Below are 260325 nucleotides of genomic sequence, written 5' to 3'. Positions count from 1 at the left end.
CAAGCTGGTTAAACAAAATATTGTGGGTGGATTTTAAAATAGTTTAACAAGAAGGTTGTAGAAATGCATTAACATTTTGTAGTGTGCATAAGGCAAAGGGATACCTAAACTCTGGTAATATGAAAACTTCCCCAGCTACCATTTTGAAAACCATGCTGATGCAGAACTAAATATGCAGTTTATTCCACAGGGTGAACAGAAACATTAACCACCTGTATACAAGCTCTGTTTCAATTTCAGACCATGGACACATGGTTTATTTATACACATTCATAAAATGGGTAGGCAGGGGATTCTTCTCCAGGTATGTGTGCTCAAATAGAGGAAGTAAATTGTGCACTTACATGCACCTCTGCAGGGAATCATCAATAACTGCTAGACAGTCATGGCGAGCTGCAGGTGGCAGCGTAGAGTACAGTGCATAATAAGTGTTTAAGGAAAGCTGCTACAGATAAGGCAATTCTGTAGCCAGCAGATCTATCTCATGCTGGGGTCTAAGACCTTAAAAAACCATATTTCAACAGATACTTTTTCAAAACCCCAGGTGTTTTGGAAACCTCTGTATAGACCACCTGCCAATTTCTTGCAAAATAATTGAAGCTTTCCTCCACCCACCACCCACTCCTATTCCTTAAGAGTCTGGTTGTTCCAAAAACATAGCAAATGGTGAGGGACTTGTCCAAAATTGTTCACATCACCTGCTGCTTTGTGTATTTTCCATTTGAACTTCAGACAGCCTACACAAGGATCCCATCATGGAGAAAATGGAAAGTGGTCTATTTAACTGTACACAGAATCCATTCACACTGATCTGGACCACAGTGTCCTGCAGCATTACAGCTGCGGCTGTTTGAGATAATGTGCCCTTTCTTTGGATGCAACTGGAGGCCTATTCTTTTCGTTCTCTTGTAAAGTGGCCAAATTAAGTTTAGCCTTGGGCAGTTTTGCTTGAATCACTGCTTCAGCCCAGGGTGGAACTTGTTCAAGTTCATTTAGGATACCAAGGGCATCTTCTTTAAGGAATGATGGGAAATGAATAAGATTCCCTCTTGGGTTATCAGATTTCCTCCCTCCTTTAAAATTGCATATATTTAACAGGATGCCATACTCTGCAAAAGGAAACTGCAATTTAATCTAGCAGATACTATACACAGACATTTAGTTTTTTTAAAAGTCGGTGAACAATACCTCTGTTTCCAAATTAACTCCCATATTTTAACAAAAGTTACATTCCACTTAATCAACCCAAACCTCTAAGTGGCTTACATAAAACAATATAAAATATTCATAAAAGATACTGATAAAATCTTTAAAAACAAATGGACATAAAATCTAAGTAAAACCAGTAGTTTTAAAACAAATGGTTGGCACCTGTCCATCTTTGGAGCTGATGGAGGAGTGTGCCTTTGGGGGTGAAGTCAAATTGTTGAGTAACAGCTGCAGAGACAGATACAGGAGAGACATGTTTTGTTGCAGCTGGGGCAGGTGAAGGCATCCGGTTGTCCTGCTGCAGATGCACGACGTTTCTTCTCTCTGCGCTCTTCTCAGCATCCCATTCTCCTATACGCTTTGAGATTGGTTATTGTACTCCTACAGATATCTACTCAGAAACCTCATGGAGCTGAGCTGAGCCCTCAGGTATGTGGGAGTACAGGACTGCATCCTTAAGCTCTACCTCTCTTTTAAATCAGAACCAGTGAAGGCGGTGAAGGTCCTGTGTGAGTGCCTGGAGGCGGTTGGAGGTTGGATGGCGGCTAACAGATTGAGGTTGAATCCTGACAAGACAGAAGTACTGTTTTGGGGGGACAGGAGGCGGGCAGGTGTGGAGGATTCCCTGGTCCTGAATGGGGTAACTGTGCCCCTGAAGGACCAGGTGCGCAGCCTGGGAGTCATTTTGGACTCACAGCTGTCCATGGAGGCGCAGATTAACTCTGTGTCCAGGGCAGCTGTCTACCAGCTCCACCTGGTACGCAGGCTAAGACCCTACCTCCCCGCGGACTGTCTCGCCAGAGTGGTGCATGCTCTAGTTATCTCACGCTTGGACTACTGCAATGCGCTCTACGTGGGGCTACCTTTGAAGGTGACCCGGAAACTGCAATTAATTCAGAATGCAGCAGCTAGACTGGTGACTGGGAGTGGCCGCCGGGACCACATAACACCGGTTCTGAGAGATCTGCATTGGCTCCCAGTACGTTTCCGAGCACGATTCAAAGTGTTGGTGCTGACCTTTAAAGCCCTAAACGGCCTCGGTCCTGTATACCTGAAGGAGCGTCTCCACCCCCATCGTTCAGCCCGGACACTGAGATCCAGCGCCGAGGGCCTTCTGGCGGTTCCCTCATTGCGAGAAGTGAGGCTACAGGGAACCAGACAGAGGGCCTTCTCAGTAGTGGCGCCCGCCCTGTGGAACGCCCTCCCATCAGATGTCAAAGAGATAAAGAATTACCTGACGTTCAGAAGACATCTTAAGGCAGCCCTGTTCAGGGATGTTTTTAATATGTAATGCTGTATTGTTTTTAATACTGATTGGGAGCCGCCCAGAGTGGCTGGGGAAACTCAGCCAGATGGGCGGGGTATAAATAATAAATTATTATTATTATTATTATTATTATTATTATTATTATTAAGGATCCACGTGGTGGGAAGCTTGAACTTACTGCTGTGCAGTGGGGTGAAAAGATTCTCCTTTTTAAAAGGCGGCATTTCTTTACACACACCCAATCTTCATTGCCCTCTTTTAGGCTTATGATATGAACAGTGCAACCCTATACATGTCTGCTCCGAGGAGAGAGCCGTTGGCTTCCAGGAGACTCACTCCCAGGAAGTGTTCATTAGAACTGCAGCATGAACATCCTCTTTTGTGTCAACACATCTTTTTACTCCTTCCTCTCTCCTTCTTATTTTCATCTTTGGCGATCACTCGTAGCCAAGTAAGATTGTTTTCCATGAACACGGTTTTCACTGTGAGTCCGTGACTGTGGAGGCCAAATCTGGAGTCACACGTCCTTCCCCACTGGGGACATAGGTTTCTGGTTGGAAGCTGATTACGGTGAGGGTTTGCCAAGCGTGCTTTCCTCTTAGCGCGTTTCTCCCTTTCATCCTGAGTTTGAGCGTCTTCAGAACCCATGACCCCTTTGGTAAAGGCTGTTCTCCAATTGGAGAGCTCGCGGGCCAGTGTTTCCCAGTTGTCTGTGTTTATACTATATTTTTAAAAAGATTTGCCTTGAGAGAGTCTTTAAAACCTCTTTTGTTGACCAGCAGTATTACGCTTTCTATTCATAAGTTGGGAATAGAGTAGTCGCTTTGGGAGACGCTAATCAGGCATCCGCACAACACGACTAGTCCAATGAAGTTGATGTTGAAGAATCAGGGCTGGATTTAGGTTTGATGAGGCCCTTAGGTTTTATATGTCCAGCTGTCCTTTGTCAACAACAAATTGTAGCTGTTTTTTGTGTTGAATATATGCTATATAGTAATTTATGGACCTAATAGGTATCGAAAGCTATTTGCACATTACAAAATATGCATTTTATCAAAGTAATTGTTGAAGTGAAATACAATTAAGTATATTAATAGTGAAATAATTATTAAGCTCTAACTTCAAATGATTTTTTATTCATAACAAACTTAATAATGCAAACACATTGGCATTTGGCAATAACAAAAGTTCCATTAGAAACACAATTTACAAAGACTCATAATCTAGTCTCTAGAAACTTGCTATAGCATGAAATAATAATAGGTGCAAATATATGATGCAAACTACTAATAATTATAAACAGCAGAATGTAGGCACCCTATATATAGAAATGAGCAAACCAGTGATATTTTAGGGAGCAGGCTAGCAGGCTAGCATTACTTACATCATAGGAGCCTACACAACACAAAACACTGTTGTTGAATGCAGGTTTTATTTTATTTGTTTTTTATCTTATATTTTGGAAATGTACATCCAGTTCCCCCCCTTAATTTTTTGGGGGGCCCCCAAAGCTATAGCTTGTTGGCAGGTGGCCCTAAGCTATAGCTTGTTGAGCCTATACGTAAATCCGGCACTGTTAAATCATTGCAGGAAGCGTGCATTAGAACTGCAGCCTGAGCAGCCTCTTTTGTGCCAACGCAACCCTCTCCTCCTTGTAACCGCAATTCCTGCGGCCCTCCATCCTTCCTCCTCCATCTCGGCTTGGACCACGAGGGGCCGCTGTGGGGCTCTTTCCCACGGCCGCGCCCAGACCGACTTGGCCGGATACTGGCCGAGAGACTCCGGAAGGAAGAGACGGCGGAGGCGCGGAAGACGTAGCTGGAGCCGCTTCTGGCACGATGTCGCGGGGGGCGAAGGTAACGCGCGGGTGGTGGGGCGTGAGAGACGGACCTCGCCGCCTAGGCTGGTCCCCTGCAGGCGCTTTCCCTCAGAAAGAGACGCGCGTCGCCCTGACAGAGCTAACGGGAGGCTTCAGCATTGGACTTCGGTTCAAGATGCTTAGCGATTGGAGTCTCTTCCTCTCCCTCCCTCCCTTAGGAATGTATCATTATTATTATTCTAGTTGAAAGTGGGGCTTCTAATCCTTAGTGAGGTGTGTGGGGGGGTGTTTTTTTTTGGGGGGGGTTACCTATGATGAGATTATCACGGGACGACCCCCCACTCCGAAATCCTACATATATAGAATCAGAACTGCATCCTGCTTTTCAGGGGCAGATAAGTCTGCACAAAGCGGATCGCGATACAATACTATTATTATTATTATTATTATTATTATTAATTATTACAGTACAATTCTGTGCATATCTTATCAGAAGTAAGACCCATTGAGTTCAAGCATGTAGGTGTATGCAGGATTGCAACCTAATCTACACTTGCATTTAGAACCAAGTGATGCCTTGTATTCCAGATTAATCAAGGGAGTGATTATACACACAGTGATACTTACACACACACACACACACACACACAGAGAGAGAGAGAGAGAGAGAGAGAGAGAGAGAGACCTTGTTCACATATCAGAAACTTACCTGTTGGGATCAAGCAGTAAAGTAGTTCGCAATGCCTACTCACTTTTATCTAAAGGCAGATAAAAGGGGTTGCATGGGGATGAAAAGTCGTATTGCACAGGCAAAAGTCCTTGAACTACTGGGACATGTTAGTTGGACGCAACCTCTTAAATTCTATAATAACATTATTATGTAGTTATTTAGATACTAGTATCCCACTTTTTGAGGGGGAAGGCCACTATAAAGCAGCTTTCTATGTAGCAAAGCTTGTATAAATACAATATAAAACAGTAAACATGCAATTTAAAAAAAAAACCACTAAGCTATTAAATTTTTAAAAACCAAACAGTTCTTCCAGTTCTGTGACTCCAGCATCCAAGACATGAACAAATATATTTGAGAAGTTTAGGACATGGGGGAACCTGATTTTTTAAAAAATTGATTCCTATAGTTTGAGTAAAGGTGGGTTATAAATATTGGATTGGATCCAACAGTATTGCTCAGCTGAGTGATTGTAAAGCTTCAGTGGTACAGGCAGAGCAAGCATTTTCTGCTCAGGAGAGCCCTCCGACCCGAAATGCATAGATTGAATAAACTGAATAAAGAAAAAACTATGGGGTTTTTTTCTATATAAGCACTCCATTTTTACCCTTACTGCATTAAACACATTATTTCTAATGTAAAAGCAATTTTTCAAAGCTAATCAGACTTTCCCCCAAGTCTTGCTGGGAGTGTGTATTGTGGTTTATTTTTCTACAGTGTTTTTGACAAGACAGGTAGAAATTTTGAAAACAATTCTGTGTATGCCTACTTCTGAGTAAAGTAAAATCTATTAAACCGAGCTGGGCATACCCCCAGTGGGTATAGGATTGTAGCCTGAAAGCTGTATTGGTTCCATAGTTTCCTTTGCAGTAGCATGTAGGTGTAGATTGTTACAGCTCAAGGAATAGGTGCTTGTATGATTTTGCCTAGCCATATTCTAGTTCAGCTTGTACTTTTTCTTTCTGAAGGCAGCAGTGGTCCTGTGTATGGATGTCGGCTTTTCTATGAGCAATTCTGGTCCTGGAGAAGACTCTCCTTTTGAACAAGCCAAAAAAGTGATGACAATGTTTGTGCAGCGGCAGGTAAAGGAGCTCAGAGGGGTGGGATGAACAGTAGAAGTTATGATAAAGATGAAGCTGCTGCAAAAAACTCACAGCATAATGACATCAGAACAGGGCTAAACTTCACTTCATGTGAAAGGGAAGAAGTAAAACTTAAAACAGGCCTGCAGTGGTTTGTTAACTTTATAAACCAGGGGAAACAAGGCAGAAATGAATAGGAAAAAAAGAACTCCAATGGGATAGAAGACAGGGGCAGCTTCAGGGGCGTTGAGGCTGTTGCCCCTGCCTGTGGTTTACAATTTGTTGCACACCATGTTTCCCCTCAGCTTCATACTTCTTTCCTTGAAGTTACATAGGTGTAACAGAAATATAGAATGTCTACTGTACTTCTTTGATAATGCATTCTGTTCCACCAATCTATTTGGCACATTGATTTTTCCTACCATTACTTCAGTTTTCAACTTAGGTTAAAACTGCCCCTTCCAGTGTGTGTGTGTGGGGGGTGGGAGGCAAAGTTCTGTAACTGTATTTTCTAGCCTCGGGAATTTTTTCCAGATATTGAACTGTAGTTCCCATAACAGTTTGGTAGCTGACCACAGAACCTAAAATGTCATTTAAATATGTTTCATATATGATGCAGATAAGGTAGGAAAAATGAATCGATAGTAATCTGAAGCTGAGTAGCAAAGTTTATACTGATCACTTTGTATCTGCACTGGCATCTTTTACCATCTGCAGGTGTTTGCTGAGAGTAAAGATGAAATCGCCTTGGTTTTATTTGGCACAGAGGACACTGCAAATAGCCTTGCCAGCGGGGACCAATATCAGCATGTCACTGTGCACAGACACCTGATGATGCCGGATTTTGATTTGCTGGAAGACATACAAAATATGGTTCAGCCTGGCTCTGAACATGGGGACAGTATCCTTTATGAATGTTGAAAATCTTTTCACCAGATTACAGCTGCATGGAAGATTGGGAGTTTATATTTTAACTGTGTCTGGAATTGCCACATTAACTCTTAGAGCCCTTATTATTTAAGACAAACCTATTTGGCTCAGTGGGCCTGATTGTTATTTGTCTCACCCCGACAGAACACCATTGACAGGTGGGCAGGACATGGTATTATTATGATGTCAGATGATTGACAGGTGGTTTATCCCTCCCACCTGCCAAAGTCTCTTGCACAGCACTTCCCAAGCACCCGACATCCAGCTGAGTGTGGGGTGCATGGCGCTTCGCCAACTTCATTATTGGCAAAGCTTTTTTCTACAGGGGTGCTCAGTTGTGCAGCCTACCCAGGAGTGTTAAACTCCTGGCCCATCAGTGACTTTAATCCTGCCAGTGACTTGACCCTGCTGTCTGGAAGGATTGGTGGCATGATCAAGATTCTCAGGGGAAACTCGCAGAACAAATCCAGTCAGGTGTGGGGCAGAGGGGCATGAGTTGGGGAAAATGGCTTCACAGGCCAAAGCAGGACTAATGCTGTGCTTCCCACCCCTGATTTAAGTGCCAAGGGACATAGGGCCTGTCGGCAGTGTTGGCCTGACTCTGCAAGGTCTGGGTGAAATCCATCCCAGCACCTAGCTGAGTGGGGTCGTCTGGTGTTGCTGCCTTGCATCTGGTAAATAAGTGTCTACTCAGAAGAAAGTTGCACTGAGTTCAGTGGACCATACTTCCAGGTAAGGGTGTGTGGGGCTGTAGTGTTTTATCTAGGCAGCCAGGGCTCCTCTGGATGACAAGATCTTTTTGCACCAGGTCAGTGAAGACCACTTGCTTTTTAAAATTCTTCCATATATACAGAGCTCCCTGTGCGCCTTTTGGACTGTATTATAAAAATTATAAATAAAACAGGTTCTGTTTACATAGAACATGGGCATGGGCGTAGCCAGGATTTTTGTTGGGGGGCGGAACCTCTGATTTGTATTGATTTGTACAGTGGTACCTTGGGTTACATACGCTTCAGGTTATATATGCTTCAGGTTACAGACTCCGCTAACCCAGAAATAGTGCTTCAGGTTAAGAACTTTGCTTCAGGATGAGAACAGAAATCGTGCTCCGGAGCGGTGCAGTAGCAGCAGGAGGCCCCATTAGCTAAAGTGGTGCTTCAGGTTAAGAACAGTTTCAGGTTAAGTACGGATCTCCGGAACGAATTAAGTACTTAACCTGAGGCACCACTGTATTGATTTTTACTTATTGGATGGCAGCTGCCCCCCTGGCTATGCCCATGGGGGGCGCCACAGAAAGGAAACTAGGTCAGAAGGGGGTCACAGTTGGAATAAGGTTGGGAAACACTGCTCTACAGGGCTGTTATTGAGATATGTTAAATGCTTTGAACACTTCAGGTGCGTTAAATGTGAAATATTACTGTGATTAGGCTGCGCAGTAATGACTGTATCCTGGCCAGCATGTATCAAATTGTGGTTTTTTTAAAAGATTAAAGCGTCTTTTCTTAATGTGCTTAGTTCTTGATGCTCTTGTTGTTTGCATGGACTTGCTCCAAAAGGAAACAATGTAAGTATATCGGCCCACAACTGCCCTTAAGGATTCTGAAACACAGTTTTGAAAATGGATCTGACTCCATTTTAGTGTTGGGACATTATCTTACTATGGAAGGAGTGTTTTTGAGATAATAAATACTGAAGGATTCTGACTGATTACCACAAGAGAGCTCAAAATCTTCTGTGTGTATTACTAGACAGCTTAGTAAATAGGGCTATTTTGGGATAGCCTTCAGGACATTTTTAGTTTAATTTTGTAAGGGAAGTGTTAGTACCTCTCAACCAGCTTTGGTGGACCCAAATTCTCACTGAGATAAAGAACTGGAAGTTCTTTGAAGAACAAAATGACATTTACTCTTAATGTATATAACAAGCTGAAAATGAAAAGTATTGGGTTTCCCTCGCCGCTCTGCTCTGTTTGTTCATTTGTTTTCACTGCTGAACCTTAGCCACTTAAGTCTTTCATAGCCCATTTTTGAAGTTTGCTTTCAGGTTAATTGGGCACTTGTTCAACAGCACAGTGCTAAGAATCAGGTCTACGCTAATGTAAAAATTGCAGGTTTCCATTGACTTAAGTGTTGGAAAATCAGAGCTCACCTGACACTAGAGTACTTTCCATGACTGATATCAAGTAGAATATAGCACTTGGTTAATTTTGCTCAGTACAGTCATACCTTGGTTTACAGATGCTTCAGGTTGCATTTTTTCGGGTTACGGATGTGCCGAAACCTGGAAGTACCAGAACGGGTTACTTCCGGGTTTCGGCAGCCGCGCATTCACAGAAGTGCCAAATTGCAACCCGTGCGTGTGCAGACGCGGTGCTGCGTGTTGCAAATGCTGCAGGTTTTGAACGTGCCTCCCACACGGATCACGTTCGCAACCCAAGCATCCACTGTATATTGGAAGAGCAGATGCTTCCCCCAATGAGTAATAAAAGGGAGGGAATAATTAAAATGTTAGTTCTATTTATTTATTTGTGTTAATCTAACAATTTTATATCCTGCCTTTCCTGACAGTTCAAGGTGGATAGCAAGAATAATAAAGTTTAGCATTTCATTCGAACCTTATACTTTGGTTAAGGTTAATTATGGCTTGTTTAAACATGTCAGCTTACCTAGGCGTTACCTAGGTCCAATCACATCCCTCTAAAATATGGTATATTGTGATGGCCAAACACAGCAAATACATGACATGCTATGGATTCATATTAACCATATGATTAAATTGCTCTTTGTAAAGAAGCAGTCAAAATATTGCAGCTGTCAAAATACCTGTGCTTTTGAAACTCTTTTATTTTGCCTTCTCTTTTAGTGGGAAAAAATATGACAAACGACACATTGAAGTTTTTACAGACCTCAGTAGTCCCTTCAGTGAGGATCAACTGGATGTTATCATTGCTAACATGAAGAATACTGGTATTTCGCTTCAGTTTTTGTGAGTGAGGAGAGAACTATGAAATATTATTTCAACTCTGTCCTGTTCTGAGAAAGGGAATGTCATTTCTCTAACTCTAGCCTCTAATGTAGCACCTTTCTCAAAAAGGCACTAAAAATTTGTATAAGCAGGGCTGTGCGTTCAAACAAAAAACTTAACAAGTCTGCATCTAGAATAGTTGAATTCTGCAAGCTGCATAAATTATGCAAATAAAGCATATTTGCATATTTTGCCCTTATTTGGGATATCTTATTCTGCAAATAGCACAAAAGCTCTGGGTTGTATACATTCCTTTGCTGATAGATGTCAACTGTTGGGGGGCCTCAGCTCAAGAGTGGGCAGAACCAGACCCCAAAGTGGGTGGAGTGAGACCCGCCCCCCAGGTATGCCAAGGTCCACAATCATAGGTGCACATACTCACTGCTCCTTAGCTGATGCATGCAGATCAGCTGAGGAGTGGTGGGAAAGGTAATTTTCATTCTCATAATTGCTCTCGAATAGGCAGAACTTCTCTTCAGTCTGAAGAGCAAGGTGGGCCATGGGGATTCATTCCCATTGCATCACCGGGCTGAGTCAGGACATTTAAATCTCTTCGCCCAGCCCAGCACTTGTATAGAATGACTGGTGACAGCTTTTCTTAGAATCATGGAATCATAGAGTTGGAAGGAACCGCAAGGCTCATCTAGTCCAACCCTCTACAATGCAGGAATCCTGCCTACAGCTGTCCCTGGGTGGGCTTGAATCACCAACCTTCTGGTTAACAGCCAGATGCACCAGGTGCCCATTGTGCCACCTGAGTCTTCTTGTGATGTTGCTTATGCCATTATGGCTGGCAGGCCGTTTCAGAAGCTTTTATAGGCTGGATCTCGCCTGTGGTTCAGCAGTTCTAGATCCCTGGAGAATAGCTGAAATTCTCACGGCCCTTAATTCTACTCATCCACTGCTATATTTCGGAGCCTTTTTTCTGCTTCTGTGCAGGAATATCCATATTTTTAGCACAATTGTAGGGCTGCATGCAAACAAGCAACTGCTCATTGGGAACTTCCTTTATGTGCCTGTGCCTGGAAATGAGGCCCATTGAACCCAGTGGGGCTTACTTCTGAGCAGATATGGTTAGGATTGCTCTGTTAATGTATTCAGAAAAAGACTATAGGTTGTGATTTGGCTATTTCAGGAAGCAATACTAAGAAGAAATTATCTTAACTGTCATATGCCAGTGGCAATAATGATATTTAGACACCATTAATGCTGCAAAATAGACAAAGGCCTCTAAAATAGTATTCCGTTTCATCTCCCCCCCTCCGTCCCCGTCCTCCACCTTTGCTATGCTAGGATCAATTACATAAATAGGATTGTTCTGTCTGATCAGAAGTAAGCTCATTGATTACAGTGAAGCTTACTCCCAGGTTAATATATAGATTTTCATGCTCAATAGAAGAGAAAGAAAACTGCTTTCACTCAGCTCACATCGCAAAATGCAAAAATTGGCAAGATGCTGTGGATGAAATCTGAAGGGCAGAAGTCCCAAAGGAAGCAGGCATGCACAGACCATTGTGGTCATTCAGTGACTTGAAATGCATGGGGCAAGGAAACTCGGCTTTTCCAATGGGTGCTTCCATTCTTTAGGTCCTTTTATTGTAAGCTCAGAGCCAAACATGTCATGTGAACTGCATATCTTAGCTTCCGTCTTCCTTCCTTTTTCTTAATGGCCATACTAGGAAGGGGAGAATTCTGTCCCAAGACATACAGGGAGGAGGGGTTAACCTTTTCACACCACATCACAGTCTTGATGAAAAGTGCCCCCACTCCCCAAAAATATATTCCTTTCCCTTCTGCCACTTCTGGAAAGAAACAGCTATTTGCCCCAATGACCTGTTCCCTCTTGGTGTAATCAGCTGCTTGATGAAGTGGGGTTTCCATGTGTGGGGAAAGGGTTAAATCCCCATTTCCCATTGCCACTACTCCAATTCTGATTTGACCTCCCTACGCACTCCACTGCTGCAATTTTAAGGGGGGAAAATGATACATTTAACATTATGTATAATTTGACTGTTAGTTGTTGACATATAAATTACATCAAAAGATAATTTCATGCAGATGTATTATGCAAAATTCTTAATCCAATTTCTTTCCGCAGAGGAAAATACGTCAACTTTATTTATGAATACTCCAAGTTTGAGCTTTAAAAGATCCTATACAGAGCTTGTCATGTCACAAGTGACTAATAGCGTGGCAATAAATGAGCATCAGTGTGGGCTGGCTTGCTAAGGTTTCAGAATGACAATTGAACGTGCATCAGAATAAAGGGAGGATACAAAGTGTCAATTCACATTTCTTTCATTTCAGGAAAAAATAAAATAAAAGTCAGTGAATTGATTTGTAGTTGTTCTGGTGAATGAGGAATGTGAATGGAAATTGTTCTTTATTGTATTCTTAGCTTGCCATTTCCAGCGAATGACGAAGATGGAAGCGGGGATGCGGGGAATGGTTTGCATTCCAGTAGGGACCAAAACCCTTTTCCAAGGAAGGGGCTATCTGGGCAGCAGAAAGAAGGCCTTCAGATGGTGAGAAAGCTTATGTTTTCCTTAGCCAAAGAAGAAGGCCTGGAGGACATTTATACTTTCAGGTAACCTTGAATTGCTCCTCCTTCCATTATTAGAAACTTTGCTTGTATTTATTTCCCTCCCAGTTTCATGCCCACAGATGTTTTGTTTGCATAAATTGGGCTTTTTCTCCTTCTGACACCATAATGTTCCTTTACATAGAAGTATTTCCCTTTTCATTATGGTGGAACTTGGCTTCAGTGTAATGTTTTAGGTTCGTAAGGCCAAGCTAGATGTTCAGCAGCAAACCTGGGCCTTAATAGCACCGGGAATAGCAGTGTACAGGAGAGCAGTGCTCATTATTTACTGATAACATTGGAGGTGCCTCTTTGCTTGCAGGCATCTGCACATTAAAATAACGATAGCTTAAAATCTAAAATGTGTGTAAAAACCTCAAAGCAAAACCAGCAAGCAGCAGCACACAAAAATAGCAAGGGAGAAATAATCCTGAAAATGACAAGCTCTACTCACTGCTTTCCTTTCCAATATGTAATTACAACAAACATTAGTATCCAAACCTATATCTGCATTGGATTTGACATTTTAAAAATATTTATTTTTGTTGATTTTTTTATTGTTGGGAAGTTTCATGGCAAGCAGTTCACAATGGGAATAAACACTAGCCTAATGATATAAAATAAGTGTTAAACCAGCAATCAGGAAAAAAACATAAGCTGTGAAAGTTTATGGTTCATTGCTGTGGCTCTTTAATCTGATCTACCCCACAGTCCAGTGACATTATTGGTTCTGTGAAGTGCTGACAAAGGCTTTTCTAAAGGAAAACGTCTTCTGATAGTGCAGTACTTCTAAGGAGGTAGTCAGCTAGGCATGTTTTTCTTATTAACAAGTTCCATACCGTGGGTGCCATAACAGAGAGGGCTCTGCTATGCATCCTAACAGATTTTACCTGGGTGAAAAATAGCACACATTGCACTCCTTCTGCATCATGCCATCTATGTGCTTTTATCTGGCTGCGGCTCTCAGATATGTGTGTTTCATGGCTGGGATGAAAGCAACTGGTGAGCATTGAAATACCCGTCTCTGTTGCTGATATAACATTGCTGAGGTAGTAACACAACGACATGTTTTGTGATATTGGACTAGTGCTGTTGCCACATTCCATCCTAACTATACTGGTACAACAAGTGAGCTTCAAGTGATTCAAGAATTCAGCAGAACTGTTAAAATGCCTGGAAAATAAATACCACAGTGTCATCAACCTTAATGTCACATGTAACTGGATTCATGCACATTTCTGGATGTGGGAATAGTCTCTGTTGAAAATCACCCTGACTTGAGATGATGTAAGGTGAAATTGAAGATCTGTCTGTGATAAACACGTATGAGCTAGCACATCAAACACATACATTACTATGATGTGAAGATGTGAAAAATCACAGATAATTTATCTAGAACCAAAACATTTTCAAGACCACAATTTTGTTAAAACTAACCTGTTCTTTTCCTGAGGGCAGTTAGTAAAATGTTTTACAGGATTCACCATATCACTTTCCCCTGTGTTTTGTCATTTAGAGAGAGTCTGGAGCGCCTTTCAGTGTTTAAGAAGGTTGAACGGAGACCTATGGCTTGGCCTTGCCAGCTCACAATTGGTTCTCAGTTGTCTATAAGGATTGTGGCCTACAAAGCAGTAAGTTACAACGGCCACTTTTGTATTTTTAGCACCATATTAGCATAATTGAACACATGCCAACACTGGTGCCAGTAGAAGGGAGGAAACACAGCAGGGATTAATTAGTTGTAAATTCAGATTCAACCGCAGTAACTGATTAGTATAGCTGCCTATTAAATTATTATATCTGACAGCATAGAGAGATAGAATATGGTCGTTTTTCATAAAGCTCACTGTCTGGTTTCTGAAACTCTTATTCCCTTGGAAAACGCAAGTGATGGCAGTTGGAGAAACTGCATAGCAATGAATTCCTTCCATATTTCTCTTGGGGAACTTCTCACATTTTCAGGTAAAGTGTTCTTGTATATAGGACCACTGTAACTTTTTAGATCTGCATTTTTGCCTCCTGCAGTCACTAGAAATTAGTGTATTGTAGACTGTCAATCCATGATTATGTGCACCTGAAATTTCAGGCATTTTTTCCAGTGTTTTCTAACTGTCAGTATTGGCATATCATTGATGATCAGTGAAATAAATTTCATGTGTTCAAGGATATTTTTACTAGTGCAGTGTAAGTTGGTGGCTGTCTTATGCCTGGGAAAGGAAAGGGGGCGTTTGAATTGTTGCAGTGGATATCTAATCCCCAAGGGAGCAATCCAAACCCAAGATTGCTGGGATGAGCAAATTAGGATCCCGTGGATCTCTAGCTTAGCCAGTGGATTCCCAGCACAGTTGGGCTATGCTGGTGTAAGTCATATGTCCTAGCTTAGCCGGGGATCTTATGCTGGCACAAACCCTGAAAAATGGGTGTTACTGATGTTTGGTGGCGTATGCTGAATCCTAGCTCTGTTCAGCTCAGTCATATGACCTGGCAACCCAGTGGAACTCAATCTGGCAAAAAGGGTGGTGTCAGTCTCACTCGTATTTTCAAGGCTTGCATTCCTCTGCCAGGCTTAAGTCAACTCAGCTGTCAGTAGTCTTGCTCCTGAACAGAGTTCGGACTAGGGGTAATTTACTCCAGCTTAATTCAAGATGGCACAAGTTCTGTTGGCTTCCCATACTTAGGATTGTTCTGCCTGTTAACATGAAATAACTTATCTTTTTAATTTCAATGTCAAGTTCACCGAGGAAAAAGTGAAAAAAACCTGGACGGTTGTAGATGCCAAGACACTAAAAAGAGAAGATGTGCAGAAAGAAACAGTTTACTGCTTGAATGACGATGATGAAACAGAAGTTCAGAAGGAGGATGTTATTCAAGGTATGACTTCTGCTTTGAGCACCAAGATTTTCCTGGGGAAGTATTTGCTTGCAAAAAAAGTTAAGTGCCATTTAGTGAATTGCATATAGTGAGCAAGCTCTGGGTTTGGTTTATCGGCAGAAGCATTGAGATGAAGGTAGAATAAGTGAAAGTAACATTGGTAACAGAGGAATTAAATTTTATACCCATTCCAGATAGGAGAGCACTGAAAATGGATTTGGGGGCATGCATGTTTTGCTAAATACACAAAAGAATTTCTAGGGTATCAAGAGATAACAAGCTTCATACAATTATCTGATACCACGTAGGGAGATCTATTTAGAGGAAGCACGTCCTCCTTAGCCACCCCCCCCAATCCCTTGAGCTGCAATAGGACAGCCCTGCTTGCAGTTTAAAAGATGCTTGGTTGATGTGTATGTTGAGTATGGAGGATGTGTGACAACAGGAGTGACACACACACATGCACACTTTGAATGCACTCTTGAAGGAAAAACTTGAGGTAGGTGGGCTAACCTTCCTTCCATGTCTAGCTCCATCTCTGCTTCTGTCCATAGGCTGAAGGGAAACATGCAGCAGGCTTACCTTCCAGCTGTGTCTGCGTTCGACTTTCAGGGGTTCCAGGCAGTGTCCCTATGTGGCCCTTGGCTGCTGGTGGTTTGTGAGGTGGGAGGGTCCTCTCCAGTTCCACCCCACACACTCATATTTTCCTGCAAGGCTCTCTCTCATCCTCTTCTGCTCTGCATTTAGGCTCCCATGTGAGAGTCACCCTACTTTAATAACATAGGAACTGATTCTTTCACTCTGCAGGATTCCGCTATGGGAGCGATATAGTTCCTTTCTCTAAGGTAGACGAGGAACAGATGAAATACAAGACCGATGGGAAATGTTTTGCTGTCTTGGGGTTCACAAGATCATCTCAGGTATGGATGTAAACTTGGAGAAGTGCTTATTGTTCAACTGCTGTAGGGCTTTTCACATAACTTGAAAATTTATCCTAGGCAAAAGAGGTTGTACAAATGAGTTGCAAATGAGCTAGCTACTTATGGTGGCAAGGGCAGAGGCTATGAACATCAGCTCCTGGTTTCTAACACAGCCATCACAGCTCACTTTAAGTAGATGTTGGTGTGTGAGAGAGAGATCACTTCCCTTATTTCTCACGCATGAGTGTGGGTGGCGGGGAGAGAAGCATTATTTTTATTTTGTCACTATCGGGGTTGTGTGTGTGCTGTGAAGATGAGAAACTGCATTGTGAAATTTCAGAATCCAGAGGACTTGCTGAATAAGAATACCAGTGGTCAAGGGATGGAGCTTCAGTGCCTCTGTGGCTTTTTGCTCCTCCCCATGACAAATAAAAAAGTGTTGTTTAAAAGGTGCAGAATGAATTGTGCAAAATAAGAAACCATGATGGCCTGTTTAATTTTCATAATTCGCTGAGGCTCTGGAATTCACCCCATCTTGTTGGAAAATTTGGGTGAATGAATTAAATTTGGGCTGCTTCTTTTTTCATTGCACACATAGTGCACTATTTTGCACATATTCAGAGGCCGCGGGCATACCTGATCTGGCCACGGAGGACAATCTGAACTGGTGACTTGAACATCACAAAATGATGACTACAACAGGAGGTATCAAATTTTGTATAGCCAGTAGAATTAAGGCTGTAGTCTTATGCATACTTGGAGCTACATCCCATTCACTAAGGCCTTATAAAGCAGGACCATGCCACGTCAGACATTTATGATCCTTGGAGCTCGTTTGTTAAGGGTGATGAAATTTGTTAGGAGACCCTTCTTGCCCTCACAGAGCAACAGTTTCTGGAGCGGTTAAGCAAGCAATCCCTCTTTCCTGGGATTTGTAGCTCTGTGAGAGGAATAGGAATCTCCAAACAACTCTCAGCACCATTTTAGGAAAGATTTCTTTGAGGGAAGACTTTTAGTGTTTAAAGTGTGGTGCAGATAGGGCCTCGGTGTGCTTCAGAATGGAGAACAAGATGAGACAAAATTTATCTTACAAGCCTGCCTTCTTCCCACAAAGTAGAGGTCCCTAACACTGAGAAGTAACTTGGAAGATTTTGGAAACTGGGCACAATGTATTGCATTTCCCGCCCATCTGTAGTGGAAGTCATGATGGGAGCAACAGGGGTGAAGAAAGAAGGCCGACAGATGAACTTGTGTAACTGAGAGTATGAGGTGGGGAGCAGAGTGATGAGTGTGCTTGAAGGTAGCTCAAAGTGATACCTAGTGCAGAAGCTTGAGCAACTATTCTTAAAAGTCTCCTGGAATATAACAGCAACAGTATATTTGGTTGTGGAATTGAATTTGCATGTCTTTTAGACAGTGACTTTTAAGAGTTCAAAATAGCATTTGGACAAGGTCAAAGCTAGCTAACTTGGAAACATTCATTCATAGGTCCAGAGACATCGTTACATGGGATATCAGGTTCTGAAAGTCTTCCCAGCAAAGGATGATGAGGTGAGCTTTACCAACCTGCTGATTGGAGTTTTGCTGTATCTTTATATCTCTGACTGGCTGTCCTTGAATCCAAAGCTGCATTTTTCTATTTATTTATTTTTAATGTGAAACATGTTGAAAGCTGGTGAATTGCAAAAACAGACAAGTTATTTTCCTTAAGCGTTACTGTTTTAAGAAAACAAATACAAACATCTGCAAGGAGAATGGAGCTAGAATGTCACAAGAGCTAGCACTGGGAGATCATGGCTTGGATGTTGCTTTTGGGCTTTGATCTTGATACAGATGAGATCTTACATTGATTTTTTAGCAGTAGGTATCATGGTGCAGTTGCAATCTAGTTGTTTGCCCCCCTTTTCCCCCCTTCCACTCATTCTAGCATGACTGTGCAACATAGCTAGATTGTAGAAGCATTGAGGAAATGGAATCAGAGTCTCAGCTCATCCTCTTCTTTGCCACAAAAAATTGAAGGGTAACAGAGTTTTTGTCCAAGGACCGAACTAGGATGTTATAGCACCTGCAGGGCAGTTTTGAGGCCCTAGAAATAGAAAATGTACAGCTCTTCTAGAGCCACTTTCTCCAAGCTCCTTCAGTAGTATCGGGGAGGTTACTGACTTACTTATATTGTACCCCTTTTGAACGTAGAGCCTGTCCTCATCAGATTTTAAAATGGAACCTCTTCCATCTTTAATAGAAAGAGAAATAGGAACTTAAGAGAAGTGATATCACACGAGGGTTTGTTTTTAAATCTGCAACTTTAAATATAGACACATTTAATTTTGACACAGTGGTGCAGTATATATGAGGGTGCCCTACTTCAGTATGTCTCTTGATGTTGTGCACTGTCACTGCTTTTGAAGAGGTAAAAAAGGTGAGGTTTCAGTCAGACTGCTGAAACCTACCTCTTTGATTTTTCATGACTGCTGCAGTCCCAAGCTTTCATCATACTTGTGTATAATTGCATCTCTCTTTTTGACAGGCTGCAGCCGTGGCTCTTTCTGCCCTCATTCATGCTTTGGATGAGTTGGATATGGTGGCCATAGTGCGTTATGTCTACGACAGAAGATCGCACCCGCAAGTTGGAGTAGCCTTTCCGTTAATTAAGAATGAATACGAGGTATTCCCCCCACCATGGTTATTAACCCCTATTCAGTCCTGTCTTCTCAGCAGGGGTGGGTAGCATAAATCCCACCAAGTTAAGAATACAGTATTGTCATAGGAACTTTCTAGACATCACTACAGCACAGTAGTTTGGTGCTTGCACCTATAACCTGGTGCGGGGTGGTTTTTAAAATCCGTATGTAGCTGTTGGGTATTTTTTTGATAAAAGAAAATTCTACATTGCATACATATTTTTTTAAAAAAGTCTGCAGACGGCTATGCCATTTCTGGCACGTTACATTTTAGTGAATGCGCATATGGAATGCAGTGCTTAATAAGCATTGCTTTGGTTAAGCAGTCACTAAAGTGGGGGCGGACACTATCATCTTCTTTTGACTGGCAAAAATAAGCACAAGAAGAAATGGAATTGTTTGAGGTGGTGTGAGCCAGCGGAGGTATGTGGATAAAGGATGCCCAGTGAAGCTCTGTAAATGGGAAGTGCAGAACTTCTTGGTTTGGGCCGTGGTTTGGAATCTTAAAAGAAGCAAGCTTGACAGACCACTATAAGAAACCAACCAGATTCCCAAATTTGGAAACTGCTCTGTCATAGGAACTATAGCAGGTAGAAAAAGATAAGGACACGTCAAGCCATTCTCCAAGAAATGTTCAGGGCAGCTTTGTTGAATTTTATTTTATTAATTTCATAAACATTTCTATTGAATGTGTGCTAGTCTAGAATGTGTTTTGTGCTATGTGTTAGATACTATGATAACTCAACTGAAATGAAAATGTTTCCCCCCCTTTGACATTTCCCCTCTCTTCTTATAGTGTTTGGCCTATGTACAGCTACCGTATATGGAAGATCTGAGGCAATACATGTTTTCCTCCTTAAAAAATAATAAAAAGTTTACACCAACAGGTGAGCTTTGAACTTTGGCATCATTAACAGAGCAATCCTACATATACCTACTCAGAAATAAGCCTCTTTAAGTTTAGTGCTCCTTATTCCCAGGTGCATGTCTGTACGGTTGCGGTGTAAAGACTCATTGCAATATGCAGGACATTTCATGATGTCAGGCTAAGTTTTCCCCATCCTATACTTGTGCACCTGTTTATTCCTTCCTCTGTGTAGAACTTTACTTTTGTCCCTGTTGAAATTCATTTTGTTAGTTTTGGCACAGTTCTCCCATCTGTTATGGTCATATTGAATCCTGATTTCATCTTCTGAGATATTAGCCGTTCTACCCATTGAAGTACCTGGTACTGCCCAATTAGGCTCAAATGGCCTCTGGATTTGGCCTGCCAGGCCATTTTGGGCAAACCACACCCAGTTGTCAGTCGCTTAACATCACACACCCTTGTCTCCAATCTGTGAGGTGTTTAGAAGTCAGTGGGAGAAAATGGAAGGGACTGCATCTGCAGACATATTTCATGTGGGCACTTGAAAGGCAAGTGAGGATACAGATGTTGGGGTTACTAGTAGTGAAGTTGTGGAGGAAAGTTCCTACCTCGGCTCTGCTCCTGATCACAACTGCTTACATTTTCCCTCAGAAGTGAAATGGCTTCCATTGATTTCAGTGGGAGAAAGTAAATGCAGCCTAGTGTTTATGAGCAATTTTCTCATTTGAGACTGTGAGGGCAGGGGGTAGTGGGGAAAGTGAACATGGCTACAGTGTCTTTATCTCCTGAATGTATTGAATATTCCTTTGTCTATATCTGATGGCACAGAGGATCAGCTGTGTGCAGTTGACTCTCTGATTGATTCCATGAGTTTGGTTTATGAAGATGAGAGTGAAGGGACCAGCCAGGATATATTTAAAACCAGCAAATTCCCCAACCCTCAATTTCAAAGATTGTATCAGGTAAGAGGATGACCATATCACCGTTACCTTAAAACATTCCCTATTTTTTTCCATATTTTCCTTCTCTGTTTTAAGCTGTAGCAAAAACAACTTTGTTGCAAATGTAATGTGATCAAGTTAGGCCCGTGCCTGTGAGAACAGCTACCTCGCCCCTTGCCGTTGGTTATCACAGTGAACATTTCTGTATCCTTACTTGCCTTGTAGGAAATAGAGCAAGATGCTTTCAGTCAGTTCCACTAGGGTCTTTGGGGTGTTTACAAATTATGTAGACTGGGGACAGTGTGCTGTGTTCAAGTGGTTTTGTGCTATTGCGAAGCAACTGATGTAGCAACCTGCTTAAATTATGTAGCATTTTCCCCACAAATGCTTCTTCCATCTGGTTCAGAGCAGAATAACCTATACATGGCCCCTCATCATTTATTTACTGGAGTCTCACAGGAAAATGTGTGGGCAGCATAAAATAATTCAGTGTTTCACTGCTGAAAGTGTTGGACTATATCTGAGAAACTCATACAGAGAAGCTGAGTATTTTGACAGGCAGGCCTGAGTTAAAGAAGCTTTAACATCCAGCTCTGGGTGGCTTAAATTGATAAAATAGGAAATTCAGGTTTAATTCTATCATAGCAATATTTATACATCCTAAAGTTCTGCCAAGTATACGGATCTCTGTATGCTTTTTTAAAAAATAGCATGTAGCACACAGGAGGGCTTCAGTGTTTGCTTGCTTGCTTTTATTTTGAATATTTTTAGGCTATCTTTCTGTTGCTGAATAAAAATGAATTAGTTAAAAAAAAATCAGTATATTTTGATCTAAAATTGGGGAAATTATAAGGGAAATAAGGAACTATCAGTGGGAAAACTGATGTAAATTGGCATTTTTCTTGCTGATTTTAAATCAGTTTCATATAAATCCAACAAATCTGCTTCAGGACAGGGTCCTTTCAAGGTGGCTTACAGCCAACAGAAAGCCATAACATTCAGTAATAAACTATTCTATTAAAAGCCAAATTTCATTATCCTTACATCAGTGAGCATTATGTATGCTCGTGCTATATGAACACTTTCACCTCAGATTATTACTTGTAATCTCATATGATCCCAGAATGCCATCTTTCACTGAATGTCACTGAAAGAAAGCCTCCCACAACATAGACCTGCCTATTAACTAAAACCTTGAGAACAAGTCCACAAGTTAGTTGTGCTGGGGGCTGCAGAAGTTCATCTTGTGGCAGATTGGAACAGGGCCTTCTCTGCAGTGATACCCGTTTTGTGGGATGATAGTCCCTTTGAAATATAGACTGTAATTGTGCTTCCATTGGTTGTTAAAAAAACATCTACCGTATTTTTCGCCCCATAGGATGCACTTTTCCCCCTCCAAAAATGAAGGGGAAATGTGTGTGCGTCCTATGGGGCGAATGCAGGCTTTCGCTGAAGCCTGGAGAGTGAGAGGCATCGGTGCGCACCAACCCCTCTCACTCTCCAGGCTTCAGGAAGCTATCCGCCCGGCGGGAGGTCCTGCCGGGCGCGCGAGGCTTGGGACGGTAGCCTGCTGCCCGAAGCATGGGGAGCCCTCCGGAGGGTGCCCCGTGCTTCGGGCAGGTGTGCGCAAAAAAACACAAGCTCCGGGGACAGCTGGGAGGCGCAGCGCGTCTTCCCGCTGTCCCCGGACCTGGTCTGAAGGCGGGTGGCGGGGAGAAGAGCGCTTCTCCCCGCTGCCGGCCCCACAAGCGCCTGGGGGGGAAATTAATTTTTTTCCCTTTATTTCCCCCCCCAAAAAACTTGGTGCGTCCTATGGGCCGGTGCGTCCTATGGGGCGAAAAATACGGTATTTGGCCTCTGCTGCCAGTTCTAACAGTTCCTGACTATAGTATTTGTGGTGGAATATGTTTTTATTGAAATGTTTTTATCTTTATTGTAAATTGCCTTGTTGTTGTTATTATTTCAATATTTATCAAAATGGATTTAAATCCATAAAATTTCATGCCATGGAATATTTGAACTTTGCTCCACAACAAATCCCATGTTACATGAAAGGCATATTTCATATTAGAAACCAAAGTGAACCCCATGTACTGTGTTTGTTGCTGTTGTTGTTGTTTAGTTGTGTCCAACTCTTCGTGACCCCATGGGCCAGAGCACGCCAGGCACTCCTGTCTTCCACTGCCTCCCGCAGTTTGGTCAAACTCATGTTGGTAGCTTTGAGAACACTATCCAACCATCTCGTCCTCTGTCGTCCCCTTCTCCTTGTGCCCTCAGTCTTTCCCAACATCAGGGTCTTTTCCAGGGAGTTTTCTCTTCTCATGAGGTGGCCAAAGTATTGGAGCCTCAGCTTCATGATCTGTCCTTCCAGTGAGCACTCAGGGCTGATTTCCTTAAGAATGGATATGTTTGATCCTCTTGCAGTCCATGGGACTCTCAAGAGTCTCCTCCAGCACCATAAATCAAAAGCCTCAATTCTTTGGTGATCAGCCTTCTTTATGGTCCAGCTCTCATATACTGTTTTATATGTATGTACATTTGTGTGTGCGTGTGAGAGAGAGAAACAGACAGACAAACAGAGAATCGCTTGTCCTCTTTTGCTTTCCCATCAGTGCCTACAGCATAAGGCTTTCCATCCTGATGCACCTTTGCCTCCTATTGAAAAACACCTCTCAGACATGTTGGGGACACCACAAGAAGTGACTGAGAAATGCCAGGCTCCCCTTGAGAAATTAAAAGCGCTTTTTCCCTTGAAGGAAGCAGATAAAATTAAAGAGCAGAAAACAGCTCAGCATATCTTCAAAGATAAGTAAGTTATCATAGGCCTGGTGCAAATTGTTTGTTAGCTAATTCAGTTTCGTCTAGCCACATCCTTACACCTGCAATCTCAGGTTGTGTTGGCCAGGAGGGATTTCATTACCTCTGTGTGTAAAGAGATGCAGGTATTTTGGTTGGATGTAGACCTAGTTTCTGTCTTTTGTGCCCTCATAACCTCAAGGACAAAGATGCCTCTTTGCAAACATGGGGGAGGCATGTGTTGCTGTTCCCACCCATGTCTTAATGGTTTTCTCCAGCGTAGCTCAGAGAATGCCACCTTCTCTGTGGCTTTTATGACAGCTGAGGTAGACCAAAAGCATGCTCTGCTCTTGAGTAGACTATCTCTGCTTTTAATTTTAGCTATCAAGGACCCATAGAAGAGGGCTTTCAGTCATAGCTGTCAATGTTTCCCTTTTTTAAAGCGAAATTCCCTTATTCCAAATAGGATTCCTCGCAAGAAAAGGGAAAAGTGGACAGCTATGCTTTCAGTATCCATTCCGCTATTGTGGAACTTTATTTCTCCAGAGTGATGCCAAATGTGTGAGAATGTAGGAGCCAGTGTGGCGTAATGGTTAGTGCTTGACGTGGAGACCAGGGTTCAAATCCCCACTCAGCCATGAAGCTCACTGGGTGACCCTGAGCCAGTCACCATCTGTTAGTCTAACCTACCTCACAGGGTTGTTGTGAGGATGAAATGGGGAGGAAGAGAACCATGTACACCACCTTGAACTCCTTGGAAGAAAATGGTGGTATAGAAATGTCATAAAATAAATAAAAATACCAATATTTCAGCAATGTTGGTTGAACTGCCCTTAGATGTGTGTCAAGGGTGAACTGTTTTAACCGTGCCAAGTTTTACTCTGTTTTTTCATAAGGATGCTATTTTAACCAGGGTTTCCCATTCTAAGTTGTGGGGGTGGGGCATGCCACAAATTTAAATAAGGATACATTGGAAAGAATAAAACAAATCTTGTTGGCCCTAGCCTGCTAAATTAGGTGTCTGGATGGAGAATCAGTACGTGCCAGATAGACAGTGTAGTTTCTTTTCACACGAAAAGGGGAAAAGACACTGCCATTAGAAGTAACTCTACCATTCATCTCACGTGCATCTTCCTTCTTGATACCATAAACAAAAAAATTGTGGGTTCAGACCACAGATAAGCAACCCCCAAGCTGCTGCAGTAACATGTGAATCCGATCACAATCTCAATTCCTGTTGGAGTCGTCATACTTCTTGCCGTACGCTAAATGTGGGTCTGATTTAGATGAGTTTAAAACTACTTGTTAAAATTAGATATTTGGCTTTTGAAAGCAATTTTGATTGTAGTCTAAGGCTATCCAGTGTGACAGAGAGGTCTTGCATATTTTAATTGGGGTTTGTCATGTAAGTACTGACAGCTGCAAGTTGATCTAGCCTTTATGCGTGTTGATCAAGGAGATGGGTTTGATGACATACAGGTCTTCAGTGTACACAGATACTTAATAGTTACCCATTTCACGACATGAACTAGAAAATTACATTGGAAGGGTAAATAGATTTCCTTCTTAAACATTAAATTTCCATTAACTTTCATGCCAGTTTAATCAAGAAAAATAAATCTGATGTGAATGCATAATATCCTGTAAGTGTTAACGCAGATAGATAAAAACCCAAGTTGCCATATTGGCAAAGTATAAGGATAATACCTTTCCCCCCACAGGGACCTAGGAAAAGCAATAGCCTTCTCCTGTTGGCTACCCCATTATTCTGGGGTCAAATTTGATTCCTTATTTTCCGATTCCCTTTTGACTGAAACAGGTGTAATTTGTTAGGAGCCCGAAATACAGCTACATAACTAGAAGTGTTGCTCTTGAAACTATCTTCACAGTATATATGTGTTTAAGATATAGATTGCCCTGTTAGTTTATTCCTGAAATAGTTTCTTCGGATTGATAGCCTTGTCTTGTCTGCTTCCAGTAATGAAGATGGGCCCAATGCTAAAAAGGCAAAAACAGAAGATGATGAAGGTGACTTTAGAATTGCAAACCTTGCTGAAGGCAATGTCACCATGGTAAGTACTTTTGGCAGATGCTAATAGGTTAGACTGGCTGTCATTCTAAGCATGTCACTCCCTGACATGAGGTTATTTCCAGTGTCCACATAGGCCAATTTCTCCCCACATAATTATCCAATGTGGTGATGAATAGGGAAGTGGGGAAGTGTGCTTGCCTTCATTTGGGTAAGATGATGGAGAAACACACAGGCTCCTTGAAATGTTCCTTTTACTGCCCAAGAATGCCATACTGGCAACAATAGTTCTGAGACACAATTTAGATGAGTGTGTTATGTTTCAAGATCAGTTCACATTTTATATGTCACTGTTTTGCCCCCTTCACATACCAATGGTCTACTGATGGAGCAGTGCAGCTTGTGAACTAAGAATTTTCAGATTGCAGAAGCTGCTGCTTAGATAATCACGATCACGTCAACATGAACTGAGATACAGAAGTTCCATGGGTTGAAAGCCGTGTATATTAACTAGGCCTCGCATATACCTTGATCATAACCACATTTGTTTGGCAGCAGTATGACCATGGACTCTTATGGCCAAGTAAGGGTGCTTAAGATTGTATCCTCTGAATGTAGTCTTTCTCTCATTCTCTCTCTCTCTCTCCAGTTGTACCTTGAAAGTCGAATGGAATCCGTTCTGGATGTCCGTTCGGCTTCCAAAACGTTTGGAAACCAAAGCACGGCTTCTGATTGGCTGCAGGAAGCTCCTGCAGTCAATCGGAAGCCGCGGAAGCCCCGTCAGATGTTTGGGTTCCAAAGAACATTTGCAAACCGGAACAGTCGCTTCTGGGTTTGTGGCATTTGGGATCTATAATGTTCGAGTACCAAGGCATTCGGGATCCAAGTTACGACTGTATATATTCAGAAAACGTTGCATAAGTTGTTGACTTGAAGAAAGAAATATTGTAGGAGTGGAATGGCAGGCAGAGGGACTGGCCAAGCTCCCTGCTGTTCTCCTTTTCTTATGACAAAGTTAATTGCAATCAAACTTCATTCACAGTGGGTGGGTGTTCCGTGCAAATCTGCCTTTGTTCTTGATACCTGTTAAGGCATTGTTGAGGACATGCTGTTTCTGAATGGATACGTACCAATGAAATCAAGTTACAGGAACATTGGGTGTTCCCCTTTAGTAAGTGAGACCAGAACATAGGCTGAAGATGTAACCTTTGCTGGATTATTTTGTAGGTTGGAAGTGTTAATCCTGCAGAAAACTTCAAAGTGCTGGTGAGGCAGAAAAATGTTGACTTCAAGGATGGTAAGTAGATAGGTGTTTGTTTTCTAATTTCTTTTGACAATCCATTTGGGGTCCAGGGATTCTGAGCTCAAAAACCACCAACCCATTCTTTCTTAATCAGCCAAATTCTATGTACAGTGGTACCTCGGGATACGAACGGGATCTGTTCCGGAGCTCCGTTCGCATCCTGAATAGAATGTAAGACGCGACTGCGCATGTGCGTGGGTCGCGTTTTGCCACTTCCGTGCATGTGCATGACGTCATTTTGAGCGTATGCGCAAGCGGCGAGTATCCTCTATACTTAAGTAATTTTTTTTTGTAGGTAGGAGCAATATTGGTATATATGGAGTAGGACTGGATAGGTGTGGCATTTTCATTTATTGTTTATATTACTGGAATTTGACTTTGATTGCTCAGGTTTATTTGTGTACAGTTGTAATAGTTTCCTCTTAGTCACCATTTGTAATGTTTGCCTTCTCACCTGATCTTCACCAGTACAGCTGCTGCCTTAATTATGTCCAATGGCAGCAATAATACTTTGACACAATCCAAACTCCTGTTTGAGAAGATTGATGGGGCCAGTGCCTCATCCTGGCTGCTTGCCGTGGAAGATATGTGTGTGTGCAAGGTATGTGTGTGTGCGGGAGGCACAATCAGACATGATTTTGACCCAGTCATAGTGACATCTACAGGCTGGCACAGTGATTGGGCATGATGTGATCGTGTGACAGAAGTGAGAATGACTTAAGATCCAGGCACCACACAACACTCTCTGGCAGACAGTGGGAGAGCTGGATGCATGAGTGTAGCCAGGGGGTGGGGGTGGCAGGGAGGGGCAGCTGCCCCCCAGTCAATAAAAATAAATAAAAAGACAGCAAACTGAGGTTCTGCTCTCCAACAAAAGGCCGGTCCCTCCCTAACAAAAATTCTGGCTATGCCCATGGCTAGATGGAGGTATATCTCCACCTAATCCAAAGCTCCACCACCCCAGATATAAGAGGGAGAGGAGGGATTGCTCTGAAAATGTTGAACTTAGCAAAATGTGGTTGACTTAGACCACATGTACTTTAAAAATCATAGCTAATAAAATAAATAGTGCATTAGGAACATTAGTTCTGTAAGACTGGAGTGTCTTTAGCATGCATTTATTAAAATCAGCTCAGTAGATGGAAAACTGTCGGCTCACTAGCTGTTTCTGAAGTGTCTAATGTCTTTGCTTGAATGGCTTGGACACTTAGTGCCAATTTACCTTCCGCTTGTGGAATGCCTTATAATTACAGGGTAGATTGTGTGGGATATGGTCTACATACTCATTAAGGAAAAGAGATTGGTGACATTCTTAAGTGTTCACATTCAGCATATGAGTATGTTAATTTAAAAGTAGAAAACCCAAGAAATAGCTTTGGATGTAACAAAAATACATTATTTTAACTTCCCAAGTATTTTTTTTTATTTTTTATTTTTGGTGAAACTGTTTATTCTAACTTCATCTTATTTATGTCAGGGATGGAGATGGCAAGATCCAAAACTCCCCCTGCCATAGGCAACTTTTGAGAGGTGGGTGGGGCCACCCACCTGTCAATCATCTGCTATCACTTAGAATGTGCTCCTGATTCTTCCCTTCCGGATGTAATTTGGCGCATCTTGAATTATAGTGCCTTTTTCTGCCACTACAGTGTGATTCTTCCTTTTCAGTTTGGCCCTATGGGTGTACCTGTCCCACACCTGACAGGTTCAGGGCAACTGCGAGACCTTGTAGGCCTACTTCGTCCTTTGCCTGTTCAAAGCATGAATGTACAAAAGAGAGATAGATGCTGCCAGAAAACCCGTACTCAGTTTCTTTTAAAGTGTGCACATACACACAGTCCTGTACATAATTATAATAAAGGTTTTGTGTAGTAAAGGGGAGGAGTCTGCTCATGCACAGAACCTCAGCTTTCTGAGGGAGGGGAAAAATCCTTGAGGGAAATAGCGCTGAGCTCGACAAATTAATACCTCAAACCTTGTAATTATGAGTTGGTGCTGCTGCTGTTAAATAGTAACAGGTCACAATTTGATGCATTTTAGCAAATTGTGTGAAACTAGGGTGGCCAGGTGCGCCTTTAATAGTTTCCTCTTCTATACAGGTATAAAGGTGTATCTGGTTACTCTGGGTGAGAGTGAGTTGGCAGAACTTTTTGCTTGCATTATTTCAGAGTGCAGATGGAAAATGGTATTTTTTAATTTACCCCATCTTTGAAAAGAAAGGAAAGGAAAGAAAGCCCCCTCCCTGCATGTAGAAACCTTGCCCAAAGGATTGAGCTTAGCCCTCTCCCAAATTTATTAATACAGAGGTACCTCCAGTTACGAACTTAATTCGTTCCGGAGGTCTGCTCTTAAGCCGAAACTGTTCTTAACATGAGTCGCGCTTTTGCTAATGGGGCCTCCTGCTGCCGCTGCGCCACCTCTGCACGACTTCCGCTCGCTTCCTGGGGCAAAGGTCGCAACAAGGGGCATCTACTTCTGGGTTAGCAGAGCTCTTTACCTGAAGCATTCGCAAGCAGGACGGTACATAACATGAGGTTCCACTGTAGAAGGATTTTGTATTTTTTAACTATGAAGTTTGGAAGCTTAATGGAACCCCCCCCCCCCCATGACAGCTGAGGTACTCAGGATGCTAAATTCTACACTAAATAGCAGGTTCTGCATTTGCATGATCTGCTTATGGATGTGTGTGAAATGCATCAAACCTTGTCTGTAAGTTTGTGGGGGGGGGGTTGGGGTAGGAGGCTCTACCCTTGAAACATCAAATCTCCTACTTAATAGTTATTCAGGCCAGAGGATGTCCTTCTCTCCCAAGTCTTTTTCTCAAGCCGAAGTCCCGTCAATTGTTCTGCATCAGTTTCTTTTTTCTTCCTATGGGTGAGTGATTTGTCAGTGATGACAAATCTGATTTGAAAAATTTGGCAGTACATGCATTTGAGGTCAGAGATCCTTTTGGCCAACAAGTTCCATTTCCTTGAACAGAGGACTATTTTGACAAAGGATGCAATGACCCTGCGGACTCTCAACATCCAGAGTGTGTGTGCTGGTTGCAGAGTCGGTGTCATTTTTTTTTTTTTTTTAATACCGGCATTGACCACTTCTGTTGTTTCAGCAAATTCCTGGGAAGCCCAAAGCATATATAGACCCAAAATATTTGATATTCATTTGATGCCTTAACATACTTTGATAATCTATTACCTGAAATACAGTGGTACCTCGGGTTACATACGCTTCAGGTTACAGACTCCACTAACCCAGAAATAGTACCTCGGGTTAAGAACTTTGCTTCAGGATGAGAACAGAAATTGTGCTCTGGCAACACAGCGGCAGCAGGAGGCCCCATTAGCTAAAGTGGTGCTTCAGGTTAAGAACAGTTTCAGGTTAAGTACGGACCTCCGGAATGAATTAAGTACTTAACCCGAGGTACCACTGTACTCTTATTTCCTTTACACCTTTGGCCTTGGACTGTGTGTGTGTGTGTGTGTGTGATGGAGAGAATGGAAAAAGAGGGTAGGGTTTCTAGCCAGATTATATAATCATTTCTTTAGTAATAAAAATATTTATATACTGCTGTATCATAAAAATAAAGTGCTTAACAACAAGCACATGGGTCAAAAAAAGCCAAATAGAAAATTAAAATCAAAGAACATCAACTAACTACTATGGAATGAAGTTTTCTTAATTGCCAGTGTACGCCTGCTGGTGTAGAAAAGTCTTCAGCAGGCATTGAAATGTTAAAACAGAAGGCACCTGCTGAATCTGTATGGACAGAGCATTCCACAGGACTGGGCGGTTGGTACTAATGACTCAGATTCTTATTTTATTCCTCCTTTCCTACAGTCATAGGAACATAGGAAGCTGCCTTATACCAGATCAGAATATTGGCCCATTTTGCTTGGTATTCTCTACACTGACAGGCAATGGCTCTCCAGGTTTTCAGGCAGGACCTACCTGGAGATCTTGAGAATCGAACCTGCAGCTCTCCGTATGCAGAGCAGATGGTTTGCCACAGATTTACATCCCTTTTCTTGAGTCATATGAGATCATGGGGATTTGTATGTGTGTATGTTGTGTTAGATTCAGATGTGCTAGTCTGCCTTACATTTCTTTTTTATCTCTAGTAGTAGTAGTAGTAGTAGTAGTAGTAGTAATAATAATAATAATAATAATAATAATAATAATAATAATAATAATTTTTTATTTATACCCCGCCCTCCCCAGCCAGAACTGGGCTCAGGGTGACTAACACCAATAAAATTGCAATAAAATGTAAAAGAAAAAACAGTTAATTAAAATACGGGTTAAAATACAATTTAAAATGCAGCCTCATTTTAGTAGTAGCTCATAAATTAAAAACCATAAGGGGAGGGAAACATAAGGGTCAGACTGAGTCCAAACCAAAGGCCAGGTGGAACAGCTCTGTCTTGCAGGCCCTGTGGAAAGATGTCAAATCCCGCAGGGCCCTGGTCTCTTGTGACAGAGCATTCCACCAAGTTCGGGGCCAGTACTGAAAAGGCCCTGGCTCTAGTTGAGACCAGTCTAACCACCTTGCGGCTCGGGACCTTCAAAGTGTTGTTATTTGTGGACCTTAAGGTCTTCCACAGGGCATACCAGGAGAAGCGGTCCCGTAGGTATGTGGATCCTAGGCCGCATAGGGCTTTAAAGGTCAAAACCAGCACCTTAAACCTGACCCTGTACTCCACTGGGAGCCAGTGCAGCTGGTAAAGCACTGGATGAATGTGGTCCCACGGCAGTGACCCCGTAAGGAGTCTCGCTGCAGCATTCTGCACCCGCTGGAGTTTCTGGGTCAGCTTCAAGGGCAGCCCCATGTAGAGCGAGTTACAATAATCAAGCCAGGAGGTGACCGCCGCATGGATCACTGTGGCCAGATCAGGGCAAGAAAGGTAAGGGACCAACTGCTTGATAAGGTGGAGATGGAAAAATGCCACCTTTGCTGTGGCTGCAACCTGTGCCTCCATGGAAAGGGAGGCGTCGAAGGTTACACCCAAGCTCTTGACAGAAGGCACTGGCACTAATTGAGCCACAGCAAGAGATGGAAGTTGCCCCCCCCCAACCCCATGTCATCCTGACCCAGCCAGAAAATCTCTGTCTTCGAAGGATTTAACTTCAACCAGCTCCCACGCAGCCATCCAGCCACAGCTTCCAAGCATCTGGTCAGTGTGTCCGGGGCCGAGTCAGTGCGGCTGACCATCAACAGATAAAGCTGGGTGTCATCAGCATACTGATGACAACCCAGCCCAAAACTTCGGACAATCTGGGCAAGGGGGCACATAAAGATATTGAAAAGCATCGGGGAAAGGATTGTGCCCTGTGGGACTCCACACACTAAGGAGTGCCGCCGCTACAACTCCTTCCCTAGCACCACCCTCTGTCCCCGAACTGAGATTAAGGAGCACAGCCATTGTTGGACTGTGCCCTGAATCCCCACGTCGGCAAGGCGGTGGTCCAAAAGTTCGTGATTGACCATATCAAAGGCTGTTGACAAATCAGCAGTCTCGACCCACCTCGATCCAGCTGTCTACGGAGATCCTCTGTTAGGGCAACAAAAGCCGTCTCAGTCCCAAAACCAGGGCAAAAGCCGGACTGAAATGGACCCAGAGCCGAGTACTGAATTCTACTGCTTCATGGAACGATTCGAGCAGATTTTTAGTCCCCGGGGAGCTATTACCAAAAAGTGCTATCACTAAGCAGAAATGGGCTCAGGTCTGTGTTCAGAAATCTGCTAGTGTCACAGGAGAGAAACCAGGTTGTTATTTTAATGGAGGGAAAAGGTCAACGTGCTAGGATAAACTTGAGAATTATTTGAAGCTCCTTTCTCACAATGAAGACTTCTATTACACTTTCTTGGTGCCTGGGGTTTTAATTTAACACATCAATGAAGAAGCAGTGCTCCAGAACTAAGAGGTGGGGGGAACAGCAGGGCTTAATTTTTATTGTTGCAATTTGTAAGAAATTAGAATATTTTATGAGAAACTCATTAGCCATGAGAGGGGAGGGTGGGAGGAGTGAATTCACTTGTGGAGCTGGAATTGTAAAGTTTTCATTGATTTGTACATTTATTCCAGTTTCTTGCTGGAGTCAGACTGTCATTACTACCGTACTACTATAGTTAGTGCCAGCTATGTGCCTTGATACTACTACTACAAGATAATAATAACAAAACTGGGTTGTGAGATGCTGCAAAAGGATCTCTCCCTATACTAGGTGAAGGGGCGTTAAAATGGTAAATGCAGTTCAGTATAAGCAAATGTAAAGTGATGAACAGTGGGGCAAAAACCACCCAATTTTACATATAATCCAACATGCTACTCACTCAGATGGCTTTAATAGCAGATGAGGCAAATTCACAGAGGATAAGACTGCCAGTGATCATGGCTAATCGTGATCAGTGGCTACTAGTTGTAATGGCTATATATTGCCTCTGATTCCTGTTGCTGGGGAGACATCTGCCTGGCCACTGTGAGAATAGGATGCTGGACTAGATGGGTCTTTGGACTGATCCATCTGGGTTCTTTTTAAGTTCTGAAGCTTGTCGATAAATGATAATGGTTCCTGAATGAGGATCCAGTTTACACTTAGGTGAGCTATGTTTTAACCTGATGAAGGCAATTTAAAAACTGTGTCCCAAGGAACTATAGAGCTACTTAGTGGCTTCTCAGTATCTCTGCAGCACTAGCATTGGTGGACAGGCTTGCACATGCTAAAACCCCTTTTTGTTTTATAAGCTCCAATTTTGGGAATAATAATTATCGTTTGTCCACAGATTTCTGTCCCCAACCCTCCCCACAGACGACTTCTCACTAGGAGCACAATGCTAATGGTGTGGTGAGCTCTTTCAGACTTGAAAGAAACACTGGTCGCTTCAGCTCAACTAGGAGGCTCTTTGTAGATCCTGCTGCCTCTCAGACTGTGCCGGCACTGGATTCTATCCAATGTGCAGAAACCTTCTTCTGCTTATGGATAGGTTTCCCTACATTGGGGTCCAATTATGTATGCCCATATATCCACACAAGGACACATTTTATTAACACACATTCTTTCTAATATTATGATCATTTTTGTCAGCTAATGGGCCTTGAAAGCATGTTTTCAGTTTCATTTACATTCCAGGACGCAGCAACGCTTTGAGTTACCTTGTGTCCTTGGAGATTAATAAGTTGTAATGATTCCTTCAGTGATTATGTTTCTTATTATCCCATTAATGGAAGTTGTTATTAAAACAATGACTCAGTTTAAAATGTATTGGTGAGTTACTGCTTTGAGTTGTAGATTGCTTAGGCTGACTTAGGCTTGTTATATTCCTTACAGATAGAAATTTAACATGTGCTAAAACATCTCCAGATACAAAATGTGTGTGGGGTGTGGGGGTGTTAAGTTCTGCTGCTTAAATGTCATCTGCTCACATCACAAGTAACATTAGCTGATTGACAGGTGAGTGGGTTGGGGGGTTTTTTGGTGGGGGAGGTGAAGCCTGGTGAGCCAAGATTTGCCCATAGATTGGAGGTTCTTCATCCCTGATTTAAGGCCTTGAAAAAAGTTTTGTCTATCACTTCCATAATAACATGAGAAGAGCACTGCTTGATCACATCAAAGACCCATCTTGTCTAGCATCCTATTTTTTGGAAGCAAGTACTTAGTGAGCAATTTTCCACTGCATGAAAAAAGGAGCATCCATGCTGTTTGACAGGCCAAGTATTCATATTTTGGACCAGTGCTATTTTTCTAGAAAAAGAGGTGCCAGAACTCATTGTGAACGCCTCCCTTGTTCTCTTATAATGGCAATGGCACCCACCTTAGAGGTGCCAGAACTGAGTTCCGGTGAGTTCCAGCTGAAAAAAGCCCTGCTACATGATAATAAATTTATCAAGATCAAGGCACACATTTTGTCCTTTGTTCTTCAGCATATGGGAAATGGGCTTTCTCTCAGTCTCTTTCAGAGAGCCTCACATATTCAGTTTTTAAGAAATTATTAGTGTGACCTTTAAAATGTTTGCATTGCATCCAAATGGCATTTTAAATTGTGCCCCCCGCCCGGGTATCTAATGAAACTGAGAATTTTAAAAATCAGGTTTAAGAAAACTATTCTTCAACCACCTCACAACACTCCTATTTCATCTTATTTATACTGTAGTTTCTGTTTTGGCTATACAAGTGTAAAGTGCAACAGGGCAAAATATACTTAACTGGTATTTCATATGAGCATCATTTTTATTTCCGATAAATGTACATGTAAAATGTGATAAAGGTCTCAGTAACTATTGGTCAGGACTTAATGAGCAATATCACCTTTTGATCCGAGCCTTTACTGTCTATGTGAAGAGGAAATATTTTTGGAATTTCCTTTCATGACCAGAAACAAAATTCACATTTATGGAACAAGGCTTTCCCATGTCTCACCCACAATAGTTTGATATGGAATATTGTGCCTAGGGTCAGCAGATGGAGATGGGAGTTGGTGGAAAACACACACACACACACACACACACACACACACACACACAAACAAACAAACACAAACACACTCCCTTCTTCAAAGGAGCAGAGAAACAACTTAAGCGCCAAGCTGTTGTCTTGAATGCAGGGGTGCCAACTTGAATAAAATATTGTGGGGGCCTAGGTAAGCCCCATCCCTCATAATCAATCACATGACACAGTGCGCACGCACCATTTGAATGGTAATGCCCATCAAGTTGGTTTTACAACACCAGTTAATAGATGGACTCAAATCTTTATCCTGTTTCCAACTATAGCTACTGGGTTTGCCTATCCTGCTTTGCACATCTGGATTTTATTCTATGGGCTCCTATTTAACAACAGTTCCTATATTGTGAACTTCCAAAATCAGATTGGGCAAGATCCCGAGCTTCCCTACCCTCCCTCCCTATGGGGTATTTTTGACAGGCAGCGTAGCCATGATGTCAGGTGGCCCAAGAAGCCTTGCATTGGGCAGCGATTCTAGTAGGGTTTGCTGTAAGCACTGATCAGTGATTGGCATGTAAACAAAAAGACACCAAATTCAAAAAATGCAGACTTTCTGATGCAAAGGAAGAATTGGGAACACTCTGAAGAGCATGCTCCCCGTTCTTCTTGGTTTTTGTTGTGGCTTGAAGTTTCCTGCACCTGTCATCTATTATGACATCAGGCTTGTGCTAGTTAGCATGCATGTGATTTTCCCCAAGCAGCCCAGCAGCCCAATCTTGAAGGCCAAATTAGGCCCAGGGGCCAGAGGTTGCCGATCCCTGACTTAAATCAAATAAATTATTGCCACCCACTGAAGCCCCTGCTTCCCATGTCAAAGTTCCAACCTTAGTTTTAATGCGTATGTAGTTTGCACAAGATACACATTGTGGAGCCAGTGTGGTGTAGTGGTTAAGAGCGGTGGACTTGATTCCCCGCTCCCCCACATGCAGCTGCTAGGTGACCTTGGGCCAGTCACACTTCTCTGAAGTCTCTCAGCCTCACTCACCTCACAGAGTGTTTGTTGTGGGGGAGGAAGGGAAAGGAGAATGTGAGCCGCTTTGAGATTCCTTTGGGTAGTGATAAAGCGGGATATCAAATCCAAACTCATCCTCCTCCTCCTCCTCCTCCTCCTCTTCTTCTTCTTCTTCTTCTTTCTTCTTCTTCTTGTTTCTTCCTTATGAGCATTTTTTCTAATTTTCTGGTTCTTGCCTTTCAGTTAGTCAGCAGCTGATAAACCACATCCACCAGTTTCTGGAGAACAAGGGGCATCTGTATTATATGAAGAGCATCGACTGCATAAAAGTTTTCCGAGAGGAAGCTATTAAGGTAATGCGCATGTGGAAACTGCACTCATTGCTGGAGAGTAGGGGGATGACGTGACAACATCAAAAAGGATGCACAGAATTAAAATGGCTATGGCATTCTGGAGGCTTAAAAGACACCTTGGTGTTATATATTGGCCTTTTGGGCTCTTCAGAGTTTAGACCAAGTTCCACTGGGGCTTTTCAAATGTGGAAAGACAATACCTCTGACCCGTTAGATGAAAAGGAAGCTGTGCAATTCCCAAATAACTTCTTGAATAAAGCAAATCACAAAAAAAGACAGTGCTGCTTTGTGAAATGTCATTTCTTTAGTGACTCACCGCACATTAGATGTTTGCTTCTGTGTGAGGCCAGATAAATGTGCAGTGGTTTGAAATGCTACCCCCTCCTCCCCCCATTTATTCAAGCAGAGTGTTATGATGAATTAAGAATATGGTGTCATGCTAACTTTTATTCATCGCTGTGATTCCTTTGTTATCCTTGTTGTTTCAGCTGTCAGAGGTGCAGTGCTTTAATGATTTTCTGCAGGCCCTGAAAAAGAGAGTGGAAGATAAAAATTTAACTGATTTCTGGGAGACTGTAATACAAGGTATGTCAGACATTATTTACAATGTACGGTGCAAGGGGGAGGAGAAGAGGGAAGCTTAGAGGCAAATCGGAAATTGCATGATTGTGCTCACAATTCTTTCCAGAAGAATGAGTAGACTGAATGCAGACCTGTAGTACATCTCTGCAGAGAATCTATATTGAAAAACATGGTTTATTATTTTATTTTAAGTACAGTATGTAGGGGGTGTGTGACAGCTCTGGAATGCAGTTATTTTCTTTTTTGTTATGTCCCCCCCCCCAAGTATTTTACTTACCGCTTTGTCCAGTTGCATTTATTTACCTTACTTTGTAGATCTGAAATGCATTTGATTTTTCCCTTGTGTGCCATAAAAGGGGATACAAAATAATAATATATAATACATGCGTTTTGTGTTTTTATCCTGTATTTTTATGCTTTGAACTGCCCTGAGATCTACAGATGAAGGGTGGTATGCAGATTTAATACATAAATTATAATAATAATAAAAAAACCACAAAAACATTTGCACTAAAAATTGCATGCAGACACTGGGTTATATCTAGCAAAGTCATCCCATTAGCACAAGTACTTCCACCTGTACCACAGAACTTCCACTCTCCCACATCTCCCACATTCCCAGAGATCTGCTCTGGAAGGTTGGGAACCCTCAGTACAGATGGGGGCGGGGCACACGAGAGGAAGTCCCATTGCATAGGTGAAAGCCCTTGAGTTAATGGGATGACTTGATTGTGTACAACCCACTGTTCCAAAGCAGAATGTTACATTGATACCACCGAGCATAGGGAATTAAGCAAGGGTGTGCCATGCCTGGGTAGTAAGGCAGAAGCCAGAACATTTTAATAATCAAAACTTGAGTCCACATATTCCTATACTGGCGGCAGCTCAATGTTCCTGGGTCTTGGCCACATACCCACGTCTTCCACTGATGTCCCCCTTTCTCCCACAACTGAGTGATGCACTCAGGTAAGCGCTTGCCATGGTTGAGGAAGAGCATGTGCTCTGTGGCAGTCCTGTTGTGGTGGTTGCAATTTCCCCCTAGAATCCAGAATTCATGCCATGTGCGAGTCCTGACTAGTGTCATTTGAGTTAATGAGGTTTAAATGTAAGCATAAAGGAGAAAGAAAGCAGAGCAATGAAATTGAAACTAGTACAAAAGGTGTTCACGTCAGGGACTGCAGAGAATGGTGGCTAATAGCTTTGTTAGTCATGCACTTGCATTTATTTGTTATTATGTATTTATTCAGCTATTTACTCACAAAAATGTCTACGCAGTGCACACAAAAATTACAAAAGTATACAGTGTATGAAATCAATCGTAAAAACAAGCCTCATGGGTTTTCATTTTAACTATTGATGTAACCTTTGACAAGTTACTGTATCTCTCTGTCCTGGCATTTCCATTTGTGAAAGGGGAGCACTGGCTTTGGTTAAGGTAATGTTGGGATATACTGTGCAGAATATAACAATGTGTCTTTATTGGTAGACACTAGCAAACAAAGTATTTTCTAGTTGTTTACAATCTGCATATGGGATTTGTCCTTCCTTTTCCATACAAACCCTTTCCTTCCAAGCATCCCTTCCTGTTACTAGGTCCTGTGTGAGGTTCCCTACCACCACTGCTGCTCTCCTTCCTGGCATTTAGTCTCCTTGCATCCCAGTCCCCCTGTATTCTCTGCAGCACAAACCTCTCGCCATCTTTAAAATGTGTGTGAAGGTTTTGCTCCTCTTCTTCAGGCAACGTGGAGCTGGTCCTGTCCATGGCCCATTCATGAGGTTTTTAACCTCTTGTTCACCACTCCTTAAATCTCGTCTATCCTGTCTCCTCAACCCTTATTCTCATCTCTTCCTATCTGAAGGCCCTACACGAGATCCTTATGTAAGCTAAACATGTTAGTCAATCTTATATTACTCATCTGTCCCTGCAAAAGTTAAATTTTCAGTAAATATTCCATCAGAGTTACAGTAGCTCAGTTAGTGGTTAAATGCAGCTTGTAAGTGACTTACATGAGGCATGGTGAATATGTGCAGGAACCAGTTGTTAGGCACATTAACTTCTTAACTTAAATTACACCTAACATACACACTTGGCTAGATCAGCATCACTGTATGCAATGTAAAACCTGTTTTATTCCTTTCCCCCCCTCCAGACGAGCAAAATTGGTGTAACTCAAAGTCATCTTTCTAGTATTCTAGAAACTAGTTGGTCCAGGGAAAAGTACACACCTTGAAATGGTTGGTTTTTTAATACATTACAAACATTCATTAGTTGTTTTTATACACCATGGTACTTGAGATTTTTTTGTGAGAGCTGTTTTACCCTCAAGAAAACATTGGTTTTGTGACCGTAAAATCTTCTACTTCCACTCGGAGAAAATTATAGTATGGTACTTGTCTTTTGTTTGATTATTCATAGATAGAATTTCCTTGATCACCAAAGAAGAAACTGAAGGAAGCTCTCTGACAGCTGAAGATGCCCAAAAGGTATTGGATAGAGTGCCTTTTATTTTTATTTTTTAAGAAAAAAATATGTAGCTTACAAGCGAAGGTTTCTCTTCTAGAAACTCTGTCAGTATGTAGTGTGGCGAACCTAACCTACCTTTAGGCCAGGTAATGTTATTTTGGGTGTGCAGATTGATGAGTGTGAAAAAATGGTACAGCTAGGGCCGGCCCTACTGTTAGGCAGAGTGAGATGACTGCCTCCGGCAATAGATTTTGACAGGAAAGAGCAGTTCTCTCTCTCCCCCCTGCCCCCGTCTTGGGGGGCATTTCCTGTTTCCCCTTAAGCAGCAAAATATCTTAGTACAGCTTGCTGTATGCCTGTGCACAGATGTGCATTCATGATAGCAGGTCTCTATTTCCAGCTGCTCAGAGAGTCCGCCAGCTATTTTGTCCTCCCTACTATATCTTTCTTGTGAATGAGTTTTTGCTCCCACATGCAGCAAAGTGAGGTGGTAGAATTTGGGCCTATACCACTTCAGACTGAAGGTGTGGGGATGCCATTTTTAAATGATACTAGATAAATAATATATCCTACCTGCATATATTATCTAAAACTTTCTCCCTGGTGCTCTAGGGAGCTTTTTACATAGGGAAGCATTGTGCCTCCATTCTGAAGTGGCACAAGCTACTCTTCCACCTCCTTTCTTGCTGATTCTACTGAATAGTTTATCCAGGCATTGAAATTGATTTATTCAGCACATGGAAAGCCATTTCCCATGTAAGCTTGTATCCCTCTTAAATGCCCTGTGTGCCATGATATATTTGTATGTAATGCTAGCATGTGAGCAGGTCAAGTCATCTAAGTCACTGATCATGGGCACTAGATAAGTCCATTTACATGGGTAAGAGCTTACCCCTTGGCCCACATCTTGTATTGACGGGAACTTTAATTCCTTTCCTTGGGAGAATGGTTCTCTCTAAGGCAGTATATTCATGAAAGAGCACAGGTGGGGAGTGTGTTCGTCTTCAGAACACAGAGCTGCAATGTTATAAGAACAGCCCTGCCAAGCACAGCCTGTCGTTATCTCAAGGAAGGTAATGGATTTCAGCACAACCATTACGTGTAATTTTGCTTCTGCATAAATGTAAAACAGATCTTGTCAGGAAAGAATAAAAATCAACTGCTGATACTCAGTGCCTTCTTGATGGGAAATAAAAAGTTTAATTTTGTTGCTAAGCAATTTCTCATCCTCAGTGTCTTCAAGACTCTGATGTGTTGTTTACATCTAATTTAGTGCCGAGATGCCACTCTAGAGGCCTTGGAGCAAATATGTAACTTTCAGAAATAGCGTTTTACCTTAATTAACTATGTAAAATGGGATCTGCTCCAGTGGAAAAAGGCTTTTAAATTTGACAACTTGCTTTTACTTCAATATTGCCTGTACAGTAATGGTTTTACATCCACAGTGTCAGGGAAAAAAGCATACAGGGATGATGTGTTGAGACTTTGCAGTGTTCTCAGCTGTATAACCTTAGCAGATCCGTGATGCTTTCTGCTTCAAAGGCCATAGCAGCCTTAAGTTAAACATTATGTGTAGAATAACATTTGCCTGCAGCTTAGGAAACACTGGCCTTTGGACTGTGATGCTGCTAGAGCAGCCATCATACATTGTGAATTTTTTTTATTTGGGGAGCTGCAGTTAGAGCGTTTGTAATTTTTTTCTGTTGCTGGAAATTTGAATTGGATTAAATTTGTGACTTTAAAAACATTTCTGTGCTCTGTGGCTGTGACTCGTTGCTCAGTTTAGAGATCTTAAGTGGTTGAAAGACTTTAACCCAGGTTGGAATGGGCCATTTTCTGAGTATCAAAGGTTGCAATAGAATCATGTAAGAAACTGCAGAACAAAATTGAAATTTGGAAAATTTAGTCAAACGTAATTTGCTAGTGTACTTTTACACACTGATTTGTTTGTCTTGTATTGTGACTCTAATATTTGTTTGTTTGTTTGGCTATATTCAATTGTTTTTAAGTTTGTTCTAATGTCATTTCTTCCACTATCTATTATTATTCAATGTTACTGTTATAGATAATCAAAAATCAGAATGGAATTCCCTATTGACATTTGAATAACTGTTTGTTTATAACAAAACAAATTCCTTCCAGTAGCACCTTAAAGACCTTAAAATTACTGGAAGGAATTTGTTTTGTTTTGACTATGGCAGACCAACACGGCTACCTATCTGTAACTGTTTGTTTATAGTTCTTGGCTCCCAAAGAAAAGCTCATGGAAACTTCACCAGTGGCAGATGATGACGGCGGCGATGTTGATGATCTGGTAAGTTTTTTAAAGAATTATTCCAACATGATTACTTTAAGTAACTGGATTGTACTGGAGGATGATGCGGGTGATAAATATTCATGTTAATGTGAAGTTTTTTTACATTTCTGTATCCCAGGGGGTAGGCAGGTGGTGTGCTCAGGGGGTAGGCGTGTTCTGGTCCATGGCGTCACGAAGAGTCGGACACAACTAAACAACAACAACAGGCGGGTGGGGGAGGCGCGGCTGGTGCAGTATGAGGCAGACCCAGCTCACTAAAGCCGCTTTATCTGAGCCTTGGTGACCCTACCAGATTTGAATCAAGAGGTCGTAAAATATTTTCTCATCTTATCAGGCAGTGGTTCTCAAATTGTGGATCAGGAATTAAGATAGGGAATTAATGGATCACTTCCTGTGCCCTTGCAATAAATGACTTAGGGTCAGGGTGTTAGTGGTGTTAGTGACTAATGTTGGTTGTCACCCTCTACCTGTAAGTTCCCTGTAAAGGCTTAACATTTACAGACTTCCCTTCTCTAAACCTCCTCCGTACCTGTGGGAAAAGCTGCTGGGTCAGAAAGGATTTGGCGTTAAGACTGAATCGAGCCTTCTTGCTTTTTTTGTTTCTGTAATGAATGGAGCACTGCCATAAACTATATCATAGTAGTAAATCTCTCTTACTTAAGTTTTAAAAGGCTGTACATATTTTTCTTCAATAACCATCACTTTGTACGTGGCCTGCACAAGCTTTAGCCTGAAATTGATGGCCCCATTTTCAATTCTGCCATTTTGCTTTTGCAGCTGGACATGATTTAAGTGGATGGACAGTGTCTTGGAATGGGTGGATCTGAAGATGTTTTGAGGCTCCAGAGAGAATGACATGGGTGGTAAAGAAAGGTGTGGCCAGGAAGTCCTGTGTAGATACTCCGACCCAGAAAGAGGGCACTGGCTCCAAGGAAATCTCCAGGATGGTGCAAATCTTCATTTTCTCTAATTTGTCACAAGTTACCAAGGCAATGCATTGAATTTTACCTGCTCAGTCTCCATTTAATAGGACAGATTCACATTCTCTGAAAGCAAATACCTGTTGTTGTCATATGTTGGCTTTTGTTATAGTCACAAGAGATTTTGATGCCTTAACCTCACTGCCTGCGGAGGGAATGCTGTCAGAATGAAATCCCAATAGACTTTGTATCCAGAAATATGTGTGTCTTTTTGGCATACTAACAGAAATACTGTCTCTTCATGAGTGCCGTAAAAACCTGAAATACCAATGAAGAATTTAAAAAAGATTCCAAATATTTGTACTCATAAACTGCAACCCAGAAAAGCCTATTGAGTTGCAAATGTTTATCTGTTGAAGCTCATGCTTTATGTGTCCTTTCCAATGCAGCACCTACCAGGTGAATCACAAGCCAGTTTTTATACACAGAGGTGGTTGTGTGTTTTTTGCCAATTCAGAGTTTGCATATCTATGTCTTCAAATGGTTAGAAGCAGCTGCTGAATATCCCACCCTACTGCTCTGTGGGTTCCTCCATCAAGCCCTTTCTATTTGTCTTTTGTAGTCAGCAGAGCTCTAGTGTTAGTTGTCAGCAGTTGAAAGAAGAGTAGATGAAGCTATCAGCAGAGGACAAGACTGAGAGCCACAACGGCTGCATCTTTCCCCCCTGCCTTGGAGCATTTAAAGTCACAACCACAGCCAGTGGTACAGACATAGCATTCTTCCTGATGTTGCAGGACACGGTTCAGACCAGTCATTTAACTTCCTTTATTTCCTCCTCACATTCCTCCCAACCCCCAATTTCTACATCCAAAGTCAGGTTTTTGCCTTTTAACCTTTTCCTTAACAATCACCAGTTTTTAGCTGCCTTGGTTAGTTTTCATAACTAACAGTGCACCTTGATGCCAGTGCCATTGATGCTAAAAGCACTGGGTAGATGTAGGCTGGCTTGATGCAGTGTAATTTGTTACAGTCTTGGTTGTAAAGATAATAATATTGTTGCTATAGAAAAATTATATATTAAAAGCCAAAGTATGTTTAGTAGGAACCTTGTCTTGTCATTTCTGTACTCTGTGCAACATGGCTTCTTATTTGTAAAACGGGTATCTTCTTTCCTCATCACAAGGAGGGTAGGTTTAAGGGCACTTAAAAGCCTTGGCTTTCCAAGCGAGGGCATGAAAATAAGCAGAAGGGGGGGGGGGACTTTTTTAAAAAGTGGCTTGAGTCTGTCACCAGTTCTTTGGTGTGGTGATTGCTCTCCTCTCCTCTTGTCGTGCTGGTCCACTAGTAGCATTCATCACAGCAAGTGGCACAGTTAACTTACCTACAGGTGCCCATCATCTGAAAAAAACCATGATCCTTGGAGAAAGCTGATGTCTGGAAGGGCCCTTATTTTTCTTCCCTTGCCACAGGATCCAGACACATCTTTGCAAAAGGAGGCTCCTGGGGCAAGCTTCCAAATTCTGATGGTCTGTGAATTGACTGCCTTAACCAGAAGATTAATATTCCAAAGTGTCTGTTTTCTTTCATGGTTGTAACTTTAATGAACAGAGTTGTGATAAATCAGTTTATTTTAGATGTATTGCTAGCCCCCTTTTTTGGGGTGGGGGTTTAGTCTATTAATTGTTTGGCTTTCAATCAATTAAATCAGAAGTCGCTCTGAAAGTTAATGTATTTTGCTGTCAGAATAGTGGGTTGACTGCATACTGCAAAATATTGTGTAACATTCAACTGCCCTGCTGTTAGCTCTGTGGCTGCCTTATGAAACCCTTTTGAAACTTCTGCCAAGAGTTTACTAACTCAAAGAGGCAGCAGTAGTACAGCGGCTTTAAACATGGGACTGTGGTCATGGGAGATATTTTCTGGCTGTAAGAGAATTGCATCCTAAGTCTGAAAATCTTGCTGTTGGCTATAGGTTTTGAGCCCTATGTTTCTGAGGCTCTGGTTATTCTCACCTGTTTGCTGACCTGCACCACATTGTAGCACACACAGCAGATCCATAGAATTGTACTTTTCCGAAAAGGCTCCATATTAGCCACCCAGACAAAATTGAAAGATCCATTTTCTGCAGATCTGGCTTCAGGTTCCACCACCCTTATGGCATCAGACAAGCCACTCATTTTACGGTCCAACTTTCCCACGTGTAAAAAGAGTGATAGGGTTGTTCTGGGGATTCACGTGTAAGCTACTGTGAATCTTCTTGAGTTAGCCAAAACCACAGTGAGCTGGAAAATGTTCCCTGATATGCAGTAGACCCAAACCAGCTGTTCTAATTTCAACCACTCAAGAATGGATTCAGGAAGCTATGTGAACACAGAGACAGATGGATACTGCTCAGAGCATCAAGCTGCAGCTTGGATGTTTTGACTTTCCACATATTACTCTGACGGTTATTGGCTATATGCACATGCTTAAAGCCTTCAAAATGAAATGTTAAAGGCTGGAAATGGATCCATTGTCTCACTTCTCCCATCTCCTCCTCCTGCTGTCATGCAAGATGAGAAACAATGAGCAGTTTACTAGTTGCCATAAGCTTTGTGTCTCGCTTTGTTTATTGGTGCCCTGAGCGTGATGGAATTGTATTATTGGCTGGGCAGTTGTGCTGTGAATGCCTTGAGAGGAGAGGCATAATTTATATGTACTAATAGAACTTGGAGATAGTCACACTTATCTCGGGCTCAGCAGGCCGCCAGGCACAGAATATGGTTGTGAGAATGTTGCCTGTTATGTTCAGAACAAACAGCAGAAACACACTTAAAATTAGGTTCTCTATTTTTATGAGGTTTCTCAAAGGAAGATAATTTGTTATGTGTGTTAACAGGGGTGTCAGTAATTGGTGTTTGAATGACTCTGGTTTTTTTAATGCCCAATATCTCAATCAATAATGTGCATGGCAGGGGCAAACACGCCAGCCTTGGGCTGTTATGGATGAGCTGGGAGGTTTTTACAAGGGGTCTGGCCTTCTCCGACTGAAAGCAAGAGCTGCCTTATATTCGCTCTCTGTTTTTGTTGGCTTGTTCTCTGCTATCACCTCCCTGTTTATTGGTTTTATTTATTGGCGGGCCTTCCTAGCACACCTGTTGCCTTTCTTGTCCTGCTCAAGTGCTCAGAATAAGAACAGCCCTCTATGCAGCAGTAAGAGGAGGAGGAAGGGCAGCTGAGACTCAGAGAAGCATTGGCTCTTCAACAAATACCGAGAATCAGTGTAGTATAGTGATTAGAGGCTCGTATTCAAAATCCCTATTTAGCTAGAAAATTCACTGGATGACCATGGACCAGTTGTTCTCCCTTAACCTGACCTACCTCACAGATGAAATAGGCAAAGAAAACTATATAAACTGAGCTGCTTGGAGAAAGGGACAGGATAGAAATGCAGCCTATGGAATGACAGGTTGACTCCAGCTCTTTACTTCCATGGATCCTAGACAGGGGCAGACTTTGGTCTTTCAAATTTCAGCTGCACCTTGTGAGAGTCCAGAAGTCTGTGCCCCACCCCATCTTCCGTTTTGCACATGCACTGTGTCATAGTCGTGAAGACCTGTGGTGCCCCCCGCTTGGTGCCCAGTGCAGTTTCCTAAATCCACTTCTGATCTTAGATCTGATACCCCTCACTTTGGAGTAGAAATTCCTTCTGGCATGTGGGTGACTTAAATTACTGAAGGACAAGAAAAAGCTAACAGCACAGCCTACAATTCATTGCAGGATTGTTGTGATGGTGGGAGTGAAGAGTTTCCTTCCCTGCTACCTTTCCAGGTGTTTTGGGTGATAAAGAAAGCTATTAACACCCAGCAATGACCATCCACAAGAAGACCTTTTTTTATAGCCTACTGTAACATGTTTACAAGGATCTTGCGACAGCTCAAGTATGATTCAAAATGGAAGCCGCAGGCGCTGGTTTCTTCTGGCTGGGTTTGCAGAGAATGTCATTACATCTCTTGAAGAGGATATGCTGTAGTCTCCACTGAAGGAGGTGGTTTTTAGGTCCTTTCTTAAAAGAAGTCAATTTTTATTTTATTTTATTCAGATTCATAACTATAGTTTAACCTGAGTAAAACTGATTCTTCTATATATTACCACTGTGGAGAGAACAGATAACTGAGGTAGTTTGGTGATCTTCGTTTCCTGTGACCTTGGGAATGCAATTCTTTGGTGTTCAGCATCCTAGCCTTGCAAGCGTCTCTCCATATGGATTAATACCACGTGAAATAAAATGCATGCTGGCTGAACATGTATGCAAATGAGCATGCAAGTGCCATGATTTACGCAGTGCAGTCATGTGATCTTTGCGAATGCGAGAGCAGCATTGGCAAGGAAAGCCTGGGCGAGTCTTTGATTCATTGAGACACTTGGTTTGCATGGTGTCAATTCACACTGGGTTCCTTAGCATCATGCTGCATGGGAAGAAAACAGTTTCGAGGCCTAATTTGAATTTATAACAATAGGCAAGGGCCTCAAATATAAAGCTATTTACATTTAGAAGCTCTGTCCTTAGCTAAACCTAGGGTGCTAAAATATGGCAAGGGACTCAGAACATTGCTGAATTTTACATATCAGTCTCTCTAACTGTGAACTCTGGCAGTACAGCTTACAATCGGCATCTATTTAACAATTTTCAGAGAGGTAACTGTTTAGTCCCTTGCAAGAAAAACAACCAAGAGTATTGTTGCACCTTAAAGACCAGCACATTTATGGCACAAGCTTTTGCGAATTATAGTCTACTTCATGGTTAAAGGTCTCCAGTGGGAACTGGGAGTTCCCATTCCTTTTGTATATAGAAGTCAGAAAGGAAGGCCCTCTGATAATCTAGAACACGGTGGGGGCAAAGAGTTAAGGTCTCTCTTTGGTCCTGGTCAGGATCCTATGCACACATCTCTTTACTTAAAAAAATCACATTTAAAAATAATAATATTGTTACAGTATAGGATTGGGGGGTTGGCCTGGATGATATCCAAACCTGTGAGGTTAGAATTTAAAAGAAGAAGTCTGCTAAACTGCTCAAATCTCTTTCTTCATTAAGATAATGTCCCTACCTGGCCCAGCTAACTACTTCCGGTAGCATCCTAAAGAGGGTGCTGTGTTGTCATGGGAACAACTGAGAGATGCTGTCAGGCCAGGGATGTCCGGAGTGAGGAATGAATACTTTATTGTCAAAAGTACACTTACAAGTTAGGGAAAGGCGTGTACACCAGTCCTACATACTCCTAGGTGTGCACCCAATGAGGCAGTTGCAGCAACAGAGAGGGCCCGCCCCCAACCTCAGCTTATGTATCTCCCCCATCCGAGCTGCGTGCAAGCAGGCGAAGACTCTGCCTTGTGTGTAACCAGTTTCTGCTCCTCCCTCTTCCATCCTCTCCTGGTCCTGAGAGACAAGGGAGCCGGAGTGATGGAGCCAGAGAAGGAGGTATGGAGGTGCTTGTTTCCACACCAGCCTGGCACATCTCTCCCTCCTCCTGCAACCTGTTCTTCACTCTCCAATCCTGCAGCTTCTCCTGCCTCTGCCTCTCCTCTCTTGTCCGTTACTGGCTCCCCCAAATCACAGATTCCATCTTCCAAGTCAGTCTCCAATTGTCCCAATGCCCACTCACCACTATCAAGCCAACACTGCTTTTGTCCCTGACTGGTCATGTTCTCTGGGCAGAGGGGTTGGGTAGGCACTTCCACAACTCCCTCACCTAATTGGAAGTGGTATCATTGTGAAATCCATAAATCATTCGGCCAAGGGTCTAGCTTTTGTGTGTGATGTTTGGCTAATGCTGGACAAGACAGAGAGATTTGACTCTCTTGGTGTGCTGAGTCCAAAGCTGTGGTTGGGCAGAGACCACGATCTGTTGGAGTGTTAATGCTGTGAGCTCTTCCATCCTAAGCTCATGTTGTGTATATGTGTAAATAAAAACTGAACTTCAGGTAAGCACAGACACCTCTAGAGTGTCTCACCTCTTGGAGATTGTGATGCATGCAGTGATATATAGGGAGAGGTGACCTTTACTGAACATACTGCTAATGTGAGAATTCTGGATGTTTTGAAATACGAAGCGTTTTTTCCACTAGCTGTTGATAAAAACAGCAAAGACTTCTTGTGATGAATGAATTATGGCACCAACACTTTGTTGCCTCTGCTGCAACAGGCTACCCCTCTGGTAGCTGTTAATAAAATCTCTGATGGCAGAGCTGACAAGTTTGCAATTTATGAGATGGATTTTGTCCCTCATGACTTAAACATATTTCCGTGTGCAGCTTTTCATTTCCTGCTTAATTTATTTACCATTAAAATTACTGGATGAGTAATTCCTCCTTTCTAGTTGGTTATTACATTGGATTTCTTCTGAATCATTTGATGAGCCATAATCCAAAACTTGCTTAAGTGCCCTTTAACCGATTGAAATTATTGGGCGAATGGCTTGATGGTGTTTATGGAATCGGGTCAGTAGAGGTTGGTCACTTTGGGAAACTGGGGCAATGCCCCATCACATGGTGTTTAAAGTGTGGAAATTAAACGTTTTGCCCCAAATACGCCCCACCAACCTGCACTATTTCCTGTTCTCTGTTCTATCCTTCCAGTTGAACTACTGCAGCCATTTCTGTCAATATCCCATACTCTGGCCAATCAGCTCTTTCTACTGTTCAGCCAATCCCAAGCCAAAATATTGTTCCACCATCCATCTCCAGGCAGAATAACACATTCACATAGCTTCTGCTAGGGCACCCCAAGCACTTTGTATTTTTAAAAATAAAATCTTTATTTGTATCCTTATAAACACTCTAGCCAATCATGGCACAGGTGTTAGCAGGCAGCCCCCCCCCCAAAAAAGAACCCCACTCCCGAATTGCTTTGGACTTTTGACTCTACAAAGTGCTGGCATTTTGGCAAGCCAAAAAAAGAATCATTCTTCCATTCTGAACATGTTCAGACCTGTTTCTTTGCTAAGCAGCCTACTGAACTGGAGAAAAAAAGGCATGTTTTGCTGAGACACCAGCCAGCAGGTCAGCAAAGCAAGTTTTTATTTCTTTTGTTATTATTGATTTGACTAGTGAGACATAGGGGGAATTTCTTCCAGCTGCTTCTGACTTCTTCTTTTCAAATGTATGGTGCTTATTATTTTTATAATGTGGTGTCTATTATTTACAAATGTGTGGTGTTATTTTTATGCCATTTACAGTAGTACCTCGGGTTACAGGTGCTTCAGGTTATGGACGCTTCAGGTTACAGAATCCGCTAACCCAGAAATAGTACCTCGGGTTAAGAACTTTGCTTCAGGATGAGAACAGAAATTGCGTGGTGGCGTGCAGCAGCAGCGGGAGGCCCATTATCTAAAGTGGTACCTCAGGTTAAGAACAGTTTCAGGTTAAGAACGGACCTCCAGAACGAATTAAGTTCTTAACCCGAGGTACCACTGTATTTTTAAATAAATGGTGTAATGGGGCCTGTTGTATGTTGAGGATAAGAACTACTTAAAATGGTGGCCCAGTATAAGACAATGGGAGAGTGCCAACCTTTTTAGAATCTCCTTTTCAAGAGAAGTGAGGGTGTAACGGAAAAAGGCTACATTAAAGATAGAAAATACTTGCAAAGTAAGTCGTATAAGGTGCCAGGGAATGAAATGGGAACCGTGTGTGTGTATACAGAGCATCTGCTCTATAGAGTAGGGTTGGGCGAACGTTTCTATTTCATTTTCTCCCTGTTTCTGATTTTTCCAATATTAAGTTCAACTCCCTACATTTCCACATCAGTTAGACAACTTCTTTTCAAAAAGTCCTCATGAAAATCCACCTACGTTTTAAGATTCAGCTACATTTAAAATTGTGGGTTGATTTTATTGTGTGCTGTTTCTGTTTTAAACTATTCTTAAATTTTAAATTGTTTTTAAAACTGTTCCTGTATATTTAACTGTTTCATTTTTGTTGTTGTATTGTAAATGGCTTCGGGATATCTCATGGGACGAGATTCATGCATCAGGCCTGCGGCTTTGTAGGAAAAGGCATCATAGAGCAGCCAGAGTAGGATCGGGGTGGGCAGATTTGATGCAGTTTGCATTTAAAGGGAAAAGCCTGCGTGTTGTTTTTGGAATGATGTTTGCTATTCTGAATGTCATATGTTTTATAGTTGGCTGACTTTATTACTTTGAGTATATATCTATATCCATATCTATATTTACAGACAATAGAAGGTTATAAATCAACTACAGTAGTCAGCAAGCCCACACTGACTTTTGCCATTAAAGGCAATCTTGAGTGAAAGATGGAGGAGGTGAGGAGAGGGAGCTGCTTAACCCTTTCTTCCTTGAACTGTTGCTTCTGAAAATGTCTCTGGACCCATTAACTGCTTTTTGACCCTTTGAAGTGAAGGGCCCCTATCAGTGGAAGGAGACGATATTTGTTGATGGTCTTGGTGTACAGCAGCTTTATATTAAATAAATGTATGTAAGCTAAAAGTCCTGTATGAAGTAGCCCTATGGTTTCTTAAAGCGATTCATGGGCCGCCGCCATAATTACACTGTGCATTTGCATTTGCATTAAACATTCCCAAACTGTAAGCAAAGCACGTGGTGTGTTGTGACTCATGGATAGCCACGAAAAGGGATTTTATTGACCTGGCTTGGGAATAAATAATCAAGAGAGAGGGCAGGGAGTAGGGAGAGAAATGAACAAAGCATTTCAACTTTTTTCTCCCACCCTTTTTTCTTTATTTGAGAAAACAACCTTCAAACACCCAAGAATACTTTGTCTGCCCATCAAGAGCTCTTGCTATTTCATTCTTGATGTGGGAACATGACAGGAAAGTGACATAAATGAAGTCTTAAAATTAGACTCCTTTCCCATTAGGCTGATTCTTGAGGGTAGCACAGCAGTCTTCTCCATCAAATTTCTACCTCCCACCGCAGTTCAGAATGCTGAATCTTGAGTCTGGATCTGTGATAGATTGTCTCAAACACACACAGGTATCCTGATGTCTTACCACCCAAGCCTACCACCCACACAAAGCTGTGTCAAATTCCAGGGAAGGTGTGCTTAGTGCAACTTTTGGAAATGCCACCAAAGAAACAACTATAGAGTTAGCATGTTCATGATGTAAAAATCCTTTGGGAACCAATGGGGGAAGCCATGAACGGGGTTCTGCACACCTGTAGCAATGAACTTACATAACTGAATTGCTTTCCTTCCTGCCTCGCTCTTATCAGAAAGGGGGCAGGGAAGAGCTCTATCTTTTAGTGCCACATTAATCTGTGAATGTAGCACTACCAGCTTTTGTCAGAGGTGACAGTGGGGAGACATGTGGAAGTGAAATGAGCACCTGATTGTATCAGTGCATTGCAAAAACTTCGATGGAAATCGTAGCATCGGGATGGTGTTTTGCAGAATAGAGCACAGATCAGACACTGCAATCAGAGAGAAGCAAAGAGGGCATTTTCCTCCAAGATGTTTCTGATGTAAAAGGGTCGCCCTCCATTGTTACTAGTGAGTATTATACCATTAATTGTTACAATAAAAGCATAATAGTGAGAACTGATGCTGTGCCAAGGACAGGAAAGAGGGGGAAAGGAAAACATCTCTCCTGTGTCACTCTGGACTTTGGTTCAGGAAAATGTTCATTCCTTCCCCGAGAGGTGAGAAATCTGGAAGGCTAAAGACCTCACCTTGATCTGCTCCATTTATAACAGGCAGGGGAAAGCATTAATGAAGTAGGCTGGGGAAGTTGGTGCACAGAAACCGCAACGATGTTGGGGAAAATGCTAGAGTCAAATGTGGCAGTGTTTAGACAAGGCAGCTGTTTGTGTACAGCATCTAATCCAGCCTTTGCTAACCTGCTGTCTTCCAGATGTTTTGAACTTTAATTCCCATGAGGCCCAGCCAGCCCTGATGGGAGTTGTAGTCCAAAACACCTGGGGCCAGGTTGGCAAATCCATAACCTCAGTGGGAAAAACCTCAGTCAGGTATACTTGTGCATGTACACTTTTAAACAATTCTGCTGAGTTTATCTGTGTGCTATTGATGACCATTTTACATTGCTTTAAGTATACTGCTTAGAAGGCTTATTAAAATTAAGCAGTTTATATCATTTGTTTTAATAAAGAAAAAGGAGATAAACATCTTTCTTTGCTCCACTTCTTTTTTATAGGCCAGGCATAGGCAAACTCGGCCCTCCAGATGTTTTGAGACTACAACTCCCATCATCCCTGACCACTGGCCCTGTTAGCTAGGGATGCTGGGAGTTGTAGTCCCAAAACATATGGCGAGCCGAATTTGCCTATGCCTGTTATAGGCAAACTCCTGCAAGTGATAAGAAAATATATAATGCTGTGTTAGTGTTAACAAAAGAAGAGCCCCACTGGGCCACACCAAGGGCTTATCTAGCCCAGCATCCTGTTCCTCATAGTGACCGACCAGATGCCTTTGGGAAGCTCACAAGCAGAACATGAGGACAATAAGCCCTTTCCCACAGTTGTTTCCCAGCAAACTGCTATTCCCTGTTGAAATGAAGGCACTCCAAAATGATGTCATTGCCTAAGACACTAATGTGCTATGTTGCCATTCTTCTGACAAAAGCATTTCTCTTGTGCTTCAACACATGTTGAAAACCAGTCTTGGCCACACAGCGGAAAATTTTGAAGGCTGCTTTGCTACACAGACAACTGTTGCTTGCATTCAACAGGCCCAGCAGCCAGGATGGATTGTCACTCATATGGAAGTGTCAAAAGCAACTGCCACAAATTGTCAGCGATAAGCAGTCAAATGTATTCACTTTCCTTCTAATTAATCTCATTTCTGAAGGCTGGCACTCTGATAAATTGGTGGCTGTTTCAGTTTCCCAAAAGTTCTGCGGTAATTGGTGGGCTACTTTTACTTTAAATTTCCTGACATCTGACCAAAAGAGAAGGGGAAAGAATTTCTGTCTTTGCATTCTCTCCACCTCCCCGTCTGCTGCCATTTGATGATTTGGTCAGTTCAAGACAACCTGTTTATTGAGCATTCATCCTGACTGGTTTGCACAAAGTTTGCTAGGTGTTTGGACAACACAGTCTGCTTATTCAGCTTTCATTCTGATTTGTTTGTGGACCTTGCAGACCAATCAAATGATTGGCATTCCACACTTTCCAGTGCATCTCCCCATCATTTCATCATTTTCCTTATTGCAAATAGTCTCTTTATTTTTTTTGGAAGTGTTTGTGTTGCATGAGAGCTCCAAAACCACTTTAATTGTGCAACCTGAATGTGCTGGTATGCTTCTGAATCCCACCAACAAAATAGCAACAATCTGGAAGCAGCCAAAGCGCTCCTTTTACTGCTTTGAATCTTTTTTATTGTGTTTTGTTATAAATGACAATCTTTTATTTCCTTAACAAAATTCCTCAGAAAACCATTTACACAGGATGTAGAAATGAATCTCCATTTCGTTCTCAGACTTGGATGCCCACCAACCATTCGTAACAAAACCCGAGTCCTTTGTCACTCCAGATATTTGTGCTTCGATTATCTTTGTGCTTACTTGGATCAATATATGGCTCGGTCTATCCCTCCTGCACTTCAAGAATTGATCATCTCTCCCTTTTTGTTGGTATAGTTTTAATGTGGCAAAAAAGACAACTTTTTGTAAACAAGTAGACAGCAAACATATCCACTAGCATTCACCCCTCCCCCCCATTTTTAGGGCTGGTCCCACCATGAAGTTGTCTGGTTGGGTATCAATTTTCCTCATCTTTCTGTGTCAATAAAAACAATATTGAGCTTCTTTCCAAGAAGCTGTTGGATGGGGGAGGCTTTGATTAAGGTCCAAAAGTATCTAGGGGCAGCACTGCTCACTTTCACTCCTCTGCATAAAGACATCAAATTCAACCCCTGGCAATTAGATGGGATCAAAGTAAAAAAACCACAGAAAAACCTCAAGGGTAACTAACATAAATGAACTTAAATCACCAGTCTCTCTATACAGAATCTAATGACTGTGATGCCCATAAATAGAATGACAACATTTATTACAAGAAAGATAAACTCTTGTAGCAAAGAAAAGGCAAGATTTCAAAAAGAAAGCTGAATGCCAGATGTACAGTGGTACCTTGGGTTACAAACACTTTGGGTTACATACTCCGCTAACCCGGAAGTAGTACATCGGGTTAAAAACCTTACCTCAGGATGAGAAGAGAAATCGCGCGGCGGCGACACGGCAGCAGCGGGAGGCCCCATTAGCTAAAGTGGTACTTCCGGTTGAGAACAGTTTCAGGTTAAGAATGGACTTCCGGAACAAATTAAGTTTGTAACCAGAGGTAAAGGTAAAGGTAAAGGGACCCCTGACCATTAGGTCCAGTTGTGACCGACTCTGGGGTTGCGCACTCATCTCGCTCTATAGGCCGAGGGAGCCGGAGTTTGTCCTCAGACAGCTTCCGGGTAGCCAGCATGACTCAGCCGCTTCCGGCAAACCAGAGCAGTGCACGGAAATGCCGTTTACCTTCCCACTGGATCTACTTGCACTTTGACGTGCTTTCGAACTGCTAGGTTGGCAGGAGCAGGGACCGAGCAACGGGAGCTCACCCCATCGTGGGGATTCGAACCGCCAACCTTCTGATCGGCAAGTCCTAGGCTCTGTGGTTTAACCCACAGCGCCACCCGCATCCCAACCAGAGGTACCACTGTATAAAATCTATAATCCAATAACTGGAATGGATGAATCCATATACAAAACATGTATCAAAATAGTACACAACCTATGCAGTAATATGAATAAAAAGAAGTGTAAGGGACCTTCATATATTGTGGATATTATTTTGATACATGTTTTGTTTATGGATTTACCCATTCCAGTTATTGTATTATGGATTTTGTACATCTGGTATTCAGTTTTGGGGATTTTTGCACTCTTTATTAAAAGTTTCATTTTTTTCTATTTAATAATTTTTGTTAGTATATTTATGTCCATCACAGCCATTAAATTTACCTCGACCTTTTTATTTTATGTTGTTGCCTTTAATAGTCAGACATGATGATGATGATTCCTTCTTTTGGTTTGTCATAGATATTTAGCTAGGATTGCCTTGGAGAGAAGAGTTTACCTATCTTCCTCCCCAGCGGTGCAGAATCTGTGGTCCAATGGATGTTGCTGGACTCCAGCTGTCACCAGCCCCTTCTGTCAGCATGCACAATGTACAGGGATGAAGGAAGCGGGAGTCTGGCAACAGATGGCCACAACTTTGTCACTTACCCCTGTAGCCACAAGTTGGTCATTTACCCCTGTAACCTGCCCCTTCTGTTTCTTTAATTGCACCAAGTATAACAACTGGGAGATGCACAGTAAAAAAAAAATGTTTTTTTCCCTTCCACAGAAGTGAGTTCTTGCTTTTTGGTCAACCGTAAGCCAGCTGAAGTAAGAAAATTTGACTGTTTCATAAGAAGTTGTGAAAGTGAAAAAGAAGAAATAATCCTTTTATTTGTTTTTTTTTGTTTTTTAAAGATGCAAATTAAAGGCAACACAGGAGAACTGTCAAAGCAAGAAGGGAGATATGAGAGAAAGGAGATGAACATTCAGTAGAAAATTTCTTCGTTTTGGCTAAATCATATTGTCTCTTGCCTTGATCCGTAATATGCATTCTGCCTCCCCCATGCTACATTAAAGGAGGAAAGAGGAAAATAAATGGTTGTGCTGTTACAAATGTTCCCTCTGTGGAAGCATTCCACCTTGCCAGACGGAACAACCCCCCATCTCCTGCATGCTGTTTTGGGTGTTCTTCTGACACCCCCCCCCCAAGCTATTTGGAGAGGGCATGTGGACAGGGGGAGAGCAGGGTAAGGGTTTGTTAGGTCAATCCCACCCAATGTATTTGATTTTTTGCTTAGTAATATTCTGTTCATTAGGAAAAAGAAGGGGGGAAATAAAGGGAACCCTTCTATGAACCAAAGGGGGAGGAGGGTGTAAGTTTGAGTGTGTGCTGGAGAGCACCACTTTTAATGCCACCACCATGCATGCTGAGAATAAACTTGCAACCTCTCTTAGTCTGCAGCTTTGGAACCCATGGCTGCAAAAGCGACTTTGTGGAGGAACAAATCTGAAAATGGCACGTAGGATCCTGACACGCAGTAACTGGGGATAGCCACTGTACCAGACCAGAAAGGTCAATATACGGGGAACGACTACGAGAGAGCAGCACTACAACACTTTGGAGAACACAACTGAGGTACCAAACTCATTTTAAGGAAAGTGTTTGGTTCTCTCTCTCTCTCTGGCCACCCTTAAAGCCTCAACAGTTTCTTCAGACTCTCTGAAACGAGATTCCACCCCTACCCACATCAACTTGTCAAGGAAAAAGGATTGGAGGCTTGTACAAGAGGAGTCCTGTTAGGTGGCATAGAAACGGGGAGACGCGTGGTAACTGGAGACAGATGCTTTATGCCTTATGGAAAACATGCACACATACATATTATAACAAAGCTTGTAGCCCAGAAAGACACTGTGGTATCCACTAGGTAGCATGCCTAGTTGCACCCTGGGAAGAACTTCTGACAGGATTCAGTTCAAGAGGCTCTCCATTCCTCCTGCTCATGCTGCATCAAAACTTGCTGAGGAAACCAGATTCTTTCTTTCGGGAAGGGGAGCACAGAGTGCCATTCATTGTCAGGAATGGATGTGCTTCACCACTGATTCTCACAGTGCCCCATGAGGTAGTTAGAGTATCATCTCCCCCTCCCTGCTCCCAAGAGTAGGAAACATGTTCAAGGCTACAAAGAAAATCCCTATCGAAATGAAGCCAAGGGGGAAAAAACCTCTGAATCTGCAATTAACTCCTGCTGCTTCTTCCCATCACAAGATGTTCTTATGGCTTCTTCATTCTGCGAGCTTCAGGGAAATGTTGCCCCCCACCCCATATTATGTGAAGGGTACCCAGCTTCATATTACATCTGATGGGTGCATAAAGCCACAAGCATGGTTATCTTCCAGCTAAAAAACAACAACCCGACTGCTTGTAGAATCTGGAATCTGATTCATATAAAAATGTGTGTAATATGGTGGGCAGCTTTAAATGATGGTGAGAGGATAGCCACCCAGTGACCCTAGTGCTTATTCCAGCATCCATGTGCTTCATGTCTGATTCTGAACCCTACCCAACACAACTTCTTATTCCAAGGAGCCCTTCTTAACCCTATCAGGGGGTTGTGTGTGTAAAGCAGGAGGGCAACATTTTAAAGGGAAAGAGCTACACAGGCCTCTGCCACAGCTCCACACAGAATGGTCACTACCTGGGACTGTTTTTCCTTAAAACCAAGCAAAGAAACATAGAAGGGGAGATGCATGCAACCACATGTAATGTTTTAGTCCAGCTCTTAAAAGAGCAGTGTGGGACTGAGACAGGCAGAAGCCACCAGTCCTGTGCATCCCTGACAGATGTTGAATCTGCCTTCGGGGACAAACTGTGGGGCTCATCGACAGTACCTTCCACACTCCCTGTAAAATGTTTTCGTTGGTCTGCAGTCATGCCACATACCAGGTCAATGACGAGCAGTTCCGATTATGCCAATTAGTTTTTTGTAGACTATGCCATTTCCAAGATGTCAGGACAATTCAAGGCTGATTCCACATGATGCCAATGATCGGAACTATGCACTGCATAATAAAACCCTTGCCTCCCCCCCCCTTTGCACTTTCCATATTCAAAGGGAATACCCATCAGAACACAAGAAACCCTAAATATGGGTTGCTTCCTATTCCCTTAGGCCAGTCGTGTTCAAACTATGTAACTGGCTGCACACTTCCCTCAGTCAAAAAGGAAACTGAGCCTCTCCAGTTGTGAGACAAAGACAACTGTTGACAGCCCAGTCTGCATTGTTCTCTCCTGTGTCAAACTCAAGGGTCAAATGAGATGTGATTGGAGGCTGATTTGTACCTTTAAAGTCAGATCTGTTGCAATCATGCTAGAAACTGGTGGGGTAGAGAGTCTGGTTTTCAACAGCAAGCAGAAAGTGTGGATAAGGGGCACCCTCACAGCATAACTCCCTACAGCCTCTGTTCCAGGTACTTTCCCCTTAGTTAGGTTCCCATGTCAGAACTGAGCCCAGCTGAGAGGAGAGGGGCTGCCATGGGGCAGGGAGAGAAGGGTCTGGACTCCATCTTCACCCACTTGCCCCCTTTTTCATTTCAAAATCAGTATTCTGCCTTGGTTTCTAAATGATAGCAGCTGTTCTGGGTTATTGTTAAGATACAATAATCTATCGCTCTCATATTTTGGGGTGGTGTTTCCCCCCTCCCAATGGTTCAAGTAAATTAAACATGGGCATCTTGGCTGACGTGCTTTCTGGATGGGACTAAAATGGAGCAAAATTGTATGGGAGGAAATTCTAATGAATAAAGGCTTTCCAATATTGCCACTAAATTAATTAGCACTAGTCACACATACTCTGTGTAGTTGTCCATATTTCATTTATTAGGGAAGAAGCAAAATTTCACTTCCTTCTGAGACGTACAAACTGACTAAATTGTTCTGAGGTGGAGAAGCTCATATCTCCCCAACAAGCCGTTGTGTGATACCCATTATTGAAGCAATGTTTTCAGTGGATTTAGGTAGTTAGCAGTTCTGTTGATATTGGGCTAAAACATCTCAGCAAAATTTCCTGATTTTTTTGTGGTCAAGAATACATTTTTAAAATTATTATAATCATCAGTAGGTCACAGATCTGAATTGGTTTTTTTTTTCTCCTTTTGGCATCCTTTTTTTGGGGGGGGGGGTGTCATTTTAATTTCCCTACTTTTTGCCCAAGTTGATGTCCAGAGGGTTTAAAGTGACTGAAAGACATAATGAATCAGTAGAATCATCATGCAAGGATGCAGAGTCGGCAGTGAAAAATGCATATAACATTTATAAATTTATAAAATTGTTTATGGCTTTCGGCTGCACATTCAACTCCAAATATTCTTCATTTAGCCTACGTCACATCTCTATTGACTCAAGTCAGGGATGTGGAACTTGTGGCAAGGGATGATGGGAGCCAAAGGCCAACGGCACCTGGAAGGCAACAGGTTCCCTTTCCCAGTGGTAAAGGGATGGAACTCAGAGAAGCACCTGTTTACCTTGATCTTTGGAAGTGTGGTATAGGGGTTTTTTTTTAGTTGTCCTTCCTGTATCATTAAGCGTTTTGTGCTTTTATTGTTATTGTTTTATGGGTTTATGCTTATTATGTATTATTGTGGTGATTCTGTTTTAGTTCATGTAACCCACCCTGGGACCTTGGGGCGAAAGGTGGGTAAGAAATATTAGTCAAAAAATAAAATAAAACCCTGGCTGTAGCTTTTGTGGCTGATAAATACACAGAGCCTGCTGCCACTGATGCTCACTGCTGCCCTACCCATAACTGTTATTCACCTGGAATATTAAGGTCTTAACAACTTATAGGCTTGCTAGGCAGTGCTCAACCTCCATATGTTTAATGAGTTAGTCAATTAAACATATGCAAATCAGCAATGGGTGAGTGGCTTTTTTCTCTCCTGGCAGAAGTGGGGACCTCAGGAGGAGTGGTAGTATCATTAGAGGGTGAGGACTGGTGGGAAAGGAAAAGTCAAAAGGTAAATGAATACGTTTCAATTTTCCACTTTGGAAGCAAATATTCCCAACAAAAGTAGCTTTAAGGTTTCCTCTCTGGGTAGCGTCCCTCATATGTATCAGATGAGTCACCAATTGTGCTTAGAAGGATAAGTTCCCTGAAAAATGGATGGTACATCCAGAAAACACTGATCCCATGTACTGCTGAGTTCCTACAACTGACCTGGCGAGAATGACGAGGGTCACACCCACACATTTCAAGCACGCTCATACAACTTTAACAATCATGGTCCCCTCCACCAAAGAACCTCCAGAACAGGGTGCTGAGAGTTCTTTGGAGACCCCTCACAGAGCTACAGTTTCCAGCATCCTCAACAAATGACGGTTCCCAGGATGTGAGCCAGGTTTGCAGGCTGCTGCCTGCATTTGGATGCCACTGTACTGGTCCTTGTGAAAGAGAAGTGGAACTGATACTATTCCATTGCTCCTTACTCTATACATGGGACCTGTGCAGGCCAGACCCCAAGGGATAGGCCAGGGTTGGCTTCACATGGGACACCACAACGGGGGACGAGAATGGCCTAAGGTGCACTGTATTAAGGGTCCATAATGTCCAACATGGGCAATCAGGACTTTTGTGGCAGCAAGTACCATCTAAAGTGGCCATGAGACAGGAAACAATGAAGGAATACTTTGTGCCAAGCTCCTTTAAGTGTGTCATTCCCTCAAATAGTTTAGGGGTGGCACAGGGACCTTGGCTGCTGGGAGTTGGCTCCTATGCTTCCTTGGTTCCTGGAGTGGACACAATCTTGGGACTTATATATCTATTGTTTAAAAAAAAAACCAAGCTGAAATCATGCTGATTATTCAGTGAATTTAGGTGCTGAACTGGTCTTCCGCATGTATCCAGTTTGTGATTCATCACGTCCTGATTCAACCCCTGCTTTACTGATGTGTTCAGGCTGTGGTGACTCACAATCTAGGTAGATGTCAAGCATTCAAAGATTTGCTTCAGTGTATGCAAATCTGGTGAATATGCCAATTTGTGTGGATCGAAAAACAACAGCAACAATAATGATAATCCACTGTAAGATAAGTCAGCTTCACCCGGGATACTTCAGCATTTAGTGTGACTTGTGGAAGTACCTGTGGAGAAGGGAGAGTATTCTCTAATTTATTCAGCGGGTACCCAGCAAATATACCAGTGTGATTATGATGGCTTCTCCCAAAGAATCCTGTTAATTGTTTGGTCAGGGTGATGAGGTCTCTCTTAGCAATTTCTAGTGTAACTCATACTGCTAGAATTCCCAGTGTTCCTTGCAGAGAGGGACCCATTCAACCAGTTTTACAGTGCGCTCCTCCCATACATGTTTCTGAGAAGTTAGTCCCCCTGTGTTCAATGGGACTTATTTCCAGAAAGATGTGCATAGGATTGGAGCCTAAATCCACAATGTGGATTGGACTTGGGACTTCCATTTGTTTTTTGAGTGCAAAGTTTTGTGGCTTAATACCTAAGTTAGGCATCCCCAACCTTCGGCCCTCTAGATGTTTTGGACTACAATTCCCATCATCCCTGACCACTGGTCCTGTTAGCTAGGGATCATGGGAGTTGTAGGCCAAAACATCTGGAGGGCTGTAGGTTGTGGATGCCTGAACTAAGTGGATGAGACTGTTTCCAGGAGCAGCTAGATTACAGGAAGTAAATTTAAAAGCAGGAAAATCACAGGGGCTTATGAGAAATCACCGATACAGAGGTGCTGGAGAATGAGGTGGAAATGCCAAGTAGGAAATTCAGTAGGGGACAATCCCATTTTGAAAAAATCTGCAAATAAAACACACGAATAATTCTTTCAGTGGTAAATGTCATAAATCTTCCCCTACCTAGTGCCCTCCAGATGTTTTGGACTACAATTCCCATCAGCTCTAGCTAGCACAGATGCACTGATTGGGGCTGGTGGGAGTTGTAGTCTAAAAATACCAGGCTGGCATAAATCATCCACCTTGTGCTTTGGACATTGATTCCTTCAAATGTTTGTGGCTCAAATGAATTTGGCCCTCCCCTCAAAAACATTGAAAAATTGTAGTGTTTGAGGAGGGAGCTAAATCAGGAATTTGTACCTGTTGCACGTTTGTTTGTTTGTTTGTTTGTTGTTGTTTTTTTTTAAAAAAAACCTGGGCAGAGTGTCTTTACTCATATAAAATAACAATAGCAATAAACTGACTGCTGTTTCATCTTGAACACCCTGTGGTCACACAAAATAGCATAGGGCCACAGAATAATTTATGCATTCAAATACTTGAACCCCATGGTTAATACAGTTTAAAATACTCTGGCTTCCTTGCTTCCTTCCTATTCAATGTCTGCGTGTCTACGTGGGTGTTTAAAAACTTACCCATTCATTCCCTTGCAGTAAGACCAGCTGTCCCTCTCTGCTCCCCACCCCACCTCAGCCCACCAGCCTCTGCCCTAGTTCAGTTTTTGTAGTTCTGTATTGCACTTGCTTTGTTGTACTTTCCAGCGACTGCAGAACCTCTTCAGCCGCCTCTCAGCTGTGTGTGCAGCTCTGCCTCCGCCACCATCTTGGCTGGCCAAGGGCCTATTGTGCTCCTGGTGCAGCTGCAGAGGACAAGGGGGTGGAGGGTGGGGGGAAAGGCACGCCGCGCCCCCTTCCCCTTGTGAGTTCCTCTGCCACTCCGCGTTGCATTAAGGCCTCCTTAATTCCTTTAGCTCAGACCGTCGTGACTCTCATGACAAGCTCTCTGTTTGTGCTAGAGTGGCTTCTCTGTTCGTGAGGCCTCAGGTGGCTGAGTATATGCAAGATGGTATAAGCACAGTGGTGGTCAGACAAGGTGCCCGTGGTGTGGCCAGCTCCCCGAGCCACACTCTCGGCTGGAGCAGAGTTGCTAGTGGCACCACCAGTGGAGGATGAATGGTTAGTCTGAGAAGAGGTTCGTTGGTTGGTCCTGGTCCCTGTTTTTTGATCCTCCAGGTCCTTTGTTTTGTCATAGTTCAGAACTTTCCACTGTTGGTTGACTGCTTGCCACCGTTTAAAAATCCTGTAAACTGAGGGTCCTTCATGGATTATTAGACCTGTAGAATAAAAAAGAGTGTGTGGATAGGAGGGGAAAAAAGAGAATCTATTAATTTTTCACTGACTCATCATCACTGCACACACACCTCTGAGAGTCACCTAGGGCCAACTCCATGTACATACCCCACAAGTATCCTAGAAAAAAATGGAAAATCCCGTTTTTTATTGTGAGAGAATGGGGGACATTTTGGTTGCCATAATCTCACATGATTTTGCGGTGCGATTTCCCCCTGAAAAAACACTTTTTCGGGGAGGCAATCTTGTGTGGTGCTCCCAAACATGTGTTTTAGAGCGCCGTGCTCCAAAAAAGGCTGGTTGTTTTTTTTTAAGGGGGGGGGGGGCGGGTGCAAAACCACGTGAGATCATGTCAACCAAAATGGCTGCCATACTCTTGCAATAAAAAAACAAGAAGATGGTGTCCAGGAAGGGGTCCTGGATTGGGCTTCAAAGTGTTGGAGGGTACACATGCCCCATGAACATTTTTTGATATAGCTTTAGGGGGCACATCTTGCTCTCATTGCCGCTTAACACAAAGTGTTAATATTTGGGAGAATGGCCTGCTCCAAGTCCCATCATCATTCTAAAATGATAAACAGATTTAAAAGACCAACAACAGTGTATGGCTTGCCTGTCTGGATCAGACCAATCTCTACCTCGACCAGCCTTCTTGAGCACAGACCTGCTGACAAATAGCTGTGACCTGTGAATGGCCTGAAATAGTGAGGATGAAATGAGCGTCCAAAGCACCCAGGAATTCCTTCTTTGTGGAATTATATTTGCTGAGTCTGTCTATAAAGAGAGCAGAACTACATGTTATGTTGAGGGCACTGGATTGGTTCCCCTGCCTCAGGCATCTGGTGGGCTATTGTGTGAGGAGATGCTGGACTAGATGGGCCTTTGGACCACTCCAGCAGCTGTTTACCAGGAGAGATGAGACAAAAACAAGGTCAGGGCTCCATGGATGCATCAGTAGGAGCATTGCATTGATTCTACTGACCTCCACACTGCTGCTTCACCCCTCCCACTAAGTGGCATGGACTAAGTGGCATGGTTTAAGCCTTTAGCACAAACTTTTCCCACACCTAATATTAAGAGACAAGTGCAAAAATAGTATGCTGGCTGCCAAACACAACTTATACTGTGATTCAGAGGGACACATGCATATGATCTGCTGGTCTTCCACTTTGCCCAAGTGGACTCAAGTACATCTGCAATTTGGCAGACCCCTTTGTTTTCAAAGATCAACGATCAATCGCGGGAGTCAAATATTGATGCTGAAGGTCAAATGTTTATTGCAGAATGAACGCCAGCACCCTCACATTTCTGTTAAAAGTTTGGTGAGGAATCCTGACCTCAATTATTTAAGTTCAAGTATATGACCTCAAGAGTCTGCTTCATTGGATCATGAGTCAGATGTGGAAAATTCAATTCATTTCAGCCTCAAAGCTTATCACAAATATTAATGAGAAGGCTGATTCAAGAGGATTTTTTTTTTAAAGTCTGTTTGTTTTGCTTTGTAAATTATAAGTGTTTATGATCCCATGCAATTAATAAAATGATGTTGATGGATGGGCCAGTGCATCAACCGTACACCTGTTTTCCTAGATAAATTGTGCTTCAAAATATTTACTATAAGTGCAAAAATAAGTTTGTTTTCCTTGGCAGTTGCTGGGATCCAAATTACTTATTGATTTCCCAGCATTGAGCTCAGGAAGCTGTAAAATTAAAAAGGAACCAAGCAGAGGACTGGGTGGGCAGATGGAAATAATGCAAATGCATCTGCAACTGTAGAAAGCTGAGGAGAGAGCAAGGAGGGACTCAGAGAGTAATTTGCAAGAAGCTGTAGGATTTCATCAAAATAAATTTGAGTCAGTTGGAGTTATGCAGATGTGTAACATTTTCTGTGCGGTTGTTTAATTTTTTCTTGAGTAGCCAGTCATTTTAATTATTGTTTTCTACTGTTTTTAATAGTTTTTGGATTTTTCTTCATTACCCTGATATTCTGTGAGAGGAAAGTAAATAAATATGTAAATAAGCAAAATGAACAGGGATGTGGATATCTCATGTTATTCTAAGGTGTGGATAACTGAGTACAGTGGTACCTTGGATTACAAACACCTTGGGTTACAAACTTTGGGTTACAGACAAACTTTGGGTTACAAACTTTGGGTTACAGACTCCACTAAGCCAGAAGTAGTACCTCGGGTTAAGAAGTTTACCTCAGGATGAGAACAGAAATCGTGCGTGGCGGCACGACGGCAGCGGGAGACCCCATTAGCTAAAGTGGTACCTCAAGTTAAGAACAGTTTCAGGTTAAGAACGGACCTCCAGAACAAATTAAGTTTGTAACCAGAGGTACCACTGTACATGTGAACATGTCTTCTACTGAATCAAATCAGTGGTCCATTAAGCCCAATAGCTTTTCAAGTATGGAAGTAGAGAACTTTTCAACCAAAGATGCCAGAAATTAAACCCTTCCATTCCAGAAGCCTGCTTCCCCGCTGTGCTACATACATGTCAGTTCCAAACTGTGCATATTTACATTTCTCAACAAAATATGCAGAATTTGCCATCAGCCCCCTTCAATGTATCTTGGCAGGAAAAGCTGTGGTTTAAACACATTGTGTTTGGGTTTAAAAAAAATAAAAATTAAGTGTCTGGGCCTGAGTATGAAGTGTCAAGAGAAAAATAGGTGGAGTTTGTAAATTAACCTTTGAAATACACATTTTCAATACACATGTTTCAATGGATAGAACTCAACAAATTGTGATGAAAATCTGCAAGTCACAATCTAACACTGTTAATTGTGCTTAAAGCCGATTGAAATCAAAGGGCTAAAGTGTGCTTCGCGTTGTGTTAGATTGCCATCATTAAAATGTCTGTAGTGTTGTGTTCTGCTGTACTGGAACAAATGAAAATGAAAGCTGCCTTTAACTTAATTCTAACACAATCACAATATGCCCTTAGCCTGTTTGGTTCTTGGTATGACGTCTTTATATGGTTCAGCTGGCTAAAATAATGGCTAGGATGAAACTAGTGGGGAACCGATTCAGGACAGATGAGAAAAAGGGAAACTGTGGAATTCATTGTCATGACTGGCTTTAAGCAGGGATTAGGCACATTCATGGAGAATGACTCTATCAATGGCTACTAGTCAAGATGATTATATGCAACCTTCAGGCAGTACTTCAGGCTGAGTATGTCACTTGTTGAGGACCAATGGAGGTGGGAGTGGATAGGAGGCCAGTACTTTCATGTCTTGCTTGTGGGCTGCCCAGGCATATTCCCTGCCAGTGCTGGCAACACGATTCTGGACTAGATGGACCTTTGGCCTCATCCAACAGAGCTCTTATATTGTTGGAACCAGATTGATATGGTTAATTAACAGCCTCTCCAACCAAAGGGTGATAAAGAAGGATAAGACATTTTTTATGTATGCATCTACAGCAGCAAGAATACTTATAGCAAAATATTGGAAGACACAAGATCTTCCCACGCTGGAAGAGTGGCAGACGCAGTTGATGGACTATATGGAATTGGCCGAAATGACTGGCAGAATCCGGGATTTGGATGAAGAGACAACGGAAGAAGATTGGAAAAAAATTAAGGACTATTTGCAAAAACAATACAAGCTATATGAATGTTAAGAATCTGCATGTTTTGGAACTTAGCTCCTGCAACTAGATCGAGAAAATGGGAAGATAAGTTACACTTAAGAAAAAGTTGAAATTTAAGGTTATTATATTTTTTATTTTATCTAATATTTATGATAGAAGGCACCTTAAAATTAGAAGTAAAATATTTTGAAAGGTATAAATAAGATACGAAACAAGGTAATAATTTGCTGATATGTTTTATTGTAAAGAATGCAGGGCGAGGGAGGTGTGGGGAAGTCCAGCTAACAATCTAAAAATGTATTTTGAAAGTTGGAGTATTATTTATTTTTCTTCTTTTTTCTTCTGTAAACTGAAAATGCAATAAAAACGTTTAAAAAAAAATAAATTAACAGCCTCTCCAGATGACCTACTTATTGAGCATTTACTCGGATTTGCTAGTACAAATTTGGCCTTTACTGAGCATTTGTTCTGATTTGTTTACGGGGTGGTTATACAACAATGAACACTTGCCTTGCATTTATTCTGATTGGCTTGTGGGGCTTTTCTTACACATCTTTCCATTAGTCACTGATCAAACCCACACTTTTCAATGCATTTTCCCATGCCTTTCCAAACCACGAAAGGTCCAGTTCTTTTTTTAAAAGTGGATTTGTTGTTCTAGAGACTTATCATTCATTTTATTATTTGTTTTGTTTATTTACTGTTATTTATTTATGTACTTATTTGCTTTCACAAACCTAAAGATTTATGTTACCAAGGCATATCACTGCACAAATGTGCAGGTGACATTGCAGATGTGACTGTACGTATCATTGCATCAAGAGATGTTTTACTAATGTGCACGTCTACTCCTGCACATTGCTGAAATAATCCTTCTTACCTCCGAAACTAAAATTTATGCAGTTGTACATACAATCACAACAAGATTGCTTTTCTTTTCTTTTCTCTTCTGGCAGTGTTTCATCAATTCACTCAGCTGCACAGGTGCACCAGAAAAACATAATAAATAAGCACAAGAGATGATTTTTAATAAAACATACTACCTTTTTGAATTACATATTGAATATATTGAAGAGCAGACTTTTGAACCTTGGTGTGAGTCTCAAGCACATTCAAGATGCATTTGAAAGCAATGGCAGCTCTTATTGTTGTATTAATATTTATGAAATTATAAAGACAGAGAGAGGCCTCCAAGGACTCCACCATGAGACTTGAACCAATGGCTACAAGAAAGGAGATTCTGACTAAACATTAAAAAAAAACCTTTCGGAAATTAAGAGCTGTTCAACAGTGGAATGGTCTCCCTCGGGAGGTGGTGGACTCTGCTTCCTTGGATGCTTTAAAGCAGAGATTGGATGGCCATCTGTCATGGATACTTTAGCTGAGATTCCTGCATTGCAGGGGGTTGGACTGGATGGCCCTTGGGATCCCTTCCGATTCTACGATTCTATGATTCTTGGACACCCACTCGGTGCATCATAATGCCAGCAAGTGGGAAATGTTTGATGCAACACCAGATATAATGTGGTGGATTGCCGATGGATGACCCAATCATGGCTTTGCGGTAGAAGTGGCTCACTTGGACGAAAGGGAGAGCAGTGCCTCCAAGAGGTATGTCATGATTGGCAGGTCTTTGCCTCAGGATGATGTCAGCTGACCTCAGACCAGGCCATTACTAGTGACCTTTGGGCATGATGCAAACAGACACCCTCTCCATGAGAGAGGAAAATGTCAGGCAAAGCGCAAGCATGGCAAATGCAGATCCAATTGCAAAGGCCCAATTTCGGCGATGTAGGGTGGAATGACTGGATCCCCCTACACTTCCCTGTGTGGGCCAGGGACACCCACTTGACCCTTGACTGTCCCAAACGGAGCAGGCCTGAATGCTGCTTCTAAGTGCATTCAGTTGGACAAGTCTTGTTGCCTCCTTGTGATCAGGAACCTGACAGTATAAGGTTCTTGACTGTGAGGATGCATCTACGAATGTTCAGCGGAATGTGCTTAGAAGCTCTTTCAGATCCTTGAAGCCCTTTCAGAAGTATAGCAGGTGACAGCATGGGGGTGCCAAAGACAGGACTGCCACACAAGCCCCTGCCAATTTTCTGCTTTAGGATGAAGAGGGCTATAGAGCTACTGGGACAAGTTTTGTTGTTATAAACACCATTCAGTCTTGTCCAAGAAAGAAATGCAGCTTTTGTGTGGTTTTTCCTTGGTGTTGCTCTTATCTTTGCTGTGTGCATCATTCTCTTCTTTCTCTGCCTACCTGCGTCTGACGTATAAAGGATAGCAGAAGGAAGTGCCAAAGGTTCTTCTAGCCTGGCACATTTTAAACAATGCCCAGTTGAAACAGGCAGCACCATTAAAAGTAAGTCGCCATTAGTCCTGACAGGAGATCCTGAATTGTGAGCGCTGACAGGCAGCTCCCCCATTAATTTCCTTTCCCATCAAGCCACAAAAGATCAAGCACCACATATCCGTTTTAATTGGCTATTGATCTGTTGTTCTATTACCTGCAATTGTGCAGAGGGGTTGCTGGATGGACTGCCTAACTCTGCCTTCCTTTGACTGTCAGCAGCCGGACTTACAGAAAAGTCTGGAGGCCTGTGGTTCCTGGTTTGCAACGGAGTGCCTGAGTGCTTTTTGAAGTAAAGGTAGCAAAAACACAGCTAAAAAGCTCAGATCATATATATGACTGACACCCTTCTTTGGAAATTAAACCAATGTCTAGACTTCACTTGCAGAAACTAATAGTTATAGATGAATTAAAACATAATATTTACAGTCACATGCTCATCCAAGCAATGGCTTACAGTCTCTTCTTGTAACTTCCAAACAACAGTATTTTCATCTCTTCTGTATCTCAGTTAGGCCATGCCTTGCAGCTCCTAGGAGAGTTTCCCACTTTCACCTTCTCCTGCAGCTTTGCTCTCTTTCTTTCAAGCAGGGAAGAAGGACTCCAACACTCCATTCAACTTAGCAGTGTTCACAGTGGATTCTAAAACACAGTCATCTTGCTTCACATAAAATGGCGTCTCTCCTTCATTAAATGCTTCCCATGTGTCCAACATTACCCAACCACAAAAGATCTCTCTAGAATTCAGTTACCAACCAGCTAAAATTAAATACATAGTAATGCATACAAGCATTTACAATTTCAGTGAATTAAATTACTATACTTGATAGTGCTGCCCTATACCGAGTCAGACCATTGGCTCATATATCTACAGTGGGTGCCAAAAGTTTTCCAAGGTTTCACACAGGATTGGTTCCCAGTCCTACCTAGAGAGACTAAGGATTGAACGTCGGACCTTTCACTGCAAAACATGTGATCTGACACTGAGCTTCAACCCTTCTCCAAGGCAACAGTGATGTCTACAAAAATTGCCAGCTGGTGGAGGGAGTGGCAGATGAATGACTCTGCTTATAATTTCATCTCCCCAGCTGTTCAGATGCAAAACAGTGATTCTTCAAAGAGCTAAAGGCTCTCTGGATCTGATGAAGAAGCTGTGCGCACGCATTAGTGCATATATTTATGCATGAAAAATATAGAAATGTAAAGGCTGGCAAGCAGCTCACATCACCACATACACAAAATGTGCTACAGTTGGCCATGCAGCAATGCTCCAGCCACGTTAATCTTCCATTATTCAACTTAAGTACAGTACTTATGTACTGTACTTATGTACAGTATATCCCCTGTCAAACATTGAAATTGATCAGGTCACGTAGGGGGGGAAAAGCCTATTTGCTCCATATTTATTTATTCCACCTTTAAAACTATTTCCCACCCCCAATGTTTTGGAAAAATATCTTTCTGAACTGGCAGTGTTTACTGCACTTACCCTGCAGCCAGTGTCAATTTCAGTAACACAAACTGCCCACTGCAAAGGGACAAATTCCCCAAGAGCCCACCCCCTCCATCACCTCCAAGCCCTCAGTCTCAATTTGCATAATCACTTTTGCTATTTCAGTCATCCGCTGTGCATGAGGTAAACTGACACAGCCAGGAAAACAAAAAGAAATAAACCGAATCATGGGACGCACTTGTTGTGTATGCAGCTCTGGTGGTCTGTGGGTGGATGGAGTGACAGCACCGTGTGGGCCATCTGTTAAATCAAGTCTTGTGATGCACAGCGCCCCTCTCGGGCCAGTCGTGCTTCTCACCGGCCTCCCTCTCTCATTATCTGATGACACTTCCCGATGTTCAACGAGAGATGGTTTCCAGCCCTGCTGACCCTGAACGCCACTTGAATCTGCAAAGATCAAGCTTCCTTAATTGCAGCCTCCAATGATACAGGCAGCCAGTCACACAACTGCATCTGAATTGCCATTTAATTAATGGCCAGGTGCTTGCAGGAATGTGCAGTGAACTTCCAAACTGTCATCATCGCTCAGCTCAGTGTTGTGAGTTTGGAAGACTGGTTTTTGTGGGGGTTTTTTTTTGACCGGCTATATGTATTGCAGACACAAATGGCATACCTTGCACAGAAAATGGTTCTCCAAACGTAATTACCTCTTACTTTTGGGGGGTCTCTTCCCCATTTCCAGCTCAATCATAGAGTACCACCATAGAGCACCTTTGCATCCAGTATGGTCCCTGTTCCATCTCTAGCCAGAAGTATCTGGTAGCAGGGGATGGGAAAGAGTTCTCTGTCTGAGTCCCTGGAAACTCAGCTCTGGGATGGACAAACCATCACTCTGACCTGCTACCAGATAGCTTCCTCTGCTCCTAAAGTGCTATAGGGCTTAGGTTTCCTAGGCTCCAACATGCAGAGAGAGGGGGGAAGGGGCATCAAGTCACAGTAAGTGTGGTAATTCATAACTCGAAAGCCTGCTACAGTGGTACCTCGGGTTACATATGCTTCAGGTTACATACGCTTCAGGTTACAGACTCCGCTAACCCATAAATAGTGCTTCAGGTTAAGAACTTTGCTTCAGGATGAGAACAAAAATTGTGCTCCGGCGGCGCGGCAGCAGCAGGAGGCTGCACTAGCTAAAGTGGTGCTTCAAGTTAAGAGCAGTTTTAGGTTAAGTACAGACCTCCGGAACTAATTAAGTACTTAACCCGAGGTACCACTGTATTGCATCCAGATGTTATGGGGTGGTCTTGTGCTAACTGTCATTTCCCTATGTAGTTTTCTTTCAAGTCTGTTCATCCAAAAACAGCCTCTTCTTCTGGCCCTACAAAGTGAGTAATGTTGCTTTAGATTAAATAAACAAATAAGAACAGCAAGGGTCTTCCTTTCTTAACAATAAATGTGCAGCTGATGTCCACAGCTGGTGAGAAATCCAGATTCTGCTCTTCTGTCAAAGGGGTATCACATTTCCCCAGCCCTCAAGCTGCATTATTCTGCTGCTGGGAAAATAGGACAGTGTCCGACCACTTCCTATCCCTGACCCAACACACACTCAGCTCTTTTGTGATGGCCGTATGGAATATGGTTACGCGACTGTCACAGGTACCTGCTAGAAAATGCCTGCAGCGTCCATGAATTGCAGGGAGCCTCGATCCATTTCCCCACATACCTGCTTTCTGGTTAATTTGTCACTAATGAGCAAACTCCCAATGCCTCTTTCTCATAAGGGCTGGCTGTGCTTCCTTTTGATACCATCTCCTTTTAAGTGCTTCGCAGGAGGAGCGAGCTCCTGCGTTGCAGAATCGGTACATGAGAACTCATCCGGCGATATGCATTTTAAAAGGTTCTTACCCGAGGTTTCTAGGCTGCCAGTTTGCTAGCAGTTATAAGCCATGCCAAAGGAGGAGGAGCTGTTAACATCAACACAGCCTGTCGATTTGAAGCAACGCAATATCCCTGAAGCATGACTATCCACCCCCATTTTTTGTGTGCAAACTGGTAGGGTGCTGAATTGTTGTGAGGTTCTATTTTCATTGCAAAAGTTGCTGTTTCAAGAGATGCAAAAATACACTTTCTGCTGTTTCATGCATTCCACCCTCCACATTTTTTCCCCTGACAGTGCTCTTTCGTTTCACGATAAGCAGAAATTTAGTAGATGAAGTCTGTCCTATCACTGCAGCTATATACTGGGGTGTGGGGGAAGACTTCAGGTGGTATTCAAGTAAGTTTTACTCAGAGCAGACACATTGAAATGAATGAACATGACTCAGGCACATTGATTTAGGGGGTTGGACTCGATGGCCCTTGTGGTCTCTTCCAACTCTATGATTCTATGATTCTATGATTGCAATGGATCTGCTCTGAGCAGAACGTAGTTGAATACCACTTTATCTATTTATCATCCAGCTAACAATCAGATTTACAATGCAACAATCACATGAAAGGGAAATGGAGAAATCACACTCTGATTTCCATCTAAACATAACATTTTCTTCACTCCCCTCATTAAGGACTGGCTTATTTTGCTTGGTTTTGCATCCATTTCATGGACGGAAATAGAATACTTATCTTCCACTGACAGATGAGCACTCCAGCTGCTGCCAACAATTTCTGCTTTACCAAAGCCATGTTAATCATGTTACTTACTGGCAACTGCTAGCCACCCACCTGTTCTCTGTTCCCATCAGCAGCCAAGCAAGAGAACTTAGACAATTTCTTCTTCCTGTCCCCTGCATAGCTGGGTAAAAAGGGATGGTGTAGCAGGGAAAGGATGTGTGCTGGCAGGGAAGCTGATCTTGTTCATTAAATATGATTGCTCTCTGATCTCCAAATTCCAAAGAGAAAAGTGGACAAAATGGTTGGATTGGAGTAGATACCAGCTTGTAGCTGACTAGTAGAAAAATCTGTTGCCCTCCATACAAGGGAATGTTTGCTGAGTGGTGGCCGGTCAATTGTGGTGGTTCATGAGAACTACAGAAATGGGAGTGGTAAGAATGTCAGAATTACACAACAGAGCATGTGAGCTATGCCAGGGCTTGCAAATAAACCCACTGTTGACTTAAACCCTGTTCATTTTTACTAGTTCACTGCCCCTCCTGCCCACACATACCATGGTTTATTGAACATTTATGGCACACTGTCAATTAAAGAAAGCTTCTCCTCCCATGTGCTTGGAAAAGACTCAGAAATCACCACCAGCCATGCAGTGGTTCCAAATTAAGTTTCTCTCGGATCCTTCATGTCCCATCCTACCCCCCCAAGCACTTTGTGGCACACCCTTCAAAATCAGGAGGAATACCTGCTTCTTGTCCTCATCAACCTCCCTTCTCCAAGTTTTATTTATTTCAAACATTTCATTCCTTTTTCTGGTTGTTTCTTTTTGCCTAGAAATGGCTTCGTTTTCCTCTCTTCTTTGTGGTGGGCTGGCACTGTTGCAAGCCTCCCACAAAAGGAGAAGGCCAACTGATTATGCTCATCAGTTCCCCATTTTTCTCTCTTTTGTGTGAGGATACTGGAATTTATTATTTTGGGATCAGAATAGACAAGCACCTCAATTAGGTAACAAGTACCAGGGCTGGCACATGCAGATTCTCAAAGCATTAAAATTGTCGCTGAAATGAATCTTAGGTCTGCAGGTTTGAATTCAGAACAAGACTCCACTATCTAAAACATCAGATTTTACAGTATAATCTGAGAAAACAAAATGTGCAAACCTACAAAGTAAGTTTCTGTCTCACATTTTTAATGCATAAGTTAGCAAATACAACGGATTTGCATTTTAACTACAGTGGTACCTCGGGTTAAGTACTTAATTCATTCCGGAGGTCCGTTCTTAACCTGAAACTGTTCTTAACCTGAAGCACCACTTTAGCTGATGGGGCCTCCTGCTGCCGTCGCGCCGCCAGAGCACGATTTCTGTTCTTATCCTGAAGCAAAGTTCTTAACCTGAAGCACTATTTTTGGGTTAGCGGAGTCTGTAACCTGAAGCGTATATAACCTGAAGCGTATGTAACCCGAGGTACCACTGTAATATCAACAGTTATCTTTACCAAGGCACTGGGGATTTCCACGTTGGGCCTAAACCAAGCATGTCCAAAGTCCGTTTTGGGGGCCTAATCTGGCCCGCTGGTCGGTTTAATCTGACCCCCCATGGCAGCTTATTTCTTGGGGTAAAATCCTAAGAAAACCTCAACAACTTTGGGGTAAAATCATAATAAAAGCTCAACAACTTCAGTCCTAAAAAAAGGTCATTAACTTTGGTCAGCCCTTTGGTCGGCCCTCATGGCCCTTCACTTCATCAAATCTGGCCCTCTTTGAATAAAGTTTGGACACCACTGACTGCAGAAATTTAAATATGTCTTTGTCTGGGGGGATTTCTTAGATGCCCACAATGGTCAAAAGACAGGAGCTGTCATACTGGATCCGACTAGTGACTGAGTCTACTTCAGCTACGATGCTACATATGAAACAGGATAACTGGATGCTTCTGAAAAGCCCACCAGGACCAATACCGTTGAGTCCAAAAAGAGTTGCACCAAAACTTCATTCTGGACATGCCCCCCCCCCAAAGCAAAGAAGCTACCTCTCAATTCCTTCTTACAAATGATTTCCTATTGTCAGTGCTTTTTTTTCTAAAATAAATGTTTAGGGGTACTCTCATTTTGACTCAAGAAAATCACAATTTTATAGTTCAAATCTGGAAAAATAAATACAGTAAATGGACAAAAGTACAAAGATTCACAAAATGTTTAGGGGTTTGCGTACCCCTGTGTCGTCCCCCCCCAGAAAAAAGCACTGCCTATGGTTACTACATTTCATACTGAGATCCAATCACCCACCTATACAGACAATGTCCATGAAGCCATACATTCCATAGCAGATCTGGAAGAGCAGGTCTTGCCGTTGCCATTTCGCAGAAGGACTGAAGGTAGACCAGATGAGCCACGAGATACTGGCGATAAGGAAGAGGGAACCCAAGATGGCCGCCGCTATCTGAACCTTTTCAATGACGGTCAGAGAAATGGCTTGCCACTGCAAGACAGCAGCGGGGATGGGGGGAAGAAGGAGGGGAAGTCAACAAAGAAAAGAGAAGCGTAAGCAGAAGATGTAGATGATTAATTCCTTAGTCAGTGGTACCAGTGGCTACCAATGAACACCCCACAGCATTTCGCATGGACTTTTGCAACAGATGCTAGCAGTTCTTTAGACAGCAGACTTCAGAAGAAAAGCACAGTCCTGTGCCTGTCTGCAACAGGAGATCAGAAAGATGGGATCACAGCCTGCCACATGCCTCTGTTCTGCTCTCCGTTCTGTTATTATACTGTTTGACCATAGCCCACTGCCATTCAAAACATTTATGGGCTGCTTTGTTACGAGTGGGTTGGGTAGGTGCATTGATTAAGTACACCTTAGGTATTCTTTTTTATGATTTTCTCACAATATTGGTCATGCCTAGTTTTGCAGAAACTAGCATGGGAACATGCCATGGTGGTAGTAAAATTCATTTGCCCATGGCGCACAGACGAGTAACGATGGCATGGGTACATCATAATTTGAAAGGAGTGATCCTGAGTGGCCTAAAGGGTGTGAGGCTCTCTGTGCATGACCAAGCAGGGGCTTTTTAATGGTACCCAGGCGATGGGGATGCAGCCATAGCCCTAAGGGTCAAACTGTGCATCACTATATCCATGCTTTTAAGCTTAAACTGATCACTTTTCTTTTCTTTTCATGGCAGTGTCAAAAAGATTAAAAAGAAAGAGAGAGAAATAAGTGTGTGTGTGTGTGTGTGTGTGTGTGTAAAATCATTTGATGGGATAAGAAATGACCAGGTTTCCAAAAGAGAGAGAAAAATTATTTCATTTTTGCCTTGTACATTTTTACTTATGTCACACAAAAATTGACATTATACAAGGGATAAAAAATAATAATCCCACAACTGTACTTTTTAAAATAAAATATAAAGGGAAATGCCTACAAAATCCTTGAAGAGGCCAGGCCTCTTGTGGCTATGACTTTTTATAGTGCTTTGTAATGTGCTACTCTCGCTCTTCCATAGCTGTTTAATAGGTGCAGAGCCCCTGTGATTATTATTTACAGAGGACCAACATTGTGAAATATACTAACACCAGGAACTTACCAGCCAACATTACATGTTTGGCTGGCAAAATAGTGTGTGAGATTGGTTCAAGTAACCTTCCATTTACTCACTCTGTTATGACATCCATCTGTGAAAATAGGCTTTACAAATTATTTTTAAACATCTCATCTTCTGGCTAGATAGATTTTGAAGTATCTGAGGATGTGTGCATTTTGCCCTGTGCTTCTCTTCTAGATGGTGTGAAATTTCAATAAAGGGTTTTGTTTAACAGCAAAAACATCCATGTTTGTTCTTATCAGTTTTATAGTACAGGATCTTACATTCTCTACACACTTCATGGCTGCTGTCCTTTGTCCTCCTCTGAGCACCATTATCTGGTTGCTCTATGATCACAACAACAGCTCTTTGGGTGTGGAAAGGAATGCAACTGTTTGTGAAAGGCTGTGATTTTATATGTACCACGTACCTGAGAGAAAGCCCAATTGAACTCGATGGCACTTCTGAATAGAACTGTAGGATTATGCTGAACTGCCTCCCCCCCCCCCCTTTGGAAGTATTGTCTTATCAATGAATGCAACAAGAATGATGCAGGCCCCTTGAACTGCTAGTCAAGCACATCCCTTATAAGCAGAAAGTGTCATGTATGTTTCTGGCTTTGTCAAGGAATGGTTTGAAAGCCCTTGCAGCAAATACATGCCAGTGCTGTTCAACTCAACCTAAAGTTGCTCCTAAATTTTGGCACTCAGAATAAAAGCTTTTTCCATGGCCTCTGAGGAGTCACGTTTGCAAAGCCTTCTGTGACATCAGAGCAGTTGAGATAATGACATCAGAACGGTTCAGCTAATTGCCCTCAGATGCACTGTGATATGCCTGCATCTGACATCCTGAGATCACAGAGGGCCTTTGCAAACCTAAGGCTACATTGCTGACACACTCGCAAGGCTTAAAAAGGCTAACTGTATCATTGCCTCATCAGAGCAGCCTGGCAAGCAGTGCCATGAAGAGAAGCGAGCGAGCTGACGCAGCAGCCATCCAGGAAAAGCGCAGAAGGGAGAATCAACAAAACTCATATGCAAAAAGAACAATGAAAGCAAAGAGGGCAGCGCCAATACAAAGCACCACCACCTATAGGCAAAAATGTGTGAAGGTAGGAATTGGTAGGGGGTAGATCTTAATTCAGTGATGAGGAACCTTTGAACTTCCAGGTGTTGCTAGACTGCAACTCCCATCATGCCTGATCATGGGCCATGCTGGCTGGGGCTGATGGGAGCTGCAATCCAGCAGCATCTGGAGAGCAACAGGCTCCCTATCACTGCCTTAATCCTTCTATATATTCAAGTTCCAGTTTTGTGATATGAAGTAATGCAAAGCAGCTCCTGTAAAAAAGAAGACCACCTAATGAAGCAGCCTCTGAGGTCCCATGCTTAGCATTCGGGGATTCATCTAGAGAATTTTTTGCCCCTCAAATGCATTAGAAATTAGATTAAAAGTATATAAGCTATGGGACAAGGATAACTGTGACTTTAAGGATGAATGGGAACCCTTTACAAAGTATCTGAAGACGCAACAAAGCAAACTGGACTCCTTGGCAGGTTTTGAATAAACATTCACAAACTTTTTATTGATAATAATCAGCTAAATAGTTTGAGGATCTATACAACTTTGTAACATGCAGAAAACAGCATTCTTAGAGAAACCAAAGACTGGAACTGAGGGAAGTTGGGGGGTTTTGTGGGAGGAGGAAGGAAAAATGGGGGGGGGGGACAAGGATGATATGTTTTTGGATAATATGCCTTGTTACAATTTTGAATAAAAAAAAGTTAAAATAAAGAAATTAGGTTAAAGGAGCCTGCTTTCAGTATTCCTTTAACCAAGGGGCATCTTCTATATAGCTCCTCTATAAGACTATTTGTGTGATATTTTGGGCCTAGCGTGACCTTCTGTCCTTTGGTGAAATGTCCATTGTGTTACACAGATGGACTGCTAGCTTGTTTATTAAGGTTATGCTCTGATTAGGGCCATCAGAGAAAAATGTTACCTTTTCCCATGAAATCCCCACCCCCAGCTATACAGAGTAGAAAAGGCACATTTAATGGGCGTAAATTCAAGCTAAGTGGCCACTTCACTGAAGCAAGGAACCTTCCAAGCATAATTTTCTGGCCAGTTACATGAATGTACAAGATTGCCTGGGAATGAAGCTTTCCAAGGATATGTCAGGGTTCCTGGAAATCCCTTTTGGACCTGCACAAGTGGTTTTATTTGGGGAGGATGCTTGATTAGTGGCTGGGTTGTTGTTTTTTAATTAAAAAGCAGCAAGGCCATTCTGTGTATTCTCTGTTTTACAGGCTGCGCAGTCTGCACTGATACTGGCTCAAGCTATGTATGGTGCATGCTAGCTACTGTTTCCCCACACTGGATCTCAGGAACGCTACATTCCTAGATAGCATTTGCAGATTTGTAAATGCAGATTTAAAAAAAGCAAAACCCAACAAGGAATCTACAAGGGCTCTTTTGAACTGCCCAGCACTGTTGCAGTGGAAGCAGGGTTGGACCAGGCAGCCCTCAAACAAAGGACTAAGAAACAGAGAACTGTCCTCTGGCAGCCCTTCAAAACACAGGACCTTATTCTGCAGTGTGACACAGGCCACTCATGCCTACATGCTTTTGGCAGCTTGCCCTGTGGCAGACATACCCCCCTTCCCATGCGTGGCTGCATAACATCAAGGAGGGTCTCCTGCCTCACATGATTATAGCCAAGTGAGACCATTTCCCATAGTGGGATATGGGAAGTCAATAAGAAACCCTTTATTTTACTTCTTTCTTCCTTTCTCTGTTTCTGCTATTCTTGATCCTTCCCTTTCTCCCTTTTTCTTTAAAGCTAATAGTTAGAACTGTTTATTATGCTGTTTGGTTCTGGAGCACTCCGGATACAGAGCCACAAAGGGAACTGGAGGGGTCAGGGGGCAGAAAGTGAAGAGGGACTTGGATCGTTCTACAAAATTGGACTTGCGGCATGGCACCTGCATATGTTGTTGTAAAGCTGATTAAAAAGCACAATAAAAACTATTAATAGAAAAGAAAAAGAGGCCGCTCTTCTTTGATCTCAGAGATTGTGTTGGGACTTAGCTGTGGGGTACCCTCTGAGGTATATTCGGCTCAAGCCAGTAATGGAGTTATAGATCAAAATCAGTGCCATGACACGTTCCCAGGAAACAATGAGAAGCAGCTCCTTTCCTTGGTATAACATGCTCTCAAAGATGCATCCCTTTCAGGAGAGCATAACGTAGCATAGAGTGGCTCAGAGAGCTGGACTTCAACTGCGGAGGAATCCTCAAACCCTCCTCAGCCACAAATCTCCACTTTCCCAGCCTAAACCTACCTCACAGGGATACTGTGAGGATGCAATGGAAGACTGTCCCAACATACACTGCCCTGAATTCTTTGGAGGGAGGGTGGCATAAAACAATAATTAATTGTGCTCATCTGCCCGGTGTTTCCGACTACATTTGACTGTGTAATGGGGGTTCTAATTTTCCCAGTCAAACCACAGGTTCTCTGCGTCACATGACTACTACCCCTGCTCAAAAGAAACAGTGTGGCTTAAACTGGGGAGCGGAGGAAGCAGGGGCACACAGGCCAGCCCAGCCCTCAGTGTCCCCATGCGCTATGGGCACACCCACTCCAGCACCACCACCACCCTTGACTTTCCCAGAAGGTCTGAAGGGAGCTTTTCTTTTGGGCCAAATGCACTCCTTCAGACATGTGACACTCCCTGATAAGGTGAGGAGGAGGAGGCTTGTAAAGACATTCTGCCCAAAGCATTTAGAAGTCCCCTTCAGACCTTCTGCGTAGTCAACAGAAGAGAGTCAGCAGTGGTGCACACAGGCCTCTTCTCCCTTACCAGTTTAAGCCCTCACACATTCTTCTGAATGCCTGAATAAGACTATTTGTTATAAATTGAATAGGCCAGTGCAAGAAACACACAGCTCCTCTGCCACTTGAATGATGGTTTTCAGTGAGCTACCTGCCAGCTGATTGGTGTGAAATCAAACACATACCAAGCCTGAAAAAACTCCAGCCATGGAGGATGCAGGTAAGATTTTAGTAATTTGTTCAAATACTTGGAATATTATTATAATATTTATAGCCCACCTTTCCGCCAAGGATCTCAAGGTGGCATACGTGGTTCCCCCCCATTTTCTCCTCACAACAACCCCATGAAGGAGGTTAAACTGAGAGGAAGTGACTGGCCCAAGGTCACCTGCTGAGCCTCATGGGCATTTGAACCCACGTCTCCGACACCTTAGTCCAGGACTCCAACTGCAGCACATCACTTTGTCATGACATGAATGAAACTGTGCCTCTCAGATTTATGAACGGTATTGGAATATCTATGTGGGTGCAGTATACTAACACACACACACACGCGCACACACACACACACACACACACACACTTGTTTTACTCTAAGTGGACGTGACCAGAATACATAGCATATTCTATTTGTTTTTTAATGTCAGAGTCTAGCATAAAACAAATATTCGGTTGCACCGGTAGGCTGCACTGATATTGTTTTGAGAACGCAGTAAAGAAATGAACTCATAAAAGGGAACCATTTCATCTTCATTTTCTTCCCTGCCAGCTCATTTGGCAATGTTGGGTACTGACTGCCATTGTGGTTAATTTGTATCTGGTCTTTATTTCTGAAGCTATGCTGTATTCAAATCAGGAGAAACCTGATCTGGTTTTTTAATACTCCTCCCCCTCCTTTTAAAGCACATATTAATTTTAAATCAGAGTGCTTGAAGTCTTACACCCAGGGAAGAAAAGCTGCTTTGCCCACAATCCAGTCATTTTGTTTCCACGTGTCCCTGAATTGTGCATAGTGTGTACTCATACTGTCTCACACTTCTGTGGGAATCGCAGGAGGTGGGGTGTTGGTTTCCACCATTCCTCCCCAGTCTAGTCCCTGACACCTATACAGGGTTGCCTTCAGATGTCTTCTAAAAGCTGGATAGTGTTTATTTCCTTGACATCTGATGGGAGGCTGTTCCACAGGGTGGGTACCCTCTGCCTAGTTCCCCTCACTTCTTGCAGTGAGGTAAGCAAGCCTGAACCCAGATTGGAACGGATCTAAATAACCTGCATCATCCAAGAATGCTTGTAGTTGCCCCAAGCTTCCCCAAGGAGGGGGTACCTGTGACTGGTCAGTAATTTTTCCAGTGCAATGGGTCCAGGGCTGGCTTCTTTACAAAAGGACTCTTTTAAATGCATGTGTGCAGTTTCCATTTTAATTCCTGTTTCAGCTAATTGTGTAAGAGCGATGCCTAAGCAGTGCTAAAGGGCTCTAATAACGAACCAACATGTTTTGGGACTTAGAGGGATGATGGCCTCTTAGGAACATTGAGTGGAATTCAACAGGTGCCCTTGTGCTGGCGAAAGAGCTTCTGACCCAGCGGACGGCTGGACGCCACCTGCTTGGCTCAAGCAGCGAATGTTGCTATACATCAAAATAAGAATAGCACAAGAATGGCAAGCCCAGGAAACCCATAATGCATTGTGACAGTAAGTGAAACATACATCCAGTGCCATCTCTCAAGCGAGCCGCTGGCAGTATTTAAGAAAAGGCTGTGCAAACTGTGCCAGCTGAAAATGAAAAAGGAAGATAGATCCTGGAGCTGGAGAAAAGGCAGCTGACATTATAATTCTGCCTGTGGGCTGTGCGGATGTTACTGAAGCCTCGTCTTAGCTTGATTCTGAGAATCTTCTGGACATAATAGGAGACTTTTTTGGTTTGGTGTCCAAGGCTGAACAAATAAAAAGAGGAGTTGTTGTTGTGTGTGTGTGTGTTTTAAAAAATCTGATTATATTACTAAACATTCATAAGCATCTTTTCAGAGCTTTCAAAATAAAATAAAAAATGGGAAAGAGTAATTCTGCCATTCACTGTGCAAGATATGATAAATGAAAAACGCCACACACACACACACACACACACACACACACACACACACACACAATGGATGAGAGGAAAGCATTAAAAAAAGGCAAAACAATGGAAGAAAGGACTTTGAAATAATCTCTAGTACCTTTACCTGCAGGGGGTTCTTTGTGCTTATGGCAATGACGTGATACTTGTAATAACACAGCTCGCAGCTCCAGCATCCCCTCTCACTGATCCATTTGATCAGACAAGGTTGATGTGTACATTTCACTGACCCGTCGCACCGACACGGACTAAGCAACTCACCCTGGGAACAAAGAGAAAGAAAGAGAAATAGGATCAAAAGCTGGTTTTTGCTGGCCCCGTCCAAAGGCAGTGGAGCACAGGCAGGCCTGCGTGAATATGGAGCTGCATTCCTTCCCCCACCCCAAGGGTAGAAAACAGCCAACTGCTTCCTACATGGTCCCACCTCAGATTTTCCCCTCTAACCACATGGAGATGAGGCCACCTCTTGGCACTAGGCATGTGGACAGCTGAATATTTCTTCACACACATGACTGAAACTGCCTTGGTTGCGCTGGTTGATGATCTCCAGCAGGCTAGGGACAAAGGTGAGAGCTGTTTCCTAGTTCTGCTGGATCTCTCAGCGGCCTTTGATACCATTGACCATAACATCCTTCTGGACCATCTAGAGGGCCTGGGAAATGGGGGGGGGCACTGTCATACAGTGGTTCTGCTCCTTTCTCCTGGGCCGTGTCCAGAAAGTGGTGTTGAGGGATGAGTGTTCAGACCCCTGGGCTCTCACTTGTGGGGTGCTTCAGGGTTCTGTCCTCTCCCCCATGCTTTTTAATATCTATATGAAGCCGCTGGGAGAGATCATCAGGGGGTTTGGGCTGGGTGTTCATCCGTATGCAGATGACACTCAGCTCTACCTCTCTTTTAAATCAGAACCAGTGAAGGTGGTGAATGTCCTGTGTGAGTGCCTGGAGGCGGTTAGAGGATGGATGGCAACCAACAGACGAAAGTACAGCTGACTAACTTGCTAAGAGGCAGAGGGCCTTTTCATCAGTGGTGCCTGCCCTGTGGAACGCCGTCCCATCAGATGTCAAGGAAATAAACAACTATCTGACTTTTAGACGAAATCTGAAGGCAGCCCTGTTTGGGGAAGTTTTTAGTGTTTGATGTTTTATTGTGTTTTTAATATTCTGTTGGGAGCTGCCCAGAGTGGCTGGGGAAACCTAGCCAGATGGGTGGGTTATAATAAATTATTATTATATTATTTGTATACAATTGCTCAAGGGCTATTTTATTGTAGCATAGCTCTACACTACTGAACTCCAGCTTCTCCAGTTATTTTAAACACTTATACACTGCCTTACCAAATTTTCCGTCATTAGACTCTTCTATCAAAACCAACAAACAATAAAACAATTATTACTATTGAAGCCCAGCATGATTTTCCTCCAGCTATCCAAAGACCATTGCATATCAACAGATATGTGGAGGTAGAGTGTAACCATCATAGCTAGTACCCATTGTTAGCCTATGCCACCGTTAATTTGTCTAAAAAGCTTTTAAAGCAATCCATCCTTCTTATAGGAGTGAATTCCACAATGGAATTCTTCTGGACTTCCGGGTTAGCGCCTCCGGTAATGGCGGAATTCCTCTGATCTGAGGAATTTGCTTCGGCTGGCACCTTTTGCGCCTCCCCTACTCATGGGGAAACCTGGTTTCAGGGATCCGGAGCGACGTGGGGTGAGCGGTGCGGTGCTTCGAATTGACTGCTTCTTCCACGGAGTGAAGCCGCATAGCTGTTGCCGGAGAGCGCTGACTTTTTCCTGTAGACAATTTGATCTTAAAGCAACTACCCATGAGTAGAGCGGAGAATTGGATTTTTAAACGTCTTAATTTGGTGCCGAAACGGGGAGGTCTAAAACAGGAAGTCCACCTTCCCCTTTTGTAAATAGATTGAAGCAATGAGGATGCAAGCTGAAGTCTCGGAAAGCCTATTGTAAAGGACTAAATTTCCATCAGTAAAAAATACTAAACCCCCCTTGGTGGCAGGAGAAGAGGGGGGAAAGTTTTGGACTGAGTATACCTGCAGGAGAGAGCGAACAGAGTTAATATACCACCGCTCCGATCCTGGAAACGGGCTGCCAACAGGACTGACCGTGATCAGAACGTTCACTGACAGTTAGTTAAATAAGAGGAATACATTGTTTCCATGGTCTCCGTCTGCGTTTAAAAAGGAGTAAAAGTAACAGAAAATTGAAACTAACTTTATTGTTTGAATTGAGTTTAAGAGGACTAATACAAATAGAAGCTTTTGAAACTGTCACAAGAGTTGAGCTGGGGGAATTTCCAGCTGCAAGATAAAAACCTGTGAGATTCTGGGGACCTTGAATCGGTTAAGAATGTTGACAGAAGAGGCCTTAGTGGTTGTACTATGTAAGATAAGTGACTCACTGGAACAGCTTCACAAAAAGGTGGATGTGGTAACTACCAAAATTGACAATTTGGGACAAAAAGTGAATACCAATATAGAAACTCTTCAGAAACTGACACAGGAATCTACTTTGACATGGCAAACTGCGGAGAAGCCTAGGGAGAAAGTTATTGCCGTTGAACCTAAAGTAACACAATTGGAGAGAGAGAGAGTCCTAGCCTTACAGATGCAATTTGATGACCAAAAGTTGATGCCTGCTATGATTGAATTTAAAGAAATTCAGACTTCGAGGATCAGAGCCCTACCTGAACTGGAGAAGGAAAGTTTGATAGATTTCCTTACACAGGAATTTGATGACTTTTGGGACTGGGACTTGGGTCAAGAAGAGATTAAAGCTGTGAGGGCTCTCGGACTTGGAAGAGGAGGGAAAAAAGAGAAGAACAAAATAAGAGACTGTTGGAAATACCAGAGGAACTTAGAAGAACAACAGTCAAGAGCAGAAATTTTGAAAGACGTCCTGAAATACCTTTCGGATCTTAGATTTAACTATGGAGATTTGGTTGCCCTGTCGAGAAGGAATAAAATCATCTTTAGGTGGGAGTTTCCCCGAGATCTACTCTTTAGCCTCAAAGGAAGGAAAATGAAAATAAGATCAGTGCAAGACAAAGTAAAGTTCATGTATAAATATGAAGAAGACTCGCAAAAGGGACTTGGAAAAGAGTTAAGAGCATTGGACAGAAGATCACCAGGTTGATGGACTATAGGGAATTGGCGGATATGACTGGCAGAATCCGGGACCAGGGAGAAGAGTCGGTGGAAGAAGATTGGAAAAAGTTTAAAGACTATTTATAAAAATATTGTAAAATTAATGAGTGTTAGAAAAATGTTGGAAAGGAGCTATCTGGCTTTAGTAGAAATGTTACAAGGAATTAAGTACAAATAGATTATTAGAGTATTAAAGGGAAAAAAAGTTAAAATATGTTGAGACAATTATATATTAAAGGGAAAAATAAGGTTAGAATATGTTAAGATAAATTACAGGACAGAAAACAGAGGAAGATGGAAAGGAATTGCTGAAACAGTTAATTAAAGTGGAATACAAAAAGGGAGGTGTGAGGAGGTCATTGAAACAAGTAAATGAAAGTTAAGATACTGAACTTATTAGATGTGTTTTAAATTGTGTTTGTTTGGTTTTGTTAATTTAATGTTTTGGGGGTTGGTGTTGTGTGGTGTTTTTGTTTTTGTATTGTTTTGTTGTGTTTAATTCTTTGTCTTCCTTTTGCAGTCTTTAAAATGTTAATAAATATTATTTTTTTAAAAAAACCCACACACAATGGAATTCTTCTTTCTTTTGTGCACCATCCAACTTTCAGCACAGTTCTAGCATTATGAGAGAGGGAGAAAGATACCTTTGGAGAAAGGGTGTTCCAGAGGACTGGGGCAACCACCAAGGAGTCTCTGCTTTGCAACATACAGTCAGCCTAAGTTTCTTACTAGATGAAGCCTGGAGCAGAGCCCTGAAACAACAGGCTGGTGGGCTCATACAGGCAGCTGTGCTTTCTGGGGTTGTGGCAAGTCTCTCCCCTATGTTCTCCGTAACGTCCTTCCCCCCAAGACTCCAACCTGATTGCTTGACTCTAAGTCAAATGCAGCACCTGCTCAGAAATCCAGCCAAAGCTGCTTGGCATTCAAGTTAGATCGTCAGCAAAAAACACCATTAATATTCATTGCATTGTTACAAGTTACAAACTGGTTTATAATGAGAAATAGTGAATCCTGCCATTCCTTGTCATGCAAACTCAGAAGCTCAGGGCCGAGTGGTTCTGACATCCGACAGTATATGTAGCAATTTGTGTTGCAAAAGAACCTGGGAATAAAGATAGCAGAGCCATATCCGCCTTGACACTCCTGCCCACCCACCCCCACCCCCACCATCTGCACAAGTTGGGTAGTCCCTATCCCACCACGGAGTTTAATTATGAAACTGGATTGGGAGGAAAAGGGCATAAACCAGGAGGAAACAGCAGCTGAAGAAGCAGTATTGCCAAAAAACATGATATGACCTTCTGTGCAATACAGATCCTTTTCATGCCACAAAGGTAAGACCAGGAGCTCTTGGTCAGATCAGAGAGAAACCCACGTTGTTATTCACGAAGTATGGCAGCATAGATGTCATCCCACAACGAGAGCTTGTAGATGGTTGGACTAGGATCTTGGGAGACAAGGGTCCAGATCCCCACTCAGCTCACTGGGTGACCTTGAGCCAGTCACTTTCTCTCAGCCTAACCTACCTTACAGGGTTATTGTGAGGATAAAATGGTAGTGGTGAAAAATAGATGTAATAAAAAATCATTTTGCGGGGTGTGTGTATGTGGTGGTTTCAGACAGTATTAATAGGGTGCTTGGACTGTCCTGTGTCAGCTTCCTTCCTCAGTGATGAATCCATTCTGCTATGGTATTACATAATAACTGCAGTCTCCACTAGGCAAGCTATTCAATAATAGTCATTTGTGCGTATAACACCAACTGGTAGCAGCATGTGTTCCAACAAAAATACTAAATGTAGTCCAGGGGAGCACATTGTATTCATGTATATGGAATTATATGTGCACAAGTGGCAACTAGGTTGTTTGGGTATTCTCCACTATTCCTTTAAGGGGTGTGAAAATGTGATAACTTGGAAAATCAGCAGGCCTTGTAAGTCTCTCTTGTATTTAACAACATTTTATGTTCTGCTTGAGTGCAAGCTTTTAAGTGGCTTACAAGAAAACTCTCGATAAAATACAACAAACAGCCAAGAGATCATCACCCATTTTAAAGCACTGAGTAGTTGATCATTTTAAAGAGCCACTCCTGAACATGTGGGTGTCCGACTCCCAAGTGAAATATTAACTCTCCTTGCAGGAATTATCGAGTTCCTGGGTCTAATTCCTACCTCGCACACACCCTGCCTTCAGTAATTCCTAACACTTTCCCTGCTTTATTCCCAACATCTCAGTAAGACTGCCACATTCTTATTTAGTATAAGTTACTCACTTTGCAGGCCCAAAACAAGAGGCTGCTTATTGATGAACAGGGAAAGGAAAATCAAAGCAACCACAAGAACAAGCTACAGAGTGGGGTCTTAGCTCCAACTGCGAATAGCTAGAGGCAATGCCTCACTCTATCATCAGTCATTACTACAGCGACTCAGCTCTTGGGGCCTCCTATGGCAAGGATCGTGACCCTGCTGCCTTCCAGATGTTGCTGGAGCCATCATCCCTCACCATTGGCCATACTGGCTGGGGCTGATGGGAGCTGGAGACCAACAACAATTGGAGGGCCTCAGGTCTTCCATCCTTGTCCTATGGCAGCTCACCCACTAGCTTGAACCTTGGGCCCAGGGGTCAAATGCAGCTCTCTGGTCCTCTCTGTGTCCTTTAGAGCTCTCCCCAAGCCACACCCCTCCACAGCCCCACTCCAGACCACCTCACATGCCTTTGCCTGGCTGGAAGATGCCATTGAAATGTGACCAAGGCTCTTGCTTGCTTGCTTGCTTGGAAAAAGGATGAAGAGATGTGTGTGCAGGGGTGTGTATGTGTAGCAACCTTTGACTTTTGCATGGCCATAACGTAGACTGTTATACATAGGTAAGAGTCACATCCCTTGTTCCACCCACCTTTTGCCTCTGGCTCCTTCCATGTGGCCCCAGGAAGGCTGTCCTTGAGGGAAAACAGTCCCCAGGATGCAAAAGGTTCCCCATACCTATCTTATGGTATCTTCAAAGCTAATACATGTTACTGCCGCGTGCAGCTTTTGTGGGCTAGGGCCCACTCCCACTTTGTTGCCGGCACAGTGCAGTCACGTGGGACACCCATTTTATCAAAGGTGGGCACAAAGGGAAAAGGGGGAAAGTTTATACACTGTTGCTGGGTTGTTGTTGTTTTTAATTTACTTGGAGTTTATACCCAAAGAGTGTTGGGTGACAGACAAGAGGGTATGGTGGATGCATGACTCTTAATGCTTTTTTTTTCTAGAAAAAGAGGTGCCAGCACTCACCATGAACGTCTCCCCTTATTCTCTTAGAATGCCAATGGTGCCCACCTGAGAGGTGCCAGAAATGAGTTCCGGTGAGCTCTGGTTGGAAAAAAAAGTGCCCTGTGTGTGTGATAAGCTAAGAATGAAATATAAAAAGTGGCACTAATTGTCTCTTTAGTGTATGTAACTCCACATTCAATTGATAAAGAATTGGAAACGTAAAAGTGGAAAATAATCACTAGGCATTTCCTGCATTAAAAACATAATTATATGGGATTTAACAAGAATCACATTGTTACTCTGTTGCTGGTAAATGCCAGTAACCGTGTATTAGTAATTTGTCATCACAGAAGACACTTAGCCCTAGCTGCCCTTCTGTTAAACTTCTTTAAGTGGTCCCACAGTGGAGAGCGAATGGTTGAGACTGCCAGAAGACCCAGGACATCAGGCTATCTCTCACTTAGCAGCAAATATTTCATGATTTGCCATTTGCAAACATCAGTTTTCCCTCCCGGTGGCCTCATGTGGTTTAAGTCCCATGAAATAAATAGTAAGCTCCTGAGATTTCGGCTTGTGCCTGTCACCAAGTGGTATTGAGAAACCAAAAGGCAGTTTATGCTGCTGAAATGTGATCCTTCCAGGGAGGGGTGAAGACAGATTTTGCATCATATAATTTAGTTTCAGATTTATAGGTATTTCTCCCCGTGCCATCTAGAGAAATACAGATGTCATGATCTAAGATTGGGTGTTATCATTTAATATGTTTAGGTTTCAAATGCCAAGCCTTTAGTTGGATATATTATGAAATTTTCATTATTGTTCATCTGTTTTCGTGGTTCTATAATAATTTGAGAACTAATAAAAATAAACTAAAAGGAAAAAAGAATGGATCTTTAGAAGGAAGTAATCACCTTTTGTATCTGCTGGGATTTGCAAGTGCTGGAATCTTTCAGCACAGAGAATTTGCTTGGTTAACTTTGCAGCTGAGGACCAGATTACCTGAAAGATCATCTCACCCCTTATATAACCAGTTGATCATTGGGCATTGCAGGTAAGGGCCTCCTGCAGATACCATCTTATCTGGACGTCCATTCAGCACATGCAAGAATCCAGCATTTTGTGATGTGGCGTTGACTCTCTCAATTCCCTCCCTTGAATATTAGGCAAGCAGAATCTCTGTTGTCTTGTTGGCACCTAGTAAATACCTTCCTCTTTCAACAAGCCATTGAAGCTGAGATCTTTCCCACTCTGCGTCCGTATGTTTTTTAGCATTTTATCTTTTGTGGTTTGTCACTCTGGGCTCCTTTGGGAGGAAGGGTGAGCTATAGATTTAGTAAAAAATAAATTTTAAAAAATCAAACTTTCTCTCTAATTTTGCCATAGGTGACAGAAGAGTAGATGTTGACCCCTCATGTGATGCAATAAAAGCATGATGGAAACAGTGCTCTAAATAAAACTCCAGGAGGAATTACAACTCTGCATTAAGACCATCAATAATTTTCAAATTTTCAAAGAGATTTTTAATTTTGCTTTTTATAATGTCATCTTAATAGGTTTGGGGGTTTGTTTGTTTGTTTGTTTTAAAGTCATGAACACAGTCCAATGAACTTTTAAGTTCCAAGTTAAGATCTTGTTCAAGTCAATTGATCTTAAAAAGTGCTGACATTTGGCTGGCTGCACTGTGTTGATGGTAGTTTTTCTGTTAATGTTTCATATGGTTTTTGCCATTTGTTTTTTGCAAACTTGTGAAAAATGTGACTTAACATTTGCAAATGAATGTCTATTGCCAAGAATCAGAAATTAGCAGCAAAAAACTCAAGGCTTGTGTGAGAAACTAGATAACCTTAGTTGTAAATTGTGACTTTTATATCTGCGGATGTGAGAAGGATTCATTAATTAATCCAATTTATGAGCCTGTGGCTAAATTTAGAGTGCAACCCTATCCCATGTCTATTCAGAAGTGCATCCCACTGAGTTCAAAGGGGTTTACTCCCCAGGAAGCAGATACAGGCTTCCACCCTGCTGAGAAGTTGCCAAGAGAGAGAGAACTTAAATTAATGGAAAGGAAACTCGAGGAAATTGAACTCAAAAAACCAATATTCTTAAGGGAGAAAGCACTCTTTAAGACAAAGATAGGGCTGTGTTGGTTGGCTGGCATCTGTCTGTCTTGAGAGAGGTGAAGTCAAATGACCCGGGCAGTGTGCATGGAGGTCCTCAGCTGCCCAGACAACAAGACTCCCCTCTTGACCTAACTGATGTGGTCCAAAGGAAAGCAGAGCAATACATTTGGCACCAGCTTGGCTGCAGGAGTTGCTGGGAGGAGGCATACAAGACGCCATCCAACTGTCTTAGGGACTCCACTCCAGATTTGTGCAGGGTTTATTCTTTAGGCTTTTCTTCTCCCAAAGATAACCTGAAAGGCAGGAGAGGTTTAGGATTGGAGTCTTCCTTCTCTTAGATGGGTTACCAGGTTGATGAGCGCCATCTGCCCTTTACTTCCCTCTACAGCATGTGTAGAAACCGCCTTCTTGACCATTGGACCCACTATTGGTCTTGTCTGCTCAATCTGCCAGAGCCTGTCTTCATATCCAGGGTAAGTCCCTAACTCACCAGGGGTTTGAGACCCATCAGCTTCTCCTACCTGGTTCCACTGGGCAATCAAAGCAGTGCCTAGAGTGTGGCCACTATCACATACTGACAGCTTCTTGGAACCACAGGTGAGAGCTGAATGCAGGGTGGAGACCAAAGGTGGACAAACTACCCCAGGAGGAGCATGACATGTTCCCCATGTACTACCCCTCCCCTAACACCTCAAGGGCTGTGTACACACCATAGAGCACATAGCCTCACCCAAAGAATCTTCAGAACTATCGTTTCCCTCTCACAGAGCTACAGTTCCCAGCACCTGTAGCAAACTGCAGTCCTTGGGGAGAGTCATGTGCTTTACATGTATGATGTGTACACAGTCCTGATTCACTGCAGGAAGATACAATCAGGGCACTGTAGAGTGACACAGCTAGGCATCATAGCCCAGTCCTTCACTGACTGTCAGAGAACGGTGACTGAATTTAATCCATGAGACGTTGATATGAGGCATGTCACACCGTGGCTTTGTGAACAAGAAGAGGAGGCAATAAAATGTACTCAGAGTCATATGAAGAAGCTGCTCGACTTGCCACACAACCCTTTTGCGGAACCATTCTGACACAAAAATACAAGTCATGTGTTGGTACATTTGGCCATAGCGCCTGAGGTCTACAAGTCTACAACTTGGGTATCTGCTTGTTTAGCTCTGAGAGTAAACCAGGATCAACATCCTGAGCAAAGAAGGAGGGGATCTTGTGGTATAAAGCTTCTGGAAGCCCCAGATATTGTTGGACTCCAACTCCCTGCCCATGGGCCATGCTGGCAGGGGCTGATGGGAGTTCGAGTCCAGGAATATCTGAAGGGCCAAAGGTTTCCCCATTCTATAGCTCCCACATCACACTGTATGATTCCCTGTTCCTGCATTCCTCCTTTTTGCTGGGCAGTAGCAATGTAAGGCTTTGTTAGTGAGGTGCTAAAGCCATCAAAATGTTTCCTGACAAGCTTCTGTTTGAAACTATATTTTGTTATATTTATGAGTTATATAAAAAACGTTTACAGTAACAAAGACTTTACACCAGGTGTGGGGAATTTTGGCCTTCCAGATGTTGCTGATATTTTATTTGTGCCTGCAAATGTTTCAGGGTGTTCCCAGGTTTTTTTGAAACACAATCACTGTTGGAACATGCCTGGGGGCACACGTAGCCCCCAGAATGAGACAGACCTCTCTGGGTGTCTTCCTGATGAAGCACAGCCCGGGACGTTCACAAATCAGTCCTGGTGCGCACCAGCGACACATATCAAAAGACATGTGCATGCTCACTCAGCAGAGTACAGTGGTGCCTCACAAGACGAAAAGAATCCGTTCCACGATTCTCTTCGTCTAGCGGTTTTTTCGTCTTGCGAAGCAAGCCCATTGACAGCTTAGCGGATTAGCGCTATTAGCGGTCTAGCAGCTTTTAGCGATCAGCTGAGAGGCGGCTTATCAGCGGAACAGCTGATAAGCGGCTTAGCGGCTTAGGAAAGGGGGGGGAGCGGAAAAAACCCGTGGGAACTCGCAAGATTTTTTCGTCTTGCGAAGCAACCCCATAGAGAAATTCGTTTAGCGAAGCGCCTCCAAAACGGAAAACCCTTTCGTCTAGCGGGTTTTCCGTCTTGCGAGGCGTTCGTCTTGCGGGGCACCACTGTATAGCAGAAACGATAGTGGAACGTGAGTATGTGCATTCTAAGTGATTTATTAAGCAATATACAGTGGTACCTCGGGTTAAGAACTTAATTCGTTCCGGAGGTCCGTTCTTAACCTGAAACTGTTCTTAACCTGAGGTACCACTTTAGCTAATGGGGCTTCCCACTGCTGCCACGCCGCTGCCACGCGATTTCTGTTCTCATCCTGAAGCAAAGTTCTTAACTTAAGGTACTATTTCTGGGTTAGCGGAGTCTGTAACCTGAAGCTTCTGTAACCTGAAGCGTCTGTAACCCGAGGTACCACTGTATACAGGATAACGCAATCATGGCGTCCTCTCACTTCTTCTCCAAGAGAGAGAGAGAAAAAGAAAAGTACAAAAGTACAGGACAGCGGAAGAGAGATAAGACTGATTTCCGTTCACACACTTTCCAAGCCTATAAAGTAATCACTGACATGTGATGTAAAAATCACACATTCAGCAACGGAGGAGTGAAATGCTAACAACCACCTCATGCCCTGTAACATCCTGCCGAATTTCTTAAAACCTTTTTTTCCAGTTTATTGTTTTGTCCCACTTTCATTGTGCAAGAAGACCTCTCCAGTTGGCAATAATGCAATAGCATTGGGGAAGCGTCACAGAATAAAATGGAATATGTGGATGGTCCCCCATAAACCCGCCACTAATGCACTATTATTGCATCAACTATGTTGGCGAACATTGCGCCTGGTCTGTAATGCCGTAGGGGGGCTTTAGTGGACCATTTTCAGTAGTCAAAGTTGCCGGATTTGAGTAGAAAGCTAAGGGACATGCACTGATTAGAAGCAAGCGGTTTGTCCTCCCTGAAATATCTGCAGAAGCTAACAGTATTGAAAGCAGGATGATGTATAACCACCTTGATATAATAATGAGCACAAATCATCATGAACACACGACAAAGACGATGTTTAGAGGGGCCATTAACTTAGTGCAATAGTTTCTTGATTGCTTCTCCACTTTAGGCAATGGTTTTTAGTAAGAGTAAGTAAAAAGCAGTGGTTTTGCTGGTGAGGAGGTACTGGCTAATCCAGTACAGTAAACCAAACATAGACTACATGACTGTGTGAGCTTCCAGATAGGAGCTCACAGCTGTGTTGCCCCTCCCTCGTCTTTTTTGAATTCCACACTGAGCTAAGCCAAGGGCGATCCTGTGTCTTTTAAAGAAAGATGAGAAAAAAGGGTTGTAGCTTAGATGTAGAACATGGGTAGACAAACTAAGGCCCAGCGGCCGGATCCGGCCCAATCGCCTTCTAAATCCGGCCTGCGGACGGTCTGGGAATCAGTGTGTTTTTACATGAGTAGAATGTGTGCTTTTATTTAAAATGCATCTCTGGGTTATTTGTGGGACATAGGAATTCATTCCCTCTCCCCCCAATATAGTCTGGCCCCCGACAAGGTCTGAGGGACAGTGAACCGCCCCCCTGCTGAAAAAGTTTGCTGACCCCTGATGTAGAACATCTGCTTTGCATGCAAAAGTTCTTGGCATCTCCAGGTACGGCTAGAGGAGACTTTTGTGGGGGACTCTGCCGGTCAGTGCGGACAATACTGAACTAGATGGACCAATGGCCTGACAATATAAAACAGCATCACATTTGACCATCTTGTCAGCAGAGGATGCAAGATCCTCAGACAAAAACTTCACTGCAGATGTGCGGCAGCCACATACTCTTTCCTCATCCCATCCCAAGATTTAAAGGCCTTATGGCAAGGCCAAGATCACATGGGTATCCCAAAATCTTGGGTTAGGATTGTAATTTGTGTAGGCATTAGCTACATTTTCTCCAGAACGGAGATGTTCAGCTACCCTGTTCATTTTGCTGGGTGTATATAATCTACAGGATAGATTACAAATCATTTAGAGCCAGCTTGAATTTGGTGACTCACAGTACTTCCCTGGTAAACATCAAAGTGGGCCATTTTCAAAGTCCATTAAGGGAGAAGAACATTTGCATTTGGTTTGCAAATGTCAAAAGTCCAATTATTTCACTTCTCAGAAGAACATTTGTTATGAAAGATTTGTAAATCTGTACAATAGAGGAGATGAATTACAGGAGACATTAAAAAGCATCTGACTCCCTTGTCCATCCAAACAGTGTAGCTGTAATGGATAATAGTAGGTTAAATGACAGTTGTCAAGGAGCACTTGGCTGTGAGAAATTACATGGGTAATATCACCTGGATGCAGCTGTCACTTTTGTCAGCTATTGCTAACATGAGTAAGTGACAATCCCTGAGCTTTGCTGGTGAGATAATGCCATGACTTGTTCATTATAGGTCCCTGCAGCAATGATTATTTCCCCTTCCTTACAATAAATTAAGTTTTTATCCTTTGTGCATGTATGTAAGTTCCCATCCAGACAATAGACTTCTATTTGTTTCTCTACATAATTAACACCATCTACTATATATTTCAAAAAGTAGTCTGTCCATTTGTTCTCTATAGATGCCTCTTGAGATATCACCATCAAATATGGCATGGGAGCAACAGTCTTCCTCAATGTTTGGATGCTGGCTGCCATTTTTAATCAAGGTGGTGGACCAAAACATAGAATTGTAGAGTTGGAAGGGACCACGAGCGTCATCTAGTCCAAACCCCTGCAATGCAGGGATCTTTTGCACAATGTGGGACTCAAACACATGACCCTGAGATTAAGAGTCTCATGCTCTACATGACTTGGGTGTGATTCTACCCATTGTTTGGCACAGGTGTGGTGACCACCTCCCAAAGTATTGTCACCACATTTGGCCCAATGGTTCCCAAGGTGGGGGTGGGGGAGTCTCTGTCAATGTTTGGACACCAAGTGTAATTTTCATTCAAGGTGGCAGACTGAAAATGACTTTGGCATGACTTCACCTTTTTTTGGCACAACTTTGGCCTGTTACTAACTGTCCTGGATTCGTATGGGATGCTAAAATAAATAATAAACAGATAAATAAAATAGTCCCAATTTTATTTTATTTTATTTTTTAGGAAACAGAAGAAAAGATTCCCTAATACATTTTTTTAATACAACAGGAGAACAGATTCACTAACTGATATCATCTGAATATAATTTAGATGATAGTTCTTTTTAAGGCAGGGTTTGGTCTCTCTCTCTCTCTCTCTCTCTCTCTCTCTCTCTCTCTGTGTGTGTGTGTGTGTGTGTATGTATGCCTTATTATCTCTAATCCTGCAAGGCTTTCAGCTGTTCCATTCTAATCAATGTATATTTTACAAGTTCAAAGTCAAAAGTTAATGCTTTCCACATGCGAGCGCCTTATAATACGGTTCTTATCAGTGATGCCGTCATAATTTCAGCAAATTGAACTTTGCAGTTACTCGTGCGGGAAGCTGTTAGCGGAGAAAGACACTCGCTAATGGGCATCTTGGAAAACGTTGTGCTGGCAGTTTGCTGAAAGGACCAGCCAGAGAGAATTGGTAGAAAGGGATACTTCTTAGAGCCCTGTGATTGCCAGCTCCCCTTTCACAAAGCACCAAATGAAACACATCAACGTTCCCCCCAACCCCCCTGCTCTTTCTTCCTTTCTCTCGTTCTTTCTTTCTTGGAAAGCTGGAAAACCTTTGGGGAAGACAGTGCAAGTGTCGTGCTGGGATTTGCAGCACGAGCCTATTCTATATTCTCTCATGCTTGGCTTATGTTCTCACTTTCATAATGAACAATCAAAGCCGGCACAGGAGCTGGTGGGGCGCAAGCTGCTTCGATGGCCCCATCCAAAATTTACAGCTATGACATGAGGCCTGCAATTTGCTGGCACCGTCAAACTTCTTTGAAAACAGCAGGGTTTCTGCCAATATGTCCTGAGCGAGAGAAGGCATTTTTCTTTTTTCTTTGCTATGCAGGGTGAAAGAGTATAGCAGATTTAGGGCTGTGTATGTGTGTGTGTGTGTGATGGTGGGGTGGCTTGGGGGGCACTGAGCCATGAGGTTCTTTGGCTACCTGGTTGCCATAGCAACAGCAAGCGCATGCAGATCAGTCATACAGGACAGGAGCTCCCTTGGCCCATGAATAACAACGTAAATAAATGAAGTGCTAAAAGAACAACAGCTCCGTTCAAGGAGGAGAAAGGCAGCCCTAGTGCGAGACTCTGTGAGGCCCTGCCAAGGAGGTTGAAATGTACAGGGAAAGGACAATATCAACAAAGGAGCAAATGGGTAGAAGCAGCTGACTTTGTGCGGCAAATAATTTATCAGTTTCTTTTGCATGGCGGGTGAGGAACCTCAGGCCCAGGGAGCAAATATTGCCCTCCCAACCTCTCTAGCTGGCCCTCAGTACTCTCCCTAGGCCAGATCCCTCTTCCCAGCCTGCTCACTCACTGGCACTACTTCCCACTCCACTCCAAGTGTTTTTGCCTGCCTGGAATTTGTCCTTGAACTCTGTTAATTTGCCTTGCTTGTCTGGTTGGAGGATCAAAGAACCATAGAATTGTAAAGTTGCAAGGGACTGTTATGTACTGAAGTTCTTACCTTGGGCCAGCAGGGGGATACTGTAGATAGTTATGCAAATGAAGGATCGAAAGTGACGTTCAGTGATTGGATAGTTTTAGAAAGTTGCTACAGTTACGTTGTTCTGGAGCTCTATATAAGCAGGCTGACTGAGCTCTTCAGTTCAGTTCTGTTCTGGCCTCTGAATAAACAAGAGCTGTTTGAACAATCGCTGTGTCGTCTGATATGTTCACCCACAACTTAACAGGGACCACGAGGGTCAAGCAGTCCAAGCCCCTGCAATGCAGGAATCTTTTGCCCAACATGGGGCTCAAACCCACGACCCTGAGATTAAGAGTCTTATGCTCTACTGACTGAGCTATTTCTATGTACTGTATCTTGATAGTGAAGGGTGTGTGAGTGTGCTGTGCAACAGTAGAATTCACCTGCTTTCCCACTTTTGCCTCTGGCCCTTGGAAGGTTTGCATGCATAGCAGGGAATGCAGTCATGAGGCTGAAAAACAGCCCCCCACCCTTGCTTTATGTCCACAGTACCCTGCAGGCAGTACTTGAGTAACTGTGGACCCTGCCTCTTAAAAGTCCAGCATGTTTGGTGAAGAAGGAAGTCAGGGTGCCCTAATAGAAATACGTTGGTGTCCCTTTATGCCACTTGAAGGCCTTTAAGTCGCTTCTTGCGATCATAAGGGATTGTGATGATGGCACAGAAGGTGGAATTACCAGGAGCCCATCTGAGTGTATCAGTTTTGCTGGTCTGAGCTGACACCCAGGCTAAAGCTTAAGATCAGGAGTTTGGCTAGGAGCCAGAGTGGGTAGTGGTCCAGAGGAGGAGTAACAAGAAGAGGAAGAAAGAGAGACTCTTTGCAGAACTAGTGGCCAATATGCATTGGCCTGTGAGCTCTGGGCATACCGAGATGCCAGCAGTGTAAAGCGAGAGATCCTGGCAAAGGGCCAGTGTATGATTTTGACCTTTTATATGATTCTCGTGGAAATGTGCCTGGAAATCCTTCACCAAGCAGCAAGAATTGAGATAGAAATACAACGCTTCTTTCTTCATAGGGCCTCCCTAGATTTCCTTTTAATTGTGCGTTCGTGATGATTTGTTCTTAGGAAGGTCTTGGGGGTGATAATACCTTATCCCGTTTGGGGGCAGACATACCGCTTCATTTCTAATCAGTGGATGTCCAGGAGCTTGCTGGTGAAATCCTATACCTTTTCACACCACAGTTATTCTGTGGTGTGTGGTTTCCCCAAACCCACCCCTTTTGTAGTCCAGTGGTGCCCCTCCAGACAACAATAATGTAGTAACATTGGGGGAGCCCCAGTAGAACGATGTGTGGAACGCTCAGTATAAATGCACTGCTAATACACAATAAGCTGTCTTTGAACTGTGCCTCTTGCTCGCCTGGATGAAGAAGTGTGTAGAAACCTCCAGCTTTTGTGTGGCAGGCATGTAACATTGTTCTGCACACTTCTGCCTTCGGGAATGGCAGTGAGTGATAGGAATATAGGTGAGATGGATTTAGGTTTTATGAGGCACTAAGCTACTGAAGGTAATGGGGCCCTTTATATGTCCAGCTGTCCTTTGCCAACAAAAAATTGTTGCTGTTTTTTGTGTTGAATATATGCTATATGCTAATTTATGGACCTAATAGATATCTAAAGTCATTTGCACATAACAAATAGGAGCCTACACAACACAAAACACTGTTGCTGTATGTAGGTTTTATTTTATTTGTTTTTTATCTTATATTTTGTAAATGTACATCCAGGTGTTTCTTTTTCTTTAATTTTTTGGGTGGTTCCCAAGCGAGTGGCGCCCTAAGCTATAGCTTGTTTAGCTTATATGTAAATCTGGCACTGAGGTGAGGATATTGATTTGATAGGGTGAACTTCCCCATGTACACTTGATAGGTTTTACTTAGGCAACCTATCTATATTTTTAAGGTTGACCTAAGTTGGCTTGGATCCAAGATAAAAACTGGGAGAAGAAAGGATGGCACAGCCCATTGGTATAGCTCTTCATATCGGGGGGGGGGGATCCTCATAACTTTGCAGGGCCAGTGTGACATGTTATTTTTGCTTTTTGTGAAGTGTCTATGGTGCAAGCATGGAGAGATGCAAAGTCTCTTAAGACTCTGATAACCTCTCTGGCTCTTGCTGGGGAGCAATTAAGTAAGCGTGAGAAGAAAGTATCTGATCCACTGCCATCAATGGCATGGTGTAATTGCTACATAAAATAATTAGAGGGCTTTGTTTATATTGTTGCCTCAGTGCTGCTCGAAAACTAATCCTTAAGAGTTGCCCCATGCCTTTTCCCTACTTCAGATTTCAACACCCTGAACAAATGGTTCCCATAATACACTGTTACAGATCTGCAGTAACAGAGTTTGGGAGTGCAAGGGCACCCAGAAACTGCTATAAGACGCCCCCCCACACACTATTTGAATGGCAATGCCCATCAACTTGGTGGGGGGCTGGCCCCCACATATATTTTATTGTGGGGGCCACAGGGAATTTGGCCCCTAGGAGCTGGCCCCTATATCACAAACAAGGAGGTGCAACATGTATAATCATTCCCCATGTCTGTGATTATGTCACAACCCTGTACTGTTGGGAAACCATAAAGGAACGGATCTCTGGGTTGAAAGTATTTTGGTGTAGCAGTGGAAGAAACACCAGTGATGCAATTTACGCACAAAGAAAGCTCACAAGTCCTGACAATCAAGGATAGAAATCCTCAGTAGAAACTAAAATAGTAGAATGTGGGCCGTCAGCTCTGCAGGGCCATTTGGCAGAAGATCACACAAGCCATTTACTTGCATCCATTTGGTTTCGAGCATATTATTACATGCTGCCTGCTTCCAAGCAGCAAAGAATTCCAGGGGCAGTGCCACAGAAATCGTTTTCCTTTGGTTGAGAGAGCACTGGGAGATTTATGGCTTCTTTGTAATATTTGATTTATTTACAAATATGCAAGCAGAGTATATAAAAGCATGAGGGGAGCACAGTAACAGCGCCTCAAGGTAAACAGCTAAGCAGACAGGTGAATTGAGCACCTGTGCAAGGAGAAGCTAAGTACTACCCATTTATTTAAATTATTAATTATCGGCTGAAGCTGAAGCAAAGGCACAGCAAGGGCATTGCATGCCAGGAACCAAATCCCAGAGGGCCAATCCTGTGGAAACTTAGTTTCCCCCTCCCTCAGCTTTGCTCTAGCTGTGACGCCTTGAGAGCTGCATTAAACTTCAACCTATATTAGACCCAGTTTTGGAAACAAAATACAAACTAATCTACACTGGCACTACTCAGAAGTCAGCTTATAAACAAAGAGCATAGGTCTAGCTTTCAGTTCAAGCTCAGTGCAAGCTTTTCAATAAAAATCACCATTCTGAGAAGATTCATTTGGACTCTCTCGGAAGTCGGTGGACTCTCCTGGAGGTTTTAAGCAGAGGGTTGGGTAGCCAGTTGGCACTGATGCTTTAATGGAGATTCCTGCATTGCAGGGTGTTGAACTCAATGACCCTTGGGGTGCCTTCCAACTCTAATAGTCTACAATTAAATACCCACTTAAATTTCCACTCAGTGGCATTTGGTGCAGCTGATTCAGTCACATCCTATTTTCAAAGGAAGGCCATTTTATTTAATCAACTGCAGATAGCCAGGTGTATAAAAACAAGCCTGTTTTCCTCTTCTTCTTTTACTGCAAATATAACAAAAATTATATATATATATATATATATATATGCAGGTTTTGGTGTCCTCGGGTGTCTTCCCGTGTAAAAGTTGGGGTGTCTAGGCGACGTTTCGACGAGGTCTCACTCGTCATCTTCAGGCTGGTGCTTTCGGCTTCTTGTTACTGGAACAGAGCAGGATCTCAGTGTTTGAGTTCCTATAAATACTGTAGAGGGGGTGTGGTGTATAGCCTCCAATGTTCTGGGCAGAGAGGAAGTTCCCAGGCTAGTGTGCCTTTTCTTCTTTTGTTCCTTAATTACTTGAGAGATATCTTGAGTGATTTCTTGAGTGATATCCTGAGTACCACTTAGGTGGGTCATTAGGTGTGGATTAGTTGTTAAAGTCTTTGTGTCTTGACCTCTTGAACTTTGTGAAGAGTTTTCCTGAGAAGATGGCTGTACTGTACTTAGTTGTGCTCTGGCTTGGCTTCGTGTATAGGGGCGAGCTGTGGTTTTGTGGCTTGTGTCAGCCAGATCTGTGTAGGGATTGCAGGGGGGTGCAGCATCCGGAGGTGCCACCATGGATTGGCTACTGGATGGTGTCTGTAATTCATCTGTGGAGAGGGTCTGGGTTTGGGTCTGGTGTGGTTGATTGGTGTTGGCGTTCTGTGTGCCTCTGGATCTGGTGTCAGTTTTTGTGGGGAGGGCTAATTTCCAGATGTCTGGCAAGCGGGATGTGTCGTCACGCTTGTTCATGTTGTGAGGGTGTTTCTCTATCTCGATGGCTTCCATGATTATTCTCTTGTGGTGATGTTCCGTGTTAAAGAGCAATTTGGAATCTGCAAAATTAATTTCGTGTCCTGTTTCTTTCATGTGTTGGAAAAGAGAGGAAGTTTTTTCTTCTTTTTTGACGGCATTCTTGTGTTCTGCGATACGTGCATTTATTCGTCTGTTTGTTTGTCCAATGTACGTGGCTGGGCAGACTTTGCAGGGTATTTCATAGATCCCTTGGTTTTCCAACTGGATTTTATCCTTGGGGTTTCTGAGGATATTGGCTATTTTTTTGGTTGGTGCAAAAGGCTGTTTTGATATTGTGTTTATGGAGGATTTTGCTAATTTTATCTGTAGTGCCCTTGATATAAGGAAGGAGGGCCATGCCATTGTTTTCTTCTGTGTCTTGGTTTTTGGGGGGTGTTTCCTTTTGGATTAGCTTCGTAATCCTGTTTTGCTGGTATCCATTGGCAATTAACACGTTTGAGAGATTCTGTAACTCAGTTGTCAAGTGGTCTTTGTCAGCCAGGCATTTGGTTCTGGAGATGAGAGTCTTGGCTACGGAGTTTATTTGTGCAGGGTGGTGGTGTGATTGTGCATGTAAGTAGCGGTTGGTGTGTGTTTTTTTCCGGTAGATAGTGTGTCCTAGGGAGCCATCAGGTTTTTTGTAGATTAGGACGTCAAGGAAGGGAAGTTGGTTGTTGGCTTCTATTTCCATAGTGAATTGTATTTTGGGGTGTAAGTTGTTGAGATGTGTGAGGAAGCTATCCAGTTTTTCCTTCCCGTGTGGCCAAATTACAAAGGTGTCGTCAACATATCTGAGCCAAAGTTTGGGTTTGTGTTCTGACTTGTCTAAAGCATTGGTTTCAAAGTGTTCCATGTACAGGTTTGCGATGACCGGTGAGAGGGGTGATCCCATAGGTGCTCCTTCTATCTGTTTGTATCTTTGTCCATTGTGGATGAAGTACGTGTTGGTTAGGCAGTGGTTGGTCAGGTCCAAGATGTATTCGGGGGGATTACACCCCCCAAAAACCAAGACACAGAAGAAAACAATGGCATGGCCCTCCTTCCTTATATCAAGGGCACTACAGATAAAATTAGCAAAATCCTCCATAAACACAATATCAAAACAGCCTTTTGCACCAACCAAAAAAAAAAAAAAAAAAAAAAATAGCCAATATCCTCAGAAACCCCAAGGATAAAATCCAGTTGGAAAACCAAGGGATCTATGAAATACCCTGCAAAGTCTGCCCAGCCACGTACATTGGACAAACAAACAGACGAATAAATGCACGTATCGCAGAACACAAGAATGCCGTCAAAAAAGAAGAAAAAACTTCCTCTCTTTTCCAACACATGAAAGAAACAGGACACGAAATTAATTTTGCAGATTCCAAATTGCTCTTTAACACGGAACATCACCACAAGAGAATAATCATGGAAGCCATCGAGATAGAGAAACACCCTCACAACATGAACAAGCGTGACGACACATCCCGCTTGCCAGACATCTGGAAATTAGCCCTCCCCACAAAAACTGACACCAGATCCAGAGGCACACAGAACGCCAACACCAATCAACCACACCAGACCCAAACCCAGACCCTCTCCACAGATGAATTACAGACACCATCCAGTAGCCAATCCATGGTGGCACCTCCGGATGCTGCACCCCCCTGCAATCCCTACACAGATCTGGCTGACACAAGCCACAAAACCACAGCTCGCCCCTATACACGAAGCCAAGCCAGAGCACAACTAAGTACAGTACAGCCATCTTCTCAGGAAAACTCTTCACAAAGTTCAAGAGGTCAAGACACAAAGACTTTAACAACTAATCCACACCTAATGACCCACCTAAGTGGTACTCAGGATATCACTCAAGAAATCACTCAAGATATCTCTCAAGTAATTAAGGAACAAAAGAAGAAAAGGCACACTAGCCTGGGAACTTCCTCTCTGCCCAGAACATTGGAGGCTATACACCACACCCCCTCTACAGTATTTATAGGAACTCAAACACTGAGATCCTGCTCTGTTCCAGTAACAAGAAGCCGAAAGCACCAGCCTGAAGATGACGAGTGAGACCTCGTCGAAACGTCGCCTAGACACCCCAACTTTTACACGGGAAGACACCCGAGGACACCAAAACCTGCATTCCTGTACCCGTGAAAATCTACGAAAGCAAATATATATATATATATATATATATATATATATATATCATAAAAGCAAGCTCCTGAAGGAGCCTAGCTCTATAGCATGAAGGAGAGCCCCAGCTGATGGAGCCCCAAGATAAAGCTAAAAGCAGAGTGAGGCATCTGTGTGAAGGAGCAACAGGATGAAGGAACCGCCTCAGTGGACCCTCTGCTGCTTTTGATCTTGCAAACTGGAAACCGCTCAGAAGTTTCTTTTATATTAAAAGGTATAAAGATTTGATAGATAGATAGATAGATAGATAGATAGATAGATAGATAGATGATAGATAAATGCACTTTCCTAATATCCCCCCTCCCAAATAATAATAAACAGTTATGAAGGAAGAAAATGAGCTGGGGTGTGGGGGCTTTCCAAAGCATGGCACAGAGTATCCTGTAATCTTATTGGACAGCAACTGTGGGCGGGTGCCCACTTTCAGTGATCTCCTGGCTCTTGAGGAACAAATTTGTTTGCTTGAGGCAAAAATAGCTGACCCAGAAAAGCTGAGAGATACAGAGAAGTTTATGGGTAAATAGGCAAATGGACTATAAAGTGGCACATGTGGTTCAATGTAGGTAAGTGTACAGAAAATTGACTTCCTGTATACTGATGGTGTCTAACTTGGCTGCAACTTCCCTGGAAAGGGATCTTGGGGTCATGGTGGATAGCTCAGCCAAAAAAGATTGACACTGTGTGTGGATGTCATGAAAGGTAAATTCTATACTAAGGATCATTAGGGAAGGGACCGCAAATAAAACTCTCAGTATCGCAGTTCCTGTGTACAAACCTATAGTGTGACTGCATCTGGAATCCCATGTGCTGCACCTCGGCAAGATATTGTACTGCTGGAAAAGGTGCAGGAAAAGGTCGTGGGAGTAGAGCAAAGGTTACAGCATTTAAGAGTTTGTTCTTTTATAATTTTTTCTTTCAAAAGACAAGTCAGGGGGCATAACAAATGTGTATACAAATCTACATGGTGTTGAGAAACTGCATAGAAAGAGGTTTTCCTGCCTCTCTTATAATAATAGAACGTGAGGCTATCCAGTGAAATTGAATAGGAGGAGATTCAGGACAGGCAAAAGGAAGCTATACTTCTTTTTATATATATTTTTGTTCCTCGGGAATTTGCTACCACAAAATGTAGTGATGACCACCAACTTTAAAAGGGGGTGGCTTTAAAGGGGGATTATACATATTCATAGAGTTTAACCTTAAGCCTTAAGGCTATCAATGGCTACTTACCATGATGGCCAGTAATACTACCTTCAGGACTGGAAGCACCAGGATTGGGAGAGTGCTATTCAACTCATTTGGTCTGGGCTTTTTGGAGGCATCTGGTTGGCCACTACAGTGGTACCTCAGGTTACATATGCTTCAGGTTACATACGCTTCAGGTTACAGACTCCACTAACCCAGAAATAGTGCTTCAGGTTAAGAACTTTGCTTCAGGATAAGAACAGAAATTGGGCTCCGGCGGCGCAGCAGCAGCGGGAGGCCCCATTAGCTAAAGTGGTGCTTCAGGTTAAGAACAGTTTCAGGTTAAGAACAGACCTCCAGAACGAATTAAGTACTTAACCCGAGGTACCACTGTATAGGAAACTAGATAGCTTAGTCTCACCCAGTAAAGCTCACATTATATTCTACTAGCAGCCTCATATCTGGTCTTGATTGGGAATTCTAAAAAACCCAAAAAATCAATTCTGTTTTTAAAGGTTCAGCCCGCCATCTGGATTCAATGTGGTGTTCTATTCTATCCAAACATAGATGAAAACATGCTCCTTGATCTCAGGAACCATCCTGCAAAATTTGGTTATGATATATTCAGAGGTGTCCAAGTGCACAGCAAACAAGCAGCTTTCCAAAACATATAACAGATTGAAAACAAAGAAGCTTTCATGCAGCAAATCTCAGAGAGTATCGCTGAACCCCAAGGGACTTTACTTCCAGCCAACTGACACCCTCCCACACAGAAATACTCTCTACAAACTCAAAATTGTGAATGGGTTCTGTTTTTTTGTCCCTTTCATTTCCTGAAAGGCCTGATTATGGATATCACATTCCAATATTTGCAGAGAGATTTCTATCCATCAGGAGGCCATTTCCTATCATTAGCTCCCATTAATGAAAGGTTGTGCTATCATCGTGGAATATTGGCCAACCATCAGTCACACAAAGGATGGTAAGGCAGCATTCATACCAATATTAGTGGGTGCCATGCTTTAAACTTTGCGGAAATACCTTGAGGATTAAAGCTAGCTTGAATCTGAGTGAAGTTGACCCTGCCTCCTGCAGTTTTGGCAGCTGAATTCCAGCTCAAGGTACTGGCATCGAATATTCATGTTGTACCTGTCCCTACATCTCTGCAGGAGGCAGGTCTCAGAAGCCAAAATGATATTCTTAGATCTTTCACTCCCTCTACCACTGCTCCTGCCATCTCTTATTCTCACGCATAGCCCCACCCTCATTAAGACAATATGAAGCTAAAATAACACATCAAAGTGGAGTTTTTAAGGGACGGATCACCTTCCTTGCAGGAGTGCTTCTGTTTCTCCCCCCACCCAAAGAAAAGGGCAACTGAGAAGTAAATTTCCTCCAGCCTGGTGTGCACACACTATACAAACCAGGGGAAGGGTGGTAGGTCAGTGGAAGAGCAGGTGCTTTGCATCCTTCCCCTGGCATCTTCTGGTCCATCTGAGAAAGATTCCTGCCTGAAACACTGGAGAGGTGCAGCTAATGAATGTAGACATTACTGATCTAGGTGAACCAGCGGTATGACTTGCTTCAAAACAGGTTCCTAGGTTTCTAACCTGTTTTATAATCGGATATTCTCAAACAGTTTTGAGGGCTGTGATCAATCACTTGAAAACAGCATAGGGCAGTATCCAAGTAACATAATAATAATAATAATAATAATAATAATAATAATAATAATAATAATAATTGTATTATTTATACCCTGCCCATCTGGCTGGGTTTCCCCAGCCACTCTGGGCAGCTCCCAAAAGAATATTAAAAGCACAGTAAAACATCAAACATTTGTTTGTTTGTTTAGTCGTTTAGCCGTGTCCGACTCTTTGTGACCCCATGGACCTCAGATGTCTTCTAAACGTCAGATAGTTGTTCATTTCCTTGACATCTGACGGGCGGGCGTTCCACAGTGAGATTTGCTCCCTCCACCCCCTGCCCCCTGCCCTGGTCTGGAGGGTTGGAGAAACCTCTGGAACATATTTAAGGGGCACGTGGAGGGGGAAAGTCCTGTTGCACAAGTGGAAATTCATGTGAAGATGTGTTACTCAGTGCTATTTTTGATACAACCCATAATCCATATTGGATACATGCGTGTAGAGGGGAGAGGGGATTTGTGTCTGGTGTCCACCCTCAAGGTGCAATTGGCATGTCTGAAGAAGCTATGTGCTTTAAAGGGGTGTGGTGGTGTCCAACACTCCCGTTCTGCTAGTGCAGGGATGGAATTTTCCAAGCCCCTCCTGTCCGCTGCAGCCTCTACACACCCTTTAAATCAATTCAGCCGGGGGTGGGGGTGGGGGATCCTCTGGAAAAGATTTTGAGGGCATGCAGGGAGAGGAAATGAAGTAGAAGCACTGCTGTTTCAAGAGAACTTTGCTTGCACTGCACTGGATACAACTCAAGGTTTGTTTGCAGACTTTTTTTCTAGTTTCAGATGCGTTTAGGCAGGAGTGAAACTAGGCTATATTTCATCCAGGTCAAAGATCCAGTTTGGCACACACCCCATGCACATTTGTGTACACACATGGGAGCCTTAATGGCACCCCTCTGAAGGCTTCACCCAGGGCAAAAGAAACCTGGCTAGCCCCCACCCCATAGCTACGGCACTCATTTAGGGCTCTGCATTCATAACCAACTAAGTTGCAGCCTCCTATGCTACTACCACTAAAACAAAACCACCCAGTTTTATTTATTTATTGCCCACTAAGCTGGAGAAGAGAACAACCCCAATGTGGTGTGCCTAACAGCTCCAGGCCAGAACTTCAAGAAAATAGTAAGTTTTTTTGTTTGTGAGTGCTTGGGAACATTTGCAAGCAATAAACATAGAATGTGAGGCTCACTGTAGGAACAGGTCATGCAAATCAACCTAGAGATGTACAACAAACTAGGTCACCACTGTTGATTTCAGACTGTTGTCTAACTAACAGCACCTGTTCACTTCCAGCTAGACTAAAGAGCTCACCTCTCTCACTCCCTCTTTTGGAGAGGGTGGGCGGGCTTCCTGTTTACCAGTGTTCCACATTCTATGTTTCCAGGCAAGCAGACCTCCTCCTCCTCTAGACCCTGTTTTTCTTCCTAGCATATTGGGTGTTGTGATGCTCAGCAGGTTGCTAACTCTACCTTTGTTGTGAAGCCTGTGTTTGTGCATGAGGCTCAAGTAGAGGCTTTTGCTATTGGCTTTGGTCTGCCTCCTTCCATCTAAGAGCTGTGTGTCTTTTAGAAAAGGACGCAGACAAACGAAATAGTGAATATATTTTCAGAAGAATATGTAAATGTGGATTATAAGAGAAGAAAGATGAGGGTTCTTTCTAGACTTCTTTGAGAGCACAAATAAATTCTTGAAACATAACCTCCAAAAGGCAACCAACTCAAAAGGGGCAGCCGTACCATTAGGCAAATTGCCTCAGGCAGCTGATTAGAGCACCACAAAAGCAAGCAGGTTGCTGGCTATTTAATTTCGTACAACCATTTCTTAGAACTGTATAGCCCAGCCCCCTGCAATGCAGAAATAAAGCTAAATTATTATTATTATTATTATTATTATTTGTTGTTGTTGTTGTTGTTGTTGTAATTTTCACTTCCAGGCAAGGGGGAGAGGTGCTTGTGAGGATTTTCTGCTTCAGATTACTAAAGAACTTGGACGGCCATGGATGCCATGCACCTTGAGTGGGTGTGGGGCAGGGCTCAGGCAGCAAGGTGTTCCGGGCTGACCCTGCATCTTGAAATAGTTGCATGAATAATCTCTGTATCCCTTACGATAATGCGCAATAACAAAATAAAAGGAAGAACTGAAGTTGTCAATCTCATTTTAAATGTGCATTGAATGTATTGTGTGGATAGTCAAACTAACTAGACACAATCTGGGAGATCTATGGTCAGAGCTTTCATTGGTTAAAATCACATCGGAAGACGAATATGAAGATTCCTGTATTGCAGAGTGTTGGATGAGATTACGCTTGTGGGTCTACAGTTCTATAATTCTACGTGGCACTGTGTGGTTCTTTCTTTTTTAAAAAAACACCTTTCCGTTTTTGACTTAAATCCCTCCTTTCTGAAGCTGCTCTTAGACACAGAGGTGGGGAGGAGGTCTGATACATGTATGTTTGGCATTTCCCTTCCCACAGCAGCAGCAACTTGGGGAGGGGGGAGGAATTGAAGGCAGAAGAAAATGATATCTGCCCTGTCCTAGACTACCATACTCCCAATACAAATCAGGTTTCTCCCTTTTGGACCCTGTCCACGAAAGAAGATGCCCTCAGAAGATTTGGCCATAGACCCCTCACATCATGTCCACTGTGGGCCTCTTTTTAAACAACAACAAAAAAGTAGATTCTTTCCCCTGTCGCTGCCCCATCATATGGTGTGGGCACCCCCAAAAAGTTAGGTTGAAGGATGACGGTGCAAGATCACCTCATGAACTTCATAGCTGAGTACGGATTGGAACCCTGGTCTTCCTAGTCCTAACACAACACTCTAATATACCCTTCCTCAAGCTGGGAGGCTACTGGACTCCCAACCATCACCATCCCCAGCCAGCATGGCCAATAGGCAGGACTGATGGGAACTGTACCATAGCAACATCTCAAGGTTGGGAGCGTCAGTTTGGGAAAATATGCTCTGACCACTACACTGCCAGTTTTGGAGAGGAATTAATATATTATCCTTTTAGGAAGTGTTTCTCTTGTATGGAAACTGTGTTTCCTGAGCACTCTACCTTGGGGTTGCAATGTTTAGTTCACAGATTCATTAACTGAAAAATTGGTGAAGGGAAATGTTAATCAAGCTCAAGAGATCACTTGTTTATATATCCACTCATCACCTTTAATATATATCCATAATTCTTATTCCACCTTTCTATATGAATAAAATAATGGCAGCTATATAGCCATGTGAAAGGTGGATATATGAACAAGCAAGCCCTTCACTTGCAGGCCTACTTGATTAAAAATTTCCCTCAACTATTTTTCAGCTGATGACATGGCATCTTTCTCCGCCAGCTGCCACCACATGCCTACCTAAGGGCTTTCTTGCCCTGATGGGGAGAAGAGAGCTAGCTTTCAAAAAAAAAAAAAAATCTCTCTCCCCCCCCCCCCCCGGTAGCTTGTCTCTGCTGCTCTGTTACGCAATTGTCATTGATGCTTATTGTTCTACTATTTCTACATCATCTATTTTGTGAGGTTTTCCTGAAAAGTGACATACACTGTGCAAAAAGACAGAACTGGGTGCTGAGCCTTGGCATAAATTAAGCCCGCAAGATATCTCACCCACAGGGGCAAAGGAAACTGTAGAGCAGGGTTTCCCAAACGTGGGTCTCCAGCTGGTTTTGGACTACAGCTTCTATCAACCCTAGCTAGCAGTGGTCACGGATGATGGGAACTGTAGTCCAAAAACAGGTGGAGACACAAGTTTGGGAAAGCCTGGGCTTGAGAACACAAGGCTGTGCATGTTTAAGTTGGAAGTGAACACCTCTAGATACAATGGGGCACAGGGATGCCACCCCAGGGCAGGAAACCAGAGAAGCAAAGATTCTTGTGGAACCTTAAAGACTTAACATGTTTATTGCACCGTACATTTTTATGGACCACAGTCTACTTCCTCAGATGCATAATGTGCCATATAGGGCATTCTCCTCGCTAACAGGGAAGAGTGCTTCTTCTTCTTGGGCTGAGATGGAATACTTTTCAGGGCCCAAAGCAGCCATCACAAAAGACAAATGCAGTTTTGAGAAATGAAGGAAGGCTGTTCTTTTGAGAAGTGCCTCGCGTTATTGTACAATTGCTGAAAGCGCTCCCTACCGCCACCGCCACCCATGCTTGTGCTCATTATTATTGTGAAGGAAAAGATTCTTACAAAAATTTTGTATATGGAGAAACAGCCTGGAGAAAAGTTGCCCTTTGCTGTTCAGCACATTGAGATGGGAGGAGCGAATGCATTAAATGGCATCTCAGGTACAAGGGAACCCATATCGCTGTACCTGTGTGACCCACCTAACTAGGAAGCTCACTGCCGTTGCAAGACTGAAAGCAGATGCTTTGAAATATTGAAATCCCATCTCATGCTGTCCTGTGGGGCAGAAAATACATGTGCACCTAGTGGTGGAAAACCACAGGGAGAGGCTCTTTTAGAAATACCGAGACACATATTTCTCAGTGACATCTAATTGGGGACTGGATGTTCTTCTGTCACATTGAGATAAACTACCTTTTCTTGAATGGCTGAGCTCCCTATGGGATCTGCTGGGGTTTTGGAGACAGACTATGCTTGTGTTTTCAAATCCTCACAAAGTCTCTTGAATTGAAAAACATGGCCTACAAAGCGGCACATGTAATTCATGAGGGGGGAATTTGTCCATATCCTTGTCTCCTCCTTTCCTGACAGGCGGGGAGGGGTGTGTGTGTCTGATCACAGCCTCTGGAGAGAGAGTGCCAGGGTCAGAGTGCCATCATCTCTTCACCGCTAGCCGGAATGAAGCCAGAGGCCAGGAACGGACGTTAGTAACCACATTCTGTACCACAATGAGTTGCTTTCCCCTGACTTTTATGCAGCCAAGCATTGTTCCACCTAATGCTGAGTTCAGTCCTAGCATGCCAAGAGTTTTGTGACCAAAAGGGGGTCACTGGGAAGCAAAAGGGAAGTACCTGCATGTCAGGTGTGTCCTAATAAGAATGGCCGGGAAGTCTAAGGCACTGTGCTTAGGCTGCAGTTTCCTCAGAAGATGTCGGTTCAAAACCTACTTTGAGACAGTGTGGTGCAGGGGTTAGAGTGTCAGACCTGGGAGACCAGGGTTCAAATCCCCACTTAGCCATGAAGCTCACTGGGGGACCTTGGACCAGTCACTGACTCTCAGCCTAACCTAATTCACAGGGTTGTTGTGGGGATTAGATGGGGAGGGGGAGAACCATGTATGTCACCTTGAGCTCCTTGAAGAAAAAGGTGGGATATTAACTTAAATAAGGTTTGCTGAAGTGTATTTCCCCAAGTCATCATCCTCATCCTTTGGGGTCACCCCCTTTACAAAACCCAGAAAGTAGGGTGACTTCACATGTGTGTGATCACATATAGCAAATTGGAGGGGGAAGAAATAGGAAACTGCAAAAGCCACCCTACTCTAGGGAGGCACTGAAGTGAAACTCCTGGTGCCATTAAACCAAAATGTAATGACAACAGAGGAGGAGGAAGCAGGTGGGACAACAAAAGGCGAATGAGGGATGACGGTGAGAGGAAGGAGCGAGTGAACAGGCAGGCGACACGGGGTGGGGTGGGAGTGGGAGCCAAAGCAGATATATAGAGGAAGCTGAGAGCATGTGAGAGGAAGGTAAAGGGGCAATTTATGTATTTATTTATGATGACCCTTCATTTTATGAATCGTTTTTTACATATGTGTCAAGGCAACGCACAAGCATATCACAATAACAAAAATAACTGGAGATGGCAGAGACCTTTTCATCCAGCTGGAAAAGCATGTCGAAACAAAAACAAAAAAAGGTGGCACGTTGGAAGATGGCCGACAATAACATCTCTCTGACCCATACGAGGTAATTAAGGGGCTGCTATGGGAAGTATGCAGCCTTCCCCCCCCCCAGGATGTGGGGGACCCTGTCTTGCCAGCGGTATTCACAATGCACCCCCTGATCCGAGAGATGGGGGTGCTGAACACTTGGCACGAGCCCTTGGTGAAGTCAGCTCTTCCTGACGCCGATTCCAATTAGCGTGTGCTGGTTGCTTCAGCTCGGAATTATAATTGGAAATATACGATTGGAAAGGAAGCTGAAGCACATACATCAAGTAAAGCTCGAGATAAGGCTGCTGATTAATGGATCTCTGTGACCAGGAGTGACGGACGGATAAGTAAATCTTCTGATGAATCACCACTAGGAGACTGTATGTTTAGAATGAAGGGGGGGTGGAGGAAAAAACCTTTTTTTCTTTACACGATGTGATATTAATAACCCTTCACCCCAGAAAGAAATAAGATCGTCGCGTTTTTATCAATCATAAGCAGGATTTTAAGAACTGTGTGGGGATGGATTACAACAGAAGAGAAGACTGGTGAACGGTGAGGAAGAGGAAAATTTTTATGACGCAGTTAAAAAATGGCGTCTCGCCAAGACAGGCTTGCCGGAGAAAGAAGGACAGAGGGGAGGAGAATCAGGATCGTTCGAAAGAGAAGGAGTGTTGGAATGTAAGTTTGACCTGACAGAGCCCCCTGATTTGTTTGATATATCTGGCTAGCCTGAGGAAAAATAAAGGACAGACCAAAGGTTAACTTTATTTATGGAAGAGACGAACAGAGGCTGTCCCTGAGAGAGATAGTTTTTGAAGAGTACAAAACTCACACAGAGACGCCAGTTTCCAGTCTGCTTGTGAGAACCATCAGAGATCGCAAAGAAAGGAATATATGATAACAACAAGATGAGAAAGAAAGTAATAAAGGACTATCTGGATCGAACTGGATCGAACTGTATAATTTAAAGCAGTAAAATATGTGATGCCTGGAGCTATCCGGAATTTTGGACTCGTGCCGAGCTTGATGTATGGGTACCCTTAACAAAATTTAAAATTTGGCTGTATAATCTGGAACTAATGTGATTTGAATAATGTGATGTGATTGGCCTGTTAATAAAAAATATTTTTCTAAAAAGAAACAAAAACGTCTTCAATTGTTTCCTGGAAATCACAACTCAGATGAGAGACAAAAGGAGCAAGGAGCCATGGTAGTCAGGAGGTGGAAGAGGTGGAAGTTGGATGCTAAAAGCAGAAACAGAAGCAGCCAGGGATGTGGAGGGGAAAGAAGAGCGGAAGAAGCAGAATGAGAGAGTGGGGCAGGCAGGTAGGACTTGCTGAGAGAAAACAGAGGTGAGAAATAGAGCAAGGTGGGCACAACACAAGGGCACAACACAAGGGCAGGGAGCCTTTTCCCATCTAAGGAGCAGCTTCCTTTCTGGGCAACCTCACAAGAGCTGCATGCCAGTGGTGGGCAGCAGCAGAAGCAATAGTGGGCATCAATGGAAGCAATGGCTAGTCTCGACTCTCATGCTCTCTTTCTACCCCTCTCTGTATCCTAACAACTAGACAAGCAAGAGGCATTTTCAGCATTCAAGGACACAGTCCAGCCAGGCAAAGGCATCTGGAGTACAAAGCACAGCCAGTGAGGGGTGTGGTCTGCATTACACTTGACCCACAGTCCTAGCAGTCTCTGAGCAATGCACCTCTCAGCTAGAATGGACCCAAATGGTTCCCAATGGCTCTGAGCACCTGCTTGGATGGGCTGCTTCAGAAAGCCACTTTGGGAATGGAACTGTGGTCCCCTTGGCTGAAATCTGCAAAAGCAATATCACTACCCACCCTCTCCCAGTTAAATGTCAGTTATAGGATACCAATCATTAGATAGCTCACTTGGTAGACCACCAAACTCTTAATCTCAGGGTCATGTGTTTGAGTCCCACATTGGGCAAAAGATTCCTGCATTGCAGGGGTTTGGACTAGATGACCCTCGTGGTCCCTTCCAACTCTACAATTCTATGTTTTGGTTCACCACCTTGATTAAAAATGGCAGCCAGCATCCAAACATTGAGGAAGACTGTTGCTCCCATGCCATATTTGATGGTGATATCTCAAGAGGCATCTATAGAGAACAAATGGACAGACTAACTATTTTTTGATACCTCGGGTTACAGATTCTTCAGGCTGCATTATTTTGGGTTACGGACCGCCTAAACCCAGAAGTACCAGAATGGGTTACTTCCGGGTTTCGGCAGTTGCGTATGCGCAGAAGCGCTAAATCTCTAAATGATTCCATGATTCTATCTCACACTACCAAGTTGGACCAATTCCTTTTACTATTGGGGCTCAGAGCTGGTAATATCTAGTCCAGTATTGTCAACATTGCCTGGCAGAAGGCCTCAAATCAGCCTCTCATCTATGTTTAAGTTAACTACTCCATCTACAGTGGTACCTTGGGTTAAGTACTTAATTTGTTCCAGAGGTCTGTTCTTAACCTGAAACTGTTCTTAACCTGAAGCACCACTTTAGCTAATGGGGCCTCCTCCTGCTGCCACGCCACCAGAGCACAATTTCTGTTCTTATCCTGAAGCAAAGTTCTCAACCTGAAGCACTATTTCTGGGTTAGTGAAGTCTGTATGTAACTTGAAGTGTATGTAACCTGAAGCGTATGTAACCTGAGGTACCACTGCATTAAAAAAAGCCCTTTTAACAGATCAAGTGAGGTGTCAGGGAACTTCCATCGGAGCCAGAGGCGGAGGGAAGGCTCCAGGGCGATGCTGGAGAGGGTCCCAGCAGGGAGAGAGGCAGCCCATCTGCTGGGGAAGGAAATCAGCGTAACACCAGGGGTGAAGGGGGGCAGATGGGGGAATCGGAGAGAAGGCTCCAGGACTCTTCACCGGAGACCAGTGGGGAGAGCATGGGTACTCCGCTACCCACACCCTCCCTGCGCAGAAGACTTCCGCGCAGGGAGTGTAGGCATAGACTTGGCGTCAAAGAACTTCTTTGCTGGAAGAAGTTTAAGAAACGCCCACTGACGGATTCTGCCAGCGACTTAGACAGCCACGAGTGCAAGGCTGTCCAGAGAGAAAGGGTTCAACCAGGCAACCTAGCCAGGAGTGGCGGCAACTTACGCACGAGCAACCCCCTTAGAACCATTACATGAGGGTTGAAGAAAGGACCTTAAATTAGACAAGGGGTATCCTCTACTGCTGAGCAGCACACTCCCTTACACAGAATTCAAGCGCAAATATTCTCCTACAGTTCAAGTCTGCATCAATGTAGCCAAGAACTCTTGCAAGAATACTTGTGCTGAAGGAAGTGTTTTCACACCCCTGTTAAATGGAGGCAAGGTGTTCATTTGCCTGTAATTGTAATTCACAAATAAACACCTAGCTCAACCTGCTATTATCACAGTCGATCTTCTGTGACTTTGTGTTTCATTGTGTGGTGTGACAAAAAGACTATGTTTCGTAACAATCGCGGTTGGCAGAAGGTTTGTGCAAGGGCTTATGGATTCAACAATGTTGCAAGTTTAGACATTTCTGGTGAAACTTGGCAACTAGCCCAGAATTTGGCAGCTTTGTTAGAATTTTAACAGCGGAATTACTTAGCACAGGAAGAGATGGGAGACTGCAGGATCCCTCGGTCAACTCTGCTGTTAAACTAGATCCATCAGGCCCTGTCACCTAGAAGCACCTATTCCATCAGGCTATAGAAGAGGGCAAGACTGCAGGGTCTCTCCAGCGGCTCTGCTGAAAAAACATCAACTTCTGTCTCCTCTCTCTGAACTCTTTCATTCCTACTAGCCATAGGAGCCAACTCCTAGGGACCAAGGTCTCTTCACCCAACCCCCAATAAAATATTTGAAATATCCACCCACCCCACTTGATGGGCATTGCCATTCAAATGCTGTGTGTGCACTATGTCTTGTGATCGATTATGCAAGGAGGAGCTTACCTGCCTGCCCCCCCATATTATATTCAAGTTGGCACCCCTGTCATTTCAATTATTTTGTAAATAAGAACTAGTCCCTGGCTTGTTGTTTTTCCTCCTCTCTCCCAATTCCTTTTCCTTTTATGTCATGCCTGAGGCACAAAAACTGATATTTGTAAGCTGCTTTGAGAGCCCTTCTTTTGGCCGAAGAGTGGAATAAAAAAAATAAAAAAAACTTTAAACAAATAAACGAATATAATGGGGGGGGGGGGTGTTGCTCCCTACACTTGGATGCGTGCGAAGGCTCTGCCCAGGTCTCCTCGGTTTTGCCCAATCCGAAATCATTTGATGGAACCTATTTTCTGTTTAGGCCTATACATGTGTTATATCTCTCCTGAGATTGAAGGTAGGTGGAAAAAGAAAATATCCTCTGAGCCCCATTCCTACCTCTTATGACAGTGGAAGCTCAGTCAATTACTAGTTCCTCATAAAGATGGGAGTTCAGCTCATAATCACGCAAACGCTTTGGGATGTTAACAAGCGCTCCCTGGCTTCCCCTACACTTTCCTCTTGCTGAAATACCAGAGTTTTCCTTGGTACCGCCTGTTAGATCAAGTGAGGTAGGGTGGCCCAGAAATATTTTAATAAATATATAAAAAATGTAATAATAGTTCCAGAATACACACACCTTTAAAGACATCTAAAACTAATCGTTTGCAATATCATTAAAAAACAACCCTAAAAATAATAGCAGCTAATGAAAGTACATCCGTCAACAAGTTCAGCATCCATGGTGGATATATATTTTACTGACCATATTAAATTCACAACAGAATGGTCCCAGCAAATTTCCCTTGGGTGAGATCTCCATAATGTTTGGTGTTGCACTTGGGCAATTTTAGATTGTGGACTTATTGGGAGTATTACAGGCTTCCTAAGTCGATGGTAATGTGCATTACTTCTCTTACTTCAAAAACTTTGTAAGCCAACCCTACAGCATACAGTCCCTACCCATACAGTCAATTGAGTTAGATCCTGCCTCAAAGTCCTGCAGTGCTGGGAATACTTCTGGCCCAAGGAATAAACTTTGACAGGAAACCACTGGGCAGGAGCTTCACATGCCATCTTCTTATTCTCCTCCACCTCCTCCTTGCCATTGAAAAGCCTCCACGTCACGCCTCAGCTGCAGTGTTAGTTTTAGAGAGTCAATATTTGTTAGGAATGTGTTCTCGTTGACATTTAAATGGCAAGGTACCTGCTGGTTCTCAACACTATCTAGGAGGTTTAAGAAACTGAAGGACATTGTCCTCTTTCTATGCTCCTCCTGATGGAAACATGCAGATGGGGACAGATATAGCTTTGCTTTAAGTCGTTTATATACAGTCTTCTCTTGTATATTATTTAGTACAAAGCTCGATGATGAAGCTCTTTTGCAACGAAACGTCTGATTACCGGAATGACGTCAGAAATGAGCACTGAGCCACTGATATATTACAAGTGGACTCTTTATTTACTGCGTTTGCTATTGTTTAAGATTAAACCTATTTGGGAAATAAATTACTTTTGCTATTTTTATGGATTTCTATTGTATGTTTACAGATTGTTGCCTTGGTGAGATTATTTTATGTCAGGGCTGCTGGGGAGTAGGTCCCAGCCAACAAAATGGCTGGGGCATGTTCCACAGGGGGGGATGCGCTGGGACAACCGATCTCAGTGATCACGGGTAGGAGGAGGAGTTACGCTAAGACCAGACCATGTCATTACAGAGGAGGCAGGTTTAGTCGTTGTCTGAGGACTATCCCTGCCTCCGGGTCTGGTCCTGACCGGATGGATACTAGAATCAGCAAGGGATACCCACATGACCTGAAAGTGTTGCTGTGCAATGCCAGGTCAATGATTCATAAGACCATTGCCATCCATGACTTGATCATGGATGGAGGACTTGACCTGGCATATGTGACAGAGACTTGGTTGGATGAAGCAGATGGGCCTGTCCTTGCCGCTGCTTGTCCACCAGGTTTCTCTTATGCACAGCAACCCTGGTCATGTGGGCGGGGAGGGGGGGTTGCAGTGATTTTTAGGAAGTCATTAGTTTGCACCAGGCGTCCTACTGGGAAGACCCAGTTTTCCGAGTGCATGTTCTGGAAGTTGGGCAATAGGGGCAGTACAGGATTCCTTTTGGTGTACCGAAAACCTCCCCGCTGCACCAAGGATTCCCTGCCCGAGCTGCTTCAGGTCGTGGTGGATGTTCTCCTGGAGACACCTAGCTTGGTCGTCCTAGGGGATTTTAACATCCATGCCGACACAGCCTTACAAGGGGCTGCTTGGGACTTCGTGGAAAGCATGGCCTCCATGGGGCTGTCCCTGAATAAGTCTGGCCCAACCCATAGCCGCGGACATGCCTTGGACCTGGTGTTTACCTCTATGGATGTTGGTGATCTGACACTAAGTAAAAGCGAAACGAAAGAAGTGCCATGGTCAGATCACTTCCTGGTGCAACTGGACTTCTCTGCGACCCATCCCCTCTGCAGGGAGGTGGGACCGATTCAGATGGTCTGCCCCCACCACTTATTGGATCCAAATGGTTTCCAAAGAGTGGTAGGGTATGCTTTATCCCATGTTGATGGCCTTTCAGCCGATTCCCTGGTGGCCCGCTGGAATGTGGAGTTAACCAGGGCTATTGACTGTTTGGCTCCGAAGCGCCCTCTCCGATTGCATGGAGCCCGGAGAGCCCCGTGGTTTTCCACGGATCTGAGGGCAATGAAACAATCATTGAGACGGCTAGAGCGCCGGTGGCGGATAACTCATTCCGAATCTGACCGGACACAGGTTAGAGCTCAACGTCGAGCCTACCAAGTGGCGATAGCGACGGCGAAGAAGACTTTCTTCACTGCCTCTATTGCATCTGCAGAAAACAGCAGCAGGAGACTTTTTCAGGTGGTTCACAATTTAGCGGAACCACCTGCGACATTGGGGCCCAGTACGGGCCACATGATCTCCTGCAATGATTTTGCAAAGTTTTTTGCAGATAAAATCGCTCAGATTCGGGAAGAAGTAGACTCCACCGTGGGAGCAGGGCCAGGGCGGGAGAGTGCTAGAGTCCTGTCTAGTCAAGTTGTGTGGGACCAATTCCAATCTGTTACCTCCAAGGATGTGGACGGGCTGCTTGGACGAGTGAAGCCAACCACCTGTCTCCTGGATCCTTGCCCATCCTGGCTTATAAAAGCTAGCCGGGAAGGACTGGGCGATGGGCTTCGTGGGGTGGTGAATGCTTCCCTCCGTGAGGGAGCCTTCCCAGACCCGCTGAAAGAGGCGGTTATTAAACCGCTTCTTAAAAAACCATCTTTAGATGCGGCCACGATGGCCAATTATCGCCCAGTCTCAAATCTTCCATTCTTGGGCAAGGTGATTGAGCGAGTGGTTGCTGAACAACTCCAGGCACGCCTGGAAGAAGCGGACCATTTGGATCCCTTCCAGTCGGGATTCAGGCCTCATCATGGGACTGAAACTGCCTTGGTCGCACTGGTTGATGATCTCCGGCGGGCTAGGGACAAAGGTGAGAGCTGTTTCCTAGTTCTGCTGGATCTCTCAGCGGCGTTTGATACCATCGACCATAACATCATTCTGGACCGTCTTGAGGGGCTGGGAGCTGGGGGCACTGTCATACAGTGGTTCCGCTCCTTCCTCCTGGGCCGTGTTCAGAAAGTGGTGGTGGGGGATGAGTGTTCAGACCCCTGGGCTCTCACTTGTGGAGTGCCTCAGGGTTCTGTCCTCTCCCCCATGCTTTTCAACATTTACATGCAGCCGCTGGGAGAGATCATCAGGAGGTTTGGGCTGGGTGTTCATCAGTATGCGGATGATACCCAGCTCTACCTCTCTTTTAAATCAGAACCAGTGAAGGCGGTGAAGGTCCTGAGTGAGTGTCTGGAAGCGGTTGGAAGATGGATGGCGGCTAACAGATTGAGGTTGAATCCTGACAAGACAGAAGTACTGTTTTGGGGGGACAGGAGGCGGGCAGGTGTGGAGGATTCCCTGGTCCTGAATGGGGTAACTGTGCCCCTGAAGGACCAGGTGCGCAGCCTGGGATTCATTTTGGACTCACAGCTGTCCATGGAGGCACAGGTCAAATCTGTATCCAGGGCAGCTGTTTACCAGCTCCATCTGGTACGTAGGCTGAGACCCTATCTGCCTGCAGACTGTCTCGCCAGAGTGGTACATGCTCTGGTTATCTCCCGCTTGGACTACTGCAATGCGCTCTATGTGGGGCTACCTTTGAAGGTGACCTGGAAACTACAACTAATCCAGAATGCGGCAGCTAGACTGGTGACTGGGAGCGGCCGCCGAGACCATATAACACCGGTCTTGAAAGACCTACATTGGCTCCCAGTACGTTTCCGAGCACAATTCAAAGTGTTGGTGCTGACCTTTAAAGCCCTAAACGGCCTCAGTCCAGTATACCTGAAGGAGCGTCTCCTCCCCCATCATTCTGCCCGGACACTGAGGTCCAGCGCCGAGGGCCTTCTGGTGGCTCCCTCATTGCGAGAAGCAAAGCTACAGGGAACCAGGCAGAGGGCCTTCTCGGTAGGCCCTCTGGAACCACCCTGTGGAACGCCCCCGCCCTGTGGAACGCCCTTCCAGCAGATGTCAAAGTGATAAACAACTACCTGACTTTCAGAAGACATCTGAAGGCAGCCCTGTTCAGGGAAGTTTTTAATATGTGACATTTTAGTGTATCTTTCATCTTTGTTGGAAGCCGCCCAGAGTGGCTGGGGAAACCCAGCCAGATGGGAGGGGTACAAATAAATAATAATAATAATAATAATAATAATAATAATAATAATAGTTGCAGTAGTCACTGTATCACCACCCTGTTCATTGTTTTATTGGTTCTCAGCACTTTGGCAAATACTAGTGGTTCCTACATTAGGATGTATTCCTAAGAAGCATTTAGAGAGCAGATGAAGTTCGGCCACCTGAGGCAATATGGGAAGGTGCCCTCCCTGCCAAAGCCTTGCTCTTTGGAGTCGCACAGCAGTGGCTTCTAAATTCCAGTGAGATGTTGTGAGAGCTTTGCAAGAACTCATCAGAACCCAGAAGCCACCACTGTTTCTCCTTGGTGCTCTGGTGGCAGCGGGTGGGCCGGAAGCCCATGGCGGCTCTGGAGAAGCAAAGAGAAGTGGAGGCAGCTTCTGGAAAGATCTCACAAGAGCCCTGCAAGATCTTACCAGAACCTGGGGGTGGTGCCAGAGAAGTGGCAGCTTCCAGTGAGATCTTGTGAGAGCCCCATGTGATTTCTTCTCTCTTCTCTGGCGGTGGTGGAGAGGCTCCTGCAGGGCACTCACAGGGGGGCTGCCTCTTGGGTACCACTGCCCGAGGAGGATGTCTCAGTCCACCTTATGGACAGCCCTGCACCATCACTGCAAGTCACAAAACCTCTTAATCAAATGCACTCACACAGGTCATTCCCAAACAGCCTCTTTATTGAGCACCCATCCTGATTTGTTTGTGCAAGGTTTTTAAGGAGCTTAGATAATGTTGCATCGAGCAAATATTATCCCACACTTTCCAGCGAATTTCCTGGTCACTTTCTTCATTGCAAAAACTCAAAGCTTTCGGGTGGTGGTGGAGTGGGTTTGTCTCGTAAAACCTCCAAATAACTTTGATTGTGCAACTGACCTTACCAATAGGTGATTGAATTCCACCTATTACTAGTGACAGTCTGGAAGCACCTTAAAAAATTATTCCATTCCATTCACACAGAGCCAGGGTGGCACAGTGGTTAGAGTGTTTGACTAGGACCTGGGAGACCAGGGTTCTAATCCCCACTCGGCCATAAAGCTAAGTCAGCGACCTTAGACTAGTCACTGTCTCCTGGTCTAACCTACTTCACTGGGTTGTTGTGGGGATTAAATGAGGAAGGAGGGAACCATGCATGTCACCTTGAGCTCCTTTGGAGAAAATGATGGGATATAAATGCAATCAATCAATCAATCAATCAATCAATCGTGATGAGTTAAGCTGAAGTGGGGAAATCAGCTTATTGTTAAGCTGAACCCTTTAAAAATAAATTTCAGATGTCCGAATTGGCACTTGCCTGTGGAAAATCCACAGCATGGACAAAGTTTCATTGAAAATCACGAGGAGATAGCTGCCAGGATGAAAAAGCAAGTGAGATAGCAAAAAGTTCCTGCGAAAAGCCCCCCCCTCTGAGCAGTCTCTACACCTCAGCGTGAGTCCCAGCCTCCAACAGCAGGAGAGTGAAACTGAGCAGAAGCTCAGTGGCAGAGGCATTCTGCAGCGACACGGTAAGGATGAAAATTAATTTGGAAGCAGCCTCGGAAATTCTCAAAGGACAAAAGGCTCATCGTCAATGTGGACGAGTTTACCCTTTAGCCACTTTCCCATACTCAGAGTTGATAACGAGTGGGGAAAGAGTTACACCAATGGCTGCAGTGGGGATTGGGATCCCCATTAGCAATTGTGAATACAGCATCAGAAGATGGTTGCTTTGCAGGCTAGTTAGGTAAAGGTAAAGGGACCCCTGACCGTTAGGTCCAGTCGTGACCGACTCTGGGGTTGCAGCGCTCATCTCGCTTTATTGGCCGAGGGAGCCAGCGTACAGCTTCTGGGTCATGTGGCCAGCATGACTAAGCCGCTTCTGGTGAACCAGAGCAGCGCATGGAAACGCCATTTACCTTCCCGCCGGAGCGGTACCTATTTATCTACTTGCACTTTGAGGTGCTTTCGAACTGCTATGTTGGCAGGAGCTGGGACGGAGCAACAGGAGTTCACCCCGTCACGGGGATTCGAACCGCCGACCTTCTGATCAGCAAGTCCTAGGCTCTGTGGTTTAACCCACAGCGCCACCCGTGTCCCATTGCAGGCTAGTTAATCCAGACCAAACAAGACTACGGTTCACAGAGCAGTTCTATGGTGATGGGTTCTGTGGTTTATGTGCTGCTGTTTCCTAACCCCTGAAGACACAGTGTGCCTAGGGTAGGAGACAGAGATGCCTTTCTGTACTCATTTCCCTCCTGCTCTTTTGTCCATTTCCCCTCCCACTGCAACCAATTAGCAGGGAATTAACTATGGCAGCTGTAGAGCTGGTGGTGTTCAGGGCTCCTGCTGGAGAAATGCCGGTGGTGGTGGTGGGGAAAATTTGGGATTTAGATCCTCAGCCACCCCAACACCCCCCGCCATGCCTTAAAATGTCCCCTGACATGCACACACATCTTGCTGGTGCGACATTTGTTTATTTAATATCCTGCCCTTCTTCCCAAAGGAGCCTAGGGCAGCAAACCCACAAGCAGTAAAGCAATTAAGATGTCTGTCAGGGCTGCCTCTAGGTCCCAGCTCACAGAGGACCAACGCCAGGCTGATATTATGTACAAAAGTCTTTATTGAAGTATAGTTTCCATTTTAAAGCCAGAGCGTGCAACCCTACGTCTAGACTCTAGGTCGGCGAAGTCCTATCTGAATCACTTCCCCTTCTGCACCAGTTTAAGATCCTAGCCCTGCTCCACCTTCTGCGCTGCTCTCTCCTCCTCTGGGTCCTCCTGCCCTCTGGGGCATTGCCCTTCCTGGACTCTTCCGACGCTGAGTCGCTTAGCTCCTCCCCTTGCCTCCGGCGTGCTTTAGGACCCGGTTCCCAATCTTCACTCTCTGCTGTCCCGCGCTCCTGTACATTTGAACTTGCTTCTCGTGCCAACCCAGTGACCTTTCTCCTAACCGTTACACTACTTTTATCACTGCTTCCCTCTTCCGTGACACTGGCCGGATCTGACCTCCCCTCCGTTGTACGACTCTCCGAGGGAGGCGTGGTCAGCTCTGCCTCGTCTTCTCTCCCTGGTGGGGGAAGTACTGGTCCCGATGCCTGGGACCCTTCCCCCCCACTCTGCTCTGGTGGGGAAGCTGGTCCTGATTTCCAACTACTACTCTGGGAGTCCCTGCTCCCCCCTTGCTCCTGGGGCGTTCCCCTTGGGACCCCCCTACCCCTGGCCACTGGCGCTCCCTTCTGTGAATCTTCCGATTCGCTGGAGAGGCTCATGGAATCCCTCGGACCACTGTCTCCTCCTACACTGCCCTCGGATTCCTCCCCCTTGCTCTCCATCTCCCATCTTCCCTGTGCCTCTGCTCCTGAGCCCCTGACAATGTCTAAAAACAATTCCAAATACAGAGACAGCCTGGGAACACAAAGCTATGAAAATAACTATAGCGACATAGGAACATAGGCAGCAGTCTTATGCAGAGTCAAAACATTGGTCCATTGAGCTCAGCTTTGTCTACACTGACTGTCTGGATAGCTCAGTTGGTTAAAGCATGAGGCTGATCATGCCAAGTTTGCAGATTTGATCCCCATCATGGGACAGCTGCTTCCTGCATTGCAGGGGTTTGGATTAGATGATCCTCAGGGTCCCTTCTAACTCTAAAATTCTGGGATTCTGGGATAGGCAGCAGTTTTCCTGGATTTCAGGCAGAGGTGTCTCCCAGCCCTACCTGGAGATGCCAGGGACTGAATCTGGGGACCTTCGGTTTGCAATGCAATGCTCTGCCCCTGAGCTACAGCACTTCCCCAAAGCAGCTTTCCAGGGGTGTACTAGGGAACCTATACTGGCCTAAGTGCCATCCCACAGGCAGGCTTCCTTTTCTGCCCGCAAAGCAGCTCTTACAACACAGCCAATCATTTCTAAGACAGCCTTTGGCAGGCTTGAGAATGGCACCCTAGGTTGCTCTGTATAACAAAAAGATCCAGAGCATTTTGGACACTAACTTAAAATGTGAAAACCAAAGCATTACTGCTGGTGCAGCATTGCTGAATATAAACTCCTGTCTAAATATAATTTAGACACGGGAAGAAATATTAAGCTGTTTCAAGACAGAAAGGGCAATTTCTTTTTAAAAAAACCCCCACCATGCTCATGTATAACATTAAATATATGCTACCATTCTGTGAGAATGATAATTAAAGCAAGGAACTCACTGATGGGGAACCTTCTAGAGGTTTCTGGACTCCAACTCCCATCATTCCTGACAACTGGTCATGCTGGCTTAGACTGATGGAAGTTGGAGTCCAGCCTCATCTAGAAGGCTAAAGGTTCCCCATCAGTGATAGAATTCCTTCCTTTAGCCCAGAGTTTGGAAATGAAAGGCCTATTGGCATCCTTAAAATCCTGACTTCAAAAACTGCTTAGTTGCAGGCATGAGTTTTGGCATTGTTAAGAAGATTTACACTGTCTGCAGAGCACACACAAACATACCCCTGGTATGAAAGGCATTAAAGAAGTATTAAATAATTTGCCATTAAGACTGCCACTTATTTTTCCACTGGTCCTGGTCCTGTATCTTTTATAGCCTAAGTATGCAAACCTATGCACATTGATGTGGGTCCACACCACATTGAAGTCAATAACTTCTGAGCAGATATGCAAAGGACTGCATTGTACGACGCAGACATTTAGCAGGTGAAGGTCTTCCTGACATGGAAATAAGTGGAGTCTAAATATCTGTATAGTGGTACCTCGGGTTAAGTACTTAATTCGTTCCTGAAGCATCACTTTAGCTAATGGGGCCTCCTGCTGCCGCCGCGCCGCCGCAGCCCGATTTCTGTTCTTATCCTGAAGCAAAGTTCTTAACCTGAAGCACTATTTCTGGCTTAGTGGAGTGTGTAACCTGAAGCGTATGTAACCTGAAGCGTATGTAACCCGAGGTACCACTGTATCTCAAAGGCATTGTGAAAGACATGGGAGCAGGTCCCATAAGAATAATAATACAGCAACCCTATTTGCAATGCATTCTGATGGTACAGCTTAGTTCCCGCGGTCTTTCCTCCCTCCTTTGTAGTGCCGGTACCTTATTAAAAGGAAACCTCAATGAGGAAATAAAGCCCATTGAGCAGGACTGAGATGAAAACTGAGCCCAACTAAAGCAAGCTAGGATGCAACGACTACAACTAAAAATAAGTCATAGGGAGGCAGGGGCAAGGTCCCTCCGATGGGGAGAGATCTGGTTCCACTGAACCTACATCTCCTGCAAGGTAGTTAATATGTGTGCAAAATTCATTATTCTGCATTCGCTCATCATTTGACAGGGTGAATTCCTAGGCAGGCATTTGAAAGGGAGGCAGAGATGGTTTACAATGCAAATTGAACCTTATTGTTAGATCACAATTATGACAGCGGAGAAGCACAGACAACAGGCTGTTCCATTTGGACTCTGCCCAAGCCCATCTTGCACGTGAGAGCATTTCCTTCCCGCAGGCTGACTAGGTAGGAGTCTGAGATCGCTGACAGCTCTGGCAGGAAGTGTGCTCAGTGCAAGAGGGAGTTTCAATGCAGCACACCCAAGGTATCTCACATGTACGCACTCACACAGGCGTGCGACGATAGACCAAAGCAGCGTGTTCCACAAAGCACCTCTCTTTGTCTTCACCAGCTCGGTTTAGATCATATGAAGTAATATCAAGGAAGAAGCTCTTCCTTGGGAAAGGAAGCAGCATTCCTTTGTGGGCAGGCCAGTTAGCAGGCGTGGGCAACCCACGGTCTGTCTGTAGCACATGAGAAATGGAGGTTTCACCCTTTCCTTCCCTCTCACAGTCTCCCTAGAAGGCAAACCCTCATTTGTTTTCCTCTCTTGCATGTTGCAGTCACAATAACTGGTGACTGTCATTCTTTTCTCTCTCTCTCTCTCTCTCTCTCTCTCTCTCTCTCTCTCTCTCTCTCTCTCTCTTTCTCTCTCTCTCTCTCTAAATCACAGTCATGTTTGCTGTCTCGTCTAGTTTGGCCCAGAGTCTGCGACACTGTCTATCTTAAAAATGAGAAGCTAGCTGAATTTTGCTACTCTGTAATACTTAGACTCCAGACCTGAAGGGGTTAGAGCATCATGCTGTGAATTCCTCTAACCTGTTAAGGGATAAGCACGCCATCTGGAACTGAGAAGAAGCGAATCCTTCGTGACTCTAGATTTGACATTCCTTCTGTACACATTAGAAGCTGCTTTCCCCATCAGACTAGACACCTCTCCGTGAGGCCTTGTCCCTGAAAATATTAGGACATAGAGCTGAGAGATTCTTATTAATTATACGCAAACATACACATGAATACAAAGAACCCTAATCAAAACTGAAAGCAATTAGCCAGTTTTCTTTGAAGCCTTTCTTTGTACTGGAAATCTCCAGAGTACATCTGTGGTTTCTGGAAGCCACAGGAGGTGAGAGTGCTCTTGTGCTTGAATCCTGCTTCCTGGTTCCCTATGGGCATCTGGTTGGCCACTGTGAGAACAGGATGCTGGACTAGATGGGCCGTTGGCCTGATCCAACAGGCTATTCTTATGTTCTCTAGTTGATCAGTCCAGCTTCCTCCTAAGTCTTCAATAGCCAGTGGCGTAGCGTGGGTTGTCAGCACCCGGGGCAAGGCAAGTAACTTGCACCCCCTAACCCGTGGATTTTAGCAGGGGGCAGAGAGCTGCAAGTGTGAGCGTGCCCCCCCCCAGATGTTGCGCCCGGTGCAGCCGGCCCCCCCTGCACCCCCACGCTACGCCACTGTTAAGAGCTACTCTCTCTTACTTTTCAGGTACACCCTACCCAATGTCTGTTCTTCGGCCTTGTTCCTTAACTTATATCCTCTCTTCGTTTCCAATCACTTTGGCTTTTTTTCATCCTAGGTGGAGATCCAAATAATGATCCTCTGAAGTTAGCTCCAAGAAATTAGTCATAACTAGTTTGTATCACGAGGTCAATCTTTCACATTCTCATGTCATGGCTCCATCGATGAGGGTTCTGTCCCATCTTATCATTTTCATTCTTGCTGGGGCGTATCTAAAACACAGTCAAAGGGGACAGAAGTTCCTAGATTTGCTTAGTTTTAGGGAAAGTTCTGGAGTCGGATAGACATAGCCAGACCAATTGTCAACCAATAATCCTCAGGATATTCAAGTCAATCTCCCCACCCAGCAGATACCCAGCAAATAATTTGCTCCACAGAAAACTGCTAATGCTGTCTCTCATGCCTAATAAACTAACCACCCACCAAAAGGATGACAGGAACAGTGAGGAATTCTGGGCACTTCCAGACTTTCACTATTTTCAATTGGGATTCAATCCCATATAAGTAAATTCAGGGTGCACAATTACGTTGATTTGGTGCTCTTGCCCAAGAACCTCCACCTCCACAAATCAGACTGTGATAATGAAAGTGGCAGGGAGATGCATTCAAAAATGCGTGATAACATGCATTCTACTTGTGAACAAATCTTGAATGCTCAATAAACAGCCAGTCAGTGTTTTCTAACCTCCCCACAAACCTTTTGCAGTGGTGATTATGAAGCTTATTGAGAGGTAAGAGAACTCAGCCACATTAGTTTTTTTTAAAGCATTTTAAATGTGTTATGAACATGCTACACCAGATGGCACTGTAGAGCACAAAACTTTTCTATGTGATTTTTCATAGGGCTTTTTTTCCTTTTGTTGTAACAATTTAATTTATGCCTTATTTATAGCACCCCCCCATGTGTGTAGATCCACCCAGTCAGCAGTGACACAATGCCTGGATCTGCTGCTAGGGCAAAACAGGCAGCACTTGAATGAACTGATGCCATCAAGTTTTGCCAAGTTTGTCTATATAAACAACAGACTTTGGAATCGATAGAAGGAATATGCTTTCCATATTTTTCTGGTGCAATATTTCCTTTTACATAAAAGTAAAACTGGACACAGTACCCCAGGTGCCTCAGTCGGACCGCACCTGGACTACTGTGTCAGTTCTGGGCACCACAATTTAAGAAGGATATTGACAAGCTGGAATGTGTGCAGAGGAGGGAGACCAAGATGATCAAGGGTCTGGAAACCAAACCTTATGAAGAATGGTTGAGGGAGTTGGGTCTGTTTAGCCTAGAAAAGAGGAGATGGAGAGGCAATATGATAGCTGTCTAAAGGGCTGTCACATGGAAGATGGAGCAAGCTTGTTTTCTCATGCTTCGGAAACTAGGAACCAAACCAATGGATTCAAGTTATAAGAAAGGAGATTCAGACTAAACATCAGGAATAGCTTCCTAGTGGTAAGAGCCTTGTAGAACTCAGCAGGGAGAGGGATGGGGTATAAACTAGAATTAGCTGGCTCTGCCTGCCATGTGCTCTGGCCTCGCCCACTGTTAGGGCTCCTTGCCTTCTGCCCTGCCAGCCCGAGTGGCCACCAGCCATCGCTAAACTTTGGAGCCGAGTTTCTTTTGTTTCCTGCTCTGCCTGGTTCTGTTATCCAAATAATAGTTTCACCACGAAAGGGGACTCTGGGATAAGGAAAGGCAAACAAGCCTAGCCCATTTCATTTTGCTCAATAATTGTTTTATTCCCAGGAAACCCTTCTCACTACAGTATAATTTAATGGAGACAAGACAAATGCACCTATTCACTCTCCGCTGCTTCTAAATTTACTCGGCTGGTACTACAATGGGGAGCTTAACCTCACCATAATTGAATTTAAATAGCATCCAGTTCTCTGAGGCAGACCAAGATATGCATAAAAAATAAGCTGGGCAGTTGGGGGAGGAGAGGAGAAGAGAGGAGCTCCTGCCATGTCCAGGTTTGTTTTCTGCCATGAAATGTTTGGTGCTGAATAATATATGAAATCCAGAGACAGGCCTGCAAGCTGCTCACTGAGGTTAGCTCTTCCCCGGCCAATCTTCTCATGATTTGTTCCCTTATTTACAGATAGTGGCTTACTGCATTCTCACCTAATACCATGCTCTGCAGTGATTTGTGCCGTACTTCTACGCTTGTTGTTTTTAACATGTGAAAATGGGTTTCCTCACAAAGCAGCAGCCACCAACCCTATCACGACGTCCTCTTATATATCAGTGGTAATTTGGACAAATGCTGTGCAACGCCTTCTGTAATCAGCACGGATCTGCCAGTTTGCCCCGTTTCACAGAAATTGGATTTCTGTGCGTGAATATATCATGAGAGCAAGCCTGCACCTTCCCCCGATCTCCACCGTTTCTAGTCTGTGTGCAGAGAGCTAGAGACAGGTGGGTGCTGACGGTTTTCTTGCTGGCAAAGTTTAAAGGATTCCAGAGCTGGAAAATAAGAGCTGCGGTGCATCAGCAGCAGGAGCAGAGATTACATACTTCAGAAAATCGAGTACAGCTGAGGTCTAGGAATGAACTTTGATACTGTAAGCTATAGCAAAGAAAGCCTGCTGCCACCCATGCTTTGGCTGAAAAAAAAGGAGAGAGTCTCCTTATTTTCTCTCTCTCCTGCAATACTAAAACTTGAATGTTGGACTATTCAGGACAAACAAAAGAAGGTAAAGCACTGGAGATGTTGAGAGAATTGGGACAGAAACTGCAACAGCAGCAGAAATTGCCAATATTCTCTTATTTGTACCATGTCCGGAACACAAATCAATCCAGCAAATACATTCAGTATTCACTGTTGTTGCTGCTTTCGGTCTGCAAATGATATGTAATTGATTATATTTCTCCCCTGCCCTCCCCCAAAAATGCATTGTTTCCTTTTCCACTTAAATGAATGGCCTTAGTGTTGAAATGAATGGTGTGGAACAGTGTAACAATAATGTAAATAATCACATAATCAGTAACATGACATTCTTCTGCAGTGGATAGTGAGATGAAGAGCATTGCTTCTGTCAGAAGGCGAACTGAGGCAGGACAGAAACAGTGCTGCATGCAAGGAACGTGGATCAAAATGGAACGGATGCCTTCTTACATCCCTACACAGTGCATAGTTAACCTACAGAATTTGTTCCTGCAAGAGGTAGTGATGGCCAGTAACATGAGTGCCTTTAAAAGAGGACTGCACAAATTCATGGAATATAAGGCTATCAGTATCTACTAGCCAGGATGGCTGTGTACTCAGGTCCTGACTCCCCATATATCTCTGGTTGACCACTGTGAAAACAGAATGCCAGACTAGATGGGCCTTTTGCCTGCTCCAGCAAGGCTCTTTTTCTGTAGTCTCTTTTACTTCTTTGTTTTATGCTGCTGCTAGCCATCTTGTGGATTGCTATGGGATGGTGAGGTGGGACCCGAATCAATAAACTAGGCTGTCCCAGGATAGTTTACTCATCATGAGATTAACACACTTGTGTGAATGTTGAAACAGGGATGGGGGGGGGGGAGACACTCCCAGGAAGTATGTTTTCTTGGAAAGAGAGGTCATTTTGATGACCTGAATTTTACAGGTTCCAAGGTAGCCCTCGTAGTTGAACGTCAACAGATGTTCATTATGTGCTGTTGCGTTTAAGAATTCAACTTAATAGGCAACTAGAAGTTGGCTAAGGGAGTGTTCAAAGAAAGCCAGTGTGTTGGGATAGGTCTGGGGAAGCTCGAGTTCAAATCACACAGTGCCATGAAGCTCACTGGGCCTAATCACACAGCCTAATCTACCTCACAGGATTGTTGCTAGGATAAAATGAGTGGGTGGGGAAGCCATGTTTCTTGGAGAAATGGGGGTGGTGGCCGTAAATGTCATCACTCTAGTAATGCAAGGTTTTCACACAGAAAATAGTTTCAATAACTGAAAATGAATTGGAAATATATATTGATGTCTCAGGCTGCACTCCTGAACCCACTGATTTGAAGGTAAGCCCTAGTGAACTCAATGGGACTTAATTTCTAAGCAGGCATATAGGATTTTGCTGTAAATTATTTATGCGAGTTCTGTGAATTATAGGAATTTGTTTGTCCTTTGATGATTGTTCTTTCAGTCTCTAAGCCTGTGATGATAATGGATGAAAAAGATCAGGACTACACAGTGCATAGTTAAACCCCGGATTTTGTTCCCACAGGAGATAGTTATGCCCACCAAATTGGATGGCTTTCAAAGAGGATCTGGCAAATTAATGAGGACAAGTGGCTCTGGTATGCCTCTGAATACCAGTCGCTGAGAATCATGGATGCACAGAGTGCTGCTGCTCTTGTGTCCAACTTGCAGGCTTCCCACAAGCTTCTGGTTGGACCACTGTAAGAACAGGAGGCTGGATTAGATGGGCCATTGGCCTGATCCAGGAGGCTCATCTTATGTTCTTATGGATGAAGTCACAAGAAAGGACAGGTGCGTTTAATTCAGTTCTGTGCAGCCTGCTGGTTTGCATATTTATGTGCAGCTACAAATCCATCCAAGTTCTCTAGGGAATACTACTCTCTGTTAAGTGTATATAGCATATCATAGACCCTTGTGGGATCCCACTGCCCAAAAACCATGGACCCAAGCAGTGCTTTGTTTCTGGGGGGATGCATACCCCTAAACATTTTGTGAATCTTTGTACTTTTGTCCATTGACTGTATTTATTTTTCCAGATTTGAACTATAAAATGGTGTTTTTCTTGAGTTAAAATGAGAGTACCCTTAAACAGTTTTTAGGGGGGGGGTACTGGATCCAAGCAACAATCCCTTATTCCTGCTTTCTGGTAGTGATCCTGCAGCTAGGAGTAGAACCACTATAATACGGTACCTCCCACTCCCACCTCCTTAAATCATGCCATAAGAAATAGCATGGTGTGAAAAGCCACTGAGAGGTCAAGGAGAACCAGCACCATCATACACCCCCTGTCTCTCCCCCAACAAAAGCCAGCAACCAGGGAAACCAAGGCTGTTTCAGAGTCAAAACAAGGCCTGAAACCAGACTTGATCTAGATAGGTGAACCACAACTCCAAACTTCCTTGTCTGATGCAACGTAATGCTCGTTCCGCAGCATGTGCTCACACCCCTCATTAAATGTTGGATGCTAGCGGACAAAATTTCTCCTTTAGGTAATACTTGGAGTTATCATCTCTTCCTCTCTTTGGTTGTTGCCTGCACAATTAGATCAACCATAATTTGCAATTTCACAGGAGCAGAAATATTTTATGGCCACTTGGTTGCTCACCTTCACTTATCCTCTTTGAAAAGAAGCGATCTTTTGCAGGGATAACTTTTCTCATTACTCTTTAAGAGAGAACATAAATTGCATACATTATATAGGGATGGTGGGGACGGAAAGAGAGATTAGGAAAGTGAGACAGATACTGTCTCATGTAAGCGATCATGCTCAAAGAAAATTATATTTCAGAATCTCTCTTTAAGTCAGTGGAAAGGAAGAGATCAGACAAGAGTGAACTTTTCCTCTTCCGATTTACATTTTTCTTTTCTCTTGCATATAAGAAGCCCATCTATAGCAGATTTCTTCGGGCAGAATGGTGAAGTCAAGGTGGTGCTTGAGGCATGAGCCTCTTGTCTAAGAGCAATGGTCAAATTATAGGATAGAGATGTGGGAGAAGCAAGACTATCACAGGGGACTTTGCGTAGAATAACAGGGTGTTTTATGAAGAAATGGAATATAAATGTCATGGGATTTTCACTGTGCCCCCCCCCCAATGGAATAAGATCATGTCAGAATGGCAACTTTTTATTGTCTTCCTTTCCTAGTTCTTAAAAGAATGCCTCCACTACTCATTTAGAATCATAGAATTATGAATTATAGAGTTGGAAGGAACCCTGAGGATCATCTAGTCTAAACTCTGCAACGCAGGAATCTTTTGCCCAATGTGGGGCTCGAACCCACAAGTCTGAGATTAAGCCACTCATACTCTACCAACATTTAACTTGGTTAAAATGCTAATATTATGAACTGGACAAGGAGAATTGGCTTCTCCTACTTCTGAGCTACTACATCTTTCTAATGGCGGTGGGGGCAGATGTCATAGGCGAAGGGGATCGAGATACGGATATGCTCGTACCCCTTCCAATCTGCGCCCCATCCCGAGAGACGAGGGTAGGGTGAGCAAGGATTACTCACCTCCGTCACTGGTGTTGTGCAATGCCAGGTCTATAGGCAACAAAACCGCCACCCTGTGAGATTTCTTCACCTCGCAGGGGGTTGACCTGGCATATGTGACTGAGACCTGGGTGCGCGAAGGGGATACTGTTACCTTACGAGAGATGGCGCCCCCGGGTTTCTCCGTCCTCCACCAGTCGCGGACTGTGGGCCGGGGGGGGAGGGGTGGCGTTATTAATCCGGGAAGATTGTTCTTTCAGGGCTCTGCCATCGCCATCGATCCCCGGCATTGAATGTGTTGGCCTAGTGTGGGGCTCCGAGGTGAGCTTGGCTGTCTGGCTGGTGTACCGGCCACCTAGCGCACCAGCAGCCACCCTGTCAGGCCTGCTGGAGGCGGTGGCCGGCTGGGCCTTGGAGTTCCCTAACCTATTGGTATTGGGGGACTTCAACATCCATGCTGATGCCACTCCCTCCTCACAGGCTCTGGACCTGGTGTCTTCCATGGCGACACTAGGGCTCTCCCAGTTTGTTTCGGGCCCCACACATCAAGCAGGCCACACACTGGATTTGATCTTTGGCGTCGGTATAGATGTGATCATGTTTCCTTCGATGAAGGTGCCATGGTCTGATCACTATGCTCTGAAAGCCAGGATTGACGTTCCACCCCCACCCTGCTTGGGTGGCGAGCCAATTTGGGCTCGCCCGCAGAGGCTGATGGACCCTGATAGATTCCGTCAAGCCTTGCGGGACCTTTCTCCCCCTGGCGACTCATTGACTGAGCTTGTTGAGGCCTGGAATACCCAGCTCCTGGCAGCCATCAATGAGATCGCACCTAAGCGCCCTCTGCGACCCCGCAGAAACCGGGCTCCCTGGTTTACCGAGGAGCTCCGGAAAATGAAGCGGGACCTCAGACGGCTAGAGCGAGTATGGCGGGGTGCCCGTGACGGAGCTTCAAGAACATCTTATAGGGTTTTTATGAAAACCTACGAGATGGCAGTGAAGCCGCTAATAAGTCCTACTTCTCGGCCTCCATTGCATCCGCTAGCTCTCGCCCGGCGCAATTATTTAGTATAATTCGGTCTTTAATGTCCCTCGAAGAACAGCCAAATTTAAATAACAATTTGACACACAGCTGTGAGGCATTTGCGAGCTTTTTTGCGGAGAAGGTCTTGTTGCTCCGCCATGACCTCCCTGCCAATTTGGATACAATAAAGGAACTGGAGGCCCCTCGACTGTCCTCGGGTTCAGTATTGGACCACTTTGACTGGATATCCCCAGCCGATGTGGACAGACTCCTCTGAGCTGGAAAGCCCACCACTTGTCCTCTCGACCCGTGCCCGTCCTGGCTGATTAGAGCGTGTCCAGACGAGGTGCGGGCCCCCCTGGGGGATATCATCAATCTGTCCCTTGGCACCGGGACATTCCCAGGGGAACTGAAGGAAGCAGTGGTGCGCCCGCTCTTAAAGAAAACATCATTAGATCCCTTAGATCTATCCAATTACCGCCTAGTTTCGAATCTTCCATTCCTGGGTAAGGTGATTGAGAGAGCGGTTGCTGAACAGCTTGGTAGGTTTCTGGATGAAACATCGGCTCTGGATCCATTCCAGTCCGGCTTCCGCACTGGTCATGGGACCGAGACGGCTCTGGTCGCCCTAACAGATGATCTCCGCAGGCAGCTGGATCGAGGCGGGTCGGGGCTGCTGATTCTTCTAGACCTGTCAGCAGCCTTCGACATGGTCGATCACGAACTCCTGGACCACCGCCTTGCCGACGTGGGGATCCAGGGCACAGTCCTTCAATGGCTGCGCTCGTTTCTCTCTGGTCGGGGACAGAGGGTGGCGCTTGGGGGGGAATTGTCATCCCGCCACTCCTTGGTGTGTGGTGTGCCCCAGGGTGCAATACTCTCCCCGATGCTTTTTAACATCTTTATGCGCCCCCTCGCCCAGCTTGTCTGGAGTTTTGGGCTGGGCTGCCATCAGTATGCTGATGACACCCAACTCTATCTGTTGATGGACGGCCACCCGGACTCGGCCCCAGACACACTGATCAGATGCTTGGAGGCTGTGGCTGGATGGTTACGTGGGAGCCGGTTGAAGTTAAATCCTTCGAAGACAGAGGTCCTCTGGCTGGGACGGGATGACATGGGACTGAGGGGGCAACTCCCATCTCTTGCGGGGGTGCAATTAGTGCCAGCACCGTCCGTTAAGAGTTTGGGTGTAATCTTCGATACCTTCCTCTCCATGGAGGCGCAGATTGCAGCTATAACAAAGGCGGCATTTTTTCATCTCCGCCAAGCTAAGCAGTTGGCTCCTTACCTCTCTCGCCCTGACCTAGCCACTGTGATCCACGCGACGGTCACCTCCAGACTGGATTATTGTAACTCGCTCTACGTGGGGCTGCCCTTGAGACTGACCCAGAAACTCCAGCGGGTGCAGAATGCCGCAGCGAGACTCCTTACGGGGTCTTCACTTAGAGATCACATTCATCCGGTGCTATACCAGCTGCACTGGCTCCCGGTGGAGTACAGGATCAGGTTTAAGGTTCTGGTTTTAACCTTCAAAGCCCTATACGGCCTAGGGCCCTCATACCTACGGGACCGCCTCTCCTGGTATGCCCCACAGAGGAACTTACGGTCTTCAAATAAAAACACCTTGAAGGTCCCAGGCCACAGAGAGGTTAGGCTGGCCTCAACTAGAGCCAGAGCTTTTTCGGCTGTGGCTCCAACCTGGTGGAACGCTCTGTCACAAGAGACAAGGGCCCTGCAGGACTTGACATCTTTCCGCAGGGCCTGCAAGACAGAGCTGTTCCGCCTGGCCTTTGGTCAGGGCGCAGCCTGACTCCCTCCTTTGGCAATCTTTACAAAACTTTAGTTTATGGTTGCCATCAATTTTGATTTTAATTAATTTTTATAATGTTTTATAATGTTGTACTGTTTTAGTGTTGTTAGCCGCCCTGAGCCCGGCTTCGGCTGGGGAGGGCGGGATATAAATAAAATTTATTATTATTATTATTATTATTATTATTATTATTATTATTAATAAAACAGGCACAGCTCGCTGACACTAAGCAGATCTGGATCTCACTGACAATGTATGGATGACTGTCATCTGACAACCCCATGCATGATGCCTGAGTTCCACAGAAGAGAGGCAGAAGATGTGTGTATGTGTGATACACATCAATTGTACATACTTGAATACACACGCATACATGGTGAAAAGAAAACAGGCTTTCAGAGTTTGTGCAGTATGTTCCTTGAAAGATTTCCTTTAGAAACTGGGGAAGGAGCAAATGTTGGTAGCAATTTGAAATGTGATTACTGGAGAGAATTTTCCACATATGAAACTTCTTGATGACAAAAAGAGAGCATCTCCAAGAGAGTGTATGCAAACACAACTTTTGCTCCCTAATGAAATATCATGCTAGTGAAAGATTATCATTAAAATGCAATAAGGAGTGTGAAATGTCCCATAAATTCATGGGGATTGGTTTGTGGTACCTCTGCAAGAGAGTGGATGCCAAGCAGCTGAAGTTAAATATAAAATACATAAATCAGGTGACTGGAAAGGCAAAGGCTTTAAGGAGTGACAAGGAAGCCATCTTTTTAGTTGCTGAGGCAACTCTCCAAGAGAAAATAGGGAATTGTGGAGGAAGGGCTCTGTGTAAATGCCATAGAATTCCCTCAGCAAGTGGCTGCTTGTGGGCAAAAGAGCCTTACAGGTGTCCAGTGACAATACCCAAGATTCATAAGTCACTCCTAGATATCTCTCTGGGGTGTAAGAACTAGATGGGGCCAATGGCTTGACTAGTTTACCAATAGGAAGTTAGAAAAGACTCGCACAAAAAACAGTAATGCAGAGAGTACATTCAAAGGCTGAGTCGGTTTTCATTGTATTGCTGCTGGAAGCAGAAAATCCAAAACAAACATTAGAGATATAATAATAACTAAGTGTTGATTTATCACCATTTGATTGCACTCCAAATCTGCATCTTCTGGCAGCTGCCCTGCTCTGCCTAATGATAGGGATAGTCCCGTATGAAACGTGATCAAGTCTGGGCCTGTGAATTTCCAAATAATGGTTAGAATAACTGTGCAAACAGTTGACAAAGCTTATGCAGGGACTCAGTGTTTAATTGGTGTGTTAAAATAGAGATCACTGAAATCAACACAGCACATCGGTTAAGTGTTTGGTACAGTCATGTTCAACGTTTTGATATCGTAATCCAGCTCTAGCAGTGTGAAGCATGGGAGTGTGTCAGGAGGCAGTGGTGCAGAGTGCTGGTCTCTGCTTGGCTATGCATGGGAAGCTGAAAAGGGGAGGGTGGAGATGGAAAGGTTGGCTGACAGGGATGGAGAAGCCTCAAGATGCCCCTGGCAGGAGGCCCAAGCAGAACCTGCAGGCATGTGAAAGGGAGGCCCTAGGCAGAGGAAGCAGGAATCTGGGAGCTCAGACAGAAACAAGGAGAAGGGAAAAGAAATTACATTCTGGCAAATTACATTCTGCATAAAATGTGGTGCCATCTCAATGAGAACCATTACAAATTTGGCTGCAGTGCTGAAGTGAAGTTTCACTAGACTTGCAAAGTTGAGAGAAAGTTGTGACAGTACTACGCAATGATGAAGCAGACAGAAGAAAAAGAAGAAGAAGAAGGGAGGTGGGGAGGAAAGACCTCTTCCCACTTTTTGTCCTCCTTTCCCCCTTTGAAATCCAGTGTTCATATGCAGCTCGCGGCTGCCTCCGTGTCTTTCATCTGCGGAAAGTATCTCTCACACAGTTACGAATGATGGACACCGCTGCAAAACTTCCTGCTGTGGCTGTCAGTTAGGAACAGTGGGAGAACATTGAACAGAAAATTGTCTTTGAAAGAGCAAGATTCATCAACATGCAGCCTGCATCTCTGTGTCTCTCAGCATACATACATACATACATACATACATACATGCATACATACACACATATACAGTGGTACCTCGGGTTAAGAACTTAATTTGTTCTGGAGGTTCATCATTAACCTGAAACTGTTCTTAACCTGAGGTACCACTTTAGCTAATGGGGCCTCCTGCTGCTGCCATGCTGCGACCGCACGATTTCTGTTCTCATCCTGAAGCAAACTTCTTAACCCAAGGTACTATTTTTGGGTTAGTGGAGTCTGTAACCTGAAGCGTCTGTAACCCAAGGTACCACTGTATACATTCTCTCTCTCTCAGACACGTGAGATGGTATATTTCCTTATGGGGTTACCCCTAATGGAACTCTACCAGGTGAAAGCTGATGAATGGCAGACACAGGAAAGAGTTTTTCAGTTTTTGTGTTGCACCAAGTTATCAACATTCACAAACACAAGCATGGTCGGGGGGCCGGGGGCTTTTCCCACCAAGACGGCTCTTAGTAAGTATATTTTCACAACACATCTTGTCCAAGGATGAAACATACTCTCAGTGACAAGTGGCAATTTGTTCAGAGGGTTTCCTCTAGTTATTTTTATAGAAACAAGATAGAACTGAATCTTCATATTAGGCACTATGGCAGATGGATGAGCAGATTTGAATTGGTGCTGAAGAAGCAGGAAGGTGCCGTGATCAAGCCTCCTCCATTCTCCAAATGCATATATGTCTAGAGCTGCCTTTTCTAAGTTGGTGCAGTGCTAGTGTTTTGGACTATATCTCCATCAGCCGCAGCCAGCACAGCCAAGCTGGCTACAGCTGATGGGCATTATGCAGGCCTATACAAATCTTAAAACTCTTTGTTGTTGTTTAGTCATTTAGTCGTGTCCGACTCTTCGTGACCCCATGGACCAGAGCACGCCAGGCACTTCTGTCTTCCACTGCCTCCCGCAGTTTGGTCAAACTCATGCTGGTAGCTTCGAAGACACTATCCAACCATCTCGTCCTCTGTCGTCCCCTTCTGCTTGTGCCCTCCATCTTTCCCAGCATCAGGGTCTTTTCCAGGGAGTCTTTTCTTCTCATGAGGTGGCCAAAGTATTGGAGCCTCAGCTTCACGATCTGTCCTTCCAGTGAGCACTCAGGGCTGATTTCTTTAAGAATGGATACGTTTGATCTTCTTGCAGTCCATGGGACTCTCAAGAGTCTCCTCCAGCACCATAGTTCAAAAGCATCAATTCTTTGGCGATCAGCCTTCTTTATGGTCCAGCTCTCACTTCCATACATCACTACTGGGAAAACTATAGCTTTTACTATACGGACCTTTGTTGGCAAGGTGATGTCTCAACTTTTTAAGATACTGTCTAGGTTTGTCATCACTTTTCTCCCAAGAAGCAGGCGTCTCTTAATTTCGTGGCTGCTGTCACCATCTGCAGTGATCATGGAGCCCAAGAAAGTAAAATCTCTCACTGCCTCCATTTCTTCCCCTTCTATTTGCCAGGAGGTGATGGGACCAGTGGCCATGATCTTCATTTTTTTGATGTTGAGCTTCAGACCATATTTTGCGCTCTCCTCTTTCACCCTCAATAAAAGGTTCTTTAATTCCTCCTCACTTTCTGCCATCAAGGTTGTGTCATCTGCATATCTGAGGTTGTTGATATTTCTTTCAGCAATTTTAATTCTGGCTAGGTATTCATCCAGCCCAGCCTTTCACATGATGAATTCTGCATATAAGTTAAATATGCAGGGAGGCAAAATACAGCCTTGTCGTACTCTTTTCCCAATTTTGAACCAATCAGTTGTTCCATATCCAGTACTAACTGTAGCTTCTTGTCCCACATAGAGATTTCTCAGGAGACAGATGAGGTGATCAGGCACTCCCATTTCTTTAAGAACTTGCCATAGTTTGCTGTGGTCGACACAGTCAAAGGCTTTTGAATAGTCAATGAAGCAGAAGTAGATGTCTTTCTGGAACTCTCTAGCTTTCTCCATAATCCAGCGCATGTTTGCAATTTGGTCTCTGGTTCCTCTGCCCCTTCGAAATCCAGCTTGCACTTCTGGGAGTTCTCGGTCCACATCCTGCTTGAGCCTTCCTTGTAGAATTTTAAGCATAACCTTGCTAGCGTGTGAAATGAGTGCAATTGTGCGATAGTTGGAGCATTCTTTAGCACTGCCCTTCTTTGGGATTGGGATGTAGACTGATCTCCAATCCTCTGGCCACTGCTGAGTTTTCCAAACTTGCTGGCATATTGAGTGTAGCACCTTAACAGCATCATCTTTTAAAATTTTAAATAGTTCAGCTGGGATACCATCACTTCCACTGGCCTTGTTATTTGCAGTGCTTTCTAAGGCCCATTTGACTTCACTCTCCAGGATGTCTGGCTCAAGGTCAGCAACCACACTACCTGGGGTGTATGAGCCATCCATATCTTTCTGGTATAATTCCTCTGTGTATTCTTGCCACCTCTTCTTGATGTCTTCTGCTTCTGTTAGGTCCTTACCACTTTTGTCCTTTATTATGGTAATCTTTGAACGAAATGTTCCTTTCACATCTCCAAGTTTCCTGCTTGGCAGGGGGTTGGACTCGATGGCCCTTGTGGTCTCTTCCAACTCTATGATTCTATAATTCTATGAATTTTCTTGAACAGATCTCTGGTTCTTCCCATTCTGTTGTTTTCCTCTATTTCTTTGCATTGCTCGTTTAAGAAGGCCTTCTTGTCTCTCCTTGCTATTTTTTGGAAATCTGCATTCAATTTCCTGTATCTTTCACTATCTCCCTCGCATTTTGCTTGCCTTCTCTCCCCCGCTATTTGTAAGGCCTCGTTGGACAGCCACTTTGCTTTCTTGCACTTCCTTTTCATTGGGATGGTTTTTGTTGCTACCTCCTGTATAATGTTGCGAGCCTCCATCCATAGTTATTCAGGCACTCTGTCCACCAAATCTAAATCCTTAAACCTGTTCCTCACTTCCACTGTGTATTCATAAGGGATTTGACTTAGATTGTATCTTACTGGCCCAGTGGTTTTTCCTACTTTCTTCCGTTTAAGCTTGAATTTTGCTATAAGAAGCTGATGATCTGAGCCACAGTCAGCTCCAGGTCTTGTTTTTGCTGACTGTATAGAGCTTCTCCATCTTTGGCTGCAGAGAATATAATCAATCTGATTTCAATGCTGCCCATCTGGTGATGTCCATGTGTAGAGTCGTCTCTTGTGTTGTTGGAAAAGAGTGTTTGTGATGACCAGCATGTTCTCTTGACAGAACTCAATTAGCCTTTGCCCTGCTTCGTTTTGATCTCCAAGACCAAACTTGCCAGTTGTTCCTTTTATCTCTTGATTCCCTACTTTAGGATTCCAATCCCCTATAATGAGAAGAACATCCTTCTTTGGTGTCACTTCTATAAGGTGTTGTAAGTCTTCATAGAATTGGTTAATTTCAGTTTCTTCAGCACCAGTAGTTGGTGCATAAACTTGGGTTACTGTGATGTTAAAAGGTCTGCCTTGGATTCGTATTGAGATCATTCTATCATTTTTGAGATTGCATCCCAGTACAGCTTTCGCCACTCTTTTGTTGACTATGAGGGCCACTCCATTTCTTTTGCGGGTTTCTTGCCCCCAGTAGTAGATATGATGGTCATCCAAACTGAATTCGCCCATTCCTGTCCATTTTAGTTCACTGATGCCCAGGATGTCAATATTTATTCTTTCCATCTCATTTTTGACCACATCCAACTTACCCAGGTTCATGGTTCTTACATTCCAGGTTCCTATGCACTATTTTTCTTTACAGCATTGGACTTTCCTTTCGCTTTCAGGCATATCCGCAACTGAGCGTCCTTTCGGCTTTGGCCCAGCCGCTTCATCAGCTCTGGATCTACTTGTACTTGTCCTCCGCTCTTCCCCAGTAGCATGTTGGACACCTTCCGACCTGAGGAGCTCATCTCCCAGCGTCATAACTTTTATATGCCTGTTGTCTTTGTCCATGGAGTTTTCTTGGCAGGGAAACTGGAGTGGCTTGCCAGTTCCTGCTCCAGGTGGATCACGTTTGGTCCAAACTCTCCACTATGACCTGCTCATCTTGGGTGCCCTGCTCGGCATAGTTCATAGCTTCTCTGAGTTATTCAAGCCCCTTCGCCACGGCAAGGCGATCCATGAGGGATTAACTCTTATATCACGTTTAAAAAAAAAAATCGCAGAGCTGGAAGGAGCCTCAAAAGGCTGCCTTGCACAACCTTTTGCTGATGCATGAAACCCACCACTACAGCAACAGAGGAAAGACAATAGCTAAGGTGAAAGGAATTTCAAATGTTTCTATTGAAACAGTTGTTCATATTATTTGGAAGCATGTGGTAAGCTTAGTACCTCTTGTATCATGTACTAGCAGCCTTATACCTGGCGATGCTTGGGAATTCTAAGACATAAGAATAAGAAATAAGAAATAAGAATAATTTAAAAAATCAGTGCAGTTTTGAAATCAATGGTCAAGAGTGTGATTTTGAAAGGTTCACTCCACCATCTTCATTCAAATTGGTGTCCAATTGTGTCCAAACATAGACAGAAGCCCGTACCTTAATCTCATGCACACACACACACACACACACACCCCTCTGTAAGTGAGGGATCAAGAACCTAAGTTCCTCACAATGATCCCAAGTTCCCCCAAAATGAGTTGTAACTAACTTCAATAAGGTGTAAGCACAACTCACTTCCCCCTCCTGGACTTGGGTAAAAGAATGTACTAGAACAAATTATAGCTACATAAACACTGATCAAAATTACTGGCGCAAATTATAACATTTGACATTTTCCTGGACTTGGTACCTGTTCCAATATTAATATTTTATTTCTGTCCCCTCCCCCATTTACTTACTTCTTTGTGAATTGGAATCTGAAGTTGCAGCCCTAAAGCTCCTACCTGCTACCTTCACCCCCCCCCCCCGCCCAAGCCAGACCATTGGTTCATCCAGCTCAACACTGACTACATTGACTGGAAACATCTCTGCAGAGTTTCCGATGGGAGCTCTTCCCAACCCTACCTGGACATTCCAAGGAATCAGCAGGAATAGCCAAGGTCTTATTTCTACCTCTTAAAGAAGCACAGGAGGTCCCTTTGCTGGCGCTTCCCCTGACACTACATACAACACTGACACACTTGCAATCCAATTATATGTCTCAGTTGTGCACTGTTGTGCTTCAACTACTGTAAAATCAACCTGCAGGTTTTTCTCTGGTGCATCATCATCCTTACAGATATACACAATTTCCCTTAGTCCACAGCAAGAAGGCTGCATGAATTACAGAGAGGTGCTGACTCAGGTCAAACTCAGACTTTCTCCATCCCCTCCTGTACCAATAACTGGCACTGTGAGAGCTTAGGCTTCAGAATTCTGATGGTGTGATTATTGTGGCTGGATTGTGGCCAATAGCTCCACTGCGCCAGTCTACTAGAAATGTGATCTTTCCCAAGGAAACATATGCTCTCCATCTCACGAACTGCTTTGACAGGGATTGGCAAGTTATGCTTTTGAATCTTCAGCACCATCATACCTTTGTGCAGAAAGGGGTTTTCATTGGATACAAGCGCACAGGGTTTAGGAGACAAGAAAACCATGGCTAATTGTTGGCACAAGGGCCTGTGTTTCTGCAGAGATCCATGGGATGGCAAGAGAGTTTCTTATAATCCACATCAGCAGCTAAGGCGTGTCTGGCCCTGCCTCTTTAGCGTTTTTAGGTGGCTAGCTTACACACATCTTTCTTTTGGCAGGAACAGAGACCTGATTGCTATTTGTAACTGGGTTTTAGTGATTTGTCATGGGTTTTACACTATTTTATGGATTATTTATTTATTATTTATGTTATTTTATGGGTTTTTGTACACTGCCCCATGGCTTGTGCAAATGGCAGTATATACATTGTCATTATCTTCTTCTTCTTCTTCTTCTTCTTCTTCTTCTTCTTCTTCTTCTTCTTCTTCCCCACCCTTCTGGCTGGGTTGTCACAGCTACTCTGGGTGGCTTACAGTACATATAAAAACACAGCAAAATGTCAAACATTAAAAACTTCCCAATACAGGGCTGCCTGTATGCACTAAAATGCAGCTTTAAATTTTGACATTGCAGGCCTCCTCTGGATCTGTGTCTACATAGTGTTCTCTGACTTCAGTCTCTACTTCTTTTCTGTTGCTGCATATTTTTCTAATATAACTTGGCATTTGTTGAATTCTTTCTCTGGAATCATCACAGGCAGAGCTTGGACTATAAGGATAATCAGGGGGTGGGGGTGGGGAGACAATAAAGGGCAGGCAACTCCATGAGTGCAGGTCTTTTTTTAAAGGTCTTTAGTAAGGGGGGGTCCTAAAATTCCACTTTCCAATGCACACTTTCTAGCCCAGAATATCCTACAGTATTTCCCTGTAATTCATGATTGGCACTAAAGTCGATATAATACTGAGAGCTCTGACGTAGGTGAGAGCCACACACCATTTAATAAGATAGTGTACCCCTATATCAGGGTTGAGGAAACTCCAGCAACAGCTCGTGGGCCAAGGGGCCCTGGCCGCCTGCCAGGTTTAGCCCATGAGGCTAATCCTGATAAAAATCTGCCCCAGGAGCCCAAAAGATTTCCTACACCTGCCATACATGCGGAGGGGAGATTCCTTGGAAGACGCCATGGGTTTTAAATGCATGGTGTGGATGTGACTGCAGTTTTAAAACAACAGCGGCTCACCTCCTTAGCTGCTGATGCAAAAAGAACAAACCACACATAGTACCCTCACTGTTATTTTGGCTTGTCGCCTTCAGCTCTGTTGCTTGCTCTTTGATCATATATTACATAGTAAAATTAAAATGGAACAAAGCAATGCAAATGGTGCCCGGTTTCTTAGTGACATGACAGGGAAATGGAATATAGAAAACCCAAGTGGATAACTGGCCACAGAAATGTTGTTTTTGGCTGTCTCTCTCTGGTGAAAATAATGTAAGCAGCCATGCTCCCAAAACCTGCTTCCACTTCATTTGTAGCATCTGACAGCTGTAGAAGTCAAAGCTTGCTGTCAAGAACCTACAACCGGACATCTGTGTGCACTCTGCAAGGGATGGAGAAATGTACACACTGGTCTCCAGAAAAGTCTGCATCAATGCTTCATTATTACAGTGGTACCTCGGGTTAAGTACTTAATTCATTCCGGAGGTCCGTACTTAACCTGAAACTGTTCTTAACCTGAAGCACCACTTTTGCTAATGGGGCCTCCTGCTGCTGCCGCGCCACCAGAGCACGATTCCTGTTCTCATCCTGAAGCAAAGTTCTTAACCTGAAGCCCTATTTCTGGGTTAGTGAAGTCTGTATGTAACCTGAAGCATATGTAACCTGAAGCCTATGTAACCCGAGGTACCACTGTATTTTGTAGATAACAGCTAAGCTGATTCTGTGCCACTCTCAGTTGAGTTGAAACACACTTTCTCCTGTATTGCTCTTTGGGATGATAAGGAGCAGCCCCGAGGGCAGCAGATTTTATTGATCCCTTTTTTGTCACGAATGGGAAGTTGCACACAAACGGGTTCCTATTGCTTAGGGGACTGATCCATGGGCCGTTCAAGCTTTATCACTTGACCAAAGGGGATTCAGCACCCGGGGGCCACCTCATGCTCAAGTCAAAGCAGTTTTGACGCAGCAAGCAGAAATAACTATTTCAAAAAGTGTGTGCATGTGGATTCTGCAGCACAGGTTGCAGCAGGAGTAATTTTCATGCACTGATACTGCAGAGCCAGCTTATATTGTTTAACTGGAGATACAAGAGATTGGACCCAAGACCTTCTACATGCAAATCAGGCACTGTACCACTGAGCTATGATACAGCACTACAACAGATGGGGTTATTAACTGGCTATGGCTTTGCAAACAACCTTCCATTATTCTCTGTGCTGGGTCTTTCATGCCTTTGCAATTGCCACAGATTCCTCCATGCTCTACAGAGTGAGACAAATTTTTATTACATTTTGCCTTCGCGGCTTTGGACCTCATTGCAAACTGCTGTGGAAAACCAGGTGTGTGCACTTTCTATGAACTCCACAGCCCTGGTATTCAGCGTTCCATTACATTTGCCTTTGTCACATTCAATAAGTTCCCTTTACACTCTTGGGCTGCCCTGGAAGTCTACAGTGGCTAATTTAACACCTCCAAAATCACTGTGATGGGCATCTTCACCTCATCTCCCCCTTCAGTAAAATCCACTCAGTCTAGCATGACTGGCATTAGAAAGCTGCAGTTTCATAACTGGCTGGGCATTTGCTTTTTAATTAAAAAGGGCGAGGGTCTTGTATTTAATGCTACAAATTAATCTAGCACTTCCATTTTATGAAAAGCTTTAAAAACCCACACCAGTCATGTACAGCAGACATTCGCTTGCTCCACTGACTTTGATTGAATAGATTATTATATGATTAATATAGGAGAAACACAGGTTGTGAACTAGAAGTCTGCTGAATAGTTTATCAACTCATAACCCACACAGGAGCAGGGCTGAGAGCTACACAGAGACACAAGCAAAGGCTGCAATCCTGAATGCACTTCCTGGGGTGTAAGGCACATCCAACACAGTGGGACTACGTCTGAGTCAGGCACAGCATTGCACGATGGGCCTGATAGGTCCTGCAGAAGTTGACAGCTCAGGTTTGGCTAACTTTGCCTGCTGGAAAATTTTATGATCCCCTTCAGACTGGTTTGTGCAGTTGTGACTTCCAGATTCCGGCGAGATCTCTCAAGAGCCCCAGGACATCTTGTGAGAGTCCCGCAAGACTCTATGAGATTTCATGGGGCTCTTGCCAGAATCTGCTGCTGCTTGTCCTGGTTTCTCTGGTGAAGGTATTCAAGGCAGTGCCCTTGCCTCCTGAGGTGGCTACATCATACCCTCCAACATTTCTCCGATGGAAATAGGAATGTTCTGAATAATTATTATTATTATTATTATTATTATTATTATTATTATTATTATTTATAGGGTTGCCATATGTCCAGATTTTCCCGGATATATGTGGAATACTGCAGCCAGCAGCTGTGTCCGGGTGGAAATGCCGTCGTTCCATAAAAATATCTCAGAATCGGTTGTTATTTTTAAGCGGTTTTACTCCAAAGAGCTCAACATCTTTGCCCAAAACAGCTCAACATATATAAAAACACAACAAAATATTAAACATTTAAAACTTCCCTACACAGGGCTGCCTTCAGATGTCTTCTAAAGGGTGTATAGTGACTTATCTCCTTGGATCGGGGGTCACATTTCTTCGATGAAAATAGGGACATCCTAAGGAAAAGCAGGACATTTTGGGATCAAATCAGAAACATGGAAGGCTTCTGTAAATCCAGGACTGTCCCTGGAAAATAGGGACGCTTGGAGGGTCTGCTACATCAGTCTGAATCATGGATGGGCCGTCCCCACAAGGAGTCCCAGATTTCAAGCATATGCTAGTTTTGATCTTGACGTTGACCCAAGAAAAAGCCTTGCCTCATGAATTGGTAATGAAGAGGTAAGTGCTCTGTTGATCAGGCACAAAACACGAATCACATTGCTGCCCCCTCCTGATCCGCCGCCCCCCCTTGAGCTTTCTCTCGAGGCCTGATTGCTTGCTCTACCTCTTTCTGATCCTTGCCAAGTGGACTTTCATCATACTGGCAATTAGGGGGATAATAATTTAAAGAGATGAACCGAACACACAAATCTGCTAATCCTTTCACAGGGCCTGTTTCCCTTAATCTCTCTCAGAACCTTTAACACTGAGGAAAAAACACACCACAAAACCCAGAGCCATGCTCCCAATGCTCCACCAATTGCTCATTAAAAGGAAAACCTTAACCTCGCTCTCTCTGCCTCACAGGCTTTCCAGAGGCGAGCAAAGCACCAAAAAGCCAGCATTCATCCTGATTGCTTAAGAGTCGAAGGAGAGCTGAATATGACAATAGCGTAACCATTGTGTAACAGGTTACGGAAGTGGGGGGAGTTTTATATATATATAAAATAAAAGAAAACCATGCATAAATTTAAAAAGGGCAGAGTGAAGAATAGGATTGTCAGCATTTTTTTAATGGGCTATGCTCCACAGATTGCTAGCTCCTACTTGATTTCCTTAAGTCTCTGAAACGCTGTTCTTATGTGGGTGGCCTCATCAAATGATATGGCTTTCAGCTCAGCACCACTCTGTCTCTGAAACCCTACGCTAGGGGTGGGGAACCCGTGGCCTTCAAGATGTTGCTGGTCTCCAACTCTCATCAGCTTCACCCAGCATGTCCAAGGATCAGAGAGCTATAGTTCCCCAACATATATATCTGTTGCATGCTGTGCTGTTTCCATTCCACTGCAGTTCAGGTTCTGCAAAACAACAACATTATTTGCTGTTTGCTGTGGCCAAATTTAATAGCGTTATTCATTATTATAATTGCTACATGGCTTCAACCTAGAATTCCCTTGCCCTACTCTGGATTTTTCAGACTATCGTTCCCATCCTTCCTCACCACTGGCCGTCCTAGCTGGAAGTGATGGAAGCTGGAGTCCAGCAACATCTCGAGGTTGGAGGAAGCTGTCATACTGTAGCTAAGAATAACAGCATGCAGCTGCAGCAACTGCTTGTTGATTTCCTGTTTACCCCTGCCTCTACTTCCTTCTCCTTCCATTGTTGTTCCCCATTGTCCAGTTCTAGATTGTAAATTCCTCAGGGCAGGGACATGGCCTCTGATACTCTGTAAAATGCAGTGCATGCTGATGATGACACAATATAACAAACAACAATTTAGCAGCAGTTTGATGGGCAAATATTAAGCGAATATTTTCTCGCCCTTATATAAATGCCTCCTTCAGGCTGCAGATCAGAGGCAAAGGCATGATTGAGAAGGTGGCAATGCTAGTGTAGAAAAGAACAACTTGGGTAATCTACTCCCTGGAGGGGCGGGGGTGGGAGAAAAGACAGCCCTTGCCAAGAACAAAGATTGTTTTCCATACTGCTTGACTCCTGCTGTTTAGAAACAATTCTCACATTATTCAGCGCAAGCTCAGGAAGACCAAGAAACACCTACAGTAACTGTCCTTATGCTGGGGAATGTCTGTAAAGCAGGCTGCACTAGCTGAATGCTGAGAATCCAAGCAGCTCCCCCCACCCCCAAAGAATAACACCAAATTTCTAGTGCTTGTAGTTGTGCTGGAGAATCACAAAAAAATTATGTAGGCAGTTTTGACTAAAGAAAACTTAACATAACCTAGAAATATTAGGTAGGCTAGACCATAGCTGTCAACGGTTCCCTTTTTTTAAAGGGAAATTCCCTTATTCTGAATAGGATTCCTTGCAAGAAAACGGAAAAGTGGACAGCTATGGGCTAGACTGAGTGACTGTGACTCGCCAAGTGAGTTTCATAGCTGTAGTGGGGATTTGAACCCTACTCTCCCAGGTCCTGGTCCAACACTCTAACCACTACACCACACTGACTACCTACCTCTCAGAGTTGCTGTAGGATTAAATGAGGAGGGTGGGGGAAGCCATGTATGCCACCTTGAGCTCCTTGGACAAAAAGGTGGGCTGCAAATGCAATCAATTAAATAAATCAATAAAAAAATAAAAATAGGAAGGCACCTTCTGGAATTTACAATTCCAGCAGGAGAACCTCTTTGTTTAATCAAAGCAGCTCAATGGGCTAAAGACGATAATCAGTGTCAAGTCATTATTGTTAATTAATTTGATATGCACGGTAATAGCTTTGATCACAGCAGATAAGGGCTGTGATGGCACTACCGGGCTCCTCCAAGCGCTTTGCGACTGTCACAGGTGAGGTAGGCAAGATGTGTCTTCATGCTTTTCAGCTCCACCAAGATCAACAATTGGGGACAACTGTTCAGAGAGAGCTGACTTTAAAAAGAAAATAAGAGAGAGAAAAGTCCCTACAGTATGAAGGGTAATTTCCTATCCCCTGTAAAGCTGGCAGGCATTGGCATTGGCAGAGCAGATGCCACAGTTCAAGGCTGGGGGGTGGAGCTGCTACCCACTCTCCTCTACCTCTCCATCACTGGGTCAAGTGGGTCCCAGCAGTGGAGCTGCTGCAGCTGGACACAAGCCAAGGAGGGTGGGCGTCAGGCAGCATAGACGCCGACTCTACTGCTCTCCTCTGCCAGGTCAAACAGAGCCGTTGCAGCCGGGCATGCTTCACTGTGGCCAAGGAAGGCTGCTCTCCACCACCAGGTCAGAAGTGACATAGCGGCAGAGCTGCTGCCACAGGGTGTAAGATGTACTGCAGCCTCTGCACCAGGCACAAGCGCCACAACCAAGGCGCAGCTCCTTCTGGTGTGGTGCTAGGCTCTGATGAAGGAGCCTGCTGTGGGGACACCTGTTTGTGCCCGGGGCCACGGCCTCCCATGGCATCCCTCACGCTACACCTCTGGGCATCAGTACATAGAACTGTAGAGTTGGGCAGGACCTGGAGGGACATCTAGGCCAACCACCTGTGATGCAGGGGAATATTTTGTCCAACATGGGGCTCAAACCCACAACCCTGAGATGAAGAGTCTCAAGCTGTATGGACAGAGCACCTATCAATTAACATTGGGCTGAAGCCTTTGTGGGAAAGCTTACCAATAATTATATAAGGGGTGAAGGCTGGGGTGAAAGGAGCTGGCGAATAAGTCTTTGTTTTTCAGGGAGAAGATGAAGTCGACTCATTTTCGGAGGTGTCGGGGACTTGACATCATGACTGATGTGAAGAGGTGAGGGAAGGTTCCTGTTCCTTTCCATCCTTTAACCACTTCAAGAGCTTTACTGACAGTAAAAGCATCAGCAGCATCAGCAGCGTCGCCAGGTCTTACAGCACCATCAGGTGTGGATGGGCCACAACTCCCATCATCCCTTTTATGTTTTTCTACTCTTGTAAACTGATATAGATGATATAGATATAGATGATATAGATATAGATAGATACAGTGTTACAGAAACATTTTAATAAATGAAGTAATAAATAAAAACTCTGAGTATTGGTCGTTGCTGGCTGGGGATGATGGGAACTAGGAGTCCAGGAGCATATGTCGGGCACCAGGTTCACCACTGCTGCCCAAGGACAGGGATGCTCTATGATGATGCCAGGTGTTGATCCCAGGACATCACTGGAGGAAAAGATGGCTGCCAACTCTTCCCATGAATCACTGGTTCTCACACATATTTTCTCTGGGCCACACTTTCAGAATAAAAATTTGCTTGTGCCACACCAAAGTTTTTATTGGAAAGGAAATACATTGGGAAACAAAAAGAAACAACTCCCAGAAGTGCTTGATTTATAACAGAGAACACAACTACTTTATAATATGATCATGGGACATCCAGGAAGTATAAAATAATGCACCTACATAAGAACATGAATCATTTCCAAAATATAATTATGAAAGAGCCTCTAACATATTTACCTTAAGTATGTATACAAACTGAAGGAGAAGTGTGAGCTTGCTTTTGCTGGATAAAAGCATTTATATTAGGTCTAATTTGATACAAACTCTCATTTCCTCATCAACACAAAGAAGCCTTTCTCTTTTCTGATCTTTCATATTTGTCAGAGATTGAAATCCTTGTTCATAACAATATAGAGATCTGCAGAAGAATAGCCAATGCTCTTGAAGAGAGCCGTGAATACTGTTTCTAGTTGCATATCCATTTTACACTGAAATGTTAAAATGTTTCTTTGCTTGTCCTTGAATCTTCCTGCCACACTTGCCATCCTCTCCTGCCACATTCTTTGGGAACCACAGTAAGCTCTCCAGTCTCCCCCAAAACTGATAGATTCACTCTCCCATGCCCTACTGCTGAGCACCAGTCCCATACGAAAGATTATCAAGACCGTATAAAAAAAGACAGATCAATACAAAACAAACTCAAGTCGGTGTACAACAGAAAAATCAAAGATAGTATAAAGGAATCTCAAAACAATATACAAAGGGTACACCACATAAAAAGGATGCGGGTGGCGCTGTGGTCTAAATCACTGAGCTTCTTGGGCTTGCCGATCAGAAGGTTGACAGTTTAAATCCCCTCGGCGGGGTGAGCTCCCATTGCTCGGTCCCAGCTCTTGCCGACCTAGCAGTTCGAAAGCACGCCAAAAATGCAAGTAGATAAATAGGTACCGCTCCAGCGGGAAGGTAAACGCCGTTTCCGTGCATTGCTCTGGTTTCACCAGAAGCGGCTTAGTCATGCTGGCCACATGACCCAGAAAAACTCTGCAGGTAGCTCCCTCAGCCTGTAAAGTGAGATGAGCACTGCAACCCCAGAGTCGCCTGCGACTGGACTTAACTGTCAAAGGTCCTTTACCTTTGCCTTTTTTAGGCCACATAAAATGGAAAAGAAATAAAAACAGACCAAATAATAACCTTTAAAAACTACATTATATTATTAAATCAGTAACACAAAATCCTAACCAATTGCTTTGTAATACAATGGCAGCTGACTAGATAACAACTCAAATATTCATGGAACTGAATCAATGCTTCATTCATTATCTCACAGCCAGGGTAGAAGGTAGAGTCCTGATGATAAGACTCTCACTCCAAATGGCAGTGAGCAACTTTATCTCATCTACATTCCAGCTTCTCAGGTTGATGGTCTCCAACTCCCATCAGCTCCAGCCAGCTGTCAGGGATGTGGGAGCTGTAGCCCAACACATTGGCTACCCCTGCCTTATCTTAATGATAAACCTTCAGCAAGGAGACAGTCCTTGCAATGAACTCAACCTCCAGACTGACCCGAAACCAGTAGGCTCTCTTGCAGCCCGACAAAAACAACTGACTTAAACTTCTGCTTCTCAGATTTATACCCTGGGACCTGCTCTTGGTTCAAGCCCCAGGCCCCACTTGGGGATCAAAATTTTTAACATTTCAGGAGCTGTATCAGATGGAGAGATGGGGAATTCATTGCACACGAGACCTGTATTATGCACTTTCCCCCTTAATATTAACTCCACCCCCCATTTTATTCTACGCATCTTATAGTATATACTGATCAATAAAAGTGATTCACTCAAATCCAACTTGGAGCACATCAATCATATCGGGGGATGTCATACCATGCATATCACAGCACAGCAATATATAAACCTTAAAATCCATACACTTTACATTTCTCTTTGCTTCATGATATAATCCATAAATGTAGATAATATTTCATTGTAATCCTTTATCTTGTGTCATCTCTTAACATACTATCAATTCAGTTGCTGCCAGCTCAGCAGCCTGCACAACCCAAACATAAATTTCTGGACTATTAATAGCCCTCCAGGCCAGCAGTACCATTGTCTTTGCAGTGCTGAAGCCCATGAAACATAGGCTCACTGGCCTTTGTTCTCATCAGAGAACCCACTCAGAAGAAGCCTCCTAAGATGACTTCTTAAATGTCCATGCATAGCCTGGTGAATTCCTAGGAGAGCTGGAAGTTGCAGGCTGCTGTTCAATTGGCCTGGCATGAGATCACTGTACAGCTGCAGGCCACTCTTTCTGCTGCTGCCTCAATCTATGCCATTTTATAGGACCAGAATGTCTCTAGATCAGAGATGGGGAATCTGTGCCTCTCCTGATGCAGTCAGACTCCAACTCTCATCAGCACCAATCAATATAGCCAAAGGTCAGGGATGATGGCAGCTGTAGTTCTGCAATATCTGGTTCCCTGTCCCTACTTTAAATGAAATATACAAATCACCATAAAGTAATCATAAACAGTAAAACAATTCTAGTCATTCAGAGCTATAATTTATATCTTTTGAGAGAGTGAATTTGAACATTGTTCCAAAAGAACAACTTGGAACTCTATTGCTATTTTCAGCCATGGCGAACTAATCTTTGTTCCTTGTTGAGCATACAACACTGATTTGATTTGATTTATTGTATTTCTATGCCCTTTTCCATTCAAATGATTCCCAAAGCAGCTCACAAACAATAAATAGCAATAACATAATAGAACATCCCAAGTACGCCATAAATCATATGAAACACTTAACAAATCATCAGTAAAATCATTACAATCTATAAAACGCTATTAACAAACCAGCAACTAGTTGAGAATCAAAGAAAAATAAAACCACTTCTCTTTGCAGCTTCTGATTACTAAGTCCATAATTCGGGTTCATTCACATGGAACCGCTCATTGACTAGATATCCTGAGTTTGGAAATTATTTTGATAGCACCAAATCCAAAGTCTCCAATGCCCATTCATGTGTATTTCTAGTGCTGCAATTAGGTAAATTTAGACTCTGGGCTTAAATGTCTCTCTCCCTGCTCTTTCTATTGCATTGTTTACTGCTTACTTCAAAATGTGGTAAGCCAGCCCTTCAAGAGTTTGGGGGCCTTCCTGCTCACTCTGATGACTGCCCCCCCCGGACATCTGCCCCAAAGTCCCACCCCTTCCTGGTGCCACTGTGTAGCCCATCCCCATGTCAGAACTGGGGATGAAAAGCCAGCTGGTTCGGTCCCAGCTGGAGCGTATCCCCTCTCAGCTTTGCTGCTGCGGAGATCCATGGACCTCTGCTGCTCCGACATTTGTCAGTGACTCAAGCCGCAGTGCATACTTGAGCACACATTACTCAGCAGTGTAAACTGTGCAACAAAGGAGGCTTGAGGCATAGATACAATACTAAGGCTACACATTTATTATACGTAAATCAGGATAAAGAAAACATGGCTTCTCTCCTTGCCGTCTTCTTGGAGAGAGACTGAAAACAAAAGCAATACAGAGCAGAAGTACCACTCACGCCAGCAATCTGTGCTGGAATGCAAACAGACATGTGACATGTAACAATCCACATATCTGCAATGAAAGGTGGAATAGAATTCCCAACACCCCATAGCAGATGGTTAGTGCCCTCAGCTTTGAGGAGGATAATGTGGGGCTGGATTTAGTGCTCTCATATCCCAAGCAGAAGAGAGTGAGTCCTCCATCCTAACAACCTTGTGCCAATGGTGGGGCTGGCAAGGGGATGGAACAACTTCAAGTAGATGCTGAGCGTGTTCTTTGCAAGAGTCCTGCAACAGCTGTTTTTCAGCAGGGTCCTGAAAAACCTACATTGGCTCCCAGTACGTTTCTGGGCACAATTCAAAGTGTTGGTGCTGACCTTTAAAGCCCTAAATGGCCTCGGCCCAGTATACCTGAAGGAGCGTCTCCACCCCCATTGTTCTGCCCGGACACTGAAGTCCAGGGCTGAGGGCCTTCTAGCAGTTCCCTCACTGTGAGAAGCGAAGTTACAGGGAACCAGGCAAAGGGCCTTCTTGGTAGTGGCGCCCAGCCTGTGGAATGCTCTCCCACCAGATGTCAAAGAAATAAACAACTATCTGACTTTTAGAAGACAGCTGAAGGCAGCCCAATTTAGGGAAGCTTTTAATATTTGATGAATTATTGTATTTTAATATTTGGCTGGAATCTGCCCAGAGTGGCTGGGGAAACCCAGCCAGATGGGTGGGGTATAAATAATAAATTATTGTTATTGTTATTTGTGCCTGTGTGTAAAATAGAAGTTTGGAAAGGTCTGTTCTTGGTGTGAAGAGGATCCTCATGGTTTTTACTTTGGTGGACTACAAGTCCCATCACACCCCATGTCTTGAATATAGACCTTGGGGAATAAATGGTTTGTGTGTGCATTTTTTAGTTTAAAGCAGATGTCGGGGAAATTAATCTGTTTTGCACTCATATCTCCATTCCTGCCTGATTACTCTCCACTTCTGATTCATTTATATGCCAGAAAGGTAGACCTCCATCACAGGTGATTTTGTATGTTGATGTTAATGTCATGTGCTCCTATGAACTCTTAAATGCTTTTTCTTTTGTTCTTTTTCTGAACAAGCAAGAGTGCCTTGTGGCACGTGAAAGAGTAACAAATTGTATAATGGCATAAGTGTTGGTGAGGGGGTGTAGATCGTGAGGTCAGAATGAAATGTGTACACTACTGAATGGCAATTTCATCCTTAACAGTGCCTTAAACAAGAGCAGTTCACAACAAGCATGGTCTGTATAAGCAGGTGAGAAGGAACGACCCCCTCACTGCAGATGGAACAGGAAACAGTCCCTTTATCTAAGATTTCTATCTTAATATCCAACCAGTGACAGTTTTGCTCTTTCGTTAGACTTTGGGTTTTTTATTTGAATGACGGGTTCTCAGCAACTGTGGTTAATGTGTCATGCTTAATGACATCGCCAGGGCCCACCCTGTGACACCATCAGAGGCCTGCCCCTAGGTCTCATGTTTGGTTCTTGAAATTTCAGGGATGCTCCTGACCTGGCAACCCTACGTTCTTCATTGCAAAAAGACTGCTTTTTTCTCAGGTATACTGCACAAGACTACCCAATCAACTATAATTGGGCATCCTGAATTTGCCGGGATGTGACTGAATCCCACTAAAAAATAGCGACAGTCTGGAAGTGCCCTCATTAAGGAAAGGATCCACTCGCTGATGTCAAAGCTTTTGATAACGGTTGTGCAAACAAGACATATGGGACACTCAGCAGCTAAATGCTTTAGACATTCACCACCAAGATACGAATGTAGAGCACTACAGTTCACAGGAAGAAATCAATCATACAGCTTGTTTACAGAATTGTATCCTGAGATAACTAAAGCCCTTCATTTGTTTCCATCTCCAGTTTGTTTACACAATCAGTGAGCTTAATTAATTGGTTAGAGGCTAGTTGAAAGCAAACAAGTGAACGGTTGATTAATTAGGGGCTGGCTTCACCTCTGTTTTGTCTCAGGGTAAGAGACCATACCTCAACATAGAGTTAGGTGTGCCCTTTTATGTCAATGGACCTTATGATTATTTCCAATCAGGGAACCCACAAAAAAGGGAGGTCAGAGGGGACCCTAATATGGTCAAGAGGTGTGTGGTTGGGACATCCATCCCAAACCAGGATGATCCTACAAAATAGACTCCTGCCGTAGTTAAGGCTAGGTGATAAAGAGCGAGAAGGGCAGCAATCCCCTTTTCTAGGATCCACAGCTAGGGACAGGCAAATCTGACATTTTCACCTCAGTTCTCCACACTTCCACATCAATGTTTGTTTTTTTATGGTCTCATGAAAATTCACCAGCATTTATATTTCTCCTCATAGAAACAAATCAATTTTCCCTAACATAATGCATTTTTGTATGCTGTTTTCATAAATATATGCATTTTTATGCACACTTTTGCCCTCGTGTGTGCATTCCTGTATCCCTTGCTTGGCTGGAGAGCCACACTGCAAAATTCAGAGAAGTGCAAATTCCGAAGGGTGGCTGCTGCAGTCCAGGTATTGTTTTAGGCAGTGCAAATCAGGCAGGTTCACTTTTAAATGCAAACTGAACCAAATTTCTCCCCCATCCCTACCTAAACTGCCTAAACGGTCTTGCTTGCTGTGCTTTGGGAGCATAGCTTTGCTTTGCAGGGAAGAGCCAAGCTTGAGCGGAACTGAGAGCAAATGTGGGAGCGGGGGGAGAGTGAGCAAGGGAGGCAGAATTGAGATTCGAGAGTAAAGATGCTGAGCTTCTAGTTTGGGGTAGTCAACCGGCTGCCATTGCAGGGTTGTTGGGCCTCATGTCCCATCAGCCCCAGCCGCCACAGTCAGTGGTCAGGGATGATGGGCAAAATAAGGTATTCTCATTCAGCTTGCTATTAATAAACAGGCCAAAATAGTAATGAGCCTAAAGACATCCCTGGCAGTAGGATAGAGGTCTATTAAAGGTAAAGGTAAAGGGACTCCTGACCATTAGGTCTAGTTGTGACCGACTCTGGGGTTGCAGCGCTCATCTCGCTTTATTGGCCGAGGGAGCCGGTGTACAGCTTCTGGGTCATGTGGCCAGCATGACTAAGCCGCTTCTGGTGAACCAGAGCAGTGCACAGATACGCCATTTACCTTCCCGCCGGAGCGGTACCTATTTATCTACTTGCACTTTGACGTGCTTTCGAACTGCTAGGTTGGCAAGAGCAGGGACCGAGCAACGGGAGCTCACCCCATCGTGGGGATTCGAACTGCCAACCTTCTGAACGGCAAGTCCTAGGCTCTGTGGTTTAACCCACAGCGCCACCCACGTCCCTAACAGAGGTCTATTAGATGTCTGTAAATTTCACATACTTCTTAGTTATTTCATTTGCTTGGTTGCCTCAGTGTAAAAGATATTAAAATGTACAAACCCCTCAGATAAGATACTTAGGTTCATCCATTTGCACCCCCCGTTTTCCTTTTTTTTTTTTTTTAATGGAAACATCACATTTAGATGCGTAAACAGCTTGTCCTCTTGAAAATGGTATAATTATGTGATGGAATAAGACAGAGCAGCTATTCAAAGTAGCTTTCCCTGAGACAAAGCCAGTCGTTTGTCTCCTACTAAATTATTTCCTTCATCCCAGTTCCCTAATTAGAAGAGGAGGAGCCTTTTATATATTTTCCTCAACACATTAAACAAGCTAATTGGCCAGTAAGATACAAGCTATCTGCTGTTCCCCCATTTTTTTTTAATTTAAGAGAACCATGACACTAAGTTTCCATATTCATAAGAATTCCTCCGGTCTGGAGATGACTGAAAGACTTTGCAGGCAATAAGTCATTCCATGGGAGCGTTATTTTATAAAACAAGTCTCAGCTTCATTTCTCTAGCTGGAAATGCATCACTCAAGTGCTCTGCTTTCAGCTTAAGTTTCATATTGCCAGCATCAGCCAGGCTACATGGCTTGTTCTCTTTAAGTCTCCACTATTGACGTTCTTGTTGGCTGAGGTCCCCTGTGTGGCCTCAGCATAGCAAACACAATTAATCTTGCTGGTACACGCCTTACACTTGGTCCATTTTCTATGCATCCAGCAGCACGAAATTGTTGCATGCCATCCCAATCTCCAAGTGATGGGAGGTTCCAGGGGTTCCAGGCACTTTACCAAAGGTCTGTGTTTCCTTTAGGAAATGACACACAGTGGAGACTACGGTGTCTTTATGACATATGGTTTGTGTACACATATCTACAGTCTGAGCCTGTGATGGAAGGGTTCACAGCATGGACACACCCAAAGGGTCTTGCTTCTCCCATGGGTGCAGCCTTGGGTTCAAACAGACATCAAACATCGTGCTCTGCCTGCAGCTTTGCATCTTGGTCAAATACCTCCTAACTCTCTTATTCTAAGCTCTGGCTTTATCTGCTGAGGGAGAGGGGGCCCAACTGTTTGCTGTCTCACACCAAATCCTTTGATGCTTTGTTCTCTTACTGGCCCACCACCCAGGCTATCACTGCAACACTGTTACATTTTAACACTTGCTGATTACAGGGGATTAAAAGTGTCTAGCACACAACTTAATACACACGGTCTGGCACCCAGTTTTAACACCCCAAGCCTTAAATAAGTCTCAAACTAGCTTGATCCAGAGATTATAGTGGACTGGCACCCGCAAACTCATAACACTATCTTTCAGTCGGCGCAATCCCTAACCCCCACAGGAGCAGGAGGCAGAGAAGAGAGTCAGGAATTGGAAGCAACATTTGAAAACAAAGAAGCCACCCAAGGGCTCTGCAAAGTTGCCTGTGACCTTAGATAGCTCTTCTCAATGGAGCTTTAAGTGAAACTGACACTCACGTTTTTGACACTCTTGTCAGTATTTCCGGATCAGTAAACTGTCAGCGCCACTCACCCTTTAGCAGTGGTGAAGGTTTTCACAGCTCGGCTTGCTTGCAGGAGTCGGTATGGAGGAGTCTGGTTTATTCCCTGCAGCAGTGGTGTGGGTGCAGAATCAGGAGCCTGAGCTGGTCAGGATGAGCTACTGTATACTGTATATCAGGTTTAGAATTTATTTTGATAAAATATATTTTAGAACACCTACTGCTCCAGGCTCCAGGTAATCTGCAACCATCTAAACTACATAAATGTTAAAATCACCCTGCAGAATAAAATACAGCTGATAACCCAGGCAGACTTAACATAAGATAAAGTAAGGCAACCTGTTTTTTGAGCATTCATCCTGACTGGTTTGAAGAACTTTTATGGGGTAGTTAGACAACATGGGCTGCTTACTGAGCATCCATTCAGAATTGTTTGTGAGGAGATTAGACTATGTTGTGCCAAACATTTCCCTATCCCTTTCTGTATCACAAAAGTCCAATTTGTGTGTGTGTGTAGCAAGTTTGTTGCACAAAAGCTCCAAATCAGCTTTAATTGTACAGCCTGGATTTGCTGGTTTGCTGTTCCAAAATAGGAACAGTCTGGAAATGCCCTAAAATAACCTGGTGCTACCAAGTGCTGGCACAAAGATCTGCAAACATAAATGCATCTTTAATTGGTGCTGGAGAATATCACTAATGTTGGCACTTGTCTACGGTCAGAGGGGAGATGGTTCCACCACAGAAAAGGCCCTCTTTTTGGTTGCTGCCAAATGAGCTTCCAAAAGGTTGCAGCCTCATTAGTGGATTGTAATGATCATGCAGGGAAGTAAGGGGAAAGATGATCCATTAGCTATCCTGGTCCCAAGTTGTTTAGGGACCGAAACCTTAAACCTGACCTAGTAGCCTTTTGGCAGACAGTGCACCACCTTTAAGAGTGGTGCATATTCACAATGGCAAACTCCATATAAAGTTTCGAGTGTTTTGAATGAGCTGTAGCTTCTAGACCAGCCTTCAGGGCAGCTGCACACAAGCACATTACAGTAGTCCAATTTTGGTGTTACCAACGTATGCATTGCTGTGGCGAGGACATTCCTGTCCAGGAATGGGCACAGTTCGTGTATCAGCAGAAGACGGTCAAAGATGGCTTAGTGCAGCTACTTGGGCTTCTAGGGGCAATGTTGAATCAAGGAGCACCTTCATACCTGTCAAGTTTCAGCTGACTGGTCCTCATCCAGCCCATTGTATCCAGGTGCTAGTTCACCTGACTCAGACCTAAGTCTGATAAGGCTGTGTCACTAGGCATACTGAAAGCCAACCTAGACATGATAACACATCATTATGAAGCATGCCTGTATTTTTTAAAAATGTAACAACAGGAATTTCTCGCTCCTGCAACTCTTTAACAATTTTCATTGGGGAGGTGAGGCTTAACCCTTTCCACTTATGCTATTGGCCTGACAGAAATCATATTCCCAAGGTGCTGTTAGCCTCCGTAATTTATATTGAAACTGAACGACACATCAGGACACCAGATGAGTGATGAACAGCCTTTCAGGCTGTCATTTGCATGGGATCAGGACAAATCACATAGGCAGAGAGGCCTTGACACATATACCAGACTAGTCTAGGACACAACTAGAAAGGCACCCATGCAGGTAACAGGGGAAATGCAATAGCGGCGGCCTTGGTTAGGGTTCAGAAAGGGCAGGGCGGAGACTTCAGAATTAGGCAAAGAGATAAAAGCACATTGTAAACTGCAGCTGCCTTACTGCCGTTTGTTTAAACATATCACCCTGTGGCACAGAGAAAAAGAGAAATAAGTCTGATTTTGCAAGTTTGCATCAATTCTCATTCACAATATTGCTGTTGTCATCGTTATGATATTTTGAATGCTTATAGACCACCTTTAAGAGTAATATCCTCTTAGGCAACATACAAATAAAATATAATAAAATGCAGCCACAACCATAAAATTGTAAATAAAAGCCAGCTGTAACAAATATCCAGTACTTCACCACCACCAGTTTATATACAGTAGTGAGGAAGGGCTAATGCCTGGTGACAGAGCAACTGCTTTTCTTTTTCTTTTCTTTTCTTTGTTCTGTCTTATAAATTTATTTATTCGGTTTTTCAGATTAAAATTCTACAGTCACATATCGAACATACAACATAAAAACAAGATTCCAAGGAATCTCTTGGACTTCCCTCCTTCCCTTTGTGAGTCCTATTGTTAATCATTTCCTCCTACATCTTTTATAATAATCCAAATCTTCCACATTTCCATTGTGTCCAAAATTCACCATTAAACTACAAGTGATATTCCAATCCTACTAACGATTTTAACTGTTTACGATGGTTTTTAAGGCAGCTTATAATTTTCCCCCACTCCTTATCAAAATTGTGCTCTTCCTGATTTCTGATTCCCCCGGTCGTTTTAGCCGTTTCGGCAAAATCCATCCACTTGATCTGCCAGAGCATCTGCGTTTCATGCAGAAGGTAGTCCTGGAAATGATTCCTTTTTGGAAGGCCACTGCCAGTCAGTGTAGACAACCCTGAGCTAGATGGACCAACGGGTCTGATTCGGTATAAGGCAGATTTCTATGTAACAGCACACACACACACACACACACACGTCTCCATGCCTCACTTTCTCTCTTTGTCTAAGTGTTCCATCACACAGCTGCATGCACCGCCACCCACATCGCTCCTCACAGAGGATAATCACGGAGGTGTCACAGTGACTTGGAGTGAGTTGGGGACATGATTTCCACCATCACAATGCGGGTGGTTAATCAGCCTTGTGCATACCCAAAACAGAAAGCCCAGTGTGGAAATAAATGTCATTCTTCAAGAAATGGGATTCTTCTTCCAAACTTCCTTTGATTTCTTTATAGTGTTTCTGCAAATCTCTGGAAACATTACATTACTCAACGGCAGAGCAGACAGCCACTCCCACTGATAGCACCGTTTAATCTTTTACTAGAGCACTTTGTGCCTAAAGCCAGCAGTGTCAAGAGTTGTGATGCGGGTCCTGAAACGGGTTTGCTATGTGACCTTGTACAAAGCACTTAAATTCAAAGAGCTTCTGTTCAGAAGGAGATTTTTTTTAAAAGAAGAAGAAGATAATCTTTAAGTCCTGTGCAAGAGTCGTATTATTCATAGTTGTTCCAGGGTGGTAGCCCCAGCACATTTCAAAGTAAACGTCAGATTCTCTTCAGAATCCTCCTTCATATATTCCCCTCCATTAGCTTTCAGTTTACAAGTTGCTAGCAGATTAAACATTCTCTCAGGTGCTTTCTTTGTTCAGTCAAGGTTTGTATGCGGTAACAACCTGAGCTCTGGAATTTATCCGTTTTTGTTAAACGGATTAAACCATATAACAGGATTTGATTGATTGATTGAAAAAACATATTGCAATAGGGGATTTTGTTTCTCCAAAGAGTGTGGCATAGCTTATTTGCTAGAGTTCTCTGGATATAGTGCAATTATGATTATTAAGGTCCCAGGCTGCCTAGCTAAGTGCTGTAGAAGAATAAAAGCAAAATAAACCCTGCCTATAGCATTCACAACAATGTAAGTAGAAGGTAGGACTTGATGTTACAAGAAAGATGGGAGTTGTTAGCAACAGTGGAAGTCCTGTGTCCATAATGTATAGTGTTACAAACTTTACTGCTTATAGCCAAGGGCCCTAACGATCTAAAATTAAAAGTTTGGATCAGGAGAAGATAAGAAGAACCATATGGAACAGGCTATAGGCCCATCAAGCTTACTATCCTTATCTCACAATGCCCAACCAGATGCCTATGGTAAGTCTTCAAGTAGGACATGAGTGCAACACCACTCTCTACACTTGTGAGTCCCAGAAACTGGCATTCAGAGGGGCAATGGAGGTAGAACATAGTCATCATGGCTAGTAACTGTTGACTGGTAGCTGGTATCTGACTTTTAGAAGACATCTGAAGGCAGCCCTCTTTAGGGAAGTTTTTAATGTTTGACATTGTATCACTTGTTGTTGTTGTTATTTTGGGAGCTGCCCAGAGTGGTTGGGGAAACCCAGCCAGATGGGCAGGGTATAAACAAACAAACAAATTATTATTATTATTATTATTATTATTATTATTATTATTATTATTTCTTTAGTGAGCACATGGTGGGCTTGCATCTATTTTTTTGCAGCAACAGAGAATGTGATGGAGGCGAGATATTTCTTTGCTGCCTTCACCGCCACATATGAGCGCGAATCAGGTGTTGTTGGTTGCCTTCAAGGAGAGTCTTTCTCCTTTTCTTCATTGTTCTCAGCTCTGGACTATGGAGCTGTTGGGGTGGGCTTAACACAATCTATAAGCCCCTTGCAACCTGCCGTCCCTATTTCAACCAAACTGTTCCCCTCCAGATACAGGTAGGTAGCCGTGTTGGTCTGCCATAGTCGAAACAAAATAAAAAAAAATCCTTCCAGTAGCACCTTGTTGTTGTTTAGTCGTTTAGTCATGTCCAACTCTTCGTGACCCCATGGACCAGAGCATGCCAGGCACTCCTGTCTTCCACTGCCTCCCGCAGTTTGGTCAAACTCATGTTTGTAGCTTCGAGAACACTGTCTAGCCATCTCGTCCTCTGTCGTCCCCTTCTCCTTGTGCCCTCAATCTTTTGTTGACTTTGTCCATTTAGCTTTCTTGGCAGGGATACTGGAGTGGCTTACCGGTTCCTGCTCCAGGTGGATCACGTTTGGTCAAAACTCTCCACTATGACCTGTCCATCTTGGGTGGCTCTGCATGGCATAGCTCATAGCTTCTCTGAGTTATTCAAGCCCCTTCGCCACGGCAAGGCAGTGATCCATGAAGGGGAGTAGCACCTTAGAGACCAACTAAGTTTGTTATTGGTATGAGCTTTCGTGTGCATGCACACTTCTCTAAGGTGCTAGCTACTGGAAGGATTTTTTTAATTTTGTTGCCCTCCAGCTTTCTTAAAACAAATGCATAAAAAAAAGGTGTGGGGGGGGGCAATGGGGACAGGACTTGGAAGGTAAAAGTCTAGATCGCCACTCAGAAAAATGTGCCCCCAAACAGCAAGGCTAGTTTACAACATTTTGAGAGAAGTGAAATGGTGCACTTGACCCCCAAAAGGGGTGGTGGTGTGGGGAGACAGGGAATATGAGAGAGTGTTTAGACAGTTTAGTTGAATACCACTGAAGGGAATCCCATCCCATCCCACCCCCACTTCCCTGTAATGCAAGCCCTGCTAAACAGCTCGTCTAACAATACATTTCCATCCAGGCCTCAGGCAACTGTCTGGATAACAGAGTCCCCAGCACCCCTGCAAGAATACTTAAGTTGGTTGTTGTGTCTCCCTCTGCTTCTGACCCGCAGGGAACTGCCTTTTTATCACATAATAATGGTTCAAATTGCCATAATCAACTGATAAATTTTGGTGTGATGTTATGATTCAACAAATTTCCAGGCTATTATCTCAACAATAATAGTGTTTTCCCCACTATGATAAAACCCTGAATTTGAATGCGCCCCTCTGCGCCTTTACTTGTCACACAGAGACCACAGGGACTGGGTAGCTGTTTCATGCAGCAAATTGCACCAGAGTGACTTTTTGTCCTCTCTGTGTGTGCAAAAGGTCCCAGGTTCATTGAAGAGACCCCTGCCTGAAACCCTGGAGGGAGCTGCCAGTCAGCACAGACCTTATTGCGCTCAGTGGGCTGGTGGGTCTGACATGGGCAGCTTCCTATGCTCCTGTGGCATTGTTCTGTTGATGCCTGGGCTATGCCAATACCACGCCAATGTTAACATTTCTCCTGCCAGCCTGGCATTCTACTCTAACAGAACAAGGGAGTTCATGAGTGATCCTTTGCTGCCAAGTGGGTGTAACTTAGGGATGAGATTGCTTTGCTGGCATATGTTTACAGGCAAAGTCAAGGCTGTGCATATTCTGCAGCTGCACCATGAAAGCATGGAATCTGGCAGTGGCCACTGGATTAAAAAAAAATTTTTTTAAAGCAACTTGCTTAGTTCTGGAGCTGGCAATGATAGATTCTAGAGAGGCATGTGTGTCGGAGATACCTGGGTAAGTCAGCATGGGGGCTGAATAGGGTTTCCATTGGTCTAAGAGAGGGGTAGGCAACCTAAGGCCCAATTGCCTTCTCAATCCAGCCAGCGGATGGTCTGGGAATCAGTGTGTTTTTATGAGTAGAATGTGTCCTTTTATTTAAAATGCATCTCTGGGTTATTTGTGGGGCATAGGAATTCGTTCATTTTTTTTTTCGGCCCCCCCACAAGGTCTGAGGGACACACCCATGCTCAAGAATCTTCTCCAGCACCATAATTCAAAAGCATCAATTCTTCGGCAGTCAGCCTTCTTTATGGTCCAGCTCTCACTTCCATACATCACTACTGCCATCAAAAACCACCAGGAAACCTTGCAGCTGACCGTGCTACTTGTGAGTACACCAAGAAGTCTAAGTAGATCTAAACTAATGAGCTCCTTTTACTTTCCAATCTGCTTCTCCTTTTGTCCTTTTCTTTCCCTGTTTAAAATTCTTAATACAATTTCATACAGTTTGCAACTTGAAGAGTGTATAAGATGGTAGACTTCTGATAATCTCCTTTGTGCATGACCACTGGGCGCATTTTACTGAGTGAAAGTTTGGGGATGTTAAAGAGAAGCAGGATGCCCTTGTTACAGGAAGAGCTGTGTACTCCCTGCATAAACTGAGAGGGATATGCCTGGGAAATGCAGGGCACATTGTCTCAGGATCCTGGGTTTTGGTATTTACTTGAGTGCCCAGGAATTCCCCGTTTGGGGACTGTAAGAATGGAAAGGAAGCTGTGGTGGTAACTGGATAGTTACAATGCAACTGGCCAACCTTACAAGGCTGTTGCTGCACAGCAGTTGTGCAAGGAAGGCCATAAGCAGTTTCTCCTGGCCTCTCCCCCTTCGGTTACTCATCCTAGGTGATACCCAGCTTTACACACTGCCCTAGAGGGTAAATCCTGCTGATTTCAGGATTGGCCGTCTCCCCTGTTTAAGACTGTAGCCTTTGCTATTTCTAAACTGCATTTTCTCTTGCTTTGTGGGCCTAGGCTCAGTCAGCACAGATTTTAGTGAAAGCCAAATAATGTAAATTCCTTAAGCACCAAGCAAGCCTCAGAAGAAGATAGATCCCTTAGTAACTTGGCTGGCAAGATCTTTCTAATCTCATCCTTCTTAAAAGACAGTGGCTGGGGGAGAGTGAACTGCTTTGCATAAACGGGTTTGCTTCTCAGAGCTATTACTCATGCCACCCACACAAACCCCAAAGATTACAGATGTCCCCTAGATTAAGCTTGTTACTATTTTGAGTTGAGAGAGTGAACAAGCTAAGCAAGAGCTCAGGGGAATTTTTAAGTGTTGTCTTGAAACACAAGGAATGGTGTGAAGAGGAGGCAGAAGGGTGCGGGTGAACGGAAGAGACGCAGCAACCGCCCACTCAGAAAATAACAGCTTCCACTTCTCTCACACTTATGCCTTCTGAGGATCCCAAAGTGCTTAGCAAACAGAAATGAAGGCAGCCTTTAGGGAAAAGGCACTAACATAACACAAGGAGTGGGGAGGGAACTACGTTTCCCATGATGCACTAGGGTGACAGGCTTGGCACATCTGAAAGAGGAAAACATCAAGGATTTAGTTAGTTAGTTAGTTAGTTAGTTAGTTAGTTAGTTAGTTAGTTGTAGTAGTAGTAGTAGTAGTAGTATTTTGGTTTTGCTTTTGAAACAGGAAACCCCTAATTCCCAACATTACATCTTTGTATTCATGTCCACTCACTTGTGCTCTCAACTTTGCATCAGCAAATCATCTGCCATCCTTCCATCCCGCACTGTTGAATGTGGCTGCTGGATGTTTTCTAAGCAAGGAGCTAGCTGGATATATAGCACAAAGCAAGAGTGCATCATAATTGGTTGAGATGTCGTATTAATAGTAGTAGCAGATTGCACAGGGCTTTAAACTGTTTTTAATACTGTGCTTTAGTGTTGTATCCTGCCCTGGGACCTTAGTGTGCAGGATAGGAAAATAATAATAATAATAATAATAATAATAATAATAATAATAATAATGTAAAGGTAAAGGACCCCTGACAGTTAAGTCCAGTCACAGGCAACTCTGGGGTTGCGGCACTCATCTCACTTTACTGGCCAAGAGAGACGGCGTTTGTCCGCAGACAGTTTTTCCGGGTCATGTGGCCAGCATGACTAAGCCGCTTCTGGTGAACCAGAGCAGTGCACAGAAACGCCGTTTACCTTCCCGCTGGAAGGTACTTGCACTTTGACGTGCTTTCAAAGTGCTAGGTTGGCAGGAGCAGGGACCGAGCAAAGGGAGCTCACCCCGTCGCGGGGATTCGAACCGCTGACCTTCTGACCAGCAAGCTCAAGGTGCTCAGTGGTTTAGACCACAGCGCCACCCATGTCTAATAATAATAATAATAATAATAATAATAATAATAATGATGGAATCATAGAATCATAAGAGTTGGAAAGGGACCAAGGGTCATCTAGTCTAAGCCCCTACAATGCAGGAATCTCAACTAAAGCATTCATGACAGATGGCCAGCCAACCTCCGCTTAATAACCTCCAAGGAAGGAGAGTCCACCACCTCTTGTGGAAGTCTGTTCCACTGCTGAACAGCTCTTACTGTCAGAAAGTTTTTCCAAATGTTTAGTTGGAATCTCCATTGCCTCGAGTGCTACCCTCTAGAGCAAGCTTCCTCAACCTTGGCCCTCCAGATGTTTTTGGCCTACAATTCCCATGATTCCTAGCTAGCAGGACCAGTGGTCAGGGATGATGGGAACTGTAGTCTCAAAACATCTGGAGGGTCGAGGCTGAGGAAGCCTGCTCTAGAGCAGGAGAAAACAAGCATGCTTCCTCTTCAGAGCCTTTGTCTTTGATCTCTGAGAATTCTTGGAGAACAGATGAAGTCCCTACAGACTGGAGGCAGGGAAGAAGAAGAAGAAGACTTCAATTATGGTGAGATCCCATGCTGCAATAGTACATGTGTGATTAAAGGTCCTGGAGCTGTGATGGCCAAACTTGGCCCTCCAGCTGTTTTGGACTACAGTTCCCATCATCCCTGACCGCTGGTCCTGTTAGCTAGGGATGGTGGGAGTTGTAGTCCCAAAACAGCTGGAGGGCCAAGTTTGGCCATCACTGTCCTAGAGCATGGTTTGAAGGCACATGACGCAGCAGCCTTTCCAAAGCTAAGCAGTTCTGGATCAGGTCAGTCCCCGAAGGGATGACTGCCTTTGAACCTTGGTTTGGATTCAGACTTATGCCCTATTGATTCAGATGGGTCTGTTCCAGGTATGACTAAAACTGGATCCAGCTCTCTGTGCATTCTACAGATGGGATATAGATGCAATAAATAACAACTGCCCACGAGGGCAGGATGCAATCCGTTCTGCTTACATGGTCACATAATTACAGGCTCACACATACAATGCTCTCCTGAGGACCATACTGAATTGACTCCCGGGCTGCTGAATGGGAAAGGGAAAGAAACTTAGTTGATGAACTTGATGAAAGAGAGGACGTTAAATTATAATATAATAAATTAAATTACTTAAATGAAAATAAGGTTGGAAGGATTTGCTGAAATAACGATTTGAACTAGAATACAAAATTGGGAGGTAAGGGGAGGTCAAGGAAATAAGTAAAGGAAGAAAGTTATGTAAAGGTCTAATCAGTTCTTTTTATATTTTTAAGTGAATATATATATTTTTTATTTTTTTTTATTTCATTTTTCTTTCTTTGTTGTTGTTGTATTCTTTCTTTGTATTTTGTATTGTTCTTTTTTCCTTTTTGTAACTTTTAAACTCTGAATAAATATCTTATAAAAAAAAGAAACTTAGGCTGCATATACACACCATATATTTAAAGCACATCACTTTCTCCCAAGATTCCTGGGAACTGTAGCTCTGGAGGGTAAACTACAGTTCCCAGGACTCTGGGTGGGAAAATGTGCTTTTAAGTGTGCTTTAAATGCACGGTGCATCCGCAGCCCTAGTGGCATTGTGCTTGTGAATAACAATGCTGTGAAAGCAAAAGCTTCCTGGCACACTCAATTTGCGGAGATACATTGCACTGTTCAACTCCAGCACTCCCTGCAATATACTACAAACCCTCCCTCCGCACACATCCTTCCCTGTCCTCATGGCAGGCATGTCACTCGTTAGCAAATAAAGTCCAGAGTGGAACGTCTTGGCACCTTTTTTTCGTTGAGATTTATAAGCGTGCAGCATCAACTATACTTGTTTCCTTTCCAACATTGACATTAATGGCTTTTGAAAAGCTCTGGCGGCTTCCGTTGCTCCCCCCCCCACACAGATCCACGTCAGCTGCCTTTCCCTAATCAAAGTTCTTCCTCTCATTAAATCTCACAGCTTTGTTTCTGATATTCTCTCCACAATTTGTGCTAAGCTAACAGGTTTATAATTGCCTCCTATGATGCATGGCCCTTCTTCTCCAGGCTTGCTGTAATAGTCACATTGCGCCTGCCACTTTGTAGGCTGCAGGAATCTTAACCATCATTGGCAAATGTCTAATGATATCAGCTTTTTCGGCTTCCAGCCCATTGGAAGTTTTTAGCGGGAGAGACTTTGCTTGCCAAATTGGCGTTTCAAAGAAAATGGGCAGCAGTGAGGCTTGGTGTGCAGTGGGGAAAACTTGACAAAGCCATGCAAGAGAAGAGCAGGAATGGAAACAGAGAAGCAGGGATGGGCTTTGGCACGGGGGCAGGATTAAAGCACTGTGTGACCTGAGGTTTGATCTAGCAACAGGAGCTTCCTTATTTATTTACTTACCTGTGCTTTTTGGATGCTACCCATGAACAAACCTTCTCTGGGCAGTTCATGAATTCAACAAACCATAACAAGTAAACCAGCATTATAAGGTTCTTAAGTAGCATAACTTCTTGCCACTTCAGAGAGCTGGGTTCAAGGGAGCTGAACATTGGCTCAAATACAGTCTCCATCAGCCATCAAGAGAAGAAAAATCTGAGAAGGCCCAAGGATAAGCTTCTGCTATCCAAGGTCTGGGCAAGAGGAAGTGGAGAACAAAGAGTTTTTTCTATGGGTAGAAGGCCCACCAAAGAAAGAGAAGTCTGCAAACCAGCACTGGCCTCCAACGTATGGTAGAATACAGAATTGGTTGGCATTAATTGGGAGGGTCCTTGCAGGCTGGCATTCGACTTGCACCAACTCAGGGCTCTAATCACCACAGCCCAATGTACAGCGCTTATCCCCAGCAAAGCCCCTTGCGTTGTGGTTCCCATGAGCTGGTTGCCATGTGCTTTGGAAGTACTGTGCAAGGGAATGGGACAACCCACTTGCTAATCATGTGACTGCATAATGATATCAAGTGACTGACAGGTAGGTTGTTCCTGGCCTACAGGGATGACGAAAGGCAATGATCTGGCTCACCATGCCAGAAGGATTCTTCACCTCTGTTGTTATGGACAAGGAAAAAGAGCAGGCTTCCCTTAGCAACTGCTCTTGCCATCATATGAAAATAGAGTTGATTTCATTGTTTTTAATGTTGTAACCTTATGATGAAGGGTGGGTAATGAATGAATGAATGAATGAATGAATGAATGAATGAATGATAGAGGTGGGTGGGCTAGATAGACTGAGCCACGAAGCTCAGTGGGTGAGCCAACGACTCAAAGGAATGTGTGTTTCAGGCTCCGGATCCTCCCTACCAGAAGGAACTCTATATGCCTATATTGGAATGAGTATAGGGAGTTCCATACATTTCCTTCCCTAAAACAGATCACATATCCAGAATTCACATTCCCAGCTACTATATCCTCCCTTTGAACTAAGCTCAGGTGAAGCCTGAGAGGGGAAAGCAGAGGCAAATTCAAATAGAGAGATGCCACCTTCAAAATATATGGGCTCAGCATATTTATATTTTACAGGAAGGAGTCCCTATTTCATGCTCCAGAGCCTTCCAGATCTGAAGGAGGTTTTGATAGTCTTGCCCTCTCAACACAATAAGTAGCAACAAGGGGACATAACTACAGAAGGAGAGTTTATGCACTGCTGCCTTTGCAATCTTGCCACTCACTGAAGTGAAAGAAGCTTTTTCTTCTTAATTTTTTCTTTCTCTGATGACCTGCTTGGTTCCCCTCCAGGTAGGATTCAGACCTATTGAACACGGAGGTTCACCTGTCAAAGCATCTCAATTTCTTTTCTGTCCAAGCTAAGCCATGCTTTGTGAACAGATGTTGTGAACCGAAACAAGAAAATAGTCAAGAGGCCTATCACTCCTATGCACTTGGGCACGTGTTTATGAATCACCCTTGCTCCTGAATCTTAGTTCCCAAACAGAGAAAATCCACAATATCTCAGCGGAAATGAATCAAGTCTCTGATACCTGGATCTGGCTGGAGGAGGTGTTGCATGCTAAGTGGGCACAGAATACTGACTGACAGAGGGGAAAGTGATAGAGCAAAGGGAGAGGGAAATGCAACAAGGGGCATGGCTGGCTGGCACGCTGAGCAAGAGCACTCTGCACTGCAACATTTTATTGTAGGTCCCACAGAGGGGGATCTGAAGTTGAGAGAATAATGGCATACTTAAGGACATCTCATGAGTTTGTGGCTCAGGCAAGATGTAAACCAGGGACCTTGAGGCTCACAACGTAGCCACTCAGGGAAAGGAAGGAACCACAAGGTTCCCAGATTTTTTTCAATGAATCCAGGGACACATTTCAACTTCAATGGATTTTGTATGGGGACTGATTTGTAAATCTGGGGACTGTCCCTGGGAAACGGGGACATCTGGTAACCTTACACAAAGCAGCATTATGGAGTTGCTTTCACTTAAAGGGAAGCCCAAATGTTTCTTTATCTCTACTCCCTTTGCCCAACATGAGTTTTAACAGAAACCATGGGCTTATACATAAAAGCCACCATCACACACACAGATCTTAAGATACAAGCAAGCCAGCTGCTTGGAGGCTGCCGTGTTTCGAACTGCCATAAAACTGAAGTCTGAAAATCCTTGCAGCCTTTTTGGCTTGCTTTAGTCGTGAGATTATATATTAAAAAATATATATATATTGCAAAGACAGATGAGAAAGACGCACAGGGAGAAATCTTATTTAGGCTTGTTTGTAAAGAAAATCAAAATAGGATTTGCATCTCTTTATGGGACTTGACAGTGTACTGTATACAGAAACAGTTCCTGCCCAAAAGTTTGCATTTCCAATCAATAATGCTTTTTTTATATATATACACATTCTTCAATATGCTTCCTGTCCTTCCTTATTATTTCATAATTGGGCAGAGGATGGGGAAGCAGATATGTTCATTCTCAGTATTCAGATTCTGATGAAGATTATTGCCTGATAAAGGCAGATGTGGAACTCAAAAGGCTGCATATGTCTTTGCCAAGAGAGGCTGGTTCAATGAATCTATTCATCTCTCTTGTCATGGAAACTGGAAAGAAGCAATTGGGCAGCCAATACATTATATTTATGGTATAAATAACCTCTGGCAAGGATATTTTGGTGTTACCTTAATTTCTTATAAATCTCATGGGTGACAGCCTTCTTCGGTGTGTTTGTTATTATGGCCATTCAGGTTTGTTGCTGTTTCTTCTTTTCTTTTCTTTTTTAAAAAAGAAACAACCTTTCTGCCTTTTGTATTGTGTAGACCTTACCTGCAGAATATTCTATAAACCTAAGAAACTCTGAGTATATGTTCATATTAACATATAGGCATTATGTATTAAATCAAAGCATAATCACTAACACAAATATAATCTGACTTGGCAAGAAAGTTCTGGGAGAAAATTAAAGTTCGGCTAGTGAAAATGTTGGGTTATGAATTTCCATTGCATCCACTTACAATTCTATTAAATTATTTGGAAAGGCCAATAAAGAAAGAACATAAGGAAATGATTTCATATTTGCTAGCAGCTACCAGAATTTTATATGCTGGCAAATGGAGGTGGGCAATAGTCCCAAACAGTTAAAGAATGGCATGATAAAATATGGGACTATAATGATGATGATGATGATGATGATGATGATGATAATAATAATAATAATAATAATAATAATAATAATAATAATAATAATAAATTTATTTATACTCCGCCCATCTGGTGACTATGTGGTGATGGCAGAATTAATGCATTACCCAAGATTTGAGGGCTATGATTATAGGCTTAACATGTTCATGTTATGAAGGAACAAATTTTTGGAGTATTGTAGAGTACATGGAATCTGAGTGTTAATTATGGATTTTTAATGTTCTGAGGAGAATGATAATTGGAACTAATCTGTATAACATTTTCTTCTTTCCTGTTGCTGTTATTGCTGTTCCTATCACATATATGATTGCCTGTCGAAGAAAAAAAATATATGTCTGATAAATAATAGTAATAATAACAATGCTTCGTGTGCACTGAGATTGACATCAAATACCTTCCTCAAAAGTCCACCTCAGATGCGTGAGGGGTGTGTGTGAAAAAACAGGCATTCTTTGTGGTGGACCTGCAGATGTGGAATCCTCTACTTTCAGAGCTGCATCTGGTTACTATGCCACATTGATTTCAGGAGACTCTGAAAACATACCTTCCAGGTGTGAGGTTGTTGTTGTTTGTTTCTCTTGCAGCCTTTGCCAATATATTGCCCTCCAGCTGTTTTGGACTACAACTCCTATCAACCTCAGCCAGCACAGTTGTAATCTAAAACATCTGGAACACACCTAAAAATAATATTAATAAATACATAATAATAAATAAAAAAGCAAGTGTTTGAGGGCCAAACTATGTTATGTTTTTATTATTACGAGCCATTGTGAGATATTTTAAGGTAAGTATGGAGGTGGAGAGCAGCTTTCATTTAGACTGCAGAGCATTTAGACTGCAGACCCTTCTCAAGGGCATGAGGGCTCTGGCAGGGTACTAGAGTCTTCCCGCCTTCTTCCCCAAACCCAGCAAGGACTTACCAACTTTGGGAAAGAGGGGGCGGCAGCTCTAAGATACTACCAGAGCCCTCCTACCTCCTTTCGAAAACCTGGTGCCTCTTACCTGGCAGCAGCTAGAGAGGGTCTCAAATTTTGGCCTTGCACAGGGTCCACCTCCGCTGCATTGGACTTGAACATAGAGGGAAAACTTTCATTGGTGTCAATGGTGCTCCTTGTGGGATCAAAGCTGGGTTGGTTTCCACCCATGATCGTGGCCAGGAAGGGAGGGAATAAACATCCCTTCCCTGTGCACTTAATGCAAATGGAGGGGGAGCCTTCCATGCCTTATTATTTTAAAATTCAGCAATGTGTGTTTTGACCCTAAGGCTGTAATCATATACCCACTTACAAAGAAGTAAGCTCCACTGTACTCAGTGGGACTTACTTTTGAGTAGGCAGGCATACAATTGTGCTGCCATTGTCTTAAGGCTTCAGTGCTCTCTAAAGCAGACTGTTTGCTTTAACACTGATTATAATCTCTACATACACACACACAAAGGCACGCTTCATAGATTCCATCTTTCCTGGACTAGCGCAGAAAGATAAACAGTTTGTGTACCTCTATAAAGATGAATTATGCAGGATACGCAAGGGGAATAGTTGCATGCATCTTCAGAAGAGTGGCTTTCTAAACATATAAAAAAGAAATAAAATTCCACAAGGTGTAATTTGTCTGGCAGAGGGGGAAAAATGTGTATTTAAACAGAGAGGGTTTTTTGTTTGTTTGTTTTGTTTTTAAATCATCTTAAGGCATTTTTGCTGAAACCATCAATTACAGAAGTCACCACCAAGGACTGTGTCTCAGTGGTCATTTATCCTCTGGCTAACAGAGTATACTGCAAATCAGCACTCTGGTTCTGTGCAGCGATCAGGTACAAGAGTGACGCTGGCAGGAAAGAGGAACGATGGGGGTTGCTTTACACAGGGTCAGACCCATTGGCCCAGCAAACTCAGTGTTGCAAACACAAACTGTCAGCAGCTCTCCAGGGTTTCACCATTCCCATTCTTACGCGGAGATGCCGGGAATTGAACCTGGGACCTTAAGCACACATATTAACAATAACCAGTGCTCTCTATGGACACCTCAGCATCTAGCCCAAGAACTGCAACAGCGGCCTCAGGAGCTCCCACCAAATCCCTTGCATGTCATGTTTGTACCTTTGTTTGTGCCTATCTCCAAAGAGATTCTGACTTGCCCAAACCACAGAAGCTTGTACAAATGTATGCCAGTGTCAGGGCACAGCCATAGGCAGCAGTCAGATGTGACTCAAAGCTAAAGAACATACAAGAACCTGTTTTTGGGTTTTTGTTTACTCAAATTATCATCTCAAACAGGAACTCTTCCTGTCTAAAAGGACTCAATGGCCAACCAACTGCCACTCAATCCAGAGACTGATAATGTTGAATCGCTCAAAATAATGTTCCAATCACTGTTCTGTGACTCACCACATGGGGACAGCTGCCAAAGAGCCATTTCTAGTTATAGCCCTGGTAGAGACTTACAGCTGGTTGAAACAAATATTGGACAACACAGTACCAGGGCATCACAACCAGCAACAAGATCTAGGTAACTACCAGGGCTTTTCCCCCCAGTTGAGCACTTCAGTTTTTCTAGATACTGCAGGTCCAACAATACCATTCTCACTGCTGGACAAAGTGAAGTCACACAAGATCCCTTCTGTTTCCATTCCTCACTATGAATCTCTCTGCCAAACTCTTTATGTTTTAGATGCTACATGAGTATGAGCCATCTTCACTACCCTTGTGAGATGCTGAATTTTCCTTATTAGGCCGCAAGACATGCTCCATCCAATGCCCTTACAATAGACTCAAGGCTCTACTAAAATGCTGACGACTAAAATGCCTTTTCCTTTCTTCCTTAGGAAACCTTAACATTTACACTCACAGTATAGCAAAGTCAGCTCTGGATTCCACACAGTGATGGAAGAGAAACTACAGCAAATCCTGATTCCAGCCCATTTTTTGGTACAGCCTCACAAACTAAGCTAGGAAATATATGTCATTTCTTACTACACTACATTACTCTTACATTAAACATTAGCAGCAGGATTACCCCCAAAAAAGTAAATGCTAATTTCATGAGTTTGGGATGACAGGAGTGCCTGGCGTGCTCTGGTCCATGGGGTCACGAAGAGTCGGACACGACTAAATGACTAAACAACAGCAACAATAGAATTTTTACTACCAAATGCAACATATGCTGTACTAAGGATGGAGTTGGCGCATGGCACTAAGAATCCAGTTAAGATAAAACATTTCCACTCAAGCCAACCTCCGTTCTAGTAAAAGGGCAGGATTGGGACTGCAGCAGAACTAAAGAGATCTTCCAGCAGATTCTGAACCAACCTGGTATAAGTGCATTGCATTCCCCCTCCTGTTCTGCCCAGTTGCTGCAGTGCCTGTGCATTTTATGTGCAGGACTGTAGTTAACCTTTCTCAGTTTCTGTTTTTAAAATATACGTATTGTACTGTGACCTTCTTGCATTTTTATTTGTTGGAGGGAAAGTATTTTTGTCTTCCCCATAAAGCAGAGCCTGTACTCATGGATTTCTGCAATTTGGTATTAGCCAATGTGCAGCTGATCTTTGAGAGCTGCAGTGAGCCACAGGTTGGATGCTTGGTGTATGAATAACTGGTTGAACCCTGGATGTGTATCAGTGTGCAACTGAGCACAAGCATTCTGGGTGACAGCAGTGTAATCATCAGAGTGATTGCTATGTTGGTGCCTGCATGGTGTCAGGCCAGGGATCAGTTTTATACTACACAAAGCATTCATCACCCCTGCTTGCTATTTTGGATCTATGTCTGCAAATAACACAGCTAAAGTTCAAATTGCTACTAAACGTATGATGGAAGAGTGTTTTGCAGCTGGTTCATTTACCATTACTGGAAGACATGAAAGATCATCTCATCCACACCTTCTCACCATAGACATGCGCGCGCGCGCACACACACACACACACACACACACACAGAGTCTGTTGGAAGGCTGAGCCATCCACTCAAACCATCCACTGGTCAAACCATACAATTGAAGCCACAGTGGCCCACCAGAATTGGAAGCATAAGATAGCCATCTGTTGTTCCACAGGCAACTTTTCAGAATGCTACATGTGGAAGCATTATTCTCGATCTTCCTTTCAACTATAGCATTGTGTGTGTGTGTTTTAACAACAACAACATTAGCACCACTATTCTTTCAATAATACTTTATCACTGAACAGGCTTTACCATTCTCAACTTGTTCAGCATTTTGACTGGCCATGGTGAGTCCTTTTGCTGGCTCAAAACTGAGACTCAGAGATAAAGATGCCCAAGTCCAACCTATGAAATATTGTATGAGAATAGAGGCAAATTCAGGGTCTTCATTGTCTGAGTCCAAGGTGCCAGCCTGACTCTACAGAGATAAATCCTATATTCTGACTCTGCATTACAGATACTACCACATCACTTTATTTCATGAAAGCATCTAATGTGGCCTCACAAATACTACACAACCATTCAAGATCAGAGCTACAGGATATCCATGTTAAAACAATGTTTGTGATACAGCACGGAGTAGCTCCAGCTATTTTAATAATGCTGAAACATGTGCAACTGTGTAACAGATTGTGGTCAATGAACACAATTTAGTGGAAACATCTGCTCTGAGCATATTACAATCAAACAGGAGCTGCACAATAGCATAGTATGTATGTATGTCCAAAAGCTATGAAAAAGAAACTGCACCCCAAATGTGTCCAGTGTATCTGATTGTGATGGGTGAGCCCTCACACCAAAAATGAAAGTTTAGAAGTTTGGTTGCACAATTTCAGTTGCTCATCATTCCTAATGAATCATTATGTCATCGTGCTTTCTAAATACACTTCCTAGAAAAGTGTGCTGCTGTTTGTTTGTTTTTCAAAAAAACTAATTGCTTTCAATTGCTTGGCTGTTTGTTTACTTTTGCCTTATTTTGTAATCTTTAAATATCTGCTAGCTGAGCAGTGCTGAAATTCAAGTTTTCAGGATGTCCACACATTTTTAGCATTTCAGACGTTAGCCAATCTGAGACAAGCTTGTTTAATTCATTAATTTGACACACTGAGATCTTTCAGCCAGGTATCAAAGATGACATTACTTTCATTATGCACAATATTTTCTAACACATGAAATCACACAAGCTTGGATACAAACTTAGACATACTTGGAGAGTAGACCCATTCAAATACATAGGACTTCAATTAGTCAAGACTAACTTCCAATTCAACTGGTTTCAATGGGTCTACTCTGACCAAATCTGGCTCACACTGGACTTAGAAAGTCTGAAAGATTTCCAAAACACTTGAAATGAAATGCTATCTGGGGGAAGCTGTATATCCACTTTTCTCTACCAAGTTGCAAACCATCAGTCAAACAAAAGCGATGCCTCTGCTGTTTGGAAAGTCAAGCAACTAAACATAACACCAAATCAGTAGTAGGAAGGCAATAGCAGTGTCACTCTGAGCAATACTTGCCTATGTCCATGTAACTTTGCATGTGGAATGCTATTGACACAGAAAGACAATCCATCTACTGGAACTTAAAACAAGGAATGGCTAGCATCTTCAGGGCTGGTCACAAAAGGCGGCTCACAGATCCTCCACAAGTGCATTAAGCTGTATTTCTTTCACTCATCATTTCTTTCACTTCTCCCTTGGAAGAGTAATGCCTGACCTGGCACAAACTACCAGGAATGTAATTAAACTCCACCAGCGGAACAACTACATATGTGGAGCTTAATATTTCTGGATTTCTTCTTTTTAAAACTGTACTTTATGTTTACTACTGCTTATGCAGAAAAGGAGGGGGGTGGTCCTGGACCCTTGTTGCGATACTTTTTTTTGGAGGGGGTTTGTCTACTCGTGTTTGTGATTGGTGTATGCACCTGTGTGCTTTTGGTCCTGGGCCTACTGTGTTGCAGTACCTTCCAGACCTCTTTCATCAAAAGTTACCAAGTTGGGCCATTGTGCCCACTGACTCCTCCACTCTCTTTTTCTCTCTTTCCAAACTTCACTACAGATACAGATAAATGGAACACCCCAGGTAGCTGTGTGAATGCGTGGAGAGAGGGGGTGGGGAGCCTTTCCAGCTTGGGTGGAGAATCAGTGTGGACATGGGTGGAGGTGGGGAGGAGGGGCAAGTGCTATTTTGGAGGTGTAGGAAAGTCTGGCTTTGTAGGAAGTCTCTCTCAGGTGAATGTTAACATATATGTGCATAAACACACAGACTCACCTGCTCTGGGCCCTGAAAGCAGATCCTGCAGAGTGGGGTCCTCATGCCACTGTCCAAACTGCTCCCCAGGGAATACCGATCTTCCGCCTTCCCTTTGCAGAAGTCCTCGGAGGAGGCGCTGCTCATCATAGACATGGGCTGCTCTCCCTCTCCTCCAGGACTTCCCCACTCCTCTTCTGGAGGGCTCGTTGCCCCCCCTCCCCCTCTTCCTCCTCCTCCTCCACCACCACCCCCGGCAGTCGGCGCTCTCCAAGGTCCCCTTCGCCCTCCATAGAGCGTGGTCAGCGTGTTGTTGTTAGAAGCTTGCAAGCTCAAGGCTTGGTCTCCACTGTTCATGGGAGGGAGAGGCAGCGGCGAGGGCGGAGGGGGCGCGGGGGGTCTCCTCAGGAGGAAGACCTTCAGGTCATTGAACAACATGCGGCAGCGGCACTTGAGGAGACCCTGGTGGCGCAACATCTGTCTGGGGATCAGCAATCCGCAGCAACAGTACCATAAAACGATCGCACCGGTTGGTATTAACATGTGCCTTCCCTTCCAGACAGGCACGGGTGGGAAAAAATGGGGCCGGTAGGGGGCACCCAAGAGCAAGAGGGCTGAATTGGTTAATTTCCGTTTCCTTTCCCCTGCTCCCACCCAAATTCACTGATACATATATAAGAGCTAGCTAAATAACAAAAGTGGAATTTGTAGGAAGATCTTTCGGATATTTCACAGCAACCCCGTTTTAAAAACACACACACACACACAACAATCATGAGGTTTCTTTTTAAAACAACAACCACAAAATATTGATTTCAAGCTCCTCCTTCCCACATCTCCTTTTTTAAATGAGCAATTCCACAATTCCTTTTTAAAAAGTTAAAATGAAATAGTTATGGAAAGAAGCCTTATCCACTCCAAGTGCTGGGTAGGATAGTTCGGAAAATGTGGTGGAAACTGATAACAATTGGTAACTCCAAAAAAAGGAGTAAGTGGAAGAGGAATTCAAGTCACCAGAAGGTGTGGAGAAAATAAATATATGTGTGTATATAGTTTTTTCCAACAGTATTTGGCATGTCAAGTATTTCTCCTTATTACTATTTTTATTTAGTTGGAACGTTTTAAAAAGGTGTCTCTGACAGAATATCAGCAGAGCAGATCATTAATAAAATGCAAAATTAGTTCTTGTTTCTATCATCATAATCATTATTAATAGTAATATCAAAACTGATTTCAGTGAAAAAAGATGCACACATTTCTTGGGGAAGAGGGGAAAACACACCCTCGATGTGAAATCCTCACCGATTACTTGAAATGTTACTTTATTAAAATATTCTCAATAGAAAATTTGAAAGTCCTGAAAGGAAGTGAGTATTAAATGAGGTTAATTTTTTATATACCAAATTCACTGGATTTTGTTTTCACTCCCCGTTCCAGGAACTGTCTGGACCACACTCACGCATACACACATTATTATTATTATTATTATTATTATTATTAGGATTGAGGAGGGGACGTGGATCTTAGTAATTCCTCAAATGGTTTTCCCTCCTAGACTTTGGGGAGGAAAACAAATCCGTAGAAAACGGTTCTATCCTTTTCGCACGAAACTGACCAAGAGAACGTGGATCTTACATTGTCACGTTTCCTTTCCCCTTTCACAAAATAGGGACGTCATCAAACGCATTGACAGCCTGTACAGACCATTGTGGCTGACGCGGAGGAAAAGGTGCGTTCAGCAGATGCAGGGATCTCCTTTTGATGCATAAGGCTCCTTCTTTTCCGCCGCTACAACCGTCTCCAGTTTCATCTTCCTCTTCCCCTGTCCTCCTCCTCCTCCTTCTCCTCCTCTTTCTCTGACTGTTGTTTTCGCTCAATGGCATTGACGCTCAACCATTGCAAGTCTTTAAAATAAAAAGAGGTGGGGGTGGGGGACCCCACACGTAGATAGTATCCTCGGCTTTGGGTAGGGGGGAAAAATGAAAGCAGGCTTGTTAGGAATACGATGTGCCAGATCGAGAAGGGGGGAAAGGCGAAGAGTGGGGGTATTTTGCTTGAAGCTCCTCGCGTCTGGGTAGCGATCAGCTTCTCCCTTTCACCAGCCTCCCCTCAGCTCTCTCCCATCCGGCTTTCAGTGATGATGTGGCTGTTGCTACCTCCTTGGGATGCAATGGGAAAGGAGGATAGTTTTGCAGTGCAAATGGGGATGTTGAGGAAGGGCGGGAGCGAGGAAGGATGGGTGGAACGTGATTCTCTCTCCTCCTCCTCCTCCTCCTCCTGCTGCTGCTCAGCCCTTAAATAAATAAAGCCAAGACAGAAAAGCGGCGGCGGGGGGAAAGAGCGAGTGAGCGAGCGGGAGAGGGAGGATAAATTCAGGTTGTTGCCCAGCCTTGCTTCTCTCCGCCTCCAGGGCCGGCAGTCGCTGTCAATAAACCGTTTGGGGTGGGGGAAGGAAAGGTCTTGCTTAGCATAGAAAATATGCCAGGGAAGCTGGCGGAAGCAGCGGCGGAGGGGGGCTGGTCAGAGCTGCTGCAGTTTCAGCACCAAAAGGCTCTGGACAGCTCCCTTGCCCAGCTTGGCGCGCTACTGGGGAACTGACGCAACTAGCAGAGGGATCCGAAGAGTAAGGGGGGTGTGGGAAGGGGGGGAGAGAGAGAGAGAGAGAGAGAGAGAGAGAGAGAGAGAGAGAGAGGGAGAGGGTGTGCTCGTGTGAGAGAGGGGGCGGGGGGAGAGACTAAGTGCTACGGAACTGTGAGCCGCCTTGTGTTAGCTTCCACCCTCCCCAGCAATAAATTAGGTCCTGCGAGTATTATGTTGATATGGTGAGGCTACTGTTTCCTTTGCTGCCTGCATGTTCGTCTGCTCCGTGTGTGTGTGTGTGTGTGTGTGTGTGTGTGTGTGTGTAAAAAAGAGACGGTGTCTGTGGGTAAGCTGTAAAAGCGTGTGTCCCTGTATGTTTCTGCGTGGGAATTGCCTGCCTTCCACTTTTCCGCGTGAACGTGGAAGGGTGATCACTGTGCGCGTCTCGTGGGAAGGCAAAGGTAGCTCCTATTCCGCACGCCGTATCTATGCATCTGCGAGTGTGCCATACATCTCTAAGAACGATCTCTACGTGGTTGTCTGTGTACAGAGGAGTGTGTGTCTGTGGCGCTGCTTCTCTGTTTTCTGGAAGCTGTGCTTTACGTGCGTGCACCTGTGAGTATTAGGAACACATTTTCTTTGTGTGTGTCGTTGGAATGTTGTGAGAGTAGGAACTGATCTCTCACCTGCACAGCTATTTTATGTATATAAGGTCTAATATCCTTTTTATCTGCTTTGCGGGAGAGGGGGTTGTTTTATTAGTTTATCTGCTTAACAAAGTGCAGTCATAAAGTGCAGATATCTGAAGGACAGCAACTCAATTTGAGCCAGGGTCTTTGGGAAACTAGTGTGGGTGCCTTAAATGAGGAAGCTATGCTTCTATATATCTGTTTTTATTTGCGTGTGTTAAAGTGGAGAATGTGTGTTTTGTTTCTCTGCATAATATGAGGACTTTCACCCCGTCCCATCAGAATGCTTATATTATTAACAGCACACTTGTGACACTGCACATGTGACTTGATGACCCCTGTTCTGGCATAATTTTGATCGTGTTTCCTCATGAAACTTAACACACACAATAGCAGAGCCTCCAAGAACAACAGCCACTGATCATCTTCAGGAATACTTTTCCCCCACACAGGAAATATTAGGTCACTTCACACATGAAGGGTTTCAGGCCACTTAGAATGAGATGATTTAAACAAATATATTACATGTTTTGGCACATCAAGTGATCCATTCTACTGCTTGAGTTTAGTTGTTACTTCCAACAGGCTTCACTGAGGTATCAAAAATGATGGGTTGTAATTTTAGGGCAAAGTCAGTACGGTCAGTAAACTGAGTTGTGGGTTGATGGGTCAAGACTTGGTGGGCCAAATCAGACCTGCAGGCTGCTAGTTCACCACCTGTTCTAGAAGATGTGTAATCCTGTGTGCAGTTCAGATGATTTCAAAGAGGGTAGTGGGTAATCTGGTTCTTCTGAGACACGCCCCCCCCCCCGAAATGAATTAGCTGCAGAGGATTTGATGGCTTACAGGTATAATTTTCATTAATGCTGGGAGATGCTTTGCTCATTAAGAAATATATTAATTGTGTCCCAATGTGTTGTGCTCTTGAATACGGTCCATTATCACATACCATGGTGGCAGTGTGAATATATGTGAGATAGATCAATCATCTTGGTATGGTACTGATTAAAGTACCATAGCTGCAAAGGATGCATGTGCCAAATTTACACTCTACCTTGTTACAAAAGGTACACAAGGTAGCTCACATAAAATCAATATAAAAATGCAACCTAAAAAAACAGTAACAGAAACAAGTCAAGATGCAAAACTAAAAACCAAGTAGGGGAATACACAATAAAATCAAGATTGTAACAAAATCCACTTAAATAAATTCATATTTATCACACACCTAAAAGCAGGCCACGAGGGCTCCATAACCGCATTCATTTCTCAGGTATCTATACAATGTTTCTCAGCCAGCAGTGTACCTTGAAGAGTAACTTCTGCAGTGAAATGTAAGCCTCAGGCATGTCCATATGGAGGGATATGGTTCAGAGATATTCTGGTTGCAAACCATTTAGAGGTTTAAGCCATAACCTTCAAGTGAGCATGGACATGCACTGCCAACCAGTGAAGCCAACAGAGGAACGATGTAATGTGGTATGAAGGGGTAGCTACTGATTGAATCCTGGCAGATGCATTTTGGACTTGCTGAAGTTTCTGGGCTGTTTTCAAGGCTAGCCTTGTGTAAAGTGTACCTGAACGACTGAGGACAAGCCTGATGGAGAACTCCTCTGGCTTTCTGTATATTAATTTGGCATTTGGATTGTCCTTGGACATTATTTAGCCCTGCCCAGGCAGTTTTGCTAGTCACATGCATACCACAGCTGGTTGTAGGTTTGCATTGCAAGATGTGGCCTTGCTTTGCCTCAGACCCTTTTAGGAGGCTAGATCATAGGAAGCCAGAACAGGTCCTCTTCAGCACTGGTGCTTAAGCCTCCAAGGAGGTCCAATGGCCAAACATATCTCTTTTTTATTTTTAACACTGTAGCAACTTATTTTGCTAGGACTTCCATTTGACAATTTGACCACTGCTGCTGGTGTTAAGTCACTGATGCTTTTAAACGTGAGGTGTGTGTGAGTTAACATGGTGTTCTGTATCAGTGTTTTATATAAATTATTCCAGAAAATAGATGCTGCAGATATACACTTATATGCACATGGAAAATCCCACAGAGATTGTTCATATACATGTAAGGCACACTCACAGATACACAAGTGGAGAGACCACTGTTGCAGTCAATTCCTGCTTGTGGGCTTCTCATGGGCATCTGGTTGGCTACTGTTGGATAAGAATGGTGGGCTATATGGGCTCTTGGCCTGATCCAGCAGCGCTCATCTTATATAGGGTTGTGGAGTCATTTGAATGCCCCCCTACAGTTCTCTTGTACTTAGGGGTGTCCAGATAACTCCTTGCCTGTATACACATACTTACTTGCCAGCTTCCTTATGTGCTCTTATGGACCCCTGGCCCACATATCACAAAATAAAAATGGTCTCTGTATAAGTGTTGAGAAACCCTCAGCAGTTTAGGGCTTGGTCACTTGCCTCTCACCACTCCAAGAAGCAAAAATCCCATCACCAATGAACAATGCAGGTAAGATTCAAATGTCATTCAGATGTGATACTGGGCCGGGTCTCCCTTTGTGATACAAATAATCAATAGGCTTTGGTGAGAAGCAGCATGAAGTGCAGTGGAAGTTTCTTCATTCTTCCCTAATGAAGGGTGGAGGGGGGTGGATCCAATTACTCAGCACAGCCAAATGAAAACAGCACGTGCAATTAATTTGCCACAAATAAGTTACACTTCAAACCACTGTAAAGTGTGAAACACTTTATCACTGAGAGCTGATGTGCCATGGAAAATCAAGGTTTTGTCTTTCACAATAGACTAAAAAACCAACCCTATGGAAATACATTAAGGATTCTATAAGTTGCAGTTCTTGACTGTAAAACAGTCATTTGAATAAAAACAAAAGAATATATAAAGGGCTGTAACTTGGAGGATGGAACAAGCTTGTTTTCTCCTGCTCTGGAGGGTAGGACCCAAACCAATGGCTTCAAGTTACAAGAAATGACAGGAATGTTTGACTGTGGAATGGACTCCCTCAGAAAGTGGTGGCCATGGCAGACCGTGAGGCCCTGAGCAACACCAAAATTCAATGCTCCCAACTTCTTGCCTTACATTCTGCATAATAGAATCATAGAATCATAGAGTTGGAAGAGACCACAAGGGCCATCGAGTCCAACTCCCTGCCAAGCAGGAAACACCATCAGAGCATTCCTGACATATGGTTGTCAAGCCTCTGCTTAAAGACCTCCAAAGAAGGAGACTCCACCACACTCCTTGGCAACAAATTCCACTGTCGAACAGCTCTTACTGTCAGGAAGTTCTTCCTAATGTTTAGGTGGAATCTTCTTTCTTGTGTGGTGTCCCCTGCAGCACCTCCAAGGCTCTGCGTCCAGTACAACCGAACCATCACACTCCCCTAAATCTGCCTCTGGTGTTGGACTCTCCTTTCTTGGAGGTTTCAAAGTAGAAGTTGGATGGCCATCTGTCATGGAGGCTTCAGCTGAGATTCCTGCATTGCTGGAGGTTGGATTAGATGACCCTCGGGATTCCTTCCAACTCTACAGCTCTATGGTTCTATGAAAAACAGAATATTAATAAAACATCAAAATGACTTTTCTTCTTCTTCTAGGAGACAGGGAAGTGGACAGAACCAAGTCAGATAAAGCAGGACTGGAGAGGAGAAGACTGTCTTATTCTGCTGCAGTTTGGACTGCTGTAGCTCAATAGTAGATCACATGCCCTTCTCCAGGTTTCCCCAACTATTCAGATGAGGTGGCTGGCAATCAAGGAAAGGGTCTTCTCAGTGGTGCTGCCCCATGTATGGAGTGCGCTCCCCAGAGAGGCTTATCTGGTGCCCCTGCTGTGCAAATGCTTTGAATTAGGTAGTTTGTGGAGTGACTGATGTGAAAAAGGAAAAAAGTAGATGCCTGCCATCCCAGAGTGGTTCAAACTATGACTTTCACTGCCATGGCTACTATGGCATTCTGACCTTAGCAAGCCCAGCCTGCCTACTAAGCAAATCCCCTTTCTGTCCCTTTGCTTAAGGCAGTCCAGACCCAAGAACAGCTGAATCTGCCCCAACCACTACCTGGATGTCATGCTTAGCTGGTACCTGTACTAGCATTTGACGCTTGATGCACATAACAGTGCATGGACTAAGTACCTTTTAAATGCTACACCAATTACATGAAGCACGCAAATCTCTACATTAAGTCATCACTGTGTGCTAAATCAGCCCTGGGAAAGGGAGAACACAAGACACATAACATTCTGATTTGACCCTTCAGGAGCAGAGAGCTGGGAGGCAGCCATTTTTTTTAAAAAAAGCATAAAGCCTCTTCTTGATCCTCCCTTCCTACACAAAGCAAACACTTTCCTCCACCCGTTTTGTTGCCTCCTCCTCTGTCAATAGCGGCAGAGAGCTTCCTGTTCCACTTAAGCTTCCCTTAATGGGACAGAGGCTGCCTTGATTGCTTTGTTCTCAGCCACATCCCCCTGGCAAGCCATCACTTAAAGATACTTCACTGAAGGCTCCTGACTGAACTCTCAATGATCAGGAGCCTCCTGCCTCTGTGAGTGTTGCCTTGCAGTAAGACTTCCCGTGTCTTTCCGGGATGAGGATGCAATTAAGGAGAAAAACTTGAGTGTGGTAATTAAGCGGAGCATCTCTGATAAAACCAGTGGGCAAAACGGTTTGGAGCGGGAGCATGTTGCTCACCCGGAGGTACTCTGTCTGTAGCAGGAAGATCAGTGCCTGTTGGATGGCTGGGGAGGAGAGCTGATAAGGAAGGCAGAGCAGAATTAGTGGGCTTGGTGGGGTCGAAATGAGCAGAGAGCCTGAATACTTGGCAGAGCATAAAATGACCTACAGGAATGTATCAGTGTGGTGGGGTGGAAGAATGAAACACCATGAAATCAGAGCCAGCTTGCTGCAGTCTCAAAGCTGGAAAAAGGGTTATGTGCAAAGGTGGGGTGTCAACAGACAGGTACATGTGCCAGGAGCCAGAGTCAGGAGTAAGTCTGCAATAAGAAATGCAGGTGTCAGTGAAGTTACATTTTTTTTCAAAGAAGCAAAACACTGCAGGCCTAGTGGTCACAGCAACCCTTCCCATTAGGTCTTGCCCCAATGAAGGTGTTATGTACTGAATTGAACAGGATCCAAAATGCAGCAGTCTGATTGGTCCTAGAACAATAGGATCCAAAATGAAGCAGTCTGTTTGGCCCTAGAACAATAGGATCCAAAATGAAGCAGTCTGATTGGTCCTAGAACAATAGGATTCAGAATGCAGTAGTGTGATTGGTCCTAGAACAATGCAGCAGTATGATTGGTCCGCAGGAACCACCCAATCCAGCTCCAGATGGAATTGAATCCACAACCTGATTGGCCTACAGGAGAATCCCGGAATTAGCCAATCACGTGCAGCCCATTGTGTAAATAATGTACATAAAGCAGATACTGTGGGGGAACTTCCATTCCTCCTCACCACTATGAGCTGAATAAAGAGCGTGAAATCCACTCTCGACTCCGAGTATATTTCAGAAGCAGTTGTGAAGACTGAAGTTTCCTGCCTTCCCACTGCTCTCTAAGGCTCCTCCTCCAGTTCCTCCTCCCCCAGGTAAAAGTGTAACTGCTTTTTATAACATTCTGCAAACAGAAGCAGAATGTGTTTAAGAAGCTGGGCACATGTCCTTAATAGCTAGCTGTAATCATAACCACTGCATTTATAAGACTCTGTTTCGTTTTTTGATCCCTGGGAACGGTAATGGGAGGTGAAAAGTGGGGGGAATCCTCACCAGATTCAGCCAGATACGGCTGCAAGGATATCTTGTGAGCCTCTCTTTTGGTGTGCTCCAAGGCTGTCAGGAAGGATTTCGCTCCCCAGAAACAATCTTTATTTCCCTCCATTTCCTCCGAGGGAATCAAAGGCTGAGAGACAGGATGCTGGCTTGTGTGCGGATGTAGCCCAGTCCAATTTCCCCAGGAAAAAGGCTCACTGAATGGATTTTGTTCATAAGCAGGGTTTGAGGGCCAACTTGGATGATACAGAAAACACATGATTGCATTTGCAAAATTTTAATAAAAGCAACTGTGTGACGGACCCTGATCTGGAGCAGGACTGTGCTGCAAGGGAAGAAAGCGTTTACTCTTCCCAGCGCTGTTTTTCCAATGGGCTCCATTCCTTCTTCTGTATCAAGCTGCTGTTTGTAATTTGCACTGATCACAGCTCCTGTCCCCAGGGACAAAGAGTAGCTTTGGGAGATGTGCTGGTCAATGTCCACATTAGCCATGGTCTCGATTTATTTTTTTAAAGTAAAGCCATGCAAATATGATCATCATGTATAATCATGATGTGAGCAAGGATTCTGCCACCACCATCCCAACAGCTTGGTTAGATGAGATGCAGTGAGATTTAGATTCAATTTAATATATGCCACCTCCCCATTAAAAATAGCACTCTACATAGCTGATGATACAGGCTAGTGAGGACATGGGCCTTTCACTTATAGTGAGCTAAGGCTCACTAGTTTCATTCATCTGAAGTTCTAGTTCGGTATGCACTTTCTTGTGGCACAGGTGTGGTGCACTGTGAAAGTGATCGGTGGCAGGGAATGAGAACCTGGAACTCTCCGGGTCTGGTTTGGGCTACACCTCTCAACACCTCTGAATACTGGCTATGTTGAAATCCAGCATCATCAGAAGAGCCATCTCTGTGAAATGGGAAGAACACAAAAACATAAGAAGATTCTGCTGGACCAGGCCATTGATTTTCCACCAACCAGGTGCCGGTCAGGGTGTCCCTAAGAAGAAAGCTCTGACTCCCCCCCCTTTTTATGTAACATGTAAAGCTGCAGATGGATGAGAGAGTCTGCTGTTAAGTGCATTCATCCCACATAATTGTGCTCCTATCCTTAGGCTTCCAGTTTTCAAGACCTAAGCAAATATCTGTATTTGAAGTTTGCCCACTGTGCTGCAGAAGATCAGGGACTCGTGGCAAAAATGTGATTTTAAAAAATTAAGTCATCCGACATAACCAAGTATGTCTTTATAAAAGGCCTCAGGTTGGCTCCAAAGGCAGCAGGCCAAAGGCCAAATGCTTGTAACTACCCAAGCAATGTAGTAATTATCTTAACAGGCTGGTCCTCAAGGGACCTAGAATTTAGGGATTAAGTAGGCAGCAAACACTGAGAATCTGGATACTTCCTGAGTATTATTTATGTAGCTGACCTGCCCCTGATAATTTTAGCTGAAGTTCTTAACTATGCAGAGCTGCAGTTCAAGCTGCTGTGGGATAATAGTACTTATGTACATATTGCAGAAGGAGCAATGTCAGTGAATGCACCATAGCTGTATGAGGCTGGGCCTGCCCCTAACATTAGACAGGGTCAGGTGTGCTACATGGCCTGCCCTAGACATCCCTAAGCTAGCCTGCTGCCTTCAGGAGCAGTGGAGGACACTATCCCATGACAAGTGTTGAACTACTATTAAATGGCCTCTCCAATCAGCTTCCATACCTAGAATGGAGGGGGAGGCCCTGTCTTGTCCTTTACACCAGGCAGCAAAAATATCTTGGGCAGTGAATAGAACAGAGCTCATGTTGTGATCTTCACAAGGGTCCAGTGCTGAGGGCCTTCTGGCTGTTCCCACACTGTGAGAAATGAGGTTACAGGGAACCTTTGAAGGTGACTTGGAAATTGCAATTAATCCAGAATGCGGCAGCGAGACTGGTGACTGGGAGTGGCCACTGGAACCATATAACACCGGTCCTGAGAGACCTGCATTGGCTCCCAGTACATTTCTGAGCACAATTCAAAGTGTTGGTGCTGGCCTTTAAAGCCCTAAATGGCCTTGGTCCTGTATACCTGAAGGCATTTCACATCCCCAAATCAGAGATGTGGTACTTGTGGCCCTCTAGATGTTATTGGACTTCCAATTCGCATCAGACCCAGCCATATGGTCGAGAGGCAGGTCTGATGGGAACTGTAGTCCACCAACATCTGTAGGCCCAAGGGTTCCTATGTGTGCCCCAAGCAAAGTATATTCTCCCTACTCTTTCTTTTTTTATATTAAATTTTTATTTTTTACCTCAGATTTCCTGTACTATTTCTAAATTTACAAGTGTTTTTAAAATCCTGCCAATGTATTAACCTGTTTACAATACGTTTGCAAATACATAATAAACATTTCCCATTCTTTTTTAAATTTCTTGTCATCTTGATTTCTGAGCTTTCCAGTTAATTTCGCCATTTCAGCATAGTCCATTAACTTGGTTTGCTAAACTTTTTTGTTTGGGACTGCTTCCTCTTTCCATCTTATTCTCTCTACTCTTTCAAGGCCTTCTCCCCTTGACATTCCCACTTGAATTTGCAAAAGACCCAGTTCTCTCTGTCTAATGATGATACAATTTTGTTCTCTCTTCATCATCCATCTGTAACAGTAGAAGTTATTCTGATATAGTTATGAAAGTATTTTTAGTATTTACTATTTCAGGATACCCTGGCTAATCCTTCCTGGGTCTTGTAATAGACTGGAAAGTGTAGCAAAGGAACTTGAAAATTAGGCTTTACATCTCTCAGGCATCTTGTACACCCATATTCTTATTCCTAAGAATCCCAAGTGGCCTGACCATAACCACACGTTCAAATTTCTGTGAGATTTTATTCTAACCCTTGATAGTGGTCAAATCCAAGGGGAAAATCCACACCTAGCTCACACCGCTACTTCCTTTGCCTCCTGACATGCACCAGGAGGGGGCAACCTGAGCTATCCCCATTTATAGGGAAAAAGCCTAGAGTGGGAGAATTAGCATATGAGATCATGTTTCTTTCTGAAATCCCCAAATATCCCTATCCTGGGATTTAACATCATGGGCAGCCCATATTGACTCCTGAGCTGTGGCATCTCATTTCTAGAACAGCAGGCAAACACGCTCGACTTTGCATAAATACAATGCAGGCAGCTCTAGTTGCTTACAAGCCAGATAATCGTCTTAGCTTCATAGTAACAATAGAGGAATTTTCCTGGTTGGCAGAGGCACCAATTGCTTGCAAAACATAGTTCTGACTCCTTCCCTGTGGAGGAAGACTTCTTGGGCCATTGCTGAGTTTATTCCATCTGCATGGTATTAAAGGCACAGAAGCCCCCTCTGGCAGAAAGGTGGCCAATCTATTTGTAAGCATCTGGCATTGCCACTGGATTTCACCCAAAGTAGTGCTAATTTGAAAGATTCCCCTTCTAGCAAAATTTCTACGGGGAACGAGTTCTGACAATGAAATTTCACAAGGCAGTCAGATTGAATTTCCCAGGTGTCAAAAAAGGTTATTTATGTATGCCACTACTGCAGCCTGTGTTTTATTAGCCCAAAAATGGAAAACGGGTGAGGTCCCAACCGAAGAAGAGTGGCATCTTAAGTTGACGGAATATGCACAGCTTGCAGACTCAACATATAGAATAAGAGAACAAGAAGAATATACATTTAGAGAAGATTGGAAAACGTTTATTGAATATATGGGAAATAATTGTGTACAGTTGAAAACGTTGGTAAAGGTAAAGGTAAAGGGACCCCTGACCATTAGGTCCAGTCGTGACAGACTCTGGGCTTGCGGCGCTCATCTCGCTTTATTGGCCAAGGGAGCCGGCGTTTGTCCACAGACAGCTTCCGGATCACTTAAGCCACTTCTGGCGAACCAGAGCAGCGCACGGAAACGCCATTTACCTTCCCGCCGGAGCGGTACCTATTTATCTACTTGCACTTTGACATGCTTTCAAACTGCTAGGTTGGCAGGAACAGGGATTGAACAACAGGAGCTCACCCCGTTGTGGGAATTCGAACCGCTGACCTTCTGATCGGCAAGTCCTAGGCTCTGTGGTTTAACCCACAGTGCCACCCGTGTCCCTTATGACATTTCATAAAGCACTTTCACACCCCACATCAGCAAAATGGTCACCCAGAAAGTGGCCAGTAGTCTCTGAACATCGGCATGCACACAGCAAACTCCATTAGGTTGAGTGGGCCATGCCATACCTCCTGTAAACCCACCTATGTAAAATGTTCAAATCTTTCGTACATCTGCTAAGCTTTGCAGCAGGCCTCATGAACTGGGAATGCCCACACAATACTAGAAGTTGGCTTATAAGTAGGGCAACATTTTGTAATGGAGTTCCTGGTAAGGAGTATGCTGTGGTCAAGACTTGGCTTTATTTATATTCCCAGTGTTGTCCTCCTTTCTCCTTTTTCCATGCTCCATTCCACTGGGGCTCTCTAGGAACGAACAAAGGTCCAAAAAATGAAGCAACTGCATCTTGTAAGGATACAACAGGACCCTTAAGGCCTATCTACACTACAGACCTACCGTACATATCAGTTTTATTTCTATTACCTATCACATCTTACACCAAAGAATTCACAGAATTGTATGACTGTAGTGAGAAAGTGAAGATCCTAAACCTTGCACACAGAACTACAGTTCCCAGGGTTCTGTTTACCAAGGAACAACTGTTAAGCCAGTGATTCCTCAGAGCTGAAACACACAAACCAATGTCTCTCAGCAGATACTGGGAGAGGGGAGGCTGCCTGCTGGGGAGTGGGTAGGCTGGGGTACTGGGAAGATGTTTTTGTGTAACGTTCGGCCATTCTGTTTCTCTGCCCTTTTAAAAACTACCAAAACATGGGCAGGCAGCAGTGCCAGATTTATGTATAGGCTAAGTAGGCTGAAGCCTAGGGCCTCTAAATCTAGGGGGCCTCACCAGCCTGCCATCTTCCCAGTACCCCAGCCTACCCACTCCCCAGCAGGCAGCCTCCCCTCTCCCAAAATTGCAAACCCAAGACTTCATGCAAGGGCAGGACAACTCAGTCCCAGCAACTATGAGCAACTTCAATTTTTTTTTGTAGGGCCCCAGTTCACAGCCAAAGTCTGCAAAATCTTAGAGATATACCGGTAAATAAAATCCATCTAGATTGCCTGTGGGGCCCAATTGCTCCAATTGCCTTAAGGCTAACCCTGATGAGACTGTGCAGAGGTTGTATTGACAAGCCCTGCCCCTTCTAGGTCCCTGGTGTCACTATTCAGAGTATAGACTCAAGGACTTATTATGGAAATAAGGGGGGGGGCACTTATTGGAAATAATTTTTGTCACTTCTTCTCCCCCCCAAAAAACCCCGGGATGATGAGCCCAGCCACCTTTTATTCAGTCGCATAAGCACTACACAACAGCATGGCCATAAACCTGTACGTATACACCCAATATAGTGGTACCTCAGGTTAAGTACTTAATTCGTTCCGGAGGTCCGTTCTTAACCTGAAACTGTTCTTAACCTGAAGCACCACTTTAGCTATTGGGGCCTCTTGCTGCTGCCGCGCTGCCGGAGCACGATTTCTGTTCTCATCCTGAAGCAAAATTCTTAACCTGAAGCAGTATTTCTGGATTAGCAGAATCTGTAACCTGAAGCGTATGTAACCTGAAGTGTATGTAACCCGAGGTACCACTGTATGTACCAGTGGAGATTTATGTCCAGCAATATCAAGTTATAGGAAAACTGGTGCTATTAACAGTAATCCTTCTAGTGGGTTAATTGGTTCAGCAACTTCCATGCACACGACGTGTGTTGCTAATTATTTCCCCAAAGAGTTAAATGATAACTAATCAGAGGCAGCTACAGTTGCAAATGGCAACAAAATATCTGTAAAAGGAGGAGGAGGAGCAGGTTTGCTCAGGTGAGTCGCAGGTAGAAATACTGTTTGCAATGAAGTGAGAGCAGTAGTTTACTTGCTCAAATTCACAAATAAGAAAATTTTGAGAATTTAAATGCTAGATTAAAATTGATTACTTCATTGAGAAGCAGATTGTAAAAAAAAGATTGGGGCCTAATAGTAGAGTGCCTGGTATCTGGGGGGCAATCTCATCCTTTGTTTCCACACTGTGGCTGCAGACCAAATCACCTGTCAGGACAGTTATGAGATTCAGGTGAGGGTCAGATGCCTTGTCAATCCCAGCAGGTTATATAAGAGGACGACCATCCTGGCCAGGTGTGTGTCCCACAACCCTCCATCAGCTGCCATGATTACTCCCCCACTATTCCTTCCAGTCTGCTTATCTGCACCCTTAACTCCATATTTTGGTGCCCAAGTACCTGATAAGGAACTGCAGGTGAGTCCAGTTCCCAGGCAGAAAAGTCTACCTTTCACACTTCACAGAGCCCTTTTGGTGCCTGCAGCATGCACTGTAAATTGCCCACCTTGGGGACCAGAGAAGGCAGCAGTGGGAAGGGATCCAGAACTACTTGTAGAAGGCAGGAGGCCAGGCTGCAGGCTGGTAACTGGACCTCATCCTGAGGGAAAATAAGTTTAGGGATCAGTTCAGGGTCAGAGGAACTATGTTTTGTCTTATTTTATTTGTGCCCGGTGGTGTTTTCCTTTTCTGTGTTTAATTTAAAGTGCCTTTTGTGTTTCAAATCCTGTTACTTGTAGATATTCAAGAAAACATTTGTTCTTTGTTTAAAAGCCCAGTCTGGTGCTGTGACCACAGAGTCTCCCCTGCTCTGCCCACTACCAGTGCCTTAAGAAGGGTCCTGGGAGGGGAAAAGCCCAAAAATGTACAGGTGCCAACCCTCCAGGAGAAACCCAAATTTAGGGGTTTTCATCTCCAAACCCCAGGAGTCAGCCAGAGGGTTCTCACTGCCCCTCAAGAAAGGCATAGGGAAGTCAGTGAGTGGTGGCAGCTACTGAAGAGTGACAGAAGCCCATGTTTATCCAGTTGAAGATTAATTTTTATTTTTATTTTTAGATTCTAATTGAAACATGCGTAAAAGGTTTGAAAGTGGTCTAGCAAGCAGAAGAGACAGAGACTTGAAAATGCTATGATAATGAAGTTAAGACCAATCACGGCTTTCGTGCATCAACCAATCATTGAAGCAACAAGAGCTGACAGATCACTCTTTAAATCTGGTGGGCTGTGCAGCTGTGGATTGCTGCCTTGATGCAGTGAACTGTTTTGGCATTATCAATGAATTTTATTCTTTCTTTTCGTCCTCCTCAAAGAGATGGGCAGTTCTAAAACCATTTTTGCCACCTCACTCTAAAGTGCCTAAATATTTGTCCCACACTAGGTGGGATGCACACGCAAAAGCCACAGAAGCCAGTGGCGTAGCGTGGGGGGTGCAGGGGGGGCCGGCCGCACCGGGCGCAACATCTGGGGGTTAGGGTTAGGGGGCGCAAATCCACGGGTTAGGGTGCGCAAATCTATGGGTTAGGGGGCGCTAATTACTTGCCTTGCCCCGGGTGCTGACAACCCACGCGACGCCACTGACAGAAGCTGTTTTGGAAAGTTACAGTTCTATCACTGATGCCCTCAGTCATTTGTACTCTGACGTTAATGGGAAAGGGAAACCAGGCTCCAAGCTAACAATCTTTTGCAGAAAATGGAAGAACTGGAATTTGTGTTTATGCTGCATTTTTGGACTAGGTCAGCAAAGCCCTTCAGAAATCAGACCTGTTATTGAGTTCTTGTGCAAGTTTGTACAGTTCACTTCTGGATTTTTTAAGGAAAAGTAGAAATAATTTTGATGAGCTTGAGAAACAACAAAAGCCACCTTGGCAAATGTCAACTACAAAACAAGGAAACAGCAAAGAAATAACAGAAGTGAACCTGATGCCTTAGATGCACTTCAAGAGATAGGTTTAGGATAAAATCCTTTTTTCCTATATTAGATGCACTTGAAGCCAATTTAAAAATAAGAAGTACTGTGTACAGTGATGTTGCCATGCTTGCTAATTTGACCACGACTGGACCTAATGGTCAGGGGTCCCTTTAACCTTAACTAAGCAAGAAATTAAGCAAGGTGTTGAACTGTTGATGGAAGCATACCCAGAAGATATTGACCTGAAACTTACTGATGAACTTTTCACCTGTACGTGACACAAAGGCGTAGGCTTACAGCAGAGCACTTTCATACAGACCTTTATCAAATTGTATACAAGGCAAAAATTCAGATGGCCTTTCCTAAGGTGGAAGCAATCTTGCAGCTATTTCTTAGCTTTATGGTCACTAACTACTTGGGAGAGAGGAGTATTTCAGGACTCAAAAAAATTAAAAATTAAGGACCACAATGTCTTAAGACAGGTTGTCTGCACTGAGCATTCTGTACATTGTACATTGAAAGTGACAAACTTAGACAAACAAATTTTGATGAAGTTTTGGATGATTTTGCTATGAGAAAGGCTAGGGGAAAAAACATTTTAGCCTTACTGTATTTGATGGTTGTAGTTTACTTCTTAAGATGTATTTTAAAACTGATTTTTTAATGACAACATAAAGTAGAATCTAAAAGTGCCACACTGTCAGGTAATCAAAGCACCACTTTAGCTAATGGGGCCTCCTGCTGCTGTCGCGCCGCTGGAGCACGAGTTCTGTTGTCATCCTGAAGCAAAGTTCTTAACCTGAAGCACTATTTCTGGGTTCACGGAGTCTGTAACCTGATGTGTATGTAACCTGAGGTACCACTGTATAGGGAAGTTTTAAAAATGTTTAATGTTTTATTATGTTTTTATATATGTTGGAAGTTGCCCAGAGTGGCTGGGGCAACCCAGTAAGATGTATGGGGGTATAAATAGTAAAATTATCATTATGGAAAGGGACGTCCCTATTTTTAATGGGAGAAATGTTGGAGGGTAATTAAAGTGGCTTTTCATACAGCCTGTTTCTACCATGAGACTGAAAGCTATCATGAATTGTCCTGCTACTACCACCAATTGTACAAAGCATATTATGTCCATGACCTTGTTAGCCTTATTTCCAAACGGTCACGTCATATTGCATGGATAAATGCTAGAGTTTACAGTTTCAAAAATGGGAAGTTGACTACAAAGGATTAGTAATAGTAGTAGATGGTTTTGAATTTGAAGAAATCAGCAGATTTTGAATTTAGGGTAAATTTAGTTCCAGATTTGGTTTTGTCTTCATAAACATTCACATATCCAAAATGGTGAAGCGTGCTGAGTTTGCTTGCAATGCAGAGCCGTCTTTCCCATAGAGCTTAGTGGTGTGTTGCGCCAGGGAGCCGGCCTCTCAGGGGCACCTCAGCGAGTGGGGGAGCTGCGAGGCTTTGCCGGTGGCTTCTCCTTTCCCTGCACACCCACCAGCTGCGCATATGGCTTGCAGGTGCGCAACTTCCCTCCCAAGCCTCTGCGGGGATTGCTTTCCCACAGCAGCTTGGGGGAGAGTTGCACCCCCCATGGCTGGCAGTGTGCAGCTTTGCCCCCCCCCCCACTATCCATGGTAATTTGGGGGCGCTGGGCGGATAGTTGCACCCCGGTGCCGCATCTGCTAAAGACGGGCCTGCTTGCATGCAGAAAAAGTGAGAGTAAATAACAGTATATCTCAAAATTAGGTACAAAAGCATTCAGCTCCTTAGCGCTTTTTACTAATACTTATTTCCTAATCACCCTCTAGTCACTGAAAGCAGCCCTTCTTGGATGTAATCATTCAAATAAATTCCATCTCGGGCTTTTGCTCTATCTTCTCTTTGCAGGATCAAACACTTTACAAAGCAATCCTTTTCTCGCCCCAGGGACTAAACCTTGGCTACTCACTTCCTGCCATGCCAGTGACATCTCTTTGGAAAAAATAACAGCACACATGCAAAGTGCACTGCTTTTATGAGCACTCCTGTTATTGCTTGCTGAGCTTTTTTCCTGGAATAAGCATTGTTTAGTATCTGTCAATATTTCAAGCTGATCTATGCTAGCTATGTTCTTCCCATCTCACCCATTAAATGGAAACTTAACATGTTCTGATCCCAGAGCAACCCTTTGTAGAAGAGAATGCAGGGAGCAGATAACAAGTCAGCTTCTTGGACAAAATGGAAGTGGAGTGGAAAGAACGTTTCATATCTAAATGCTGTCCTTGGAACAAGTGGTGTGGGCTGACTAAGAAACCATCACAGAGAAATTCTACCATCCTACCCATCAGTTGTAACTTTTTCAACAGGGAAGGGTCACACAGAGGCAACTGTAAGATGTGTGGCCCTCACATTTATGATGTTGGCTGAACATTCATCAGTGTCTATGTGTGCATACATGTGGTCAGATAGCTCCCACAAATCTCTCTCTTTGGTGATCACTTGTAGCTGAGTAAGATTGTCTCCCATACACGGTTTTAACAATGAGTCTGTGACTGTGGAGGCCAATTCTGGACCCACATGTCCTTCCACAGTGGAGACATTGGTTTCTGGGTGAGAGTTGATCACGGTGTGATTTGCCAAGCACACCTTCCTCTTAACACGCTTCTCCCTTGTGTCCTGAGTTTGAGCGTCTTCAAAGCCCATGACACCTTTGGTAAAGGCTGTTCTCCAACTGGAGCTCCCACAAATACCAACCCCACAGTAGGGTAGAAGCACAGCTGACAGTGGCAAGATGGTCCCAGAAAGCTCATGCGGCTTCCTCTCTGGTTCCTTTTTACCAACTGGTTAAGACAATTTAATTCCAACAGATTTACCCCCCCCCCTTGATAAGTACCTGATGTTTTAATTACACACTTCCTTCCTTTGTTTTTGTTTTCATTTTATTCATTGTATTGTTTTATGTGATCTTGTAATTTTGTCATAAATGTTGCATATATATTATATGTTTATAGAAAAATAATTTGGATGCCCATTCACAATTATCTCTAGTCCAGTACAGCCAAAATTCATGTTTAGAAATATCATAATACACTCTGTCCTAGAATATGTCACTTCAAAATGCAGGCGGGGGTTCCATGTTTGACTGATCTTCCACATCAATTATTTTATGGATTCCATAAATAGCACTCATTTGTTTATATGGAGGAAAGTAAAATGGGAGCAACACTGTGTGGAAGCAAAACCTACCAATCTAGTAAGCTATTGACTCAATGACCCATCTCAATGGTATTACAGACCACAGCTGTTTTCTTCTCTCCCTGTGAGATTCTGGACTCTGCATGTAAGAGAGGCCCATGGCCTGGCCATTTGGCCTGGCATTTTTTAGGGGCCAGTTTTTAGGGGGTTTTGCTATAGAATGCTATGAAATGATGACAAAAGTTTGGCACTGGTTTTGAGGCGATTGGATGTTGGGTTTTGGGTACCCCTGTGCCCCCTGTTGTTGATATGCAGTGTCCCGTGCACAGCGGAAGGATGAGGAGTACGTGCCACATACTCTATATTGCTTTATTTACACTTCGAAGCTGGTATGTTACAGAAAAAACATCTTGCCTCTGCCGGAGCAGAGAAAAGCATCCTCTCTCCTCTAAAGCACAGAGAGAAAACAACACACACTGAACTGCAAAGAACAGTGAAAAACAGGAAACCAGTGTACGTCACATCCAGTCTCCCTTTCCCGTGGGAAAACCCAACAGCACAGACTGTGGAATGTAAACATTGTCTTGTGACAAGCATTTCGCTGCACAGTGAAGAGAGCAGAAACCAACATCCTCCCCCTTTCTGTGAACATCACTGGGCAGCGTGTTCGTACAATATCAGTACAAACCCAACTTCTGCACATAGGTACAGTGTTGATCCCTTGATACAATCTTGGACAATACATCAGCAGGAATTTCATTACCTGGCATATAGGACACCGTTACGAGTCCCTTCTGAATACGTTCCCTAGCATGTTGCAACTTCAATTGCAAGTGCTTCGTGCTTTGCTTACAACCTTCAGAATTCAGCAAAGCCAAACACGCTTTGTTGTCCTGGTAAACCTGGATTGGACATTTGACAGGAATTTTCATGTCTTTGCACAATTGTAACAACCATTCACAATCTTTAAGTGAATAAGACAGTGCATTCAGTTCAGCTTCACAAGTACTTAAGCTAACTGTTGTTTGCTTCTTGCATGACCAATCAAATACACCCTGATTGTACATATAGCAAACTCCAGACGTACTTTTCCTGTCTGTAGTGTCACTTCCAAAACTTGCATCTGCAAATATCTCAAGACCACCAGACTTCTGATTGTTAAATCTCAGTCTGTAATGCATAGTGCCTTTCAAATAGCGCGCTATGCGTTTCAGAGCTTTCCAATCCTTAACAGTAGGATTGTTGACTTGTCTGCTTAGCAAATTACAGCTAACAGCAATGTCTGGTCTTGAACATCTGGCAATGAAGTTTAGCTTGCCTAGCACACTTCTGTACAGTGTAGTGTCAGAAAATGCTTCTTCAGTGTCATCTACCTGATAACCTGTTATCATCGGTGTGTCTACAGGGTTAGCATCCATCAGGTTTAGTTTGCTTAACACATCAGCAATTTTCCGTGACTGGTGTACTAGAATGTTACCATCTTGATCTCTCTCTATTTCTAGAGATAGGTAGTTGTTTACCTCACCAAGATCTTTCATGTCAAAGTGCTCTTTCAGTTGAGCTAGGGCGTTATTGTACATTGTGACATCCTTCCAAAAGAATAAAAGATCATCAACTTAAAACAAACAATAGTTTCTTTTGCCCCTCCTCTTTGACAAATACACATGGATCAGCTTTCCCTTGCTTAAAACCTAGAGAAAACAATACTTCAGTAAGTTTTGTGTGCCAACACCGTGCACTTTGTTTGAGACCATAAAGGGACTTCTTCAGAGCACAAACAAATCCCTGTTTTACCTGTACGCCATCAGGTGGAAGCATATAAAGTGATTCATCTAGAGATCCGTACAGAAAAGCTGTATTTACATCATGGTGACTAATGTGTAGATTCTCCTCTGCAGCTAGCTTGAGCATAAGCCTAATGCTCTCATGCCTCACTGTGGGTGAGTAGGTCTCGTGATAGTCTTCACCTGGTACCTGTGCAAAACCTCTGGCTACCAATCTGGCTTTGTGTCTGACTATCTTGCCATTTTGATCAGTCTTCGCCTTGAAGACCCATTTGCTTCCAAGCAGTTTCATTCCTGGAACTACTGGAACAAGGTCCCATGTTTTGTTCCTTTCCAAGGAATCAAGCTCAGCCTTCATTGCATTTAACCATGGCTCAGCTTCCTTTGAATCCAAATCCTGGATTTCTTGGAAACTTGAAGGTTCAAATACCTTCTTGGAGCTTTTAACAGCTGTTACTGCTATCTTAGCAAACTCATCAGCAAATCTCTTTGGAGGTCTGCCTTTTGTGGCTCTCTGTGACCTGCGAATTAGCTGTAGGTCTTCAACACTCTCCTCTTCCTTCTTGGGAGAAAAGTGGCCTATTGTGAACAATGGTTCTTCCAATTCTTGATCAGAGCTTTCAGAGGGTCGCATAGAGGCTTTCGCACTCTCGAAATCCTCTGAATCACCCGATTCAGTTTCAGACTCAGAATCAGAACCTTCATCAGTGGGTGTGGGTTGTTGTGGTTGCTTTTGACTATCCTCAGTCTCATCACTGTCATCTGGATAACATTGGAAAATTCCCACATTCTCCCCCCACTTGGCATTGTACTCGACACTTCTTGTGAGCTTAATTGCCTTTGAGTTAGTCATCATTATTCTGTAAGACCCTTTCTGATAACCTAGAAAGATACCATGCAATCCACGCTTGTCTAACTTGGAGTTTTGTGGTGAGTGAACCCACATGTCAGAACCAAAAATTTTCATGTGTTTGATGTATGGCTTCTTGCCAAACATCTTCTCATACGGGGTACAACCAATCGCTGAAGATAACCTGCGATTATAACTGTAAGTGAAACATGAGAGAGCTTCGGCCCAATAATTCTCTGGAAGATTTGCATCATGCAGCAAGATTTTTAACCCTTGAAGCAATGTCTGATTTGCTCGTTCCGCAAGTCCATTCTGCCATGGCGAGCGAGGACTAGACAAATCGTGTTGAATTCCTTTCTCAGTCAGAAAAGCTTCAAACTGCTGAGAAGTGAATTCTCCCTCGCGATCACTGAAAAGAGTCTTTACCTTCTTACCATGCACATTTTCCAACCAAGCACAGAATTCCTTGAACCTAGGAAAAGCCTCTGATTTCTGCTTGAGATTGTACACATAAATATACCTGGAAAATGCATCAATGAGAACCATGAAGTACCTGTTTCCACCCAAAGAGGGCGCTAGTGGTCCAACCAAATCAGCATGAACAATTTGGTATGGTTCTGTAGCTTGCCTACTAGACACCTTACCTTTCGCAGCCATTTTCACCTTGTTTGCTGCGCATGCCTTGCACTTCATGTGGTACCTGCAGGGTTTAATAGTCATACCTTCAACCAAGGCAGGCATTTTAGATACTGCCTCAAAATGCAAATGACCAAATTTCCTGTGAAAATCATGAATACATTCTGCATGCAAACTTTTGTTAGAACCTGCAATGCAACAAGTGTCATCCTGCACAACATCATCATAATACAAAACATACAAACGATCAACATATTCAGCATACAATACATAATCATTTTTCTTTGTGATGATGTACCTTTTGTTCTTAAAGGAAACGTCAATATTCCGCTCATTCAGCTGTCCAACGCTGAGCAGATTATGTTTGGCATCTGGCACATAAAGCACATTCTGTATCGATAAGTCCAAACTGTGAAGAACAACAGTTCCGTAGCCTTTACTGGGGATTGTGTGGTCATCCGCTTGGTGAATCGCACCTTCCTGCGGTGTAAAAGACACAAACAGTCGCTTATCGTTGCACATGTGGTGGGTCGCTGCTGAATCAACCACGAAGAAAGATCTAGACGTCTTCTGGACCTCTGCAACTTTTGGAGTGAAGCGTGAGACCATTGCCTTGTGCTGCGTTGTCCTGGACACCGGACCTTTGCCTTTGCTCTGGCCTCTTCCACGCGATGAGCTTTCACTGCGCTGCTCTGTCTTGGCCCTGGGATATTTGCATTCCCTCTTCATATGGCCTAGACGTCCACACGAGTAGCATTTCACTGCCTTCAAAGCTTTGGCGCCATCTGGTGGTTCCACTGCACTATGGGATGACATCTGCGAAGTCTCCCTTTTGCCCATGCAGCTAGCACCCCGGCGATCTGCTTGATTCTGAATCATGGCAGTATCACAGGCTACTCTGAGTTGAGCATTTGGCTGATCAGTGGTATCAAATTCCCCACTTGCCTCAGCCAGCCTTCTGCAGCTAGCCATCATGACTCTGGCATTAGCCTTCTGCGTCATCTCTGCTGCTTTAAATCATGCTGCTTTATACAAGCTGCGTCTGTGCTGCTTCATTCCAAAGGCAAGTTCAAAACAGCCTCTGCCTGTGAGCCTGTGCCACTCTGCTTATCTGCAGCTGCTTCAAACCTTATTCCAAAGGCAAGTTCAAAAGGAAAGTTCTAAAGTGCTTTCTCTATGCTGCCTTAAATCCATGCTGCGTCACTATTGCAGCTGCTTTACTCCAAGAGCACTTTTAAAAGTTACTTTCGATTTCCCCGCATAGTAACTTTGCCCGGCAAACGGCTTTAAAAGTTCAAAGTCCAGCCATAAAGCCATTAATTAGAAGCTGGCAGGCTGCCCGGAGCAGTAGCACATACCTCATCAATCATCTTGACGCGCAGAGCAGATTCCATTCCGATCTGTCCCCCTGCATTCCGATCCTTTGCCGGCACTCCGATTCGACTTCTGGAGCCCATTCTTAAGATGACTGCGTTTTTCTGGGCCCATAACCAGATGTTGTTGATATGCAGTGTCCCGTGCACAGGATGAGGAGTACGTGCCACATACTCTATATTGCTTTATTTACACTTCGAAGCTGGTATGTTACAGAAAAAACATCTTGCCTCTGCCGGAGCAGAGAAAAGCATCCTCTCTCCTCTAAAGCACAGAGAGAAAACAACACACACTGAACTGCAAAGAACAGTGAAAAACAGGAAACCAGTGTACGTCACATCCAGTCTCCCTTTCCCGTGGGAAAACCCAACAGCACAGACTGTGGAATGTAAACATTGTCTTGTGACAAGCATTTCGCTGCACAGTGAAGAGAGCAGAAACCAACATCCCCCCCCCAGCTTTGAGTGTCTATTGTTTAAGGGGCACAACAAAATGCAGGGTTTAGAAGCAAAGATCACCAGTCACCAGTGTCAAAGAAATGATTGTTCAACATCAACTTTGTTGGACTGGTCATGTTGTTCGGATGCTTCCAAAGCAACTACTCTATTCCCAGTTTAAGAATGGAATGTGAAATACCGGTGGACAACAAAAGACGTTTAAAGATGTTCCCAAGGCAAATCTTTAAAAATGTAGTACAGTGGATCTGTTCCAGAGGCCCTGCTGCAACCCAAAAATGACACACAACAAAGTGCACAATTTAGGTCTTCTGCGCATGCGAGAGCAGCGAACCCAGAAGTAACCTGTTCCGGTACTTCCGGGTTTGCTGCAGACGTTCGCCGAAGCGGATGCAAGTGGAGGGGGACGCAAAACAAGGTTTGACTGTATAAGCACTGATAACTGGGAAACACTGGCCTGCAAGTGCTTCAGTGGGAGAACAGCCTTTACCAAAGGTGTCATGGGCTTTGAAGACACTCGAACTCGGGACACAAGGGAAAAACGTGCTAAGAGTAAGGCATGCTTGGCAGATCAACTCCCACCCAGAAACCAATGTCCCCACTGTGGAAGGATGTATGGGTCCAGAATTGGCCTCTACAGTCACTTATGAACTCACTGTTAAGACTATTTTCATGGAAGACAACTGACTCAGCTACGAGTGATTGCCACAGAAAGAGAGAAAGCCTATTGCTCTGTTTGTGGGGTGTTACAAAATGCTAAAAAATGCAGAGTTTCGCTACAAAACGATTACAAAACTTTGGCAACAGTTTCAAGGTTTGTAGGTAATGAAGCCGCAATCAACGCTCAGCTAACTGCTTTATGTGTGGGCTCCATAGCATAGAGTCCATGATGAATGTCCATTTTTGCATCCCATTTGCAGCCACCCTGTAACATGTAACAGAGAAAGGTCTCTCTGTGTGTATCTCCGTCAGTGCACAAAGGTTGTCTGCTCTTAAATAAATAATCCCATTAATGTTTCCCTGTGACATCTAACATCTATCAATCTGCCTTCTTCCTTTTTCACCCTCTTAGCTGCTCATTTTCCTAAAGCATTGTCCATTTTAATGTCGTGTCTAATCTCTGAATCCATCTGAGATGGTCAGTAGTTGGAAGATGAGGCCTATATAATTTGATGGTGCTTCTCATTCCTGCAGGAGTTAGAATTGCTCTCATCCAATAATGTTTCACAAAGATGCAACATTTATTTAACTGAACAACTTTTACCCACTTTACAGTCAAAAAAGGCTTCCAGAATGGGTTACCAAAATGATGACTATGAATTAAACACACACACACGTGTCTCAATACGATGCACAGGATACAATAAAACAACTGATAAACACTTAAAAACAGTGCAGAAAAGAAGAACAAATAAATTTAATGGGGCTACAATAGGTAGAACAGATGTGTTCTTGTGCAGCTCTGAATCTGTTAGCTATCTCCTATGACTTACACTTGTGATAGGAATCTTTGAGGTCTTAGATATATGGTAATGTTCCTAAGTGTACCAACCAAGCATGTACATAGATCAGCACAGAAAGACCGCCTGAAACCATTTTTTTTAAAAAATATATTTTATTAAGGGTTTTTTTGTTTTACAGTGTAAGTGTAATGCCTCGTATTTCCCCCCCCCCCCCCCCCGTGTAACATTTTTACGAATCCATTTCATTTGTTGAAACTGACCAAATGTTTTCCCTGCAAGGAGGGAGGGGGGATCAGGGAGCCTTCCCATTGTCTTAGGAATTGAGTAATCAGCATTTTAATGGGTGATAGACTATCAGGAAAGGCAATCAGATAACCTGGCAAACAGGAAAAACAACATTCAAATTTCTGTTTTAGACTGCCTTTTCTGTGATGTAGGTATGATGTATCTGGGGGCGGGGTGTCTTAGGTTACACCCCTTTTGTTATGTATGTATGATGTTTCTGGGCGTGGTCTCGATCTACAGGCTGGCAATTTCAAAAGTCCATTGTTCTGGGTTCCTCCTCCTTTTCTGCGTGTGAGGAGAGCACCCTGTTGCAACCAATCAATAAAGATCAGGCTTACTAGCTGCTTTGCTTCTCAATTTTCTCTGGTTGGCCTGTTATTTTCCTCCTACCAATAGGGAACCTATGTAAGGACTCTATATGGGCTCTTGGATACCCCATAAGGGATACCCCCATAATGTGTTTACAACACATTCTTCCTTAAAGAAGGCCAATGATTTTTCAAACCTTTTACTAAGGAGGGTTTCTTTTTTTAAGTGTGCTTTCAGAAGGGCATATCTTAACCATGAGTGACCAACTTCTATGGACCCCCACAAACATTTAGACCGCATTATCCGCAGAGGGGAGAAAAAAGTTCCCTGCAGCAGCTCAATTCTGTCCACGTTTACTCGGATGTAAATCCCACTTACTTTAACGGAACTTTATTGAAAGTAGGCGTGTAGAGGAATTGCAGCCATAGGCTGTATTAATCCTAAACGTTTACGCGCTTACTAAGGAATAAGCCCCATTGACTATAGGGCGACTTAATTCAGAGCAGCGTTGCCCAGGATTGCGCTATACGTAATAAGAGCTAAGCGGAGGTGGTTTCAAGCCGCGGAGCTCACAGGAAACGAATAAGGCTTGAGTGGATGGGGGACTTCATTTCCCATGGTGCACCGAGGCTAGTTTCTCTAGACCACGGTTCCCACGAGGCAAGGCGCGAGCGGCGCGTTGCCTGATGGGAGTTGTAGTCAAGAGGGGAGGGTGTTAAGAGGCCTTAGGTTGCCGGCGGAGTTTGGGTAATGATGAAATCCGACGGGGACGTTTCCCAGGAACTGAGTTTGCTTTGGGCTTTGTGGGCAAAAAGAAACATGGCTTGCAATGGACGGGGCGGCTGAGCGCCAGCTTAGGGGAAGAGGGGCGGGGGTGGATAAACAGCATTTGGGGAAAGGGAGAAGATGCGGATGTAGGAGTTTGGGGCGGGAGTTTTGGTCGAGGCAGAGAGAGAGACGAGGAGCCGAGGGGGTGGGTGGGAGCCCTTCGGCGGGGCTTAGAGCATTGGGGTGGCGCCCCATTTTGTGAGTGAGAGGCATGAAGAGCCTCCCGGGGAACTGAAGAGGATCGGGCAGTGGCCAGAGAGTAAACCTCACTTTGGACGCTAGGAAAACCAAGCGAGGATCTCGCGGCCTCATAAGCACCTGGCAGACACTTCTCGTCCAAGAAAAGTGCATGCCACAATAATCCACAATACTCTTTCCAGAGAAGGGGCTGTCCCAAGTCTCTTGCAGCAACAACAGCGGGAGAGTGCTGTGGCATTTTAAAAGCTAACAATTTTGCACTGGACTTTTAGTTGCTATTAGCTGCAATAGTTTATCACAGCTGCTCCTCTTTGGAATGAGTTGTTGGGTTGGGTGGGTGAAGTCTTAAGAGGTTCAGAACTCGTTTCTGCCTGCGCACAGTGGCAGGCGTGACCATGTGGTATTTGTGTCAAGGTGGTATTTGTGTCAAGAAGCTCTGCGCTTGAGTGGGTGAAATGTTTTGACTTTTAAAGCCTTCTGACTTAGACTGGAGACAGATGTTCTGGTTTTTTTTCTTCCAGAAAGCCGAAGTGGCTTGAAAGAGGGATGTCAGCTGCTTGCAATGCATAAGGTGGTTCCTGCTTTAGTTTCTGATAAGTACCTTTGCAGGGTTTGTAACAACAACAACAACAACTTGTACTCCACCCATCAGACTAGGTTGTATCATTTAAAAAATGCTTTCAATTTGATAAACTCCAGCTGTACAAATCTATGTGTAAAACCTAGTTTAAGAAATTTAGCTTCATATAGATCACTTAAAATTTGCTAAAGAACTATTGGATGTCAGTAGCATTAGCATTGGCTTTTTTTTTCAGCTGGAGCCTCTTGGGTGGGTGCCATTGCCATTCTAAGAGAACAAGGGAGGTGTTCCTGGTGAATTTTGGCATCTCTTAGCACTGATTAGCTAAAAGGTTGTACCTTGCGAAAGCCCTGTTTGTGTCACCTGAATTGGATACTTTGTTGTTCTTATCTGTAAAAAGTTGTAGATAGCACTTTTTGGGTTGGCTAGCTGAAGTTGATGGTGGTGAATGGTGGGAAGCCACCTACAGTAAATTTTGCTTCTATTTGAGGCAGCCATCAGCGTTTCCAGTGCCTTTTGTCTCTAGCTAAGTCTTGTTGTTTCTAGTCTAATCCATCTAGAGCTATTGTTTAAGAAGCGCCTGGATCTCAAGTGCTTCTTCTGTTGTTGTATCTTGTTTGGCACTTTAGGAAAGAGGTTTGGTTCATATTCCCTCTTTTTGAATTTGTTTCAATCTGTGAAAACTTTTTTTTCTTTAAAGGGCTGCATGATTTGATTTGGCATCTGCACAGATTGTGTGAAGAGGTTTACCACGTATCCAAATGATGTCTCATTTCAATTGTTGTGTGTGGAAAGGTATGCAGTATTGATGGGGATGCTGGGAAATTTACATGCCCAGTCATTGTGAGAGATAATCCAGATTAGGTTGGCCAAGGGAAAATCAACCAGGTCTGACACTAAACCAAACACAACATTGTATGACTTAGCCCAGCATTTGGAGATGGAATTTATGTAACTGTGCAAAGGATAACCAAGTACTTGAAACAAAACTTGGCAAGCACATACCTTACTTGTTTGAGCAGAAGAGGTAGAAACAACCTGCTTATTGAATTACCTGGTTGGTGTGATTTTTGCCCATATTGTTTTCTGCTGAACATTATGAATGAATAATTCCCTTTCTTCACCTGGTATAAGTTTCAGTACTCACACCTGTTCATGTACATGGCCAGTGTAGGTGACAGTTTAGGTCCATGTTTAGGCTTGCAGACCTCATGTGTCAGACTCCTTAAACTAGTGTTAAGATGCATCCCAGTGCTTGATTTCTATCATGGGAGTTCTAGTCTGCTCAGAAGTAAAATGTTCAGAACTAGGGGCCTTTTTCCTAATCTAAGATTCATGTGAAAAAGATATTTGCGTTACTCAGGTTAGGCCAGATGTAATTATATCAGTTGCACCTGCAAGATGTATTAAAATACAGATACATTTGAGTCCATCTTGGGCCCTTGGAATAGGAAAGGGAAGAAATGGAAATATATGATAGAATCTCTTGAAATAGCTAAGTACCGTATTTTTCCATCTATAAGATGCCCCCATGTATAATACACCCCTTATTTTTGCGACCACAACCAATCGCCAGTCCAACCTCGGCACTATCCGTGTATAAGATGCCCCCTATTTTTTTGACATTATTTTTCAGGAAAAAAACCTAGTCTTATACACGGAAAAATACGGTATATCCTGTGTGTGTAGCTAAAAATTAAGCGGTGTTTGGTGGAACAAAAATGTTTAATTACTTTTAGATTAATTGATTAAAATCCCCTCTTTTCAATCATTTAGCAAGATTTCCCTAATTGATCTGTAGAGCTTTTTTTTTTTTTTTTTTGGTTAAAACAAAACGCCAATAACTGGTTGGTTGGTTAGAACATGGTGCTGATAACACCAAGGTTGCAGTTTGATCCCCATATGGGACAGCTTCTTATTCCTGCATTGCAAGGCGTTGGACTAGATGATCGTCAGGATCCCTTCCAACTCTACAATTCTATGATTTATTATTTATTTCCTGCATTTATACCCTCTCTTTCCTCCAGGAAGCTCAAGGCATTGTACATGTCCCCTTCATTTTATCCTCACAACAACCCTGAGAGATAGATTAGGTTGAGTGGTAATGACTTGCTCAATATCACAGAGGGAATATGAACTCTGGTCTCCCTGGTTCTAGTCCAGCACTTTACTTACTATAACATACTGGCTGTTTAATACAAGAACTTATAAATATAGCAGATAGCAGGCACTTTCTGGGAAGAGGCACCTCCCATTTCTCTCACAAGCAAGAAGGAAATGACTCTTCTATGATTAGGTCTAGTATAATAACATGCACACATATTATCTAAAAGCCACAAAGTTTTTATTTCAGTGCAAATTTTAAACTTACCTGCCAGCTATAACTCCTTTGTTTTCCCCCACTCCCATCTCCAGGCAGTTATAGAGGCTTCCAGTGACTTCTTAACAGAAGATGTCATCTGGGCTCACAGAAGAACAGAAAAGGAAGATTGAGGAGAATAGGAAGAAGGCTTTGGCAAGGAGAGCAGAACGACTGGCAGCTCAGCAGGGTGTTGTTGCTAAGAAGCTGCCTGACCTGCAGGCGCTTTCTAGCTGTCAAGGAAAACTGCAGCAGCCTTTGAAGAAGGAAAACCACCACACCAGCCATCAACTCCAGGTTTCTGGAAACCATGTGGTGCTGGGGAATCTTCAAGTGCCACGCAGTGTCTGTAGCTCAGACCTCCAGGCACCCATTTTGTGTGGTGCCCAGCAGAGGGGTTGTTCAGAGGACTCCAGCCAAAATCTAGGCAGGCAGCTGAACAGTAATAAGCAGCTCTCACCAGTGGGGAAAGACTGTCTGAGTCACCCTCATGGGCATTATTCTGGCCTGAGCGCTCAGGAGCAAGGTCAACCCATCCAGTGTAGTTCTAGCACATTGCAGCCACCAAAACATTGTGCAGAACAGCATCAATCTACATTAGACGCTAGTAGGACGCTTTGCAAAAATGAAGGCACCCCGATTCGGAAAATATCTCCCAGTGGCATTAAACATATGCTACCAGTGGACACCAGTGGCATTGTCGCCAGTGACAGTGAAATGCAGGCAAGTGCCAGAAATCCAGCCTGCGAACTCATTGCTGAAAAAGAAGGTAGTAGCACGTTGCTGTTCTATGGCACAAAAAACCTCCTGACTCCTGTAGAAGGGGGCAGGCAACGGAAACTGCCCGTTTCGGAGGACACAGGCAACGTTGCTGAGACACAGAAAAAAGCGCATGATGGCCTCAGAGGGAAATGTGTCAAGCACTCCGATGACCGTTTCCGGGTTGAAATAGGATATAATGCCAAACTGATTGAACTGTTCAGGAGTTTGCCAAGCAAAAAATACGGTAAGGTGACTGATCATTTCCTGTGCCTCTTGGGATTTTCCATAGATGGGGTTGTGCTAGATCTTGTGGATAATGCAGAATTGCCTTTATTTGTATGTTCTGTCTCTTTTAAAAACAGCAAGGACCCGAGCCCTCATGTGTGAGGAAAAACTTGAATGAACTGCAAGAATCAGGGAGACGTGAGGTTAGGGTGGGCTTCTGAAGTAACATCTGAATCCAGGAGCATGTAGAGTGGGGCTCCCATAACCTTTGAGAGGTCTCTAGTTTCTCTAGGCCCATTGCTACTCAGTTTCTCATGAGCTACTTATCTGGTCCTGATACTCCTTTAGGCAACCCCCCACTCCCAATAGTGGAGTAGAGAAGAGTAGAGCTGGAACTTATTGTCCCTCTCCTTGCATGCGGAGTGAGAAAAGAACACAGGGATTCAAGCTGGGAAGACAGCCTTTTCACCTTATCTGCCCCTTTCTCCAATGTTTTCTTCACTCAAGGGGACAGGCAGCAAATGTTGGTGGAGGAGGAAGCAGGATCACCTTCAGATAATGGGTATGATCCCAGACTATTCCATCAGGACAGAGTTTTGGGAGCCATAGAATCCTGGGTTCAGTTCCAGTCTAGGCCGTGGAGCTCTGCAGGTTCCTTAATGGGTTTCTTTCCCTAGAAAGTTCAAGGCATTTTTATTTCAACTGGCTTGTAATGTGTGACACCTAGTTTTATTGCTGACAGTTTTGATGTGTAATATTGTTCACCCCTGCTGCTGCTGTCAGGTTATTGGTGTGCGTGTATGCGTTGAGTATTGATCGTATTGTATGTTCTTTGTAATGCGTTTAGAAATGGTTTGCCAGTTGTACTTGTATTGATTATATAACAGTTTTCTTTTATTATGTTGTACAGGGCCCCAAGAACATCTAGTAGAAGAGCAAGTTATTATTTACTTATTTTTGGGTTCTGCCTGACAAAGTCATGCTTGGAACAGATCCACTGTAATAAACATAAATGGCTAACTTATATTCCAGTGGGTCTACTCATAGTATGAGTTTGTTGGATAGCAGGCTTCTTGGCCTTTTGTCTAAGGTCAGGCAAAAAAAAAAAAAAATCAACTTGTTAATTAATTTCTTAAGGCCATTGTGATGGTCAATTTGATGTGGGGTGGCCATCGCAAACCACTGATTTTGGGTGTCATGAAATGCCAGAATAGATTTATTATTACTTGTCTTCTTAATGCCAGAGAGGGGCAAAGTGGCTTGTGGGATGTTATGCCGCTGGTGCCAAAATGACTCCCATCAGACTTGGGTACTCTGCTTATGTGCCTTGCCTTGGTGAGAGGCAGGGAGGGCAACCTTTTACTGCTCTTCTCAAGCAGTAAAATGTCTTGCCCTAACTCTGATTAGAACTCCTGTTTGAACATGAAAGAGAAATTGCTTCCCATGGCATTTGAAATTCCAGATCTTCTTTAGCTGTCACAGGCACGCATAGGCTGTGTTGTGCACATGTTAAGTCTCCCTGGTAGTCTTGGCCTGCTGTAGTTCTGCTACAGTTATTTCTGCATGCAGAATCCCAAGTATATCCTACCTCATGCTCCACATATGGTTCTCTCCTGACCTGATGTCAGCACTGACCATGTCAGCACTGCCAATGGGGCCAAAAAAATGAAACTTCTCAGTGGTGGTGTCAGGGATAGAACGTTTAAAAACAACCCCTAAAACAGCAATTTAACAAGACTATTGTTAACAAGACTATTGATCCATAAAATGAAAGCAATAAACAATGTACTGCAGTCACACAATCAATCAATCAGCAGCTGCACTGGGTTCCACACAGTCACAAAAACAACAAAAAAGAGCCACAAAAATGCAAAATAAATAGCAAAAACAGACAGACCTCAGTGTAACACTCAAAATGGAAGTGTGTCACTTAAATCGGAAGCATAACACTCAAAACGGAAGTGTAACACTCAAAACGGAGCATGTTCGGTTTCTTCCTGGTTTTCAGTGTTTGGGTTCCAAGTTGTTTGAGTACCAAGGTGTTTGAGAACCAAGGTACCACTGTATACATTGCCATCTAAACAGGAGATTCCCTATCAGGCCATTAAGTCCAGGGGCTTAAATCACTTGACTGGACCAGTGGAAGTGCTACATAGTGCAACGTGTGCTGCTATGCTAGTGTAGGAATTCTGTGCGCAGGTGCGACTTGCCATTTCTGAATATATTAACAGAGCCATTTCTTCTCCAAAATGACTCTCTAAATCCTGCTTTGTTTTAGATCCTGCAACAAAGATGTGGAACTTCAGTCTGGAAGACTATAGCCATCTCAGTACGTCATAAGACAATTGACATGCATATTGGGTACAGAATGAGTCGGCACAAAATCTGGGCCACAGAGCCTATGGTTTCTTTCTTAATATGATTTGCTTATTTCATAGCAGAGAAAAAGTAGTTTATGTTCAAAATTTGGACTCTAGATGTACAACAAGTGCATTATTCAAAGCTAGTCCTATGCACAGTAGACCCACTGAAGTTAATGGGCATTACTAACTTAGATTCCTTAATTTCAGTGGATCCACTCAGAGTAGGATTTAGTTAAGTACAACCCTAGATCTTTCTCATAAAAGAGTTGTTCAAGAGCTGTTTGAAGAAAATTATTATTCCGAAAAGAAAAACATTGTTTATTAGAGTGCAGTTTGGGATTATTATTTTTTAAAGAAGAGGTTTTTGTAGCACATCAGTAATTGAAAGTTCAGAATGCCAGCAAATTCTTTGCTCTCCAAGTGTAACTCAACTCACAGAGGGAAGAGTCCCTGCTGAGTTAGGAGTAGGGAGAATAACTGAATGTCTTCTGAGCTTCCTGCTCTGCTTTTCTTCTGCATTTGAAAGTCTCTGGTGCTTTTTCTCTCAGCTGTCTTCAATTTTCTGCTTTCCACAGGCAGTTGATTCCCCCCGTCCCATTATCCATTTGTTCTTTTTTTCTTTGGTCAACCTGTTTTTCTCTATAGTGGAACAAGCAGAGCAACTTCCCTCTGTGACTTTGACACCTCTGGAAGGAATGAAAGCAACCTCGAGGGCCACTGAGTCATCTTCTGTTGGTAGAAGTCCTCCATTGAGGTCCCTCTTGCAGACATGCAGTGGCTGGCAGAAACCATCGGCAACCATCAGAGGGAAATGTGTGCTGATTTCATACTCTCGGTTCGAAGTAGACATTGGCTATGCTGACAGCGCCATAGGGGTGTTCAAGCAGTTGAATTCCAGGAATTATGGTGAGTGATCTAAGCTGATGCCTTCACTTCAACAGTGTAGCCATGGTCGCTGAAGCTTGCACCTTGTCTTTCCAGGTGGTATTTTTCCTCTTATTACCTTCCCTACATAATATGTCTCATGTACCGCTTGTAATAAAAGCAGGGAGTTGGCAGACATAGATACAGGATTGAATTAAAGCCATATGAAAATATTAGGCAAGACATGTCAAATAGAGTATATTTTATACTTGAATTATTTTTTTAAAATATACATTTTGTTGAAAACTGGTTGCTTTTTATGCAGTTCCTTTGGCTGTTTTTGATATGTTGCGTTTCGTTACTAACATTTATTCAGAAGTCATTTTTAGCTTAATTGCAATGAAAATATAAAAAGCAAGGAACAAGGAAGTTCTTAGGTTAATGCATTCCATTGATGGCATTTTCAAATAGCATGTTTGTATGTGGCTTCATTTACTCATCTGTAATCCTGGTTGTTGATGCCAGTGTTTTAAAGCCCTACCTTTGTGATCAGGTCAGCATCCAGGTTTCTGCTCTATATCTCATTGGAACAAAACTGAGGGATGAGAAATTAGCCTTTTTTGGTCATGGTGCTATGACTGTCAAATGCCCTGTCTCCCAAGGGAAGCCTGCTTGTCTTAGTATCTACTTTATTTGGAGAGGACTGTTTTGCATGATGGTTTAGCATAACAAGGGTGAGACAGAGCTAGCCCAGATTCCACCCCCACACCTTTCTTATCTGGCCCAGCTACAAGGCGATCAGAAGTTTCTGTTTCTGTTTTTGATTAGCCACCGCTTAGTATGTTGCGTGTACCCTAAAATACAGCGGTACCTTGGTACTCGAACAGCTTGGCTCTCAAGCAAATCAGTTCCCAAAAGCCACAAACCCGAGTGAGTGTTTCGGTTTGCGAATGCTATTTGGAAGCCGAATGTCCGACGCGGCTTCTGATTGAAGCTCCTGCAGCCAATTGGAAGCCGTGTCTTGGTTTTCAAACCGTTTCGGGAGTCGAATGGACTCCCGGAACGGATTAAGTTCAAGAACCAAGGTACCACTGTATGCTTATTATTAAATACATATAGTGGAGATCTTCAAACTGTGATTTATGAAGTTGCCTCATCTCCATTAAAACATTTTCTAAAAAGTCAGGACAAGAATTGTAAGTTGTACTAAAATTTATCCAAATGTGCAAAATATACATATAAAATAGAACAAGGACTATGTAATAATAACATGAAGTGGGAGGGGAAACATATAGACAAGCATTGTCCATTTGTCAAAGTGAAAAATGAATCATCCTGTAAATAACATGATATCAACTATTACACCCAGTGAATATGGAGGACAGAAAAAAGAAATTTGGCGTTGTAACCGATTTAAAATAATCCACCTGCTTAGTTGTCACGAACAATTTGATGCTGGTGAATATATTCTCGATTGCTAGAATTTCATATAAGGTTGATGTACTTCGTACTTGCTTATTTCCATATTATGACTCTTACAGATATGAAGACTAGAAAATGGAATTTTCTCCTGGAGGACTATCTAAGACTAAGTAAGAAGCTGCCTCTCAGCAGGTTTTATTCTTTTGGAGGGGGGTTTACTCACTTAAAACTAGGTTCTTAGAAATGGTCTCTTAAAGGTACTTGACATGGTCACGAGTTTCCCTTTTGCCTCTTCTGGTGCTTTGCAATGGGGATAATGCACTCACATTGAAACTTACTTATAGGATGGCATCATAACACAATATTGTCTGTGTGAAAAGTAGACATGTTTATTAGCATTTGCAGCCTAATCTTTTGAGTATCTTCTACATTTGGAAAGGAGAATCTGTGGTCCTCCAGATGTTGCTGGCCTCCAACTCCCATCAGCTCTAACCAACAAAGTCAGAAGTCAGGCATAGCAACATCTGGAGGGCCACAGTTTCCCCATCCTTTTTTGCACACCTTTTTGCACACCTTCAGTATTGAAGGCAGTTGCATCTAGTAGAGCAGCTGTTGTTCCTCTGTAGTAGGTCTAATGGGTAATTTGGCACAGATTTATTCAAAGGTAGGAAAACTTCCATCCTCTTTGCTGGGGTGAATGTGTTTGTGTGTATTTTAAAGCCATCCTATTAGGGTTTTCTCCAGGCCCAGAAAGATAGGAAGCTGCGCATCATCCTAAAACAAGTCTGGAAACAGAGAATGCAGTCAGATATTTCCTGTACCTTCGGACAAATGTTCAAGTTCTTAATGGATTAGTTGCAAGGAAATAGTAAGCAGGCCTTTGTAGATGCTCTCAGCTCTGGTCTAAAAATCCAAGACCCAGGCTCTACAGAGTGTGAATGAAGCAGCTGGCTCTATGCAAGCGGAGGCCTGCAAAATAGTGTGCCATCGTGAAGGGTGCATTGTTTGGGCAACTGGGGGTGGGGAAGATTGCTTGTTAGGAGACTGAATTCAACACTGCACTCTACCCCTGCTCACTATCTCCTGAACAGCTTCTCTGCAATTACTTACAGTTATTTATTTTTTCTATATGCATGTTGCTACAGCTGCTGGATTGTGCTGTGGAATGGGGGTGTGAAATGCCTATCTGGGCTCTCTTTGTCTTTTATTAAACCAGCTAGGGGTACAAATACAGAAGCTGGATTCCATGTGCATGGCTCTTAGTTTCATTGGTACCACTGTCACAAAGAGTCTCCAATCCCCTAATATGGACTTTTCTACCATAGCACAATTTCCTTTAAAAAAAGGATCTTGCTCTTTGTATCTTAACAGTTTTACCTGTTTACACACAGCTCAGCTGTCTTGAGATAAAAGGTCACTTGGGGACAAGGGAGCGGGGGAAACATTTTTTGGATGAATCACTCAAACTACTGAGACATCATGATTTTCCAAGCCTGTCCGCAAAACAGCAGCGATGGCATAATTGCAGCAATTTGCTAGTTTATAATTCCAGCAAGTAACTTTCTGAGCGTAATAACAGTGCAGGACTCTGTTTCAGCAGGGAGAGGCTTCTTTCCTTGCTGGAGGAGCACAGATTAAACCAAAGGGTGCATACTGAATAGCCTATCCTACAAGCACAAATAGAAATTCTTTCACATATTTATATGCTTTCACAATGAAGGATTTTGCCTGGGTAGCAGGGGTCTAATCTGCTGCCTCCGTTCTAGAGATAACCGAAATTAACTGTAGTTTGCAGTCAATACCCAGGCTCTTATAACGCGAGTGCACATCTGAGTCTGCTGAGTGTTTTGTTTTCACTGTCAGAATTATGTTCCAGTCTGTTGATTTCCATATTTTAGTGATTTTAGTTTTCTTTGAAAGGAAAGGCCGCTTGCAGGATTTTGTATCTTTTTATTTGTTGCAGTGTCTAATACATCGTGGCAACATTTTGATTGCTGTGTCAAGAAAAAAATTAGTGTCAGTGCTAGTTTAAGATGAACAGACAGTGCTTAATCCAGAGTCATTATATTCAGCATTTTTGAAATGAATCATTTTGTCATTTTATTTTTAGAAGAGGAATCATTTTAAGATATATAAACACTTGGCAATTCTCACTGTTGTCCACTCCTGATATGATTCTGCTTAAAAAAAAATGTCTGAGAAGACGGTGGGAAGCAAAGGATGTAGGGGACTCTTTCTATTGGTGGGTTGCAGACTGAGATGCTAGTGAATTATATTTCAGACTATTTCACTTTAGTACTGTGTTCAGTTCAAATAATTAGCTATATAGGTGTTTCGTAATATTTTGTGTGTGCAGTTCCACACAAGTGAAATGTAATTATGAAGTTTGGTACTCTGCATGGAGTTCAACATTATAGCGGGAGCCATTTTAGAAAATTGAAAGTTTCCAGTCCTTATTCATGTGAAATTAGGTTTGAAACTGTGTGGGCAATGACCTGTTAAATCTCAGCAGTCGGTGGGATGGATCAATAAGATTTCCAGTGATCGGTGTGTGCAGATTCAATAGCATAACTTTTCTGCTTGCCAGAAAAATAATAAACTATGCAAACTAAGCAAAGCTGTCCAAACATGCTTGATTTGCATAACAAACAAACTTTGTTTTGTTATAGAACTTGCCAAAATAAACCTGAGCATTTTTTGAAAGTACTGCATCACCTTCTTTCTTTTCCTAGCTCTCTGTTTATATTATGTACTTGTACATGTGTCTATGCACCTTGCTTAGATTGGCACTTTTCACGAAGTCAATTCTTTATTGGCTGATCGACTGCAATAAAGCATTTGATTGAAGAAGTCATTCTTGGGAAAAGTAGTCTTTTTCTGTCTCAAAATGAAAGAACCATAAAATATGTAAGTAAACGTGCAAAGGAGGGTGGTCTAGGACTCTGTTTGTGTGCTTGTTCAAACTTAAGTGAAGGTTGTTTACAAATGCTCCTAGGGACACAAATCCTTCTTGTGTGTGTTCCTTTTAGTTGAACTGCTAAGGAGCCTTCCAGCAGTGGAAGTGGAGCCGTTGCCTAAGCCAGTAATACAAGCCTTTGCTGCTCAGTTTGAGAAGTCTGCCTTGAAGGTTGCTGACATTCCAGAAGCAGACCTTTCAGGACTGGATCCTAAACTTGTGGCCAGCCTCATGCCATTTCAGAGAGAAGGTGTGAAGTAAGTCAAGCCCTGGGTCTTCTGAAAAACACACACCATTTATTTAAAATGTTGGCACTTGGATTTAGTTTGAGAGTTGTTATCATCGCCCCCCCACCTTCCTTTGCTTTCTTGCTTTGCCAGCACAATCTGGAAGAGGTAACTTGTATCTCTTGCTGTTGGACCCACATTGGCCCAACAGGGAGGCAGGGACTTCCAGGGGTGCATAAAACGACACATGCAAAAACAACAACAACAACAACAACAAAGCCGTGAATGGCTGTTTTCCCCCTTGCTAATTCACCCCTGCTTTTATTACTTGAAGAGGATCCTTTGAGTTATCGAAAGCTGACATTCTCAGGGAACGGACTCCTGTACCAGGAACGTGTGGAAGGCACATAACCTTGATTGCTAACTATTCTTGCTAGCTACTCCTTCCCCCGTGTAGGGAGAACAGAGCCTGCTGCCTTTTCCACTCCTTGAGAAACAGGCTTACTAGAAACTGCAATTGGGATCTTTTTCAAGGCACAAAGTAGTGGACTCGTTTGAGGAAAAGGCTTCTGCTAATCAGTTTGACATATATTTGCAAGCTGTTGCTAGACTACAGTTCTCATCATCCCTGACTGCTGGTCCTGCTAGCTAGGGATGGTGGAAGTTGTAGTCCAGCAACGGCTGGGGACCCAAGTTTGAGAAACACTGACTGAGATGGAAGCTGTATTTCTCCTTGAATCAGAAGAATCTGGGATAAGAAAGTGGGTTTTTTGGGGAGTTCTGGTATTTAACTTGCAACTAGATTATAGAACAGGGAGCAGGGAGCTGTGGCCCTCCAGATGTTGCTGGGATACAATCCCCATTATCCTTGAACACTGGTGATGCTGGATGGGGATGGTATGAGTTGGAGTCAGCAACATCTGGAGAACCACAATTCCTCAATCTTGCCTTAGAAGAACTGAATTCACTGTGGAAATGGAAACAATAACCCGTTGGTCTATTTCCCTCCCCTCTTTTTCAGTTTTGCAATTGCCAAAGAAGGTCGTTTGCTCCTTGCCGATGACATGGGCTTAGGGAAAACAATCCAGGCAATCTGCATTGCTGAATACTATCGAAAAGAGTGGCCTCTGCTGGTGGTCACTCCTTCTTCAGTGAGATATACATGGGCGGAGGTAATGCCTGCATTTTCTCAACTCCTTTTTAGTCTTCTGTCTTGCTTGTCTTTCACATTCTGAGAGAGCCACCGCAGTCATTGGTGCCGATGAAAAATGAGACAATGGGGGCAGAAAGGAATAGTGCTTCATGTTAGTCCTCAGCTTTGAGGAGTTACAGCAGTCCTGTCACTTGGCATCCCTCCTTCACTATTGTTTGCGATTCTCATTCATAATTCCAAAAGGAGTCTTCAGAATGGAGATCATGGAGCTGAGAGCCCAGTTTAGGGGTGAAAATGGGCATATGGAAATACACGGAGATTCTTTAGTCTCTTTGACCATTGCATAAAACTCTTTACTTGGCAAATGCAGGGAGAAAACTTATTTCCGTCTTTATTTATGAAAAGAGCAGCACAGGGATTCTGTTCAAATAGTTGCCCTGGCCTACTTTGTAATGAAGTGGGTAGTAAAAGCCAGTGTGTGTTTTAATTTAAGAATAAATTGTGTTTGCGTATTCAGTATATTTTTAAGCAGACTGATTTTGACCATTGCTTTGGATGTTTTGAGGTTTTTTTTTTGGGGGGGGGGAGTTTCAGATAGCTGGGCTTATAAGTGCTTAAATAGCTAAATATAATGATTTATAATCCTGGCAGGAGATAAGGATTGAGAAAGCCAACAGCTTTGTGAGATGCCTCTGGTCTGAGAATCAGGCTAATACTAATGTTCATTTATGATCTCATCATAGCTGTATTTATCTTAGTAGTGAAATGAATAGAACAGAACAGGGCTGTTTGAGTGGAAAGACTGCTGCGCACCATAATCGGCGGAAGCCATAAAGTGCAACTGCTGTTTGTGGGTGAGCACCATAGCCAAGCCAACCGGACTGCAACTTCTTCAGGGACCTTGACAGGCTGGGCTCCAGCATGCTTTGTGCTTAAAATTCACCTGCCTGTGAATGTGTCCACCCACAACTTCACTCCCTGTTCTGTCATTATGAGATAGGTGTCTCATGGGGGGGGGGGCAACATTCCTCGCATGACACCCATCCAGATGTCAACATAGCTCTCTGTGAAGTGCTCATCCTTGTGGGTGTACCACCTCAGACTGCGGAGATGGATCACATAACAGACTGCTTTGAAAGAAAGGAAAGGGAGAAAGACTGTTTCCTCTGAAACAAGGCTAAGTTGGGAATGCTCTAGTTTTTCTGTATGCTGGTGTTTTATTTTTTACGGATGAACTCGTACTTGCAGTCCAATGTCCCTTCAGCCCAGGCACAGACTGACCACTTCATTGAAAATTTGGTTTCTGCAAGGAACATAATAGGGCAAGTGGATACCTTTTTAATTAGGTACTTTCTTTTGGGGGTAGGGTGGGATCTGGAATTGAGTCCCCAATTGGGAAAGGCCTTAGCTCAGTGGCAGAGCATCTTCTTTGATGCAGAACGTTCCAGGTTCAATCCCTGGCATCTCCAGGTAGGGCTGGGAGAGAACCACTCTTGGAACTATGGTGAGCTCCTGCCAACCAGTGGGTGCAATAGGGAGCTAGATGGATCAACAATCTGACTTGGTATAAGCAAAAGAAAACAGATTGCTGTAAGTCAAACACATGTTTCTTGGCACAAATGGCAACAGAATACCTTTCAGGTATATTTCAGGTGCAACCAATTAACTTTGTGTGCTAATATAACTGAGATACAGTAGGATTTGGCATTAAGATCAGGGCACCAGGAAAGATCCCCCCCCCCCCAGTGAGGCTTGTATGATCACAAGATTGGTAAGCAATAATTATTCATGTCCTTTATTATCTCAAGCGATTATATTACGGCTGTAGTAGCTTTTGGAGTATTTTTGATATAACTTCTATTGTATTAATGGAACTGTTTTTAGCATAACCTTAAGGTTTTAGCATAACCTTATGGTTTTAACATGTCTATAGATGGTATATTGAACAGATACTAATTATTGTTTCATGTGTTTGGCCTTAACTGGAGTATGCATAGACACTGATGAATAATGTATTTGGTAACGGGTCTCTGTCTGTTTTTGCTCATTCACATTTGATGCTGAATACATGACTTTTCACATAAATTGAATTTTAAAATCGGCCTTTTCGTGCACGTTTTGGTTTTCTTTTGCATGCTTTGTTTTTTTCCTGCATTTTGAGTTGGTATAAGGCAACTTCTTGTATCTGTATCAGGCATATTACCTGAGATACAACACAGGCTGACTAGGCCTTTGTGGAACTCATGTGAAAAACAGCTGGTGCAGATGCAATGCTACCCTCAGTATCCACAGAAAAACATTTCAAATGATGTGTGCTGGGGGGATGAATACAGTTAAGTATTGTATAGTACTTAGCAAACTTTTCAAAAAGTGCCATATGAGCGGTGTCAACTGTTTTTGAAAGGTGGCTGTAAGCTTTAGGCCATTTAGATATAAAAGGAATTTTTTCAGCTCATGTCTTTTTCTGCCTTCGTTCTTTTCGCTGCTTGAGGCTTTCCACAGGTGGCTTCCTTCCTTGAGCCCAGATGCCATCAGTGTCATAGCAACGGGCAAGGACTGCCTGTCGGCAAGATTGATAAACATTGTCAGTTTTGACCTTCTCAGCAAGATGGAGAAGCAACTCAAAACCACCTTCCGAGTTGTGATTGTTGTAAGTAGGGCATCCTGGTGGGGGAGGCAGGTGGCACAGTTTCCCTGGGCCATTCAAAGGCAGAGATGGGGGACGTGTTCACTGCAGGCGTGAGGGCATATTAGACGGTCTCAAGACATGGAAGGCTCTTAAGCTGTAAATAAAGCTTGTCTGAATTGAAAGTTGGTTCATGTTATGCTGCCATTTGCACAGTATGAAATTAGAAGTGGCTGCTTTTCTAATGCTTACTAATAGCGACTGTGTCCTCTTAATTGCCATTTCATTTTACACTGTTCGGCAATTATAGCATACATTTGCTTCCAAAATGTATTGTTTAGGACACCACTTAGATGCAAGAGATTCTCCCTGTATTTCTGGAAATGTGGATGTTCTTGTCTGCTCTGAGGGGGCCAAGAGCTTTCCTGTTACCTTTCTGGTTCCCTGTATTTAAAGTAATGAGCAGCTTTTCAGGGCCAAGGAATGGGACCTAGAAACCCTACTTTCCAATCTCATGAATTATGTATCCATCTCATGGTCCAGAAGGACCAACTCATGCCAAGTTCTGATTTGTTTTTTGTTTTGAGGTTTTAGGACAAGCTGTAATCACGATTTTCTCATGCCTTTCTGGGCAACAATGAGTTCTAAGGGACTTGACTATTTTTAATGAAATACTTTCTCCTGATTGCAGTAAGACCTTACTGAAGACTCCAGTGATACATACTGTTTACCACAGCCTGGGGAAATTTGACCTTTTAGTTTCTAGAATTTGTACATGCAATTGGCTGGGGCAACCCAGTCAGATGGATAATAATAATAATTAATAATAATAAAATAAAATAAATAAATAAATAAAGGCAGTGGACTGGTAGTTCTAAACTATGAATCAGCATTATGGGAACAAACTGTGGAGAGCCTTGGCCTTATGTGTTCCTCCCCCCACCTCACTTGATGGACACAGGGAGAAGATTGAAAACTTCTCTCTTTTGGTTTCTGAGTAAACTAGAGATTCAATGTATGACCAAACTCGGAATCTGACTTATTCCAAGCATGGTCAGTTTAAACAAACCATGGTCAAACTGTGGTTTTGAATCCTGATTTGCTAGCTAACACAGTTAGAATAAACCAAAGCCAAGCCATCGTTTCCCAGAAAAGACATTTTCCTAAGAGAATTTCTGAGAACATTCTTGTTGGCCACTATTCCCCTCTTCTTCCCCAGATGCCCCAGAATAATGCTAGGTTTGTGGCATTATGGGGAATGTAAAATGGTGGCCAGGCTGCTGTTTCTACTTGAAAGCTTAACAGAGAAACTATTTCAAACAAGGAAGGAGAATTAGCCACTGCTAATGCTGAGCTTCACCCCTGCTGAAGAATTTCTCCTTCCGCTGGAGATGTTTGGTGAAGTGGTCCACCCAATTTCTCTACACACAAATAGCATGGAGAATTTCAGGGAATTTCAGTCATCATAACCCACAGTTCTAACACTTCAACCCTCTGTATTTACTTGGACATTTCCTTCTCATCTCATCAGAAATTCCCTTTCAAGTAAATGTGTTCTGGGCCACAGCCAAAGAATTTTCTACACAGTTGAGTGCATCTGATGCTGAGAGGTCAGCAGATACCCAGATCATCTGCATCAATTAAGGTCCTGGAGCCAAGCAGCTTCTTAGATCTCATCCTCACAGTTAAAAATATATATATCAAGCTGCTAGCGTTTACTCTTCAGGAATAGTGCCCCTCAGGAATCCCTTGTACAAGTGTGCAAGTGCCAGAGGTGAAAGTGCCATAATCCCAACACTTCCATTTTCTGGTTGTCTACAAGGTACTGGTCTGTGAGGTCTTTATAGAGCAGGGATGGGGAACCCCTGGCCAGTCTTGGCACCCAACACTTTGCTTCCCAAACCACACGCACCCACCCATCAGCTGATGTCACTGGTGACTTGCGTGGCTCGTGTAGTTTCTCAGTTTCTGTGTGGGACTTAAGAGTGATCTTTTCCCTTTTCCTGCCACTATGGGCAGCCTGCAGCTATTGCAGCACTCAGTATCTTCACTGGTCATTCTGATGTCGCAATATTGTATTTAGATGCAATGCGAAACGATTCTCTGCTCCACTCCATTCCTCTTGCACAACCGCAAGGAGGAAATCTGAAGCACCCGTTTCCATTTTCAACTACCGTATTTTTTGCACCATAACACTCACTTTTTTCCTCCTAGAAAGTAAGGGGAAATGTCTGTGCGTGTTATGGAGGGAATGCCTACGGGTGGCGGGGGGGGGGGAACTGCTGCAGTCATGAGCAGAGGATCCATGGTTCCCCTTCCTTCCCTCCTCCCTGGCTCGCTTTGAAACAGCAAAGCGGGAGAATAGCCGCTGAGTGGGGAGGAGAGAGGGACAGAGAGCCTGCTTCTTTAAAGGAGCAAAGCGGGAGAGGAGAGGAGCCGCTTACACGAGTGTAAGCGGCTCCTGTCCGGTTGGCTCCTTTAAAGCGAGCAGGCTCTCTGTCCCTCTCTTCTCCCCACTCAGGTCGCTATACATAGCAGCAAAGTTTTTCAGCTCGCTAAGCCAGGGATGAGCGGGGAGGAGGGAGAAAAGCAGAGCCTGCTTGCTTTAAAGGAGCAAAGTGGGAGAGGAGAGGAGCCTTCTCCCCTTATACCCCTCTTCTGCATTATTAGCACCATCCTTCTCCACCCACCCCACGCATGTTCCTTCTCCCCTTAAACCCCTTGCCTGCATTATTAGCAGCATCCTTCTCCACACACCCCACACGTGCTCCTTGTCCCTTGAGTGCTTTTCCTTCCCTCCCCACTTAAAACATGGTTACAAAGCATGGATCCACATGGATCCTCAGGATTTTTGCACTGGGTCACCCCAAATTCACCATCAGATCACATAGCATGTCCATGGCTACAGCCTGCACCAAAAAACACACACGCACCCACTGTTTCATGGGGCCGCAATGGCGCAAAAACGTGGTTACAAAGCATGGATCCACATGGATCCTCAGGATTTTTGCATTGGGCTACTCCAAACTCACTGTCAGATCACATGTCTGTGGCCACAGCATGAACCACAAAACTCATACATCCACTGTTTCGTTTAGAATATTTTTTTTCTTGTTTTCCTCCTCTAAAAACTATGTGCGTGTTATGGTCGGGGGTGTGTTATAGAGCGAAAAATACGGTAATTTGACTTTGTCGTTTTGTCTGAAGCAGGCTAGGCTCTTAATGTAATAATAATATAATAATAATTTTTTATTTATACTCTGCCCATCTGGCTGGGTTTCCTTAGCCATCCTGGGCGGCTTCCAACAAAGATTAAAAATACATTAAAACATCAGTCATTAAAAACTTCCCTAAACAGGACTGCCTTCAGATGTCTTCTAAACATCAGATACAGTGGACCCTCCGGATACGAACTTAATTCGTTCCGGGGGTCCGTTCGCACCCCGAAAATTACGTAAATAGAGGTGCACTTCTGCCCATGCACGCGGCGCGATTGAGCGCTTATGTGCAAGGCTCGCTGAGCACTTCTGCACATATGCGTGTGGCGAAACCCGGAAGTATACACTTCTGGGTTTGCCATGGCCTCTCGCAGTGTGGGAACCGCCAGAAGGCCCTTGGCGCTGGACCTCAGTGTCTGGGCAATATGTGGGATTTCTGGGAAATGTTGAAGGAGGCAGGGGGAATAGAGTAATTCACTATGGAAACAATTCTGATGTCTTAGAGAGTGATCTAATTTACCACATTTTATTTGTGCTTAGTAAACACAGCTAACTTTGAAACTGCCAAGTTCGCCTCATATTTGAACCCATTCACTGTCACTAATGAACTTATGAAATGGGAAATTTTCTGCAGAAAAATAAAACACTGGAGGGAAAAAAAATAAAGGAAGTCCCATTTTACAAAAAAATTCTGCCTCGCATCACAAGGCCTAACCATGCTATGCTTTACATGGGAGAGATGGGGGTGGATTTTCCATACTGTGGATGTTGTTTATTGAAATACAGCAGAGAGGCTACCAAGTGCTTGGGAGCAACAGTATTGATGAGTGGGCCATTCTTCCTAATCACCTTGTCCCTGTTTGCTGTGCAGGTGGAAAATACACCTTTAGTGTTTCCTCCATGGGGCAAACGGCAGCTTTGTGTGTACACGTGTCATTTTGATTGAGAAGAACGGTATGACAGGACTGGGTAAAACCCCTCCCCTGCCATTGCTCCAAAGAAATAGGCAACTCCCTCACTCCTCAGTGACTGTATTTTGTATTAAAAAAACAAAACAAACAAACAAACAAAAACCATTGCGGATAATCACAGTCATTGATCTCCCACTTAGTGTGGTTTGGCCCTCATTCACGTTCTTACTAGATATGTTGTAGAATTGAGGTCCTGCGTTTTGCATCCAATAGCCTCTGCAGCGTGTTGTGCTTCCTCGCTTCCCTCTTCAATCCTCCCTCTGCTGGTGGCTGTTACTAGCATAACCTTATTGCTAACCAAGATTGAGAAAGCAGTTCCTTCCAGTTGAAGGGGGTATATTATCCTTTCTGTGCGTGGCTGCTTACTCGTCCAAATACGACAAGATGAGCAAATTCCCTGGGAGGGTGCCAATTTCCTTAGTGTCCCGAAGCTCGATGTTGTAACAGCAATGGCAATAGAGCTCATTCCAGGAGGGGGAATTCTCAAATGGTAGGTCTATTTGCTACCTGGCGAGCCTTTTAACAGCAAACCGGTTGGCTCCTAATTAGATTTTCTCCTTTCTGGTGGTTTTTCATTAACCCCTTCCTTTGGGGGAATCCGTGCAGGGCAGACTCGCAATTATCTGCATTTAAGAGGAGGCTGTGCAGTGGCAAAAAGAATATTAATAGCGAGAATCGTTTCTTCCCCTCCATGGGCTTGGTTATGGTTGTTGATAGATCAACAACAAGGATGTGCTTTCCTTTCACAGTGACTTCAGTTTCGAGCAAGCAATCCTACCTTATGTTGTGGAGGTTTGACAATGAGTGGTGCTGTACCTGTCTAGGATTATCTAAGATAATCACACAAAATATCAGGACAGTTTAATTTGGCTTTCCCCAGCCTTGGGTCTCCAGATGATGTTGGACTACAACTGCTGATATCCATGATAATCGGCCATGCTGGCTGGGGTTAATGGGAGTTGTAGTCCAACAATAACAACATTTGGAGGAATGCTGATATAAACTGCTTTTTGGTTGTTTGGCTATCGCTCTGGGTTTCACGTACTCTCCCCTTCTTCTGTTTTAGGATGAGTCCCACTTTCTGAAGAATGGGAAAACTGCTCGATGCCGGGCTGCGATGCCTCTCCTGAAGGTGAGCATACCAGGGTTTTCAAAATTGGGCATTTGACTTTTAGGTGCTGTGTATTCAAGATGCCTGGTATACAGGCAAGAGCCAAAATAATTTTGCTAGGCTGCTACCAGTGCTGTAGTGACAAGTTGGGAGCCATACAAAATCCCAATATGAGGGATGTAATTAAATTCTGTGCTTTTTCACCTACCTATGATGCAGATTGGGCAATTTTGGTTTATCAGTTAAACTCTACAGCAGAATGCATGAAATAAGTTCAGAAATCCTAAGTGTAGTACAAGATTGAATATTTAAATACAGAACAAATGCATAATCATTCCGAAGTATCTGAGATTTTGAGTATTTTAGGATTATATAAATGAATTCCAGGTCACAGAGTCTGCTTCAAAGTAATATTTCCAAGTGAAGCTGCCCTGAGAAATAATGATCTGTCTTTTATTTGCTATAAATTTTGTTATGTCAGTAACCAGCAATTAAATTGATTTATCCCAAAGCTGATAGAGCCTTCCATAAGTATTTCACACAGACCTCATAAATCTGTTTTTCTGGTGTGTAACCTAAAAATCCTTAAAGTGGCTTGGATGAAGGATATAGAATCAATAATGGATTAATAAGGAGCCTTTAAATTTCATATTTATTCTGAAATTCTGTTGAAGAACAGGTCTGAATATAATACTTCTGAGAAAAAATAGGCATAATTATAATATTAAAAGCCTAATCTTTGATATCACTTAGGCATTGATTGCTTCTGAAGATAAAGTAGCATTTCTTAATATCCATTTTTTTGCTTCCTTATAAAAATTTCTGAGGAAATCACTTTAAGGCAGTGATGTATGGAATTTTCAAGTAGGCCCATGTATAAAACATGGAGCTGAAGTTTGAAACACCATGAGTTTTCAGAAGTAATTATTCATAGTAATGTACCTTGCGTCTCTACTGAGGAAACCTAAATTCTGCACAAAACACTGTTGTTGCTCTGCAACCAGGTGTTGATGATTGTGTAGGGGCACTTTTTGAACCTATAAAATGAATCAAGAAGTTTAATTTACACAATATTTAGATTAGCATGATTTTCCAAGTGAACCCTTAACATCAGGTGTGCTTTGGAACTGGCAGAATCTGGCACTCCTTTTTTATTATTATTTTAAAAAATGGAAATATGAATGCTGTTGGAAATATGAATCAGACTGAGTATGAATATGAAATATGGAAATATAAATTAGTTTGCTTTTGAGGAATGAATATAGTTGTAAAAAGGATTCTAGTCCTTAAGGTCTTCCAGAATTCTTTCTTTCTCTGCTTAAGAGTTTCTGAAAGCTCTGTTTTCCTAAAGGGTGGGTGTAGGAGCTCTGCTACTATCTAATGTCAAAACACTGCCATTTTCAAATTGTTCCCTTTTGGGTGTAATTTGAATGTCCCAGGTGTGACGGATATACTTTAGGTTCTTTGCATCCGTGATATTTAGTTAGATCCTAACCTTATTCCAAAGTTGCAGCGGGCATGAGTTATAATACTGTTTTATGACAGAAATGAAATTTCCCCAAATGTGCAGATGCTGTCTCCCCTCCGGTCCCATTTCATTCTCTCCCAAGAAGCAAACTTCTGCATTGAAATTACCATCAGATATTTCCATTCGTGTCAGGCAGGGCAACACACACTTTAAATGTTAAACAGCTGACAAGGGCAGAATAAGAAGGAATCGGGAGGATGGTTACAATTGTATATCCAGCACAATGAGCATTTAAATAGTAGCCATCATGCAAAGCATGCCAGGCAGCGTGCTGTAGGCCACATGCTGTGAACATCATTAAAAATCCAGTAAATCACTGTAGGAGAATAAGACACTTTTGCATATTGAATCATTTTTATTTTTTGATATTTCCCCATCCTTCCTCCTGCTCTTTGAAGCCTTTTGATACCCAGTGCAGGGATCTGGCTATTGTATCATTGGCTCTGCATTTGAATATGCCTATGATTCTTGAATTTCTCTTTGGGGAAATGTCTTCTCGGTGTCACCTTTCATCATACAAAGAACATTCTCATTGCAGGAATTGTGCTGCTGATGCTCATGGCACCCCATAGCAGTTGGCCGGGTAGGACTGTACTGCTTACCTGGCTTCCAGATGTCAGGAACACCGCCGGTCACTGGGAGGGAGGTGGGGTGAGGTGTAGGAGGCTGCCCTGGGGTCGGCGTAGCGGCAGAGCCAATCCAAACTCTTGCTGGTGCGTCCACATTGCACCAACCTCGTGTAAACCCTACACAAATCCAGAGTGGAGTCCCTAAGATGGTTGGATGGTACAATGTATGCCTCCTTCCGGCACTCCTGCAGCCAAGTTGATTGCTCTGATTTCCTTTGGACCACATCAGTGAGGCCAAGAGGGGGGTCCAGCTGAGGATCCATACACACTACCCAGGCTTGCACCCAGGAGAGGTCACGCAGTGGTTTTACTTCACCCCAGGGGCACACTTCATTGTCTCTCGAGACAGATGGGTATCCATCACCACCACCACTATGAGTGTCATCTAACAAAGCAAAATGGGAATGATTGTGTTACTTCTAATTACAATACAGTGGTACCTCAGGTTAAGAACTTAATTCGTTCCGGAGGTCCGTTCTTAACCTGAAACTGTTCTTAACCTGAGGTACCACTTTAGCTAATGGGGTCTCCCACAGCTGCCGCCGCGCGATTTCTATTCTCATCCTGAAGCAAAGTTCCTAACCCGAGATACTATTTCTAGATTAGCGGAGTCTGTAACCTGAAGTGTCTGTAACCTGAAGCATCTGTAACCCGAGGTACCACTGTACATGTTGGCATTTATACCATGCTTTCTTTGAGAGCTCCAAGTATGCTCTCTTCAGTGGGCTTCACAACAACTCTTTCAGATAAAACATTATTGTTATCTCTACATTGCAGATATGGGAGCTGAGGCCGAGAGCGACATGCCTAAGACCACCTAGTTAGTTGCCAGCAGAGGCAAGAGTCGAACAGGGGACTTCTTGGGCCAGCCCAAGACATTTTGCTCCTTGAGGCAGAACAGCATAATTAATGCCTATCACCACTATCACCAAATCAAGGTGTATGGTACCCAAGGCCAGCCAAGTTATTTTGGCACCTGGAAGCCTCATAAGCATCTCTCCCTGGCAGAAAAACACACACAATCATAACACACTGTTGCTCTTTCATGTTACTCAAAATCTGCCGTCTGAGGAAGCCATGTCAGTCTGCCTAGCGGTGGGGTCTGCTAACCCACTGTGCTGTGTTAGCTCTGCTAGTTAGGGCCATGTTTACCTTTTTGGGTGTCCTCGAATCTCTACGTGTGATAGCAGCCACGTAATTAACCTTTTGCAACATTTATATCCCCAGGCTGCCAAACGAGTCATCTTGTTGTCCGGAACCCCTGCCATGTCCCGCCCTGCAGAGCTTTATACGCAGATTGCAGCTGTCAGACCATCCTTCTTCTCTCAGTTCCATGCCTTCGGGCTCCGCTACTGTGATGCTAAGCAGGTAACGTGAGTCTCTATCCTTGGCAAAGCAGAAGCCAGGAAATTATTATTTGGGAATAATAATAACCTTCCATTCCGTGAAGCGTTTTGTGCACTGCTATTCCCTTTACAATCTCTCAGTGACGTCTTGCTGCGAAAGGGCAGATTTCCGTAGTGACAATTGGGCATAGCTTCATGGTTACTGTAAGATTTTCTGCTATTTCTCAAGCATCTCCAGTTAAAAGGTTCCTAGCCAAGTGTTAGGGCTGGGATCGACTTTTACCTGAGGCCTTGGCTAGCTTCTGCCTAGCCTAGTTGTTCACCAACTAGATTGTTCACCAACTAAGGAAGCCTGACTGAACTTGACCTCTGTGATTACCAATTAACTCATTAAATTGATCAGTGTGCAATGTCATAAATAGTGTTGTCATCAATCATATTGATAACTGGCCCCATATTCTGAGGTGTAATGTTGACAAGGAAAAAAATATGGAATTGGACATTACTATGAACCCGTTAGTTCTGTATTCCTAAATGGAAAAAGGATTCAGTCTCCAATATGCTTTTTGATTAATGAGTTTTAAGCTACCAAAAATATGAGCATGATTAAATGCTATTCTTTTTTTCTTTATATTTACCACTAAATCAGATGTTCCAATGTGGTATGAAACAGAAGGTATAATTCTTCTAATTATGATTATGATGTTTGCAAATATCAACAAGCTGTAACATCTCAAGGGATAATGCTTGCTTTTGCAGTGCATTCGTGATTGTATCATGTCTGCTTCTTTGCCTGCATTTATACCTTCATTAAAATTCCCTCCAGTTGCTATTTCACTTTCCCCTAAACAGAGTAGATCTTCAATTAGTTGATAAGAAACACTCATCTGACGACTGAGTGCTACATAAATATTCACTGATATTAAACTCATCTGTCCAAGCTTCCTTTTATCATAATATATTGACCTTCTTTGTCTTTCCTGCTCTGAATAACTTCACACAGACACACTCCTTTCACTTTTGTACATGTGCCAGGCCCAGTCCTAATGGGTCATATCCATTTTGCTCAAATATAGACCCATTGAAATAAATGGGCAATGTTAACAGTTATTTCTAATGTTTCTCTTTGATGTGCATTTCCTGCATATACATAATATCACCTTGCCATTTTTTTCAGAAATTGAGGTACTTTTCTTGTTTTTAATGGGAGGCAAAAGGTTAACGGGCAAATACATACATACATACGTACATACATACATACGTACATACGTACATACATACATACATACATATTTGATTATTGTTCTGGCCAAAGGCCATGACAAACCCCAGTTCTTTCAGACTAGGTATTTTACTTTCGGCCTTAGTTTTCTTTCATATATATATCTTTCTTCATATTTATAATGCTATCTTATAATGGAAAGACGTTGATTCTCTCTGCTTTATGGCATTCCTAAAGTCTGAGGTATATGTGGTTATCACTATTCCTTATTTACTGTTTTTTTCTTCATTCTAACTTTTTCTTCATTTCTTTCTGTTGTGAATTCCCCTGTTTCAGGCCATCCTTCAAGGATTCTGTGGGCCCTCAACCCTTCTTGCACCACCAACTCTTCCCACAAACACCCTCCCCCTGCTGTTTTCCCCATCACCAGGCTTTCTCCAGCCCAGCTGATAGTGGTGCAGGATGGGAAGAGGAATTGGTGGGCAAGAGAAGGGTTAAAGTTCTTCTCCTACCTGCTCCCCTCCCCCTTTGCCAATGTTCCTTTCCCTGTTGTCTTTGTGATGTGTAATTCTTCCCTGAGTTGCTCAAAAATACGATTAAACATTGCTCTGGGATCCATAAGGATAGAAATTGCCATAATAAAAGTAGGATATAGTCTTAATATAAATTGTATTGTCTGGGTTAAACAGCAACAAGAAAATCTCAAACATGAACACCTCAGTTTAAAAAAACAAGACCCCGAAAAATACTCCATTTTAAACGGAATTGATTTAGCTTCACGGCAGAAGACCACAAATCTCTAGCAGATGCAATAAGCAAAGATGGAATTAGTTTATTGGTTTACGATCCACAACTCCTTGGCACTTCTTGCTCATAAAAAAGTGCAACAAATGAAACGTCACCTGTTTTTATTTATGAGCCAAATTTTATAGTTGCCATCGAGCCATTTTTCAAAGCAGGTGATGTGAATAGTGAGCATTAAAAGACAGAAAAGTGCACGTAGGTTGTCACAGATGCTCAGCCAGGAGAAGTTCAGGAGCTTTGCTGAAACATGCGACCAAGTAATTTCTTCCACGGAGAATGGCCTGGGTCAAAAAAAGCGGCTTCTTAACTTTGCTGTTTGATATCCTAGGAATCCAGGGCATGCATGTTTTTAGCGGATGTAGTTTTACAAGGCCGTTGAACGTTGTCAATATGATGATTATGCTTTGAGGCTCTCTTTAATTGCCAACAGGGTTCTGAATAAGCCGAAGGAGTGCAGATAATGAATGCGCTGCTAGCTGCAGAGTTTTATTTTCTGAAGATCTCCGCTTTCATTTAACTACCAAGCTCTTGTGGGATTCAAATATATACTTGAAAATGCATGGGCCATGCCTGCTGAAACCTCAAAAGCCAGAAAGGGGAGTGGACTAGTGGCTGGGGAAGGGCTTCAGTGCCCTGCCAAACAGAGACTCTTCTGTTCTTGATTGCCAAGTTGATCATCCCTCAGTTGCTATGCCGAGAAAACTGTAAACACACTTTAGAGTTCCGTTGCAACTAGAGTTCCATTGCAACGCTAGAAAGAAAGGGGGTTGATACAATTTTCATGATTCAGAGCTCCTTAGAAAAAAAATGCTCATGGCTCATGGATTGGATGCACCTTAGTTGTCTTCACTGAAAAGTGGTGCAAAACACTTCTGCTGATTGCCCTTATTCAGGCTTTCTCAACCTCGGCCCTCCTAATGTTTTGAGACTACAATTCCCATCATCCCTGACCACTGGTCCTGCTAGCTAGGGTTCATGGGAGTTGTAGGCCTAAAACATCTGGAGGGCCGAGGTTGAGGAAGCCTGCTCTTATTTATTACTGACATACCTGAGAAACAGACTCCAGATGTGTGCTCCTAAATGTCTCGCACTGACATGCCCATGATTTGCCTTACTCCTCCAATCAGACATCCTCCGGCAATATCTTCAACCCAGATACCTTCCTCTGCTCTGCTTCTGCTGAAACCTACATTGTTAGTTTCAGCCATAGTAGATAATTGAGACTAACGTAATTCATGTAATAAAATAAATAAACGTTTTAAAAAGGCATTTCAATGGATGGGGAACGTTAAAAAAAATGCAGAAAGCAACGTAATTATTTACATAACTTTTGTGGACTAAAACAACCAAAAATAGTAAACACTTCTCATTCACTTGTGTGATTTCTGTTCCTGACCTCAGATGAACATACAAATTACAGCACAGTTACAGTTGGAAAGGATGACAGAGATTAAAATCTTTGGGGAATTCTCTTTGCATATTGGTTATCACACTAATGCTCAGCCTGGAACTCCATTTGGTTTTTGGATCACTAGAACACTTTTCCAAATGTTTCTTAGCACTCGTGTAAGCTCAAACCTTCTTATTAGTATTATTTTAAAAATTCAAGTTCTGTTCCGTATCTGAACCCCAGTGCATAGATGTGCAGTATACTCACAGTTCTTGCATGAGTGATGATGCTACTGATGATGTTTTAAAGTTTTTGCTTCCTCTTGTGTGTCTATTCCACTCAGCGGCCTTGGGGGTGGGATTATTCTGGTTCATCCAACCTTGGTGAACTGAAGCTTCTGCTGGAAGAATCCGTCATGATCCGTCGCCTGAAGTCTGACGTGCTCTCTCAGCTCCCTGCAAAGCAGCGCAGAATGGTGGTGGTAGCTCCTGAAGGCATTAACGCAAGGACAAAGGCTGAGCTGGCAGTGGCTGCAAAAGAAATGGCCAAGGGCTATAAGAGTGTAAGTCGGAAATATTGTTGGGCGAGAACATGGCTGCATTCCATCACAATGATGAACGGTTGCTTAAAAATCTAAATATACAGTGTGCTGTTTACATCTGAACCCTGTGCCAGTTTACAAACCTGGGTTTCCAAAGGGTTGCAAAGTCACAATATCAAGCTGCAGTTTGTGCTCTGGTTTGCCATTCTACAAACTACCGACAAAGCACAGTCATGGTTGTTGCTGTGCTCTGTCTTTAGAGGTTGCTGAACCATGGAGATGGGAGAGAGCAACAAATTTCTGAAGCTGCGTGCTGAAGAGAGAGGAAACGAAAACAGACAATTGGCTGTAAACTGTGGTTTGCCTGTTGTACATTTGAAAGCTCACACCATGTTACTGGTTCTTAACTGTGGTTAGTACAAACCATGGCTTGCTGTGATGTCTGAACTGAGTTTCTGTCTGCATAGTTCGAGATACGATAGACAGGAGAAGGGTAGCTCTGTCTCCACTGCTTAGCTGATGGTCCAGGCAGTTGACAGGGACCAACTTTGGAACCTGTGTTGTTGACTCTGCATGTCCTCAGGAGAGAGGGAAAAATGCCAGCCTAATGTTTGCTGGGGTAACTTCCATCAAGACCTAGCAGGGACAGATGGCAGCTTGTTGTTGTTTAGTCGTTTAGTCGTGTCCGACTCTTTGTGACCCCATGGACCAGAGCATGCCAGGCACTCCTGTCTTCCACTGCCTCCCACAGTTTGGTCAAACTCATGCTGGTAGCTTTGAGAACACTATCCAACCATCTCGTCCTCTGTCGTCCCCTTCTCCTTGTGCCCTCCATCTTTCCCAACATCAGGGTCTTTTCCAGGGAGTCTTCTCTTCTCATGAGGTGGCCAAAGTATTGGAGCCTCAGCTTCAGGATCTGTCCTTCCAGTGAGCACTCAGGGCTGATTTCCTTAAGAATGGATAGGTTTGATCTTCTTGCAGTCCATGGGACTCTCAAGAGTCTCCTCCAGCACAGATGGCAGCTGCCTCATGATAAAACCTGCATATCCCTCAGTAAAGTTCTTCAGCTATGGCAACGAAAGTCAGAAGCCTGCAGGTTAGGTCCATTTCACACATTATTGAAAGGGGAATATGTCTTTGTCATTATGTGCATGCTTATCAGAAAGCTGGACATCCTCATAACTCCAATGACAGTACCTGTATGAAATATATATGTTGTATTCACACAGGACATTTTTAGAGTTGCATTTAGTGGCCCAAGTCTGCTTTATACATTAGGCCTGTGCTAGATTTAGGATAAAAAGTTTAATCAAATAACAACACGTTGAGCTAGAGGGGGAATTCTCATTCCTACTCTTACTCCTGCTAGAGCCGATTAAAGGTCCTTGCACCTCTTTTGGTTTCCATAGGGTGTTTATTTCTCACTTCACCTTTAATAATGACACCTTTAATAATTCCACAGCAGAACAAATTATCCAGGTTTGGCAAAGCAAACCAAACATACGCGGGGGCAATGGAGGTTTATACTTGTGTAAATATATTTTAAAAATTCAAGCATGTCATCTTTTAGAATTGTGGCTGCAGAAATCTGCCACATGTGAATCCCACTAGTCATGTGCTGCTAGCTACAACCTTCTGGACCTAACTGACGGGTTTTTCAAATATCTGTTTGCAGAAACAAGAACAGAAGGAAGCTCTCTTTCTCTTTTACAACAGGACTGCTGAAGCCAAAATTCACTGTATCATGTAAGTTGCTGTTTCACAGTATCACACAAACCTACCTGACTAGGTGATTCTTGCTACAGTGGAAAGGAAACTGCAGGACAAGATTGGCAGCGAAATCAAGTTTGGGAAAAATGTTAATTAAAACATTTAAGCACTGTAGCATTGGTCTCGGTATTGAACCAGCCTGGCAAATATTTTACAGAAATGTTATCGTTAAAGTTATCCATTGTGCAGAGGGCTGAGATAAGATTTTCTGGTTCTGCTGAAAATAAGCAAATTGAGTCCTAATTGCTTTCATTTCAAATGTATTAAACTTATTTTGTACAAGGTGACGTGTGGATCGATCTTAAGTAGAAAACAACTGATCATATTTTGATGCAGAGATTTTGACGTAATATGTTCGTTGCAGTTGGGAAAAGTCCTGACCTTTATAGTCTTCAAAAATGGTCCGTAGTTTCAACTACATGTGAGAAACAGGTCCTTGGAACTGGGATTTGGCTGAATTTCCAGTTTTCTGAATAAAATAAAAGTTGAGGACCATTGATCTAGGACCATACACTGATTGCTTCTGGAACAACGATCATATGTGTATCTTCTGAGCCTCCTATCCCCCACTTCTCGTTCACTGTAGAGAATATATCTTTGATTTATTGGAAAGTGGAAGAGAAAAGTTTCTGGTATTCGCTCATCACAAACTCATCCTGGACACAATCTGTGAGAAACTGGAGAAAAAGGTAAATTGATCTGCATTTATTACTACTCCTTTTCCAGGACTTGGAGATCCTGGTAAACTCTTGTATCATTGGCACAATACAAAGCTGCCTGGAACCTATTCACAATGGTGTATAAAAACCCATTGTGTACATTTTCTTACTGCCATCTTGTCTAGTGTTTTCCAGAATTCACAAAATACAAACCTGGCCACTGGGATTAATAACCTTGAAGTAAACCAGTCAACATCAGGAGGGATTAAATGCGTTAAAGATAATCTTCTGGCTGTCAGTTCTCATATTTCAAATCAATAGCATGTCATGAACTAAAGCTTTAAAAAAACCCCGACTTGTTAAAACGAAGCAGGCATGAAAAGTTGACCTATATAAAGTTTAAACAGTATGAAAAATATAAATAATTACATGTAAAACTGACTCATTAGCATTCCTCCCTGCCAACTGAATAGCCATCTGACATAATTTCTGTAGCAAAATTCCCTGTAGCCAAAAATTCCCTGTGTGTTTGCCATTGACCCTGCCACTCCCCTGACTTGGAGCTTTGTTTCTGACATCCCAGTGAGCTTCAGAGAAGTCCCACTGGCTCTGGGTGCTTCCAAGTTTCAGAGCTAGGCCAGAGAGCAGCTCCTACCTGCTCCATAAGTTGTGCTGGGGAGATGCTAATCAAATTGAAAGGTGTGGTCATGTGACATTTGTGGCACTCCTGTCCCTCATAAATACAACAGCTCACAGGCCTTCCCTGTACTGCATGTTCTAGCCTTCATTGGAAGGGAAAGCATTTGGTTCCAGAAAGATAATAACCTTCCTCATCCGTGGCATCTGTATTTAGCCAAGATTTAATGCAGCTCTCCCAGATTCAAGTTCACCTTGATGTCCCTGGTATCAATGGCCTTCATATGTCAGGGCTGCCTTAAATATGTGCTAAGGCAATTTAAAATAGGTTTTCCTAGATAATGTTCTCGCTCTTCAAAGATATCAGAAATTGTTTATTATAGTACTGGGCTGAGTGTCAGGATGAGAACCTTGTTACCTGTTCCAAGCAGTGGGGAGAAGGGTCAGAGAGAATGAAGGGCCAGATGGCATGAGGGAGTGTTTGGGGGTAAATTAGCTAACCAGCCAACAACTCCTGTTTATTGGGATTGGCTGGCAGGTATGTGATAACTGATGGCCAGCAAGCCTGGACAAGTACAACTACCTAGCAACTCTAACCTGCTTGGAGCGAAGGCAGGTCAAAAATATAACAAATGTAAGATAAATTATCTGCTTTGCAACTTGACTAGTGAAGGAGTGGGATCCCAATGCTCCATTTGGCATGGCTCCAGTTTTCAGCCAAGTGAGGAGAGAGGAGCAAGCCCTGATGATAAGTGACCCCTTGTTTCCTCGCCTTCCCTTTCAGCATATTGGGTACATTCGCATTGACGGCTCCACACCCTCAGCTGAGCGCCAGTCCCTCTGCCAAGAGTTCCAGTTCTCTGACAAGCACTCTGTGGCTGTCCTCTCCTTAACGGCAGCTAACATGGGGCTCACCTTATCGTCCGCTGATTTGGTTGTGTTTGCAGAGCTGTTCTGGAACCCTGGGGTAAGACAGCTTGGATACTGTCTGGGTGTGCTCCTCCTGAAAGGACGCTGTTCAGAGTTTAAGATAAAACCATAAGAGGCTATTTGTGAGGAAACTGGATTGTGTACTTTATGTGTTAAAGTACAATGACTTTGTAGCTATGGTTGTTAGATGGAACCTATAAAAATAAGTATCTGTCTGGTGGTGATACATGTTTTGCATATTGTATTTAATACTACTGCTGATCACTCAGCTCCCACTACAAATAAACATTGCTGATAGTCTGCTTGATTTGGCTTTGTTGAACCAAAACACACTCTTGCGGCCTAATGACTACAAAACTGTTCAGTCAAATCTCCCTTCTGCTCCATTTCAGGTGTTTGCGTGGCTAAGGTTTCCCTTTAACAATTACACCTATTTATCATTTGTCAAGTCCTCTACAATCTTTACTGAGGAAAACCTAGTTAAAAAACGACGACATGGATGCAGCTAAGCTCCAGTTAACTGGATTTAGCCATGACAAACCTTTCTGGGATTTTGCCGATTGGGTTACACCAAGCACTATCACTTTGTTTGTATAACAGACTTCATCTGAACTCTCACCTTCCTCTGCTCTCTCTTCAGTGACCCCCTATCCCCCAATCTTCTCCTAAGGGTTGGGGGATCCTCAGGAGCAGGAGGGAGAGCAGAAGAAGTCCTTTTTGTATGTATGTAACTCTGTTTGCGCTACTGTATGCAAGCCATTGTCCTTAAAGTCACAACTTGTATGAGGTACACCACTCTTGCTCCTCTTCTGAAGATGGGTAGCTGGGGGTGAGAGAGAGAGAGGCTTTCCCTAAGTCACTTGTGCATCTAGGTAAAAGGTTGAGTTTAATTCGGGATTCCATTTTTACAGTCCAGCAGCCCCATCCCCAATTTTCTCCTCTCAAAATGAAGTTGGCAAGAATGCAGTAGAAGGCCTTTGCTCCAATAACCACATACTGAAATACATTGCAGTGCTTAGGTTAATGTCATGATCTGTACATTGTAAGTGCTCCATTGTCTCCCAAGACAGGCGGATGCCAGCAACTTTGGTATCGTAACTGTAGTTTGGAATAAACTTTGTACACTTTCAAACAGTACCTCTTTTGTGCTGTTTTAATGGAACATCCTGACTCATTTCATGGAGGATTAGGTTTGCAGTGGTTACTGGCCATGAGTGTTAATTGCACTCTTATCTAGGCGTCTAGTTGACTACTGTGGGAACAGAATCCCATATGGGAATCTGGCCTGATTCTGCTGGGGTCTTCATTTGTTCTTACCATTGTGAAAATAGAAGTACACAAACTGACAAGCTAGCCCATTTTGAGTCACCTTGTGAATGTTAGCTCCCTCTTTGATCCTCAGTGTTTCCTTTTTGTAAAATGCTTTCTTTTCAGTCGTTCGTTCTTTACATTTTAATAATTCTTGTCGGCAAGGAGAGGGCCATCTGCTCTGTGCCAAGCATAATGATTCATTGGTTTATTGTTAGGGGTTGTAGCAACAGTAATTGCTCTCCTCTCTCTCTTTTTTTTCTAATTTGCATATTTGGTTTTTTAATGCAGGTTTTGATCCAAGCAGAAGATCGGGCGCACCGAATTGGGCAAACAAATTCTGTGGATGTTCACTACTTGGTAGCAAAAGGCACAGCTGATGATTACTTGTGGTAGGAAGCTGGTTGAGCATGAGACTCTTATTCTCGGGGTCATGGGTAGGGCTGGACTATGCCTGGTTTTCAACATTGCAAAACATCACCAGCTAAACATTGCGATATACAGTGGTGCCTCGCAAGACGAAATTAATCCGTTCCGCGAGTCTCTTCGTCTAGCGGTTTTTTCGTCTTGCGAAGCAAGCCCATTGACGGCTTAGCGGATTAGCGCTATTAGCGGCTTTTAGCGGCTTATCGGATCAGCTGATAAGCAGCTTAGAAAAAGGGGGGGGAGGAGAAAAAAACCGCAGGAACTCGCAAGACATTTTTGTCTTGCGAAGCAAGCCCATAGGGAAATTCGTTTTGCGAAGCGCCTCCAAAACGGAAAACCCTTTCGTCTAGCAGGTTTTCCGTCTTGCGAGGCATTCGTCTTGCGGGGCACCACTGTACTGATATATCACAGTGCCCGAAAGAAGGAATGGAACTATTTAGAGGCATTGACCGGCTTCATGGTTTCCCCCACATTGTGATTTTTGTATAGTGCAAAATCACCCACCCACCCCCACACACCTTGATTTGTAATATATTGTCAGGTCAAAAATTATGAAACTGGTATCATGATCTGGACCTCAAACTCATTTTGGATGACAGATCTATATATCACCCAGCCCTAATCATGGGGTTGAGTTGGGCAAAAGATTCCCACATTTCTGGAGGCTGGACTAGATGACCTTCATGGTCACTTCCAACTCTACAATTCTATGATTCTGTTGGTCCTCTCCATCCCCCCCCTTCCATGCTGTTTTTTTATAACTTTGATCGTGGGAGGATGAAGGTCACCCAGTTATAACCCTTTGATTCCACTTGGGGCCCATGGGTAGTGAGCAGCCAAATGTTACATCAGCACTGCTCAATGACTTTCCCCACAACCTGAGCATGCTAGACTATTACAAAAGCACCTGGAGTCTGGAAGCGCTCTGCTCTTGCAATCAGAATCAGTTTTGGAAAATCAGCATCCTTCCTGTTTATCACAAGTGTCATTCAAGTGCATGATGACTGGTACTTGATTGTTCCTTGGTTTTCAGCATTTTACAAGGGTTTAAGTGAAGAAATGCAAGCCACCTCAGGTTATTGCTCACTCTGAGCTTACAATGCGCTCAAGATGGTTTTTTGGGGGTGGAGGATCTGAAGACCAGAGCCAAGTAGTCGGGTTGGGTCTACTCATGCTTAGCTAGCATATTCCTTCTGTAACTTCTGTTACACCTCTCCAGCAGTCCACAATCATGACTGAGAAGAAAAGTAGGATGAAGCCAAGAACGCCTATAGGCTTGTGAGGATTGTGTTACAAGGTGGAGGTGGGAAAATGGCCCACCGGCAGCAAGACAAGGCACATCATCAGATGTTTTATACTCCCTGGAGCCCTGAATATCAGCTTTGCAAATAATTATACCCTTCCCTCAGAAGAAACTAGGAGATGACATATCGCCCACACATGAAAGAAAGCTAATGACAGTCATTTCCCCATTTTACTTGTAAATTTCTGTCCACAAAATGGTTAGTGCGAGAGTGGAAGAAAATGTGCTGTTTGCCAGGGTGGGGGTTGTTCCCCTGTCTCTTTCCACGAGGCTCTGTGAGAACACTTGGGTAGTGGAAAGTTTGTGTTGTCGTATGAAGCGTTGCCTTCCGTTGAAAAGAAGCGACGTTCTGGGTTTTTTTTAATCTTGAGGCTGATTTGCAGGACCGTATTTATTGCATAGCAATTGCAGCTGTCACAGATGAGCTGCTGCCTTACGTGAACATGGCGCTCACCAGTGGGAGTGAGCGGTGGCAAACTTGCCATGTAGCAGAGCTCGCTTGGGCTGATGGTGGCAGCTGGGCTTTTGATGGGCATCCCCTTAACCACAGTGATAATAAGAATTGGATTACTGTAATGAGCTCTACATGGGGCTGCGTTTGAAAAGTGCTCAGAAATTTCATGTGGCTGGTTGACGGGCTGGTTATAGGAAGGTTATAAAGAGAGAGTGTCCATTGACAGAAAAAAAAGGACCCCTTGCTCTGTGCAGAATGTTTAAATATTTTCATAACACTTTTACTTAAAAACAAATTATTTTCTTTTTAATTAGTTGCACTTTTGTTTGTTTGTTTTCTCCTTGTTGAATAGGCTGCAATCCTGTACAGTCAATGGGACTTACTCTTACACTTATAAGCTTGCACTGTTAATTGCTAGTCTCCCAACTTGGGCTCTTTGCATATGGTCTTCTATCCACACACAGGCCTTATGTTCTTCCCTTTCTGGGTCCCTTAGCTGTAAAATCTGTCCATCTTCCTTTCATTTACATCTTTGCACCATCTGGGTTTCACTGACTTTCATTTGCCCCGTATAGTCTGTTGCCTATCTTATGTGTTAACTTTTCACCCCCAGTCTCAGAAATTTTCACGGCTTTAGACTATAATAATTTAATCTTTGCTGAAATCTACCCCACTACCTTTTTGTTGTTGTTGTTGTTCTAAGCATGTCTTCATGTTTCTGTTCTCTGCTTCCAGCTCTCAGCCTGTGCATGTTCAAAAATTCAGACATACACACAGCGTATTTTCAGATAATGTTGTTCTTTCTTTCTGTCTCTAATCAGAAAACTTCTTAGGTTGCATTATCATACCACACCCTGACTTTCATGAAATTAGAGTTTCGGGAGCTGACTAAGTAGAACACAGGCTTTGTTTTTATTCCTTACAACAGGAGTAAATAATCCAGGGCCCTCCATTGTTGGACTACAATTCCCATGATCCCTCACTATTGGCCATGCTAGCTGGGACTGATGGAAGTTGGAGTCCAGCGACATCTGGGGGGCCCAGAGGTTCCTCATTCCTGTCTTACAGCCACTCTCTCCCCTTCAGATGGCACTGATGGTCATCTGAAGGCTTTGGCTGTGCATGCAGACCCCAACAGTTTTCCCAGTGTTGTCTTTCTAAATGGCATGGGGGTTCATTCATTTTCAAAACAATATTTCCCTGCAGGATTCTCCCCTCTCACCCCTCTCAGCAGGGATCCAGACTTGCCCTCTTGCTAAGCCTATGCTGGCAGCCAGCTTGTCTACACATGGGAATTAGTTTTTAACTTTAGGGATATGCACAGCTGCAGTAATAAAGCAAACTGCTATCTTTCCAGAGCTCTTGGTATTTTCTATAGGTGCAAGTTCTCAGTCCTCCTAGGCTAGAAGGGGAGATGTGTCTATATAGCAATGTTTTGAAATAACAGAGGCAGAGGATGGACTTTGCTGGGCAGCACAAATGCTTGTCTCTATCTTTCCTGGTATCCCTGTTATTCCTTGGTGTTTCCCACATTCCTCCACTTCCAAGCAAAATATCCCAAATTCATTGTGAAGGAATTGGTATTTTGGGGGGATGGGGGGGAGTGGAATTTAAAATGCAGATGTTTGACATCTTCACATAGAAATCTGAGAAGACATTATATAGGGAACTAGTGTGCAGCAAAGTAATGGGGGGGGGGGGAATCATCATCTGTGATGTCCTCTGCTTACTGGCTGAGTAGTTCAATGCTTATAGTTAGTTCAGTGCTTTCACTAAGAAAGATGCTTGCTTGACTCTTCTTTGTAATTGTAATGCCTGTTTTCTCCACTAGGCCAATGATTCAAGAGAAGATCAGAGTCTTAGGGGAAGCTGGCCTGTCTGAAGCCAAGTTCTCTGAGACAGCCGAGGCTACAGATTACTTCTTCTACAAGGTAACTTTTAACATTAAACTAAGTTCCTGGAGGCGCTTAGTTTCTCTCCAAGGTGCATGATCTTTCGTGCAATAAAGCTGGGGTAGGAAACATGAGTCCCTCCAGGTGGTGTTGGATTACAATTCCCATCATTCCCATTACCGATGCTGGCAGGTGCTGATAGGCGTTGCAGTCCAACAGCATCTGGAGGGCCACAGATTCCCCACCCCTGCAATAAAAGCATAAAAAAGCAATTATTCAGGCATCTCCAGGCATGACTTATCACGTTCTGATTCCTTCTGTGGACAGCGGCCATGCTTGAATCAAAGGCACCTATTGGATGGTGTCACTCACTGCAATGACTTTGATGGAGAAGCTCCGTCCTTTGCTCTTGAGAGATCCTCCTCCTATTTCAGTGTGTCCCATTTCTCTTTACCACTCAAATAGCAGGGAGAGGAAGGAAGGCTGATGGTCCAGTCTGCATCTTATTAACTTGGGGAACGCCTCCATCTCTCCTCTATTGACTGTTTTCTTAGTCTTTTCTCTGTTGACTAGCAGAGCTCTTTTGCCTGCTTGCCAGTGATGTCCCTCTTTAATTTCCTAGCAGGACCAAAATCAGGAGACCATCTTAAACCTTTTCCAGAGGACCTTCTTGGAGGATGCAGATGATATGGATGAAGCCCTGCTTGTGGAAATGGTTGATGCATGTGAAGGTTCTGGACCACAGACTCCATCAAGTGAAACGGAATCAAGTCTGTGCAAGAAACGGCGTGTTGATGAATATTTTTGCAAACAGTAAACTCAGAAAATGTTACAATCTTCGTTAACAAAAAAAGCGTATTTAAAGGAGGGCAAAAAGAATAATCAGTGAAAATTGCTTTGATTGTTAAAATAAATATCTATTTTTAAGATGGGTTAGCCTGTTTGCTGATTTGAACAGCTTTAGCTGCCTTCTTTTTATTGCTTCTCTAGCTGGGAAATCAAGAATCTGTGGCTCTACCCTGACTCCAATAAAATCTGCAGTGATACAGATGAGTTTTACTACTTGAATCTTTGCTGCAGCTTTGCGTTTAATACCTCTCCACAGGATTTCTTGAGAGATGGAATACTCCTCCTCATGCAGCAAATAAATCCTGTTTGGCAAGTTTAGAGGCTTTCAACAATTCTATTCTCGTGGGACAGATTTAAATAATTAATCAAGAAACTGCTAGAAAGAACTGTGGGGTGCCTATTTTGAGGGCAGGCCTGTAAAATTCTATGAGAAAGGGAACACTTCAGGTTACATTTTCTAAAATAAATATTTGTTTGTTTGCACAGTGGTATTGAAAAAGAAGGCATGCTTTAATTGTTTGTTTTCCTTGAATCCGTAACTTACAATAAACTAGAACCAGATATAAGACTTGTTAGAGGTTCAGGGTGAGAAGGTTGGTGGTTCGAATCCATGCAACAGGGTAAGCTCCTGTTGCTCTGTTCCAGCTTCTACCAGCCTAGCAATTTGAAAGCACACCAGTGCAAGTAGATAAATAGGTACTGCTGTGGAGGGAAGGTAAACAGCTTTTCTGTGTGCTCTGGCTTCCGTCAGTATTCCGTTGCACCAGAAGTGGTTTAGTCATGCTGGCCACAACTCGGAAAGCTGTTTGTGGACAAATGCCAGCTCCCTCAGTTTGAAAGTGAGATGAGTGCCGCAACCTCAGTCACCTTTGACTGGACTTAACCATCCAGGGGTCCTTTACCTTTACCTAAGGCTGAGAAACCCATGGTCTTCCAGGAGTTGCTGGACTGCAGCTCCCATAATCCATGAACATTGGCCATGCTGGTTGGGGCTGATGGGAGCTGGAGTCCAACAACATCTGGAGTCCAGCAACATCTGGAGGGTCACAGGTTTTCCACCCTTGTCATAGATGGTGGGTAATTCCTTGTGGGAGAAGAGACTTGGCAAGCTTCAGATTCTATTCCAGGTAGGCAACAGGAAACCTGTAGAGCATACTTTGCTCTTCTACCCATCCTCTGTCATTTAGCATCTTTGCTTTTACTCAAGCCCAGCAAGCCTTTTCTTACAAGCACCAAAGGACAAGTCCAGGTCACATCTATATAGGGGATGGGATTTGCTCACACTTGGGTAAGGATGGAGCTTCTGCACTGACCAATTTGAATAGCGAGCTTATGTTGATTCTGGCCTTCCTGCATAACTTGGTTTAGAAAATAGGAAGCTGCCTTATACAGAATCAAAGCACTGGTCTGCTTGGTGTATTGTCTACAACTGACTTGGCAGCAGCTATGGTTTTGGCAGTTGTCTTTTCTTGCCCCACCTGGAGGTGGTGGGAATTGAACAGGAGACCTTTTTGCATGCAATTTATGTACCCTTCCACCAAGCTACCTTTGTTTACCATTCATTGAACTGAGTCAGCTGCAGAATCAGGTTGTCTACACAAGCAGGACTCAGTGGATCTATATTCCAGGATTTTCTTTGTTTCCTCCAGGTGATTTCACTTTGATTGAAAGAAACAAAATTATAAAATATTTTGAAATTAACCTTTATTGTATATGACTTTAATTCAAAACCTCATTCTCCCATAGTAGTAGTCCCATTTGCAGCTAATTTTCCAAGGCCCTTCTCTCTGTCCTCATCCCACCATCTGATGTCCAGTGGTGTAGCTGTGGAGACAGGACCTTTTTGGTAATGGTGCTTGAATTGAGAAATTGCCTTCAACGGGAGAGTTCCTTGGCCCTTTCATTTATGCTTTTGGGTTAAGATTTGGGATTATAGCAGCTAATTAATGGTGAAACTGGTATAAAAGTGGAATTACACTCCATACAACCGGCTCTGGTTAGTATGACTGGAGCTGCATTTTGTGCCAGCTGACATTTCTGGATGTTCTTTGGAGGCAGCTCAATACAGCAGCCCAGTCTGGCTGTAACAAATTTGTGTGTGCATCACAACTGCATTTTCCTACCAAAGCTGCCTAAAGGCATTCCTTTATACCGATGCTAAACTGCCCTGTGGATCCTTTAAGGCAGTCGTCTTCAGGAGCTACTTTTAACCTAAGCCATTTCATAAGTTTTTTTAACCACATACAGTGGTACCTCAGGTTACATACGCTTCAGGTTACAGACTCCGCTAACCCAGAAATATTACCTCGGGTTAAGAACTTTGCTTCAGGATGAGAACAGAAATCGTGCAGCGGCAGCGGGAGGCCCCATTAGCTAAAATGGTGCTTCGGGTTAATAACAGTTTCAGGTTAAGAACAGACCTCCTGAACGAATTAAGTTCTTAACCCGAGGTACCACTGTATTTCTGTAGTAATGCTATTGTTGTGACCCGCCTGCATCAGACCATTAACTAGTGGTAAGTCCCAGGCCTGTACAGGGGCGAGGGCACCCTGGGTACACTTGCCCTGGAGCTTGGAGGGTTAAGCGGGCTGGAGGCCTCCACCAGGGACCAGCTGCTTTTTTGTTTTGAGTTTGTAACTTTATTCAAACAAGACTCACGCCCAGACCCTCAGACAAGCTCTGCATGGACCTGGTAGGTCCTGACCCACCAGTTCAGGACTGATGCTGCAATGCATGCACACGTATTAAAAATGAATATAGCACATTGCATTTTCATATTATTTAGCCATTGCCCAGTGTCCCAGCCTTTTGACTCTGACCTCCCCTAGTATACTGACTTATTTTCTATTATGCTTGGGTCACAATGCAAGATTAGTATCCAAAGGGAGTTACTGTACGGTGCCTTAAGCACGATGCAGTTACTGTAAGTCGTTCACAGTTGTCGCGTCTACTAAGGCGGCTGCTACTCTCTATTCGAGGCAACAACTGAAAAGCTAGAGCAACGAGGAAGGCTTGACCATAGAGTCGCAGTACCTCCTGGCGCGCAGACAATCCTACTATCGCTTCCTCGGTCTCAACGGTTGCGTCACACTCTGAAGTTTTTCCCCTTCCTGGCCGGGCGGGACATTGCGCGTGCGCAGAGGGCACTTCCTTCTCTCTCTCTCTCTCTCCCTGGGGCCTGCAGCGATAGCAAGATGGTGAGCAGCCGCTCTTTTCCTTTGGTACTCGGGTTTTATCCGCCGCCATCCTCTCCGTCGCTCGCCTCTCGCGCACGGGATTCGCCGGGGGTGGGAAACATGGGGGCAGGTTAATCCAGGCAGCCGAGCATTGGGGGCAGTTTTGATCGGCGCCGGCGCTTGGGGAAGCCGGCTTGGAGGAAGGGGCGCTGGAGGCGAGGGAGAGGGATGGTGGTCGCGGCGGGCTGAGTTCTCTTGCTTGCGCTCTGCCGCTGCTGCGAAGCCTCGCTTGACTAGGCGCGGCGGCCAGCTGGAGAGTGTTTTTCTTTCCCTCCTCCTCCTCCAGTTTAAATTAAACGATGGAAAGTAGAGAGGGGTTGTCAGCTTCGTCTTAAGCAGGCATCCATAAACTCGGCCCTCCAGCTGTTTTGGGACTACAACTCCCATCATCCCTAGCTAACAGGGCCAGTGGTCAGGGATGATGGGAATTGTAGTCCCAAAACAGATGGCGGGGCGAGTTTGGGGGTGCCTGGTCTTAAGCAGTTGCTGCAGGAGGTGGCTAAGGAATCCCGAAAGGTCCTTTTGAAAGCTATGCTCTGCATGGACCTGGTAGGTCCTGACCCACCAGCTTAGGACTGCTGTTGCAATGCATGCACACACATTAAAAATGAATGTAGCACAGGGATCGGCAGCCCTCTGCTGCCTGGTTACCTGCAAGAAAAGCTTAGCCGGTTCTTAAATTAGGTCGGCCTTTGCTCGTCATCCTTGGTTGCTGCTCCTTTCCTTCCTTTTGTCCGTATTCTTGCTTCCCCCCCTTCCAAGATCAAAGGTGCTCAGATCTTCTGGACTGTTTCAGTGAGAGGAAATTGTATTGTTCCTAGGAATAATCAGAACAGGGTTTATCCTCTTAAGCGTGTGTTTGAAATGCTTTGGCAAAAAAAGTCTGCCAAGGATTTTTCACCACCTTGTGGGTCTTGCCAGCCTCTGATCCTAGATCCGGAATAAAAAGGCTAAAGGCCTTTCCATCAGAACCTTTGGAAGATGAAAGGGTCTGTAATTTGCATTGGGTGGGTTGAGCAGATCTCTTACCAGTGCCCAGGTGATGGGAATCTGGCCCTCTGTTGGACCCTTAAAGGCCCCAGCCAGCATTGCCAGTGGTTAGGGGTGGTGGGAATGGTTGTCCAGCAACACCTGGAGGGCCCGTGCTCTAGGGTAATTGATTGTGGGAGCTTGCCTGAACAGGGGGATAATGTTTTGTGTCATTTGTACTAAAAGGGCTGGTATGAAAGTTCTGTTTGTGGTGTCACACATAGCATGTTGTTTTAACTTTATCTGGGGAGGCCTCAGGCTGTAAAGCTGGAGGGGTGAGGGCTTTGCCTACTACTATCTGTCAGCAGTTGTTGTGAGAATCAAATAAGAAAACCTCATCCTCATAGGTTCTTGAAAAAAAGAGCAGAATATAAATACGGTTGGCAAGGGAGCTGCCCTCTCATTCTATGACAAAAAATATTTAAAAAGAAGCATTTACTTTGCAGAAAACACCCTCCCCATCCCCTGGTATTTTATTTTGCAATTTATTTTATTTTGCAGTTACCTTTGCAAATAAGAGACTTGTAGAACATAAATGACTGCTGCAGTCCAATAGATACTGAACTGGCATAGTGACCAGGATACATAATCCTAAATGTGTGGGTTCCATCCCCATCACATTTAGGATTATATATCCTGGTCACTATGCCAGTTCAGTATCTATTACAAGTTGTTAGTCATTACTACACTGGAAATAAATGGTTTTAACTTGGAATTTGTGTTTTTATGAGTTCACCATGTCTTCTGAGTAAACATGCCTTGAGTCAGGCTGTTAATTGTTGTAAGTGTGGGTATAGTTGCAAATAACTTTGCCAGAACTGAAAATTTAATGTGCTTCTCCCCCCCCCCATGGTAATAGGCCAAACGAACCAAGAAGGTTGGGATTGTGGGTAAATATGGTACCCGATATGGAGCTTCCCTGAGGAAAATGGTGAAGAAGATTGAAATTAGCCAGCATGCTAAATATACTTGCTCCTTCTGTGGCAAGGTAAGTGCACCCTCTGTTACTGCAGAACTCCCAGTCCATAATTTCATTTTTTCGAAAACTCCACTTAATAGTCATATTTTGCCTTTTGTGCTAACTAAACTGCTCAGGCATAGTATTCTTGGTAATAATCAACTTAAAGAGGCTTGAAAGTAACCATCATTTACAATCAAATTCATGAGAGTATAGAGTAGGTATGAGGAACCTGTGGCCCTCCAGGTGTTGTAGATTCAACAGTATTCAGCCCCAGCTGGCATGACCAATGGTTAGAGATGGTGGGAATTATAGTCCAACCGCACTAGAGTGCCACAAATGCTGTAGATCACTGGTTAGTTAAATACTGTGGACCCATTGTTTTTTAATAATTAAGCCATGAGCCCCCTACTTTTGAAAATTCATAGAATTGTAGAGTTGAAAGGAACTCTATACAATTATACCTCCGTGAACGTCTGCCTTGTCTAGCGTACATTCCAGCGAACGCCTGCGGCAAACCCGGAAGTACCGGAACGGGTTACTTCCGGGTTTGCCACTTGCGCATGCGCAGAAGCGCTAAATCATGCTTTGCGCAGACGCGGTACTTTGCCCTGTGTCCTTTTCGGCTAGTAGCCGGGGCTCCGGAACGGATCCCGGTCGCAAAACAAGGTACGACTGTAGTAGTTTTTGTTATGTGAATGGTGCCAGGCACTGATTCAGCACATCCATGGCCTCAGCTGCTGACGATGAAGAGAAGTAGAGCTGCATCATAACAACAGCAGGCTACAAAACTCTTGAGTGACCACACCACCATTTCAAGTAGAGGTTAAATGGGGGGTTGATAGGAGTGACCCCCTGTGGAAGCACGTAATAGAGAATCCATGGGGCTAAACCAGGGGTCGGCAAGGTTTACCTCACCTGGGCCAGTTCACTCCAGGGAGATCCCTTTGCGGGCCAGATTGCACGTCTGCAGGTGCGATTTCTGGTGTCTTCGTAGATGTGATTTCCGGCATCTGCACATGCGCAGACGCAATTTCCAGGGCAGCGGAAGCGAGTTGCGGTGCTGTGCCGGTTTAGCACAGCGCGCGGGGACTCGCCAAGTGGGCGGCTTGGTTCAGGGGCGGCTCTTGGGCCAGCTAAATGACCCCCGTGGGCCTCTTGTGGCCCATGGGCCTTAGGTTGCCTACCTCTGGGCTAAACAGTTCTCCCAATATGTGCTTGCTGTTTCAGAACATGTGGCGTTTTTTGGTGTGTGGTCCTGAGCTTACATTTGCTCAGACCTGATTCTATGCAAATTCATGTGTGTAGGGTTAAAAACGTGCATTATTATCACCTTTAAAAAAACAAACAAACCATGTTCTGTGTTGTGTGTTTAAAGTGTTGAGTAGATGCTGAGATGCATTTTGATGGAAGTGATGTGGTATGGTAGATGCTCCCGTGGAAGTAAGTAGCTTTTGTGTTTTTCTTACAGACCAAAATGAAGAGGAAAGCTGTGGGTATCTGGCACTGTGGCTCTTGTATGAAAACAGTAGCTGGTGGCGCCTGGACATACAAGTAAGGGAAATTATATTGGTTGAGGGGTATGCGCGCCTGGGGGGAATGTTCCATTTTCATCTGTGGTGGGTGCTGTGTGGCGTTTGATATGCTATTGGAAAGTAAATTAACAAGAGCCCTGCTGAATCAGACCAAGGGCCCATCTAGTCCAGGATTCTGCTTTTGCAGTGGTGTGGTTAACCTGAACCCTATGATACACTCAAACAGGACGTGTAGAAGTGCATTCCTGCTCTTGACTCTCAGCAGCTGGTATTTAGAGGCATGCTTCCTCTGACACAGGAGATAGTACATAGCTGCAATGACTAGGTAGTCTTCTCTAATTCATTTGTCTAATCCCCTTGAAAAACGGTTCATGGTTGTATATCAAACATTTTCTCTTCAACTTCACAGTGATCAATGTTTGGGAGTGAAAGGGAAGATAGAAGTTATTTAAATAGAGCAGGGATGTCCAGCTTACAAGAGACTGTGATCTACTCCCACAATAACAAAAGCTGGTAGTGATCTATCCATTGGATTGACAAAAGTTGTTGGCTTTTTTTAGGAAGTCGTTGAGGGTTTTTTTGGGGGGGGGTCAACCGCGATTTACCACGGACCCCTGCCATTGACCTGTTGGGCATCCCTGAAGTAGAGTATTCTAACCACATCTTCTCTAAAAACCTAACTACATGTGGCATTAACAATGTGATTATCAAACATGTACAATGGAACCTCTACCTGCGACCATAATCCGTTCCGGAGGTAGAAATGGGTCGCTGGGAGAGGCGCCATTGTGCGCAGGCATGGGCTGCAATCGCCGCTTCTGCGCATGTGTGAACGGTGGCAAACCCGCCACGGATGTTAGGCGAAATGGATGCAAGCGGAGGCGGACGTAAGAGGTTTGACACTATGTGCTTAAAAAATAACACTAGATGCAAGGGGAGGGAGCAGTCTTCATGGTTGCTACTTCTCAGTGGTGGCACCTGCCCTCTGGAACACCCTCCCATCCGATGTCAAGGAAATAAACAACTACAAGTATCTGACTTTTAGAAGACATCTGAAGGCAGCCCTGTTTAAGGAAGTTTTTTGTGTCTGATGTTTTATTGTATTTTTAATATTTTGTTGGAAGTCACTCAGTGGCTGGGGAAATCCAGCCAGATGGGCAGAGTGTAAATAATAAATTATTATTATTATCTAAAGTAAAGAAGAAGAACCCCAACATTTTGTATGCACTATTAAACATTTCATTTAGCTGACTTGTTAGTTCTAAAAAAATGTTTAAAAGCTTATTACAGAAACTGCTAATTGTTTGTCTCATTTGAAATAATAGTGATACTTTTTGTTTCTTCCAGCACCACTTCAGCGGTGACAGTGAAATCTGCCATCAGAAGACTGAAGGAGTTAAAAGACCAGTAGAAGCATATTTTTGTTCCACTGTTGCTCTTCCTCTACAGTTCATGTCCTTATTGTCAATTAAAGGTGGTTGTGAACATTGAACCCTGTTGGGTGTTTTGTGCAAGAACAGTCCTATAGGCAGTGTACCTTTTTGATCTTGCTTTTTCCCTTTCTGCACAAAATATCAGTTGGTTTATGTAAGAGTAGCAATAATGTGCTATACATGTGGATTCCAAATAAGGTCAAGTTAAAATAGAATGTAGACATATTTGCCAAGCAGTAACATCTCAATAAAAGTATAATGGAACAAATTAAAGCATGCAAAATGAAGTGCTTGTAAGTCATGCTGATTTTGGTAGGAGAGTTAAGCACATAATCACTCACATTGAAATTGATCCCACTTAGCTGATATTTTTCCCAGCATGTGATCTCTATCTGTCTGTAAATCTTTAACCAAAAGTTACTCTTCCAAATCTAAATGGAGCTCTTCCAAATCTAAATGGAGCTCAGAACAGAAAATGCTATTAACGCCTCATGAATACTTGTAGAATTCTATTTTCGGAGAAAGGAGCGATCCTAATTGGAAGGACAGGGAGCAGCAGATTCTCTCCTGACTGGGGCAGTGAATGTGTGGATGGTTTTGTTCCACCAGCTGCAGGCTGCTATGGCATCAGGGCAAAAATCGGCTGTCTGCAAGAGTTGGGCTACCTTTTCATCAGTGGATCTAGCACCAGCATTGCTCTGTTCCATGTGCCACCCAAAATAGCTTTGCCAGAGGTAATGTGTCCTCACTGCACCTGGTGGGGACAGCAGGGCCCTCCATACTGGTAGAGGGGCACTTTTGCCAAATCCTGATCCCTAGCAGGCGTGCAGAAATTGGGACTGAGGATTACTCTGCCCTGCATTTTCCACATTTTTCTAATAGGATGCCAGTATTTTGCCAGTGCAGTGAGTGAGACACTTTCCACACAGATAACTGGCTGAGTTCAAAGCATTTGGGAATCATATTTTTGTAGAGTTGAACGGGACCCAAGGGTCGTCTAGTCCAACCCCATGCAATGCAGAAATCTCTGCTAAACGTTGTTGCCATATTTAAACTTTTAACTTGGAACGTAACAAAAACTCAAAAAATCAGCACCTTATACATCCAACAATTGTTTTTGTCTGAAATCGGTTTTTTTAAAAAAATTTGATGTCTATTCAAATCACTTTTTTAAAAAATCTGAAGTGTTCTTTTCTCTTGAATCTCAAGATACTGAGCACACCTCTCTTCTAAACAATGTTGTTCAGAAGATAGTTTTATCAGTTAGCCATTTCCTTTCTTTTAGAAGTAAGTATGATGGAAAGCCTCAATGCAGTAGTGGATATTTTCCAGCAAAGGAACTTCCTAGCTGTTGTGGATCTCATGGAGGCTTATAGTCATTTTTTTTTTACCAAAGCTGCAGATAATTCAAGTGGGCTCTGCTCGGAGACTTCCTGCAATAGCAGATTGCCTCACCTGCAGGCATTAACCTATATTTGCCTTACCACCGCAACTCTTTCAAGAGGGACTGGAGACAAGGCAGTACTTGTGGGTTTCCCTGCAAAGTGGTAAGATGTGTCAGTTCCCATGTCCATTGTACAGGGAAAAGTAAAGTCTTCCACTGATTGTAAATCGGTGAATCTTACGCAGTTAAAACAAAATAAAAAAATTCCTTCCAGTAGCACCTTAAAGACCAACTGAGTTAGTTCTAGGTATGAGCTTTTGTGTGCATGCACACGAAAGCTCATACCTAGAACTAACTCAGTTGGTCTTTAAGGTGCTACTGGAAGGAATTTTTTTATTTTGTTTTGACCATGGCAGACCACCACGGCTACCTATCTGTAACTTATGCAGTTAATGCAGAGTTAAGAGTGGCATAACTTCTGGACCAGATTTCACTCTTAATTGGTTGTAAAATCCACAATAGTGTTTTTAGACACACATTGTGAGCAGATTTGGTCATCTGGGCAAACATCTGTCTTCAGCCATCTTAAAGGTGGGCAGGGTTTTTTCTCCAGGTTCTGTTTGAAAGGATGCACACGTCTCTGGCCAAGGGGAATGTGTACATATTTCTATGCAAAGAGTTACAGGGTATGGTCAGAGATGGAAGTACTGTTTCTTACTCTCTTCTAGGCTTATAGAGTCTGGTTTGCCAACCTGATCATTATGGTTCAGGAGTGTCCATGGACCTTTCCAATACTGTCATACCTCAGGTTACGTGTTTTCGTCTTGCGCCCCGTGGCAACCTGGAAGTACCGGAACGGGTTACTTCTGGGTTTCGCCGCTTGCACATGTGCAGAAGCACTAAATCGCGCTGTGCGCATGTGCAGACGCGGCGCTTCTGGATGTGAACACTTTGAATTGAGGGTGTGCCTCTGGGACGGATTACGTCCACAACTCGAGGTTCCACTGTGCACAGCTCTCACGCAGGGCCAGGGTCTTATAATTGTGGCTTCACGTCTGGCAGAGGAGCATTGTTTTGTTATGGGAGGATAGAGATTGCCATCTTGGCAATCTTGCACGTGCATATATGAGGGAACCCAGAAGGTGATGTGGTGCAAGAGGAAGGTGAAAATTTCTTACATGCACACATTAAGGGTAGATAGATCAGAGCCTGAAACCTAGTACCTTAAAGAGGCAAGTGGCCGTTCTCCCATTCAGTCATGGTACAAAAGGGTCCGAGCCCTCATATTGAAATTATCACGAGCCATTTTGTTGATACCTCCCACAGTGCATAAATGTTTTCAACTGGGACCAGCACAGATGGAAGACACCAAATCACCCCTCAAGCCCATACAAATTATAGCCCAGGGGTCAGCAACCTTTTTCAGCCGTGGGCCAGTCCACCATTCCTCAGAGCATGTTGTAGGCCGGACTTTTTTTTGGGGGGGGGAATGAACAAATTCCTATCCCCCATAAATAACCCAGAGATGCATTTAAAATAAAAGCACACCTTCTATTCATGTAAAAACATGCTGATTCTCAGACCGTGCACAGGCCGGATTGAGAAGGTGATTGGGCCGCATCCAGCCCATGGGCCTTAGGTTGCCTACC

The 260325-nt window shown here is 43.6% G+C and overlaps 4 protein-coding genes across 8 annotated transcripts; 3 read left to right on the top strand and 1 right to left on the bottom strand.

Moving 5' to 3' along the window:
• The first annotated feature begins 4203 nt into the window (after window positions 1–4203).
• On the top strand, window positions 4204–44243 carry XRCC5 (X-ray repair cross complementing 5). The gene is made up of 21 exons (XM_081852753.1): window positions 4204–4332; window positions 5994–6107; window positions 6825–7008; window positions 8553–8601; window positions 9900–10022; window positions 12460–12648; window positions 14159–14273; window positions 15375–15513; window positions 16321–16433; window positions 17922–17984; window positions 18961–19098; window positions 19911–20001; window positions 20811–20944; window positions 23536–23732; window positions 25698–25791; window positions 26976–27045; window positions 36746–36855; window positions 37344–37440; window positions 39854–39921; window positions 42141–42215; window positions 42996–44243. Exons 1-21 carry the CDS (start codon window positions 4315–4317, stop codon window positions 43008–43010), a joined length of 2196 nt encoding a protein of 731 aa, XP_081708879.1. The 5' UTR covers window positions 4204–4314; the 3' UTR covers window positions 43011–44243.
• Window positions 44244–61632: 17389 nt separating this feature from the next.
• Window positions 61633–184901, bottom strand: MARCHF4 (membrane associated ring-CH-type finger 4). Of its 2 annotated transcripts, none has more exons than XM_081853103.1 (4): window positions 182384–184901; window positions 83461–83622; window positions 76113–76305; window positions 61633–63799 (listed from the first exon to the last, which is right to left on the bottom strand). In XM_081853103.1, exons 1-4 carry the CDS (start codon window positions 182903–182905, stop codon window positions 63438–63440), a joined length of 1239 nt encoding a protein of 412 aa, XP_081709229.1. In that variant the 5' UTR covers window positions 182906–184901; the 3' UTR covers window positions 61633–63437. The 2 variants fall into 2 exon arrangements, with proteins under 2 accessions (XP_081709229.1, XP_081709230.1); XM_081853104.1 differs by having other exon boundaries at window positions 83467–83622.
• A 26362-nt stretch (window positions 184902–211263) lies between these two features.
• On the top strand, window positions 211264–249325 carry SMARCAL1 (SNF2 related chromatin remodeling annealing helicase 1). 4 transcript variants are annotated; one of them, XM_081852644.1, is made up of 17 exons: window positions 211264–211952; window positions 213573–214522; window positions 216782–216832; window positions 217512–217772; window positions 219272–219322; window positions 222182–222365; window positions 223357–223507; window positions 225980–226138; window positions 231370–231435; window positions 234799–234939; window positions 238677–238895; window positions 240550–240620; window positions 241231–241333; window positions 242724–242906; window positions 244469–244569; window positions 248192–248291; window positions 248878–249325. In XM_081852644.1, exons 2-17 carry the CDS (start codon window positions 213610–213612, stop codon window positions 249067–249069), a joined length of 2946 nt encoding a protein of 981 aa, XP_081708770.1. In that variant the 5' UTR covers window positions 211264–211952; window positions 213573–213609; the 3' UTR covers window positions 249070–249325. The 4 variants fall into 4 exon arrangements, with proteins under 4 accessions (XP_081708770.1, XP_081708767.1, XP_081708769.1 ...); XM_081852641.1 differs by having other exon boundaries at window positions 211266–211952; window positions 248875–249325; XM_081852643.1 differs by lacking the exon at window positions 211264–211952 and adding an exon at window positions 211982–212184 and having other exon boundaries at window positions 248875–249325.
• A 3552-nt stretch (window positions 249326–252877) lies between these two features.
• RPL37A (ribosomal protein L37a) lies at window positions 252878–257351 on the top strand (the record flags this gene model as incomplete). The annotated part of the gene is made up of 4 exons (XM_081843495.1): window positions 252878–252886; window positions 254226–254354; window positions 255796–255878; window positions 257207–257351. The coding sequence occupies 4 exons, from the start codon at window positions 252878–252880 to the stop codon at window positions 257268–257270; spliced, it is 285 nt and encodes a 94-aa protein (XP_081699621.1). The 3' UTR covers window positions 257271–257351.
• Between the last annotated feature and the right edge of the window lie 2974 nt (window positions 257352–260325).

The sequence above is a fragment of the Podarcis erhardii genome (assembly GCF_964252035.2).
Source record: "Podarcis erhardii genome assembly, chromosome: 1".
Classification (NCBI taxonomy): domain Eukaryota; kingdom Metazoa; phylum Chordata; class Lepidosauria; order Squamata; family Lacertidae; genus Podarcis; species Podarcis erhardii.
Note: the sequence above shows the minus strand (reverse complement) of the source record. Positions and strands in the feature narration are given on the sequence as shown.

Coding starts and splice junctions, on each gene's coding strand:
- XRCC5 (XM_081852753.1), top strand. Junction 7,009..8,552: donor TGGCTCTGAACATGGGGACA/GTATCCTTTATG, acceptor TAATGTGCTTAG/TTCTTGATGCTCTTGTTGTT. Junction 23,733..25,697: donor CAGCATATCTTCAAAGATAA/GTAAGTTATCAT, acceptor GTCTGCTTCCAG/TAATGAAGATGGGCCCAATG.
- SMARCAL1 (XM_081852641.1), top strand. CDS start 213,610: ATGTCATCTGGGCTCACAGAAGAACAGAAAAGGAAGATTGAGGAGAAT. Junction 219,323..222,181: donor GGAGGACTATCTAAGACTAA/GTAAGAAGCTGC, acceptor TGTTCCTTTTAG/TTGAACTGCTAAGGAGCCTT. Junction 226,139..231,369: donor CCTTCCGAGTTGTGATTGTT/GTAAGTAGGGCA, acceptor CTTCTGTTTTAG/GATGAGTCCCACTTTCTGAA.
- MARCHF4 (XM_081853103.1), bottom strand. CDS start 182,905: ATGTTAATACCAACCGGTGCGATCGTTTTATGGTACTGTTGCTGCGGA. Junction 83,623..182,383: donor GCTTTCAGGGCCCAGAGCAG/GTGAGTCTGTGT, acceptor CTTTGTTCCCAG/GGTGAGTTGCTTAGTCCGTG. Junction 76,306..83,460: donor AGAACCCCCTGCAGGTAAAG/GTACTAGAGATT, acceptor GCTGTCTTGCAG/TGGCAAGCCATTTCTCTGAC.